The sequence below is a fragment of the Amblyomma americanum genome, chromosome 4 (assembly GCF_052857255.1).
Source record: "Amblyomma americanum isolate KBUSLIRL-KWMA chromosome 4, ASM5285725v1, whole genome shotgun sequence".
Taxonomy (NCBI): domain Eukaryota; kingdom Metazoa; phylum Arthropoda; class Arachnida; order Ixodida; family Ixodidae; genus Amblyomma; species Amblyomma americanum.
Window position 1 is genome coordinate 36,988,962 of NC_135500.1, and position 288,358 is coordinate 37,277,319.

General features: G+C 48.8%; 3 protein-coding genes across 4 annotated transcripts; 1 reads left to right on the top strand and 2 right to left on the bottom strand.

Annotated features, from left to right (window-relative positions):
• The first annotated feature begins 2,510 nt into the window (after positions 1-2,510).
• On the top strand, positions 2,511-205,160 carry LOC144127870 (uncharacterized). Its single transcript, XM_077660846.1, has 2 exons — positions 2,511-4,889; positions 204,704-205,160. Exon 1 carries the CDS (start codon positions 2,701-2,703, stop codon positions 4,018-4,020), a length of 1,320 nt encoding a protein of 439 aa, XP_077516972.1. The 5' UTR covers positions 2,511-2,700; the 3' UTR covers positions 4,021-4,889; positions 204,704-205,160.
• LOC144127869 (gamma-butyrobetaine dioxygenase-like) lies at positions 58,695-137,132 on the bottom strand. Of its 2 annotated transcripts, XM_077660845.1 has the most exons (10): positions 136,996-137,132; positions 90,273-90,468; positions 80,762-80,892; positions 80,279-80,460; positions 69,707-69,909; positions 68,664-68,849; positions 65,902-66,071; positions 62,857-62,993; positions 61,917-62,048; positions 58,695-59,274 (listed from the first exon to the last, which is right to left on the bottom strand). In XM_077660845.1, the coding sequence occupies exons 2-10, from the start codon at positions 90,415-90,417 to the stop codon at positions 59,199-59,201; spliced, it is 1,362 nt and encodes a 453-aa protein (XP_077516971.1). In that variant the 5' UTR covers positions 90,418-90,468; positions 136,996-137,132; the 3' UTR covers positions 58,695-59,198. The 2 variants fall into 2 exon arrangements, with proteins under 2 accessions (XP_077516971.1, XP_077516970.1); XM_077660844.1 differs by lacking the exons at positions 90,273-90,468; positions 136,996-137,132 and adding an exon at positions 82,089-82,221.
• Positions 205,161-255,141: 49,981 nt separating the features above from the next.
• Positions 255,142-256,938, bottom strand: LOC144130070 (uncharacterized). Its single transcript, XM_077664092.1, has 2 exons — positions 256,578-256,938; positions 255,142-255,719 (listed from the first exon to the last, which is right to left on the bottom strand). Exons 1-2 carry the CDS (start codon positions 256,858-256,860, stop codon positions 255,142-255,144), a joined length of 861 nt encoding a protein of 286 aa, XP_077520218.1. The 5' UTR covers positions 256,861-256,938.
• Between the last annotated feature and the right edge of the window lie 31,420 nt (positions 256,939-288,358).

Below are 288,358 nucleotides of genomic sequence, written 5' to 3' on the forward strand. Positions count from 1 at the left end.
CTCGGTAACATTAGCTGCCTCTCTAGCCCAAGTCCTGATCAAGGCATCACAGGTTACCTGGCAGCTTGTCCTGGTCGCGGCATGCACACGTAAACACGAATGGAATTACCGGATGTGTCTCCAGAGTTCGGCACGGAAGATCTTAGTGATTCTTCTAGTATGTCGCACGGACGCTTGGCAGGGATGGAACAAGGCTTGCACATCAGGCGGTACCAGTCCATTCCTCAGGGCGAAGGATAGCACTCTTGCCCGGTAGGTAGTGAATGCCATTAGGTTCACATAAGTAGCTGAAGGATCACGACACATAAAAGAAGGAAGCACAGGGCCCGATGTACGAGAAATCAATGCTCCGGTTGCGGAACGCCGGTTTTCCAAAAGACACCGTGACGGCTGTGGCGGAATGCCTCCTGAAAGAAATCAGGGCAGGTGGCCGCAGTGGCGTGGCAGCCGAAAAAAGCTGCAAAAGGCTAAAGCGTACAGCTACACCGTACGTGCACCAGTTATCGCACCGGCTGAGAAAAGTTGGAGAGAAGTGCGGCGTGGACGTGTTGTTCACTGCCACCGAAAAGCTGGTGCGCATGTGCAAAGCCGTAAATGAAAAGAAAAAGCCGGTCTGCACCATAAAGCACGAATGCAAGTTTGTACCTTGCACTGTTTCATTTCATTTATTGGTTTTGTTTGGCCAGTACAGAGACTGCAAACAAGGGAGAGCAAGCTAAAGGCGCCTAGTAGCGCCTGACAGAGGCCTGCCCTCCCCATGTAAGAAGAACAAAACAAAACAAAGTGGCACTTGGCAATGGTACAAAATTTCCATAAGTAACAGAAACTAGAAAAGCAGCGGATATATTGACAACGAAACAGAAATCAGTCATGCACAGAGCTAAGCACAACAAAACTAAGAGCAAAACATAACAAAGACAAAAACTGATTAGGTAAAAACACACCACAACTAGCTATAACAAAAATATTCATGAACAGATTTCCTAAATCTGACCTCGGACATATTTTGTACTGACAATTCTGTTAAGTATGGATAGGTGTTTAATGTATGAGGAATTATGTGAGTTAGTTTTTGGAACCCATAGTTTGTACGGGATTTTGATGCATGGTATTGAGGGTGCCTTAGACTGTAAGCTGTTTGGGCAATTAAATATGTGCTCTCGAAAGTCTGCCAGTTTCCTTTCATAAGGTTTCTGATATAAACAGCAAGCTTCTTGTGGTAAGCGGCCGTGATGGTTAGCTGTCTATGGTTGAGGAAGGAAGGACCCGTGCTCTCACTGTAATGTAAATTATCAATCGCTCGTACAGCTCTTTTTTGTAAAGTAAGTACTTTCACAAGATTGGTTGAGGTAGTCGTTCCCCAGATCAACAAACAATATTGTACATGCGAAAAGACTAGAGAGAAATAAATTTGTAGTTTGAATTTTCGAGGCAGTATTGTGCGAAATTTATTTAGGATACCAACAGAGCGAGCCATTTTAGTGCAAACGTAGTTTACATGATCTGTCCAGAGTAAGTGTTCTTCAAAAATGACTCCAAGGAACATTGTAGAGCTGACACGAGTTATAGGAGCTTGTTCGAAGTGAATTTGGAAGTTGTTCGGAACTTCCTTATTTTTGGCTCTAAACAGTATGTACTTTGTTTTCCTGACATTAAGTTCTAACCTATTTGATTTTAACCAAACAGACAATTGGGATAACCAACTATTGGAGGCTGCTTGCAAAATATTACTATCTTGCCCTGAAAAAAATACGTTAGTATCGTCTGCATAGATTATAATGTTGTCTGCTGGACGAAGGTTGACGATATCATTAATATATAATAAGAACAACGTTGGTCCTAGAACGGAGCCCTGTGGCACACCAGACACAATCTGACCAATCCCAGATGAAATACCGTTAATGATAGTTGTTTGAGATCGGTTGTCAAGGTAGCTAGCAAATAAGGTTAAAGGAACGCCTCGTATTCCATAACACTGCATTTTTTCAAGCAATATCTTATGGTTAACCGAGTCAAACGCTTTCCTCATATCAAGGAATATGCCAACTGTTAGCAGTTTATTTTCTATGTTTCCAATTAGCTTTTCTTTGATTTCCAGTAAGGCGGCCTCAGTTGTTTTGTTTTTTTGAAATCCGTACTGTTGCTTGGAGATGACATGGTTTTTGTCGAGATATTGAGAAAGACGTGAGTTGATTGCAAGTTCCGCAATCTTAGAGAAAACTGAAAGAATGGAGATCGGCCGATAATTATTTAGATCATTAATGTCACCCCCTTTATGAATGGCAGTGACACGAGCTATTTTCAACTGATGTGGAAATGTGCCTGTCGTGAACATTAGGTTGACTATATGTGCTAATGGTATCGCAATGACATCTGCTACTTTCTTGATCGGGACTGGAGCTATGCCATCTACACCTGGAGCACTATTACTGCGTAAGGAGTGAATAATGGTAATTATTTCTGAGTCAGTGCATGGTAACAAAAACATGGAATTACTTTGTTTACTGGTTATATTGCCACGCTGCTGACTTTCTGCCGGCGCCACCTGGAGGTCGAACTGTGTTCCCGAGCGCGTGGCCGAACGTCTTCTTTGTCGAGAACGAGCGCGGCGGTGTTGGAAAACCTCGCCCGAGTGAACAGCTTTGTTCTCTGTATTTTCGCCGGTGACATTTTTGGTGGAGCCGTGCTGGGTATCATCCCATGTACGCTGACCGGGACGATAGCCCTGACGCTTCTCCCCGACGAGCAGACGCCACACCTGTCCACAAAGCGAGCCGTCGCCTGCGAGGCCTGCAACCCGAATTTGAGCCACTCACGATTCCTGCTCGGGCCATGACTTCCGCCACTGGCAGCCAGACAGGTCAGTCCTTCGGCAGTGCCCCGCCGTTCGTCTTTCTTGCACCTCGGTCGCCACCATCCTTCCACGGCGACCGGTTCGAGGATGTAGAAGATTGGTTGGCCGGTTTTGACCGTGTGGCCGCGTTCAACCAATGGGACGACGAGCGAAAGCTGCTGAACGTGTACTTCGCACTGCAAGACTCGGCGAAAACGTGGTTCGAGAACCACGAGGCGTCCTTCTCTAACTGGGCAGCTTTTCGCTGCGAGGTGCTCGCCACGTTCAGTTCGAGCGAGCGAAAGGAGAATGCCGAACTTGCCCTTCGCTCCAGGTCACAGCAGTCCAACGAGAGCGTGGCCATGTTTATTGAGGACATGACCCGCCTCTTCAATCGGGCCGACCCAGCCATGCCCGAAGCTACAAAGGTGAGGCACCTTATGCGTGGGGTAAAGGAGCAGCTGTTCGCTGGCCTCATGCGCGACCCTCCGAGAACTGTCGCCGCCTTTGCCAAGGAAGCGACGACCATAGAACGTTCCTTGCAGGAACGGAGTGCCCAATACGGCCGTCAGGCAAATGTAGCGGCCGCTCAGTACTGCACGTCCTTGCCAGGCCCCGGGGATGAGGCGCTGCGAGCGCTTGTGCGGAGCATTGTCCGCGAAGAACTGCGACACCTCTACTTGAGTGCTCCGTCAGAAAGCGTACCTTCGACAGGCGGTGTTCTCCGTGACGAAATCCGGCGAGCGGTGCAGCCACCCCCAGCACCCCTTTCGGAGCCGCACGTAATGTCCTACAGCGATGCCCTGCGCCGACCTGCCTCGGCGCCGCAAGCGTTTCGCCCCGTTGCCGAACAACCACCACCCCATCGTTACGTGCGTCCCATCGAGCAGCAGCAGGACCCGTGCCCTCCATTCCGCAAAGCGTACGTGTGGCGAACGTCCAACGATCGTCCGCTCTGCTACCACTGCGGGGAGCCCGGCCATGTTCTGCGGAATTGCCCGTACCGGCGGATGGGTCTGAGAGGATTCCCACCGGACGCGCCTCGACCGCGCTATGGTGAAAGACCGCGGGACATAGAGGAGTACCTGAACTCTCAAGTGCCGCCCCCGACCTCACAGCGGCGACAGTCGCGATCGCCATCCCCGAGGCGCTTTGCTACGCCCAGTCGGCCCTCAACCTCCGGTTAGTTCGGAGGCACGTCCCCTCGGCGGGAAAACTGAAGACGGCGTCCTCCGGGGGTAGGGCCGCCGCCGCTGCACGAAGTCAACAGCCTCCACCCGACGATTGGACGCGACGGCCCGAGCGTCAACGACCCGATCCGACGACCTCACCGACGTGCTGCGAACGATTAGTTTCCGCTGAAATTTTAGTAACCGTCGACAGTTATGAACTGACCGCACTCGTCGATACCGGCGCTGATTTTTCTGTGATGAGCAGGGAGCTAGCCATGACACTCCGTAAGGTTCTGACGCCTTGGTGTGGACCCGTGATCCGCACTGCCGGTGGCCATGTCGTGACACCAATCGGCGTCTGCACTTGCCGCATCCAAATCCGTGGTCTTACTTTCACCGGCTCCTTTGCCGTGTTAGCTGACTGTTCAAAGGACCTCATACTGGGCATGGATTTCCTTCACGAGTATGGTGCGATCATAAACCTTCAGGAACTCATGGTATCTTTTTCCGCCCAGCGAGCCGTTAACACAACCACCGAGCCCTGTAAAGTAATGTTGCGCATATGTGACGACCACATAACAATCCCTCCGCGAGCCAGCAAGTTCGTCACAGTCGAGTGTACTGACAGCACCGGCGCTCTTGGCATTGCTGAAGCGAACATGTCCCTGCTACTCGCTCGGCAAGTTTGTGTCGCCCGAGGCCTAGTAGACCTTGCCAATGGTCGTACCGAAATCTTAGTCACGAACTTTACTCGTGAACTGCAACATTTGACGAAGTCAGAAGTCGTCGCTTATTTTGACGAGCTTGGAGAGTGTACGAGGCAGTGCTCTTTATCCACCACGTCAGACCTCGCCGACGCGACGGCTACAGCCATTCCGACTGACGTGAACCCGCACCTCTCGGCCAGTCAGAAAAACTGCGTGCAAAGCCTAATCTATTCCTTCCGCGACTGTTTTGCGGAAACTTCCAAGGTCCGACAGACGCCGCTTACCAAGCATCGAATTGTCGTTGCTGACGACCAAAGACCAATTTGCCAGCGCCCTTATCGCGTGTCTTCCAAAGAACGCGATGCCATCCGCCGCCAAGTTACACAGATGCTCCAGGACGACGTCATCCAACCTTCCACGAGCCCCTGGGCATCGCCTGTTGTTCTCGTCACGAAGAAAGATGGCACCCTCAGGTTCTACGTCGATTACAGGCGCCTGAATACCGTCACGAAAAAAGATGTGTACCCTCTGCCCCGCATTGATGATTCCCTAGACCGCCTGCGCCATGCCACCTTCTTTTCATCCCTTGACCTCCGCAGTGGGTATTGGCAAATAGAGGTCGACGAACGCGACCGAGAGAAGACCGCCTTTATTACGCCTGACGGTTTATACGAGTTTAAGGTACTCCCTTTTGGCTTGTGCTCGGCCCCTGCCACGTTTCAACGAATGATGGACACCGTGCTGTCCGGTCTGAAGTGGCAGACATGCCTCGTATATCTTGACGATGTCGTGATCTTCTCTGACACGTTTGATGAGCACCTGAAACGCTTGCGTGCTGTTTTCGAGGCCATACGTTCCGCTGGTCTCTCTCTCAAGCCAGAGAAATGTCACTTTGCATTTCAAGAGCTGAAGTTTCTTGGTCACATTGTCAGCGCACGAGGTGTTAGTCCAGATCCCGAAAAGACGGCCGCCGTAGCTGCCTTCCCTAAGCCAACAGACAAACGGAGCCTGCGTCGTTTCTTGGGCCTCTGCGCGTACTATCGCCGGTTTGTTCCCAATTTCTCCCGGCTAGCAGAGCCTTTGACCCGCCTGACGAAGGATTCTGAACCCTTCATCTGGGGCCAAGACCAGGACAGCGCCTTCACAGAACTCAAGTCCCGTCTGCAGTGTACGCCTGTGCTTGGCCACTTCGACGAAGAGGCCGACACTGAACTGCACACTGATGCTAGTAACGTTGGCCTCGGCGCGGTCCTTGTTCAGCGGCAGGATGGTCTAGAACGCGTGATTGCTTACGCCAGTCGCACTTTGTCCCGTTCAGAAGTCAATTATTCCACAACGGAAAAGGAATGTCTAGCTGTGCTGTGGGCCGTTACGAAATTTCGTCCGTACTTGTATGGCCACCCGTTTCGGGTCGTGAGCGACCACCATTCACTCTGTTGGTTGGCGAACCTGAAGGATCCCTCGGGGCGGCTTGCTCGCTGGAGTCTTCGGTTACAAGAATTTGATGTCACCATCGTGCACAAGCCTGGCCAGAAACACAGCGATGCTGACTGTCTATCCCGCGCCCCAATCCTGTGCCCCACTGACGAGTCCGACGACGATTCCGCTTTTCTTGGTGCTCTCACCACGTCCACCCTTGCCCAACAACAAAGGGCCGATTCTGACCTGCTGCCCCTCATAGAATATCTTGAAGGAATCGCCCCATCTCCACCTCGGCTCTTCAAGCGCGGACGGTCATCGTTTTGCTTGCGCGATGGGGTACTCTACAAAAAGAACTACGGCCCAACGGACACTGTCTATCTGCTTGCAGTGCCAGCTGCGCTTCGTGACGAAGTTCTGCGCGCGTGCCACGACGACCTTTCTTCGGGCCATCTCGGGTTTTCCCGCACGTTGGCGCGCATACGCACCAAGTACTACTGGCCCAAGCTTGCTGCGGTTGTCCGCCGTTACGTCCGAACCTGCCGAGAATGTCAGCGCCGGAAGACGCCACCGACTAAACCAGCCGGGCTCCTGCAGCCTATCGATCCCCCGCGCCTCCCATTTCAACAGGTCGGCATGGACTTACTCGGTCCGTTTCCGGCGTCTTCCATGGGTAACCGGTACATTGCTGTTGCCACTGACTATCTCAGCCGCTACTGTGAGACCAAGGCTCTTCCCCGTGGTACCGCCGCCGAAGTCGCAAGTTTTTTCATTCATAACATTGTGCCTCGTCACGGAGCTCCAACGGTCGTATTAACTGACAGGGGAACCACGTTTATGTCGGCACTTACGAACGAGGTACTTCGACTCAGTGGCACCAGTCATCGAAGGACAACAGCTTACCATCCGCAAACCAACGGACTAACTGAGCGGCTTAACAAGACAATTGCCGATATGCTTTCTATGTATGTCGACGATCACCACGCGAACTGGGACCGGATACTTCCTTACATAACGTTCGCGTACAACACTGCGCTTCACGAAACGACGCGCTTCACTCCTTTCCATTTGGTGCACGGTCGCGAAGCCTTGACCATGCTGGACGCCATGCTTCTTCCGGATCCTACTCCCTCTTCTGTCGTGGATGCCGACCAATTTGTCCGTGACGCCGAAGTTGCTCGCCAAGTTGCTCGACAGCGAATCCGGTGCCAACAACAACGCGACGCCGAGCGTTACAACCTCCGCCGCAGGGAGGTGATTTACACACCCGGTGACCAAGTCTGGGTGTGGAGCCCAATCCGTTTGCGAGGGCGCTCCGAGAAGCTTCTTCGCCGTTACTTTGGTCCGTACCAGGTGTTACGCCGCCTCAGCGCGGTGACCTACGAGGTGCTCCTTCAAGGAACTGTCCGGTCCTCTCGACACCCGACGTCCGAGGTCGTCCACGTGGCGCGAATGAAGCCGTTTTATTCCCGTTAGCCCCGGACCCAACCCCGCCATTAACTTTTCGCCTTATTTTTTTTTCTTCCCCTCGCGTGCGGCATCGAGTCGATTCCTCTTAGATGGGAGGGGCAATGCCACGCTGCTGACTTTCTGCCGGCTCCACCTGGAGGTCGAACTGTGTTCCCGAGCGCGTGGCCGAACGTCTTCTTTGTCGAGAACGAGCGCGGCGGTGTTGGAAACCCTCGCCCGAGTGAACAGCTTTGTTCTCTGTATTTTCGCCGGTGACAATATAGACTGAGGCATCTTGATGTGGACCATCAGTTGATTTTCGTGGAAAAACAGATAAGAAATGCCCATTAAATTCATTCGCTAGGTCAGCGCCATCATAGTTCGCACCATGAATGTGGAGTGAGACGGGTGCGTTGGTTCTGTTTTTACCTAGAAGATCGTTAAGTGTATTCCATGTTCCCTTCGAGCCATCAGACATGCAGAACTTTCTCGCGTAATAATCACTTCTTGCTTTTTTAATGTCAGCGCCTAACTTATTGCGGAACGTTTTGAATTGACGGAGAATGTCAGTGTCTTTTGTTCTCAAAAAACGAGAAAAAAGTCTGTTCTTTTCCTGTATGCGGTCATATAGTTGTTTTGAAATCCACGGCTTTCTTGATTTTCTATGAGTTCTGTGCGTTGCTTGCGGAAATGCAGTATTATAGTGTTCTTGAATAGTAGATATAAAATATGTGTACGATTGGCATGCATCCTCCTGTCTTAAAATATTACTCCAATCTGTGCTAGCACAAAGACGTCGAAACTCTGATAAGCTGTTTTCATCAATTCTTCTAAATGTAGAAGTTTCCGGTTTACTCCTGTGTTGTTTTGGTTGACTCGGAACTATACAGAATATAGGCATATGGTCACTAATGCTTAATGTCAAAACGCCAGCCGGGACATCACTAGTGCAAATATTCGTAAAGCACACATCAATAAGCGTTTCAGAGTTATCAGTAACTCGTGTTGGTGAGGAAATTAAGTTCATAAATCCACAGCTGTTGTACAAATCTAGCAGATTTCTCGTAACGGACGTTTGACCCAGAATATCAACATTTATATCACCAAGAAAAACCACTTCATAATTATTAAGAGAGACATATTCCAAAGTTTTTTCAACAAAGTTACAAAACGCAGATACCGAACCTGAAGGCGGTCTGTATATACCTATAACAACAATTTTTCCGCAGTACAAAGACAAAGCTTCTACATCTTCATTCATTTCACGGCATTCAGGTAAACAGTGATAGCCGATTTCATTCATCAAATAAATTGATAAGCCCCCTCCTCTTTTCTGTTGTCGAGCCAAAGATACGCATTTATAATTATCAATGTTAGGAGCATCATTATCATTGCTAAACCAGGTTTCAGAAAATACTAATACATCCCACTTTAACCTCAAAGTTGACAGCAACACAACGATTTCATCTATTTTGTTTTGCAGACTTCGTGCGTTTAAATGAAAAAAAAACTGAGAGAATTGTTGAGAGACTTTCCAGAATTCAGCATGTACTTATTGAAAGAATCAATATCAAAATAGGTCATGATAGGTTTCTTTTTTCCCACAGAAGATCAGCGCGCATGAAAACCTAAGGCTACCGAATGTTTACCAAGTCGTCTTCGCAAGCAATGCAGATTGCATTCTCTCCGGTTCTGTTCCTGACAAATATTTTGCCACTTCTCTGCCAGGTATACTGGTAGCCACACTGCTTTGCCTTTGAACGTGCCAGCCACAAGAGTCGCCTGTTGAAGGCTGTCAGGTTGTCAAAAAGGCGTATGTCAGATTGCTTAGCTTTCAGATCTTTTACTTTTGCTAGCCATTGATCTTTTGTTTTCCGGCTGACAAAGCGGATCAGCACAGGAGGCGTTTTGTCCTCATTTTTCCTGTGAGGAAGTCTGCGCACACCTTCAATTTCACTCTCAGTGACCGGTTCAAGGCTCAAAGATAATGCAAGGTCGTTCACAACAGCTAACACGTTTTCGTTCTCAGTGTATTTCAGACCATGGATCTCAAGATTCTGGCGTCGTCCATACTGTTCAAGGTCATTTATTTGCCTTTTCAATCGACCCACCTCAGCCTCAGATCCCACCGATTCTACGACTTCAAGCCGTTTGTTCAGATTTTGTATTTCAGTATCGTGTCGTTTTTGCGTTTCTAGAAGCTCGTCATACTTGGCTGACATCATCTGCACTGACTGTTCAAGACTTTCTATAACTTCTTTCAAGCTACTTAGAGCGTCGACTTTCTCTTTGATCTGCAAGAGAACAGGTATCGTATACCGTATACCTCTCTCCTGCGGTAGATGCTATGTGGGGCAGTCTGGCCGCTGCCTAAACGAACGACTACAAGAGAACTGCACGCTGGTAGATTCATTGGCGGGGGGCGGCCATTTGGCCAAGCATTGTAAGCAGTGCGGGTGCGTGCCGGCGTTTGATGCCACGTGTGGGCTTGGTAGGGGAGGCACAAGGTTGGGGCGTGAGATTTGTGAGGATTATCACATTAACAGGGAAGGAGATAACTGTGTAAGCACAACATCACTTGCCTTGTCCAAAAAAGAAAACATCTACCTAAGGAATAGTTTGCCCCATTTTGATTAGAAAGTGCTTGTATTGTTTCAGCCCAGTGTGCGCTTGCTCCACTCAAAATGCATTTATGTACCTTCTTTCTCGCAGTAAAACCTCAGTTGATGTTTAGCGCTTGTCCTGTCTTCTTCTCTGTCTGCGTCCCAGTTTTATGCGCTAGTCTTTTAATTAATGATGACAAAACCGAAGGGGAGAGACAGATGCGAGACTGAGGAGGGAGAAACTTATAAGTTTGCCAGTTACGCGCAGCGATCAAGTAATCGAGTATGGGCTGAATGAGGTGATACTGTGGCGTGTACACAATGTCCCATAACCTTCAGTGTAACCAGACGCATTAAGGAGTGAAAATAATAGCAATCAGTTAGACCGGTGATGTCAAAGGGAAGGGTGTGGAGTCGGGCAAGCCCGTGAAGTGAGCATCGCTGGAAAGTAGACGACGACGAACTAACAGACACTGCGCCAATTTCCGGCGCATTTTTTATTTGTTTTCTTTGGTCTATGGGATTTGAAGTCCCAAAGCGGCTCAGGCTACGAGGGACACGATAGTGAAGGGCTCCAGATAATTTGTTTTTAGGTTTTATGGTTTAGGTTTTTCTTATAAAAAAAAAACTGTCCTGTAGACTGAAGGAATTGAACACATGAAAAATACAAAAGACACATTTGAAGCATTTAGTATAATAAGTGGAGACACGCTATACTAATTTAGTTTGTTACAATGAGTCTATTTTTCGCCAAGTGAAGTAATAAACATGTTAACATCTTTGGCACCTTAGAGCGACAAAATACTAACGTGGAAACAAGAAATACTGATACTTGGGCTTTTCTTCGTTTACGTACGCTTTATAAACACCAGTCGCTAACCCGTAACCTACCAGAACACTTAACAGATACGGATATACAGAGGGCATGAACAAAAAGCAATTACATCCTTATTTTGTGCACCTATTATCTATGTATTTTGCTTCTCATTTCATCGTATACAATTTTCATTGCTCTAAAAGGGTTTGTTTTAGTTGATTGCCGGTTACATTATTTGAAATTACCACTGTTCTAATCTGTCACGTTTATTGCCATGTTCTTGTCTTTAATATTGTTTATTAGTGAGATTTCCGCTGCTCGCATTATGCTGATGCCATGTCAAAGATTTTTGTGCAGCTTTTAGCCCAAGAGACCATCCAGTTCTTTCCGGAAAGTAGATATGTATTGTAAAGTGACTCAGGCTATGAGCGACACCGTAATTTAGTGCTCTGGATAATTTCGACCACCTGGGGTTCTTTAACGTGCGCTTGTATCGCGCAGTAAACGGGCCTCTAGCATTTCGACTCCATCGAAATGCGACCCAACTGGGATCCAACCCGCGAATTCGTTACTGCTGTGTGGAGTGCCACAGCAGTCTCCGCATGCAGTCCACGAAGCGCCAAGAACCGCCCGTGAAAGTTCCGAGGCGAGAGCGAAAAAAAGCAGAGGCGCCAAGCGTGGATCGCAGCAGTGCGCAGAGTCTAGCGTTCGTTTTGCAGAAGTGTCGGCTTAATTCGCATCGCGTAGCAGTGTTAGTATGTAATCGTACACGCATACCTGTGAGACTGACACGAATGCTGCCATTTACTTAGGCACACTCGCTCGCTGCAGGCGCCGGCGAGTTCTAATGTTTCTCGCGCGAGCGAAGGCAATGGACGTCATTAGGTGGGTTTAAAAGAATATGATAGTTTCGCAGAGGTTAACAGGATAGAGAGCTGGGCTCTTTTATTTTGATCAATTTCCAATTATCAGCGCAGGAAGCGAAACGCGGCGGGAGAAGCGACTCGCTTTCAACGCTGTGAGTCGCTTCTCATGGTTCTGTGCTTCGTGTTTTTCTCGGTGCTTTCCAATTCCAAGTGTCACTGAACGGCAGTTTTTGTTTAGATTGCAGCTAGTGAAAGATCGTGATAGCGCCACTGGCGATTCCTCGCTTTACCTGGCAAGTAAGACGCAATCAGCTAAGCGACGTCACCTGCTTTACGAGCTCCATCGTTCACGGCCAGTAGCTGTTCAAGTATCGGTTAAGTACTGGTCAAGAACAAATTTATGGAAATCAGCAATCCGTTACATTACTCTTCAGCAGTGCTTTTGGCATTGCTACAGCCGTTTTTCGTACTGCCGTTTAATGGTTCGCCTATTTTAGTACGCTATTATTCTCGTAAAATCCACAGCAGTTAGCACCTGCAAGAAAATTTGGCCAATTGCATAATCAAGCGGACGCTGAAGGACCTTGGAAAGCTGCGTGGCGTATTTGCTTTAGCACTGAATGTATGCTTCTTGTGCACTGTGATTTTTTTTCTCTCTCAGTAACGTTGTTAAGCATTGCTTTTACTTTAGAAAGTGCATTAAAACCGTACGGTTCTTGAACCTGCACTGAAAACGTTACGTCGAAGCAAGAGAATCGAAATCGCGAAACAGAGTTTTATCTTCATGCGAGCACCGCCTTGCAAGGAACAGACCCAGCCAACCTCGCTCCCAATGTATGGCACTCTCGCCAAAGAGGGCGCTGACTGCTAGCTTACGAAGCGCTTCCTTGGCGAGCATGGGATGCCTATACAAAGCATCAGTCAAACAAGCTGATGGGCTTCAGCTGCCCTTGGTTCGAAATCAGTTCGGCGTACTTGGCAGTTTTTCTCCCCGTATGTGACTGCCTTTCGGACGGAAATTTCTCGTTCGGCTTCACTTTCCCCGGGAGTGAGGGAGTAAATTTTATTGAAAATAAAATTGTGCCAAGTGCAGGGCCACCGGGAAAGGTTCTCAGGCACCAAGGAGAACCTGGTGGATACAGCCGACTCGTGGATTCGGTAAGGTGTTCGGCTCAGAATGTCTAGAATGGGAGCTAGATGCATTTCATGCTTAAAAATTGCTTCCAAAGCAGGCATCTACGTGAATTTAGTCCTGACGGAATGATCGATTCTTGTTCCACATAGGAACATAGCAGTCCCATTGGTGCCCTGTATTTCCTGAGGCGTCGACGGCAGCGTAAGGAAAAATACGTTGATAGTTATGTCTCCGTCTGACGACTCCGAAAACATCCTAAATGCATTGATGAGAGTTACAGGTGTTGCGGCTTCCCGTACCGTTGAAGTACGTCCTGTGCTGCTCGCTTTTATTCGCCTGCCTATACGATGCAGTACGAGCAGCTGTTCCCCCCGCGTCTCAGCTATACATAGTTGACGAGCCCGGTGCAGAAGCCGCATTGCTTTAACAACCCCTTCTCGCGCGAGGAAGGCAGACCCCCTTCCTCTGTCACGATGCAGAATACAGTGTCTGCGTGCCGAGCGCACGCAGTGGGAAATCACGAGGCTCTGCGTGTTTATCCGAGAGTATGACGTCAGTGCTGAAACTGACACCGCTCCCACGGCCGCTCCTTTGTCCAGTGCAGTCTCTCTCCCTTTCACCTATTTCCCATGCCTTCCCTCGCAATAGCCCTTTCCCTACAGCTTTCTCACTGCGACGGCTTCAGACATCAAAGGCGAACCTGCCGTGCATTTTTTTTCCACGGGCCACGGGAGATGCCTTGACAGCGTGCCCACTGTGCGCGAAAGAACTCCCAACATTATACTATTCATTTAGAAGAAACCCTCAGCCTGGATGCTTTAATTCTGACTATTCTGTTCATCGCTCAGACAGGTACACTTGAGTGTTGTGGCACAGATTGCCATCTTTTATTACTCCTTGTGACGCAGACTGTATTGCTCTGACACGCGCAGATGCTATCTTGGATTTACAACGCACTCTGCGCGTGCTGGGACGCAAGTCGCAGAGTGCACTAGCGACCTCCATGCAATTCACTGTTTCCTCAAGAGTTCTACAACTAAGAAATATCTGCGTCGAAAAGCTATTCATGATTGCGCTAGTGCTCACTGTGGTCGTCTGAACAGTGAACGTGAAGTTTACAGGCATTCCTTTTTGCAAAACTATCCAGCTTTTATTTGCCATATGCCCTGCATTCGTGCTACTAATAATAACCTTGTATCTATGCATATTTTCGCCTTTAAGTTCTGCAGTGTACAATAGTTTCTTTCCACATATTCCCTCGCATATCATGTTGTAGTAATCAGAATCTCTTGTACAGTTGTCGTTCTTTGCCCCCCCTTACTCGATGCCCTTCTGGGCCCTGAAAGGTATAAATAAATAAATAAATAAATAAATAAATAAATAAATAAATAAATAAATAAATAAATAAATAAATAAATAAATAAATAAATAAATAAATAAATAAATAAATAAATAAATAAATAAATAAATAAATAAATAAATAAATAAGCTGGATTAGTTTTTGAGATGAAATAAAAGGGCTGCAGGAAAACTATATAAAGGAAAAGTGTCTCCGCATAACAGATGACTACCATGGTCCTAAAGACACATAAAGCTTTGCCTAAATAAAAAGAAACGGCTACACAGCAAAGCGTTACGTAGTTAAGACTGACGCCTACTGATACGAATATATTACGTATGCAAAGGTATGCAAACAAGAAACTGAGAAAGCAAAACATAACTTTTATGATATCGAGATGCCAAAAGTTTTACGAACCAACCCCCAACAAATTTTTGAGGAATATTTCTCTTTCGCCTTCGTAGGAACTGCATAACTTGTCTGGTAATGTCGTCGAGCCTGAGGAAGCTGCATGCGAATTCAGTGACTAATTCTGTGGCGTTTATCAGGATGAAAGTCGCACTCGTTCCCTGAGCTTAAGTTCCTGTACCACGGTCGTCATGCCTGGTGTTGTCATAAACGCCGGCGGTGTTGTCAAAGTTATAGAGCGGCTGCCATTGTCGTGATGACATCACTAAGGTACCAAAAACGACGAAACGTATTTCAGTATAAATTATTTATCACATTTTTCAACAATTTCTTGATGAAGGAGTTGTCCTAGATGGCTGGAAATTTGCATACGTAGGAATAATAAAAGGTATAGGCCCATATCGGTAACATCTTGAGCATATCCTATCTTCTCAAACAATAAATTTCTCATTAATGAAAACGTACGTTTTACTGATCAGCATGGTTTTCAGCGCAGCTGGTCATGCAAAACCAAGCTTTTTGAATTAACCGCACATATTAACACACACTTTAGGACAGACTGACGCCATATTTATTGATCTTGAGAAAGCCTTAGGACCAGGTTATGCACAAACGACTAGTACTTATAATGAGGCAAAATAACATTGACAGCACTGTAATTAACTGGGTCGATGAATAGCTAATTTATAGGCGAAAGGCTGTTAAAATAGAGAATGCTCAAACCTACATTTCAGGCCATAGAAACCGGAGTCCCGCAGGGTTCCGCCTTGGGGCTCACTTTATTTCTTATCTGCATTAACGATGTGCTCCTTAATGTTACCTCTCCACCAAGGTTGTTTCCCGATGACTGCGTCATTTGTCACTCTGTAACTAACTGTTGTGATTGTTCGCAACTCGAAAGTGACCCACAGAGTCTAACTAAATGGTGTTTGGATTGCCAGATGACTATGAACATAAAAAATCTAAACTCGTGCGTTTTACAAAGCGTAACCAAGAGTTGCACTACACTTATACGATGAATAATGTAGTCTTTGAAAGCTCACACAGTCATAGGTACCTCACAGCTAAACTGCCTTAGAACGTGCACATTGACTACATAGTGGCCAACACTTACAAAACTCTGGGTTTCATACGAAGGCCATTGCGTCGTGGTCACAAGGAAACTAAGCTCCTTGTTTATAACGTTATTATACACCCGGAACTCGAATATGCCTCGCTTATCGCGAATACTCACCAATCATATCTAACAACCAACTGGAATCTGCAAAACGAAGCTGCACGTTTTATTGCATGTAATTATTCCTCATATTCTAGCATTTAAATGATTAAGCACAACTTAAGTCTTGAGCTACATGAAACTAGGCGCGAAATTCATCGTTTAATGTTTTTTTCACAAGCTTTACTGTAACCCTTCTGATTACACTGCTGGGAACATTAATCCTGCTACTCATAGCTTTCCTCGCCTCGACTATGATCATAAAGTGAAACCTGCATTTGCGCGGGCAAATTTATTACGATTTTCATTTCTTCATGTGGCGATAGGTGAGTGGAATAGCCTTAATAAAGACATTGTCTGCATCTCGGACAAAAAAAAATTCGGGGACGCCTTGGTCACGCTAATAGGAATACTGACCTGAATGTTTCTCTTCCTCACATTATTTCTCTGCCTCGTTCTTTTTAATTTTCATTTTATCGGCTGGTACCATGCATGCGCACAACTACATACGCTACTTGTGTATACCGCACTCTTCGAAGTCTTCTTCTTCGCTTTTTACATAATTGATATTTTTAAGTTGTGTGACACAATGTAATACTTGGACAATGTCTCGATGATGCCTTCCTCCACCCGTAATGCGCATTTGGGCCTTTAGAGCAGTGAAAAGAAAGAAAATAAAAAAAAGACTACGTGAGCGTAAAAGGGGGTTTCGTCAACTTGTAGAACGATATCACAGTGAAATACTACCAGAACGAATATTACTTGAACGAACTATTCCGCTCCTGCCAAGCCCCATTGTATTAAATGGAGGTGAGTTTGAGTTGAATGAATTTTGAAACACTGCTATTTTCAGTTCAGCAAACACTGTGGAAAGGCCTTAAATGCCACTCGAGGGTCAAAATGCAATTTGAGCAGGCTTGCAGGAGTTTTCGTTCTCAATACAGCCGACACTGCGATCAAAAAATTCCGGAGCTTGCGAACATTCAAGTGCCGCGCTTTCGCGAGATACAGTAAATTCCCCTTAGTTCAGATTTCACGAGACCGGAGAAATTTTCCGAATGTCGATTACCGGGACCCTTAAAAACCAAATCCATATCTCACTCTCTCACATCGAGATGCGCTTACTTTTTAAAAATCTGTAATCGTTTATTGCATCGTGCGGTTAATTAGCGCGGCAGCAAGGCGATATAACTAACTTTAGGCTGTTCCGCCAAATGGTGCTGTGCACGCACACTGTCGGGTGAAATGAGACATGTCCTGTGGGACACTCAGGCGTGCATCAACAGCTCCCCCCCCCCCCCCCCCCCCACACACACACGCACACACACCCTGCGAGAGAAGAAAAGCGCGCCCTGTGTATGCACACATGACGTAATGCAAATAGATTGCAGGCTCCGCGATAGCGTGAAGAACGCTGAAAGCTCGGGCCACGACGCGGACGCAACGACAACGAAAAGGGCACAAAAGAAAAGGGCATCCCGTCATACCTTCTCTACTGGTGACGGGCACCTCTCTCATGTTTCACAATGGAGCGAAACAAAGCTGTAACCTCGGAGCAGAAGGTTATTGCCTGGAAGTATCTTGGCATTTACCTTTTCTTTGTTCCTTTTCCTCATCCATTCATGCTCAGTTTTCCAACGCTTGAATCTTTAGTGTCAGAGTAAGGCCACCTAAGTACTGATGCCCGTTTCTTTACATGAATTTCTTGAGTGTTTGAGCGTGATGTGATGGCAATGCGAAGTGTGGAAAGCGTAGCTGGTCTGAAGTGGGTGAACTCTCGTTCCTGCGACTGCGAATGCCACGGCGAACCTCGAGCCCAGCTCTGCTCTTTTTTCTTGCAATTTGGAATTTTGCCACCCAGATTACTTTAATTTCCTTGACATCAATTGCTTCGGCACCTTGCCTCGATGGCTGCATGCCAGCTTTATATTGAGCACGGCCGAGAGCAGCAGGCATTCTGTTCGACGACCGCCGAGCACGCCTGTTTCTACGCCGCCTCCGAGTGATTCAGTTCACTATGGGCTCGGGTCAGCCCAGTAAAAAGTTTCTTTCGAAAGCCTTTTCACTGTCTTTCTGACTGCCAGACTGCCTTCACAACTACGTTACAATAAACGTAAAAGACAGCCAAACCTTTTGTTTTCTGCAGAATTCGATAACTGCCTCCTCTTATTTCGCAACGGCACGCGCAACTTTTTTTGCGCATTTGTAGGTACACCATCTCCCTAGTACGTGCCGCGTGCTTCGCCGCAGTGGCCTAAAGTGGTTGAGAAGTTGGCTTTTTCGAGCGCTCACTAGCCTAGTGGGTGAGCTCGCTGTAGGTATTGAGCTATAAAAATCGCCTAAATTTGCATTATATTCACGCAAATACGCAGTACTGCTTTCGACAGGCGTATCGGGAGTCTTCCCATTTCAGCGTGTGAGTGCGTTATTTTTAGAGCCACAGAGTTTCAGGCGCTAGCTTGCTTGTGTGGATGCGGTAGAAACGACATGCGAAGGCATCGGCAGGACTTTGTTATTACCTGGTGCTGCCTTTGAAGAGAATGCAGACGATTGAATTCACCAAGTTCCTATCATTCTGTCATTACGTCCTACTTATGTTATGAAGAGAATACCATCAAAAGAATAGAATGTGGCTGTTAACACACAATCCTGTTAAAATTTTCTGGAGGCACTTAGATATATCTTAACTGCGAGAAGGCGAAAGCCGTTTGCGACTCATTGCACTGATTTGAATTGGAGCGATGACGTCACGCTGCGCATGCGCAGTTGTTGCTTGGTGGCGGATCACACCACCCGCCACAGTGGGCAGTTTGCTCACAGTCCATTTGGCAGGTTGTGATCACGTGAAAGGTCACGTGACAAGACCACTTGATCTAGGATGTAACAGACGGACATGGTCGCGTGACCTAGGATGTAACGGACGGACACCGCGACGTCACGTTGCCGGACAGACGGTGGCCGCGAGTATGAGCCATTAAAGGCTTTCGCCTTAAAAACACTAAAACCGCGATTTCGTGCGGAGTCAAGGGAAACTAGGGGACTTAACAATACATATACTATAATGACATCAGCCAAGATACCTATAATGCAATTTATACTTTCCATTTGCTGGTCGAGGCTCCTTAATTCATGTAGTCGTCTGTGCAAGCTTGCAGTTCTGTAAGAAATGCCCAGTTTCACTTCCCAACTCTGAGATGGAGCTCTTTTTCGGATCGCACGAACGTACGCCTTCATGTCTGAAGTCAAGCACACATGCGTCAGCTTCTATTCAATCGCTTGTGAAACTGCGTTTGTGGGTGCAGAGATTTGCTTAGACCGGAAGCAGGCGGACATAGCCGGACAACGAGGAGGTTGGAAAGAGAGAGAGAGAGAGAAAAAAACTTTATTGGCGCCAAAAATTGGCCGATTCAGCGGGACCCGGGTGTCTTCATGCTGAAGTTCCGAGTCTTCCAGGGGTGGTGCCCTTATTCCAGGGCCCCACTGAGTCTTGCTATCTAGTAGGCATGCTGTACCAGTCCTTTTTGGACCGCCCGCCAGCACGCTGCTGGTGAGCAGGCTCTCCCACTGTTGCGCATTGTGCTCCTTTAGTTTATGGAATGAATAATTGTTTTTACACTCCCATGTAATATAGTATAAAGCGCGGGTGGCTCCACACCACTTGCATGTGTCCGCGTACTGGTTCGGAAACATTTTGTGAAGTATGTGTAAGTTATGAAAGTTTCCTGTTTGCAGTCTACGCCAACCGACTGCCTCATATTGCGTTAATAGCTGGTGTGGTGGAGGATACGCTATCCTCTGTCCTCTGTAGGGATTTGGGCCTTCCGCATCCAACCTGTACAAGTGAGGTGTTTTGGCTGTTTGAAATTAAAGCAGTATATTTCCAACCTCCTCGTACGAGGAGGTTGGAAAAGTACTGCTTTAATTTTCCCAAAAAGCCGCGCTGCCAGAGGGCAAACAACTGCGAGCGGAGATGCGCCTGCGACGCGAGAGAGCCTTTTAAAATAAAGAACGTATGTGACCTCCCACGAGAGCCCCCACAGACAGTCTCAGGTAGGTACGCAGCCAAAACGCCTCGCTTGTACAGGTTGGATGCGTTAGGAGCAGCGTCTTTTCTCATACCGAGGGAGGGGGGAGTGGCTAATCGCACAGACCAGCGATTCGGCTAGACGAAGAGTTAATGCGTATTGAAAAAAATATGGTTAAAGATGGGCTGCGAGGAAGCGTGGGGCCTTGCCTTGAATTTGAGGCGGCTTTGAGAAACAAGCAGCTAATAGCTATCAGGACTTCCCGGCTGGGACAAACAAAAGTGGTCGCACGGCAAACATGGCTACGCCTCCGCGCACGCAGCAAGCATACCATCACGCAGAAACGTAGTCGCCTCACCTAACATGTACCTTTTGTAAACGTCACCTAAACAAACGTAGTCAAGTGACGACGTACCGCTCTGCGGGACGCCACTATTACGTGCCACGTGAAGTGCTCTCTCTGATGCGCACGTAGGAATGGACGACGAAGATGGCCGGCTGTGTTATTGTGCGCTCGCTTTGTAGGGCTCTTTCGTCGTCACGCGCCTTTCGCAGAGTGTAGCAGCAGCGATCGACAAATGAGGGGGGGGGGGGGGGGGGGGCGTGGTTATTGCAGAGACAAAAATGAATGAAAAATGCACCCTTCTGCGGTAACCGAGGTATTCGTGACGCTTTTGCGCTGAAGAATTCTGCGTATAAATTTTTATTTATGCCATTCAGGGTTCATACCGTCCCAAATTTGCGAGCCATGCAATAATGATGGATCTCTAGGTAGCTTTCTTCTTACCTTCAGGCGGTTCAAGACACAAGTTCCCAAACGCATCGCTCAGGCAATACTAGTCACGCCACTGCCTAAGAATATGCATCCTGCTCACCACGCGGAGAGACGGAAAGCTAGGGCGAAAGCTCTACACGAAATGCACAGCCAACATGAAAAAGTGCTATATGCAGATGCCGCAGAATACCGACTGAAACAAGCGTTCGCACTAGCGGTGGTGGACGCACAAGGCTGACTGATAGTCTCCGGCACTTCTAGAACGAGATCCTCAGAAACGGCAGAAGAGGCGGCTATCGCCCTTGTCATCATTAACACCAACGCTGATGCTATACTAAGCGACTATAAATTCGCCATACGCATTATGCGTGGGGCAGAATTTCTCAGGCGGCAAAAATATATTAGACTTAGAATTATTGAGTTGATATGGATCCAGGCTCACTCGGGGAATCCTTGTAACATCAAGGCTCGAGTATTCGTCAGCCGAGAAGGGGACGCGGTAGTTGCTGAGAGTTTCTCAAATGGCGGCATAGCATCATATCACGACATTACTAATCATTTTAAACTAGAAAGGAGGATCTTCCCCCGTCCAGACAAAACCTCCGATAAGGAGCAGGAGACCACATGGAGACGACTCTGGACGCGATCTTTAATAACTCCTTACTTACTACCGAAATTCTATCCCGGTTGTTGCGACCCGGAATGTACACTATGTGGCGAAATAGCCCCATACGATCACATATTGTGTAAGTGTAAAGAGGAGCAGCCACCGGGATCTCTAATACAAGTTCCTACTCTAGAGCAATGGAAGGCCGTCTTGGTCAGCTCAGACCTGGGCGTTAAAACCCGGGCCATTGATTGGACTATTCAGGTCGCTTTAAGACCTAGCACGGATCATCTGCATTTTGCCTTCTGACGAAATAAATGTTTTGCAACCAATCGTTCTTTAGAAAAGAACTTCTTAGGCGATTCCTCTCGCTCAATCAGGGCTCTCGCTTTCTGTTACAGTTCTCTTATCCGGTGCGAACTTGAAGGGCAATGACCTAAAACCAGCATGCCAGTTTCTCTATCAGTTTTATCATTGCAACCGGGAAATTGCTTTGTGAAATTCACACTTATTTGAAATTAAAATTTTTTCCTTTTCTTTCTACGATTTCGGTCCTAACATATTAGTCTCCTGCAATAATTCTAAAATGCTGCCCAGCTTCCTCAGTCATCTATCTGTACCGTTAGCCCCAAATCCTGGCCGATCTCTGTCGTGGTCTGCGCCATTTGCACAGAGCCCATGAACACAATAACAATCGCATCTCCTGTCCGCTTGCAGGCAAGTAATAGTGGCCCGCTGGAAAAATTTTACCGCAGAAAAATATGCCCGACTATGTCGTAGAGTCATCGTACGCCCATCGTAGGCTGTTGTCTTCCACATGACTCATGCCCCAGAAAGGTTAATCGACAGACTGCCACGACTGTGGGTGGTGCGATGCAACGTTCGCCACTTGTGTATATCGTGTGTCGTACTTGTCGCTTCGGAAAGTGCTTCGGATATTTTTCGATCTTGCGACGAGGATCGATGGAGAGCCGTGTTAGCCCGTTTCTCGAGTGCTGGATATCCGTGTTGTGTGTGATGCTGAGACGTGTATAAAGTTCACCGGTGCTTTAAACTCCGGTCTTCACCTTTCTGATCCTTTTGTTTATTTTTCTTTGTCTCCCTAGTGTATCTTGTCTGGTGCAGCACGGACCACGCGTCGGCAGTGTGTGTGACGTGAGCGATATGCTTGTCAATGTGAGATTCCTCTCCCACATCATGTATATAAGCGACTGAAGAATAAGCCTTCCGGTCTTTGCTCCCCTTGCTCACGGCCTGTCATGTCCGCTCCATGGCACACAATGGTACATGGCGTCGACGTCTAGTCTTGGTGAACCGAAGATTCTATCGAAAAATCAGCCCAATGGATTTCCTGGAGCCACCAGGTCCGTTGAGCACTGCTGGGGAGATTACCAAGGATTGAACTTTTGTAGCGATAGCTACGTTACGGTAGCATTTCGAGCCTTCAGCGTGGCTCCGCCGCCACGCTGTCACGTGGTTGGTCACGTGCCTGGCCACGTGGTTGGTCACGTGACCAAATTCCACTCGGCCAGCTGTAGCTATCACGTCACTCCAGGTTTAACCAGAGCTAAACCACCGCCAATTTTTTTCTCACCGCGTCACAAGCTGAAAACAAGCCTCGCATGGAGCAGTCGAAGACAGCGCTTCTGCTAAGCGTTGTGGGCTATGAAGCCATGAAGAGTTAACCACGGTTATTTGGTCACTTTGCGTCCAGCCGTTGGCGGGAAGGCGAGCTTCCGTGCCAGCTACACGCAGGCGTTACTCGTACGCGACACGTCTCCCCAACCGGCGGCGCAGAGTCGCAGCCACGGCAGGTCCGGACGAAAGAGGCAACGGCAGAACATGCTAAGAAATAGTTTATTGTCCTCGGACTAGGCGACGGGTGTACCCACACAAACGCACATTTAATACACCCTACGTGGCACACACACTAGAACACAAAACTAACAAAACTAACACAAAACACAGACAATAAATACACACGACCAGGGCACACTGCTACTAGCGTCTACTACTAGTGTTCTACCATTAGCGGTCGGCGTTCGTGCTCACGGTTGGTTCGGTGCGGCTGCGGCGTTGTATGGATCCAGTAGTCGGCGTCGAGGCGGCGTTCGCCGTGCTTGGGCTGGCGTCGCTGGCGGTGTTCGACGCGCTTGGGCTGGCGTCGCTGGCTGCGTCGTACAAGCTCCAGGTCCAAGCGCCCGTGGAGATGATGCCGGTGTTATTGGCGTTGGGAGCACCACCCGGATGGGTGGCAACAGCGCTGGAGACACCCCTGGCCGTAGCAGGTGGTAGCGTCCTCTGTCGACTCCCCGGAACGGGCTCAGGCACGGCAGGAAGTCCACGATGCGGAGTCTTAGAACGCGAGCTCACCGGAGCAGTAGCCGGCGTCGCTCTCTTCCAGCCAAGGTGTCCCTGACCAGCCGGAGACTCCGCTTCTCTGCTGTTCCTCCCCGGGCCTCGCTCTCACTCGCCCTTTTATAGCCTCGGTGTTAGTCCACGTATGCCTTGTCGTCGTCGTCTTCTCTCCTCCACCAATCATCTCTCTCCACCTCACCGAATGCTTCTCCACCAATCATTTCCCTCCACCTCACCGAATACTTCTTCTTCCTCTTCTTTATTCTTCGGTTAATTCGCGTCGTCTTCACACCTTTTTCCTTTAAAATTTAATTTAGGCTCCTTAATATATGTGACAAGGGCCCCCTCTCTCAAGAGTTTTTCCATGAAAAACTGCTCACGTCATCCTCATCTTCAAGCCATCCAGCCAGCCGACAATCTTCTGTGGAGATTCTCGACTCAGCACACACCACACCGAAGATGTCCAGCACACACCAAACGCACACCACTAACACAGCACAGCAAACTGCGTTTTCAGAACACTAACACACCACTGCCGCCGTCCGTACAGAGTCCTTAATAAACATGTTCGTGTCCACAACACGCACCCTTGTATGATCACATAACACCAACAGCAGCAGCAACAACCACAGGATAAATCCCAGAGATACATTAACACAACAACAAGATACATGCCAGAGATACCTAGAGCTATTCAGTTAGCTCTATCTCTATACAAGTCTAATTTGTAACATATGACCTCCGCTTTGTCTGGCCCATCCGAAAACATCTCCCTCTTGATTTGGAGTAGAGCTGTAATCCTCTGTCTGCATTCAAATTGGGCTTCTTCAGTACCTCATCCCCTCCTGCGTTTTTCTTCCCACTGCACGGGGGCACCTCGGCAACATGATCTGTGTTCTCGGCCACTACTGAGCATGCTACCTTAAGGGCGTACCGTACGGGACCCCTTTCTTCGTATTTCTTCAACATATTTATATGGAAAACCTCCTTAGTGTCATCCATCAGTACTTCATAATCCATATCCTTTTTCTTCCGCGTCACAAGGTACGGGCCCTTCCATTGCATCAGTAACTTATTATGGTCCGTGGGTAGCAGGACGAGAACCCTGTCGCCCGGATTCAGATTCCCGTGAATGGCTCTCTTTTCATAGTAACCCTTATGGCGTTGACGCGCCTTTTCCAGGCTTTGATGTGCAAGGCTGCATGTTTCCTTCAACCTATCCCGCAACTCAAACACGTATGTGTAGGTTGTCTTGAGATCTGATGCAATCTCTTTATTAGCCCACAGCTCCTTGAGTATTGCAAGTGGACTTCTAACGGTTCTCACATATAACATCTCGAAAGGCGAGAAACCAATACTCGTTTGTGGTACTTCGCGGTAAGTAAACAAAAGAGCTGGGAGATATCTATCCCAATCAGTAGGTCTCTCCTGGCACATTTTCTTGATCATGTTTTTGAGGGTGCCGTTGAACCGCTCTACAAGCCCATTACACATGGGATGGTAAGGCGTTGTCAGTAATTGCCTTACTGACAAAAGGCGGTTGACCTCCTTCATTAGTTCCGTTGTGGAATTCGAGCCCCGGTCACTCAAAATTTCCCTCGGGAACCCATAACGCGAAAACATTTCCACGAGACCCTCCGCCACTTGGATACTGTCAATAGTTCTCATTGGAATAGCGTCAGGATAACGAGTGGCCACGTCAACCAGAGTAAGCACATATCTATTGCCTTTGGCGGATACTGGAGAGATTGACCCCACAATGTCAATAGCCACTCGCTGAAACGGTAGGTCGATGGCTGGCATCTTTCCCAGAGGTACGGGACCAACTCTTCCCTTCGGAACTGTGCGCTGGCACACATCACATGAGCGAACAAAGCGCTTAACGTCACTCTGAACACCCGGCCAAAAGAACTCCTCGGTGATCCTAGACACCATTTTTTAAACACCCTGGTGTCCGGCCATAATGGCGTCATGACCTAAGTGCAACACGGTCTCTCGCATATCTCTCGGTAACACCAGCTGTTGGACCCGCCTTCCTGAACTAAATATGCATTCCCTGTGCAGAAGACCATTTACCAATTGATATTCGAAGGACATACGACTCTTCTTTCTTTTCACTTTTTCCCCGACTCGTTCGAAGCAGGTCTTCAGGCTCGGGTCTTCTTTTTGCCTAATTGCAATTTCGCCCGGTGTTACGCTCAAGCACATCGCACCAGGAGTAGAGAGCGGACGCTGCGTTGCTCGGGCTGTCTTGAGCTCTTGTCTCCACTGCCGACGAGAAACTGACTGCATCCGTCTGAGCTGTCGCAGGCCTTTCCACCTTTGAATGTTCTTCATCGTCGAGCATCCTCCACTCGGGATCGGGGTCTTCGACACTTCTTGCACCCGTAATGTTTCCCAGGATGAGATCGTAGATGGGTTGGTCTACGCATTTTGCCACAACCTGTCCAGTATAATATGGTGTGGACACTAGAATCCTTGCTTCAGGAAGGTACCTCACTGTGCTATCTACAAGACTGACGGCCGACGCTTCCCCTGTAAGATCCTTGTCCTTCACCAGGCTTCTACGAACCAAGACTATGTTAGCTACGCTGTCTCTAAGCACCAATATAGGACGGTCACCTATTTGATTAACCACCCCTGGCATTGCTGCTTTCGACTTGGGTGTTCCACTCACTGCCTTATTTTCCAGCGGCGTTTGCTCTCCTTTTAGCTGTGGAACTGCGGATGGCGTGACAAGTTCTACCCTTGTGTCGACAACGCATGCAGCTCGGTCCTGCGTTCTGTATCGGCCCTCATCCAGAGTATGACCCCTCCTCTTACAACCTTGACAAACAACTTGTGTTTTTTGGGCAGCGCTACTAGTCCGACAGCCAGCTGCACTGTGTCCCACCTTGCCGCAGAGAACACACCTTACTGGCGCCTCAGATGCACTGCCATATGCTCTTGGTTTTGCCGCATCTGTCTCTAGGGTATTTTGGGTTTCCTCCTTTGCCTTACTCAAATTTCTTAGCCCTTGAGCCTCGAGGAATTGGTCTGCAGTGTCTGCGAACTCTTCCAATGAACACAACTTTCTTTCTTTCAGGAATAGCGCTAGCTTTGAGCTGCAGCACGCTAAAAATTGCTCTGTGACCAGCTTGTAACGCATCCCTTCAAAACTCTTTTCTGTGTTTGACATATCAAGCCACCTATCAAAATAGTTGGTCAGCCTACAGGAAAACTGCTTAGCGGTTTCCGAATCCTCAGGTTTCGCGGTGCGAAATCTCTCACGAAAACCCTCTGCCGTAAGCCTGAATCTTTGGAGGAGCGCCTTTTTGACTTTCTCGTAGTCCATGGAATCAGCAGCAGGCATCCTTCCAAACACATTCAGCGCCTCTCAGACTAAAACACATGCTCAATGCCGTGGCCCATTCACAGCGCTCCCAGCCTTGCCCCAAAGCTATCCGCTCGAATCGTTGCAGATATGCGTCCAGATCATCTCTTTTGTCATCGAAAGGGGCCATCAGCTTCCTTGGACAAACTCTAGCCGGTCTAGGAGATTCTGTACCCGCTAAGAAACGCTGATCATTGTCCGTGATCTCCTCATATCCTCCCGCGACATGCGCCTGTTTCCACAAAATAAACTCCTTCTCCCGTTCTATCCTTCTTTTCTCCTGTTCTTCTGCCTCGCGAGCTTTTTTCTCTTTGAGAATTTTGCACATCCTCATACCATGCCCTACTGACGGTGCACGAAGGTGTTGCCGCACGAAGGTGTTGCCTGATGATGTCCGGATCCTGTTTGGAGGCCTCGCACTTTCAGTATGGCATGGTATGAGAATGAGCATAATTCTCAAAGCGGAGTGGCACCGACAGGCAAGGTTGTTCAGAGACCTTCTTCGAGTTAGGCTGCGTGCTTTGTTGGCAACTGCCCAAGCTGGCAGAGCGTTGGGGGAGTATCTCGCCTTGGCTGATCGGAATATGGAATTCTTATGGCAAGCCACGTTGGTCAAGCTGAGAGCCAACCTTACTCGGAAGCCAGGAGGAGATCGGCGAGAGATACAGACATTCAACGGAGATGTTCTTCCGAACGACGTGCAAAGGGTTCTGCGTCTAGGCCCGAAGTATGCTTTTGAAACGAAGAAGGATGCACCACAACTGCTGTCTTTTGCGAGGCGAGTGTCCGGTGGTGCAGCGGTGGGTGAAAGGGACGCCTGCATTTCCGATGGTGTGGATGTGTTGCGGCACAATAGGCCCTTCTTGTCAAAACTGCCAATACGTAAGGTGAGAGAATATTTGCGGGAAAATTCTCTTTGTGTTATTCCCGCAGAAAAAGAGGGGATTTGTAATTTTACCAGAAGGTCAGTTTACCAGCAAGGCAAGGGATGCTATCACGTCTCTGTTCAACAAGCAGCGGAATGTTGTATTATCTAAGGTTAAAACAAAAGCAAAAAAGCTGTGCAATAGACTAAACCTTGATCTTCTAGCTAGGCATGTAGATAAAAGTGAAAAGAACTCTTTGCAGGTGTTGTTTACCGAAAAATCTCACAAAGTGGGATGCCCTCTAAGGGTAATCGTTTGTGAATATGATTCCTGGCAGAAGGCTGTCGCCGGTTTTCTGAAAGAAAAATTATATCTCTTGGATATCGTTGATCCGTTTGTGGTAAAGAACACAGAAAGCGTTGTAAAATTTTTAGCAGATAATTCCTACAAACGCATGAGCGCCATATCTGTAGACTTAAAAGATCTGTACTATTCGCTCTCTCATGACCAGTTGCTTGCTTGTGTGGAAGATAGCATCGATTTTTTTGGGTCTGTCGCGTTTCAGAATGCTGCTGGTGTATCTGTGGCGGGGTTCATGGAACTTTTACATTTTTACCTAAACTCAACCTACGCAGAATGGAATCAAGGTGTGTATTTACAGAAATGTGGTGTCTGCATAGGGTCTTGCATAGCGCTGGTTTTTAGCGATTTGTTTTTAGCTCACCGAGACAGGACGGTAGCCTCCCATCTACAAGATTTTAAGATTTTAAAGGTTTTTAGATTTGTTGATGATTTTTAAATTTTGTTGGACAACAGGATAGCTTGCATTGAACAGGACCTTACATCCGTTTTAGAACTTTTTAAGCACTGTTTTAACCCACTTGATTTGACACATGCACTACCCGCTGATAATAAATTGCAATTTTTAGATTTAATGTTAATTATCGGAGAAACCCATGTAAGCTGGTATTACCACCCTAGGGCCAACAAATGACTCCTGTCTTATTCGTCCTCCCACTCGAAGCTTGTAAAACGGGCTATTGTGAGCATGTGCTTCATGAATGCGATGAAGAAATCATGTCCTCTCATGTTACTCCTCAGCCTGAGCGAGCAAGCCGGTAGGCTTTCTGCCGCCGGGTATCCCAAAGAAGTGCTCGTTTTCGTGGCGGAAGCCTTGTTGAAGAAGCATAAAAAGAGCCGTTGCGAACCATCTGCCGAAAAGAAAAAGACGGTGGTGATTCCTTATATGCACGGCATATCCCATAGGCTGAAGGGGGTTGCCAGAAAGGTTGATGTGAAGTTGACATTCTCTGCCCCAGACAAGCTGTTAAAATTGTGTAAGTTGACGGACCCTTTTCCAAGACAGTCAGGGGGATGTAAAGTGAAGCATAGGAATAAGTTTGTGGAGTGCTCGCTAGGGGTGGTATACACTATTACTTTAACCTGTGGTCGGGTATACATAGGGCAGACCGGCAGATGCCTTAATGAAAGGCTTTGCTGAACACAAGCGGAACGTAACAAACCCAAGGGACGGTAACCTGTCTGAACATTGTCATCACTGTCCTAGCAAAACATGCGAGCCCATGTTCGGCGCATGCACAGTAGAGGCGAGAAGTATAGACCGCTGCACACGTGAAATAATCGAAGCCCGGTTGATTAGGAAAAGGGGAGCGGACTGTGTTAGCACGCCTTCTGTTAATCTTTCTGACAAGGAAATCGCTTTCCTAGACTGCAGTGGTGGGCGCATGCGTATAGTGTGATCTTTTGTATCCTTTGTGTATTCCCATGCTTGCTTCGCTATATATATGCCTCTGCATTTCAATAAACGCCAGTTGAAAGTTAGCGCTGTCCCGTCTTCCTCTCACGTCCTCCTTTTTTTTCGCTAAAGGCTTTGCCATTATGGGTGATCTAGAGTTCTACAGCTTCGCACCGTGGACTTCCTGCTTTACCTGAGCCAGTTCCCGGGAGTTAGCTGAGGACGCGCTACCATCTACTAGGGCCAGGGGTGCCTCCATTGCTGTTGCCACCCATCCAGATGGTGCCCCCAACGCCAACAACAACGGCATCACCTCCACGGGCGCTTGGACCGGGAGCTTGTACGACGCAGCCAGCGACGCCAGTCGCAACACGTCGAACGCCACCTCGACACCGGCTACTGGAACCGTACAACGCCGCATCCGCACCGAACCAACCGTGAGCACGAACGCCGACCGCTAACAGTAGGACGCTAGTAGAAGACGCTGGTAGTAGTGTTCCCGGGTCGTGTGTATTGGTAGTCTTTGAGTTTTGTGTTAGTTTTGTTAGTTAGGTTTGTGTGCTAGTGTTTGTGTCACGTAGGGTGTATTAAATGTGCGTCTGCGTGGGTACATCTGTCGCCTAGTCTATTCTTTCTGCCCGAGCGTCCTCCGGGGATCCGTGACAATGCAGCTCGACGGAACCCATGACCTTCTCGCAGACGATTTAGAAATGTCAGGTCTTTTACACCACCTGCACTTCGAACGTTTTGCTCGACACTTTGCACGAGAATGGCGAACCCGTCCGCAGTACCTGCAGGTTCTTGCAGCGTCGCTAGTGCGGCACAGAAACTTCGTACTTTTTTCGCTGGCCTTTGACGCATCCGAAGTGCGCCGGTGTTTGGAGAAGCCTCTTCGAACTATGGCTTCGGCGACCACGCTTGCGAACACGCATGTGAACTCCCAGTCTTTCCACGCGGTGGGGTTCGCAAAGTCGAACTTCTTTGGCGGTTGAATGCCTGCGCCGCTGAATTGTGGAGTTCACATGGCGTCTTCATCCGACATGGCAGTTTTAGCAGGTAGCTCCCGTTGTCTTATCGCCAGAGCATCACTGACATGTCGTTAGCGCGAATACCATGTGACTCTGGCAGATGCTACTTCTGACACCATGTCTCGATCAAAAGCGACCTATCCTAAATCAATTGTAATTGATGGTATACCACTATCAGGAGCAGAACTAGCCAACGAATTTAACTCGCATTTTCTACGTTCGGGCGTGCAGTGCAGCAGTCGAGCGTTCTGAAGTCTATAATGCACTGGGTACCATTCCGACCATATTTCTTCACCCAGCAAGTCCAAATGAGCTAGTCGATATCGTATCTTTATTAAAGAACAAATGCGCATGCGGAACAGACGAGATAAGCACAAAATGGATAAAAAAATGCAGTACTAGTTATATGTCGACCCCTTTCACATATCCGAACCTCATTCTATCGACTGGCGAATTTCCTCATGAGCAGAGAAAATTCACCAGTCTTATGAAAATAGTGAAAGTTCTAGCAGTACATAAGATGGCACAGTTGGCAACCTCAATAAATACAGACCTCTTTCAGTCCTTCCTATAATTTCTATAATGCCTGAATGTGTGCTAAATAACAGATTAGTTGGACACCTGGCGAAGAAGAACGCAATTGTTTCAGAACAATTTGGCTTTCAGAAACTCAGGTCTATAGAGCAGGCACTTCTGCATGCAAAACACCAAAAAATCACAAGTTCGAAAACAGATTTTTACAGTGTCTCACAGTCAAGTATTTATAGAATTTAAGAAGGCTTTTGATTCAATTAAGCACGATGTTTTACTCAAAAAGTCACCTGGCCGCTTACGGAGTGGATTCCAAGAGAAGGGTAAGCGTAGCAGGGGGCGGCAGATGGTTAGCTGGGCGGATGAGATTAAGAAGTTTGTAGGCATATGGTGGGCGCCGCTGGCAAAGGACAGGGTTAATTGGAGAGACAGGGAAAAGGCTTTGCCGCGCAGTGGACGTAGTCTGGCTGGTGATGATGATGCTGATAATATTAGAGGTGTTAAGCATATGTAAACTAAAAACTACCTCAGTAGTCGAAAGCAATTTGTCTCCCTATATGAATCTCGCTTTGAGTGTCTCGTCATAAAGTGTGGTTCCTCAGGAGTCAATCCTGGGTCAAACATGATTTCTTCTTTACATGAATGACATAGCGAACATCTCGAATTCATCATACATTGTGTTATATGCGGACGACTCGAGCGCTTATTCTCTGGGCAAAACATGAAAGATGTCTTTAACGCAGCCAATAGCTAGATGGGTCACCTCAAAAGCTGGTTAAGTGCAAACAAATTGCATTAAGCTGTAATAAAACAAGGTGTGTCGTACTTATACCCATGCGAAAGCAGCTGACGAGTAACCACGATTTGAAATTCGGGAGCAATGTTATTGAAAACACTACCTGCATCACATTTTTCGGCGTTTGTCTTAATGAGAATATTTATTAATCCATCCACGTTGAAACCCTTCGAGCAGAGATTCGTACAGCGATGGAAATGATAAACCTGTTGAAACACTTTGTTTTATTGGGCCTGAAAAAGCAACTGTATTACATTCTAATACACTGACGTCTGCAGTATTCGCTTTTGGTCTGGGGCACCACCACTAAAACAAATCTAGAGTCACTTTTTAGGCTCCCAAAAAAAGGGCGATAAGATGTATTCGTAAGCTCGACTTCCTTGCGCTCACTACGGCGTTTTATAAGCTCGGAATATTTGCTATAGACTACCCATTCTTACAAAAAAATATCGCTCGAAGCATTTCATCTCAGACAGCCCGGCAAAGAACACTTTAGCAAGACTTTCGCCACAAAAGAAACGTCATGCAACTTCAGACATGAAACAGTGTACCACAAATACGCGCTAACTGCGGAACCCAGGCTTTGAATTTTCAAATACCTACCATAATAAACAATCACCCGAGTATTTTAGGGAAGCTGGAAACATGTTTTATATCGTGAGTCTTAAAACAAATGTGAAATATTATTTTTGGGAATGCTTTCCTACATGAAATCCTCATATGTGTTAAGCTTTATTTTCCGCATTGTTTGTTTGAAATTGCTTCTTAGATCTCTGAGTTATCAGATGCTGTTCATTGTGTTTTTCTGTTTTCTTTTTGTGTGAAATTGCTACTTGCTGGGTTGTTTTTCCTTCTTTGTTTGCCTTTTTTATAATGCTAAAGCCTTGCTATGTCGGCACCGTAAGTGTCCGCAAAACGTGGGCGCAAAATGTGTCCGCGAAATGTTTAGCCTGATGTGACGTCATCAAATGGTGGCATCAGCAGTCATGACCGAATGTGTGTGACACTTGATATAAAAATGATGTATCAGTGTTAATCGCTCATTAACATTACTTATTAATTACGACCCTAATTAATGATCACAACCAAGTGACTGTAAAGAACGACCAATATTATTTACACTAATTAATGACGGTGACGGTAATAAATAACACTAATTAACGACGACAACGAATGAGGACAATAATTTAGTTAATTAACGAGGTCAATTGCGAGATCATGTCATGACGTAAAAGTGTGATGTTATCCATACCTCTGATGAAGTCACTCCTACAAACAATCAGAGTACAGCAACAAAAAAGTACACTTCGTCGAGTGCTAGCGAGATTAAAGAGCGGCGGTCGGATCTGAACGGCGTAGATAGGCGCCGGCTAGGAGCCACCAACGTCCCGGCAAACGCAGTGATCTCGTATTTTTTTTTCCGGTGAGAAAAATGCCTTGAGTGGTGTGGTCTTTGTCACGCAAAAAATATATTGCCTTTTCCCACAGAAGCTGAGGCTACTCAGACAACCAATAAATTCAAATTCAAAGATAGAGGTTGCGCAAAATTTTCAGGCATTGGTTGTCATTTTTTTTTCTGAAAACTTGTCCAGAGGTGTTCACATGAATGTCCCCCTAAAAAAAAATCTCAAAAACTATTGGGTTCATCCGGAGCTACTGTTCCACATTTGCGATAGCAGTTAACATTACCGTTTATATATGTTTATTCTCATCGAAGCTCAACTATGGCACACTTGTTTGGAAACCGCAACCAAAGGCAGTATTAATGAGCTTCAATTGGTACAGACACGCACCATCCGTGTAGTTTGTAAAGCGCCCTGTTAAACCGAATGAAAGGGATGTCATCATCATCGGACTGACAAGGTCCACTGCAAGACAAAGGCTTCTTCCATATCTCTCCAATTAACCCTTTAGTGTGCCAGCTGCGGCCACGCTAACCCTCAAAGTTCTTAACCTCATCCGCCCACCTAATTTTCTGCTGCTTCCTAGTGGCTACGCTTGCCTTCTCTTGGAATCCACTCCGTTACCCTTAAGGACCAGCGGTTATCTCGCCTTCGCATCACATGCCCTGCCCAAGCTCATTTCTTCCTCTTGGTTTCGGCTAGGATCTCATTAACTCGCATTTGTTCCCTCACCCACTCTTCCCGCTTCCGTTCTCTTAACGTCACTTATCATTTTTCTTTCCATGGCTCGCTGCGTTGTCCTTAACTTAAGTCCAACCCTTTTCGTTAGCCTCCACGTTTCTGCCCCGTCGGTGAGTACCGGTGAGATGCAGCTGTTGTACACTTTTCTCTTGAGGGATATTAGTAAACTGTCATTAATGATCTTAGAGAACCTGCGATATGCGCTCCACCGTATTCTTATCCTTCTAGTTATTTCCTTCTCATGATCCGGACTAGCTGTCACTACCTGCCCTAAGTAGATGTATTCCCTTACCACTTCCAGCACCTCTCTACCAATTGCGAACTGCTGTTGCCTTGTGAGACTGTTTAACATTACATTGGTTTCCTACATGTTAATTTTTATACACACCGTTCTGCTCTGCCTGTATAAGTAATTGATCATGCTTTCCAGTTCATCTCCTGAATAACTTAGGAAGGCTATGTCATCAGCGAATTGCATAATACCAAGGTATTCTCAATTAACTCTTATCTCCATTGGTAAAAATCCAGGCCTCGGAATACTTCCTGTAAAAAGGGAATGAAAGCATTGGCGAGATCATGTCTGCTTGTCTGGCGCCCTTCATTATTCGAATTTTATTGCTGACTTCATGGAGGGCTATGGTAGCTGTACAGTCCCTATATATATCTTCCAATATTTTGACATAAGGCTCTTCTACCCTGGTTCCGCAATTCCTGCATGACTGCCGGAGTTCCAACTGAGTCAAATTATTTCTCGTAATCTATGAAGACCATATATAGGGGTTGGTTGCACTCTGCGCATTTCTGTGTCACCTGATTGATAGTATGAATATGGACTATTGTTGAGTGCCCTTTTCGAAAGCCTGCCTGAACATTTGGTTGATTGAAATCTAAGGTTGTTCTGACTCTATAGCGATCGCCTTATTAAATATCTTGTAGGCAACGGACAGTAAATTTATCGGTTTGTAATTTTTCAAGTTACGTCTCCTTTCTTACGGATTAAAATAATGTTAACGTTCTTCCAAGCTACCGATCCGCTCGAAGTCGGTAGGCATTGCGTATGCAGGGCGGCTAGTTTTTCTATCACTATCTCCTCTCCGTCCTTCAACAGCCACTTTCCCGCTTTTCATTGCTCCTAACGCTTTCTTTGCTTCCTCTTTCGTTATCGGCGGGATGACGCATTGCTGTACGCTACTGCCACTCTCATGAACCTCCTGATTACATTGAAGCCGCCGCGGTGGCTGAGTGGTTATGGCGCTCGGCTGCTGGCCCGAAAGACGCGTGTTCGATCCCGGCCGCGGCGGTCGAATTTCGATGGAGGCGAAGTTCTAGAGGCCCGTGTACTGTGCGATGTCACTGCACGTTAACGAACCCCAGGTGGTCCAAATTTCCGGAGCATTTCACTCCGGCGTCCCTCATAGCCAGCCTGAGTAACTTTGCGACGTTAAACCCCCATAAACCAAACCAATCATGAATACATTGGCTATTTTATCGATACTGTATAGATCGGCAACTTTAGCCATCTTATCAATATTGCTAATGACATTGCTCTCTATGCCTCTTAACGCGTACTTGGGATTTTTGACAATGTCTTCTTTCCTTTTCACCGCTCTTAGGCTACCTCTGTTCTTTAGAGCACGCCTGATTCTCTCCATATTAAACTACCTTATGTCGGTTACCTTGCGCTTATTGATGAACTTTGATAGCTCTGCCAGTTCTATTCTATCTGTGGGGTCACATGATTTGATGCTTTGACGTTTGTTAATCAGATCTTTCCTCTTCTGAGATAGCTTGCCGGTATCCTGTCGAATCATCCTACCGCCTACTTCTACTGCGCATTCTGTAATGATGGCTGTGATCTTATCGTTCAGTGTTTGAACAGTATACAATTTCTAAGCTTTATAGAGAGAAGTAAAGCAACAATGCCCGAACACAGATGGCCAAACTGGAGAAACGCACTTGCATTTAATAAATCCCGTACTGCTTATAAAATGTTTGTTACAATATAGACTGCCAACTTTAAAAAATTATTTCGCGAAGGATGAGATTACAGATATAGAATATATTTGTGTAGTAGGTTTGTATTTGATTGGAATGTCACTAAACGTTTCTTATTCTGTGGAAATATTTTACGCATTTCTACAGAGCGGTGTTTGCTTCTTCCAAACGTATTTGTCATGCTGAATATAAGGTTAAACTTGTATACATTTCTTTATGTTAGAGCATTGATTCAATTTTATGCATTTTACTTATTTGTGTACACACATGATTTTCTTGTTTTTTTCACTGCTTCGTGCTTTATTTATTCATATTTTTGAAAAGCTTCACTACGCCAACTTTTCGAGCCGTCAGCGGTGCCGCAAGTTTGACCTTGAATGTAGCTAGAGGTCAAACAAGGAAATGACGCCTGTCTCACATATCTCGGTTGACACCAGAACCGCGCCCGTAAGGGAACGAAAATGAAATGAAAATTGGTTTTAAGGAAAGGAAATGACCCCTGTCTCACATATCTCGGTGGACACCCCAACAGCGCCCTAAGGAAAGGAAAGTGAAATGAAAGTTTGTTTTAAGGAAAGGTAATTACGCCTGTCTAACATATCTCGATAATAATAATTGTTTTTTTTTGGGGGGGGGGGGAAGGAAATGGCGCAGTATCTGTCTCATGTATCGTTGGACACCTGAACCGCGCCTTAAGGGAAGGAATAAAGGAGGGAGTGAAAGAAGAAAGGAAGATGTGCCGTAGTGGAGGGCTCCGGAATAATTTCGACCACCTGGGGATCTTTAACGTGCACTGACGTCGCACAGCACACGGGCGCCTTAGCGTTTTTCCTCCATAAAAACGCAGCCGCCGCGGTCGGGTTCGAACCCGGGAACTCTGGATCAGTAGTCGAGCGCCCTAACCACTGAGCCACCGCGGCGGGGCTCACATATCTCGATGGAAACCCGAACCGCGCTGTAAGCGAAGGAAAATGAAAGTCCTTTCCTCATAAAAACAATTCCTTTTTCAATTTGGCTTTCTGAAAAGATCTGCAGGTTTTGCGCGACGTTTGGAACCGAATTTGGTTCCATATCTCCGCTTCATACTGCATGCTGTCCTTTATTTCCGCTGCCCCAGCTCAGGTCCTTCAGTATCGATGGCAAATGCCGGGGCTAGCAAAAATATTTTCGTTCCTTTTTACTATTATTTTTAATAAAACCACTACAACAACAATATCTCCGCATACAACGAGCAATAATACAGTTGCAGATATCACCGAAGCTATATTAAATATATACTGTGTTGTATGAGCGCCTTCAATGCCGTTTCGAAGAAAGCAAGATGTTTAAAACAAATAAAAGGATGCCTACTACTGTGTGTGTGTGTCAGTATGGCTATCTATGGAAACCGCCAGTCGCTCGGCCACAAACGTAGCCACGGAGATGCAGCTTTTCGCTTTCGACCAGGGTTAACCAGAGCTAAACCACTAGCATTTTTTTTCTACCACGTCAGTGTCTTGTAGCACTTTGAGTTCAGAAAATATGCTGTACACACGCGGCTGTGATTGTTTTTTCAGCATCTAACTTTGTGCTGTCTGTCTATGTATGCCATGTTTCTAGACTACGGACCTAGTCAAGCCTTCAGGCTTTGCTTCAGTGCTTCAATACTATTGTGATGTTGAATCAGAGTTCTATTGCTTTGTATTGCCCGGCCTTTGGCCCAGTCCGGAAGGGAACACTCCATAACCTGTAGACAGGCACTGGCATGAAACACTGCAGATATGGACGGATCCACCTTCAGATAGTGAGCATCCAGGCGCATGCCGGCTCTGGCGGGCTTTCCTGAATTATTTCGCGGAGTATGAAGACCCTGGCTGTTTTTGTAGCGAGAGCTACACTGGGCTACCAGTCGAGCATTTCGCGGTGCATGGGATAGGACAGTTGTGCGCATGCGCCGTTACCATGGCAACCGAAGAGGAGCAAAGTGCGGCGTGCGCTGCGCCGTCGCCGCGGCCGCGCGCCCGCTCCACCGTCAAAGCCGAGCGTGGCGTCACGCGGATGAGCAGTTGTGCGCATGCGTCGATACCATGGTTATCAGAGAGACCACACAGCTGCGCCGCGTTCTTTGTGGCCGCCTCGCCGCTCTGCCACCCGAACCCCGCGTCGCATGCGCAGGATTGCGTATAGAAGGCAGAGATTTAGTGGGCGTCTGTATGGGCGTAGAATGTCCGGACCCCGTAGGGTATCTGTTACGGGTCCAATGGACTTATTTTTGGAAATGTGGCGGAGAGTTTGAAGGATGCTTCACTCCTGCCACCGGTTGGCCCGGTATTGCACTACCTCCGGGATCGGCTTGCCTTTAGCGCATCTGTACTATCCTGTCTTTCTATCCCATCTTTCAACTCTCCTACTATCTGTATGTGGTAGCGATTGTGGCTCGGCTTGAGCCAGTGAGCAGTCCTGTGCACTTTCCTTTTGTTTCTTTCGGCAACAACAGACAGACGTCTGTATCAGAACGTTTGACATGTATGCAGAGAAGGAGAGTCCAGCCGCTGCTAAGCGGCGGTATAGACAAGAGAAGATTAACTCTTCCGATCCGGAGGTTGTAACCTGGCAGTTGGCTTGAACCAAATAAGAACGCTGGAGTCTGTGTGTACGTGAAACAAGGTATAACCGCTGTCAGACATCACCCTTCTATCGCGGTGAATAATGATGAAGCCTGCTGTGTTCGGCATCTGGAAAGCGGCATTATCATCCAAGGAGTCTACGCGGCACCGGGAACATCTGTCAAGCGGACGAGTGATGTGGTTGCCGCGTGTATGCCAGCCTACTGCATGGCTTCACAGTGGTGTGTGACTTTGGGTGATTTCAACAGGAAACAGGACTCTCTTAGTGTATGAAAGAAAAGTGACTTTAATTTAGCTTCGGACCCCCACGCCCAGACTACACAATGGGGAACCACTATAGAGCTTGTATACTAAAGCGGCTCTACCAAATCGAAATAGTGTATCGACAAAATTGAGACCGCTGCATGCTACTTCACAGATCATCGGGCAGTCTTCGTCTCTGTCAAGAAAAATGAGTAAAAGATGTGTATACCCAATGTCTCACATTGCTAAACATAAGGTGAACACAACAAGCTCAGGAATGGAAACGTACCTCTCGCTACGTGTATACCCTGGCATAGCCGAGCTAAGCCACTGCCATTTTTTGCAAGGCCGAGCTCGGGCCCTGGCCACCTAGAGAATGAAGAGAATGCCGGCCCCCAAGCTCCACTACTTTCGTTCACCCCCATTTGTGCCGGATGATTTAAAGCTATCCAAAACAGAAATCAAGTAACAAAACCAATATGCACAAAAATAAAGCAATTTTCAGCAGTCTTTGAAGGACCAACAGTTTACGATAGGCTGCGAAGCATTGGAAGTCGTCATCGTCGTCGTCATCATCACCATCGTCATTATCATCACCATCGTCGTTATCATCATCACCATCGTCGTCATCATCATCATCATCATCATCGTCATTATCATCATCATCGTCATATCATAATCATCATCATCATCATCCTTACTACACCCACTGCAGGGCAAAGGCCTCTCCCATGTCTCTCCAATTAACCCTATCTTTTGCCAGCTGCATCCACCTTTTGCCTGCAAACTTCTTAATCTCATCCGCCCACCTAACCTTCTGCCGCCCCCTGCTACGCTTACTTTCTCTTGGAATCCACTCCGTTACCCTTAAGGACCAACGGTTATCTTGCCTTCGCATTACATGCCCTGCCCAAGCCCATTTTTTTCTCTTGATTGAGGATTGCATCTATTTAAGGCAGGTGACAGGTAGTGGCCGCAGATGCGGACCACGAGAAGGAAATTACTAAGAGAATAAGAACGGACGGAGTGTGTTTGGCACGTACTCTCTAGCGATGAATAGCAGTTCACCACTATCCATCAAGAGGAGAGTATGGGGTAGAGGTGGATGCTAATGAAGACGGTTGAGGTTAAACACGGGACAACGCATCGAGGTATGCAAATGAAAATGATAGGTGTGTACAGCGTTAGGAGACAGGAAGACGGTGCAGTTGGTCAGGCAACAAACGCGAGTTAATGACATTGGGGGCGCCACACCGCTACGAGCATGGTCAAAAGAATGCTTTTCTTCTTGCTGCAGGCTTTTCTGCTGTCACAAAGCTCGCCGATGTTATCCTGCCTTGGCTGCAACGTCACCACAACTGCAGACATTTGCGAAGAGCCGGCCTGGTACCTTACCGTTGTTCTGACATTCAACCTCAGCCAAGTAGGAAAAATTTCTACACGTGGCAGTAACACTCTTGATTTATTCTTTACAACCAACCCAGAGCTCATCCAATCATTATCATGTATTGACGGCATTATTGACCACAACACTGTCATATTCAGTTATCACTTCCGTTTCCTCGACGGCAGGGCTCTGTAAAGTACAATCGCGATTATAAAAACGGACACTTCGACCATACTCACTGCTTGAGAACTTTTTTCTTGACTTAAGGCTATCAGCTTTAAATAGGACGGTCGAAGAAAACTGGCTGGCTTTCAAGAATAAGATTTCTGAACTGGTTGAAACCTATATTCCACTGTTATGTATTCCCGGCGATTCAAACAAGCCCTGGTATTCGAATTCTTTAAGGAGGCCTTCTCGAAAGAAAAAGCGGCTTTTTCGTGAAGCTAAAGGGACTGTGTTGGCTTACAAATGGAAGTATTTTGCCTGCTTACAGGATTACACACATCTTATAAGGTGTTCAAAAAGAAAATGTTTCCACAATGATCTGTATGGCATCTCACAATCCAACCCAAAGAAGTTCTGGCGGCTGTTATCTCCCAAATCAAGTAACTCGCACTTCGTTATTCTTTCAAATCCAGATGATTCACGGGTGACTCCGGAACATAGATCTGACGTAATGAACTCTTATTTTACATCGGTCTTCACACATGGGCCTGCATTGTATACACGAACCCTACAAAGTTCTAACTTCGCTGAGATGACCCCTATAAGCAGCACCACCACAGGCGTCAGTGCTCTGATTTTGACAAACTAAACTTATCCAGTGCCGTGGGGCCAGGTAACTGTGATAAAGATGAAGTGTGGCAAGTGCGCTGCACGCACTCGGCGCATGGGGAGAGAAGACGACGAAGTAGGAGAATACAGATCGGCTCGACCGTATGCTACGTGTACTGTTTCATTGCTAATTATCATTACTACGATACAACATATTTTGGCGACGAGGATGCTGTTTTGATTCGGGACCTTCACGTGGCCTGCTCACCATCCGTCATGAGCTTTTCTGGGCTTCAGCCACCACCACCCTTCCTGCCGACTCCTGGTCGTCCTGCCCTTCCATGGGAGCAATGGGAGCTGGCGTTCCGGAATTACATGCTGGCCTCTGGTGCCTCTACTCTGGGCGCGGACAGGCGGAAGGCCATCCTGCTGAATTGCCTCGGACTGGAAGGTCAGCGCATTTTTTATACATTGGCGCCGCCGTCGTCCACTCCAGCGCCTACAGCTGCGGCTTCGCACTCCGGTGACGAGGCGCCCCGCCTTGACGAATTTGATGCGGCGATATCCATCCTGTCGGAGCATTACAAATCGTCCGTGAATGTAATCGCCGCACGTCATCGCTTTCGCCGTCGAGTTCAGGCTCCAGGAGAGACAACCGATGAGTACGTCGCTGTCCTTCGCAGCGTTGTCGGCGACTGCGGGTTTGGGACCATGGCGGACGATATGATCAGGGACCAGCTGGTGGAGAAGACCTCGAGTTGCCATCTGCGTGAGCGCCTACTGATGGAAGGCTCCTCCTTGACTCTGTCGCGCGCCATGCTCCTTGCTCGACAGTGTGAGCAAGCTTCCCGGGAAGCCAGGGAATTAGCTGAGGAGGACGCTCCTGTACATCGTGTGAGATGCGAGCGCGGATCGAGACAAACACCACCTCAGGCCCATTGCTGCAAGTGCCAAAGTCAACTATCACAACCTGCTGCTGCAATACCAGAGCGCATGTGCTACCGCTGCGGTTCTACAACTCACCTAGCGAACAACCCTGCATGCCGAGCCCGCAACCGCAAGTGTCGTCGGTGCGGCAAGGTGGGCCATTTCGACTCTCTCTGCAAGTCGTCCGACCGTCCTGTTCAAGTTCAGCAAGTTGCAGATACTGCTGACACATCGTCGATGCCGGATGGCTCCAGCAGTGCGTCTATTCTCAATGTTGAAAGTCAAAAAAACGGAATTTTCGCCTCAGTCCTGATTGAAGGCAAGTTCATCCGCTTCGTGATTGACAGCGGCTCATCTGTGTCAATTATTTCTGAAGATCTATACCACCGATTCTTCGCTAAATGTTTCCCGCTTAAATCAACTGCAGTTCAACTATTGGACTATTCTAAGTCTCGGATTATAGTCCAAGGGTGTTTTGTTGCCACAGCAAAGTTCCACGACCGTACCGCCTGCATCCTGTTGTACGTTGTCTCGGGAGGCACAACGCTGCTGGGCCTGGATTCCATTGCCGCTCTACAAATGAAGATCAAAGGTGCATCGTTGGAATGTCTTTCCATGACACCTGATACGCCTCTGTTACCTCCTGAGCTACGTCCACACTTCGAACATCTCTTCTCCAAGGAACTCGGAGTTGCTCGTGGCTACGTGCACAAAGTCAGAGTGCATGATTCCGTTTCTCCTGTTGCTTGCAAGCTCCGACGGCTGCCGTTTGCCATTCGTCAGCAGGTGTCCGAGGAACTCCAGAAGCTTGAAGCTCAAGACATCATTGAACGGGTCGACGCTTCCAAGTGGATTTCACCCATAGTCGTGGCTCGGAAAAAAGATGGCTTCATCCGAATGTGCGTCGATTTGTGTGAGCCGAACAAGGCTATTGTGGTCGACAGTTTTCCTTTGCCTTAAACGGAAGAACTTCTACACAGCTTGGCCGGGTCACAGCGTTTTTCGAAGTTGGACCTTGCCTCAGCTTACCATCAAGTACCACTTAGCCCTGAGAGTCGGGAATTGACCACATTCATTACCCATGATGGCCTCTTCCGCTTCAAACGAGTGTGTTTCGGCCTTGCTTCGGCGCCTTCGGCTTTTCAGAAGATGATGCACTTAATTTTAAAAGGGTGCAAAGGTGTCCTCTTCTACATCGACGACATCATAGTCCATGGCACCTCCCGAGAGGAGCACCTGACCAACCTTCGTGCTGTTCTCGAGCGCCTGTCCCAAGCCGGACTCAAGCTCAACCACAAATGTGTCTTCGATGTTCCGAAGCTCACTTTCTTGGGGCATGTTGTCAGCGGTGAAGGACTGTTTCCGCTTTCTTCTGCTATCGAGGAGATTACGAAGGCTCCGACTCCATCTAACATCAGCGAGCTTCGCTCCCTCCTTGGACTTGCGGGTTTCTACTCCAAGTTTATCCCGCATTACTCCGACGTCGTTGAGCCTATGCGCGCCCTACTTCGAGGCAGCGACTCCGCCTTCACTTGGACTGCTGCTGCGGATTCAAGCTTCAAACTACTTGGACTGCTGCTGCGGATTCAAGCTTCAAACTACTGAAGTCCATGTTGATGTCATGTGACGTGTTGCATTTTTTTGATCCTGCCCTTCCCGTGGTCGTAACGACTGACGCTTTCGGATATGGCCTTGGGGCAGTGCTTCAGCAAGACAACGGCCATTCCCTGCAAACTGTTGCGTTTGCCTCCCGTACCTTGACACCCCAAGAAAGAAAGTACTCTGTTGGTGAACGTGAGGCCCTAGCTTGCGTTTGGGCGTGCGAACGGTGGCACGTGTATTTGTGGGGCCGGCCTTTTGTCCTACGCACCGACCACAGTGCACTTGTCATTTTGCTGTCGACGAAGGGAACGGGCCATCGGCCGTTGCTAATTTCACGTTGGTCGGCTCGCCTGTTGTGCTACAACTACACTGTAGAGTACCGCAAAGGCAATGACAACTCTGTTGCGGATGCTCTGTCTCGCCTTCTCTTACCGACCACATCGTGCAGTGAGCCCAGTGAGTTCGACGCCAGTGACGACGACTTCGTCTGCCTGCTATCGCCAGCCGTGACTCTACAAGAGCTTCAAGAGGCAACCATCAGCGACGCGGCAGTCGCTCAAGCCATTCAGTTTACATCGGCGACATGGCCGGACAAGAAATCCCTACCGGAGAACCTTAGGCCATACTATCTCCTGCGCTCGGAGCTGTCCGTCGTGCAAGGCGTCTTGTACCGAGGTGACAGGCTCGTCGTTCCCGAAAGTTTGCGACGACGCCTCATGGACATCGCGCACGAGTCACACCCCGGGATCAGCCGCACGAAAAGTCGACTGCGAGAGCTCTACTGGTGGCCGCGAATGGACGAGCACGTCGAAGAAATGGTACGGACATGCGTCGTGTGCCAGTCCTGTGACAAATCGGCCCGTCCGGTGGCAGCTCCTCTGCAACCTGTCGCCTTCCCAGAGAAACCTTGGGATAAGGTTGCCATTGATATCGTGGGGCCTTTCGACGAAGCTCCCAGTGGCTGCCGCTTCGCGATTACTCTCATGGATTATTACAGTAAGTGGCCAGAAGTTGTCTTCGCTGATGCCATCACAACTCAAACCGTTCAAGAATTCCTGCTTGGCCTCTTCGCTCGTGAGGGTTACCTTCAAGAGATTGTCTCTGACCACGGACCTCAAATTTCATCGATGGCCATGCAAACTTTCCTCCGCGAACGGGGGATACGCCATTGCTACTCTTCAGTGTACCATCCCCAAGCTAATGGACTCGTTGAACGATTCAATCGAGTGCTTAAGTCCTACATTCAGCTAGCTCTGTGCGAGCGACGCGACCTACGTACAGCGATTGTGGACTACCTCGGTGTCTACCGCTGAACGCCCCATGCCACGACAGGAATTGCACCAGCTGTCCTACTTCATGGCCGGTTGCCCCGCACAAGACTTAACGTCGTAGGACTGCCGGATCAGTCCTTCTCAATGGATCCGACGAAAGCGCTTAAGCTTTTGCGGCAGAGGCTTGACGAGAAACAAGCGCAATACAAGCTTTATGCGGACCAGCGGAGTGGCGCCCAGTGTCGTGACTTTCAGATTAGCCAGTACGTGCGTGTCCGCAAACCAAATGTGCGAGGCAAACTGTCAGCTCGGTTTTCGGAGCCTCGGAAGGTTGTGGAGCAGTGTGGACCTGCATCTTATCTGCTGGATGATGGGCGAGTGTGGCACTCGTCCAAGTTTTCTGCGGTTCGCCCAGAAGTAGTTCAGCAGCAACTGTCCTCAGCTCCAGCGGCCCTTTTCGCTGATATTTCGCCGCCTATCGACGGCAACCGAATACCGCCGCCCAGTTCACAGTTCGGAACCGTGGTCCAGGGTCCTTCTTCGGACGCGCCTTCAATCCATGCCAGCCGTTCCGCCCGCTCCGGAATCGGCAGCCGCTCCTCAACCCTCGTGTAGTAAATCCACAGCGGCAACTGCGGCTTCACCTCCTGCGCCGCCTCGCCGAAGTACTCGCAAAAAGAAGCGGCCCGCATGGTTCAAAGACTATGACATCCGCTAGACATTTTGTTTTTTTTTAAGTGCGGCGGAAATGTGATAAAGATGAAGTGTGGCAAGTGCGCTGCACGCACTCGGCGCATGGGGGGAGAGAAGACGACGAAGTAGGAGAATACAGATCGGCTCGACCGTATGCTACGTGTACTGTTTCATTGCTAATTATCATTACTACGATACAACAGTAACATCACAGCGAAGATATTAAAATGTGCCAAAAATGTATTGTGATGACCCCCATAATGCGCAGGTCCACACGGGACGGAGAGGCAAAGAGACACCGTATGGCTCAGTTTAAACAAACAGGTATATTCAATAATTACACATGGTTAAGGTTATACATCAGAGGCTGGGGCGTCCGAGCTTACGTGCCGACGACTTCATGGGGGCGATGGAGTGGCTCCGGAGTTGGGCTCGAGCGGTTGCTGGCAGAAGCTGCACGCCGTCGGGCTTCGGCGCTGAAGGCCCTCTTCGCTAACGATGTCGTCCTGAGCGTGGATGCAGTAGAATTTCAATAGTCGTCCGTTTCTTCGAGGATGGATCACAAACCCTTCCTCTAGTGTCGTTCGGCTTGGAAGATGAACAGGAGGCGAGCTTGTAGATGATGACAGCAGAGCATAATTTTACAACAGAACAAACTCTGCACTACTTTACTCATCGACCGGGCAGGTTAGTGCCTAAGTAGCATCACATTACATGCTAAGCATGGAGCCCCAGCTCAGACTGGACTGCATCCGTTTACATGTGCTTTTAAGCACTTGATTAACAAAGGACTAAGGGCGGTCATTTCCAGTGGCCCGCCCAAAGCATCAATTCTCCAATCCAAAATAACATGCGAGATGGGGACCACCCCTTTGGGTTGGGCTTAGCCTCGAACCCAGAGTCTGTTAACAATACAAACTAAATAAACAACAAAAACGCCACCACTCTCTCTCAAGTGAGAGTATACACAGGCTCTCTCTTCGGAGCTAATTCACTAGCGCCTGTCTTTCCACATTCTTGGCGAGTACTGCCTGTCCGCCATGACAGGTGTCCGTCGCGGCCCTTCTGGGAAGCTGTGGGTGCCTTCCCGGCGATAGCCCACGACAAAGGGGGGGGGGGGAGGGAAAGAATGTTGTCTTCGCGGAAGCGCATAGCGTCGGCTGTGGTACGGCGCGCTCTGGCCCGCTGACAGCTCCCTTGTCCTGGAATGTGCCCGGAAATTGGGGAGGATAAAGCCTGTTTCCCCGGGGCGGCGGCGGGTCCGGTTTTTCTGGTCGTCACTCAAAGAGCATGGCTGGGGTAATTGATGATGCCGCTGTCACGGGTCTCCGTCTGCGCCGCGCCGTCGAACGTGGATCCTCGTAGCACACACGGAATGTCACACTCGCTCACCCTCCAGAAGAATGTTCTCCGAACATTTGAGTCCACGCAGCTCCCCTTGTCTTTCTGAATCGCCTCGCACAGTGCGTCCGACAAAAACACTTTTCGCTGCACTCAACACCACTGCACAACACCATATGCCTCCGCTGTCATAACTGGCGTCTCCAGGGGCAGCATTGATCTTCTTTTACAGATAAACATGAAACTCAGCACCCAAGCCTCTCTTTTCTAGTCCAAACTGGACGAAATAAATTTACCACAGTTATAAAGGAGCTCCCACTTCTAGCACGATCACGGCACAGACAAAAATATAGATAACGAAAGGAAGTAGGGCAGGTTCTGCATGCGCTCCGCATGCTCTCCTGTGAAGGTGTTACTTAATGACCGAAAGGTTTAACTACCAACTCCGATAACTTAACACATAAGCACATAGCAATGTTATGAGCTGCGGCATTACACAATTCTGACCAGTTCACAACTCCGCTCGGTTTACACCATTAGTCCGACTTAGCTTTCCGATTTCGCAGCGGATATCGGCCTTCATGAGTCATACTAAGTAAGTCTGTGACCCTTTGTCTGCTTTGGGACTCGCGAGGGCTCGTGGCAGGAGCCTCTCCTGGCGTTATCTGCGCGGCAACCTCGCGCGCTTCTTCTTCTAGCAATGCATGAAGTAAATCCGGTGGCATTCCGGCCGTCACCTCGGGCGCCTGCCGAACAAATGCAGGAGAGGGCGTTTCTTGCGAACTATCTGCGCGCTCCGCTTCACTTCTGTCCCCATCAAAATCCGCGCTTTCCCTTTCCTCATTTCGTGAATACTGAACCGGTGCCGACTTGAGGCGATTTGCGTGTATCCTTATCAAACGCCGGTTCACGTCTCGGACTCTGAAGTTTACCGGAGAAAGCTTCTCGACAACCTCGCACGGTCCTCTCCACTTCGTCTGGAACTTACGAGCTAGCCCAATCTGCCTTTGGCAGTTTTCAATGTACACGCTGTCCCCCACATCAAACGGCGCGTCTCTAGCACTGCGATCGTGCACCTCCTTCCTGCGCTTCGCCGCTTTCTTTAAGGACTCCTTTGCGATGTCCCTCGCCACTTGCAAGCGCGATTCTAGTTCAACCTTATAGTCGTCCAGTGAAGCGTATGGGACACGACGGGGGCCCTCTGGCACTTCACTAGGCTGGTCCGGGTCTCGGCCGTAGAGAAGAAAGAATGGCGATTCGCCCGTGCTCTCGTGTGCTGCGGAATTGTAGGCAAACATTGCATACGGGAGCCACAAGTCCCAGTCCCGCTGGTCGCGCGAAACAAAATGCGACAGGAACCCGGCCACGGTTTGGTTCAGTCGCTCCACCGCGCCGTTGCAAGCCGGATGGTACGGTGTTGTCTGCTTCTTAGCGATCTTAAGCAGCTCGCAAACTCTCCTCATTAGCTGCGACACGAAGTTCGTTCCCCGATCTGTCAAGAGTTGCCTCGGGGGTCCATGTCGGAGCACGATCTGTTCGACAAATGCTCTTGCAACCGTGTCTGCCTTCTGATCTGGGAGTGCTACCGCTTCCGCGTATTTTGAAAGGTGATCGACAAATACTAAAATGTACTTGTTTCCGGAAGTGGTCGTGGGCAATGGGCCCATTATGTCCATACCTGTCCGCTCGAAGGGAGCCGAAACCTCAGGGAACGGCTGAATTGGAGCTGGTCTTCGTCCCTTGGGTGTTTTTCTTTCGAGACAGGAATGACACTTCGCACAGTAGTCTCTAACATCCTGTCGCATGCCACTCCAAAAGTACAAACGCTCCACACGCCTGCATGTCTTCGCTACGCCAAAATGACCGGCGCATGGCGCATCGTGAAACTCGCGAAGAACCCTTTCTGTCCACGACCGAGGTATGACGACTCTCTCCCAAGCGGTTTTCTCTGGTCTCCCTTTCCTGGTTGGCCTCGTGCGCCGACACAGGGTGCCGTCTTTGCCAATGAAATAACCTAGCTGTTCGGGGTGAGACGGTGCGTCCTCTAAGCTTTCGATTATTCGCTTCAGGTCCGGATCTTTGCACTGCTCTGTGCGTAATTCGGCGGGGTCGACTACGGGGACAAACTCATCTATAGCTGCCACGGCAGCTGTGCGGCTGAGTGCATCAGCATTCAGATGTGTCTTTCCTGACTTGTGCTCAACTTCAAAGCAGTATTCCTGCAGGTGTAGATTCCATCTAGCGAGTCGCGAGCTAGGGTCCCTGACACTCATCACCCATTTCAGAGGATGGCAGTCTGTGACTAGCTTGAATTTGCGGCCGTAAAGGTAGCATCTGAAGTGCTTTACTGCCCAGACAACGGCGAGGCACTCCCTTTCCGTAGCTCCGTACTTTTGCTCTGTGGGGCTCAGCTGTCGGCTAGCAAAAGCAACGGGATGTTCTTTGCCCTCGATAACCTGAGATAGCACGGCACCAACTGCGAACTTCGACGCATCTGTGGCCATAACGAAGGGCAAATTAAAATCCGGGTGGCGCAACAGCGGTGCACTCATTAGCTTCCTTTTCAGGGCCCCAAAAGCATCCTCCGCGTTTCCGTCCCAGCGAAAGGCGACATTTTTGGCTGTTAAGGCGGTGAGCGGCTTAGCGAGCTTGGCGAACTCCTCTATGTGCCTTCGGTAGTAACCGATCAGGCCGAGAAACTGCCGGACCTGGCGGACGCTAGTCGGGGATGGAAAATCCGAGACACACCTTAGTTTCTCAGGGTCCGGTCGCACGCCGTCTGCTGAAACAACGTGCCCGAGGTATTTCACCTCGTTTTTGAGGAATTGGCACTTAGAGGGCTTCAGCTTGAGACCCGCTGCTCTTAGTCGCACCAAAACCTGCTCAATATCGCGCAAATGGTTATCAAAACTGTCACTGTATATGATAATGTCATCCATATACACGAAGCACAGCCTTCCCAGAAGACCTGCCAGGATAACATCAGCGGTTCTCTGCCAGACAGCAGGGCTGTTGGCCAGACCCATCGGCATTCTTTTCCATTCATAGTGCCCTGAGGGCGTGTTGAATGCCGTTTTCTCGGCATCTGCCGGATCCATTGCTATCTGCCAGAATCCCGCCGCCATGTCCACTACCGTGAAGTACCTGGCAGAGCCCAGCTGAGAAAGCGTCTCCTGTATATTGGGGATGGGGTATGGATCGATGCGAGTTACGGCATTTAGTTTGCGGTAGTCCACTACCAATCGATACGAGCCATCTGGCTTTTCCACCAATAGTGCTGGTGCTCCCCAGGGTGACTTTGAGTGTTCGACAATGCCGCGATCAATCAGGTCCTGCACCTGCCGCTCCATCTCCTCACGTTGGGAGTAAGGAATCCTGTACGCACGCTGGTAAACGGGCGATGAAGTGCCGGTTTCTATCCTGTGCTTTATAACGCCACAGCAGCCCAAATCCAGGTTGGACGCGGCGAATACCTCCGAGTAGTCGTTCAGCAAACCAGCCAGAGCCTCCCTCTCCCTGGATTTTACGTGAGAAAGATCGAACGACACCTTTGGAGCAGCCGAAGGACTAGCATGCTCTACAGTTGCGAGTACCTTATCGGTGGGCTCACGTTGCTCTATCGCAGAGGTGAAGAAAGCCAATGTTTTGTTCTTGGGAAGGCTCAGTGGCTGCTGGCTACAGTTAACCACCCGTAGGGGCACTCTGTGGGCGTCATTAACTGTCACGAGGCACGCGGCTGCCTTCAGGCCATTGCTGAGAGAGTCGACCGGCTCAAGCACTCCCACGGCGCCGCTCTCTACATCTGAAGGCACAAACGCGTACAAAATGTGCTCCGACCAAGGAAGGACGACCGCCTCCTCGACCAGCCGGACGGCAACCCGCGAATATACCTTCTCCAATGATCCCACTGTTTGACGGGTGTCAATATCGGTAATGCGAATCTCAGCCCCTCTCCTGTTCAAAAACGGAACTTTTGAGCCGCCCGCATTAACCTCTTCCTCCGAGAATGAGACTACTACCTTCCCTTTTCTCAAAAAATCCTGCCCTAATATACCTGACACTCCGTTTGGCAGAGACACCGTGTCCGGGCATACGTAGCAGGGGTGCTCCAATGCAATTCCGCCGAGAGAGAAGTGTAACCGGTAGAGTCCACTTATGCCAAGAGGATCCCCCGTTATGCCTACAAATTTGGTTGCCATACCACCAGACGCTTCCAACACCTCGCGGTCCCCCTTCCTTCGAAGCGTGTTAAAACTGCTCTCCTTAAGCAATGTCACCTTTGACCCCGTATCTATCAACAATTCCATACAACAACCATTTAACTTGCAACGCACAACAGGGCATGCCTCGTCGGCCACACAAACTACCACCACCTCATCATCTACTGCTCCCTCCCCACGCTCCTCAGGCTGGGGAGGACTAACTAGTTTTTTGACTCGGTATCTGGAGCCCCGCTGTAGGCTTGCTTAGGGCGTGTCTCGCCTGCTTCTCTTTGTGGCTCCCCACGGCGCACGTTTTGGCAGAACCTGGCGATGTGTCCGCGACCCTGCAAGCGAAGCATACGATTTCTTCAAAATCTCGCATACCGCGCCTGTAGCTTTGTGGCGGTCTCCGGTTTCCAGCGAATGGGCGCTGTTGAGCGCGCGCTTCAACCTGGCATTCTACCTGCTGAGATAGCAGCTGTTCTAAGCGATCTAACCGCTCTGTCAAGAGAGCAACCTCAGGGTTGAGCACCGCGCTCTCTATGACGCGTACTCCCGCTGCGGCTGTCGTTAACGCCTCATTTTGTTCCTCATCCAATGCGGTCTCCACGGCTTGGTCGAAATTGCTCGGCTTGCGCGAGAGCACGAACCGGCGCACGGGGTCTTGCAGACCAGCCACGAACAAAGCGGTCATTTCCTCTTTAAGTATATCCTCCGCGTATTTCTTCTTAAGCTGGTCTCCTTCCTCCTCCCTGCTTAACGTATCGCGCGCTAAGCGCTGAAGCCGCGACGCAAACGTTCGCACGTCCTCCCCTACCATCTGTCCGGCGTCACGGAACCTCTGTACTCGCACGTGACGTGGTTCAGTGTCAAAATGCTCAAATGCGAGCTTCTTAAATTCCGCAAATGATTTTGTGGATTTTACTTTTTCGTCTCGCCATGCAAAATCATGAGCAGCTCCTGCCATCTTACACCTCGCCATTCCCAGCATTTGAGCATCGGACCATCCCCCCATTTTCCCAATCTCTTCTAGCATGGAAAAGAAATCGCAGATTGGAACCCCTGTCTTATCTCCCGTAAACGTCGGAATGACGCTTCCTAATGCCAGCATGCTTGCTCCGAGCGACGGCTGTGGAGTGGGAGCTCCCTCAGATACAGTCATTTTTTTTTTCAAGCCCTCCAGTGCCTCAAGCCTCTCAAATGGGGGTAAAAGTCTCACAATCAGTCCCGTGATTCCCTTTTGATTACAATTTTGAAGTCATGAATGTCACAGCATTCAGAGGACATTTGCTTTTGAGACCCCACTTCTGACACCAGTGTGATGACCCCCATAATGCGCAGGTCCACACGGGACGGAGAGGCAAAGAGACACCGTATGGCTCAGTTTAAACAAACAGGTATATTCAATAATTACACATGGTTAAGGTTATACATCAGAGGCTGGGGCGTCCGAGCTTACGTGCCGACGACTTCATGGGGGCGATGGAGTGGCTCCGGAGTTGGGCTCGAGCGGTTGCTGGCAGAAGCTGCACGCCGTCGGGCTTCGGCGCTGAAGGCCCTCTTCGCTAACGATGTCGTCCTGAGCGTGGATGCAGTAGAATTTCAATAGTCGTCCGTTTCTTCGAGGATGGATCACAAACCCTTCCTCCAGTGTCGTTCGGCTTGGAAGATGAACAGGAGGCGAGCTTGTAGATGATGACAGCAGAGCATAATTTTACAACAGAACAAACTCTGCACTACTTTACTCATCGACCGGGCAGGTTAGTGCCTAAGTAGCATCACATTACATGCTAAGCATGGAGCCCCAGCTCAGACTGGACTGCATCCGTTTACATGTGCTTTTAAGCACTTGATTAACAAAGGACTAAGGGCGGTCATTTCCAGTGGCCCGCCCAAAGCATCAATTCTCCAATCCAAAATAACATGCGAGATGGGGACCACCCCTTTGGGTTGGGCTTAGCCTCGAACCCAGAGTCTGTTAACAATACAAACTAAATAAACAACAAAAACGCCACCACTCTCTCTCAAGTGAGAGTATACACAGGCTCTCTCTTCGGAGCTAATTCACTAGCGCCTGTCTTTCCACATTCTTGGCGAGTACTGCCTGTCCGCCATGACAGGTGTCCGTCGCGGCCCTTCTGGGAAGCTGTGGGTGCCTTCCCGGCGATAGCCCACGACAAAGGGGGGGGGGGGGGGGGAGGGAAAGAATGTTGTCTTCGCGGAAGCGCATAGCGTCGGCTGTGGTACGGCGCGCTCTGGCCCGCTGACAGCTCCCTTGTCCTGGAATGTGCCCGGAAATTGGGGAGGCAAAAAGACGTTGACGCTGGTGGCGCTCGGGTTAGAGGACGTTGAAGTTCGCCGTCTCCCCTCCTGAAGGACGTGCTGCCGAGCCCTCTCTTGCCGGGTCCCTGTCTTGTGGCCAACACCGCGAAAAATCTGGTGGAGTTGGGATCGATCTCATGTCCTGTACTCCAACGGTTAGCCGGAGCTCCAGTCCCATATAGCCATCGAGACGCCCGTTCACCGTGCTAGCCGCCGGATTCGAGGCTTACCGCCCGACCCTGCACCATCGGGTATGTCCACGGAACAACTCGGTGCCGCCTTATGCCTGCCGCGACCACCCTAATGCCTGGGCGACCACACCCTACTTCACTCTCCAGAACACCCGCATCCCGAAGTCCTTCCACGGCGACATCTTTGAAGACGTGGAAGACTGGCTGCAGCACTACGAGCCGCGTTCAACCAGTGGGATGAAGCCACCCAGCTTAGGAGTGTCTACTTCAGCCTGGACGACGGCGATCGGACATGGTTCGAAAACCGCGAAGACCAGTTGTTCTCCTGGAGTGAGTTCTGGCGTCGTCTCCTGGAAACATACGGCAGCTCGGATCGTCGGAAACGGGCAGAACGCGCTGTGCAATCGCGCGTCAAGCTCCCGAATGAGAACGTTGGAGCGTATGTAGAGGACATGACGCGCCTATTCAAGCGCGCAGACACTGCAATGTCCGAGGACAAAAAGCTGCGCCATCTCATGCGTGGCGTCAAAGAGTAGCTTTCTGCTCGCCTTGTCCGCAGTCCTCTGAAGTCTGTCGCCGAGTTTCTTGCCGAGTATTCCAAGATTGGGAAGGTTCTTCAGCAAAGAGCGTCCGCGTACGGTTGACCCGTGTCCGCCGTCTCCGTTTTCCGGCCAGTTCTACAATCCCGGCGACCAGGTTTGGGTGTGGATGCCTTTTCGACGGCGAGGCTTGTCCGAAAAACTAATTTCTTGCTATTTCTGTCCTTATAAAGTCTCGCGGCGCGTCAGCGACGTTAGTTACGAGGTACTCCCGGCCGAGACACTTCAGAGCGGCGAAGACGTCGGCTGCCGCATCCAGAGATCGTCCATGTTTTACGCCTGAAGCCATATTTTGCGTGGTGACCTCCCAGCTTCCGCGAATCTTTCTTGTGCGCTTATGTGTGCTCGTGTTCTTTTTTTAAGAGCGGAGGAATGCCAGGCGGCGCTCAGGCAAAAAGACGTTGACGCTGGTGGTGCTCGGATTGGAGGACGTTGAAGTTCGCCGTCTTCCCTCTTTAAGGACGTGCTGCCGAGCCCTCTCTTGCCGGGTCTGTGTCAATTGTCACCAACACCGTGACAATATTATTTACTCGCATATCGCGTCATACTTGAATTCCAACTCCTCGTTCTTCAAAAATCAGCATGGCTTTCGTCGCTGTTTTTCATGTAAATCACAAATGAGTTTACCATGGGCCTTCACTTAAACCTTAATTCTTCGTTCCAAACCAACGTTATCTATTTATATTTTGCTAAAGCATTCGACCGTGTCGCTCATCGACGTCTTATGTCCAAGCTTCTAGGCCTTCACCCACTTGATTTAGACTGGATTTAAAACTTCCATATAGCTCACTCTCAGTTCACCGCAATAGGCGGTCTTCCTTCAAGTACCACTAGCGTAACTTCCGGTGCACCTCAGGGGTCTGTGTAGGGTCCACTGCTTAATTTTTATCAACGACCTGCCCTCCGACATCTCATCCACAATCCGCCTCCTTCGCTGACGAGTGCATTATTTGCCAACGTATAAATACTAAAGACGATCAAGCTGCCCTCCAGACCGATCTGAAGCTCACTGAAAGCTGTTGGACATTGTGGATGATGTAACTTATTACTTGGAAGTCAATTATATGCAAATTTCGCGGAAGCGCTCCAGCTTGACTTACCCTTACTCTTTATTTTTTGAAGAATTATCGCAGGAAATATCGTATCGTTACCTTGGAATCACTGTCAATAGCAAATTAACTTGGGAAGATATCACAAAAATGACGGCCGACGCTTCACGCACATTTTGCTTTATTAGAAGATCTCTTTCCACTTCTCCTCCTAGCATGCTAAAATTGACATATGAAACATTTGTTTGCAGTAAGCTTGAATATGCGTCCGCTATTTGAAGTCCTCATCAGAACTACCTAATCAACATGCTTGAGTCCGTTCAGAACCGTGCAGCACGCTTCATATCGTCAACATACGCCTTTCATTCCAGCGTAGGCTCAATTAAATCATCACTTGGCCTCACTTCTTTAGCTCTGAGACGGAAAGTTGCGCGCCTGTGTTTATTCCATAAGTTATATTGCCACGAATCTTTTCCGTGTTGGCTCATTCTTCAAAGCTGCTGGCACGCCGCTTTAACGCTTTGCTTGCGATGGAAGACGCGACCCGAATTATCTCGATCGCATCCAGGCAGAGCTGATTCTACGTTAGTCCAGAATGTTCTAGTAACTTTGCACGCTTTATCTCGAAAGTTTGATATCGGCTTTAAATTGAGCACGGCCGACAGCGGCACGCATTCTGTTCGACGACCGCCGAACACGCTTGTTGCTACGCCGCCGCCGAGTGATTCAGTCCATTGTGGGCGCAAGACAGCCCAAATAAAGAGTGTTGTTTAGACGCCATTTCCGCTGTCGTTCTGCTCCCCGGATTGCAGTCACCACTTCGTGACAATATTTCAATTTCCCTTATCTCCGTGGCTCCCTTATATAACTCCTCCTATTCGTACATCGCGCTGCCTGTTTAATTCTAATTGCGTCCAAGGGCTTCATAGTTCAACGAACGCTTTTAATAAGCCCTTCTTCCCCACCGCAATTGAAGAGTGGAACTTGCTGACCGAACCACTTGCTAATGAGCCTAATGCGACTGAGCTTAATGCGATGTTGTTAATTTACGTTCCCGGCTGACATGTTTTTTATACTTATGTTCATGTTAGGTTTTTTTTTCAGAAAAATCTCCCAAAAGTAACCCATCGGGACATTTGGAATCTCCCCAAGAGGTGCTCATTTTTCCCGAACACATCCAAAAAACGTCCCCACAGGTAGCATTGTCCTAAAGGTTGTGCGTCCCAGGGAAAGCCTCAAAAGGTTAATGCTCGATTTCTCGGCTCTGGTTCAATAAAATTATTCGTCCTTTTCATGCAGCCTCAAGGCGTCTAAGAGCACATATGTGCCAAATTTCAGGCACATACTTACATTGCAGGTGGTGTAATACAGCTGTCCACTCGTGTAGAATGCGTGCTGGCTCGGCTGTCCTGCACTTACCTGTTCACATGAAATGTCCTAGCATTTTGCGCACAACGGAAATATGAATTCAAAAAGTCGCCCGATCCTGCCCATATAACAGCAAATAGCAGTGCCATACAGTAGTCATTTCAGATGTATGCTAGCTGTGCTCTTTACATTTGAATGAATACAAACAGCAGACGAATATGTATGCGCCATTTGTACACAGCACATATAAACATCATACATCAGCATGCATAAAAGGCAGCCCGCCGTAGCCTGCCTGCAGCATGGAGCCGATGGCCCACGCGCGAGAAATGCATGCGCTGAGAGAGGGGCGGGTTAGCTTCCTCCGGCTGTTCGAACGAAACTGTTGTTTGATCTTTAAAAACGACGAGTGCAAGAGCAAAACCTTCTCTCCCTGCAGCTTGTGGCGCGAGGGAGAGAGAAAAATGAGCGAGGAGTCGATTTTTATTTCTTGATGAAAAGAAGTGGTCCCTAAACGTTGTACCCAGTTACCTTTCTAGGGCAAAAATGCTATGATTTGTTTTTGTTGTGGCTTAACACGCCCGAAAAAAAAACGTTTCTAGACCTTTCGTGGGAGTACTGCATTTTTTCCTGTGTTTATATGTCCTGCCTGTACAGTCTGGAAACGTTTAATAAATGTTGTACTGGGACTGGGACATTCCATCCTTTTTGGGCGTATATGGGGAGGTGCGTTGCTTGCTGGGAAGTTTCTTTGGAGCTGAGAAGACTACACCTACACCATACCACTTGGCCATAGGCCGGCTAACAAGAGAGATTAGCGAAGCGTTATGCATGAAGAAAAAATCAAGACTGTACGTCAGCAAGCGCTCTATTTTTATACATGACAGTAAAGTTGTTTACCCTTACTGCGTATAGTGACACGCGCGTTTGGTTTGCTTGTTTGCCTGCGCTTCCTTTATATTGGTCATGTTTCCTGCGAATAAACTTCAATTGCGAGTCAGCGCTCGTCTTGTGTGTCCTCTCCTTTCGTCAACGCCTTTCACATGGTTGCCATTAAAATGCATCACCGACTCACCCGTTTAGATATAATGTATAAATTCCTGCATCTCAAAATAAAACTTCAGCTTCTTATGCCAGCGTGTGCAATCTACTTCATCCGCTGTCGTACCTTTCTTTGGCTGGTTTCCACTATGCAGAAGTGCATTCCCTTCATTTCGCGCAATTCGTGCAAAGTCTGTGTGGATAATTTTCCATTCCGCTGGAAAGCGTGTTCTCAAGAGTCTTACATAGAAATCTCCACGCGAAAGTAGACTCTTTTGTTTCCAGATGACTCAAAAAACGAGCCGCAACATTTTCTTTATATGCCCAGTGCTACTCTTCTAAATGAGTCTTTCACAAGGCTTTCCAAGCAAAGCAGTCCTCGTCGGGTCACCTGCTAGCTTTAGCTTTTAGGCGAGGTCTCCAGATTTAGTAGCTGTGGCGATGTTTTCATGTCTAGTGGGTCGACGAGCGAGCAAGAAAAGTTAACTTATGCAGTCATGCCCGTTCGCTCTGGACAGAACTGAAAAGAAAAAAAATAGTCATGGTAGGTTATGCGCACGAACTAGATGCGAAAAAGAGCGGAGGAACCTCAGTTCAGTGCCATTTCCACACGGACACGCAGGAAAGTCCACGCATCGAACTACTGGTCCTGGATTGGGGCACCATTATTCTTGCTCCATTGTTACAGGTCTTCCCCTCACCACTCTGTTCATTTGTGTTATGTGGTTAGTTTATATAGCATGCTTGATATGACGGTCATTCCCTTCCCTAGTGCAGAGTAGCCGACCGGAAGCCTGGCTGGTTAACATCACTGCCCCCCCCCCCTCTTTGTCTATCTTTTGACATGACAGAAACAAGCGTTGGCGTTTTGTTAACCACGGTTCTCTTCTTGTTGTTTTAGCACCGAAGTGAATCAAGCCGCATCCACAGGGGAAAAAAAACACGAACAGCAACACTGCACGGAAATGATGCGCGTAATAAACTCTGGCGCATACGATGTAGAATGGGGGGAAACCATGCTTGGGCCGCTGGTCTCTGTGTAGGCCTTCAACAGTTCAGAATCGCTTCCGCGAGGTACATTGCAAAGATGGCAGTTCTATACATTAGAACAGAAGAGTCTTCTTGGAGCCGCCACCGTGAATGATATGCGACATAATGAAGTCTAAAAAGCCTAAAGAACCGACCAAGCAGCACAGTTCGATGCCGAGGAGCATTCCAATCTGGGTACAAGCTGATGCTCCTACTCGCATGGTGATGCCGAAAGCAGCTTCTTTGCATTAATCATTGATGATGGGGAGGTCTGTGGAGGCGGCACAGGGCGCCATTTTTGTCGATGTAAATGAACCATCCTGGCGCAGTTTAAATCACTCTCTCGAAGCCCGCATGGCCCGGTACTTCGTGAACACTTCGTCGATGTCGGCGTAGCAGCCTTGTAGGTGCCTGCAAAGAGAGCACCATAGATCAAGTAAGGGGGCAGGCTGTACAGGAGGGCATAGTCGAACAAAGAACGATCGACGTTACCTGCCACAAGAAACACCAGAATGCAGTGTGAAATAAATAACGCCGGGTGCTTAAAGCTCGAGCACTTTAAGTCGGCTACAAGTAACGTCGGTAAAAGCGTGGTACGCGAGGGACGAGCATAAGCCGCTTGTGGAAGCTTGTGATCACCAATGATGGTACACGGAGAAAACTATATGGCTCGCAACGCAGATAAGCGGTTTCAGCAGCCACAAAAATTCTGCCTCACTGGACTAGAAAGAACGCCTCTATATTTGCGAAAGCTTTTAGAAGGTCTAGTAAGTCACCCTACATTTGAGGCTTGGAAACAGATCAAAAAAGACAGACACAACGGAGGCAGACCGCACACAAGCTAAACATGCAACTGACTCTGAAACACATATATGCCTAAACATCAGGAATTAAAAAAAATTGATATAAATGGTTAACTTCACTTAAGAATTCAGAATCATCCTTTCGTTGATGGAAATACTTTTCCCAACGCCGACTTCAGAGTCCATCTACAATGTAGGATAGTATTAAAATGCGCTCCTTATTACGTGTGGTAACGCTTCAAACATTTGATATCGACTTTAATATCACATTTCTCATCACACTTGGCGAGGTTTATGTGAGATGCACAAATAATTGTTTTTCTTCAAGGAATCACAATGTTGTCGATGTGGTAGAATTTGCTCCCTGCTTTCAGAGAAGACTGGAGGCTCGCCCTTAGCGCACACAACACACAAAGATGAACACACACAACGCAACGCTTGTAGAGTAAACATGAACAGCCTGTTTAACCTATGCTACCGGGCGCAAGCTTTTATGCAATAAACTCTACGTTACCGCGCAAAAAGGCCGTGTCATATATGTAAGACGTGACGCGTACGTGGGTTAATACGGAAGAATAAATGTACACGTGACTCAAAGTTTGCCCTGTGCGTGTGATTCAGCTGACCAGAAGGGCCAGCTAGACGATGTGCGGTACGCACATTTCAGCTTCCACAATAAAATGCCAGTTGCAAGTTTATCTTACGTCCTGCTCACATCCAGTGCCCATGTTTCTTTAGCGGTCCATATGCCCCAAATCCGTGCACCTGGAGAACGTAACCAAAGCGACAATGCCTATAACATGTGCAGTAGATATCTGTTTTGTTTCCGCGCTGAGTACATGACTAAAATGAATTATCGAAAGCTACAGGTCCGCCAAGAAAACTTCAAAACGGAGGGGTTCTTTTCTGAGCCACCTTAACAGCATTCTCCGGCCTTCCAGCACCGCTCAGCGCTCTCTGCTTTCAAGCAACATTTTCTGGCATGGTTAACAATAATAATAATTGGTTTTTGAGGAAAGGAAATGGCGCAGTATCTGTCTGATATATCGGCTGACACCTGAACCGCGCCGTAAGGGAAGGGATAAAGGAGGGAGTGATAGAAGGAAGAGAGGTGGTGTAGTGGAGGGTTCCGGAATAATAATTTAGACCACCTGGGGATCTTTAACGTGCACTGACATCGCACAGCACACGGGCGCCTTAGCGTTTTTCGTCCATAAAAACGCGGCCGCCGCGTCTGGCATGGTTCTCCGGTCGTTATTTAGCGATGACTCGTGCCACATATTTGCGCCCGTTTAGCGGAGGTTGCACGTGAGGCCACGCAGCGTACATCTCGCTACATTCCGACGCCTTCACGACAGCTAAGCCATGAGCATGGACAACGCATTTGTAGCAACTGACGCTCGTTCCTTCCCCTCACAGTGTATCACGCGGGGACGTTTCGGCGTGAAAAAGGGTAGAAACACAATCGCGTTGAGCGCTTGTCATGACGTCGTGGCTAATCCCCTAGCGTGACGTTGGAGGTAGTAGGCAGATGCCTCCGCAAAATGGACTAGCCGCGTGTTCATGACAATCGGTCGACGCCATCGGCTAAAGGGGCTGCTTTGAGGGTAACCTGCAGCTGCGTTCTTGAGTCGTGTCTGGCTGTAGGTGGATATGCATTCTCCCCGTTTCATTCCCTTCGTTTCTTCCCAGACGGCGCGTCTTAGGCGTCCGCCTGTAGCGAGGCAGTTGCCGCACCTTATAGAGCGCCAGATTCTAATGCGAACGTTTCCCGGGCAAAGCCCCAGAAGTGAAAAGGCGTCCGTGCCGCAGAGCGTGAGCAGGAGGGGGGAAGTGGGCAAGAGGGGTGCCACACACGCAGGCGTGATCACATGACCACCCCATGCACACGGCCCGCGCTTTGCGCCTCGCGCTCACTTTCCCAAAACATAGTGAAGGCTCTTCAAGCCATGTTTGTGTTTACTGTCATTTCGCATCCGTGCAGCCGTGCGTGACAGGGAGGGGGGGCAGGGGTACCCTCACTGCTTGAAACTTCCAGTGCGTAATTACCGGCTACATTTTTTCGTGCGTAATCATTATCGAGCGCTAGCTAGCGCTGGTTTTCCACGTCGTAATCGCCGTTCTGTTTTTCTTTCTTCATAACCACTTCCATCATAAAAAGGGAGCATGCCGACACAACAGAGCCTGAAATTAAGCGACCTTGTAATCCGATGACTTAGTGCGTCAGCTGGGCAAACTCGTGACGCCTACCTGGTGACTTTGGTGGGGTCGAAACTCGTCCTGCCGTGGAGAACGCGGCGGTTGTTGAAGGCAACCAGGTCACCCGGCACCATGTTGAAGCACAGCTCGGAGTTGGGGTCGCGCATCTTCTGGGCAAACTCCCTGCACACGGAGGGGCAGAGGCGGCTGCTTTGAGACGGCTGCAGACGGACGCTTTGAGACGGCTGCAGCACCGCTTTCGCGAGCACCGAAAGTTGCTAGCACAGTGAGGCGTGTAATGATTGCCACAGATGTAACAATTACTGCTGGAACCTGTATCATTTTATAATTCTGTGTGCGGTTGGGTGGCGCCAAAGATCGCCAGTTCAACCGAAGCGATCTCGTGCAGCGCGGCGGCGCTTCATCTTTCTGTCATCTTCCTCCTAGGCGGCATCAGGCGCGGCCGTTACGGTTCGCTACACTTTCTATGCTATCACATTGTCAACGTATAATGGAATAAGGTACCCTGTTGTTTTGGTACACCTTTCTCTGCTGTTCACTCTAAGAGGCCCCAAACGCAGAGTTAGACTTTAGAACTTCTTTTTGAATCGTGTTGGTTTCTTTTTGCGCTGGAATGCGTCAACTAAAAAGTAAAGTAACCGTGTAGAAAAGGCGAAATGCTTTTGCATTTTGAATTACCACAGGAAGCAGCTATCTAAGCCGCCAATTCATTCAGACAGCTTGCTATGCCTAATTCGAACTCCTGTTTTGCGGCACGACCCTGTCCAAGGCCATGAAAATCGGCTGTTCTATTTTATAAGTACTGATCACTGTGCAGATACACGATCCCTGAACCGAACGATGCCAGCAGTGGCTTACATCGCCTGCAAGGCTGTTCATTTCACAAGCCTCCACAGAGTCAGTGCTGCCAGAAAATGGTTCAGAGATCGTCACAAGCGTAATGCGCGCAATGCATGTCAGGGACACCCACTTGAGCGCGTGGTAGAAGGGCGCCACCAGGTGCGGCGCCATCTGGACCGGTGCCAGCGTCCGGTTGTTGTAATGGATTTCGGACACGTTGCCCTCCTTGTTCACGCAGATCACCGGCTTCGTCTGGCTGTACCGCATCTGCGCGAGGGAACAGGAAAACACCAGTCAACGCCGACAGAACATCACACCGTCCTGAAAGCGCGGCCCACAGGCGTTTATAGGGTTGCTCTCAAAAGTTTCCAGGCCACAGGGTCACTTTTGAGTCATGCAGTGGGGCTTCCGTGATAGCTAAGGACCTCAAAATCTGTGTCGGAGGTACGGGAAGAATTATTCTCATCTCTGAGAACGTTGGCGTCTTAAGTGCCAAAACATTTGCTAAAAAGCAGACACTGTGACCTGGAAACTTGGGAACAACGTTGTACATAAATGCGTCTGTAGATATGCGATATCAAAGCAGTTCTTGTTATGTTCCGCCATTGCGGTATTCAACCCAACTTTTTTTCCTCCGTGCATGATCCCGCTTCATAACCACAGCAAAACTCTCCCCTGAATGGCGTTACCCGTTGTTGATTTCGTTTCTAATTGGTAATTAGTCCGCAGGCTATCCTTTAAGGCGCCCACGAGTTGCGAAGGTCACAGCAGTGACATCTAAACATCATGGAGTGTAAACACTGCCAACAATGGCGAGCTTCCCCGCGTGTAAATAACGCTAGTCACCGAGCGACGCGAGGGGTGCCCAACAAAGCTATACGTTTGCGCGTTGTTGTTGTTGGTGGCCCCACGAGAAAAGCTTTTCCGTTGAAAGGAAGAAGTTGCGCGAAAATGATGCCGACCGGAAGCGCAACGCACACGGCGAGAGGCTACTGATCAGCGCCAAAGCTAGCTGCTCAGACAAAGGCGCTGACTGGTAAACGAGCAGCACTACAGGCATGGTTTTGTGCAAGCTGGTTAGCACTTTAGGCGATGTCTCGTTGGAGACCAATTGCGTTCGATGTGATACTCTGTGGTTCCGGAACTTAGTACAGTGCGAGAAAGGTGAATGGTACCTCTACAGGAAACGTTTCTCCTTAAAAACGAGTCCGTGTTTTATGGCGTGTAGTGTTACAAAGCGTTTCAGCCAACGGTATGAGGGACGCCGTATACGTGTAGGGCTCCGGACAATTTCGACCACCTGGGGTACTTCAACGTGCACGGCCACCGCACAGTGCGAGGGCCTCTAGCATTTCGTCTCCATTGAAATGCGACCGCCGCGGCCGGGACCGAAACCGCCTCTTTCGGGTCAGCAACCGGGTACCACAACCATTGAGCCACCGCGGCAGCCTACGAGCATGTGTTTACAGTGCATGTCAGATAAGAAAATGTCTCTCGATAATCCAAATATACTCGTGTGCCAGCCTCGCAGAAATCATAGCGCCACTACAAATTCATCGTATTTATGGTTAATTGTGCTCGTCAGAGTGCCATTTTTTCATCCTATTCCTTATTATGCAATATACATGTATTATAAAGACGGACTTGGATGAGCACTCCCTTCAGAGGCATTTATATCGCCGCGTGTGTATGTGCTGGACTGACTGACCTCGTAATTTTTTCACCGCTGCTCCCATTGGCCCGCTTCTATTCAATAAACCCGCGTTTTCCAGTATATGTAACAGAAAAACACCGAAATAACCGTAACCGTAACCTTCTTGATTTACTCCCTTCAAGGAAAAAGCTGTTAGGGACTAATTATTCATTAGAATCCAGTAGAGCACAGCCTTATGGCTACAAAGGAGGGCTTTACAGCTTTCCCTACGAGCTTCGTATTCGAAGCAAAATTCGTCGTGGTTCGGGGATCGAAACCGGGACCACCGCCTGTCCGGCCGGGACAGTTGCTCTACCAAGTAAGGTAGCCAGGACGGCTAGAACATGGTTGGGCGATGCCGAATCAGTCATGTTCGAAGCCGTAATCGAAAATTCCCTCACACCAAAAAATTTCCATGTCAGGCCATTTTTGCCTGAAGCGGAGCTTGAAAACTCCGTAAATTTTGAAAAAAAAGTGAGAATTTCAGGTCCTATAGGCTTCCTAAAACTCCGTAAATATTCCATTTTTTCCGCATTTACTTGTCAAATTTTCCTTATGGAACATCACTGGACTGAACATATGTATTCGAAACGGAAGCTGTGTTGATCCAATGTATTCGGGGTAAACCCCCTCAAGGTGGAACAAGTAAATGGATAGAAGTTAACAATTAATATTAATTAATAGTTTGAGAGTAATTACTCATTTACAACCACATAAGTGCAGCCATACGGCTATGCAGAACAACAGTACAGCTGTCTTCTCTCAAAAAAAGATACCACGATGAACGCGCAAAGTTAAAGCCCATATTTTCTATCACACTGGATGCGTATTCCTCCATTTTTCACGTCGCTTGGATTCTTTCTCAGTCGATACAGTCATTGTTCAGCGTTCTGTTTGTTCCAAATACGAGTTGTCAGGGTTATGGCACAAAACAGACCACACTACCAAGTTGAGCCATGCTCTCAAGTGAAATAAACTGAACATCACTGAAACGCCCACGCACTTCATGTCTTCACGCTTGATATCGGAATCACACAAGAGGTACACCGCAAGCAACGACTTGATCCGATATTCGTTGCGTATTGCTTCGCGAGTACATTTTCACTGTGCTGTACTGCCACCATTGTTCAAATGCACCGTTGCCACGACAGCAGTGCACCGTACATTTTACTCCAGACGATAGGTAAGGGAGCGTTCAGTGCTGGTTTTTCGAAGTGACAGTTTAGCGGCCCAATGCAACGCCAATGTGGCACTAGGGAATGTGTACGAAATTTCTTATCCCTCTCTAACTCTGGCCTGCCACAGAGAACGGAAGATAAGAAAATCCGCGTGCTCTTAATCCCGCCGGGAGAAGCGCAGCAGAAACGCAACAGGAAGACTGACGCGGTCGTAGCACATGGCGCAATGTGGAAGAGGGGGCTTAAGGTATATGCAGCGCTGCCCTCAGCTCGCAATGGCCGCGGCTGATCTGTCGCCACTCACGTTGTGCGAGAAGATGCTGAACTGCACGGGCGTGGATGAGAGTATGTGGAAGGCGGCGGGGCTGTTCTCGCGTATCCAGTTGGCCGCCATGAAGCCGTCCACGAAGAAGGACTTGCCGCCCGTGTCCTCCTTGGCGTCCATGGCCTTCAAGCAGTGCAGCATCTGCAGGCCTGCGCGAAGCATAAGCGGCCCGCTGGTGAGCCACGGCCAGCTCTGCCCGTGCGAGACAACGCGGCAGCCTTCTTGGCACTAAGCGCTCGAAATGCACGCCCCCGAGCCAGACTGGCAGTTGTTTGGCGACATCACTGCATTACTGATGCTGCCGAAAGGCCACGAAGGCATACATCTCCTTTTATGTCTATATCAATAAAAAAACAAAATACACTGTGCCATCCCAAGAAGTTGTTCTAGAAGTTGCTACTCCCACAGGACCTCTATGAAGGCTCATGCGCAACATCGCCGCCGTGTTCGTCCCTACTTCATTGTTCGGGCTGTACACGCTGTGGATCCAGTATTTAGTTTTTGTTAGACAGGTATGGTACGCAAGTGTCGAGCTTAATTATGACTCCGAAGTTGCTGCACGTGGGCTGTGAGAGACGCCATACGTGGAGGGCTGCGGCATGTGCAACTCATCATCATCAGCCTGATTACGTCTACTGCAGGGCAATGGCCTCTCCCATGTCTTTCCAATTAACCCTGTCCTTTGTCAGCTGCACCTACCGTATGTCCGCAAACTTCTAAATATCATTCACTCACCTAACCTTCTGCCGCCCCCTGCTAAGCTTGCCTTCTTTTGGAATCCACTCAGTTACCCTTAAGGACCAGCGGTTATCTTGCCTTCGCATCACATGCCCTGCACAAGCCCATTTATTCCTCTTGATTCCGACCAGGATGTCATTAACCCGCGTTTGTTCCCTCACACACACTGCCCGCTTCCGGTCTCTTAACGTTACAGCTATCATTTTTTTTCCATAGCTTGCTGCGTTGTCCTTATCTTAAGCTGAACCATTTTCGTAAGCCTCCACGTTTCTGCCCCGTAGGTGAGTACCGGTAAGATACAGCTGTTGTACACTTTTCTTTTGAGGGATAATGGCAAAATACCATGCATGATCTGCGAGAACCTGCCATAAGATCCCCACGCCATTATTATGCTTCTATAGTTATTTCCCTCTCATGATCCGGATCAGCGATCACTACATACCCTAAGCAGACGTATTCCTTTACCACTTCCAGCACCTCGCTACCAATTGTGAACTGCTGCTCCCTTGGTAGACTGTTGAACATTACTTTGGTTTTCTGCATGTTAATTTTTAGACCCACCGTTCTCCTATGCCTGTATAAATCATTGATAATGCTTTTGCAGTTCATCTCCTGGGTGAATCAGCAAGCCAATGCCATCAGCGAATCGCAGATTTAGACATTCTTCAAAGAATATTATCCCCAACAGTTCCCAATTCAGGCATCGGGATACCTTCTGTAAACAGGCGGTGAATAGCATTGACAAGATCGTGTCATCTTGCCTGACGCCGTTCCTTATTGGAATTTTATTGCTGACCTTATGGAGGACTATGGTAGCTGTGCAGTTACTAACTGCTCCTTCCAGTATTCTCACATAAGGCTCTTCTAAATCCTGATTCACAATGCCTGCTTGACTGCTCATGTTTCCACTGAGCCAAATGCTTTCTCGTAATCAATGAAGGCTATATATGGGGGCTGGTTATATTTTGCGCATTTCTCTATCACCTCATTGATCGTGTGAATATGATCTATTGTGGGATATCCTTTATGAAAGCCTGCCTGATGATTTGGTTGATTGAAGTCTAAGGTTGCCCTGACTGTATTAGCGATTACCTTAGTAAATACCTCGTAGGCAACGGACAGTAAGCTGATCGGCCTGCAATTTTTCAAGTCCTTGGCGTATCCTTTCTTATGAATTAGGATAACGTATAGCGTTAATCCAAGCCTCCGGTGCGGTCGAGGTCATAAGTGCACACACAGGGTGACTAGTTTTTCTAGCACAATCTTCCCCTCGTCCTTCAACAGATCTGGTGTGGCCTGATCCTCCCCAGCTGCTTTCCCCCTTTGCACTGCTCACTGCTCCTAAGGCTTTCTTTACTTCCTCTTTCGTTACTGGCGGAATGTCCCATTGCTCTGCGCTACTGGCTCTCTCAGTAACGTTCAGATTACTTTTGCTACTATAGTATAGACTCGTTTCGAACTCTTCGGCTACTTTAACTATCTTATCCATATTGCTAATGACATTGCCCTCTTCGTCTCTTAACCTTTTATGAACCTTCTAATATGCAACTACCTAGAGCAATACAACGTACACTGACATCACAGAAAACACGGGCGTTTTTGCAATTGGTCTCCACAAAAATGCAGCCGCCGCGGCAGAGATTCGGTCCCACGAACCTGAGATCGGCAGTTGAACGCAAAAACGAGTGAGTCATTGCGGCGGGTCTGTCTCTGTAGTTAGTTCTTAAAACTAAATAACGTATCAACTTTTCAGTTTCGGCTGACTGCGCAGTGGTACTTCCAACCCAGCTGACCAGGACGCGGCCAGGAAGCGGTACAGTCGTTCAAGCGACACCAGTATTTACAGCAAGACGCCAGGCACAAATAAATCTGAGAACGTGTTTCTAGGATTAAGGCAACCGACAGGGGTCAGTCTCCGAGACCCGACCCGGTGGAGGGCGCCTTCGCGGCCGTGTTGACGGATGACCCTCTGGCGCTCTCCCCACCTCGGGGGTCTCACCTACCGGGTGAGTTCTCGCGGTAGTTCATGTCGGTGTGGTGCTCCAGGTACATGCCGGTGTAGGCCAGGTGTCCCGGGTCGCTCTGGATGGGCTCGCAGACCACGTCGAAAGTGTCGCCCCAAATGGTGGACTTGACGTACGCCACTCGCCGCACGGCGTTCAGTATTTCACCTTTCTCGCACGGCACGCCTGCACGCCATGAAAGAAAGAAAGGAGGCGGTTTGAAAACTTGGCTTATCTTGGTTCCTATGTAAGTGTAAAATCTTAAAGGGGTTTACACTTACATTAAAACGTTCTCTCAAGCGTAAAATCTACTTGCGCTCCTGCGTTCCACTATGAACGCACGGGTGCTGAAGGTCAAGGAGTGGCGAGGAATGGAGCGGTATTAAAAACAACAGAATGAACTTTTGCCATTGGGAAGGTATAAAGGCTACTTGGACAAAATAAGTAAGCATCACAGGAAACAATATTGCGTTCCATGTCGGTTTTTATTAGTATGTTGTGAGAAACAATCATAATAAGAGTTAGCCATGCATTGAAACTACTCGTTGTGCGCTAGAACTACTTAGAATCACCCCGGAGACTGCTGTCATACCCAATGATACTACCAGAATCGGCGCATTTTCAGAGAAGATTTCGCGTCGTTCAGGCTTTTTATGTATGCTAAACTGACCTCAAATCTAGCTCTTCCATAAATTCCATCACTGCGGTCAACATTTGTTTTGTCTACCTTAGTCTTTGTGCGCTTTCCGCTGCCTTCGAGATGCTTGAATATCAACTCGATTGCCCAACGAAATATTGCTCCAAAACATACGCTGATCTCAAGCCTCTTGAGCTAAAGGTCTCGCAGCAGCGCCTTTTATTTGTGGTCAACCGTGGACACCAGCAAGCCAGTTTGCGCAGAATCTTCGCTCAAAGGATCGGCAAGGGCTTTAAGGGTCGGTGAGGCGGGGTGTTCTGAATCACTCCTTTGAGCGATCGCTGAATGTGCGCGTCGGCAAGTTTTCACACAGCCCGACGGAGTCCCAACGACAGCGTCCACACACCTCGGAGCAGCACGACGCCGAACTTGTACATGCAGTCGAGCCAGCGGTACAGGCCGTCGTCCGAGTCCATAAACTCCCGGTAGGAGACCTCGGGGAAGCTCTTCCAGATGGACACCCGGTCCCAGAACTCCATCGGCGGCAGCGGGGGCCGCGGTTCGTCCGTGTCTGGGTTCATCATGTAGCTGCGCGCGTTCCGGTACAGCCTGCGCCGACAGTCGGTGCAGAGACGTGAATTGGTCGTCCAAACAGTCATGAGGGAGATTATTTGAATTTTAATGGCGCGAGGCATAGCTTAGCCAAAGAGAGCCAGGGCAAGAATGTTTGGTCAATGCTTGAGGCATTGAGGTCTGATTGGGGTAATTAGTTTGGAATCGAACCCATGACCGTTGGGTTGCGGATCACACAAGCTACTCCCCAGGCCACTGAGGCACGTTCGTTCGACTTGCTTGAAGGCAGGCCTTGTGTGCCTTATGGTGTATCACGGGGTCTGGTATGTCTACTTATGAATGCTAATGGGTGTATGTAATTAGGAAGAGGTACCAATTAATAAATACAGATGCAAGTAAACATTCACGCTGTCACTTCATACACTTAAGGCGGAGCTAAACTGAATATTTTAACCTAACCACGCAGATTACTGTCAGGGCAGCTTGCTAGTTTAACTACTTCGTCTGCAGGCGTAAAGGGCAAAACCGTCGCTGTTGGTGAAGCGCTACAATCGCGCAGTTAACCAGGTTGGTCTTGCAGCATATTTTGACTGTTCCAATTCTAAATGCGGCAACAGCTTGAGATGCGACAAACCATTATTGCTGCGAAACTCCTCTACCAGTCTGCGCTGATAACTGCTTTTGACACCGCTGAGCCATAACCTGAGGTGGCGTCCTGCGGACACGCTAAATTTATAGTTCCCGTGCAACAGCGATATCTCTTTTAGTTTCGTCTCATACGAAAATTCGCATTTGAGCAGCGATTCCATCAAGATCATTCACATTAACAGTTGGGCTAGTTGGGCAAGTTTGGTAATGATTCATGGTGGCAAACAGCGCAAAGGACGAGTCCAGAAATAAAAGGTGCATACAGGACGGGCACTGGTTTCTAGCTACGGTGTGACGTTCCTTGTGTGTGCTACGAGGTTCCGCGTTAGACGGCGCGGCGTAGACGGAGACCCAGATGACAGCGGCATCATCAATTACCCAGCCATGCTCGTTGAGAGTGACGACCAGAACGAAGGGGTTTAAGCCCAACCGGACCCAACCGGACCCGCCGCCGCCGCCGCGGGGAAACGGGCTTTATCCTCCCCAATTGCCGTGGCGGTTCCAGGGGAGGCCTCCCGAGCACATCCCAGGACAAGGGACCACTTTCCCGGCCGGTGACCCGCGGGAACTGTCAGCGGGCCAGAGCGCGCCTTACCTTGAGGAGCGAGTGTCAGTTGATGGATGGAGAGCGGAGGCCGGTGACCCGCGGGAACTGTCAGCGGGCCAGAGCGCGCCTTACCACAGCCGACGCTATGCGCTACCTCGAAGACAACCTTCTTTCCCTCGGACTCAACACGTGAGGGGGGCGAGACCATAAGTGCGGTGGTATGTTTGTGCGCCCAAGTGAAAGCCCTAGCCCCCCTCCTTCCCCTCCGGCGTGGGCGTCCTCACCCTAGGGAGTGTGGAGAAGAGGATATAAAAATCGACAAGCAGTACGGAAGAAGGACGCTCAGGACGACATCGTTCGCCAAGAGGGCCTTCAGCGCCGAAGCCCGACGGCGTGCAGCTTCTGCCAGCAACCGCTCGAGCCCAACTCCGGAGCCACTCCATCGCCCCCATGAAGTCGTCGGCACGTAAGCTCGGACGCCCCAGCCTCTGAATCTTAATCACGTATAATTATTGAATATATCTGTTTGTTTAAACTGAGCCATACGGTGTCTCTTTGCCTCTCCGTCCCGTGTGGACCTGCGCATTATGGGGGTCATCACACTGGTGTCAGAAGTGGGGTCTCAAAAGCAAATGTCCTCTGAATGCTGTGACATTCATGACTTCAAAATTGTAATCAAAAGGGAATCACGGGACTGATTGTGGGACTTTTACCCCCATTTGAGAGGCTTGAGGCACTGGAGGGCTTGAAAAAAAAATGTCTATCTGAGGGAGCTCCCACTCCACAGCCGTCGCTCGGAGCAAGCATGCTGGCATTAGGAAGCGTCATTCCGACGTTTACGGGAGATAAGACAGGGGTTCCAATCTGCGATTTCTTTTCCATGCTAGAAGAGATTGGGAAAATGGGGGGATGGTCCGATGCTCAAATGCTGGGAATGGCGAGGTGTAAGATGGCAGGAGCTGCTCATGATTTTGCTTGGTGAGACGAAAAAGTAAAATCCACAAAATCATTTGCGGAATTTAAGAAGCTCGCGTTTGAGCATTTCGACACTGAACCACGTCACGTGCGGGTACAGAGGTTCCGTGACGCCGGACAGATGGTAGGGGAGGACGTGCGAACGTTTGCGTCGCGGCTTCAGCGCTTAGCGCGCGATACGTTAAGCAGGGAGGAGGAAGGAGACCAGCTAAAGAAGAAATACGCGGAGGATATACCTAAAGAGGAAATGACCGCTTTGTTCGTGGCTGGTCTGCAAGACCCCGTGCGCCGGTTCGTGCTCTCGCGCAAGCCGAGCAATTTCGACCAAGCCGTGGAGGCCGCATTGGATGAGGAACGAAATGAGGCGTTAACGACAGCCGCAGCGAGAGTACGCGTCATAGAGAGAGCGGTGCTCAACCCTGAGGTTGCTCTCTTGACAGAGCGGTTAGATCGCTTAGAACAGCTGCTATCTCAGCAGGTGGAACGCCAGGTTGAAGCGCGCGCTCAACAGCGCCCATTCGCTGGAAACAGGAGACCGCCACAAAGCTACAGGCGCGGTATGCGAGATTTTGAAGAAATCGTATGCTTCGCTTGCCAGGGTCGCGGACACATCGCCAGGTTCTGCCAAAACGTGCGCCGTGGGGAGCCACAAAGAGAAGCAGGCGAGACACGCCCTAAGCAAGCCTACAGCGGGGCTCCAGATACCGAGACAAAAAACTAGATAGTCCTCCCCAGCCTGAGGAGCGTGGGGAGGGAGCAGTGGATGATGAGGTGGTGGTAGTTTGTGTGGCCGACGAGGCATGCCCTGTTGTGCGTTGCAAGTTAAATGGTTGTTGCATGGAATTGTTGATAGATACGGGGTCAAAGGTGACATTGCTTAAGGAGAGCAGTTTTAACACGCTTCGAAGGAAGGGGGACCGCGAGGTGTTGGAAGCGTCTGGTGGTATGGCAACCAAATTTGTAGGCATAACGGGGGATCCTCTTGGCATAAGTGGACTCTACCGGTTACACTTCTCTCTCGGCGGAATTGCATTGGAGCACCCCTGCTACGTATGCCCGGACACGGTGTCTCTGCCAAACGGAGTGTCAGGTATATTAGGGCAGGATTTTTTGAGAAAAGGGAAGGTAGTAGTCTCATTCTCTGAGGAAGAGGTTAATGCGGGCGGCTCAAAAGTACCGTTTTTGAACAGGAGAGGGGCTGAGATTCGCATTACCGATATTGACACCCGCCAAACAGTGGGATCATTGGAGAAGGTATATTCGCTGGTTGCCGTCAGGCTGGTCGATGAGGCGGTCGTCCTTCCTTGGTCGGAGCACATTTTGTACGCGTTTGTGCCTTCAGATGTAGAGAGCGGCGCCGTAGGAGTGCTTGAGCCGGTCGACTCTCTCAGCAATGGCCTGAAGGCAGCCGCGTGCCTCGTGACAGTTAATGACGCCCACAGAGTGCCCCTACGGGTGGGTAACTGTAGCCAGCAGCCACTGAGCCTTCCCAAGAACAAAACATTGGCTTTCTTCACCTCTGCGATAGAGAAACGTGAGCCCACCGATACGGTACTCGCAACTGTAGAGCATGCTAGTCCTTCGGCTGCTCCAAAGGTGTCGTTCGATCTTTCTCACGTAAAATCCAGGGAGAGGGAGGCTGTGGCTGGTTTGCTGAACGACTACTCGGAGGTATTCGCCGCGTCCAACCTGGATTTGGGCTGCTGTGGCGTTATAAAGCACAGGATATAAACCGGCACTTCATCGCCCGTTTACCAGCGTGCGTACAGGATTCCTTACTCCCAACGTGAGGAGATGGAGCGGCAGGTGCAGGACCTGAATGATCGCGGCATTGTCGAGCACTCAAAGTCACCCTGGGGAGAACCAGCACTATTGGTGGAAAAGCCAGATGGCTCGTATCGATTGGTAGTGGACTACAGCAAACTAAATGCCGTAACTCGCATCGATCCATACCCCATCCCCAATATACAGGAGACGCTTTCTCAGCTGGGCTCTGCCAGGTACTTCACGGTAGTGGACATGGCGGCGGGATTCTGGCAGATAGCAATGGATCCGGCAGATGCCGAGAAAACGGCATTCAACACGCCCTCAGGGCACTATGAATGGAAAAGAATGCCGATGGGTCTGGCCAACAGCCCTGCTGTCTGGCAGAGAACCGCTGATGTTATCCTGGCAGGTCTTCTGGGGAGGCTGTGCTTCGTGTATATGGATGACATAATCATATACAGTGACAGTTTTGAGAACCATTTGCACGATATTGAGCACGTTTTGGTGCGACTAAGAGGAGCGGGTCTCAAGCTGAAGCCCTCTAAGTGCCAATTCCTCAAAAACGAGGTGAAATACCTCGGGCACGTTGTTTCAGCTGACGGCGTGCGACCGGACCCTGAGAAACTAAGGTGTGTCTCGGATTTTCCATCCCCGACTAGCGTCCGCCAGGTCCGGCAGTTTCTCGGCCTGATCGGTTACTACCGAAGGCACATAGAGGAGTTCGCCAAGCTCGCTGAGCCGCTCACCGCCTTAACAGCCAAAAATGTCGCCTTTCGCTGGGACGAAAACGCGGAGGATGCTTTTGGGGCCCTGAAAAGGAAGCTAATGAGTGCACCGCTGTTGCGCCACCCGGATTTTAGTTTGCCCTTCGTTATGGCCACAGATGCGTCAAAGTTCGCAGTTGGTGCCGTGCTATCTCAGGTTATCGAGGGCAAAGAACATCCCGTTGCTTTTGCTAGCCGACAGCTGAGCCCCACAGAGCAAAAGTACGGAGCTACGGAAAGGGAGTGCCTCGCCGTTGTCTGGGCAGTAAAGCACTTCAGATGCTACCTTTACGGCCGCAAATTCAAGCTAGTCACAGACTGCCATCCTCTGAAATGGGTGATGAGTGTCAGGGACCCTAGCTCGCGACTCGCTAGATGGAATCTACACCTGCAGGAATACTGCTTTGAAGTTGAGCACAAGTCAGGAAAGACACATCTGAATGCTGATGCACTCAGCCGCACAGCTGCCGTGGCAGCTATAGATGAGTTTGTCCCCGTAGTCGACCCCGCCGAATTACGCACAGAGCAGTGCAAAGATCCTGACCTGAAGCGAATAATCGAAAGCTTAGAGGGCGCACCGTCTCACCCCGAACAGCTAGGTTATTTCATTGGCAAAGACGGCACCCTGTGTCGGCGCACGAGGCCAACCAGGAAAGGGAGACCAGTGAAAACCGCTTGGGAGAGAGTCGTCATACCTCGGTCGTGGACAGAAAGGGTTCTTCGCGCGTTTCACGATGCGCCATGCGCCGGTCATTTTGGCGTAGCGAAGACACGCAGGCGTGTGGAGCGTTTGTACTTTTGGAGTGGCATGCGACAGGATGTTAGAGACTACTGTGCGAAGTGTCATTCCTGTCTCGAAAGAAAAACACCCAAGGGACGAAGACCAGCTCCAATTCAGCCGTTCTCTGAGGTTTCGGCTCCCTTCGAGCGAACAGGTATGGACATAATGGGCCCATTGCCCACGACCACTTCCGGAAACAAGTACATTTTAGTATTTGTCGATCACCGTTCAAAATACGCGGAAGCGGTAGCACTCCCAGATCAGAAGGCAGACACGGTTGCAAGAGCATTTGTCGGACAGATCGTGCTCCGACATGGACCCCCGAGGCAACTCTTGACAGATCGGGGAATGAACTTCGTGTCGCAGCTAATGAGGAGAGTTTGCGAGCTGCTTAAGATCGCTAAGAAGCAGACAACACCGTACCATCCGGCTTGCAACGGCGCGGTGGAGCGACTGAACCAAACCGTGGCCGGGTTCCTGTCGCATTTTGTTTCGCGCGACCAGCGGGACTGGGGCTTGTGGCTCCCGTATGCAATGTTTGCCTACAATTCCGCAGCACACGAGAGCACGGGCGAATCGCCATTCTTTCTTCTCTACGGCCGAGACCCGGACCAGCCTAGTGGAGTGCCAGAGGGCCCCCGTCGTGTCCCATACGCTTCACTGGACGACTATAAGGTTGAGCTAGAATCGCGCTTGCAAGTGGCGAGGGACATCGCAAAGGAGGCCTTAAAGAAAGCGGCGAAGCGCAGGAAGGAGGTGCACGATCGCAATGCTAGAGACGCGCCGTTTAATGTGGGGGACAGCGTGTACATTGAGAACTGCCAAAGGCAGATTGGGCTAGCTCGTAAGTTCCAGACGAAGTGGAGAGGACCGTGCGAGGTTGTCGAGAAGCTTTCTCCGGTAAACTTCAGAGTCCGAGACGTGAACCGGCGCTTGATAAGGATACACGCAAATCGCCTCAAGTCGGCACCGGTTCAGTATTCACGAAATGAGGAAAGGGAAAGCGCGGATTTTGATGGGGACAGAAGCGAAGCGGAGCGCGCAGATAGTTCGCAAGAAACGCCCTCTCCTGCATCTGTTCGGCAGGCGCCAGAGGTGACGGCCGGAATGCCACCGGATTTACTTCATGCATTGCTAGAAGAAGAAGCGCGCGAGGTTGCCGCGCAGATAACGCCAGGAGAGGCTCCTGCCACGAGCCCTCGCGAGTCCCAAAGCAGACAAAGGGTCACAGACTTACTTAGTATGACTCATGAAGGCCGATATCCGCTGCGAAATCGGAAAGCTAAGTCGGACTAATGGCGTAAACAGAGCGGAGTTGTGAACTGGTTAGAATTGTGTACTGCCGCAGCTCATAACATTGCTATGTGCTTATGTGTTAAGTTATCGGAGTTGGTAGTTAAACCTTTCGGTCATTAAGTAACACCTTCACAGGAGAGCATGCGGAGCGCATGCAGAACCTGCCCTACTTCCTTTCGTTATCTATATTTTTGTCTGTGCCGTGATCGTGCTAGAAGTGGGAGCTCCTTTGTAACTGTGGTAAATTTATTTCGTCCAGTTTGGACTAGAAAGGAGAGGCTTGGGTGCTGAGTTTCATGTTTATCTGTAAAAGAAGATCAGTGCTGCCCCTGGAGACGCCAGTTATGACAGCGGAGGCATATGGTGTTGTGCAGTGGTGTTGAGTGCAGCGAAAAGTGTTTTGTCGGACGCACTCTGCGAGGCGATTCAGAAAGACAAGGGGAGCTGTATGGACTCAAATGTTCGGAGAACGTTCTTCTGGAGGGTGAGCGAGTGTGACGTTCCTTGTGTGTGCTACGAGGTTCCGCGTTCGACGGCGCGGCGTAGACGGAGACCCAGATGACAGCGGCATCATCAATTACCCAGCCATGCTCGTTGAGAGTGACGACCAGAACGAAGGGGTTTAAGCCCAACCGGACCCAACCGGACCCGCCGCCGCCGCCGCGGGGAAACGGGCTTTATCCTCCCCAATTGCCGTGGCGGTTCCAGGGGAGGCCTCCCGAGCACATCCCAGGACAAGGGACCACTTTCCCGGCCGGTGACCCGCGGGAACTGTCAGTGGGCCAGAGCGCGCCTTACCTTGAGGAGCGAGTGTCAGTTGATGGATGGAGAGCGGAGGCCGGTGACCCGCGGGAACTGTCAGCGGGCCAGAGCGCGCCTTACCACAGCCGACGCTATGCGCTACCTCGAAGACAACCTTCTTTCCCTCGGACTCAACACGTGAGGGGGGCGAGACCATAAGTGCGGTGGTATGTTTGTGCGCCCAAGTGAAAGCCCTAGCCCCCCTCCTTCCCCTCCGGCGTGGGCGTCCTCACCCTAGGGAGTGTGGAGAAGAGGATATAAAAATCGACAAGCAGTACGGAAGAAGGACGCTCAGGACGACATCATTCGCCAAGAGGGCCTTCAGCGCCGAAGCCCGACGGCGTGCAGCTTCTGCCAGCAACCGCTCGAGCCCAACTCCGGAGCCACTCCATCGCCCCCATGAAGTCGTCGGCACGTAAGCTCGGACGCCCCAGCCTCTGAATCTTAATCATGTATAATTATTGAATATATCTGTTTGTTTAAACTGAGCCATACGGTGTCTCTTTGCCTCTCCGTCCCGTGTGGACCTGCGCATTATGGGGGTCATCACAACGGCTTTATTCGCAAAATCTTGCGGTTACATAGAGGAAGAAACACAGAAGATACAAGACAAAATAAGTGATCACACACAACAACAAAAACAAATATAATAAGTGCGCGCGGCGATCCTTTACAAAACTTTCCTTAGACAGTCTATAAACTCTTTTTAGACATTTGTCTACAAAGTCGATAGACTTTCTATAGACAAATCCTAGAGACTAGTCGATAGGCAATACAAATCCCATAGACATTACAGATTTACGGCAACACACTTTTAGCAGAATGTTGTCTATGGACAGTATATAGACTGAATAGGCAAAAAGAAATAGCTATAGGAAGGCAATGGAGTCTACGATGTCTGCAGACCATTTATATAAGAGTCAAGAAGTGCCCAGGACAGCAAACTCTATATGAAAAGCCTATTGAGGGTTTACTTATGCATTTATAATGTTCCTTTGCTATATGAAATGCTTCAATCGCTTCTCGAGTGATCTGATGTTTGTGCGTATAAAGCCCACGACTGCGATTAAACGATGCAGTGCACTTGTTCTTGCAACCTTGACAGTGAGCCACCGGATATGATTGCAGTCCCGTGATCACATGATCATATGACTTCCATCATATCTGGTGGCTCACTGTCAACGTTTCAAGCACAACTGTACTGCACAGTTTCATCGCACAAGGTTTTTTTATACCTGCAGTAATCTCATATCACAAGGGGTGGAAAACGACGCTTCCATGATTTCACAAAAATCACCGGTTTGGATTCCTACAAAATAAAAAAATAAAATTTTGTGATACCTGAATCTCTCTGTGTGCTGAAGTGCAAAACTGCTCTGGCTCTCTGAAGGTCTCAGCAGAACAATCGGAAAGAGCGTTATGAAAGCTTTGCGGTCTAAAAAGGGCAGGTGTCAGGATGATAGTGGGACAAGAAGGAATATAAATTTTAAGCTGAAACTTTTCTTTTGCATTTCTCGCACCTTTTGAGCAACGGAAGCTGAAAAAGGCACTTCCAAATGGTATTTTTTTTTGGTTGAGAGTTAAAATCTGCTAAAATTCGTATATTTCGAGAAATGGCCAATTTTGATTCGCATTTAATTTAAAACCCCATCGCGGATTTTCTTTAAAACTTCCCTAAAAGACCTTTAGTACCTAACAATTCTAGAATAATAATAAAATGTTGCAGTGTATTCTTTAAAATGAAAACTGAAAGCTGCTGCTGCTGCTGCTGCTGCTGCTGCTGCTGCTGATGATGATGATGATGTCCGGCAAAACGAGCACCGAAGCCGCCGCGGTAGCTCAGTGGTTATGGCGCTCGGCTGCACGAAGGACTCGGGTTCGGTACAGGCAGCGGCGGTCGCATTTCGATGGAGGCGAAATTCTAGAGGCCCGTGTACTGTGCGATGCCAGTGCACGTTAAAGAACCCCAAACGGTCGAAATTTCCGGAGACATTCACTACGGCGTCCCTCATTGCATGAGTAGTTTTGGGACGTTAAACCCCATAAAACCTTCAACAATAAAACCAGCATATCGATTATGTCTCCGTATCTTCTCTGTCACAAGCCAGCTAACGCTGGATCAATCGCGTTAGAAACTGGATACGTAACCCTCCTGTGATTTTTTTTCTTGACCAAAGCTAGTCTTCCTCGTACAATAGTATTTTGGAATCAATCCGTGTTTCAGACAGAATCTCACAACTTGCATACTATACCGAATACGACTATCCAAGGCTCTTCCTTAGTTGAATTGCGTGCTTTGAGGTGACCAATCCTTCAACCGTTTTTATTGACGCCTACCACGGATGCATTCATTTTACTCTCGTTATCCCAGAACCTAGGGGACAAAGGGATCTGCACAGACACCTGAGATGGATACTGCTACAGTCTAACAAAACGCGCTCAGTTCTCTCCTTGGTCCTACCACACATTCTTGGGCATATTTCTTTTTATAAGAGCATTTTATTCTAACGCACCCTGATCTAGCATCAAACAGTTCGCCTCGGCCTAGTGCTTTATCTTGGAACCGCTCCTATCTTATCTCGTCTTTTTTCCTATTTGCTACGTTCATTTATAGTCTTCTTTTTTTTCCATCAAATTGACTGATTCCCTCTGCAAACGCTACGAGCTTCCATTTCAACCACTGGCTCTGAAATCTCATTTTGAACACACCTGCACTGCTGCGAAGTTTTTCGCTATGGACTGTTGATAAAGTTAGTATTTAAAATTCAGCACCACGCCGTGTCCGAAAGCAAAACAATGCAGCGCACTGCTAGTGCGTGGACTGACCAGAGGGGCTCGTATGACGACTGGTGTGTGCCCTGGGAGTCGCCCCAGGTGACCTCGAGGCTGCCTTCCGGCGAGACCTCCATGCTGACGGGCCGCACGCTGAAGTCGAGCCCCGCCGTGTCCACCAGCTTCTGCTTGCTGTTCGGATGGATGCAGTGGGGGCAGTTGCAGTTGTCCCGAAGCTGTTCCGGGCAGGTGAGAAGACCATCAGCGCGAGTCTTCGACGGCTCATAAGGCACGTGCACTCTGGCAACTGCCACCGCGAACGAACCCGCGAAGAGCCTACACCGCCAGCGAACTCGGCAGTTTTGAGAGTAAACACTGCATCGACATCCGGCACATGCCAAAAGTTTGTAGATGTATCGCTGGATAGGTTTACAGTGGGCTGCTTACACAGGCTTCTTTTTACTCTGATTTTGTACGTTTAGTAATAAGGCCGTCAGGTCGCCACTAAGGCACACCAGCCAGGCCAGTGTAGCTCACCCAGATGTAGTTGAGCTCGCAGGCCTGGTCATCGCTGAAGATGACCTTGACCGTGTGCGCGCCGGTGGGCAGGGCGGTGGTCACACTCAGCGGTGGCTGCTGCTTCTGCGCCTGCTCCAGGGCAGCCGTGCCTGCGACAGAAGCAGCACAGCGCTGTCACCGTCACAGCGCCGTTCTGAAGCGAGCGTATACACTCCTGGAAGACGGCGTTCGGGGACATCAGGAGGTTCAGCCGTGTCACAGGACACTTCTTTCGCACTTAGCAATTACCGATTGCGCCGCAGGGGCTATAAGGCCAGATGGGAGATCACAGAATAATCAATCTTTCAATGTATTCACGCTGTGTTCTGTTCTTTCTCTCTGCATTAAGAACAATGTCAATGCAAGCCCTCATTCTCGAATATTTTCCCTCAAAAATATTCGGACCACTGTGGAGTGTATGCTGTTGTACTCTTTTCGTGACTTCCAGGGCCACACACGCACGAAGAGAGATATACGCACTGACCAGACCGGGAAGATTAGTAGTTCTCATAATCACCGCTCTGGACCTTGAAAGAATAAGCTGTATTCTTACGGAATCCCGGGGGTCTCGACAAGGCTATTAATTGCCTGTCTGAGGGCAAAGAGTTCGTCGAGATGATACGGTATTCCGTAGGTATAGGAAGAATCCTTCGCTTTTTTTCAAGGACAGTTAAACGAAGATGGTGACGAACTAGAGCTAGAAGTAGATTGGCTAGGCATAGAGGGCGACAACGAAGGCAGAAGCGAGGCCGGTAAGTGCGGCGCGTTCACAGTCTCTTGAAGGACGAAGACGGCAGTGCCGAAGCACTCCTCGAAGAGAAAAGCGAAGATTTCACAGGTTGACGCCTTCATTAGCGGGTGCTCCTAAATACTATAATCACAGCCGCGCGGTGACACCGTTAAACTTATTGGTGCACTTACCGACAAATTCACAGTAACACTAGGCGAAGAAGTGCACGCCATCCACAAGCGATCTTGACGTGGAGCGAAACTATCATCGAAGCGTGAGTGTCCTCTATTACAAGAAGTATCCTTTCACACAACTCAGTTAATTACGTGCTTTGCATTCCAGATTCGCGCAGGAATGGTGCTATCTAGCACCTTTTTAGATGACCCGGAGCACGATTCCTTCAAGACGCGAGAAACAGGAAAGGTCAAACTACCCTCACTAGATCGTCAAGTGACTACGTTAAGCTGTCGCCAAGGGCACTACTTTTACCGCTGTTCCACGTGTATTGAGCGCAACTCCTTCTGGCAACAGCTGCGTCAGCGTATTCAACAGAAGAAGTAGGGCGAATCGCATTACGGTACAGCAGCCGGCTCGGCGGAGGGGGCGGGTCTCTAGCTGCCCGCAGGAGCTGCCCAGTGGGTGCCCGCCAAGGCTTCAGGCTCCTCGCGAAGCCCGCCCTGGCCAGCGACAGCATGGCGGCGCTGACGACCGCGGCGGCTGGCTTCCCCGGCGTCCCAGACACGCCGCTCCCTCTTCGGCTTCTTCCTCGGGCCCTTCTGGACCGCCAGGGGGCGACTGCCCTCCGCTCGAATTTGCTCTGCATTTTTTTGCCTAATTATCTTTGTATTTACAGAGTCTACAGTCCTGACAGCAGAATTTACTGCGGTTTATAGCTCTCTGTCAATTTATTCATTACTTTCGTCTTTATTCCACCTTTCACGTGATTGATGATGCGCTTAGACGCCTTATAGGTGCAGGGCCGGATCTAAAAGAGGAGAGGGGGAGCGAACGGCCCTCCCGCCCCAGGCGAGAAATTTAGACCCGAAAACCATGACCAACCACCTTTTTCGGCAAAAAAAGTCTAAGAGATATATGACCCAATTGGCACCGCCTCCTGCAAGAGTGACCTGAAACTTCCCCCTTGTTTGACGTGGCTCTAGTCTTTTATTTATATTTTTTCGCTTTATGCTTCTTAACACGTGCCTTGCTGCCGGTTTCTGCATTAATGACAATCCAGTCTGCAATGCATTTCGCAAGTTGTGAGGATAATAAAACAAGCTAAGTTAAGCTTCACTTAACTTAGCACAGCGTAAGCAGTGCGACTAATAGTAAAGCTATAGGTGTTTCAGCGTATATCCAAGTTCTTTGCATCTAGGCTGTAGCTGTGTTGTATAGAAGGTGGTTGGCTATCTAACAAAGCATAAACTTATTGGGATTTAGTCCGACAAAGATGGATGATTCGTAGTGGTACCGAAATGATTATACGAAAGAAAGCTATTCAAGCCGAAGAGAAATATTTCAAGGAAACAAAATTCAACAAGATATCACAGAAGATCACAGCGTTAAGGATTTTACGGAACCTACACCTGCATTCAGTGCAAGTTGGGCAAGAAATCGGAAAATGTCACCCTAGCAGCATTATTCACGTGCATACACACAAACCGGGTTTCCTGCTGAGAGTCAAAGTCTCAGAGAAGGGTAGCTGGCAGTCCGCAGTAGGACAATATCTCCAATCCATTTGACGGCCTTATAGACTTAAGACCCTTTCCCCGCTCGAAGCTCGCTCCAGATTGTACAAGTCATTAAAGGGCTGGGTACGACTACTTCAGCCTACAGTCTGGAAATAAAATGCATCAGCAACCTTTTTCAGGAAACCCCACAAAGCTTCCTCACGGCCATGACCAGTCGAAGCAAACAGACAAAGCAGACGACAGCTCAGTCGTCTTCTAAGGACCTCTAGCAGAAAGGGGTAGCTTGCAGCTTTGAAGGAGAAAAACCGGGAAAAAAGCTGGTTAACAAGTAAGTGAACAAGGCCCACTCCTCCAGACTCGAGCGAAAGAAACAAAGGGTCTCGACGCATATAGGCTCTCATTTACAGCGCCAAACAAAGGTTGCGAAAAGTCTGTGCAGCGCTTGTACGTTTTTCCTCGCACAGTGGATCACTTGCAACGCATAGACAAATTTTACAACTAAGATGTTGCAAACTTGCGCCCGAACAAAAAACGAGAGCTCCCGAGCCATCCACGCCTGAGTTGGGCGCCTCAGAGAGAGAATTCGTGGCTCCCAATAAGACCCATTATTCCAAACGTGATGAAGAGGAACGCCAAGATACCGCAGAAAATCAGTCTCAGCTAATGCCACCAAAACGATTAGGTTTCGTACTCCAGTAAACCAACCGGAATCCTTTAGATTTTTCTAATTTATAGCTGCGCCAGAGACGTCGCAGAAATCTTTATAATCTACATTACGCAATAAAATGGGACGGTACCCTTTGATAGTCCTTAACCGGCCTTTATGTTTGCTTTTCGGAATGAGTATAGTATGGCCAGCATAAAAGGTGGGAGGTAAAAAGCCAAAATAGTAAGCAGCTCTAAAGACTTCCAACAAGACAGGCGCCAAGCAAGGCGAAAACGTTTTGTAGAATTCGCTACTCAATCCACTCAGGCCAGGAGGTTTCTATCCCTGCAGAGCGGAAATAGCCATCTGACTTGGTCCAAGCAGAGATGATCATCGATCATACCTCGCTGTTCCTCGTAAAGTCAAGGAAACGCATCGTGGAAGCGACTGAAGTCTGACCCACAAGTCTGGCTACAACCACCTCTAAGAAGACACGCATAATAGTCATAAAAAGCCGCCAGAATCCCCGAGGTGTAGCTATAAATATTTCCATCGTACTGAATCTCTACCTCCTTTGCAAGAGCAGCCTGCCTTCATCACATAACACCCGTCGATATGGTTGCTCTTCAAGGAATCTACGCATTCGAGATCTAGTTGAGGTCCCTTGATATTTTTCGATGGTAAACTGTTGCAACTGTGCTTTAATTTTATTTATGTCATCGACAAAAGCCCCAATATTAATTCTTTCTTGCTTGTGCAGGTCATTTAATGTACTTCCAAGCCCACAAAGGTGATGACGCTTCAGGAATGCAATTCGTGCAGACGCTTCGATTGCCAAATCTCGAGACACCTGCTTGAATAGATCCCACTTTTGAAAGAGCGAAAGATCACCACGGGCCCATGTATCTTCTAAAGAAGAAGTGACAGCACGCTGATAAATTTCATCTGTGAGGAGAGATTTATCGAGCTTCCAGAGCTCCCACCAAGAATGAAGAATACGACGGCTGCACCTTCCTATCTGAGCAGACACCATGCAGTGATCACTAAAGAAAATCGGCCGTACCCAGTCGCCATGTACATTAGATAGCAGTCCAGCAGAAATGCAGATCGTGTCTAGCCGAGCGTTTGAGGAAGATTTGAAATGTGTGAAATGAACACTGTCGCATTTTTGCTGCCCAATGTCAACAAGGTTGTGTTCACAGAACAAATTAGTTAATATAGCAGAACTAGGGCCGTTAAGCACACGTAGCACTCATCGGTCCTCATTATTGCAAACACAACTGAAAGCACCAGTAAATATTATTTTGCGATCCGTGAGCAGAACGTTACCCAACGACATAAAGAGAACCCCTCTTTCTCCTTGATTAGCAGGCACATACACACAAATCACCCGCCACTCTTCACCTGAAATAGCAAGGTCGCAGCATATAAGGCGCCCCTCGCCATCTATGCTATAGGGGAGGTCGGAAATATGCAATGTGTTGTGAGGAAAATCAGACGTCCTCCAGAGAAGCCTTTCGATTGACTGACAGTATTTTATCCATGCAAAAACGGATTGAGCGCACATTCCGTCTCCTCGTCGGAAGATAATTTCCTGGATGGCAGCTACACAGACCTCGAATTTGGCGCTGCACTGCAGGCAACCTAAGCGCACGTGCGCCCCATTGCTTCATCAGACATCCGTCTTCAAACATAAGGATCAGATAGTAAGGGAACTAGTAGAGGCATATCACATTGACAAGGGGGGTGCAGCATGCATTAGCAACCCCTCATTATCACTGGCTAACCGCGAAATCACCTTTTTGGAGCATGCATTTGTAGAAATGTAGATTTAAGATGCTTAGTGAAGACGCAGTGTTTCTTCAATATTTTTTGATGCGTTTAGTGTTTGGCAGGAATAGTATATGTACACATGTGCGTAATAAATCACCAGTTGAAAGTCAGCGCTCGTGTCGCCGTGTTTGTTCCCTCCTCGTGTTTTTCCGTGCTGTTTTAGCATGAATAGTAGTAACCAACTTGCCCAGCTTTCCGTACTTCTAAATGTGGATTCCATGTTTTCCGAGAATGCGTGCGAGTGTCTCGCTGGTTCCCCTCACATATGGAAGCCCAACGCGCGCGCGTTTCGTTGTTTCATCGTTGGCTGGTCCCCCTCTCCTCCGAGCTTGACGGCGACCAACTTGTTGAATAAAGCCATGTGTGTAGCCATTCTTCTGTAGGTCGTCGAGAACGGTGGCTTCTTTTCGCCGCTTCGGAGGAGCAGATTGACTTTGCTCTCCTCAGAAGAGAGGAAACGACGGATCCCTTGTGGATAGTAGGATGGTTGGAATTAAAATTAAGGTAGCGGCCTGTATGGGTTGGCTTCCTATAGACACCGAACTTTAGATCTGCCCCTTTTCTTCTCATTGAGACTCCAGGCATGGCGAAGTGTTGTTCGCTTCTCGTTCCATTGTGAACTGAATAGAAGGCTCGACTGAGTTGAGGTGCGCAAGAAAATTTTCGACCTGCGATGCCTTCAGAATGGAGAAATAGTCGTCAATGTAACGAATGAAAACTCTTGGTTTTTCTTGGAACGACATCAGTGCTTCCTCTTCGATGGTCTCCATCGTCAGGTTGGCAGCAGTCACCGAGATCGCGGCGCCCATGGCAGTGCCGCTGGTCTGCTTAAAAAATTCTCCCTTGAACGAAAAAGTGAGGGGAACCAGCGAGGCACTCACACGCATTCTCGGAAAACATGGAATCCACGTGGCTCACAAACCTGTTTCGACAATAAGCCGCTTCTTACCACGACCGAAAGACCGCGTCCCCAGAGAAAAACAACCAGGTGTCGTTTACAAAACCCCATGCTTAATGTGCCCGGCTTCATACATCGGCGAAACAGAGAGCCTCCACCAAAGAATAAGGCAACACAAAAATGACATCCGGCTAATGAATTCAGAATCGAATCCCCTCGCCGACCACCGGATAGCCTTCGAGGAGGTGAGCGTCTCGGCAGTGGAACCAAACCTGTTCAAGAGGCGACATGTGCAGCCATGGCACATCCGGCTCAAAAAGGCGGCCATGAATAGGACTCCAGGAACGCTCGCCTCCGCGTACGTTGGTGGACTGCGCCACGTGCTAACAAAGGGAGAGCGAAGGCAGCAACCTGCTGCTGCTGCTGGCACACTTCAGTCACCCCTGAAGAAGGGACCGAGTTGGTCCCGAAACGTTGGGTAAAGTTAAAAATATTGGTTGGCGTCAGTTTTCTCTCAACTATCTCAAGGACCCAACCAGACGGACTTCCATCGAAGATGTTTTCGTTCAAGTAATTGATAATTGTGATTGGTGACTGGTAATCGATAATTGGGTCGAAAAAAGCGCTTCTAGATTTTAACGGATGAGAAATGAAAAAGAAACGGAATAAAAAGAGAAAAGTAGGAGCAAGCGATATCGCGTCGGTCATTAAGCCTGAGGACATCATCATATCGTCTTCAGGCGAAGCTTAAGCGCCCTCCTAATTTTCTAATTTTTTAGAGTTATCTTCATCAACTGCCATCAACTCTAACAACAAATCTACACACAAAAGGCCATAATTTGAATATGGTCTTGTCTTGCCCCCGTTTTATCTAATATTTATCTTTACTACGTTGGCAAAGGATTGCTAAGTTCACCGCCATGCACATTTGCAGGATGACTATACTTGGTGATTATGAACACGCTGCATGTTTTACCCACTGACGAAGCATTTGCCGATATCCTTGCATCGTTCAAAGCTGTTGTAAAAGGCCGAAATTTTACCAGTGACTTTCCTCTGAAACGGCATACAGCTTATCGACCGAAAACTTCCTTTTTTTTTTGGAAGGGCGTATCTTGTGTAAGTATTTGGCGCAGAACTGCGCGCTCAGCCGCACTGCCCCGGCTTTCAGAGCGGGCCGGTAACCGCCCCCAGGAGAACTGGGCACGCTGGAATGATGATCCTGGAGATAAGACCGGCAGGATTAATCTTGAATTTTAAACATTCTAGACGTAACAAATGAGATATGACTTTAGTCGGAAGAAAAAGTGCCATAGTACACTGTACAGTCGCGAGTAAAAAAAAAAGATTACCACAATGATATCACTGGAGTGGTGACAATAACACCGCCCGCCTGGCGCGGCGCCCTGCTTTGCGAACACATCTGGCATTTGTTATCGGCATGTTCGAAACCGCGGCGCTGAGTGTTGCTATCGGCCGCTCCTGTAGCGCCTCACTAGTGCTAATCTTGCTCGCGAGTGCGCTACATGACATGTCATTAAAGGTAAGTATACTACTATGCCGGCTCACACGGCACCTGCGACGCAATCTTGAATACCGATAATTAGAATAGTCAGGTTTTCTAGCTGGAAAAGAAGAGCTGAACGCGAATTCATAGCTGAAATGACCGAATGTCACGGCCACTGCATGAATGAAGGAAGCTGGTTGAGATCGCCGAACAGCACCCAACGAAACATTTTGCCCGCTCTGCACAAATTGTGGCTGTCAATTCGCTATCTCATTTTACTACTGTATCTTATCAACATTCCTAAATGAGACAGGTGGAGCAACAGCTGCCAGTTTTGCGCTTCCTAATAACTAAAATAATTAAAAAAAACATATACCTAAAGTTGTTAAAATACATAATTGATTATTTTTCGTTTTGCCCCACGATTTTACAAGCATTCATTATGCGATCATTTTCTTTAACAATATGAAGTTCCTAACATGGTTTCATAAACCCTTTTCCTCAGAAGTTGTTCTTGTTTTCTGAGTGTTTTTGGCGTCTATAACAGTCAAGCATTACCGCCTGTATCGTATATTTTGCTTCGATATGCTATTGCTCGTTTTTTTTTCTTTCCGAACATTTGCCCTGCGGGAAGCAGAGACGGACACAGTGCTGCGTCCGTCTCTCCTTCTTTCAGTCCCTGTCTTTGTAAGCTCTCAGAACCAACAATGCAATTGTTGTTATTCAGTTATGTCTGTCACCGCTTCCTGATATTCAGTGGCCTGAAAACGAACATTGTTGTAAATGCCGGTTCCGTAAATGTGTTGTGTTTGAGCCCCGCATCCGCAGAGAAGGACGACTGTGTTATGATGATCTGTTCAGTTTGAGTACTGTATTAAGTCTGTATTAAACTTGTTGCTGTGTACGCCTGTTGAATTGTATTAATCCCTATTGACCATATAACGGCATTACGCCTGACAGTATTAATAAAATAAAAACAAAACAAGCCCAACAGAAAACGGTTTACTTGGGCATCAAGAAGTCTTACCGCAATGAGAATTGAAAATTCATTACGAGAAAAGGAAAGACGCAGTAACTGTCTCACTCTCGGCGGACACCTCAATTGCGCCATGAGGTAATGAATTAAAGATGGTGCGAAAGAAGGATGAGGTGAAGAAGCGCCGTATTGGAAGGCTGCAGATAAATTTCGTCCACCGTGGGCCCATTAACGAGCAGACATCGCGCAGAACACTGGCGTCTTTTGCAATTATTCTCCGCAGAAACGCGGCCGCCGCGGCCAGGATTTGATCTCACGTTCTTGGACTCAGCAGCCGAAGCCGTAGCCACTGACGAAGCAATGATGTGCAGAGGGTGTGCATGGGAATGCGATCGCCGCTTTCCTTCTACCGGGTGCACACTTTAACGCCAAAGCGTTAGGACTTCCGTTCAGCAGAAAATGGTGCGGCGTCGTCAGCAGCGGCGTTGTGAGCGAAAAAGCAGGTGGTCCACCTGCCACTTAGGTCACGTTACCTTGTGACGTTATCAGTACCCTCCCACTAGATTGTCAGCAAACTGCACACTGGGGCAGGTGGCAGTTAAATTAATGATTGGTCGCGAGAGGTTACTCGGGAACAGAGACGTGAGGGTCCCACAAGACCTACCGGCGTAAGAGCTTAAAACAGCCTCCTGCCGGGGCAGTTCCGCATTGCTTAACCGCTGTATCACCGCGGCAGAAGGCGTATGAGGACTACCGGGAATCTGTGAATGTAAAGTAAAGAATGACCAACTCCGCATGTATGGCCATGTAGGCAGGACCTAGGTGAAGTCTGGTTTATGGGGGTTTAACGTCCCAAAGCGACTCAGGCTATGAGGGACACCGTAGTGGAGGGCTGCGGAAATAACCGACCACCTGGGGTTCTTTACCGTGCACTGACATCGCACAGTGCACGGGCTTCCAGAATTTCGCCTCCATCCAAATTCGACCGCCGCGGCCGGATTGAACCCGCTTCTTTCGGGGTCAGCAGCCGGGCGCCATAGACACTGGCCACCGCGGCGGCCCCTAGGTGAAGTGATACGCAAAGGTGTCTTCAGGCAACTGAAGGGTCCCATTAAAGCTATCACGTGATACACTTAAGACTGAGCTTAAGCGTCCCCTCAAGTTTTTTGAAACCGCAATGACGTACGGTAGACGTCGACGACAACGTACCACGACTGCGCTTTTGCTGGTAGTGCCTGACGTGCTGCAACGACGGGGTTGTCCTCCTGGTCAATAAGTCAGGCCTGGCCGCACAGAGGGCGCCCACAGCCCGGCGTGACAGGGGCAACAGCAGGGACCTCGCGCACGACGCCATCTCGGGGCCGGTCGGGGCAGCAGAGAGTACTGTATCTCAGCAGCGACCTCCCTGGAAGCAGAACAAGCGGGTCACACACATAAATTTTCGATGCATTGTCATCGTACATGCGACTCAAAGTTTAGGACTAGAGAGCAGCATCTTGAGTTCTATTTTTGGTGGCAGAGCCGCGCCCTGTAAACGAACCAGACAATAGATAGCTTTAGTATAGCGTATAAGCGCTTTCGTATGCCATACGCAAGCACTTTGGGCGACGTTACGCTGTGCATCACACCGGCGCTTTTAGTTTAACGTACGCAAGCACGAACGCGAGCAGCAGTAGCGACGCCTGGTGTCGAAATAAGAAAATATTCCCTTTTTCTTTTTTACACGTAAGCCAGGACCAGTTAAGTCGCACAGGGCCGGTAGCTAGTGCAGCCTAGCTGTGTTTGCGCGTTGCCCTCCCCGAGGAGCGCCAAATCATCTGCGAATACAAACCGCAGACGAGGAGCGGGCTTTCTCAGCGCTGTTTTCACGTAGGTTGCCACCTAGCAAAGACCAAACTGTCCTAAGGAGAGTAACACCGACTAGAAAGCCACCAACGAGACGTCAAAACTTCTCTTCACGACCACATGGGTGTAGGAAACCCAAGCCAAGGCGATCCACTTGAAAACGACGTGTCTTGTTAGGCATATGGGCACCACAGCTGCAGCCGCCGAACAAAATGAAATATAGGGTAAAATCATCAGTTCGTTGTGTTGCATGTGAGATGAGGCAAAGCGAAAGCCCCGTGCGGCATTCATAGCATGAGCACGATAAAAAACACAGTAACGACTTCGAATTCACTCTTTAGCGGCAACCTGGGCGTAGCCATTTTGCATACGCTTATCTCCTAGCGTACGTAACGGCCATGGCACGCTAAACTCAAATTTTAGCGTACGCTAACCTAAAGCGCTCAAAAGCTCGGTCTCGGTTAACATTTAGCGCATGCGCACTGCGCATCACGCTATTATTAGCGTACGCTATTTCTTTGCGTACCGCTGCCTGATAAGGCGAGAAGAGAAAGACGACCACCGGTATGGAAAGTCTATTTTTTCGGGGACGAAAGAACGAAGGGTAGAGCAAAGATACTGCGATGGCAGAAGCAAGAACGCTTCCGAAACATAATTTTTTTAGATCCCAGCTCTTAGGCGCCCGTTCCTGGCTTCAGATGTCATTGTGTCACTTGTCACCAGACAGGTGACGCCACCTGCGAAACGCTATCTGCCACACCGAGAGCGGAGGAATGGACAACCGGAAGGCGACCGCCACAGGAACATCCTGGAGGGTGGCTAGCTAGCCGGCTAACACGCCACCTGGCAGCGGTGCGAAGAGCTGCGCTCAAATCTCGCACTACCAACTATCGTAATCGTAAGCCAATTTTTTGGTCTGTTTCCTCTCTTGCACCACGAATCGCGGCCTGGAATTTTTTGTGTCCAAAGTGGAGGATACCGATAGAAACGCGCCATGCAGTGCCGACTAAAGAGGATTCCACCGCCACCGTTCGGCTCCCCACGCAATGGAGCGTGTTTAATTTGTATAGATTGAAAGTAACATGCAATACCCGCTGGTATTGTTATTAGGAGATCGAAAGCTGTCTAACAGAGAGACAAGACAAATATTATGCGCCACAATGGCGCAGCTGTCATAAAACTGGGCCATCCGGGTCTCCCATACCCCGAGCCCACCCCTCAAAAGGACACAGAGAACAACAGCATTCAATTATTGTTTTCAGTAAAAATTGATTCTTTCCCTTGTGTTGACGCTCGTATACGGCACCAAAATGCCCATTTGTGGCTGAACCAGAATCAGTTTATTTCAACATCACATGGTACGTATGCATTGTACCACGTGATGGAATTTAATTGAACCTGAATACATTTAACTGCAGTCTCCGCCTAAAAATCGTTACCTACGCATGCGTGTTACTTGGGAAATCTGCCGCTGATGGCGACACTTGTATTTCGTTTCGGAGTGACTCCTAAGTTATAAAAGGCTTCGTGCTCGGCAAGAGTGGCCTCTTTGTGATTGGAACGCGCTAACCATCGACATCGGCCAACTTCAATTCTTTTTCAGAGCCTCTTTGAGCCACTCTCCTGCTTCCGGCCATCAAGTAGAGGACGCACAAAGAGAATAGCAACACGGTGCGTTATCGCGCTACCGTCTGCGGTCTCGGAAAGTCCAGGAAGCGCTCAGCTGCTCACTCCAAGCGGTGACAAAGCGACTATTGTGTTTATGTGCGCTAGCTTAAAAGAGGCCGACGACGCACGGCTGGGAACAAACAAATTGATACCCGCTGTCTTATCGCGCTGGTCTTCGCTCGCCTAGCGCAGGGGCCACGGAAGGGTCACCTTGACACAGGGTCGAATGAAATGTGTTGGAAGGATGGCTCTTCGTTCGCGCCGCAGCCACGTGGGTTTGGGTTGAACAGATTCCCTTCGTGGTAGCCGGACTAACAAGCCTTGAAGAAAATTGGTAAAGTTTTAACGTAGTCAAACCGAGTCGGACGTGAGAAAGCACTTGAAGCCACACCGCCTCAAAGGCAACCGCATGCAAGATCTTGTCGTCAGCCTCTGTTGGCAGCCATGCGCGGTGAGGGGGAGACGGAAGCAGCCGCGCAAGGCCTCCGCCACAGGCGCACCGTCAAAGGTAAAGGCTTCACACAAACCTCGGGTTTTTCAGCTTTGCCAGTGAAGCAGTGCATTCGCACTAAAAAAATGGCTATGGTTTAGCTCTGGTTAACCCTAGTTGAACTGCGAAAGCTTCGTTTCCTCGGCACATCCTCTACGCAGCGTCTCATTTGGACGCTCTCGAGAACTCAAACCGGTCTCTTCCGCAGTTGAAGAGTCACTCCGGGACGTGGCACGACTTTTTCCAGCACCATCCTCGCTACGACGCTTCTCGAGTCGTGCGGCGCGTTCTTCTCGCGTGTCTTGAGCGCGTTGTCTCTTCCTCGCTTCGTTCGGTCGTGGTGGTGGTGGTGAAAAGCATTTATTCATCTATATGTACAGAGGGGTGTTCGGGGAGAGGCCACTAGTGGGTCTCGCTGTTGCGTCTCTTTCGCGCTCTCCATAACGACTGCAATACACTGAGGCGAAGCGCATATATATATATATATATATATATATATATATATATATATATATATATATATATATATATATATATATATATATATATATATATATATATATATATATATATATATATATATATATATATATATATATATATATATATAATCAGCAAAAACTGAAGAAACATAACAGGATTTAATTCACGACGTTTCGGCTGGAGGACCAGCCTTTTTCGAATATATATATATATGTATATAGTAGTTGCGAAAACATGAGGTACTTGACTGCTTAAAATAATATACATCGAAGTATACGCTTCATTTAAGGAAACATTTTTATTTTACTCGACGTTTCGATCGGAGGACCGATGTTTTTCAAGAGTGACCATACAGTGCATGGGCGCGTGTTCTTATAGCATGGGACTTGACACACAGAAGGCTTAAAAGGAAAAGAAATAACGAAAAGTAAAGAAAATAAAAAGGGGGGGGGGCGGCCGGGAGAACGGAACACAACAGACACCTATGGCATATTAGGGAAGCAAAGGTGGCGCGTCGCGCACCCGTGAACTCACGGCACACACACACACACACACGAAGCGAAAGAGCGAGGCCGGGCTGGGTGCGCACGCGGCTACTGCGACAAGAAAAAGAAAAAGAGAGCGAGAAGCAAAAGCAGAGAAATAAGGGGAAGCAAAGAAGAAACGTGGTGGGGCTCAACAAAACAAGGGGTGCGTCCGCCAATTGTGGGTTTCGGTATGCCTCTGGCCGCGTATGTGCGGCCTCGTGCGACTCTGAAAGATGGCCCGGACGAGGCGGAACCGGTTGAGACCGCCCAATGTGGCTCAACATGGTGACACGCGAGCCGCTAGAACCAGATGAGCTTCCCATAGGAGGGCCAGATGGAAAGGCTTGTTGACAGGAATGCGAAAAGGAAGAAATATAGCATAGAGAAATTTCAAAAAATAAAAAAAATATATATTTTGACAAAAAGAAAGAGAAGGGGACATATGGCCCTCGCGGGACCAAAGAATGAGTTGAACGGCAGATGGAAACAAGCCGAAACTGACATGCAACAGGGGTATGACCTCAGACGACTCAGTCAGTGGTGGTACTTTGTCTATTAAGGTTGAAATTTTCTTTGGTTTCTGCCATGGAAAGAGACGATAGGGTGCCATGGTTTTCGTTGATGCCCTTTTGCACTGTGTTAAATTTGAAAATAAAGTATGATTCGCGTTGTTCGCGCTCCCGGGTGTTTTTAAAGCTACTCTGCAATATCGTTACTTTAAGTTTATCAAACTCGTGGCCTTTTTCGCGGAGGTGTCTCGATAGTGGGAGGCCAGAGAGAGATTGAGTATGTGAGCGGTGGTTATTAAATCTTAATCGGAAGTAAGGCGCTGACGCCAAAAAATGCCTCCACGGGGCGCTTTTACATGCTTGCGAAAATACACAAAGAGAACCATCCGGGGCGACCTATTGTTTCTGGTGTCGGCACACTGACAGAACCGATCTCCGATTACATCGATTCCCTCATCAAACATATACCTCCGAAACATCCATCTCACATACGGGATACTACCCACTTCCTGAGATAATTATCCGATGCCACCTTCCCTCATGGCGCTTTCCTAGTTACCTTGGACGTGGTGTCACTTTACACTAACATCCCCCATGACGACGGAATACTGGCCATGGACGGAGCCTATAAAGAACACAGAATCCTAGACTCTCCCAGTCCAAGTGCCATCGAGACGCTTGCAAATTTGGTCCTTAAACTTAACACTTTCGAATTCAATAACTCATATTATCTTCAAATGAGTGGTACTGCTATGGGCACAAAAATGGCACCAAATTACGCCAACATATTTATGAACAAAATTGAATCAGACTTCCTTTCCTCATATCCAACCAAAACCGGCTTTTTACAAACGTTTTCTTGATGACATATTCATAATTTGGGCAGAAACAGAGGAAAAACTAATTCAGTTTATCACCTCATTCAGCAACATACATCCAAATATCTCTTTCACACTCACGTACTCAACTAATAGCATTAACTTCTTTGATGTGCTTGTTCGTGTTGACAGGGGTGCATTAATCACTAGCGTTTATAAAAAACCCACAGACAGACAACAGTATCTTCATTTCAACAGTTGCCACCCACCCCACTGCAAAACTTCAATTCCGTACTCACAGGCTATCCGATTCAAACGCATTTGCTTTCGATCAGAAGATTTTCAAAAAAATGTTAAACACATGGGTGAAATTCTAAAGAAACAGCGCTATCCGCCTTCAATCATCGACGATGCCATGAAAAGGGCGGAAGTTACCGGACGCGATATTCGGAGGTCGTGGGTTCGGATCCCACCGGCGGCATAGTTGTTTTTTTCTGCTGCTTTTTAAGTAATTTTCTTTAAACCAATTGATTGGCATTACAAATTAAAAAAAAATAGAAACATTCCCCTTGCACCTTGGTTTCGGTGACTGTTGGCTTCCTTAATATATTTGTCAAACGAGCCCCTCATTTCATATATATATATATATATATATATATATATATATATATATATATATATATATATATATATATATATATATATATATATATATATATATATATATATATATATATATATATATATATATATATATATATATATATATCCCGCGAGGCGACACCTCCTCTCCCTTTACCCCAGCGGAGCGCACTGGTGGAGCGAGCGGCGACGGCTGGCGTCGACGGCGGCGCCATCTGTTGGAGCGCGGCTGCGGCGTTGCTAGGCAACGGCGGCTGAACGTCGTTCGTGGGCCCGCGCATACGGCTGAAGTGCGCGACGAGCCGAAATGGCTCGCTGGCTGTAGTAGTAAAGCTTTCGCTTTAAAAATTGCCAAATGTTTACGTTCTGTTGAATGATCGCACAAAACAGCGAAAGCAACGCGCCTCTGTATCCATCAGGTTCGTGCACCAGCCGCGCGGCGGCGGTGGCGTCATCGAACAGGGCACCGCAGAAGTCTCCTGTATCGCGTCGCCGTGGCTCCCGATGTTGCGTTTTCTTGGCGTCCGCTGACACGAACCTCTTTTCGCCTGTTCTGACCTTGTAATCAACGTGGCCAACTTCAAAGGGGGCGCTGTAGCTCAACCAGTCGGAAGCGTTGAGTAGACAGTGTGGGGTATTAGAGCTGGGAGCGTGCTCAGAGGATTTCTAGCTCGCGGTGACGCCACGCCACGCGTTCAAGTGACCGGCGCTAGTCACGTGCTTCCACGTGATGAGTGCGGGGTAACACGAGGTTTCTCCTCGTTTAGGCTCTATATAACAGCTTTCGCTGTACCACAGTTACCGCTTAAGATAAGTTGTGCTTTAGATTATGGTTAAACTTCAGCAACAGCCGCGGTTTAGCTGTATAGTACAGCTAAATGTGGCCTAATAGTTACTCTGTGTGGTGTAGTTTTCTCCTTTTCCTGCTGCTGCTGCTACTAGTCACGTATACCTAACAGCGACTGTTATATCTTTACGCGCGCACATCCTCCACGCAGACTTTATGGCACAACTTGTATGACGTCACGCCAAGCTAGCAGCTGCTGGTACCTGTTGCGTCTTCGCTTCTTCGAGCTGTGGTGTCATACAAGCTGCCACGCGCGCTCAGCACATGTTGCTGTTGACAGTGACGTCAGACCGTTGCGCCGATGGTAGAGCCATATGAGTTGCCGCGCTAGCTTGGACAGGCTTCAGCGGCTTCTGTGAAGTTTGTCCCAGGCGACCCCTGCTAAACCGTAAGAGACACAGCTTTCGCTGTAAAAAGACTGCTAGAGCTCTGGGCGTAATTGTCGACGTCTGGACTTGATGAGCGGTCTCGGCGGAAGGGGTGTACAAGATCGGTTCCCAGCCTAACACCATGTTATGAGGCATCATACACTTGACACTGAATTTTGCGACTAATTAAATCGAAAAGTTAGGCTCAATACGCTGGACATGTATCCCACTGTGGTTGCTTAGTTGCAACTTGGCCAAACATGTGAAAGAGTGCCGAAACTGCTTGGCTTTGCTAAACAGCACCACCATTATCGGCCTCTTAAAGTGCAGACACGAGCACGAACTGTTACAGAAGCGTATTTAATAAAAAAAAACGAACGCGTTTGCATAAGCGACTCGTCTGTTATTCTCACTGACAAAGAGCGGCATTTTTTATCTGGGTTGTAATGACGTCCGGACTTAGATTAATATAATTTGTATGGGCGCTTGCGCAAGTAGTGGCTTTAAATACTTGGTGGAACCAATAATAAATCAGTTGAATGTCTGGCGACAGTCTGTGTGTGTCTCCTCCTGGTCCTGCGTCTTGTTTCGCTGTTTTTTTTCTCTTGCTTATTGGCTACGGTGTTCTGCTGCTGAGTGCGATGTCGCGGGTTCGATCCCGGCTGAGGCGGTAGCATTTAGATAGGGCGAATGGACAAACTTTACTGTACCGACATTTAGGCAAAGCTTAACGAACCATGCCGCCGCGGTGGCTCAGTGGTTATGGCGCTCTTCTACTGACCCGAAAGACGTTGGTTCGGTCCCGGCCGCGGTGGTCGAACTTCGATGGAGGTGAAGTACGAGAGGCCGGTGTACTGTGCGTTGTCAGTGCACGTTAAAGAACCCCAGGTAGTCGAAATTTCCAGAGCCTTCCACTACGGCGTCCGTCATAGTCTGAGTCGCTTTGGGACGTTGAACCCCCATAAGCCAGAAACCTTAATGAACCGCGGGTAGTCTGATCCAGAGTTCTTCATTCATCGCCAAAGGCGCTCACTCGGTTAATATTTTCTGTAAGTGTGGGAAAGCTGGCGCATTAGCAGTGCAGTTACGTAGGCGAGCTGGTAACGATTCATAGTGGAAAACAGCACCATGCACGAGACTATAGAAAGAGGAGGACGCAATACAGGCGCCATCTGGTTAGGCTACAGCACGAGTGAGTGAATCAGAGGCAGAATTTCCAAAGTTCATTGTAGGTATGCACAGTTCGTGATTGACGTTCACCCGTGACCTCGGCAGTCACGGCTGAGTTTAAGATAATTTTACGGCCAATCACGGACGGTTTCAACGCACGAATAATAATTATAACGAAATATAAGCCGACGGCGCTCCCAGAATACTGTAGCGAATTGAAAGCTACTGGTGGGGTTGCGGCTCCACCGGATAGAAGAAGGGGATCAGCCGGTGTCTTCGAGTGCTATAGGTGACCATGGTTTATTGCCGTAGTGCGGTGCGATACGTTATTGAGCGCCCCCTTATATCCCGTGCCGCTTTGGGACGTTAAACCCCATTAAACCAAAAGTCATTTACACAGTAAAATGAACAGTAAAACCGGTAGTCATACCAGCATCACCGAAGTAGACGTCACTGACAGCAACAGGGTGGCTGCTGTCCCTGAACTGCTCGAAATCCTCAGACACGTACTTAAAAGGGCCCGGAAATATTCTTGTGACGCTTTCCTCCATCAATCACAAAGCGTCTGCTTCCGACAGACCACGTATCTTATTAGTTATAAACTCGATGGACCAGTGTTATTAATCAATTCGCTCCCGCCCTACCATATGCTAGCCGTACCGGTTAGCTCTGCAGTTGGTGGAGCGACTGCTACGGTGAAGCGGTGGTCCCGGGTTTGAACCCCGGAGTTTTTTTCTCTAACTACGAAGTTTCTGTGGAAGCTGTATAGCTTTCTTTTCTAGCTGTATGGCTGCGCTTGAGTGGACGCCAGTGAGTAATTGCTCCCTCATCACAAACATGATGGACAAATCAGAGTCCGCCGTTCTCGACCCGTTAAGCAAGTGCTGCCGAAGGCTTATCAGTATGCGTTTGTACCACTGTGACAAAAGTACTGAGCCACATTAACGGCAGACACTGACAGCGAATGTCCATTTGCCGAGGGTAAACCATAAAGAAGGTTTACAATTGAGCGTATAAACTGTAAATTGTAGGGTTTAACGTCCAGAAGCGACGCACGCGCTATGGAGGACGCAGTTGTGGAGAACCCCGCATAAACTAAGACCGCCCGGTTCTTGGACGTGCGATGACGCCACACAGCACGCGGGCGTGTTTATATTTCGCTTGCATCGTAATGCGGCCGACGCCGCATGGACCGAACCCGCTACCTTGGGATCTGCAGTCGAGCACCAAAGCTACTGTGCTAACACGGTGGGTCCATTCAGTGTATAGGGAACGCAGTGCACAGATTAGCCTCGCAACCAGTGTTCTCAAAACAGGGCACCGCAGGGCTGGCCTACTTGCACGATAGAAATCGCAAGATTCACCCTCACCCCTGGAGTCGCTTTCCGCCTCAGTGTTTGTGGTGCCGCTTTTTATGCGCTTCCTTACTATAACGCTCTGCATCATTGTTAGCGTACCAGGTGCGACAGACGTCGGGCACGAATTCTCCTGGTAAGCTGATCTCTGACTCGTTGTGTACACTAGAAATCAGTCACACAGACGGTTCTGTCGTCAAGGAAGAGCCTTCATCGCGTTTATGTCCACAATGTGCGTACAAAGTACAAGTTTACTTGAAAAAAAAATGTTACCGAAAGTGAGCGGTTAAAATAATATGGAGGGAAGAAATAACGGCGTGCACACGACGGCGAAGAATGCCTGACAAGGGGAGATTAACCGGACTCAAAAACCGATCTGTGCTCAGATTTCGCCAGTGTCCACTTTTCGAGTGCCCACTTTTCTCCTGAAAAACAAAGTGAATGAAATTGAACAATGACAGGGTTGTGCACACGCTGCGGGAAAAACAAACACTCGAAATATTTTGAAAACTCTACCTTAGGCGCCACTGCTGTCAGTAAGCTTTATTTCTTTTATGTTTCTCCAGAGCTTGCACAGCCGACTTCAGTGAGCTGCACCCTATCAAGTGCGGTTGAAGTTGGCTTGTTTCGATAGAATACCAGCTCCTGATCACAAAAACGCCGCTCTTACTGAAAACAAAGCTCTTGTAAGGTAGAAAATAGCAAGAACCAAAACACAGGTATCGCCGCCACAGGCCAATCTCGCAAGTACAAGCGTGGTGACGCCATAGGACAAGAGACGCCACCTTGGAGGAATTTCCCATCCTACTTGGTTTCGCGAATCTCTGAGGCTGACAAAGGTAGGTTACGCAGATCAATAATGAAGTAAGTTTTGTTTTAAAACCAATAGTGCACTTTAATCACGCAAGGAAGGCAGGCAAAAGACAACCTGAATGTTGGAAGTAAAGAAAACGGATGCTTGGCGGCGCCACAGGCGGCCAGGAGAGTTTCGATTTGTTATGGCGCTTCGCGTCTATGAGCTTTGCGTGCCCCGTGGTTTTGTTTTTGACGCGCTTCGATTTACAAGCGCTGAACAGTAGAGGAACTCCAAGTGCCGCTTCAAGTGCTAGTTAACCTTTGAAGGAGCCTGTTAAGGCTTGTCAGATGATCGCCACGGTCGATGAAAAGCTATGATGGCACGATGGTAGGTGATCGTACAAGGCAGCACTTGTGTATTCGCACGTTTGCCCGGCGAAACATTCCCGGCTGTGCCAGTCAACTTCAAACTACTTAACGGAAATTATTTATTAGGGACGGGAGACAAGGTACAAGGCAGTTCAGAAAACTTGCTGATGGCCTAGCTCTGTTAGGTCAGGATATACCTAGCGAAAGCGCGGAGATTTCTGCATCAGAAGAGTGCATTCACTAGATGCGCCTTTATTAACGGCCGTAACTTGAGCCGTCGTGACGGAGCGCTAGCGTTTCCGCCTCAAACGCCGAAGGCCCTGGTTCGATTCCGAACCTCGGCACCGGACTTCTTTTCTTTTATTCAGTGAGTGGGCGGGGGGTTTCAGTGGCTCCCATGGATGCCGCCGCTGAATACGTTGGTTAGCGCGGTTAAGCGCAGGCTCTGTTAAGGCGCGTTTATGCTGCGGCGAGGCGCGCGCGCGCGCGCCCTGCACGGCGAAGTCACGTCGGTCAAAGAGAGACCCTCTATACTCCAACTGCGCTTGACCGCCGACGCGTTCGGCGGCTTCGGCGCACTCTGACCACATTGGCGGAGAGATTGGAGCATGTATCTATTTCGCGCCGACGGCCCGGCAAGACTGATTTGGCTCCGCGGCGAGGTGCGCGTTATATTCAATAGCTGCGGCAGTTCGGCGGAGCTGTTCTTTTCGAGCTCGGCTATTTTAATCCATTCACAGTACATATCTGAAGGTACATGCAAGATGGCGAGAGAGCCAGATCCAGTGGACCCGTTGGATCGAGCGGAATCCGTTGAAGCGTCGTGCGCCGGCTTTAGTTTCAAGCCGCCGACTTTAAACGCGACCGCCCTCGGGCACCCATTTGTTTTTTGTGGCAAAAAATAAATAAATAACTTGGCCCTTGCAACCGTGGGAGACCTCGACGCTGCCTGCTGCGCCGTGAAACCGCTCCGTTCAAGGAATCACAATCCGTTGGCCCCAAAGCCCCGGCCAGCCTCCGATGGGCGCAACGCACCCATCGCGACTCCTCGCACTGGGGTTATGATATTTAGTTTGCAACGGCTGCTCTGTGAGGAAGGGGGGAAACCACCCGCCGGCGCCTAACCTAACCGTGCTCCCTCAAAAGCATCGCACGCTCTGTGAGGCTGAGGCCGCTGAAAAGCAGGCCGGAGTTATTGCGAGAACTACGTCGTCGAGTTCGGGAACGGGATCCATCGTAACGCTGGCAAGACGCCGGTGCAAACGTAAACGAAGCGACGGTGGCGACCCCCGATAGATGCCTTCAACGTGCGGCGGCGGTAGCTTTCATTTCGGCTGCTGCTAGGCCACACCGCTAGACGCCAGAAATCACGGAGTCTCCGTTTACGTGACGTTCACGCCACTCCGTTCTGTGTCGTCATAAGAGTTCTCTGTGTCGTCATAAGAGTTCTGGAGTTTGAATCGGAGCGGCGGGAAAAAAAATTTTCAACTTCGAATCCAAATTTCTTTAAAATAAATGCATCTTTCGCTCCCGGAGAAGCGTCAACAAAGCCATGAAATGCCGAACTATCAGATATTGCTAACAAAAAAATTTTGATAGGGTTCTCCTCAGTGTCCCTTTAAAATGGAAGCTTCTGAACCACGGCTATCGCTGCGGCGACAATAATCGGTCAAGTGAGGAAAGAGTGCATAAACATCAACTTCACGACAGCAGTAGATGTTATCAAAAATTGATCCGTTGAAGAAAATTATGCCTCTACAGAAAATGATCTACAGAAGAACTTGTTTAAGATGTACGCGCTATTCTTAGGATACAGTACACAAATGGGCAGAAGGACGCACGAAAAAACAAACAGACGGGCGCATAGCACAAATGCTTGCGGTGTGCGTCCTTTTGTTCATTTGTCTATGGTACCTTAAGTAGCGCGCACATTTTAAATATCAATAACCAAGTGGCCCCGCCTTTAGCCTAATTAAAGAACGTACCAAAGTCTGCGACTGAGTGGGAAACTTCGCAATTAAGGCACCAACTTGTATGCCACTTGAAGACTTCTTTCTCAAGAATGGGGGCGAACTTTCAGTATCTTCTGTGGACGGCCTTTCCTCGCCGTGTCCACAGCAGTAATGACATTGTCTCAAAACTTGTGTGCATATTTGCGTAATAATGAAATGGCTGTAATTTTATTCCTAGACTTGAAGAAAGCGTTTAATACTGTTAATAATACAGTCTTAAAGGTGCACTAAAGAGGAATCTGAACTTGTCTTTTTACCGCGGGAACTCTATCTACACGTTCAGGGCATTCTTAGAAACTTCGAGTTATTGTCCTGTGCGGCCGATTGCTCTAATTAAATCGGATTAAACGCCCCAGCTCCCGCCTTTCTTTTTTAAGCGGTGTGTAGGAGGTGTCAAACAACGCGTCAGCCAGTCCCGTGGCAGATTGCCGCTCTGCCATCGGCGGAGTGTGTGGGGACCTGCCCTGCAGACCCTGTGTTTGCTTTCCCGCGAGGCACCGTGCAGCAGTGCCTCACCTCGAGGAAGAACGCATTCCCTTGTCAGTTACATTAACTGGCAAAGGAGGGCGCCAGCGTCGCTGCGCGTGAGACTGCTTGAAGCCCGCGCGCGGGAGAGGGGGCATGAGGCGGGGGCGGGGATCGTCGGCGCGAGCGGACGTGTCGCTCGCGGCTCCGCTCTTCGCCGGCGGGGCGAGGAAGCGACGGGGAGACCCGCTCTCGTATTCTCGTCCCGTCCAGGCCGCGGAGTATCCCTTGCCCTAGCGCGGGTGAACATTCGCTCGGAAGCTTGCTGGTGAGTCGGACGACCTTGATTCATTAGCATACCTTGTTGCTAGCTGGCGTTATTGTTGCTGTAGCAATAAATGCCTGTTTGTGTCAGCTAATGTGTCGTTCCTTTGTTCCCTCAGAGCAAGGCCCGCCGTGGTTGGCGTGCGCTCGGTAGCGTACGCGATCACGGGGTGGGGTCCGGGCGGCTTTGAACCGTGTCAGCCGCGATTGAGTGGGGAGAACGTACTTATCTCCCCAAGTCAATCCCACAATTGATACGTAAACCAAAGAGTTCACGTGTATTTTACTTCCGTGGGCCTAATTTGCGGCTATATTGTCTGTGACAAACTGTTTATTCACAGAAACCTAAAAAACAAAATAAAAGCGGAAGCGAAGCTGCCACTCGACTGGCTGAAAGGCACTCTACGCGTTGGTTGGCTCCGCCTGCCTACCTACCGCGTTCAGTTCAAAGAAAGGGGGGAGCCGCGACGTTCAATCCGATTCAATTGGAGAAATCGACCGCACAGGACAATAATTCGAAGTTTCTAAGAATGCCCGGAACGTGCAGATAGAGTTCCCGCGGTTAAAATACGTGTTCAGATTCCTCTTTAGTACACCTTTAATACAAAAAATTAAAGCACTATTGTTTCAAGAATTCCACTCTTGATTTCTTTAAAGTTACCTCAGCAACAGAAAACAATTTGTTCACCTCAAACACTTAAAATGATCTCACAAATCTGTTTGTACTGGAGTTCCTCAACGTTCAGATGTAGGCTCCGTGTTATTTTCCCTTTACGTTAAAGCCATCCGTCTCTGTTTGACAAATTCCAGTAACGATGATATATGCTGATGACACTGCAATAGTTTTTGTAGGCAGCACTCAACTGAAATTTAGTCGAAGACAAATGGATTGTGTCACATTTCCGCATGGTTTAAAGCTAACAAACTGGCAACTGACTGCTAAAACGAAGTATATGCTGTTTAGATCAAGACACAAACATCTCTTAGATATTAATGTGCATATTTGCCTTGATAACGTTGCAACGGAGAAAGTCGAAGCCTTCAGATACCTCGGGGTAACCTTAGACATCAACCTTAATTAGCAAAAACACATTGAACTTTGTGCTTGCTCCAGCTTGTTACATCCTATTAAAACACGGGGGTTTCTGGACATACCTGTGCTAAAAATTATATACTTTTCTCATTTTCATTGTGATACATACGGCTGCGAATTGTGGGCTACCAAATACAGGTCCTATATTGAACCATTTTTTTCTTTGCAGAAAAGAGCACTGCGTATAATAACATACTCTAACAGGTATCAGTCCAGTGCCCCCTTTTTCAACAGGTTTCAGATTTTGCAGCTTCCTTTGTTGTATGAAATGAAAATCGCTATGGTTGTAAATAACATTATAGAACTAATAACCCTATTTCAAACATTTTTGGATTGCCTAATAGGAATACCAAGCATGTAAGCAATATACAATTTAACTACCCTGCAACCCTAAACTTCTACGGACAGTGCCTAATTGAGTATAATGGGCCGAAAGTATGGAATACCGTCCCACTAGAAATTAAAATACCTAGGAACTTTCTTTTCTCCATTAAACGTGTCTACTTTTCGAAGGTTGAGGGGTACGTTTGATGATCATTTATATGTGTACGCTTGAGTTTTCATCACCATTGCTGATCATGTACAACCGAACTTTGTGTGTATTCTGTTGCTAAATAACAGCGTGTAAAATGGGCTCCTACTAGCTTTGGCTATTGGCCCAGCAGATTTTGCGAATGCCTTTTGTGTTCACTTTGAAAGATAGATAACAAATTGATCACTTGCTCAATCTCTCTAGATGCTACTGCAAATTCTCTTCTATGAGAAGGCTTATCGGGACCATCTCTCGGTACGCGCATTATCAGCATGCGGCAGGCCGGTTGCGCAAAACGCTCAGGACCACTGACTGGGGCCAACAGCGTTGCGGCAACACGCCTTAGCACTCCTCCAGATAACGAACGCCTCTCTGCTGTCCACCGGACTCGCAGAAACTACACCGAAAGAAAGAGCGGAGGACGAGGAGGGCACATGCTCTCTGCAAGCAAATGTTGCCGACCTGCGTCAAGAGCGGTGACGATAAGCGACTCTCCTCAGCGCTACTCTGTGTGCGCTCGGAAAACAGATAATTTACGGGCCACTTGTGCGCGATAAGTAATTGGCATTGCACGGTGTCCGGACATGTGTACCAGCGAGCCGGATTCAAACCCGAACAATCGCATGTATTTTTCTTCGGCAGTGTAATGTGGCGACGACGCGCAGCCAGTTTGTGAATATGTAGCAACCAAAGGATGGCATGCTGTTATGCAACCATGTGGAAAGCATGTTTGGTACAGACAGGAAGGTTTAAAAATACGGCCATGCCATGGTTGCGGGCTGGAAATGCCCAGTTGGCTTTTTTCATTTTATTACATGTACCACGAAGTTCCCTAATTGTCAAGGTTTAGCGACCAAAATGAGTCGGTTCCCTGCCTTCACCCAGCGGCCCACCTTCCATCTAGGCGCCATACAGCTGTCGACTATAGTAAGATACAGTTAATTAAAAAAAATAGCAGTTGCACCGGCTATGGTCTGCGGCTTCCTGTATTACTTCGCTGACCAATTGTAAAAGTGAACAGAAATTAGTTTTTTAATGTTTGATTCAGTCAAACAAGCCAGAGGCATCAAAATTTTGGAGCTGATAATTTCGTCTCGCGATTAGCCCCTTGCTTAGGTAACATGAAAAGCTTTAACACAGGTATACTTTATGTCACGAAGAATTCTGTTCGGCGGCCCTGAATGTAGCTGGAGCTTCCCTTCAGACGAGTTGCATCCGACTATAATGCATGTTCGGACTCCGTCCCTGTGCAATTAGACGTTCCACTGAGTTCCGCTATAGATCGGGCCGCTACCCATCTCGCGTTTCATAAACGATACCTATATATACTACTCAGAATACTTCTTCCAGTGAGCGATCTCATAATTTGCCACGAAATTTGTAGCCACTAAGATCAGGCAGTGTTAGGCTTCCGGCTAAACGTACGGGATGCAAGAATGCAAGCTGAGAATGGCGGCTGCATTCGCTCAGAGCGGCGAGCGCCTGCACTGCGCGAGAGGCGCAGGTGAGCCACTGTGGGCGACAGATCCCGAGGACACTGCGCTCGGATTTCGAGAGTTCCATGCAGTAGTTGATGCAGAGCGGCCCTTCACTGCGCCACACCAAGCAGCACGCATCCGGTGGCTGCTTTCAGGCGGCGATGGCTGACGTTGCGAAAGCGCAAGTTGCAGGGACGATTAGGCGAGCTCTCGGGTTGTCTGGCAGCGTCGGCCAGAGCCGGCGACGACCCGCCGTGACGCTGTCCCCGGCGGGGGCGTGGCCGCTTATCTCCTGGCCGTCGTTGCCCAAGTGGGGCGCACGCACATCCTAGCTGATCTCCGCGCGACGGCGTTGGACACGTGGTCTGTGCGCGAGACTGCGAGCGCTGACAGGAGCGCCCCCCGCTCGCCTGTCGAGCGCCGAGCTGCTGGAGACTATGTGGCACAGATAACCCAACCTTTAGGCGCCTGGAGAAGGGGCGGCCGGGTCACCGGTGGCCATGCACACAGGCCTCAAATTAAGCTCGGGGAAGTTGGGCTTGCCTCGAATGACAATATTCGAGAAATCGCGAGGTAAAGGCGACAACTTTCAGGCACGTGGCAACGCCAGGCGAAGAAAGAGCCGCTCGCTTCGAGAAATTCAATGATGTCGACTCTATGAAGAGTGGACGTTGATTTTGAGGTTCCATAGGTTTGGTAAGGGCGTGATTGTGAGTCGCCATAGAAATGCAGCGGGGACATTTGCGTAGCTCAAAGCATGAGCTAGTAATTCGACATGATGGTTAATAATAATAATAATTGGTTTTTGGGGAAAGGAAATGGTGCAGTATCTGTCTCATATATCGTTGGGAACCTGAGCCGCGCCGTAAGGGAAGGGATAAAGGAGGGAGTGAAAGAAGAAAGGAAGACAAAGGTGCCTTAGTGGAGGGCTCCGGAATAATTTCCACCACCTGGGGATCTTTAACGTGCACTGACATCGCACAGCCCACGGGCGCCTTAGCGTTTTGCCTCCATAAAAACGCAGCCGCCGCGCTCGGGTTCGAACCCGGGAACTCCGGATCAGTAGCCGAGCACTCTAACCACTGAGCCACCGCGGCTTTTTTTGTCTTTATTGCCTGTTTAGACAGTTTACAACAGATCAAAAACATGTTCTGCGCTACATTCTCAAACATCAAGAGCGGACATCCGTTTCACTCACGTGAGAAAATCAAAACTGTTTCAAAGAACACAACTCTCCCATCAACTCGATAACTTCATCTCCAAAACATAGCTCCTTGTACACATCACGCAGCTTAAATATGTTTTCTTTGAAGTAATCTCGGACAGACCGCGCATCTTCATCGCACTGTCGTACAGCCATTCGGCTTCGCCAATTGCTGTGCAGGCCAAGAAGTAAAATTGCATCGTATTTATAAAGATCCGGCTCAAAGTCCAGGAATCGTATCCCATACGGCGTCAAGGGTAAGTCTCTTTATTGTACTCTGGAGCACGTCCCAAAAGAGCAGCGCATCCCAGCAAACAATAAAGACGTGTTCTATTGACTCTGGTTTGTGACACAACAAGCAGTCAGCAAGCACCCCATGGTAAAAACAATCCCTTCTCCTCCATCCATGCTTTAACCGGCAACGTACCAGTGTGCAACTTGAAGATAAACTTCTTCACACCCGCTGGCAACACTATTTTCCTTGCTCTTTTTAAACATTTCCTCCTTGGCCTCCACTATACAGATATTGATATATTGGCTCAGGGACACTCTGAAGCAAATCTTCTAGCAATTTCTTACGCGTGACATTTGAAAGCTATTCCAAACTGAACCGAGCATTTAGAAACCGGACAGCAAGACAACGTCTTTCAAAAATCTACTTGCACTGTATCGCATTCTCTCTACAGTGGAAATAACATAGTTTGGCAAAGCCGAAGAAAGCCACACTTGAATAAAATTCCACAGGAAAGGGTCGCGTTGATCTCGAAGAAACATAAATCTTGACACCACCTGCCTCAGGTACAAGTGTGGCGAAGAAAGACCCCCTTTTCTCAAACGCAGAAATAAATTATCACGTTTAGTCCTCTTCCATGAAGACTGCCAAACAAAAACGGCGAAGAGACGATGAAACTTTTGAATGTTAAGTCGAGAGCACGAAAGGGCCTGCAACAAATAGCACAGTTTTGAAACCAGGTATACACTACTGAGCCACCGCGGTGCGCCATGGTGGTTTGCCTTCAGGGACATTTTAATCCCCAACATCGGGAAGTGACACTTCCAGAGAATGCGGCTTTCTAGAGCGGAGAACTACGTTGGCCCAGTGTTGTATTCCGCGCACATCGAGTTGTCGCTACCGTGCCTCGAAATACACTTGCCACCTAACCTCTTCTGAAGCGATGTAATTGACCATAGATAGATAGATAGATAGATAGATAGATAGATAGATAGATAGATAGATAGATAGATAGATAGACAGACAGACAGACAGACAGACAGACAGACAGACAGACAGACAGACAGACAGACAGACAGACAGACAGACAGACAGACAGACAGACAGACAGATAGATAGACAGATAGATAGATAGATAGATAGATAGATAGATAGATAGATAGATAGATAGATAGATAGATAGATAGATAGATAGATAGATAGATAGATAGATAGATAGATAGATAGATAGATAGATAGATAGATAGATACTTGAGGCCTTGCCCTTTGTAACGGGCGGGCATCACTACGTTGGGCACCCGGACCAAAAACAAAAACAAAAAAACGAGAAGATGAAAGCGCACAAGGAGAGAAAGAAAAATAAAACGCACAAGAAAAGAAAAAGACACGCAAAGGCTAAAGTCAGGAGGTGGGGGTTCGCTCATCGACCTCGTTCACGTCCGACTCTACGGTTTCGCGTGGTTAGACACAGTGCTCCACCAACGAGTTAGTCGACTCTTGGTTCGCAGCACCCCCTCGCTCTTGTCCTTGGAGCTGTCTCCTTCGTCGTCCACTGCAGGACCGTGAAACCCAAGCGCTTGTGGGAATTTGCGGAGAAGCGAGCGCCACCTGTCGTGCAAATAGGGAACCTCCGCTGGCACTTGTGGTTAGAAAGGGGTTCCCGACCAAACATGTGCAAAACAGCGTTCAGCACTCCGCGCGCGCGTGCTTGTTTTGTTGTTTTAGTGTTGTTTCTTCGCCGGAAACGTACGTCTGCTAACGAAAGAGCATGATAGAGGAAGAGAGCATCCCATTCCCGTTTTTATAAACATGGTGGAGCGAGGAGTTTGCGCGTTGTAGCCTGAAAAATGACCATGCTGGCAATACCTGCACTCTGCTACCTCAACGGAACGCCGAATAACCGGAGTGAAAAGGTGCGTGAATGTGCGCCTATGCGCGGGCAAGTGTAACAGTATAATGGAATGCACTTTCTAATGCGCACCGACGTTTATATTTGCGCTTGCTTGAGAGGGCAAGAGTTTCTGCTAACTTCACACAGCACCTTTTGACGCAGGGCAGACTTAGCTGATTAGTAAACGACCCGTCGTACTAAACACGGCTCGCGCTGATACGGCAGAGCGTTGCTTTGCGTGCTAACGGGCCGCCGAAGCGTTAGAATGCGCGGATATACGCGAAGTTGAGCTCGGCCGTGCTTCCGCAATTCAGGTAGCACAGTTTGACATTGTAGCATCAATGGTGAATGTTCATACTTGTATATATCATTCGGCTTTCCTGCGTCGATGGCAAAACCTTCTAGAACGACCGAGCAGTGTGCACTTGGCAGTAACCGCGAAATAAAGCAGGAACACGCGTTTCGAAACGTGCTGGATGTGCGCCTTACCGGCCCCATCAACGGGTTCGTCTTTTGCGCCTTGTATCTCGTCGCGACCTTTATTACGTACAAGTCTCGCTGTTGTAACACGCGGGGTTAGTTTAGATAAAAACACGTTGCAGTTACAGGGCAGTTACGTGGCAGTTACAGCTCACATTAGTCGTGGCACTACAGCGGAGGAATGCACGGCCGGTTCATCTTTTCCAACTAAAACCAAATCGCCTATAGAGGGCGCTGGCTGCGCCTTCACCACGCGTGCGCAGAAACTTTTCCGAAAATGGTCAATATAGAGGAGTTCTGTTCACGAACGCGGGTTCTCGTTCGGTTTATTTATTTATTTATTTATTACAGATACCTGCGACGCCCGAAAGCATTATTACAGGGCTGGGGGAACGCAATAACTTCTGCTCGTTTGGCCGAAATTCAACAAGAAACTACAAAAGAAAATAGCGGAAGTCACGATCCAGGCAGAGGAGTACGCGACGCAGCTAGCCAGACAAGGGTAGCAACAGTTCAGCACCTCGCTGAACGGAACACTCAGTACGGTCAAAACGTGGCGCATCCTCAAGGCCATATTGGACCCTACAAAGACTAAGGCGGAAAGCGTCAAGACTATTCAGAGACTAGTACACCAATACAAGGGTAGCGACGAGTAGCTCCTCGAAGAGGTACGAGCGAAACGTTACGGCAAGGATGAGCCCAAAGGCTACGACGGAGAATACCTCGGGGCGGACAACCCAGATATGGACAGGCCCATAACACGCGAGGAAGTCACCGTGGCAATGAGAGCCATCACGAAGAACACAGCGGCGGGAGCCGACAGAATTGGGAATTCCCTCATAAGGAACCTAAGCGATGAGGCAACAGACCAGCTGACAGCCTACCTCAACACGCTATGGCAGGAAGGAAGAATCCCAGCCGAATGGAAGCATGCCATCGTAGTAATGATTCCTAAACCGGGCAATAAGCTGCAGATCGAGAATCTTAGACCAATCTCCCTCACTTCTTGCCTGGGAGAACTATACGAAAGAATCGACACCAAACAAATTCAACAACATCTAGAAGGCAAGAGGCTATACCCAGACAGCATGTATGGCTTCAGGGCGAACCTCTCGACGCAAGATGTCCTCCTGAAACTTAAGGAAGAGGTCCTCGAAACAATGTCCAAAGATGGCGAAAACATAGTCATGGCTCTCGACATAAAAGGAGCCTTCGACAATGTTAGCCATGCAGCCATAATGGAGGGGCTGAACAACATCAATTGCGGAAGAAGGATCCACGATTACGTGAAGGACTTCCTGACCAACCGAACAGCCACAGTGGGACTGGGGCAGCTGTGAAGCGATGTCTTCACCACTCCAAGCAAAGGCACGCCCAAGGATCGGTCGTCTCGCCCATACTCTTTAATGTGGCGATGATCGGCCTGGCAAGGAAACTGCGAAATCCAAGGCATTCAACACGTGATGTACGCAGACGACATCACGGTTTGGGTGACACAAGGGTCCCTGGGCGAAAAACAAGAGAGGCTACAGGAGGCGGCAAGCTGTGTAGAAGAGTGCGCAAAGAAGAGAGGACTAGCCTGCTCTACGGAGAAATCCGAACTCTTGATAATAGGAAGGCACCCCACCAAGGCAGCACTCGAAGTGAAGCTGGAGGGGCAAAACATTCCAGAAAGAGACACGATAAGAGTTTTGGGAATGTGGCTGCAGGGGAGCAGAAAATGTAGCCACACGATTTGCCTGCTCAACAAGGCAGCGGAGCAGGCGAGTCGCATGATAACCAGAATTTCCCGAAGGAGATACGGGATGAAAGAAGACGACACGCTGAAACTGGTCAGAAGCCTAATAGTCAGCCGGGCGACCTACACGCTCCCGTACTACCCCATGAACAAGGGTGAAAGGGAACAAGTAGAAACAATCCTAAGGAAGGCCTACAAGACGGCACTCCACCTACCGAAGAACACACCGAACGAAAAGCTGCTACAGCTGGGGATCAGCAACACCTTCAGCGAGCTGGTGGAAGCGCAGCTTGGAGCACAAATAGTAAGACTCAGAGACACGGCCACAGGAAGAGCGCTCCTGACAAGGTTAGGTCGAGACATAAGTGGACGCCTCGATCGATACGCCGACGTGCCCGACGACATCCGTAAGACACTCCAGGTCAGCCCTAACCGAAAAGCATGGATCCGAATCTCCACGCGGCCAGGAAACAGGCGCGGGCAGATTACGTAGAACGGCATCTAGCCAAGCTCGAAAACACGGTGTACACGGACGCAACATCATACCTGTGGAACAGGAATTCAACATGCATTAGAGCAACAGCCGTAGTGGTAGACAACACAGGTAAGCTGATTACCTGCGCAACCACCGGAAGCTATACGGTAGCTGAGGCGGAGGAGGTCGCCGTGGCGCTGGCGGCGGCTGAAGGCTACCGGAGAAACAAGTCACTATACATCCTTACGGACTCAAAAGAAGCATGCAGAAACTACACGAAAGGTAGAATCTGCAGAGCCGTCCTAAATATCCTCCGTAAAGTAGGGCATCTCAAACACAACACAACCCACAGGATAATCTGGATTCCAGCACACACGGGAATAGAGGGAAACGAAAAGGCGGATAGCTTAACTCGCGAGATCACGTACCGAGCTGAGCAGCCAAGAACCCTGGGTCACCACTATACCGTTGAGATAGGATATTCGGAGATATTGAATTTTCACAGAGGAAGGAGGATTAGATACTCTCCTCGGCATAAGTCTCTAACACAGCAAGAAGCAGCTAGTTGGCGGAGGCTGCAAACGGGAACTTCCTTTAACTTACACATCCTACACAAAATGTGTCCTACACAATTAAGGGACACATGCCCGTGGTGCGGGGCAACCCCCACGCTATACCATATCACCTGGGAGTGCGAGCGCAACTACGCATTCCACCAACATAAAACCCCGAGTGCGGAGCAATGGGAGAGCCGGCTCACCAGCTGCGAGCTCACTGCCCAAAGGGCACTAGTGCAGCACGCAAGCGAAGCAGCTAGGCTCAGTGGAGCCCTGGAATAGGGGCCCAACCTCGCTGAAAGAGGTCAAGCGTCGACAGCGATGAAGACGAAGACCGAACCGCCAATCTCTTAAGAGACCTCAATAAAGTTTTTCTCTTTCTCTCGTTTGGCTGAAACTACAGAGGATAACAAAAATACAATACAAATACAGCTACAAAAAAAAAATACAGCTAATAATAGATGAGGAAAAGCATGCACTCAAGGAGAACAACCGCGCTCCATAAAAACAATGACACTAATGAAATGAAAAGACACACACAAGAGAACTACGGTAGACACGCCGACTTGAGACAGCTTTGGACGTGAGGTAATAATCTATACATTAGCTGAAATACACATACTTCAGGGACCATTCTGAACTCTCTCTTCGCTGATGTGTATGTTATTTAGCTGCAGTTATCCCTCCTCCATACTTCCTTAACTGCAGAGTAGGCAACCTGATTCAGGCCTGGACGCTTTGCTTTCTCCCTCTCTCTTTTCCCGTTCGTTGCATTCCTCTCAGTTACCGTAGAGTACAGGCACAAATAAAAAAAAATCGTGGTTCATTTGTTCAGAAACTTCGCTCGGAGCAGCAATGCATGTGATTCGAATGCAACCAAGAAGCTGCTTATTCCTGCCACTTAAGTTCCACAACACAGTTCTTACATGTACCTGAACTGGCTCATCAAACGCCAGTTAGGGTCCTGGCGCTCGGGCTCCTTATTCCAAAACTGCCTGTTATGTGCCCTCATAGCAACCCGTTGCATCCGCGTTGCGCAGATTATCTCATGTAGCCGCGCAGCAACAAAGGCAGCACAATCAGCTTGAGGAACAAGTTATAATCACAGGTTCGCGTTATTCCTGAACTTGTTAGAAACACGGCAAACGTTTGCACTTGCTTCTTTGGCTGCTGCCGCCACATTTGTATTTTTAAACGCACGCCTTTATCTGTGCCGTGCAGTGGGAGATTTCGCTTGATTTGTTGAAGAACTAAGGATGGAAATGAATTAATTTAAATGGAAATTGGAACGCGACCTCAAGGCACAAATCTGAGAACTTAAAAAAAGCCAGGATTTTCGACGAATATCGAAAAGAATGTCGAAAACGAACACAGAAAGTTGATTATAGCCCTCAAACAGTGAAAGGGAAAAATGCTGAAAGAGTGCGACGGCACGAAAAATCAGATTGATCACCACGAACAAGGAATCCGCAATATTCAAGGCCACCAAAGCATCTGCCTCGCGTTTGGGAGACGCTTGGTTAGGTCCCCGGTGCCGCCTGGCACCCACCGGGTTTCTAACGGGCACGCGGGCATTTGGGGTGAAATGGGTGGAAAAGGGCCCTTGGTCACCTCACCCTCCCTAGATGGAAAATCAATCTACGAGGGACCGAAATCCGGTTTGTGCGGTAAAGCCCGTTGCGGCCTCCTTTTTTTTTATGACTGCTGTTGATGGTGCTGTGCGCCAGTGGATCAAGGTTCGGCGAGAACTGTGCGCTCTGCCTCAGAACTGTAGGCAACGGTGTGTGCGCCTCCTGAGAGGGGGCGCCGTCGTCGCGGAGACACCGTGGTGCTGAGAGGAGTCGTACCGCTGACGCTGTGGTCGTCGCCTTCTCTGCGGGTGCAGAAGGGCTGCTTTTTCCTCACGGAGGAGAAGCAGGCGTTGGCTACGGCGTGCGCGCGCCAAGTTTTAGGTTTTAGGGGGGGGAGTTAACGTCCCAAAGCGACTCAGGCTATGAGGGACGCCGTAGTGAAGGGTTCCGGAGATTTTGACCACTTGGGGTTCTTTAACGTGCACTGACATCGCACAGCACACGGGCCTCTAGCATTTCGCCTCCACCGAAATTCGACCGCCACGGCCGGGATCGAACCCGCGTCTTTCGGGCCAGCAACCGAGCGCCATAACCACTCAGCCACCGCGGCGGCTGCGCGCGCCAAGTGACAGTGCACTGAGGCTTTGCTCGCGTTCGAAAGATAACCACGTTTAGCAGGCTGCGAGGTCGTTCGAAACTGGGCTTAGCCCGCGAGTGTTGTGTGTGTATTGGGGGAGGGGGTGGGGAGAACCGAGCTTCTCCCAAGCGCACACCGATCAAAGCTCGCTCTCGAAACACACCAATTTGCACCTGGATGAATAAGCCCATTCTTGAAGTTTTAAATACTACCGGTATAAAAAATGGAAGCACACGAAAGAGAATGATTTTTACCAGCATCAATTGAAGTTGAACATCCATTCTTCGAGAAACAAAGATCTCTCACTTCTACTTGAAGACTTGAATTTAAATTCGACTCAGTTATGCTGTCTGACACGTATACGTGCAACAATATAAGCACGAGTGAGAGCTGTGGTATTTTTTTTTCTTAAACCGATCCGCCAATCAAGATGGTGGGCTTGCATTCGTAACACAAAATGGGTTTCATTGCGATATCGTATCCGCATTCATGGACTTGGACTCATGAATTTCATGGACATGGAAGTCGAATTTCTAACGCTGATATAACCCAACGAAATATTTTCTGTTATGTACCAGCCTCTTGACTCCGATATAAGTTGATGCTGATCGCAAGAATGTTTGCGTAACTGTGTTTGTGAAAATAACTCTTAATTCTTAGGGGTGATTTTAATATCGATGTTTCGAATCCGTCTTCCGCTAAGACGGTGCTTTTATTCGTCATAGAATCAAGTGGCCGTACGATTTTGTCGAGCATAGCGACACGCGTCATGACGCACAGCGCAAAATTCATTTATATCTTTATCAGCAGTATGAACGCAAGCAACTTGCTATCGGGAGCAATATGTAGTGACGTAAGTGACCACTTTCTCATCTATGCGTTCATTGAATGCGTAGACCAAAAAACTCGCGACACTCTTGACAGTGTTATGACAGCACAGACTGTCATATCTCTGGCATTGGATGGTCTCCATTCAAGCTTCATGAATGAAAACTAGAATGTCGCATTTTCTTCTGATTGCTATTCTAATACAGAAGACACTGCATATGAATCATTCACTCGCATCTTCAAGCAAGTTTACCACCAGAACTTTAAGAAAGGTCTTAGGAAAAAAAATAGCAAAAGTCATAAGCCATGGATCGCCAACGAATACTTTGAAGATGATAAAAAAATCAAACTATTTCACAAATTTTTCAATACCAGGTAATTTAGTTATTTAAGAGATTTTATCGGATGACGCTATGAAGTATAAATGCCCATTTAAGAAGCGAGAAAAGAAAACACTTGCACGAAGAGGTCCAAATTGGCTGCCGTCAGGGCAGTGCTCAGACGTAGCAAAAACTAAAACTGCTTAACTGCTCACCAACCACTTCACGTGCTAGCGAAGTTAATTTTTTCTTGACCGCTACAGGGATCAGAATTTGCCGAAAGGTTTAAGAAATTTCTCGAGGATGCTGCAAACAATGTGTAATGTTTTATTGGCTTGTCTTGTCAACAGGATGCTTCCTCAAACTGATGCAGATATGAAGCCACTGTGGGGCTCAAAAGCAGAGATAAGGATAACGTGTCGAATTATAGAGCGATATCTATTTTGACAGTTTTTTAAAGGACTAAAAACAACAATTTATAAGATACTATCCGAATCCTGCAGCAAATTCAACTTTCTGTCCTCGTCTCAATGCGAGTTTCTTCTGTGGGGATCCACCGAAACAGTGTTATTGGCACAAAAAGAAAATTCTTGAAGTCTCCGAAAATAAAGAGGTATGCATAAGATGTTCATAGATTTTCCAAAGGCCTTCGATCGCCGCAGTCATGAAACACTACTTCAGAAGCTCGAACTGCATGGTGTACGAAGTAAGCCACTCCTTCTCCTAGAATCTTATCTCCAGCACCGCTTCCAATGTGTACAAATAGAAAAACCCGATTGCTCCTTTCAGGAAATAAGTATACAGGGGGCCCACAGGAAAATATTAGTGCGAAGACACTGTTCCGATGGGTAAACCCCGATAAAGATATTAGGATGTTTGTATGCTTGCGGTGTATGTGGGTTTGTTCGAAATGAAAAAATAAAAAAATCAAATAAACATCCGCGACTGGAGTCAAACCCGCGACGGAGCGAACAGATCAGTTTCCACTGCGCGAGAGCAATAGGCTATCGGCGCATTTTTTTTGGTCTTTATTGCCTGCGCCGCAGCCGAACGCACCTCGTGTAAAACTGCAACACACTTTCGCGCTTTGCATTGCAAATTGTCTTCTTCATCAACTAATACTGCTATCAAACGTTATGCTGAATTCTCTTACACTCCCATGCCTGCTTTCAGGTGAAGAGCGACTTCACAACTGGTCGAGGCCATTGGCTGGAGGGCCTCCTTCGAGAGGCATTCGCCGCTTCGTTCTTGAGTTGTATCCGACTACAGCAAGATTTCTGCTCTTTATTCCACTGTCAGAAAAAATTATATTTCACAGCACCCTGATTTCACCTCACTTAAATTAACTGTTTCTTGGTATGGGTAATACAAAGTAGGCCAACATAAAACAAACATACATGCTCCAAAATAAAGCTGTGCACTACATAGGAAATGTGGATTCCGTGAACACACAGATGAATTGTTTGCTTGCTTTCACATAACACCACCTCATGACCTATAGGGATATATTATTTAGCAATCAGATATACAAAACGTATCCATTACGACAAAAATACATTTTTAGAATATCCTGTCTCAGAGCAACCATTCCAACATATGAATTTCGCAGTCAGTCATTCTGGTGCATTCCCTTCTGTCGTACATAATACCGACACTAGATGTTGCGCTTTACTGTTGTGCATTTATTAATTAAAATGCTGAGCAAAAGGTTATGTGTGGAAAAGAGCAGCACACGCGAAATTCGTGTTGCTTTAGTACTGCAACCTTTACGCTTCCCGTAATATTTGCGCTCAGGTACGGGAGCACTTTCCAGTTGCTGCTACTAAGGTGAAATTTTATTAGCATATTTTTTGTCATAGCATGACGGTAAGCATTTTCTTATTGATATTCTTAACGTGCGTATTAACTCTTTTTTTAACTGTATGTACCTACGCTGTTCAATTATTTTTCTAACTTTATAAACATTCTTGCCCAGTTAAGTATACATCTGTTTTTCAGCACGCTCTGTCATTTTGGTTGTATTCTGTCTTGTACGGGGAGGCCCAAACTCCTTTCAAGGGAAATCTGTTTGATTTTTTTGTCCGCGTTCATGCACGTCATGCAGGCGCAAATAAAGACGTCTTGACTCGACTTGACTTGACGAGGCTGAACTTGAGACAAGCTGCTTTGCGCATTCGTTCGACAAGGCTGCCTTTCAGAAAATTATTGTGGTAATTACTTTCGACATCTCCATTCGTAACTAATAAGATGATGTTACTCAAAAGCCCCAAAGAGATTAAAAGAGATCGACTCTCGCAAGGACGCTAATGAAAATCTCGGTTATGGCGGCATGTTGAGAATGAGCTGCATTTGAACCTGCCAAACAATTCTGCCATGCTTCAAAAAACCTGTACGTGGTTGTAATGTGCAGAAATGAGGAACGCACGGGTGGTGTCATCCGCGGTCGTTTGAGGTCATCGCTTCGCCTCGTAGAGGTCGCAGGCGATTTTCATCATGCTGGATTAGTCAGTGGACTACGCCTTTCTCGGAGCCAACATAGTCTTCGTCACACACATGTCATATTTTCGAGCACATTCAATACCAACACGATCTCGCGGATTTCGGTTTTTATAACAACGCAATTGACGATATCGAAGCTCGGCACATGGCCATGGATACACAGCGCGGCATCATGCAATGTTAGCGTGACGTCACGACCATCCGCATGTGTTGCAACACCATGAGCTAGATCCCTTCTGGACATGTGAATCCTTCTGAAGCGTCGCAATATTCATGAATGCTCGAATTCAAAGTTAATACCGTTGCTTTTACCCCGAATGCATGCTTATTTTTTGTAATTGAATCTCGTAACTGGTGCTAGAAAAATCTACCATGGACTGTGGTGCCTAACATGCATGTAGACCGCCCGGCTGCTCGTGCTCGGCTGCAAAAAAATCGGGGGGGGGGGGGGGGGGGGGGCACTTAAGCTCCGCTTTTAGGGGTATGACGCAATAGCGTTAATGGTTTCCGGCAGTTCTTGTCCACGCAGCACCACACGACATACATATAAAGCCCCGCTTTAGCCAAGCCGTATGAATGTGTCTGTGTGGTCAATGGGGTGGCGAGTCTGACCCGCAACCTAAGGGTAAGGCGTTGGTTTTCTGACTAATTACCCCAGCTTTCTTTTCAGCTCAATTCATTTACTTTACATGCTTACTTATCCTAATGTAGTTCCAGTCATGATGCGACCTTCTAATGGCCAGTTATCTCACGTTTTTATCAGTTTTGAAATCTGCCGCTTCACGTGTGGCTAGCCACATTTTCGCCGTCGGATTTTCTGCAGAACTGGACGCTTAAAAGTGTGGATTTAAGGAAGCCAAACTGACGCTAATCACAAGTTTGGCATCGAGTAAGCAAAGAAGGAGGACGTCGGACTGCAGCACCAGCAAAGAGTGTGGGCCACCGAGGCCTTGGCTTCTCGCCACGCCGGCACCTTGCAGATGTGAATACGCAGGCCGACATCGCAGAGAGGACTGGCACGTGCCGTCGCAAACAGGCAATTTGCGAGAAAAGTGGCGATTGCTCGCCACTCAAAGGCGACCGGCGAGCACAACCAGCCGGGTGCTGGGCGCAACCCTTCGAAGACTGCGGCCGGGCCCTTCGAGATAGCGTTGTGGACGGAAGGTTTCCAAATGGACGCCGAGTGACGGCGATAACGGAACGCTCACGGCCGATCCGCTAACCACGGCTGAGATAACGGGTCGCGTGGATAAACAGCGAGTGCCGCTGTTGGCTTGTTTTGCCGACTAGTGGTAAACACTCGGCCTTCCCTCTTGCGTGGCGTCGTTGCGGCGAACGGAATAACAACCAATGGTCCCTCGGCGAAACGGAGTGGATTCCAAGAGACGGCAGACGCAGTAGGGGACGGCAGAATCAGGTGGATGCAGACAGGAAGAAATGAAACAGTCACTGATTACAGTTCAAATTAAAGATGTTTCGAAACGATTTACAGGGTTTCTTGTTCGCAGTGAGTGTATCAGAGTCAGTTGCCTAATTATATGCGATTAATACGACGTAATGGTCTGGCGTAGATGCTTTTCAAGGCGCTTTCGCTCATGTTCAAAGTTTCGGGCCCGATCCGGCTCAATAGGATTTCATCAAAAGGCGCGTCGTCAGATTACTTTCTTCATAAAAGAGAAGCATTGCTTCAGTCGGCCTGGTGGCCAGCTTCATATGTGATGGGCGCTTTCATATCGATCATGACCGCAGACTTCGTCATAGCGGCACTGCGAAAGAAAAAAAGTATCGAAAACGTTGACTCCAGCGCCAACAGTTAGAGGCATTTCGAAGATTACTTTTGCATTTTACGCAGACACGCACCACCGTACATACAAGAACTGGACTTCGTCGAACCAAGCTTGAAGGCTGAATTCGAGCAAGACAACCGCCTTCGCTTCTTGGACGTTCTGGTCCAACGTAAACGCAATCGCCTTTACTTCTCGGTATACAGAATGCGTACACACACACACCGGCCGAAACTTAAATGTTACGTCCGACCACCCTATTGCTTACAATTAAGCACCCGTCGTTGCCTTTGCAGGTTCGCGTGACATGCGTTTGCACGGAGCAAAAGTATTTTCAGAATGAATTGAAGAGAGTGCGCCGGGTACTTTCAGCCTGTGCATGGTTACACGAGCCGCGGCACAATGCATATAAAGAAGCCAATATCCGCATCCGGCGACCACAGAGCATCGTTGGGCTTATCGCACACGGGCAGGCATCCCATACGTGCGAAACATAAAAGAACCGCTCTCCGGAATATTTTAAAGATATTACTTTCGTGTATGCCACACGTCGTTGAACAAGGTTAGGAACCAAATGATTAATGCAAATGGCCGATTGACAGTTGGGGAATTTCCGTGAATTGTTTATAAAATGCCATGCCTGGGCACTAATAATGTTTTGCGCCGGTGAGGCCGAAAAATTCCCAAGACGCTTACAAGACCACATACGTGATGTCGAAAACAACAAGCACACCACAAATCATCTTGCGAATCACACAAATTAAACTGGCCACCGAGTGGAGAGAGTAACGCTTCTACACTCTTAAAAAAAGTTAGTAAAAAGTTGGTAACTGCAAGCAAAATGTTAGTAACTGCAGCAGTTACTGTTTCTCTTGCACCGTTACCAACTTTTCACTGCCCTTTACTACCTAGGCACACACTCTTAAAAAAGAAGTTAGTAAAAGGGTATTAAAAAGATAGTAAGTACAGCAGTTACTAACTCGGACTGCGTTTTACTATTGGCTGACCTCTTCAAGGTATAGTCAGTAAAAGTAGTACTTGCTACCTTCTTGCTAACTCTGGTCGCTAGTTCCTACTTAGTAACCGTTCCTTTAGCTCTAAAATAAACTCAAAGAATATAACTGACACAGACTGTCGTGCGAATAAGTTGGTTTTGTAATTAAACATTTCTGCAGGGGCCTGCGGTTAGGTAGACTAAGCTGTTTCTACTATCTCAGCATCATAATTAACGCTGGTATTTTATCTCTACGGGTAAGAGCACTAGCCCGTAACTGAGAGTCAGATTTACGGAGTATATAAGACTGAGAAAAGTTTACCTGTGCAAGTGCATTGCACGTGTGTGACTCTTTCTTATTTGTGCTTTTCTTGCATTCTGGACCTTTGTGTGCGCCCGCTAAGTTTATTTAATGCCATCTCCTCGCATAATTTGTTCATGTAATGCGCAGTAATCCTAAATCTAAGTGTGTGATTTACGGCCAGCACGATCTGACAGCTCTGGCTGGTTTCGGGATTTAGTCAAATTGACTATGTCGCTGTTTTTTTCCAGTATGCACAAATTAAGAAACGTATGCGGAAATTTCTATTAATTTTTTTAGTAAATACTGCTAGCTTCCAGTTACTAATTGCGGGTAGCAGCCGTTACTAACTCAGTGGGTTAGTAACTGTTACTAGCCTTCCCGTTACTAACTTCACTTACTAACAGGGTAGTAACATATGTGACAAGCAGTTACTACCTCAACGTTCGTAAGTACTACTGCCTTTTTTCGAAGAGTGTATGGCATCGAAAGAAGGAAACCTGCCGGCTCGCATTTTGCTATAATCACTGTTCGTCCAGGCCACAGTGGGCACATTGAGCTAGATGGTACCTTGCCAAGCGCTTCACCTTCAAGGCAAGCGATATCTGTGCGATGTTGAGACCGAGTCAACCTGCTCGCACCGGCGTGTGCTCAACGCCTCCGTTGGCGTCGGCCGCATAACTTAACCGGGAATGCTGGAAACAAAGTTTATCTACGACTTACCGGGGTGTGAACTGCATTCCCGTTAGTGTAACTGCGCTGTCTGCCGTGCTTGCGTTTTTTATATCATTCTGGGATATTTTGTAGCGATAGCTAAATTACGCTTGCACTTCGAGCCTTCAGCGTGGAACCCCTTGAGCTCCGTGACCGGTCACGTGATTGGCCACGCGGTGCGGCGCGCCAGCGAAACCGAGTGGGGGCGGAGTGACGTCCAGGGACGAAGATGAAGAAGGAATGCCAAACGAAACGGAGCGGCGGCGAAAGACTGAGACTTTGTAATTCGACTGAGCGAGTTGCACCCGGCCAGATGTAGCTATCGCGTCACTCCAGGTTTAACCAGAGCTAAACCACAGCCACTTTTTAACAGCGTAACGAGATGCAACAGCATCCACTACGTTCGCCTGTGCGCTAACCTAAATATTCGTTCCTTGTGTTGCGTTGGGATATGCGAAACACGTGAGTTAATTTTTGCCCTCCTGTGTGATGAACATGTGAATGAAGTTCGTCCCTACGTTGATCAAGACTGACGCATATTTGCTTGCTTTTTCTTTGATTCTCCTTGTACTACCTATGTACGTAAAGTTTCGAGACTGATTTATTTTCTTCTGTAGAAATGACTCCGCAAAAGAAACGTTGGTGCGTATGTGTAGCGCGTCTTTTTGGGCTAACCTGAGCTATTTATGTTAATTGCTGTGGCAGCCACTAGATGGCACTACATGTAGAAAAATACGTTGTCGCTAGTCGTTTGCGCATTCTACTGTAAGTGAATGTGGAGAGATGGACGCCCATCTCGAACAACTTGGGAACATAAAATTCTGTGTGAAGTTTGGCAAGACAGCCACACAGACGTATGAGCGCCTTCGTGATGCTTACGGCAAAGATGGATGGATGGAAAACTAATAAGCAAGCGAGTTTGGACCGTGCAAGGTCTCAGGGCCACCGCACAGCCCTCACATCACGCGCATGTGTCCAGGCCACGTAGGGCCATGGCACTGGCACCCCGGTTCACACAGCGAAGTTGCGTGTCCGGGTCCTGCGACGCAAGGAGGGCCTCCCATTCCTCCCATGTACCGATGGCGGGCTGTCCCTGCGGGGGAGGATCGGCAGGGCAGCAGAAGAGGATGTGGTCCAGGGTGGCGTGCGGAGCTCCGCAGAGAGTGCACTCTGGGGAAACATGGCGGAAGTAGGAGAGACGCTGAGGGGTAGGAAGAGTTCGGGTCTGGAGTCGCCTCCAGAGGATTTGTTGGGAGTGGGATAGGCGGGGGTGGGCAGGGTGATAGAGTCGACGGACAAGGCGTGCTTGTTGAGTTAGTTCTGAAAACGTGTGCGCCCGCTCCCTCGAGAAATCCCGGCTGGGGTCGCCATTTGCCCGGCAAATAAGTCCTCGGGCTATGTTATCGGCGGCCTCATTTCCGGGATTGCCAGAGTGAGCCGGCACCCACACGAGCTCAATACGCCTATCGGGAATTAGGGTGCACATTCTCAATATCTGCCACGCGGGGGGATGAACGCGTCCGCGGGCGAAGTTAAGAACGGCTGTTTTGGAATCGCTAAGTATATAAGCCGCATTGGTTTGGGCAATGGCTATTGCTATAGCTGCTTCCTCTGCTTCTTCCGGGGTAGAAGGGGGGTCTATGAAATGGGTAAATGGGGGGCTGCTGGATGGTAAGCCACAGCTACTGAACGGTCTGGACCACACGCGGCGTCCACCCAGCGCACATCCTCTGAAGTGCCATATTCTTTATGGAGAGCTTTGGCTCGCGCGACGCGGCGGGATTGATGGTATTCAGGGTGGACATTCTTAGGAAGGGGTTTCAGGATAAGCGCGGTGTGTATGGCGCGAAGGAGAGAGATGAAGTCCGTCGTGTGTGCCGGTATGCGAATTCCCAGAGAATCCAGTATATATCGTCCGGTTTCCGTGCCAGCCAGACGAAGGTACTGTGTGTAGCGACGTGCATCTATAAGTTCTTGTATAGTGTTGTGCATTCCTAATTTGAAGAGCCTGTCCGTGCCAGTGCTCTTTGGTAGGTTTAGCGCTGCTTTGATAGCCATGCGGATTAGAGCATTGATCTTGTCTTTATCCGCACAGGAGAGGTTCAGGTAAGGAGTGGCGTAAAGAATGCGGCTAAGCACAAAGGCATGCAGCACCTTGAGATTGTCTGCTTCGTCTAGACCGGCTCGTGAATGTGAAACCCTTCTAAGAAGATGGATGACGGAGTAAGTGGACTGTTTTAGTGCTTACAGGGTAAGGTTGTTTTCCCCCGTGTCCTGTAAATGCAGGCCAAGAATGCGGAGGGTAAGTGTTTGCGGTATGGGAGTGTCATGCAGGTAGATCGTGATGGGGGAGGTAGGGACGTGTCGCGGGCGGATTATGAGGAGTGCTGACTTTGTGGGGGAGCATTCAAGCCCAATGTTTGCCGCGTGAGTAGCTATAGTTGTGGCGGCTTCCTGAAGGGTCGATTCTATGTCGCCATCCGAGCCGTATATGGTCCAAACCGTTATATCATACGCGTAAAGTGTGTGTCCTAAGTGCGGAATGCGGCTGAGAGCCTTGGCCAGGGGGATGAGGGCGAGGTTGAAGAGGAAGGGAGATAACACCGCTCCTTGCGGGGTACCAACATTACCAAGTGTGAAGGGGGGTCTGTATATCATCTATATGCTGTGAGGCTGTGCGACCGTTTAAGAAGGCCCGAATATAGTTGTAGGTCTTAGGCCCCAACTGCAGCTCTTGGATGCCCTGTAGGATGGCGCTGTGCGTAACTTTGTCGAATGCTTTGGTGAGATCGACTGCCAGGATTGCTCAGGTGTGATGTAACATGTCATTGAGGATAGCGTGTGAAATCTGCAGTAGGGCGTCCTGTGCCGAGAGGTGGGCTCGAAATCCTACCATAGTATGGGGATATAGTCCATGGGATTCTATGTGTTGCGTGAGAGGGGTGAGGATGACATGCTCAAACAGTTTGCCCAAGCACGAAGTCAGCGAAATGGGACGGAGGTTTTGGGCGTTAAAGGGCTTATTTGGTTTAGGAATGAAAATTATTTTCCCGTGCTTCCATTCTGCGGGTAGCGCCCCCATTTCCCAGCACTCACTGAAGTAGTCGGTGAGAAGGGAAATTGAACGGTCATCTAGATTTCTGAGCATGACATTTGTGATTTGGTCCTCCCCAGGGGTTGAGTTTCGGAGCTTAATAAGGGCTGCTCTGACTTCAACCTCCATAATGGGGGCGTCGAGGGAGGGTTGATCGGGGCCTACATAGTCGGGATATGATACAGCTTGGCCCACAGTGGTATAAGTTGATTGTAGTTGGCGTAACAGTGCTTGATGATTTTGACGATTTTTATGGGTAAGTCTTTTGAGTGTAAGCCGTGTTTGCTTTTTAGATTCAGTGGGGTCTATCATATGCCGTAGAAGATGTCAGGCCCTGGTGGAGGAGAGATTACCGCGTAATCCGTCACATAATTGGTGCCAGTTAGATTTACTGAGCGCGGCACTGTGCTCTTCCATTTGTTTCTGTAGTTGCGCTAATTTTAGCTTAAGTTTCCGATTTTGCTTCTGGGTTTTCCAGCGTGTGAGGATACTGTTCTGAGCTTGGAGTAGGTGCGCTAAGCGACTGTCTGCAACGGGAGTCTCGGGGTTGGCGTCTAATGTTTGCGTGAATGCCTGGACATCGTGTTTCAGCTCTGTCATCCATGTGTGGAGGTTAAATGGGGATTCTAATGTTTTGGCCACTCTGTGCTTCCGAAGATTATCCCCGCTGGTAATTCGGACACGGTAGTTTTTAGCTTTTTTGGCGAAATCAAGCTGTATAGTTATGATATAATGATCACTGCCCAGGGCCTCATCTGTGTTTGTCCACACCGGTGTGGGAAGGTTGCGACCAAAAGTAAGATCTGGGCTTGTGTTGGCAGTGACACTATTGCCGATTCTTGTAGGTGTGCTCAGATCATTATATATGGACAGGCCGTGCATCTGAACGGTGTTGCGCAATTCCGCTCCTCTCTTGTTAGTGCGTGTGTACCCCCAGTCTACATGTGCGCAGTTGAAATCCCCTAATATAATGAGGGGGTTCCTTTTTGCAGCGTTGGAGGCGGCTTTAATTAGAGAGATTAAATCTGAGACCGGTTGCCTCGGAAGGAGGTAACAGTTGAGGATGAAGAGGGGATGATATCTGTGAGTGGAGGGGATTAATTCTAGGAATGTGTGAGCTACCGGCGAGGTTAGTACATGACAAGTGTATGGTACAAAATGTTGGAGATACGTGGTAACCCTGGGGTTTGGAGTGGTGTCAGAGGGAAGCAGAGCGTATCCTGGCAGCGATAAATTTGTGCCAGCATCCTGAAGTGCTATTATATCAGGGGGTGTGGAGGAAGCAGAGAGGAGCTGCTGCAGGGGGTCTCGTTTGCGACGAAACCCCCTGCAGTTCCATTGTAGGATGCTTAATTGGAGATTATTGCCCGTCAACTGGGCCATGCTGGAGGGTGGGGGGACGGAGGATGGGAGCAGCTATGGGGTTGCTAGCTGGGATATGTGAAGACATTCCAGCAATTATTTGTGGAATTTGTTGGAGAATGGCAGTGGTTACTTGACTGATAATAGTTTCTGTAAGCTTAGTGATGGCGGCTTCAATGTAATTTTGAGTCTGAGCCAGAATACTCGCTTCGAGCTGTTGGGCTAGAATTTAGAATCCGTCTGGAATGTCTTCTGGTCTGCGTTTCTTTTGTGGAGGGGGTGTGGAGGGTTGGGGTGTAGGTGAAGAGTTTTGGGGTGTTGGTGGAGGAGTGGGTGGAGAAACGGTAGGATGGATAGAATTAATGGCTGCCCTAAGATGCCTTACCTCTTCCCGCCGGAGAGCTATCTCTTCCTCCCGCTGTGAGGCTTGGGGTGTACTGGTGGGTTTGGTCCAGGCTCGCTGGCGATCTTGATGAGGCACTAGCGGTGGAAAGTCCTTTGACTTGGGCACTGGTTGCTTGGGTTTCAGCGCGGTCTGTCTACGAGGTGGAGGGGTCCTGGCTTTGCACGAGCCGGTACCGGTAAGGTGGGAACCACCACAAAGAATGCAGCTTGGTGTGTATGGGGTCTCTTGAGGGGTGTGCTTCTCGCCACACCGCGGGCAGAGTCCAGCCTTCGGGAGAGGGCACACGTCGTACCTGTGTCCAGGTTTCCTGCAGTTTGTGCAGGCGTCGGGGCTACCCTTGTATTTGGTGCAGCGGTGTACCACACACATATATTTAATAGTGTGAGGCACGGGACCTGAGGCAAAAGTTATTAAGATGGACGCTGTTTTGCCCATGCGTCGGGCCGCTATAATGTTAGCGTCCGGGTTTCTGTACAGTAAGTCAGTCAGGATTTGCGCTGGTGTTTCATTCCAGTAGGTCCGGGAAATGACGCCCTTGACTGCCGCTGGAGGGGCCGCGATGTACGCGGCTACCGGGTATTGTTGTCCAGCTAAGGTAATTTGTTGAATTTTGACCAATGCCAGAGCTGTCGCCTCCGATACCGTCGCCACTGTGAAGGTGTTGTTGGTTGGGTGGATTCTTATGTGCAACTCGCCAATCACTGAACAGCTGAGCGTCGAGTGAAGTGCCTGCAGGATACTGGGAGCCGGGATCTTCTCCAGGAAGAGGCCGCCTCGCGGGCGAAAGACGACTCTGATGGTTCCCGCCGGCAGTGCGGCGAGTTGCTTACTTCTATGGACGACGGCGCGCGTCATGCGTAGGAGCTGCGGCGTCTCCTTGAACGCGCTTCGGGTGTTCCCAGATGCAGCGTCTGGTGGCGCGCCGGCGTTGCTGGCGCTTGGTTTAGGTTGAACGGAGGCCGATACCGGGTGTTTTGGGGGAGAATTCGAATCCGTGGTCCGATTACGGTATGCATGGAGCACAGTTTTCCACTCACCAGGGTGGCAGTCCAAGGGGTTTAAGGTCTCTCCACCCACGGGCTCCTCCATGGTTGTTGGGGAGGGAGGAACGCGGCGCGCCGTCGAGGCTCGCCTCGATGAGGCGAGGCTTAGCACAGCGGCGTGGCTGCCAGAGACATTTTCAAGAGGTAGCTCACCGAGGTCATTGGGCACATCCAAAAGATGGTAGCGATTGGGGTCCGTGAACCTTCCAGGATCCGTTGATGGCCTTGGTGGGTCCTAGAAAGGACTTAGCTGGGCACAGGAACCAGAAATTGGCGCAGCCGATAATAAACGCGTCCGCTCACTCCAGTGGAGTGGCACAAGAGGTTCTTGAAACGAGAACGTCGGTGGAAGACGACAAAAGGCAGGGGCGCCCTTCAACCTCACGGAATGAAAAAAACGTGGCTCGGATAAGGGAAATCGTACAGCAAGATCGCACCATTACAGTCCGCATGCTATCAGATGCTCTCGACATTCGTAAGACAACATGGCACCAAAGTTTGCGTGAGAACCTGGGGAAACGAAAGCTGAAAGCCAGAGTTGTGCCGCACTCCCTCACACAGGACCAGGACACGCGGGGATCAGTAAGCGCTGATTTGCTCTCCGAGGCAGTGAAGGATGCTACATTCATCGACAGCATCATTACTGAAGACGAAACATGGTGCTTTCAATACGATCCTCAAAAAAAAAAAAAGGCAGAGCGCCGAATGGCGGTCCACAAGCTCTCCGGCGTCGAGAAAGGTGCGGCGACAGAAGACCAAAACAAAGATGATGCTCATAGTTTTTTTGACGTCAGAGGTGTCATATACCACGAGTTCGTCCCACAAGGGCAGACGGTGAATCAGGAGTTTTGTATCCGCGTGCTCCAATACATGCGTGATGCACTGCGACACCGCCGTCCTGACTTATGGGCATCTGTACAATGGAGCCTTCTCCACGATAACGCATGGCCGCACACTGCTCTCAGTGTGACAAAATTTCTCGCCAAGCACTGCATTACTGTACTTCCCCATCCGCCATACTCATCTGACCTCTCCCCATGCAATTTTTTCGTGTTTCCTCGTGTGAAGAGAGCCCTAAAAGGTCGCTGGATGGGGAGCGGGGAGACCATTCAAGGCGCCACGACAAATGAGCTGACAGTCCTGCCAAAAGAAGCGTCTTCCAACTGTTTTCTAGACCTCGAGAAGCATTGGAAGCTGTTTATAGACTGCTAAGGAGACTATTATGAAGGGGTGCTGCACAAATTATTTCAATGTTAAACGCATTTTTTTAATGAACTCAGTCTCGGAACTTTACGGATCAAGGTTGTATTAGGCAGTCAAAGGTTTGTTTACAATCTGGTTTGCAAGTGCTGCTCTTTGATCTCTGCTCTTCTTGCGTTCTGAACGTCCCTCGCAGTGTTCATGCCTGCAAAAACGACGCACTGACAATAACGAAAACGCTGTTCGTTGCTAATGCGTAAACTAATGATTCCTGCGTACAGGGCTGATAGTTCCTCTGTTGGTCCTGAGAAGCGTGTCTACTTGCTTTCTAATGACAGTTCTGCTTGTCGTGCATCTGCATAGTTATTTAGTGGCATAGTCTCAGTGCAAGCGTCCTTTTTGAGCAGGAGTTTGCCTTCTGAGCTTTTTAATAAAAGCGGCAGGGCGTTGTTAACTCTACGGTTATGCCCCATATCGCTGTCTTGTGTTTCAAACAGAAATAACCAGAAGAGCTTTTTTTTCGCATGTCTTTTTGGTTGTGTGTTCCTTCGTCTAAATTTCTGTTCGCTCTGCAGCTAAGTCTATTAGAACTTGAGAATGAAAGGGGCAACACGCGTAAACTGCACCGCACGAGACCAGACTTGTTGTCTCTTCTTCGCCTCGCTTTCTGCGCTAACTCCTGTAGGACATGTAGCCAGTGCGGCTACAAACGGCCACTACTTCTACCGTTCCGTAGCAGCATGACGCTGCATGCTTTTCAGAGCGTTTCGGGCAGCTACTGCTTTGAAAACAGCTTCAACAGCAACGTACAGGTGATACAGAATGCCAGAAAGCGCTCGGGAAATCGGCCGCCATGCTGCGCACTTTCGCTGCCCTCACTGCTTGCGGCAAAACACCGCGTAAATCAAACTTGGAGTGCACTAGTGGCACGTTTCGCTTCTTGTCTCTGCCTAGCTCATTGACCATAACTTCCACTGTCCGCGACGGTGAAACCGCCACTCTGCAAGATCTCTCAACGTGCTGCTCGGATGCATGCAGCCGCACCGCCCGAGCGCAAGAACATGACAGACGATGCGAGCCGCACAGGAAAGGAGGCTGGATGATGAGGAACTTGTCGCTACTTAGCAAAGCTCATCTTGGGACTTTACTTGCTACTTGCCCACCGTAGCAGGTATGAGTATGCCACCTCGGATAAAACGGCCTCTCATGTGTTAACCTCGTAAATAAGGAATATTAGCATGCAACCTCAGACATAAGTGTGTTAACCTCGCATATCATCATCATCATCATCAGCCTGGCTACGCTCACTGCAGGGCAAAGGCCTCTCCCATGTCTCTTCAACCAGCTGCGGCCGCCGTGTCACCGCGAACTTATGAATCTCATCCGCCCCCGTAACCTCCTGCCACCCTTTGCAACGCTTGCCTTCTCTTGGAATCCACTCCGTTACTCTTAAAGACCAGCGGTTATCTTGCCTTCGCATCACATGCTCTGGCCAAATCCATTTCTTCCTCCTGATTTCGACTAGGATGTCAATTAACCGCATTTGTTCCGTCACCTACTCTGCCCGTTTCCGCTCTCTTAACGCTGCACCTATCATTTTTCGTTCCGTAGCTCGCTGTGTTGTCCTCAACTTAAGCTTGCATATACCAAATTTAAGTATGCCATGTCGGATATAACAAACTTTTGCGTGTAATTGCCTCGGATATAACAAAACTTCCTGTCTGGACCTAGGATATATGTAACGAACTTAGTGTGTTGACCTCGGGTATAAAGAACTTATGTTTACCTTTTCGGATATAACGAACTTTATTGTGTCAACCTCGGATATAACTAAAGTTTGCCTGATAACGAATTCGAGCGATCCACCGAGTATCGCCTAGGAGTTCGTTCTTGGAGAGGCAGGGGGTCAATTGTGGGTTTGAGACGGGATACCGCATGCTGAATAGTCTTGAAACTTATTCCAGGAAAAGGAGGGATGAGTGCGGTCTATTAATTGAAAATTTATCGGTCGTTCCGGCCCCGAAACGCTTGTGCTCACCGCCTGGCCACTGCAAATGCTGTTCAGCTCAAACAGGGAGCAGGTGCTCGCGAGTCTGCTTCGTGGCGTCCCGAGAGCCGCTCTGGCAACTTGCAGTGGGTGCTAAAGTGGGACACGATATCGCTCGCTATCACTGTCAGTTTGCTTCAGAGGCGTTGCACTTTTTAGTGCTGCAACTTGCTTATTTCATCAATGAGCACCGCTACAAAGCTTTCCTTTGTAGCCGTATGGATGCGTTTTAGTGGATTCCAATAATTACTCCCTTGTTACAAATCTACTACACCCTGAGGGATTACTCTAAATATATGACCAAGAAAGCAGAACACTTTGCACGAAGTCGAACCCGAATTTACCAACTACATGAATAATATGCCAAATATTTTTCATCCCGGCGAAGAAACTGGCCTGGCTGTCTACTTCCGTTATCGGTGCACGCGTTATCACTTACCTTTCTTTTTCCGTTTTCTTACGCTTCACGTCTACACCTCACGTCTGTGTACCTTGAGCTTGGCAAAAGCTTTCACCTGGGGCGTCGCTGGACGGGACACGCACAAGTGGTGTCGATATTCAGATAAGCAGTGCAGTACACGCCTCAAGACTTTATCAGCCTCCAGCGCACTGCTGCCTCCTCAATTGAAGTGTCCACGGGAAGCCAACAAAAACAGAGCGACAATCCACGGCGATCGGAGGAGCAGGACAGAGAATTCCACGAAACACCACAGCAACGTCGATTGCACTTGCCTGCAGAGCCGAGGTGGGGGAGCGTTAAAGATAGCGAACAGATGCGGACCGAGTCATCTTGCTGGCTTTGCAGTTATCACCTCCGTGCCCTCCCCACCCCCCATCCCCCGCCTTCCTCCCTAAAGCCCATGCGGCTCAAGGTTGATCTTGGTATAGAGAACGATCCGTTGATAGGCGCGCGCGCCCTGGGAAGCCGATGGGCCCGCGATGAAGTGGGTCTAAATTTCGCGAGAAGCGGTGCGCCTGAACCGAAGCTGCGCTGCTCTACGGGCGCCATAATCACACGACGAGGAGTGACTACATTCGGCGAACGCTCTGTCAAGAGAAGTCCCCTTTGTACTGGCACAGTCACCCTTGCCGGGACACACACACAAACACCAAGGGTGTACGTCAAGGATATGATCGACGAGACCTAGTCAGTTTCGTATCCTTGTAGACTAGATCGCAAACTTTAATTGTTGTAGCTAATGACGGCACCCAGAATTCTGCAGACTAACTGAATTCAAGTGGTGTGATCCAGATCGAGGAATGAAAAGCAAGGGGGAAACGCTGAGCATTCTACACGAGTAAGACCCTGGGATTCAACTACCTGTGCGTCTGGACCTCTTGCCTCCCCCTTCTCCCCGATTTTAGTTTTTATCTTCGACGACCCGTTAAGTTGCCGTTGAAGGAGACCGAGCGCTTATTGTTGGTCAGAGGGAAGTTGAGGCAAGAAACGTGGTGATCATTGCGCAACGCCAGACTACGTCGCCTGGCACTCTAGAGTCTCGTCGAACCACCTGAGCCTCTTCGACCAAAGTTGCCACGCTCGGTCTAGAGAGAGAATTAATGATGGCAGCCAGACAACAGATAGCGGCGCGAAGGAGATAAGCTCCCGGAACTAATATTGTTGCAGATGAGAGCTACGAGGCCAGCGGCGCAGAGGACGTTTATTGGGGTCGCCGATAAAGACCACCAGCTGTGAGGACCTTTGAGATTGGGAGAGCTAATCTGGCGCGACGCGTCATCTTACGGCACTGGGCCTGATTGAGTCGCGGTTGCCGACAGCCTGCGCTTTCGCGAGGAGCGTGCGCCCCGAACCAGCAACAATGCCACGGTGGTCACCTCGTAATGTCCGCAGCCGGTTAATGCAACAGGTTGTCAGGATACATGACAAAGACGGACTCTTGTGGAAGTAAAATGATGAGCACTAGCTATATACAAGGACGTAGGTCGTACGAATTATCGCTAAACAGAATATTCCGGTAGGAAGCGGATCGTACGAGGGGCCTAACATGCCGAAGCTGCGTATACACTATATATAAGAGCCGCCATAATGGAGGGCTTCGGATTAATTTCGCCGTCATGGATTTGGTAGCGTGCCCTGATATCGACAATATATAGACGAGCCGTTTTGTGTTTCGCTTCTCTTGATATGTGGTCGCCGCGGACAGGATTCGATCCCGCGACGTTGGTGGAGTTTTGTTGTGGACGCTTCGAGCTCTTACAGTCTCTCCCGGAAATTTTCCGTCGTGAACGGAGGAATCTATGCAGAGGGCTGCCAATGCGTTATCTTAACTAGGCGACTGCTCGAGGACATGAAGCCAGGGGACAGCCGCTCATATCATGGGAGTGAATGGCCTGAAGTTGTGCCCGAACGAAGGAAAACAAATGATGTAAAAATCCACTTGTAGAAATCTCTAAATACCCCTCAACGAAAATTTTTCGACGCGAACTTCGTTGTAACGAGATCCTAAAGGGCGCCTAGTGTAGTCGCATAAGGAAAGAGAAAGCCACAAAAGTAAAAAAAAAAATTCTGATGCTTGGTTGTCGCGAAACATTCCAGTAACGGTAATGGAGACGACAGTTTGGTTGAAAATAAAAACATAAAGGTGTGTTTATACAAAGCAATGAGCTCGGACTTGCTTGTACGCCTTTGCAATGGTTGTGCCACAGTCAGAAGAGCCTTCGACAGAGCGTCGTATGACCAGCACGCACAATGTCGAAGGCATTCATGGTCAGCGGTGTGACACTACTTAGCGCTCCGTAATCAGCCAACGGGTTACGCCATTACCGCTATTACCACTGGCACACAAAACAGCCGCGTCTTAAACACACTCTGAACGTTTATGAGCATATGCTTCAGTTCGCGTACTGTAGGAAACGCGAGCCCATTGTTTCTATTCTCTCCTCGGTTGTGTGGAATCATTAATCGACTGGCGCACCAGAAGGGCTGCCTTGTAATACGGGCGGTTGTGGCGCCCTGGGCACGCGCCTAGACCTGAGTGTCGTGGCCATTTTCGCAAGCCGGAGGTACACAACGCGCCGTTATGACAAACTCCGAGCCGCCATCCACAGGAATACCGCATATGGTGAATAAAGTGGAGGGCATGCCATAATGCAAAATGTGCACCGTAAAAGCTGCACTGCAGCATCCGCCCGTGACGAAGTCCGCGTCACGCAACCAGAGAGACCACGAACAATGCAGCAAAGCGTTTACAGATCAAGGCGACCGTTTTGTTTGCACTTCATGCAACGCACTGTTGGTCAGCATACATAGCGGCAGCTGTTAGTGGTCCCAGCTCCGGACGGACAAAACTTTCCAGCAACCACATGTACAAGCCGCTTTGAGCACCCTGAATGCTTCCACTGAGCCACTAGACTTGTCTTGCGGAAGTCCGGCTCTCCTCGCACACGATAACTGAGCGAGCGTCTGGGTTCTCGCTCAAAGCTACCGGAACTTGCTTCCACCAGTAAACGGGTTAGCACCGCATGCAAGTAGCGTGCGCGAAGGCATCGAAACCAGCCGAGGTTCTCCGGTCGTCTTTCTGAAATCTTCTTCTTTCCATTGCAAAAAATGCCGCCTGCATGTCAGTCAGTTAAGATCGCAGATGAGAATATTCTCACTCAGTCGGCAGCCAGAAGGGCCCCCATCCCTTATCAGCAGAAATTATACCTAGTATCGTGACAGTGCAAATTTAGGCCTCGGACAGATGCTATTCAAAACATTTCGGGCCAAGCGTCCACACCTCGCGCATCCGTTCTGCTCCAGTCGAGACCATTGCATCAATGCCTGTTTGGCTCATGTCTATTGCCGAGATACATTTAAAAGGGTTGGTTCAAGGTGCCGTGCTTAATCTCTTACACTAAATAGTCAGTATGGTACACGGCAGATGACATAGTTTGCAAATGCCCAGTACACCGCAGCGCATGTGATTCTTAGGCTTATGGTGACGACCAGTAACCGCTTCATGAGCTCGTTTGCAAGCGTTATCGTGGGAAGCCGCTACACAGACGTCTGAGCGTAACCATTGTTCACAATTGTGGTTGGTTTGGTTGATGGGGATTTAACGCCCCAAAGCGACTTAGGCTGTGAGGGACACCGCAGTGAAGGGCTCCGGAAATTACTACTACCTGGGGTTCTTTAACGTGCACTCATATCGCACAGTACACGGGCCTCTAGAATTTCGCCTCCATCGAAATTCGACCGCCGCGGCCGGGATCGAACCCGCGTATTTCGGGTCAGCCGCCGAGCACCATAACCACTCAGCCACCGCGGCGGCTGTCACCCTTTTCGTGCTATAACAGTTCTCTATAGTGTGGTCCCACACCAGGCACCTCAGTTGGCTTAAAGGCTAATTCTTCCATCAACTTAAACGCTCTGGGTGCGTGGTACTGTTTCAGCGTGGGGTTGCGCCACGGGCGGCGTAGCCTTACCCGCCTCGTTACGAGGTTCAAAGGGCACCCAAGACCAGCGTCCGCGGACGGCTTCCATAACCGCGCTTCTGTGAGCGGGGCACGTCGTGGTCAGAAGAGCTACAGGTCTGGCGAGCCATCGGGGGCTGAAACGTCAACATTCTTTTAACTCAGCTCGTTGCCGTCAGTATTTGTTCTAGAGGCACCAGTACGAACGCGTGCGGCAACGATAGATCTGCATGCTGACGGTCGCAGTTATGTACAAAGTCGGAACTCGCTAATCACGTGCCTCCACGACGGTGCGCCGCCGAAAGCTCCGAGCGAGTTAAGCCAGCGAGGAAGTGCGAGGGATACTCACCGATCCCGACGTCAGTCCGCTAGAAACGCCGCAGCCATTGAAAGTGGACTCGCCGAGGGAAAACTATTTATAGCCAAACCATGGCTAAGGGAGGAGGCACCGACCGCTTACTCTCGTCCAGGGAATCGACCAATGAGGGCCCTGGGCGCGGGGGCTGCGCCTGTTTAGACAACAAGGAAAGAGCCGCGCGCGATATGGCGCGGGCGAGGGCTCTTATCCGACGTCCCTTGCCGCGGGATAACGCACGCCAGGACGAGAGCGGTGAGATAAAAGGGGCTGCGCCGCAGTCCGTTGAGCAGCAATTAAGGGAAAAAACGAGCGTCGAGTTCGAGCGCACTCCGGCGCTTGACGTTGGCGGCTCCTCTGACGGTGTGTGTCACTCAACTGGTCAGAGAAGTCGGCCTAGTTTCCGCACTCACGGTCCGTGAGCAGTGATCTTTATAACCTCCGATCGACTACCTCAGTAACAGGACAGTCGGTTTGCTTGCCATGGGTCTTCCCATTTTGGAGAGTAGTGCAGGTTGTGTATGGTACAGGACGTCTCATTGAAGGCTGAGCTGCGATCCATAGCGAACGACATAGGCCCTCTCGTTTCCTGAACCGCAGCTTGTGCTTACCAACGGCGGCGTCCGCGTACAGTCATTGTCAAAAATACACAGTCTAAGGGGTTTGCTTCCAAGCCGTGTAGCGGGGTTCTTTAGCTCATTTGACAGTCCTATGCTTGGGAGGGTTCAGGACTTAAATTCTGCCTGTCTTCGTGAGATTAGGGTTGCCAGTATGCAAGAGGAGCTGCGGTGCAGGGCTCAGAAGTAGACCCCTTGGTCTGCGTACTTTTGACAAAGAATCTACCTGACGAGCCCTCCACTGTAACGCCCATCTGAAGGCCACAATGTATGCCTACGGGGCAACGGCACTTCACAACCAGTTTTTTTTAAACTTTGCTGTTAGACTTGTGAAGGATGAGGCGCAAAGACCATGAACTGACGTGATGATCAAGGTGAGACCAGCCTAAGCATCAGGACCTAAAGCAGCGTGGTGCAGGTCGCACTGGCTTAATTGACAGGGGGAGGCGGCCGCTGAAGCTATTCACGTACCGCTTGCATTGCGCACTAAAGCACAGAACGCGGCTTCTTTGCTACACCCGAACGTAGCTCACGTAGGTTCTCGAAGCCTGGACAAAGAAGCTTGCCGTTCTATGTACGTAACGCAGTTCACTGGCATGCAAATTCTTACCGTCCAGATGCTAAAAAATAAAAATGCGAAACGGGATTGAGACCGCACAGGCGAATCCTTAATTGCCACATTTTGGAGTTCTGCAGTGCAGTCGGGAAGTGGCCTTGTTTTCCCCTAGGTTACGGGTTCATGAGTGAAGAGTTCGTGACATACTGTACAACGACGTGAACATTCGCCTTTTCCCGATACCATTAAGAGTGCTGGCAAATATTAGAAATTTTCGAATAACGAATCGGATAGCCTTCTATTCGATTCAGTGAATTATTCATACAACGCATATTCAAAATTACTGCAAATTGATCGAATCGGTTCCTAAACTTGTTCAATAGGTTTCGAATCATTGACACGAAGTTCGAATACGGCATGCTACGGCATGCTGCCGCGACCGGTCTTTGCGGGCAGGAGGTTCAGCGCCGCGAAGTGGTCCGCTCACGTGGCGGCGTTCATGATGTTCATACACGGTGGTACAACCTTCAGTAATGCGCAACGAGACAGGGTTCCGGCAGGTTTATCAAACCCTGCCTTCATGCCCGACATCAGCTCGAATTCTCCTCCTCTCATCACTTTAGACTTCGAGCTCGTTTATTCGCAGTCGTCGTCAGTAGCGAACTGTACTTTCCCACCCGTATGAGGTACTCCCTCTTTCATAGAAGGGAGAGCACTAGACAACTTACGCCCCTTTTATTCATTTCTGTTTAGAGTGCAGAGTGTTAAGAACGGCGACAGCCTGTCTGGATTAGCAACGGCGACAGCAAGTGTCGTCTGCTGGCAGCCAACACTTATGCTTCTACTGGGTGGCTCCGAACCACTCGATGGTGATCGCTCCCAGGCTTACCGCTAAGGACCACGCGGAATGGACCCAGATGTCAGCTGGTTCCAATTAGCAAGCTTCGCCCGGTCGGAGTATGGGACCCGGAAGAGCGGAGGCCGGATGGACGAGCAAGCGGACGTTATCGCCCCCAATGGCCGTGACTATCTGGGGGTTTGCATGAGCCCGACAAAAGTCGGGTTAAGTCAGCTGTCGGGCAGAAAACCGGTTGTTGGGCTCATGTATACTCTAGAGGGTCGAGCTAAGTGATCGTAGAGTCGAGCTGGGCCATTCCGGCTGCAGGGGGTGGGTTGACTCGTCCCGACGTTGGCCCGACCCGGTTGGAAGGACCATGTATACGCTGCCGCATCGGCTTAGCGCCTCCTCTCCTGCCTCCTCTCCGGTCTGGCGGCGCTGCGCAAGCCTGGGCGCTCCTCCTCCTCTTCTAGCATCCACGCGTGGTTTGCTTGCTCGACGCTAGGGGTAGCGGCGATCTCTGCCCGACAGAAAACGGGTTCATATAAACGCTGTCGCTTCGGGTGGTCAGCCCGACATCTGGCGCGGCCCTACTCGACCCCCCGCTGTCGGGCTCATGTAAACAGGGCTCATGTTGGGGAACACAAGAGCTTCGTTTTCAGTGGCTTGTGGCCATTGGGAGCACAGCGGCGGGCTGGCGGTCATCGTCTTCAATCTTCGCAAGCATCTCAATGGACCAACGACCACTTTTCGGCCTCTCTTCCCGACCTTGGGTTCTGGTCTTGTGCGTCGGCTGTCATCTGTTTAAGAACAGGTGTCAGCGGCGCGTGGGAAGCTTTGGCTGGCCACTTCACGTCACCTACCGCAGTCGGCACGGCCTCGACGGCATTCTTTTCTCTCTAGGGCTCGGCATGTGACGGGGGCGTGTCCATATGTGCGGTGGCGTGAGTTTGTGCGCGTGAGTGAAAGTTTCAGGCCACTCCTACCCCGACCAGGGCGTCCACAACCTGGGGAATCTACGGATGATGAACGATATAAAACTCGGCAGCGAGTACAGCTCCACATCCCCACTTTTGATTCTCATGCTTCTAAAAATGTAAATAAACCCTACTGTACAGTTTTCCTCCTTAACGGAGTCCGACAACGTCATTCGGAGACGGGACCTGCCGTCCTGGGGGGGGGGGGGGGGGCCCTTCTGTCTCCAACTCTGGTGGCACCGGTGGCGTTGAAGCGCAATCCCCAACACTGGTGGCCTGCGATGGGGTTGGAGCCCCATCCCCAGCAAGAGTTAATATAATGGCTTCGTGCTGCCTGTCCTGTAGTGAAGATCAGTGATTTGTCTTTCGACAGCTACTGCTTTAATTTCATAACTTATAGCGCCGTCGCCATGACATTAGCTATCAGTTTCCCAAAAATGCTGCCTTGGCGGCATCCGTACAGCCCTTCAGGCACCTTCCGGAGTGAGCACCCCCAGATAGTTGGACCTCCGTGCACCCGCCGGCAAAATGTGTTTGCCATCTGTGAGTTCAGTGCCTTTCCCCAAGCACCTCGCAGCACCTCCCTCTTACGAGGCGGATGCTCTAACCCCTAGGCCCCTGCAGCGGTAGCGTAGCTAGTGGGTACAGCTTTAGCTGTCCTTAGCTTTTCTCTCACTTTTGCACCGTTGGCGTCCGCAAGCTTATACTGCCTACATTTCAGGCGGCATAGCCTGCAACTAGCCAAGTAAAGAGCAGGGCATTACGAAATTCATTCATACTCACATGTCCATAGCATTGCAAACAGGAACGGATAATCCATACATGTAACGCACACCAGCAAACTGCTTGTGAAATTACAGCGCACAACCTATCGGGCAATGAACTTTCAAGCCTTGTGACCCTTCTCGTCGATGCTATCTCCCGGTCAGAACAGAAGTTATTGCGTAGGCGAGCATATAAAGCAACCGATCTCCTCTCACGTAAAAAGCCAGATTTCTGAATTAAACGTTCCTAACATGAAGTTCTATATTATCGGGCTCTTTATCTTTAACGAGCTCAAAAACTCACGCATTATCAGCGGAACTCACACAAAGAAAGAATGCAGTCCTTAAATATATCGACGCAAAGTCATGTCAAGATTCTGCTCAAATGTCCTTTTTTTTATCGCCCTAGCGCAAAGTCATATAGCATTATCATATTCACCACGCTGGGCAATTTATCTTCCTTATGTTTACTGGACGAGCTTCCTATTTTTATGATATTTTAGACTGTTTTCGACCACAAGAACAACAACGTTGCTTTAAGAAAATGGCATTGCGGGAATGGGCCCTCAAAATCATTGGCCCACTAGGTTTACGTGCCATGACACGCCCCATACTTCAACAGTATTGCTCAAACTCTCTCCATTACGAAGTTAAAAGAGATACACACAAAATAAATCAAGACCACCCTCACGTGTCGCAGGCTCCCCGGGAATCCATGACCCTGGCGGTTCCCAGCGTTAGGGCAATTATCGATTTCACCCGAGCCACCACCACCGCGGGTAACAAACTACTTGTCTTCGAGACGACTGTTGACAGGCGTTCCCCAAAATCTGCAAAGTGGTGCCACGATGTCGCTGCTGCCTTTGGACGTGCGGCAGCGCCCCTTTTGTCCGGCTACGTTTCGTCAAGCCGGCCCGTTCCCTCCAAACTGTTGGCATACAGCGTCCTTGCGTGTCGGAGTCACCGCGGCGCCTGCTAGTCGCACCCGCACCTGACCGTACGCTACGCTTAAGGCTGCTGTACGATCGTTTTTTTTTTCGCATGCGCACGCGTCCTTACAACCATGCGCGCGGGTGCGTGAGGGTGCGTTGCGGATGAGGTGCTATACGATCAAGTTTGCTGCATGCGACCGAGCGGACGACTCCGGTGTTCTGATTGGCGCACTCGTCAGTGCCGCCCGTGCGGCAGCACAGGCATGTGCCGTAGCAAAACACGAATATATCTTGCAGTACGAATACACACACATTGATATGGTGGCTCATCCGAGACATGTTTAGCTGTGAGATTTTTCAGGTAAAACCGCGATCGGCTGTGATCGCCATGGATCTCGGCGCGGCCGATTCTGGCGTCCGCGAACGAAGTCGCAACAAACTTGGCAACACGGCAGGCGAGGTTCTAAAACAGGGTCGCGGGAAACGATTAAAATTTACGCTATTTCTACTTCAGAAAGTTAAAAAAGACATCACCGCGATCGTGACACAACTCGATCGACCGCTAGTCGGCTAGAGTCCTCTGAAGACCACCTATATATGCAACAGTTTTAACTACGAACTAAGATTTTTGCTTCTAATATTTGAAGAGTGCCCCCATTGAAAGTTACACTATACCCAGAAAAGGGTTGTAGCCCCGAAAAGGACAACCCAACAAGTATTACTACGCTATACCCCAACATGCAATAACGATTTCTGAACGACGACGCGATTCGTATCGCGAATTCTTGGAGCCAAGGATACGAGACTGGAACAAGCTATAGGCTATAACAGTAAAAGATAAAATCGTTTGTAATTATAACAGGGAAATTCACATAGCTGAAATCAGGCACAGGTTAAATAATTATTTATTCAAACTAGCACCCTGCAGTCTTTTTACATGTATTTTAATTGCCTTTATTTTGTAGCTTTTTATTTTATCCACGCACACTTTAGTTGTCATCAATAAACGTTGCTTGTTACTGTCAAATAAACAGGCCTCCTTGCTGTCTGCCCACTTCACTGTTATTGCAAAAGACACTTATCGATCTATTCATTGATATAAGAAGTGCGTGCTGAATTGTGCATGTATTAAAAATTCCATATTTTGGCACACTGCTGTCGAATACGAACCCAAATGCACGAGAAAATTTGACATTCCCAGTAATTTGGAATGTGTAAAATAAGTTGTAACTGCAGCAGTTGTGCATTTCACAGAAGAGTGACCGTACAACAGTACTGGTTTCTCTCTGTAATAGTATTCGGCTCGTTAGAAAAGCCAAAATAGAAACAGCACAGTTTCATTTCATTTCATTTCATTTATTAAGTCCTCAAAGGCCCCATTTAAGGGGTATTACATGAGGGGTGGGCGGGGAGTACGGCAGTTATGACAAAAAAAATGATTTTAGATGGCAGTCTTGAATTGTTGAAGATCTTCAAGGGAAGCGATATGGCCGGGAAGGTCGTTCCAGTCCAGGGCAGTACGGAGGAAAAATGATTTTTGGAACGTTGTGGTATGGGCGCGCTGGGGGTAGACTGCTTTGAGATGGCTGTGACGGGATAAACGATGGGCTGGGCGGATGAGTGCGTTGTTCGGTGGCAAGCTGTGAAAAAATGTATGATAAAGAGAAAGGCGAGCTAGTTGACGACGGGATGCTAGGGTACGAAGTTCAAGTCGAGATTTTAGTCCAGTTACACTAGCGCGATATGAGTACTCTGAAAGAATAAATCGCGAAGCGCGATTTTGAATAGATTCCAGTAAATTCGACAGGTTGGTTTGGTGAGGATCGAATATAGAACTGGCGTACTCTAGTTTAGGTCGAACAAGTGATATATAGGCAATTAGTTTGACGGAAGGGGGTGCTAAGGAAAAGTTACGCCGTAAGTAGCCAAGGACGCGATTGGCTGAGTTAGCTATATTAGTAACATGACTGTGCCAGGATAGGTCACTGGAGATATGGACACCTAGGTACTTAATATTGTCGGTTTGAGTTATGGGACAACAGTAAAGGAGGTAGTTGGGAGGTGAGTAGTTACGTTGGCGGTGAAAAGAGACTAAAAAGGTTTTATTGACATTTAGTTTCATGAGCCAGGTATCGCACCACTCTTGCACTTTAACGAGGTCGTTCTGTAGGACGGCAACATCTGATTGGTTATTTATGGAGCGGTAAATCACACAATCGTCGGCAAACAGGCGTATGTTCGATGACATGTTATTTGGCAGGTCATTAATATAAATTATGAAAAGAAGGGGGCCTAAAACAGTACCTTGAGGAACACCCGACCGGACATGGGAGAGAGCGGATGAATGGGAGTTGGCGACAACAAACTGGAGACGATTGGTTAGAAAACTGCTGATCCAGGTGAGCACACAAGAGTCTAAATTAAGGCATGACAGTTTGAGTAGCAGGTGACCATGCGATACTTTGTCGAATGCTTTCTCGAAATCTAAAAAAAATGCGTCAGTGGGTGTATTAAGGTCAAGGTTGGTGTGAATGTCATGAAGGAAAAGAGCAAGCTGTGATTCACAAGAGTGACCTTGACGGAAGCCATGCTGATTGGGGTGAAAAAAGTTGACCGATGAAAGGAAAGATGCAACCTGGGAATGAATAATATGCTCCATGATTTTTGAACAAACACTTGTGATAGATATTGGTCTGTAGTTGGTGGGGCATGAACGGTTACCTTTTTTGAAGACAGGAACGACCTTCCCAATCCTCCAGTCAGCAGGAATGGCACCACTAGTTAGCGATTGCTGAAATATGAGTGACAAAACAAAACTACTGACTACTTTAGTATTTTTAAGCACTTTGGCATTAATGTCATCTGTTCCCACGGCGGATGAATTTTTTAGTTTGTCGATTACATTAGAGATACCGAACGGGTCGAAAGTTATGGGATACATTTGAGGATGAGCATAATTCGGGGGTGAAGGGAGGTGCACAAATGTCTCATTGGTGAAGACAGCGCAAAATGCATCGTTTAGTACACCAGCAACTTCGTGTTCAGGAACATTGTAGCCGTCGTTATGGAACAAAGAAATACTGGTTGAAACTGAAGGATTGATTGTTTTCCAGAACTGTTTTGGGTCGTTACGCAGCATAGAGGGCAGAGTGTTGTTGAAAAAGTTGTGTTTGGCGGTATATAAGGATTTTTTGTACTCGCTGGCGGCGCGAAAATACTTATCCCATGCAGCGTCGTTGTTTGAATGCTTTGCAATGCGAAAGAGCCTTTTTTTTCTTGTTATTCAACAGGTTTAGTACAGAGTTGAACCATGGCGACTGTGCACGCTCTGTGCGGTAACAAAGGGGCCAACCTATCTATTACTGCTCTGAAATGCATGGCTTTGTTTTTTGCAGTGACAGTGGGCGACCAGATTTATTTTAGCAGTCGTTCCTTAGATCATATTGCAACGAGAATTGCACAAGCTGGAAAGCAGCAGTGCAAACAAGCCTGGAGAGCTGTGCGCAGAGCCAGTCAATGGTGACACATGCAGAAACAAGCTGGCATGTTGCCTGTACAACCCAAAAAAATTCTGAAAGTGCCCATGTGAATGAAAACAAAGTGGTTGCTTAGTACTTAGTAAAAGGCCATACATATGCCTTTTACCTTGAATGTAAACTAACATGATGTGGGAGTTGGTTAACTGGCTTACATCTGGACGGCTCCTGGTTGAGATTGGGAAAGAATACTTCATATACTCAGGGAAACAGGATGCACTGACCTAGCATAGTGGTTATCTCAAACATAATTTGTAGAAACATATTTACAAGGTGAAAGTTGTGTTGTTGCAAAATGCAATGAAATAAAAATAAGCATTTAAGTGTTAGGGTATACATGCATAAATCCTCTCATATAGCTTTTCAGTAATATTTAAGAATTTTTTCTGACCAGAAAGAAAAAGAGGGATCGTAACAGTGATTCTGGTTCCCAAAACAGCAGATAAAAGTGAGCATTGGCTGCACCACTTGTCATGTATAAAATTTTGGAACGTGCAAGCTGTTGTTAGCAACATCTTCTACAAAGTAAGGCTTATTTCATTGCCAGTTTAGTTTTAAAACTGCTGAGGTTCTTTTTAGGCATACCTTATGTTAAAATAACTTAGCTGTCAACCGAACTCCTTGAAGATCTTTGCCTAGGCTATGCCTACGTTTAGGCTTCATACAGAGAGTGTATGTGAATTTAAACAGTCCTAGAAGGGCTGCATGTATTAAGCAAACAAGTGTCTTTTTTTTGTAGCCTCCTTTCACAAAGTAATGCACCAATATGTAAATCCTCCTCAGGGCCTTATATGAAAACTCGTGTTTCTGACGTAAGGAAAACAGCACTCTATGCATAAATTAATATTGAGTACAGGTTTTTGCCTTTCCATGCGTTTCACTGCCGTCAATGTAAGAAAATCACATTCACACAAAAAATTCACAGTAGCTGTAATCTGACTCCATTGATGACGACAGAACTGCATGTCCAGTTTAGCTTTATTATAGAGGAGAAGGAGGCACCCTTTTATAAACACTGTAAATGCTGGCCCCATAACATACCTGGCTGGCCATTTCAGATGAGGATAAGGATAAAATGACACGCACATAGAAGTCACATACATAAACATACGCACCTAGCATTTTAACCAAACCACATAATGGAAGTCTTTGCGTTGCTTCGCTTGAAACAGGGTAGGATACAAGCACAAAGGAAATGCTGACACGTATCAGCTCGTAATGGAGACGGGTATGGCTGACAGTAAAAACCAGTAAAAACTATTATTGCAGTCCTATTAACATCGGCAAATAGGCCATTCTCAACCACGCAGACAGTTGTTCTGGAGGGTTGGAATGTTGGTATTGATATTGGGATGGCAGAACATATAGCAATCAATGAAGACTAGTTAAATGAAACAGTGGAAGGAAGGTAATTAATGAATGTAAGAAAAGGAAAGGGCTAAGTACGATACCTTTGGGGTTGCCCAAGATTCCAAAAAAAAGGAAAGGCAGGATGAGCAAGAGTTAGTATGGGCCAACTGCTGTTAGCTGGCTAGGATCACTTAAATCCCTCTCAGAACAGTATGACACAAGGCATTAATCTAGAAAGAATTTTACCGCATGTTTTCTTAAATAGACTAAGGTGCAAGTGTATGTCACGAAGAACGAAAAGTTGGCTATCACAGGAATGCTTTTCAAAAAGCGTACCGATTTGGAAGAAACAATTTAATGAGCCATAACAATTTTGCAGTGTGAGAATGCATAGTGTATTTCACGATTAGGAAGCCATGCTAGTCATAGAAATGGCGCAATGATTTGGTGCTTCCGACATTATCAGAACTAAAAAATTACCACATTCTGCTGTGGGCAGCCATGCCTCGTTAATATCCACCCTGTAATATGATAACTTGAATTATGGAGAGTTTTTCTGGGAATGAAACTTTATCAAAACATGCATGCCTTAACAGGAAAAATTGCTATTTGGACAACTGACAGGGTTGAAATGCACAGAGCCCATTGGGACCCGCATATTTTTGTCGTGTAATATGGACTGCAATGCGAACGTCTGGGCTGTGGTAACCATGTACTATAACACAGCGCAAGGACTGTTAGAAGTGTTTGGCGACAAATACAGACTGAATCATATCGCTGTTGCACACTGGAATTGTCCTAATACCACTTGCAGCATAGCGTGCAGTTTTTGTTAAACCTTGAACTGACAGACACGCCGACTCTCTCCGCTTGCACTCTCCGCCTGACAAAGCACTTCTCTTTCTGGTGTCAAAATCATTGGCACTGAAAATCTCGGCGACTCATTTCCTGCCGCACTTTGTTAACTGATCAAATTAATTAAGCCGCTCACTGACTTTATAACCTTTATGTTATAATCTCACAGATGTTTACTTGCAGCAGTAATTTAACATTTTTAAACAGAGCACACGGCACGAATAAAAAAAAAACTACTCGATTTAAAGCATGTCGTGCACGAGGAGAACTCAGCGCAGGTGCAAAGAAGGGAATCTGCAAATACAACCCAAGCAGTAAGGAAATGAGTTGAAATTAAATGTGGTTTCGGCCTCGACAGGTCGATAGCTGCACTGGCACTGTAGGACTTTCAGAAACGGCACAACGTTAGCATTGCAGGGCCAGCCACAGTGCAATAGCGCATAGCACATTTGGAGAAATCAAAATAAACCTTGTTAACGTGGTTTTGGCAATATGCACAAATATGACCCTGTCATGACCATAGGACAAATGTGAACAGATGTGTGTCTACAGAAACCTATAGCTGAGCATTGTGGGAGGTTGAAACAATAATCTACATTCAAGCAAACAGATTTAGAAATTCAGCAAAATCAAAGAAGGCGAAGGAAATCTAGGAGGCGTTCTACATTTCTGACAAATACATTCTCATAGGCCCATCATCAGGAAATATGAACTCAAAAAGTCGCCCGATCCCGCCCATATAACAGGAAATAGCAGCGCAATACAGATGTAATTTCAGTTTATTAGATGTGCTCTTTGCATTTAAATGAACACAAGCATGAGACGCATATGTATGCACCATTTGACACACAATGTACGGAGCACTGCGGCACCAGCATATTGTCACGTAGTGGTGACGGCAGTCGAAGCAGCGATGAAGACAGGACGTACGAAAGGGTCTTCCAAAAGAAAACTGTTTATTGGGCTGACTTGCCCCCAATTGGACTGAATCACTCGGCGGCGGCGAAGCGACAAGTGTGCTCGGCGGTCGTCGAACAGAATGCCCGCCGCTTCTGGCCGTGCTCAATTTAAAGCTGATAGCGAACTTTCGAGATAAAGCGTGCAAAGTTACTAGAACATTCCGGAACAACGTAGAATCCGCTCTGCCTGGCTGCGATCAATCGAGATAAATCTAGTCGCGTCTTGCGTCGCAAAGAAAGCGATAAGGTGGTGTGGCGCCAGATTTGAAAAACGGACAAACACTGCAAATATTTGCGGCATTACTCCCCTCTCAAAGAAGCATCGATCCGATGCATTAAAACAAATAATGCGACTAGTAAGAGAAAAAAACGGATCTTGCGAAAATAGAGCATGGAAATGCAGTGGCGTTTAGCGCGCATAATACGCCTTCAGACGGACTACATGGACAACTTCTGGTCGTACGTAGCGTCGCTGGGATGCAGTCATTGCGTCAGGGATGACTTCAGAATTCAGTTCACCTAACCGACGAAGAACCTTGTACGGGCCAAAATAGCGGCGCAAAAGCTTTTCACTCAATCCACGGCGGCGAATGGGCGTCCACACCAAGACTTGGTCTCCTGACTTGTATTCTGCGTTGCGTCTTCGTAGGTTGTAGCGTCTGGCGTCGGACCGCTGCTCATCTTTGATCCGTAATCGGGCAAGCCTTCGAGCTTCTTCTGCGCGTTGAAGGTAGGCGGCTACGTCGACGTTCCCTTGTTCTGTAACATTGGGCAGCATGGCGTCTAGCGTGGTCGTGACCTCCCTGCCATGGACGCGTTTAAAAGGCGTCATCTGGGTGGTCTCCTGCACTACGGTGTTGTAGGCGAAGACGACGTAAGGCAGGATGACATCCCAGGTTTTGTGTTCGGCATCGACGTGCATGGCGAGCATATCGGCGATGGTTTTTTTTCAGGCGCTCGGTCAGTCCGTTGGTCTGCGGATCGCATGCAGTTGTCGTCCGGTGGCTGGATTGGCTGTAGCGCAGGATGGGTTGCGTTAGTTCCGCCGTGAATGCTGTTCCTCTGTCCGTGATGAGCACATCGGGGGCGCCGTGTCGAAGAAGAATGCACTCCACGAAAAATTTGGTGACTTCTGCTGCTGTTCCGTTCGGTAGGGCTTTTGCCTCGGCGTAGCGGGTCAGGTAGTCGGTCGCTATGATGATCCACTTATTTCCAGGTGTTGACGTTGGAAAAGGGCCAAGCAAGTCCATGCCGATCCGCTGAAAGGGCCTTGAGGGAGGTTCAATGGGGTTCAGAAATCCTGCTGCTCAAGTGGGAGGGGTCTTTCGTCGCTGACAATCTCGGCAGGATTTCACATAGTGTGCGACATCGGCAGACAGTCGGGGCCAGTAATACTTGTCTTGAATGCGGCGGAGGGTGCGAGTAAACCCGAGATGTCCAGCTGTCGGCTCGTCGTGTGAAGCCTGTAGAACTTCTTCGCGGAGACAAGCAGGTACAACAAGGAGGTAGGCTGTTTTGCTCGCTGCAAAGTTCTTCACGAGGACCTTATTCTGCACACAGAAGGAAGACAGTCCTCGCTTGAATGAAGCGGGGGGTGAAGAAACCTTGCCTTCCAGGTACTCGATGAGGCGTTTTAGGTCGGGGTACGAGCGTTGCTGCTGAGCAAAAGAGCTGGGGCTGTTGGGTCCCAGGAAGGCGTCCTCATCGTCGTCCGGCGGCGGTGTATTACAGGGGCTCGTGAGAGGCAGTCGGCGTCGCTTGCGTCCGGACTTGTAAACGACGGTGACGTCAAACTCCTGAAGACGCAGACTTCATCGAGCGAGTCGGCCAGAGGGGTCCTTCAAATTGGCAAGCCAGCAGAGCGCGTGGTGGTCGCTGACCACCTTGAACGGTCGTCCGTAAAGGTAGGGGCGGAATTTCGACGTAACCCAGATGATGGCAAGGCACTCCTTCTCAGTTGTCGAATAGTTAGCCTCGGCTTTGGGAAGGGAACGGCTAGCGTATGCGATGACTTTCTCCAGCTTGTCACTTTTTTGAACGTGGACGGCGCCTAGTCGCACGCTGCTTGCGTCGGTATGAACTTCAGTATCGGCGTTTTCATCAAAATGCGCAAGGGTCGGCGGGGACTGTAAACGACGCTGAAGTTCCTTGAAGGCTTCTGCTTGCGGAGCTTTCCATTTAAACGGCACGTCTGCCTTCATCAGTTGGGTCAGCGGCTCGGCGATGCGCGAAAATTTTTTCACAAATCGTCGGTAATATGCGCACAGTACGAGAAATCTGCGCACTGCATTCTTATCGGCCGGCGGTGGAAACTGTTCAATAGCAGCTGTTTTCTGCGGGTCTGGGCGTACTCCTTCCTTGCTAACGATGTGGCCTAGAAACAGCAGCTCTTCGTAGGCAAAGTGGCATTTCTCTGCTTTCAAGGTTAGGCCAGACGACTTGATTGCGTCTAGTACTGTTCGAAGTCTTTTGCTGTGCTCTTCAAATTTCGAGGCGAAGACGACGACGTCATCTAAATATACCAGACAAATTTGCCACTTCAGGCCTGCCAGCACTGTATCCATTACTCGCTGAAACGTCGCTGGTGCGGGACAGAGACCAAATGGCCTCACCTTGAACTCAAACAAACCATCCGGAGTGATGAATGCTGCCTTCTCGCAATCTCTTTCGTCGACCTCAATTTGCCAGTAGCCGCTCTTGAGGTCCATCGATGAGAAATATTTGGCGTTGCAGAGGCGGTCCAGTGTGTCGTCGATGCGGGGGAGGGGGTAGGCGTCCTTCCTTGTTACGTTGTTCAAGCGGCGGTAATCCACGCAGAATCGAAGTGCGGCGTCTTTCTTTCTCACTAGAACAACCGGTGCCGCCCATGGGCTGTTTGAAGGCTGGATTACGTCGCCGCGAAGCATTTCTTCGACTTGGTCCCGGATGGCTTGTCGTTCTCGAGGTGACACACGGTAGGGGCTTTGACGGAGAGGTCGGACGTGTTGGTCGTTATAATGCGATGCTTGGAAATTGCCGTCTGTCGCACCTTCGGCGATGTCGAAAAACACTCACTGTAGCTTTGAAGCAGATTGCGGATCTGGTCTTGTCTGTTCCGGTGCAGGGCTGGGTTGATGTCGAAAGTGGGCAAGTTCTCTTGGTCAGGCGAATCTTCTGCGGAGGGGCGCGAGAGGGCGAAGGAGTCTCGTACGTCGGATATTTCGTCGAAGAAAGCAATCGTCGTTCCTCTGTTAATGTGTCGGTATTCTTCACTGAAGTTAGTCAGCAGTACTTCAGCCTGGCCATTGCGCAAATGTGCGATGCCTCTTGCGATGATGATTCCTCGGTCTAGAAGCAAGTGCATGTTCCCCTCGATGTTGGCTTCAGCGTTAATGGCTTTCGTGGCGCCTACGGTCAAGATAATGCTTGATCAAGGGGGGGGGGGGGAGGGGGCGACACTCACTTCTTCCTCCAGGAAGCTCAGGGCAATGTGGTTTTCCCCAGTTTTCATCGAAGCGATGGCTTGGTCTGTCAAAAGCGTGATCAGCTTGGATCGCAGGTCAATGATCGCCTGAGGCTCATTAAGGAAATCCATACCCAAGATCACTTCACAGGAGCATTGCGGTAGCACAACAAAGGTCGCAGGATAGGTATGTCCTTTGACAGTCACTCGCGTTGTGCATCGTCCTGATGGCGTAATGAGGTGGCCCCCTGTGGTTCGAATTTGTGGGCCGTCCCAAGCCGTTGTGACTTTTCTCAGATGCGCAGCGAATGTTCCATTCATCACCGAGTAATCGGCTCCTGTGTCGACTAGAGCTGTAACTTTCCGGGTGTCGATAGTCACTTCTAAGTCGGATGTCCTGGTTCTTGCATTGCATGTCGCTCTCGGTGTCGGGTCACGGCTTCGTCGCGTATGCGAGTCGCGGGTGTGGCGTGTGGTCGAAGCTTGTCTGGGTGGCGTCGTCGTTTTGAAGGCAGTTTGCGTCGTGGTCGGAGTTGGACTCGAGCTAGTAGTTCCTCTTCGGTTGTGGAGGTGGGGGTCCGTTTGGGCGCGACACGTTGCAGGAGAAAGATGAGGCGTAGGCGAACTTCTCGGTAGAAACGTACAGGTGGGTTTATTAACAAGCTATTTACACTTTTTACACAACGACCAGGGTGGTCGCTACCATGATGAACGATCGGGAGCGTCAGGCCAAAGTTCGTCCCTACGAAGCTCTGTCCTGCCTGACCGACTTAACTCGCGCTACTCGTAACGGCTCCTCGTTCTACGGAACGTGACCAGCGCAAAGCTTGGCCCTGTCCGTCTTCTCGCAACTAAGACACTCCACCAAGAGCCCTTGCACAAGTCTCCCTTTTTGGCGCCAAAACGCCTCCTTAAATCAGTTTCCCCAGCATTCTGGGGACCATTTTAGCAACCAATCAGGAATGAGCTTCTTACAGCCAATCGGAGCGTTTTCCTCAAATTGAACGCACCAATGGCACGCTGGTGCCCCCAAGCTTGTTTGCTCGCGAGGGCCGCATGCATTCCGAGAAGTCGATTGCGCTTTTCCGCTTTTGACAAGCTGCGAAAATGACACTGAAAAGAAAACAAAATGTACACAAGCAAACTTCCACCAGCCGTGGCTCCAAACACAGATGCAGGGTGTCATCCGAGCCCCGCTGGTCAGAAGCAGAGCCAACACAGGTCCTTAACTGCCATCCAGCTGCACAACCGTCTGCACATGCACCCAGAGGATGGCCCGCCAGTACCCTTCCAAGTGAGATTCATTCTTCAAGCGCGTGCTCAAACCTTTCTTCGATGGATGGATGAATGGATGGATACGGCTGAACCCTTTAAATCGGGCGGTGGCTCAAGCCACCTAGCCACGCCTTGTGAAATTTTACTCCTGTCTTGCTTTTAACCACCAATCGTATAACCTTCGCTTGGTTACTTCTAACCTCTTAAAATCCACTTCCTCTTCACTATCCCTAAACCCCAATGCCTTGGGTAAGTCAGCCCCGCTGCTTTCCACTGTAGGGTGAAGCCCTTTACAGAAAAGTATCAAGTGTTCAGCCGTTTCCTCCTCCTCTCCACACGCAATGCACAAAGTGTCTATCTCATGCTACCTGACTCTATACGTCTTAGTCCGCAAAACTCCAGTCCTGGCCTCAAAGAACAAAGAGCTTCCCCTACAATTATCATAGATATTTTCTTTGACAATTTCCTGCTTAAAGATCCTGTATGTTCCCAGTGCCGATTTCGTCAGCATCCCTCTTTTCCACAGAGCTCTCTCTGTTTCTTTAACCTTTTTATTAACCGATAATTGCTGATTTGCCCCTTACTGCTGTCCAGATTTTTGCTTGTCAATTTTCTAGTTCGCTTTCTCCCTTTCGTGTCAACATTCTTTATATACAGGTATCTGAAAACTTTCCTAGCCCACTGCTTTTCCTCCATTTTTCTCAATCGTTCCTCAAATGCTATCTTACTGCTAGCCTCTCTGCTCTCGAAAGACGCCCATCCCATATCACCCTGTACCCCCTGATTTGGTGTATTGTCATGTGCTCCCAAAGCTAACCTCCCTACTCCCCGTTGTTTAATTTCTAGCCTTGCTTGAACATCTGGCCTCATACACAAGACCGCATTACCGAAGGTCAGGCTAGGGACCATCACCCCTTTCCAGATCCCTCTTACCACTTCATACCTATTATAATTACACAGTGCCCTATTTTTTATGACAGCTGCATTCCTAGTAGCTTTATTCATTACATATTTTTCATGCTCTGTCAGATACTCAGCACTGTTATTTATCCACATCCCAAGTTACTTGTACTCATTCACTACTTTTAGCACGAACTCCTGTATTCTATGCTCGCCGCCCTCTTCATTAAATATCATGACCGCAGATTTTTTCTTACTATACTTGAAGCCTAATCTATCTCCCTGTGTACTACATATGTCTAACAACTTCTGCTGGTCTTCCTTGTTGTCAGCCATTAACACTATATCGTCCGCGTATATTAGTCCCGGTAATGCCTGTTTAATCCATTCCCCTTGCTTGAAAAAAGAGAGATTGAAGCCTAGTCCTCTCCCCTCTAGCTTGGTCTCCAACCCTTGCAGGTACAACATGAACAAAGGGGACAGAGGACAACCTTGCCTAAGCCCCCGCTGTATCTCTACAGGCCCTGATACATTTTCTCCCATTTTATGAGCACTCTGTTACCTCTCTGTATATATCTTTTAAAAGATTAATTACTCCATATTCCACATCCAATGTGCCCGGTATTTCCCACAAATGCTCCTGAGTAACGTTGTCATAGGCTCCCCTAAAATCCAGAAATGCTAGCCATAAGGGCCTGTGTTCCTTTTCCGCAATTTCTATACACTGTGTCAATGAAAATATTGTCCTCCAACCTCCTTTGTTTCCGGAACCCATTCTGTAGTTCCCCTAACACCCCCTCGTTCTCCACCCAAGCCTGCAGTCTATCCTTTATAATCTGCATCACCAACCTGTAAACCACAGATGTCACTGCTATGGGACGATAGCTACTTACGTCTGCTTTGTCCTCCTTTCCCTTATTTATCATGTTCATTCTACTTAATCGCCATTCATCGGGGATTTTCTCATCCACTATCATTTTGTTCACTACCTGTATTATGTTTGCTTGGATTTTGGTCCCAACTTCTTTATGAACATAATCGGGATACCATCTGGTCCTGTTGATGTGCCACTAGATACCTTCTTCTCTGCCCTTTCCCTCTCTGCTTGCTCTAGTGAAGCTATTGCTGTAACCGGTTTTTCCTCCTTTGATAAATTATGTACCACGTGCTTTGCTGTAAATTTTTTCGTCATCCTTGTTCTTATGTGTTTTATTGGTTCATCCCCTTCTAGTCGAATACCCTCATCTGTAACAATAAACCTTTGTTCTAGCCTAGTTTTATTACTCTTTGCATTGCGATGTTTCCAGAATTTTGGGCTGCTTTCCTGTCCTTTTTATTTACTTTTGACATCCGTTGGGCACCCTTCCTTCTAATTGTCTCATTAATCAAATAGGATGCTTCCCTTCTACACTTTATGAAGGTATCCCATTTTCTGTCTCCTTCGGATTTTGGTTCCCCCTCTTCTTGAAATATCTGTGTTCCCTGGACGCCTCCTGGCGCTTCTCTTTTGTCCTGTTGACCTCCTCATCCCACCAACTCTTTGGTTCGCATCTATTCCCTTTTAGCTTTACTCGCAGCTTAGCCAGCTCTAGCTCCAGCATTCGAGTTAATTTGGTATAAGTCCATTCTGTTTCATTATCCTCAAAAATGACTTTCTCGATTTGTTTGGCTGCTGCTTCCAATTGCTTTTCTGAGTAAAAATTCCCCTCTGATTGTTCATCTCGCTTCGGTTACATTGCTTTTTCTTCTGAAGCTCAATTTGATACGCTTGTGGTCGCTACCTAGACTTCTGGAACCATCTTCACCTATGTTCATTGCCCCTGATCTATTATACATCCTCTGTGACATTAGTGCATAATCTATCGTCGAGTGCAGACTCCCCGCCTCCCATGTTATGAGCCCTTCACATTTCTCGGTGCTGTTGCATACAACTAAATCATGCCTGTCACACATGTCCTGCAGCATGCTTCCTGTCGAATCCGTGTACCCATCCAGGTCGTCTATGTGTGCACTCATGTCACCTAATATATTTATCTCGCCCTGTCCTCCTAGCTCATCAATGCCGCTTGCAATACATTCTAACATTTTTCTGTTTTCCTCTTTGGCATTAGCTCCTGTCCACAAGTATACAAAGCCAAGGAGTGTTTGCTTGCCTGCCACTGTTCCTTTTAGCCATAAATGTTCCTTTCATCCCAGTCTGACCCTTTGAAAATTCATACCTTTAGGAATGAATGCCCCAATTCCATCTCCGTTTCTGCTGCCCTCTGTTCTATTGCAATATTCCCATGTGTAGTCTGGGTTACAGGGTGTTTGCTCCATGTCTCTAAGATGTGTTTCCACTAAACCATATACCATTAATTCCTCCTGCCTTAACTGTTCTTCTATTTCCTCCAATTTCAGCCTATTCCTGCCACCTTGCATGTTAATGAAACCTATATCTGAATTAACTTGGCCCTGGCTCTTGCGTCTCTTTCTTCCCCTATGGTTCCATCGTCCCTTTGATCTTAATGCTTCCTTCTCTACACTGGTTCCATCAGAGCTCTGGGTCCCCCCAAAAAAGCTGTTGCCTGGCGACCTATCCTACTACCCACCTTCTTGCAAGTGGCACCACCGTAGTGGATGCCATCCTGTGCAAAAGGGTGGGGCCTAACTTCGTACACCTCCCTGTTGTTTCCATCACTCCGTATCTTAGTCGTCGACTCAATAGCCTAATTACACGGTTAGCCTCAACGACCCTCCTTTCCGTTTCGCCAGCCTGCCTCTGGACCTCTGGGATTGTGCATATGGCCACATGCACACTCTCAGAGGCCTCTCTAAGCCTACGCATCCCCACCTCCAACTGCGTCTCAAGATTCTGGCTCCTCCCCTGCAGCACATCATTGAGACAAGCATGGATAACGACAAGGTGTTCGCCATCCATGCTGCCCCCCATCACCTCCCGGGCTTTGGCCATTGCATCCACCATTCACTTCCCCGACTGAGCCTCCACCTGCACCCGCCTGTCTGCCTTCACTGCCGTCAGAACGCCTCCCTCAACCCTCGCTACGTTCGAGTCCCCGACCACCAGATCCCTCCTGCCCCCTAACCGTTCGCTTATTAACTCCGTCGGTCTAGCTGACTCTCCTGCCGCTGTACGCTATTGTCGTGAGTCTCCATGCCCGTTTTAACCTCTTTCATCTCTTTCTCATTTTTCTCACTCAAAGCTCGCTGCGCTACAGCACTGTAGGATCGACAAGCCTCGTCCCCCACCGGACACTTCTCCGTACTGGGGTGCCTTGCCGGCCGCGAACTGAGCGCTTCAACCTATTTTTCTAGCTGGGCCCGCTTTTCCCGCTCTTCTTTCATCTCCGCCACAATTCGCTCCATCAGGGCGGCATTATCCTCCTCCTTTTTAATCAAATCGGCGACCTGAGCTTCCAGCTTAATCCGTGCCTCTCGTTCTACCTTTAGGTCCGCACTAAGTTCATTAAACCCAGCTTCCCATTCCCCTTTTCACGTATGAACGGCGTCCTCAAACCGCTTACACATCTTACACGCGAAGCTAGCCTCATCCGCCTCGGCTAAGCTCCCGAACCCTGTCTCATCTAAGTAACACCAACGGTCGCACTCCTGGCACTGTACTAACTCCCCGTCCTTGTCCTCCTTAACTTTCCTAGCTTGCCGACCCATCGTCCGGCCGACTACGCCTTGTGAAAGCCCGCCAAAATTCCTATGCAGATAGCCCTCGGCACTGCGCAACGTAAAATCCCGCCAAAAATTATTCTCACACACCTCCGCTGGCCTCCCTACCCTTAACTCGGTCTAAAACTACCGCTCGACAGCATGTATACAAGCGCAAATACCAAAAGCACTTAGCTTCGGACGTAGTCACTGCAGCTCCCAGAAAAGCGTCCACCTCTGACGGCCATGTTTACCGACACCGCGCTCAAAAAGTCACCCAACGGATTCCAGACAAAGCGCCGGTGTGCCAGACGGGCAGGCGCTGTCCGCGGAGCGGGTCTCATTACGGCACCCCTCGCTACCGTTCCTGCTTTTGCTTTTTAGTTCGGCAGCCCTCTGTGAGCGGCATCTGTTTGATTTGTAATGGCCGGGCGACCGTCGACGGGGTGGGAGCAACGCGACGAGCCGCTTAACAAAAAGAGAAAAAAAATATCGGGATACAAGGACCGAGTCAGCGGCGCCCGTGGTGAAATGCGGATAGCCCACTGCCCCGCTGCCCGCAAACTCAACTGTCGGGATTGTCATTTTGTGCGGCGCCGATGCAGACAGGGTAGGTTCTTCATGCGGCGTCGCGGGTGCAGCGTCTTCATGGGGCGTGGTCGGTGGAGGATCTTCGGCGTTTCGCTCTTGAGCAACCTCACCTCCAGAGGTTGCTGCCTTTAGTTTTCCCTACGGGGGCTGGGAGACCATCCTCGTACCGCGTCTGCGTAGCTGTGGCGTGCCGACGCAAAGCGCGAGGTTGACGGCGATGGTGAGCGCGAAAAGCGGTTCGGATTATTATTACTCTTCTCGACGCAGGTACTCGTCGATTTCCTGCGGACGTTGTCCGAAGCGTGGTCGTGGGGCGTTAACGGCAAATCCTCGAAGACCGATACGTCGGTACGGGCAGTGACGAAGAATATGGCCGGCCTCACCGCAATGGAAGCACAACGGCCGGTTGTCGGAAGTCCTCCAGGCGTCGCATTTCCTGGGGCTTGAGCGTCGGTCATAGGCTGGGTGGGCGGGGGCTGGGAGGCGGCGTTGTGGAACAATTGGCTCATCTCGGGGAGGACGTGGGGGTTGTCGCTGGGGCTGAGCAGTCCTTACTGCAGCGGCGTAGGTCATGGCCTGGGGTTCTGTGGCCGTCGGGGTGCCAAGTGCCTGTTGCACTTCTTCCCGCACCACATCCATCAGATTCGCTGCTTGTGGCTGTGGGGAGGATGGCAGTAATCGGCGTAGATACTCTCGGACGATTTCGCGGATAACTTCCCGCAAGCTGACGCTGGTGGTGGCCGGTGTGTCCGAACGGATTGCACAGGCAGAGGAAGGGCGATTGTACTGCCGAGCTCGGACGTCGAGGGTCTGCTCAATCGTGCAGGCTTCTTGCATGAATTCCTCTACTGTTTTTGGCGACTGGCGGACGAGGCTTGCAAAGAGTTGTTCTTTTACGCCGCGCATTAAAAACTGAACTTTCTTTTCCTCGGTCATCTCGGGATCGGCGCGGCGAAATAGGCGCTTCATCTCCTCGACGTAACCGCGGACGGGCTCATTCGGAAGCTGGATCCTGGACTCGAGGAGTCGTTCGGCTCTTTCTTTCCTCACGACATTGGCGAATACCTTCAATAGTTCTCTCTTGAATAGCTCCCATGTCGTAAGGGACGACTCGTAGTTTTCGTACCACGTGCGTGCGGAGCCATCCAATGAGAAAAACACGTGTCCAATCTTTGCCGCATCATACCACTTGTTGAATGACGCCACGCGCTCAAATTGATCCAACCATTCTTCAGCGTCTTCGCCTAGGGATCTAGTGAAAGGTGGCGGCACCCGCGGCTGCTGCAGTATGATCGGTGTCGACATCTTCGGCGAGGTTGCGGTGCTCATAGCAGCGTCTTTTCTCTTTCTGGTGCGGTCCGGCAGTTTCCCAAACTCAGGCTCCTCTCCCTGGAGACGTCGGCTGGCTCGCTGAGCTGCTGGTTCGTCCTCGGGTGCGAAGCGCTTAGGGCTCGCTTCACGACTTGAAGGGGGCGTCCGGAACATGGAAGGCCACCCAGCACCTCCACCAGATGTCACGTAGTGGTGACGGCGGTCGAAGCAGCGATGAAGATGGACGAAAGGATCTTCTAAAAGAAAACTGTTTATTGAGCTGACTTGCACCCAGAATGGACTGAATCACTCGGCGGCGGCGAAGCGACAAGCGTGCTCGGCGGTCGTCGAACAGAATGCCCGCCGCTGTCGGCCGTGCTCAATTTAGAGCTGATAGCGAACTTTCGAGATAAAGCGTGCAAAGTTACTAGAACGTTCCGGAACAACGTAGAATCAGCTCTGCCCGGCTGCGATCAATCGAGATAAACCTAGTCGCGTCTTGCGTCGCAAACAAAGCGATAAAGTGGTGTGGCGGCAGATTAGAAAAACGAACAAACACTGCATATATTCGCGGCAATATGCATGTGCATTGATGGCATATGCTTCTAAAGGCTTAGAGAACGTCTTACACATGATGGTACAGCTTACTTAGGAAGCGCTAGTTAGCAACTGTTTGGCGCCAATAAAGCCAAGTTGTTGGGCACCTCGGTGACAACAGTATAGTGAAAGCAACAATAAATATGGAATCAGGTGCTAATTCAAAGAGTACAGTTTCTATCCCGATTGTGATGACTGACGGAGCACTTCGAGATCGCTGCATTTTACCAATAGCCATTGCAACCACGATAATGCACTTAATATTGCAAGCATTTGTCTGAAATCCAACTTCACTCCACGCTGCTAAGCAAAAAATAAATTGTAATCACAGCAGTTTACTGAAAATGCTATTCATTTTTAATCACGATTCGCTATTATGGAAAACTCTGTATGTACAGTTCTTACCCAGAACCTTAGTGTTCATATTAATAAGGCACAATTGTATATGGGTTTCTTGCTTTGAGAAGCGTAAGCATCTGCTGTGGTCTTTTTCTTTTTTGACATCAGATAAAATGAAATGCTCATGAAAAAGAGCAGCACTAGAGGAACCATATTAGAGACTTCTGCATTGTGAAACACCGGTGAATGTGTTGCGACAATGGTTTTTGTTCGTACATAAGTGTTCCTGATCTGGTGATAACATGTTCCAACCCAAGCTTAACACTACTGCTTTGGCTCAGACCATGATCACATGCAGGGGAAGTTAGATTCATTCAATTTGTCAGGCAAATAATTATTGTAGATATGGGCCCGCTTAGCCGGCAGGAAATAAAACAAAGCCGCCCCAGATGTGAGAGCTGCCATGCACACCGATGTTTTCACACAGATTTCACAGTGCCGCCGGCATACCATCGTAATCCGGCCACTCATAGTCGCAAATTACACTTTATGAAGCACAATGCTGCACAATGCGGCGACGCTTCTGTAGCCCTGGCAGAAAACAGCTCAACGGCCGTGCAGCCGAGGTCGTTTCGGACACAAGTTTCAGAATGGTCTCGTCGACACGGCGGTTGTCTAACACAGTACACACGAACTATGATCGATATCGGTGATGGCTATGCCGAAGCACCATGACTTGTGCGCGCGATCACTGCAACCGTTGCAACGAATGCGACTCGCTGCAGAGCTCGAAGTTCATTTCGCCACGTCGCACTCACGGCAGTTACAAACTCGGTACACACGCGTGCACCCGAACTAGGATCTGCTGTACAGCTCCCAGTTCATTTCAGCCTTCGGAAAACGAGGCGCGCGTAGTAAGCTTTTCAAACGTAAGTATACTCGCAGGCGATATCACGGACTGACGCAAAAGCACTCGTTCCGACTGCAATCACTTTCACTACACTGACACTTGCCACTGCGCAGTGAAGCTTGCTGTATGCACAGGAAATTCACCCCGGGGAGCTGCTTGTCGCTGCTGTTTGTGAAGATCCTCGCGCGAATAAAGAACGTTTGTAACTACCACAAACGGTTCCAAATAAACACTTCGCAACACCGGCACTGTTCCGTCTTGCGTAGACAGCGTAGGTTTGAAGGCCGCTCGGTCAACTCGGTGTAGACGGCGACAAAACAATTTTGGGGAAACTGCCGCTTGCCGCTGTTGCGCACAGTGAAGCTCGAAGTCGCTGTCGACACTCGTAATAGTTACACGCGGCCAATGTGATGTGTTTCTCGGCACAGCTACCACCTACTAGGCCTGGTTTTTCACTCCGCTTCACGGGCGGCCATCTTGCTGAGGAGGCGTGGCCTGGCACCGCTGCGCTGCTACGTCACGGGACAGCAGCCAATAGCGTGATGCGACCACCCGCTCGTGCGGCAAAAAGCTGAAGCTGACCAACTTCGTACTCGCCGCGGTGGCTCAGTGGTTAGGGCGCTCGACTACTGATCCGGAGTTCCCGGGTTCGAACCCGTCCGCGGCAGCTGCGTTTTTATGGAGGAAAAACGCTAAGGCGCCCGTGTGCTGTGCGATGTCAGTGCACGTTAAAGATCCCCAGGTGATCGAAATTATTCCGGAGCCCTCCACTACGGCACCTATTTCTTCGTTTCTTCTTTCACTCCCTCCTTTATCCCTTCCCTTACGGCGCGGTTTAGGTGTCCAACGATATATGAGACAGATACTGCGCCATTTCCTTTCCCCAAAAAACCAATATTATTTAACTTCGTACGCACAGGCGGGTGCGTTCATGCGCTCCATTGTTCGGCCCTTGCGCACTGTCGCAACGACGCGTGCGCATGCGAAAAAAAAGGGATCGTACAGCGGCCTTTACTTGCTCCCGGTCAAGCGCGAGCGTCCGTACCCGTCTGGCACTCCGGTGATGACCGTTCAAACCACGGCCGGTCTCGTGGAGGCGCGCGCGCTCTTTCATACGGCCTTCTCATTCGCCGCGGTAGCAATGCGCGTTTTTCTCCTAGAGTTACGCCGCCCGCCGCCACTAGAATCGCGACGATCCTACCGCTGGCTCCACGCCCGCAGTGGCGTAGCGACCCCACCGAGGTGGGTCGGGAGGCGGAAACAGACCCCATTGCGAAGGCCGTGAGAAGAGCTCCCCTCGAGACCAGCCGTGTTCAAACCTAGACAGTCTTTGTTAAGACGAGGGGGGGGGGGGGGGGGTGTATACAGCGCCTTCGACAAGGTCACTGCCTGCCTGTCTGCCTCGCCTTGCCCGCCTCTTGCCGATGCACCGACAGGGATTAGCGAGGAGAAACCGCCGCGTCGTGGCGCGGAGCCATCAACAAAAGCACGGATGGTTCTCACAAAGCCGCGGGCATCCACAGATCCCTTTCAGAGACCATTATCGATGAGAAAATGGACATAATAACCTTCCCGTGAATCGATTCTAACCCGTGACTTCCTTGCCAAAACAGATGGGTTGCCAGCATTTTTGGAGTGGATGGCGGTGAAGCCTAGCCTCTGCACTCTCCGCCCACAAATCGTTGTCTACGCATGTGTGTCACTTGCGAAATCTGCCGGTGGTGGCGACACCTGTAAGACAGATGGGATGGGACACCTATATTTCGTTTTGGTGTTGCTTCTAGCTTACAAAAGGCTTCGTGTTCGGTTAGAGTGGTCTCGCTGTGATTGTTCGCGGTATCCTTTCGATGCAGGCCAGCTTGTATTAGTCCTCAGTGTACCTTTAAAACGGCAGAGCTGGCGTGATGCCTTCTCGGTCGCAAAGATACGTCGGGGGGCATATAAGCCGCATATCCTACTGATACCCGGAGCGTAGGGGAGAATGGGGCAAAGCGGTGAAGAGGAAACTAGGCATCAATAAAAACCAGATCTATGCGCTAAGAGACAAGGACGGCAATGTCATTAGCAATATGGAGAAGATAGTTAATGTAGCCGAAGAGTTTTACACAAATCTATACAGTAGCCAATGTAATCAGAACGTTGATGTGAGAGACAGTAGCGCGCAGGAATGCGTCATCCTGCCAGTAACGAAAGAGGAAGTAAAGAAAGCCTTGAGGAGCATTGCAAAGGGGAAAACCAGTTGGTGACGATCAGGAAACCGCAGATCTGTACAAGGACGGGCGGGAGATTGTGCTAGAAAAATTAGCCACCCTCTATACGCAATGCCTTATGACCTCGACCATCCCAGAAGTTTGGAAGAAAGCAAACATCTTAATTCATAAGAAAGGAGACGCCAAGGACTTGAGAAATTACAGACCGATTAGCTTACTGTCCTTTGCCTACAAGGTATTACTGAGGTAATCGGTAATCGCTGAGGCAACCATGAACTTTAATGAAGCAAATGATCAGGCAGGCTTTCGTAAAGGATATTCCACAATATCATGCTCACACTATCAAACAGGTGATAGGAAAATGCGCAGAATATAACCAGACCCTATATATAGCCTTCATTTATTACGAGAAATCGTTCGACTCAGTGGAAACCTCAGCAGTCATACTGGCACTGCTGAATCAGGGTGTAGAAGAGACTTATGTCAAAATATTGGAAGATATATATAGGAACTGCACAGCTGCCATAGTCCTCCATAATGTCAGCAATAAATTTCCAACAAGGAAGGGCGTCAGGCAAGGAGACACGATCTCGCCAATGCTATTCACCGCCTGTTTACAGGAGGTATTCCGAGGCCTGAATTGGGAACAGTTGGGGATAAGAGTTAGTGAAGAATACCTAAATAATCTGCAATTCTCTCATGCATTGCCTTGCTGAGTCACTCAGGAGGTGATCTGCAAATCATGATTAATGAGTTAGATAGGCAGAGCAGAACAGTTGGTCTAAATATTAATACGCAGAAAACCAAATCAATGTTGAACAGTCTAGCTAGGGAACAGCAGTTCACAAATGACAGCGAGGTGCTGGAAGTGGTAAAGAAATACGTTTACTTAGGGCAGGTAGTGACAGCTGATCCGGATTATGAGAGGGAAATAACTAGAAGAATATAAGAATGGGGTGGAGCGCAAATGGCAGGTTCTCTAGGAGCATGAATAGGAGTTTACCAATATCCCTCAAGAGAAAAGTGGAAACAGCTAACGTGGAGGCTAACAGAAGGGTTCAGCTTAGGTTAGACAACGCAGCGGACTATGGAGAGGAAAATGATAGCTATAACGTTAAGAGACCGGAAGCGGGCAGAGTGGGTGAGGGAACAAACGCGTGTTAATGACATCCTAGTCGAAACCAAGAGGAAGAAATGGCTTGGGCAGGGCATGTGATACGAAGGCAAGATAACCGCTGGTCTTTAAAGGTAACGGAGCGGCTTGCAAGAGAAGACAAGCGTAAAAAGGGACGGCAGAAAGTTAGGCATGTGGAGGAGGTTAAGAAGTTTGAGGGCAAAGGGTGGGCGCAGCTGGCAAAGGACAGAGTTAATTGTAGAGTCCTGGGAGAGGCCTTTGCCCTGCAGTAGGTGTAGTCAGGCTGATGATGATGGTGCCACCTTTTAAATTAGCAATATATCAACTTTCTATCGGGCTGTATGGCACGCCATGCGTGCACTGCAATTGAGTTTAAAGTCCACCAGATTGGTCCTGTCTAAGCGAAGAGAAAAAGTGCGAAGTGAGTTTTCATGAACGAGAAAGCGGCCGAAAAGGCATGCCATATTTTAAAGAACTGAGCAGTTTGATGAGCCTAGGGTTCTATGATACCGCAAGGATTTAGCTATTAGAATTGGGTATTGGTCGTATCTTATGCAAAGTTTGAGAATTTTTGCGCGTCGAGAAAATTAAAAGAGAATTATTTTTGCAGTAGGCTACTTGTGGGGCAAAACGCGACGTTGTGGTGTTCTGAAGGGGCGAAAATAAAAATAATGGTTTTATTACTTGCTCTAAGGTGCGACTGGCGCTTTCCCGATCTGTAGGATAAACTGAACGTACAAAAAAAAAAACAATTGATGCTAGCTAGCACGCAGAAAGCGTGAAGAAAGTTCTGGAGAGACGCATGTAGCGCCGGTGCCATCAAGCAGTCTGATGTTACCAAAGAAAATCAGATAATATAAAAACCAGAAACTGTACACAAATTCTTCCGAATCTCAGCGTCACACTCTGTCCGAAGAGCTACTTGTAAAACACATCCTGACAATTGAACATGCTCTGTTCGTCTGGCCTACAATCGTTTTCAAAACCCCGTGTTCATGCGCTGTAAACCGAACCAAACCATATGTTCATTTCGCACGGCTGAGCGAAACAGAGACAACTGCAACACTGAGAAAAAGAAAAGTTGCGTCGGATGGCAGGAAATTCAAAAACATCGCCTTGCCAGGCCAGACTGCTGCGCGAAAAAAAAAAAAACATTGCCCAGTACCGAGTTTGGTCTAAGAACAGTGTCTGTCGTTCGAATAGGCCCGCGATGATTGTCTAGATGTCAATGGGGCCAACTTCGCGTGCACTGATTGAAAGGATGAGCAAAATATTTATTTTGGAAGGGCAACACATTTTACGCTGTCCACTGTCACGTTTTGCCTCATGGGGCGGGCAAGATACGACCATTTTATGTCCCAAATTTCATTAAATTTTACTTTGTTGATATTCAGCTGGTCTTTTCCCATTTGGTGCGCGTGATACGAGCACACCAAGAAATAATTCGTAACTGCATGCTGTCGCATATCTGCGAATAAAAATTTCTAAGGATGATTACGATTCTCCCTAATTCGAAATTTGAGCGCAGCTCTGTCGGAGTTCAGGCTCTGCAGGCTCGTTATTTTGCTGTTCTGGGCTGTTGGCACGTCTGGCGACGATATTAATTCGATAGTAATATTATTTGAAGAAGACAGCAATTTGCAATGCACAGTGCGCGAGAATGTGTATATTAGTGCGATAGCAGTATTAGTTGGGGAAGACGACAATGTGCAATGCAACATCGCCGTCTCCGCTGCAGCCGCTGGACCTCTGGGCTAGGGACTCCACCCATGAAGATCCTCAAGACGCTATGAGGAGTGTATAGAGTGTGGGGGTTTAACGTCCGAAAGCGACTCAGGCTATGAGGCAGCGCTGGATAAAGGGGGGGGGGAGGAGGCTAAGGGGGCTGCAGCCCAGTGCATCACCTGGGACAGTAGGAGAAGGGGGCCCATCTATTCTAACCTGCGTAGTATATGGAATCATGGGCAACGGAACTTCGAGCGACATGTATGAAGCGAGAAAACCAGAACAAGCAGACGGGGCCCCCGCCTAATTTGGGCACGAGAGCAACGCTGACAGCATGTCTCACGCACCGCGCTTCTGCATTGCGCAGCCATTATTGGCATTCCTGCTCCTGTGCACTTCGACATTGGCCCACGCCCTATCATCCAGCCCGGTTCCCCCGCCGACACCCTCAGAGCATACCCTCAGATTGGCGCTTCCTGATGACCATCTGCGGCTGGTTTTCCTACCACGACTGCGCACGGCCTACCACGCACCAACGTCATCGACGATGTCGTGCGCTCCCACCGGCTATATTGGCAACCTGACAACATCTTCAGTGGGCACGAGAGAAACGCTGACAGCATGTCTCACGCACCGCGCTTCTGCATTGCGCAGCCATTATTGGCATTCCTGCTCCTGTGCATTTCGACATCAGCCCACGCCCTATCATCCAGCCCGGTTCCCCCGCCGACACCCTCAGAGCATACCCTCAGATTGGCGCTTCCTGATGACCATCTGCGGCTGGTTTTCTTACCACCACTGCGCACGGCCTATCACGCACCAACGCCATCGACGATGTCGTGCGCTCCCACCGGCTGCTTAAACGACCGGCAACCTGACAACATCTTCAGTGGGCACGAGAGAAACGCTGACAGCATGTCTCACGCACCGCGCTTCTGCATTGCGCAGCCATTATTGGCATTCCTGCTCCTGTGCATTTCGACATCAGCCCACGCCCTATCATCCAGCCCGGTTCCCCCGCCGACACCCTCAGAGCATACCCTCAGATTGGCGCTTCCTGATGACCATCTGCGGCTGGTTTTCTTACCACCACTGCGCACGGCCTATCACGCACCAACGTCATCGACGATGTCGTGCGCTCCCACCGGCTGCTTAAACGACCGGCAACCTGACAACATCTTCAGTGGGCACGAGAGAAACGCTGACAGCATGCCTCACGCACCGCGCTTCTGCATTGCGCAGCCATTATTGGCATTCCTGCTCCTGTGCACTTCGACATTGGCCCACGCCCTATCATCCAGCCCGGTTCCCCCGCCGACACCCTCAGAGCATACCCTCAGATTGGCGCTTCCTGATGACCATCTGCGGCTGGTTTTCCTACCACGACTGCGCACGGCCTACCACGCACCAACGTCATCGACGATGTCGTGCGCTCCCACCGGCTGCTTAAACGACCGGCAACCTGACAACATCTTCAGTGGGCACGAGAGAAACGCTGACAGCATGTCTCACGCACCGCGCTTCTGCATTGCGCAGCCATTATTGGCATTCCTGCTCCTGTGCATTTCGACATCAGCCCACGCCCTATCATCCAGCCCGGTTCCCCCGCCGACACCCTCAGAGCATACCCTCAGATTGGCGCTTCCTGATGACCATCTGCGGCTGGTTTTCTTACCACCACTGCGCACGGCCTATCACGCACCAACGTCATCGACGATGTCGTGCGCTCCCACCGGCTGCTTAAACGACCGGCAACCTGACAACATCTTCAGTGGGCACGAGAGAAACGCTGACAGCATGTCTCACGCACCGCGCTTCTGCATTGCGCAGCCATTATTGGCATTCCTGCTCCTGTGCACTTCGACATCGGCCCACGCCCTATCATCCAGCCTGGTTCCCCCGCCGACACCCTCAGAGCATACCCTCAGATTGGCGCTTCCTGATGACCATCTGCGGCTGGTTTTCCTACCACGACTGCGCACGGCCTACCACGCACCAACGTCATCGACGATGTCGTGCGCTCCCACCGGCTATATTGGCAACCTGACAACATCTTCAGTGGGCACGAGAGAAACGCTGACAGCATGTCTCACGCACCGCGCTTCTGCATTGCGCAGCCATTATTGGCATTCCTGCTCCTGTGCATTTCGACATCAGCCCACGCCCTATCATCCAGCCCGGTTCCCCCGCCGACACCCTCAGAGCATACCCTCAGATTGGCGCTTCCTGATGACCATCTGCGGCTGGTTTTCTTACCACCACTGCGCACGGCCTATCACGCACCAACGTCATCGACGATGTCGTGCGCTCCCACCGGCTGCTTAAACGACCGGCAACCTGACAACATCTTCAGTGGGCACGAGAGAAACGCTGACAGCATGTCTCACGCACCGCGCTTCTGCATTGCGCAGCCATTATTGGCATTCCTGCTCCTGTGCATTTCGACATCAGCCCACGCCCTATCATCCAGCCCGGTTCCCCCGCCGACACCCTCAGAGCATACCCTCAGATTGGCGCTTCCTGATGACCATCTGCGGCTGGTTTTCTTAACACCACTGCGCACGGCCTATCACGCACCAACGTCATCGACGATGTCGTGCGCTCCCACCGGCTGCTTAAACGACCGGCAACCTGACAACATCTTCAGTGGGCACGAGAGAAACGCTGACAGCATGTCTCACGCACCGCGCTTCTGCATTGCGCAGCCATTATTGGCATTCCTGCTCCTGTGCATTGCGACATCGGCCCACGCCCTATCATCCAGCCCGGTTCCCCCGCCGACACCCTCAGAGCATACCCTCAGATTGGCGCTTCCTGATGACCATCTGCGGCTGGTTTTCTTACCACCACTGCGCACGGCCTATCACGCACCAACGTCATCGACGATGTCGTGCGCTCCCACCGGCTGCTTAAACGACCGGCAACCTGACAACATCTTCAGTGGGCACGAGAGAAACGCTGACAGCATGTCTCACGCACCGCGCTTCTGCATTGCGCAGCCATTATTGGCATTCCTGCTCCTGTGCATTTCGACATCAGCCCACGCCCTATCATCCAGCCCGGTTCCCCCGCCGACACCCTCAGAGCATACCCTCAGATTGGCGCTTCCTGATGACCATCTGCGGCTGGTTTTCTTACCACCACTGCGCACGGCCTATCACGCACCAACGTCATCGACGATGTCGTGCGCTCCCACCGGCTATACCGGCAACCTGACAACATCTTCAGTGGGCACGAGAGAAACGCTGACAGCATGTCTCACTCACCGCGCTTCTGCATTGCGCAGGTATTTAGGCCCTTTTTTCCTCTATGCTATGAAAAGCAGTGATCGGCGCTTGCTGTTGCTCCCGTGCCCACAAGTGTTTCTCGAGGCTGTTTGTGAGTGCTTCTCAATGCTCTTCCTGCTACAGCGTTCCGGGGGATGTAGAAACAAACCCAGGACCCAACACTCGCTCCGAATCCGCGCTCGAAAACCTATCTTTTCCGAGCGAGCCTTCCGAACAAATGGCTGCCGTTATCAACCTCCTTAAGAATGTGCACACACATTCTGTTCAATCTGCAAAGAATCAGGCTGAGCTTGCCGCAGACATAAAAGCCATAAAAACCAGCCAAAAAAAAACGTAGAGAACAAAATTGGCCGCATTCAAGAAAGGCTGGACACTCTGGAAGAGAAAACAGACGCGCTAGACCAGTTTGCTGTAAAAGCGACCCACACCCGAAATTCCCTGCAAGCCCTGTCAACGCAGCATGATTCTTTGCAATCTCGTCTCGACGAACTCGAGGACAGATCGCGGCGCAATAGCCTGCCTTTCCGAGGCATTCATGAATCACGCGAATCCTGGAAGGAAACTGAAGACAGTGTGAAAGAAACCCTCACAGGAATCATCGACAACGTATCAGACTTATCAATAGAACACGCACAGCGCCTCGGCCATTATTCTCCCTCAAAATTGCGCCCTATGATAGTCAAGTTCAACAATTTCAAACTGAAAGAACGTGTACTTTCGACACACAGTAAACTTAAGGTAAGCGTATAACAGTGTCCGCGTACTGCCAGAACTAAGCTAGTTGAATTGGCGAAAAGTCTGCCAGGCTCCCATAGTTTTCAGTTGCGCTACAACAAAACGACAGTGCATGAGATATTGTACGCCTGCAATGCCTAAACTGATAGCATAGTTGAGATTACCATGCCACCGAAAACAGATGCTTTCCACGGAGGACTGCCACAACATAATATAGCCACCACTGATAGCGCAGTCGAGTCTGCCACGCCACAGAATAGAGATGCTTGCCCCGGTGGAGCGTCATCACATGACACTAGCTAGGAAAACGGGAGGGGAAGTGAGACACGCCAGTTAAACATACAGGTACTGTTTTGCAACATACGTAGCATCCTTAACAAGCATAATGAACTAGCCTTTGCAATTGATACTAATAAGGCCGACATTATTGTGCTAATTGAGACCTGGCTTCGACCTCAAGTTAACGACTGGGAACTATTCCCGAGCCCGCAGGTTTTCCTTTCATCGTTGTGACCGCACTACTAGACAGGGAGGTGGTGTTCTCTTAGCCGTTAATAAAGACCGTCACAATGCATTCAGTTCCCCAGTTTCATAGTGCTAATTTGGGCTAACATCGTTTTTAATAGCTAGAAACTTGTGATTGTAGTTTGTTTTCGTCCTCCATCTGACTCTTCTAACTTCGTGAAGGAACTGCATGATGCAATCAATCTTGTTGCATCTCGGAACATTTCATCGCCTATGTTCCTACTTGGTGACTTTAATATTCCAAACATTGCATGGGATACTGACCCAATTAACATTAATCCCTGCTCTACACTAGCTAAAGACTTCCTTGATTTATGCTCTGTCTACTCTCACACACAACTTGTAAAAGAAGCTACTAGAATTACAGATTTTGTTTCCAATACGCTTGACCTGGTCTTTACAACGCAACTTTTCTTAGTTTCGAACATTACTTACTTGCCATGCCTGAGCGACCGTACCCTCATAAGCTTTGGAATTTGCATCTCTCGGCCGAAAAATGTCAAGAAAACGAGAACAATTTATCACTACAATAAGGCCAACTTTGACGCCATAAACAGTGAGCTGCGTGTATTTCTGGACACTTTCTTGGACGGTTTCATCGATCGCGGCGTTCAATCGAATTGGGACTTGTTCGTGGCTAAAACTAAGGACTTAACTTATAAGTACATGCCAACCCTTATACTTACCTCGAGCAGTACTGCTTCCTGGTACAGCAGTAATATCAATCGGTTTTCTAACAGGAAAAAGCTTATGTACAAACTAGCAAAACATTCCTCTAACTGTGACCGATGGAATGCTTATAAAACTGCTTCATGTGAATATATTACAGGGCTAGAACAGCCGAAGAACACATTTTTACAAGTTACCCTTCCGTCCATGCTATGCACTGATCCGCGAAAGTTTTGGCGCACCATCAACCCGACTGATAGCAATAGCATATCTCTTATTGGCAATTCTGGAACTACCATCCCCCGCGAACTGCAAGCTTCCGTGTTAAACGACGTTTTCACTTCTAATTTTTCTATCACCGCCTATCCCCCGCTTCCAAGCACAGTGTCGTTCGATTATACGCCCATGTATCCTGTCATAATACATACCTAGATGGTGTTTCAGAACTGATAAACTCACTAAAAATATCCGCTGCTCCAGGCTGCGACCTATTCAATGCCAAGTTCCTAACAAATACAAGTGTTTATTCTCCCGTCATATTAACAGAAAATTTTCAGCAGTCACTTGACCAGGGTTCGCTACCTGCCACATGGATGGTGGGGAAGGTGATTGCACTCCACAAATCAGGTAACAAGCATTCTCCACTAAACTACCGGTCAATTTCTCTCACCAGCATTTCTTGTAAACTTCTTGAACACGTCCTGTTTTCATACCTAGCTAAGTTCCTAGAATCGAACTCTTTCTTCTCACGATTTCAACGTGGATTCCGAAAATCATATTCATGTGAATCTCAACTTGTATCATTTACTAACAAGTTGAATCTTATTCATGATCGTAATTCGCTACCTGACGGTGTGTTCATAGATTTAGCGAAAGCGTTTGAGAAAGTATGTCATAGCTTACTACTATACAAATTGCAGCAACTTAACCTGGACCCAAAGATTGTAACCTAGCTTGAAGCTTTGCTAACAAACTGTCGACAGTTCGTTTCCACTATTGACCTCACCTCAGATCCGAGTGTGGTTCACTCCGGTTTTCCGCAAGGGTCTGTGCTCGGTCCGCTTCTTTTCTTTATTTACATTAACGAACTACCCTCCTGCATTTCAACTCACATTCACCTATTTGCCTACGACTGCGTAATATTCAGGGAAATAACATGCGATGGAGACATACTAATTCTTCAATCCGACCTCGACTCCATCTCAACATGGTGTAAATCTTGGCTAATGGACCTTAATGTCAACAAGTGCAAATCCATGCGTGTGTCTCGAGTGAGTAATAACTTGCTCTCTTATCACCTTAACGGTTTGTCTCTAGACTCCGTACACTCTTATTAATACCTCGGTGTTCACATAACTAATGACCTTACCTGGACTGCTCATGTCACACATGACCTTAACAACACCAACAAAACACTTGGATACCTTCGTCGTAACTTTGCTAAAGCACCATCATCGCTGAAGATTTTACTGTACAAAACACTAGTTTTACCTAAACTCGAATACGCTGCATCGATACGGGATCCTTATCACCAGAACTTAACGCACTCACTTGAGATGGTCCAAAATACTGCTGCTTGATTCATTCTCTCTAACTACAACAGAACTGCAAGCATAACCAGCATGAAATCTAGTCTCGGTCTGCCATCCCTTGCGTCCCGTCGTCGAGCACTTCGTCTTCGCCTTTTTCATAAACTTTTTCACCATTCTTATCTACGCGAAGAACTTATTTCACCACCATAGTACGTGTCATCACGCGTGGATCACGCCCGCAAGGTTGGAATACCATTCTGCAGAACGAAAACCTACTTTCATTCCTTTTTACACCGGACACCTGACGAGTGGAATCACCTTCCCGCACCACTGGCACTAATCGATGATCACCGTTTATTTGAAGATGCCTTAGCTAACACCAAGGTTAAATCCGCCTTGCTAACACTGTATAACTAGCAACCTTCTGTAATATTGTGCTCATATTTCTATGTTTTACTACATTGTATAACCACTCCCCTCTATAATGCCGTATGGCGCTGAGGGTATTTCAAATAAATAAATAAATAAACAGCATGCGTTTAGCCTGATCATTTGGGGAGAGCTTGACGAGCTTCGAAAACAGGAATCCCCCGCTACCCCGGCGGGGCACTCTTTCTTACGAAGCGAGGTGCGTTTGCTTGCAAGAGTTTTCGTGGTTTCCTGTAAGTCCGTCTGTCCAGTGCTGGGTTGAAAGGAGGGGCAAGGAGGAAACACGTAAAACAAGTAGTGTGGGATGAGGACCTAAACCTCCCTTCTCCCGCGTCACCACCACGCCACCCTCCATCTTTTAAATAGTTCCGCCGCTGTCCTTCTCATAGAAAGGATGTGCTGCAGTACCCAACAGTGCCTCCCATTTGACTTCTCTTTACCATGATGGCAATTTGGGCAGGGGAGGATGAGTCCGATAGCAGATGATGATGAGTATGATGGCAGAGTCTAGACAGGAAAGGAAGAAGACTTCACACGTGCTTTTTACCGCATACCGTGGGGCATGGAATGTTCACTGTTCGGGCTAGGGTTGTGGAAGAGTGAAGGGGGAAGTTGGAGAGCTGGACACAAAGGCCTGTCTCCAGGGCCCGTTCCTGCCTAGTGGCTGCGCACCCTCGCGCGCGCTCGACGGAAAAGTAGGTCAGACTGGCCGCTGAACTTTCCAGAAAGAAGTAGAAAAAGATGACTCAGAGGCGACGGAGGGCGTATAACTTCGTCCGCGCTACGAGTCGCCCTCTCCCCTTCGTTCTCGCGCTCGGCGTCGATGGGGCGAAAGAAAAATCGAGAACCACCCAGAACAGACGATTGCTGCTATCCAATAGGAAGACGAAACCGGAACGGGGAAAGGAGTGAGTTTGTACGGAGAAAGAGGGAATTTGTACAAGGAACTCTATGACCCGCCGCGGTGGCTCAGTGGTTAGGGCGCTCGACTACTGATCCGGAGTTCCCGAGATCGAACCCGACCGCGGCGGCTGCGTTTTTATGGAGGCAAAACGCTAAGGCGCACGTGTGCTGTGCGATGTCAGTGCACGTTAAAGATCCCCAGGTGGTCGAAATTATTCCGGAGCCCTCCACTACGGCACCTCTCTCTTCCTTTCTTCTTTCACTCCCTCCTTTATCCCTTCCCTTACGGCGCGGTTCAGGTGTCCGCCGATATATGAGACAGATACTGCGCCATTTCCTTTCCCCCAAAACCAATTATTATTATTATTATTATTATTATTATTATTATTATTATTATTATTATTATTATCATTATTATCATTATTATTATTATTATTATTATTATTATTATTATTATTATTATTATTATTATTATTATTATTATTATTATTATATTATTATTATTATTATTATTAATATTGTTATTAACTCTATGCGTATGTGAACGCCTGCTTTGGCGCTAGTAACAGACGCGGCGCGCGTCTATGAAAGGAAGCTGATCGAGGGCTGCGATTCAGCCCCTAGCCGCCGGTTAAGCTTGCATACGCCCACTCACTGAGGAGCTCCCGGGGGACGCACCACTCTCGGCCAGCCACGGACCATCCAGGCAGCGTGCGAAAGTCATCGGGACGGCCATCGTTGGACACCTGCGGTCGCGTCGGGCAGACGAAGTGCCCGGTGCGGTGAAATATTAGCATCCATTCATGCGAAAATTCTCGGTTGGAAGCATCAAAGTGGCGCGCCTAAACGAAAGGCGAAGTTAGAAAGAGAAGAGAGTGAAAAGAAGCTACCAAAGATGACAAAGTACCTACTGAACGCAGCTTCCGCGGAGCAGCATGATCGCTCTACCCAGAGTCTATGTAAAACTCCCAGTAGTACCGACTGTGTTGCTGTGGAGGACTTGCCAACTCCATCACCACTGTTTCCTGGCAAGAAGCAAGGTTTGACTTATCTTGGTTGTCTGGATCCTGTGAAAACGGTGCCAACCTCGGTCGTCCATATTTCTGAGCAACCGACGCTAGCCGAGCCCTGTCCTGTTCCTTAGTCAGCAACGTCTATGCTACTCGGTCGGGCCCCTGCCACAGAGCTCCAGGTGTCCGGTCCGCTACGCCCGATTTCTACTACTGCTGATCAACAGTCGCCAAACCTCCCCGATGACCCTCTTTCTACTGACGAGCGCCAGGAAACAACACTCCAAGAACCGACTCACTTGTTTCCTGTTAGTTTGGCATCAAATAATCATGTTCCCACCCACAAAGTGTGCCTCGAGAGGACGAATCAGACGGCTTCTCGTTGTGGCAATGGAGTACAGACACCCTCGCAGCAAGAGGTACGTTGCGAGGTTCTCCGATGTGACCCTGCGAAGTGGCCGGACGTTATTACTGACGCCTTTCGGAGTGTATGCCTTGAGAAAGGGCCATTGTATTTCAAAATCGGGCAGAAAATTTTCCGTCTTCCGAAAGGCAATACAAAACCCAGTTACGCTATATGTCACCTCATCTTTTCATGCGAAATGCTGTAAATGGGGAGGCGTACGAGTGACACTGGTTAATGTATGCGGAGTCCAAAGGTTCCGTTTACTAGTTGTCTCATGTGCAAACTGTTTCCGATTTCGAGCAACCCCAGTGCCTTCACCACGCACGGCTTTTCTGATTGGAAAAGAGCAGAAGAAAAGGTTTGCGCACATGAAAATAGCGTCGAGCACCGGAACTGCGTGGCAGCATGGCTCGCCCGCTCTAACTCGAGCAGCACAATTGATGAGGAGCTGGTTAAGCATCTTGTCACTGAGATCGCTTACTGGACAGAGGTATTGAAGCGCGTAGTCGTTGTAGTTAAGCTTGTAGCTGAGCGCAATCTCGCGCTTAGGGGCAATGAGGAGATTTTTGGTTCAACGAGAAATGGCAATTACATGGGAGTGCTTGAAGCCATTGACAAGTATGATCCCTTTCTAGAGGAGTGCTACGGGAACAAAGGAAGAGGTCACCCATCGTTTCTGTCAAAAACCATTTGTGATGAATTTATCGAGCATACGGTAAATGCTTTCAAGGAACGTCTCGTTGAAGAAGTGAAACGCGCAAAATATTTCTCTTTAATTGTTGATTCGACTCCAGACCTTATTCACGTTGATCAGCTGTCAGTTGTTTTACGACACTATTTAAATGGGAAAGTGTGCATGCGAACGCTTTCCTGGATTTGTTCCAATCGAATCGCATACCGGCTTGTATCTTTTCGATACCGTGATGTCCCTCTTGACGACCATTGACATCTGAATTGATGATTGTAGGGGCCAAGCTTATGATAATGCGAGTAATATGTCAGGAAAATACAAAGGACTGCAAGCTCAAATCAAACACCTGAACGAATTGGCAGTCTACGTCCCGTGTGCTGGTCATTCACTGAACTTAGTTGGCGCGTGTAGCGTTGACAGTTGCCTTGAGACAGTCAAAATTTTCACTGTAATTCAGAGACTGTATGTGTTCTTTGCTGCCTCACCTAAGCGATGGAGTTAACTTTTGGACAGTAAGGGGGGAACTGGTCAGCAGCTTGTTTTTAAATGTCTCTCTGAGACCAGGTGGTCAAGACACGCTGAATCATGTAAAGGCCATTCTGAAAAATTTCAATACAGTCTTGTGTTGCCTTGAAGCTATATCAAAGAACGAGGAATAAAAAGGTGACACTAGGAACGAAGCGCACTCTCTCTTCAAGAAAATGACAAAACTAGAGACTGCATTCATAGAGATTTCCTGGAGTGAAATCTTGGAGCACTTTGACAAAACGAGCGTAGCACTTCAGAAACCAGGCCTAGATATTTCACCTGCTGTAGACCTTCTGAGCTCTCTAGAAGGCTTTGTTAATTCTCTGCGACCTCTCTTTGATACCTTCGAAGAGAGAGCACGCAAGCTAAGTACCAATCAATGTTATCAGGATGAGGGCAAACGCATCGTTTTGTGTAAGCACCCGGGCGGAAAAAGCGATAGTGCGCTACAGCGTAGAAAAAAATTTATCGTAGAGACCTACAGTGTTGTATACTTGAGAGTCTAGGCTCTGCTTTGCGAGTGCCAAAGGCTGCCTACACTGAACTCTGCGAAAGGTTCGGATTGTTAAAATTGCTGACAGAAGTTGGGAGCGAGGCCTCTCTGGCACAGCAGGCTGAGAAGTTGGTGAAAACCTACAAAAATGATTTGGAGGCAGCATTTTCCGCTGAAATCGTTCAGTTTGCGAACTTTCTGCACAACTCTGTGTGCCAGGACACGAGTTCGCTGGGAATAATGAAGTTGCTGCACGAAAAAGAGCTTATTGATGTGTTTCCGAACCTTGCTATTGCTTTGCGAATGTACTTAAGCATACCCGTGGCTAACTTTGAGACCGAACGATCGTTTTTCATGTTGTCGCTGATAAAAAATCGCCTTCGTTCGAGCCTCCTTGACGACAAGGTGAACACGCTCGCTATCATGTGGACTGAAAGTACCTTTCCGCGATCTATCCTTCGAACAGACTATATCTGATTTCGCCAAAGCGAAGGCGCGAAAGATGCCATTTTAAAAGAGGACTGTTTGCGCTATACATGAATAGTTCCAATAATCTCGTTGTGCTGCCTCCCAGCCTCCACATTGCCAATGAAAAGCTGAGCAGTGTAATTCAAGATATGCAAATCTTCGTTGTTCGTCTCTTGTTTGTTCTTGTGATATTTAGCGTGCTTATAAAGAACTGTATTTTTGTTGTTTTTTTATAGTGCCACGTTTATTTGGTGTCATCCTTGCTTGTCTTACCTTTAACGAAAATATTTTCAAATAATGTTTTGTAAATACAGTTGGTAATTTTCATCTGTATTGTAGTGCATTTTTATGGTGTTTGTATAGCCTTAAGTATTGTATATATCTATTGCGTAACGTGTATAACGATTACTGCCGTCCGATGCTTGAATTTTAATAAAGAATATTTTGGATACAACCATGCCTCTCCTCACGGGATTAAACTTAGTGATGCCTAGCTTCAGAAGGATCGACATCTGAGCTGTGTTGTCTTTTCTACGTTCTTGTTCGTCTTGAGTGCACTGAACTTTTCCTTAAAGCCTAGCTTTTGCTGAAAACAGAAATCAGATTAATCACAAAGTGAACATATGTGTTGGTGTTTAGAACAGCACGCTTTTCAAGCAAGTTTTGTTCTTTCCCTTATAATATTAACAATAATAATCCCTTTGATCGCACTTCGTTCTTTCTAATTTGGTGGAATTAAAATGAAGCATGGCATATTTCCAGTAGCCTAGCAGGCGACAGGGGGTGTCGGTATAGGGAAAGGGGGCCTGCATGCGCATTAGCCCAGGGCCCCCATTTTTCTTAATCTGACCCTGCTATAAGGAACGCCATAGTGAACGACTCCGCAAATTTCGACCTCCTGGGAAATTTCGACCAACGTGCCCTGACATCGCACAGTACACGGGCCTCTGGAATTTCGCCTCCATCGAAAGTCGCGGCCGGAACCGAACGCGTGTCTTTCGGGTCAGCAGCCGAGCGCCATAACCGCTGAGCCACCGCGGCGGCTATGAACACTGTACATATGTTTTATTTTATCTTGCAGTTTAACACGAGTCAATCTACCAGTGTGGGTGTGTGCCATCTTTTGTAAGGCCAACAACAACAACACAACACGAGGCGTGATCGGCTGGGGCGATGCATCACCGGACTGCAATATGTTGATGAACCTGTTGATATATGGATGTATGTACTGGTGTATATATTTTTCTGATTGGACTGCACAGCATATGGAAAACTAGAATGATGGGCCGGCACTGTGAATCAGTTGTTTCGACAAATCTAATTTGTGCCTAATGATTGTTCATCTGAGGGAAGCGTATGAATAGACCGACTTGAAACCGGAGTGGCACTGCCTCTTGGTGCGGTACTCAGGCTTGCCTCCCTCTAGTAATCTGTCTTTTTGAGATGTCTTTCATGAGGTTTCCCGAAAGCTTTGTAAATAGTCCATATACGAGTAGAATATAATTTCGCTGCAATAAGTGCCATGTTAAAAAAAAAGGCGATAGCCTAGTGCTCTCGTGCATGCATTGGCCAGCGAAGCTGATCTGTTCGCGGCGCCGCGGGTTTGATTCCCAGCCGCGGCAATGTTTATTTTTATTTTTTTATTTATGGTTTGACTCGATTACAGCGACGGTGGCGACGGGGCTGAGCCCCCGAACGGGCGCTTAAGAGCTGCACTTAAAAAGAAACGGATATTATTTCAAATTTGTGACGCGTTTTGCTCCCATGTCCCACAAATTCTGTCTGCAGTTTTTTAAACGTTTCGTTTATGTGCTAAAATGTTTGAAGCATATTTTACTGCATTTGAAACTTTTTACTGAATGCTGGGGGAGGTGGAGTACATGAGAAATTGGGACATTTCCGAAACGCATAAGAAAAAAAAAAGAGTCCTAGTCTCTACTGTATGTATCTGCGAGTAGGTATCGCTGTTAGGAGTACAGAGAGGTAATTAAAGGCGCTTTACCAGTTTTTGGCTTTTGAAAACACTTAGAGGGGCGGGAAATGATTTGACTTTAACCGTACTTGCTTGATGACAACACATATTCGAAAAGAAGTCGAGAAACGGCTTTCCGCGTGACCAGACCTCTTTCCGCACGGCTGCCGCATTTGCGGTTCCGTTCTTGACTTACTTGCCGGATATCGCGAGGATATATTTCGGAAGATGTGCGGTCATTTGCCGCTGTGTTCCTCAAGGATTCCAAAAACAGAAGGGAGCACGAGATCGTGAGGATATATTTATCAAGAAAAGAAGAAACGCACGTGTTGATGTGGTTCCGACCTTTCTAAACGATAAGGAATTGCTGTTCTTGCGCGGGAACATGTGACTTCACGTGATAAGGACGCGGAAGACTTGTAAGAAGATAAGTTGTTACAGACAGATGTAGCGGATAGTAAGCGCCTCGAGTGTCACACGCGTGCCTCATATTCGTTCTGGGATACATATTGCGACAGCCACACGGCTGATGAAATACGCGTCCCGTACTTCATCACGTAAAGGCTAGCTGCACCCACTGCCTTGTGCTGTTTCCCCCTTGAGCCCTGTCTGCATTTCTTGAATAGCTCAAAGATTCATGACCATGCTACATATGCCTAAGTAAGCTACGTTGACCTCGTTTTTGACGTAATGCTTGTTTCTAGGCGTATCGTGGATTGCTTTCTCAGATCTCCGACCCAGATGACATTGCAAAGGAAAAATCTGTGCGATTAATTATTTGTCATGATAAATACTGATTTATAATAAGGCAAAAAACTTGCAGCAACCAGTGAAAAACAGTGAACTATCTGAATTAAAGCAGTGAATTTGTTGAAGCCCCCTGCGCAAAATTGTCATTGATCTTTTTTTTTTTTTTCAAATGTGGCACGCACCGCCTGCCGCGTAACGCGGCGCTGAGGAGCGAATCCGCGGAGGTAATGACGCGCGCCTGGAACGGGGGACTAGAAAGAAGTGCGAATCGAAGAACGCGTATGTGAAAAATAGAGTGCTCTATAGCTGTGCATATATACATGCCGCTGTCAAATTCTTTACATCGATATACCACGAAATAAAAAAAAATGAAGTGGCCATTTAAGCTCCGCCTTAAGGGTACAAGGCGATAGCGTAATGAGCTAATTGGCATATATGCAGAAGGTCATTCTCCACTTTGCATTCATAGATACCTAGCAGCCCTCATAGCCCTTCTGGCGCTGTGGTGCAGAGGTTAAGCAGTGCTCCACCGCCCAGCGATGGCAGGTGCTCTCAGCGGCGGGCCTTGTGCGGCCCAGGTTGGTCTTCCCGAGGGACCATCATTAACTGCCATGTGCCACTGTGGGCAGTTCGCTCACTATCCGGGGGGCAGGTTGTGATGATGCCGCAAGGTCACGTGACATAGGTGGCCCGCCTGCCTCCTCTCTGTGGACGCACTTGATTTTTTCGCTCAAAACACCGACACCATATTTTCTGGTGAACGGGGCCATTAACACTATCGCGTTCATACGTCAACCACTACGCTGAATTTCGCGTCACGCAGCGGCAACCGTCCTGAGCTTTCTTCTTCATTCCTCGCTTAGAGTGGACGTTCTCGCAGAGTGACGCCTATGCACGGTACGCCAGTGGTCCCCAGGAGAAAAGCAAAGAAAGCCAAGCGCGGCGCACCGACCAGCGGCCTACTGCGTGAGTGCTCCCTGTGGTGCCCCTTAGGCCAAGGGCTGCTCGCATGTTCCGTGGGGAGCGAAAGCAGTGTGCACCGTTGCGTTGCTCGCCGCTTTTGCTGGCGAAAAACAGTGCCACGCTGAGGCAAAGAGAAGGTCGAGTGGTATACATGCACCCCTTTTACTGCCGAGAATACACATTTTACGCGTCGGTAGAGGGCCGCGCACGTCGTGGCGGAAGACGACGGCCACGGACGCGCAGCGAACATTTAGATCAGTGACAGGCTTAAAGGAGCGAACGTTCACAGTTTCAGACGTGTCTCAGCATTCCTTGCTCTCTTCAGCCTCCTGATAGAGGAGATTGTCCTGCGGCGCTCCCTTTACACTGCAGAGAAATTCACTCATGTGCCAGGTAAACGGTATACCTTTAAAGGGCCGCTGAAGAGGCTTTACAATTCGACGAGCTTAGAGGGGTCGAATGTGCGAACGCTGCAGGTCAAGCACGCGAAGCCTTTTTGTGCTGGCATTTAGAAAAATGAGGTAATCGCTGATTAAAGGTGCGGTGGCTTTTAGGCTTCTTTCGCTGTGCACAGCGCCAGGTAGAGAACCCGATGATAACGTCATCAACAGCGGGTGAGAGGGAGGAGGGGGAGGTGTACGTTTATAGTACAGAAACGCTTGCTCGCAGAAAAATGCCGAATGCCACGGAAGGTAGTGGCCGCGAAACGTTGTTTTTGGCATCGAATCACAGTAGGATGTTGACGAAGGCAGCAGAAATCTGAAACGTCACACCCGAAGACACCATCGTGTTGTTTCTCAGCACTCCTCAGATGCTGTGAGGAGAGCCCTGATGATCGTTGCAGCTTTAATTGGGGATGACGTCATCAGTTTAACTGCTGGCGTACGACTAGCTACTTGGTATCTTCACTCATTCGCATCCTCGGATCTCATGGAATTCTCAAAAAAGCGTTTTAGCTTCCGGTTGTATGATCTTGCGTTTGCATGCTGAAATAAAATGGCTAACAACACTATTTAGTTAAACTTTATTCATGCGGCGAAATTTATTTTTCGGCATTTATAGATTACCTACGGTGGCCTCACTGGCGTATTATTGTAGCGAGAAAAAAGAAAAGTACAAATATAGCACGCATTAGATTTAGCAGACGACACAATGTACAAAGCTCCAAACAATCCCGCGCACTCTGCAAGCAAACGAGTGAGGCAAAATAAATAAAAAATAGCCAGGCAAGGAAAAGGAACCAAGTACAAGAAAAATAAAAAAGAAAAAAAAAGCATTCAGACGCGCAGCTCTCATTTGGAAACGCATCAACTTTGAGCATCAGCAAGAAATAGAGCAAAGCACACTTGGAAATACAAAGCAGGAAATACCGCAATAAGGGTAGTAGGAGATTTTCCAAAGCAGCAGAGAAGGATGTAGGAGGGGCGATAGCGATTTTCGCAAGCTGTTCAAGTTGCGTATGGTTCGCGGAAAAAAAACTGTTCATTCATTCATTCATTTCCTCGAAGGTCTCAATCGAGACATTATATGAGGGCGTGGGTGGTTATGACAAACAAAGGAAATAAATTATGATGAGAGGTTTTCGATGAGCCGCTTGAATGCTTGTGGTGGGTTGATGATAGTGGCAACTTCGGTTGGCAGGTCATTCCAGTCTCGTGCTGTACGTAGGAAAAATGATTGCTGAAAGGTCACGGTATGGGCTTTTGGGGGATACACTGTATTTTGATGGCGAAAGCGGGCGATGCGATTAGCTGTTTTCATGAAGGGGTTATCAAAAGGCAAGGAATGGAAAAATTTATGAAAACGTTTAAGACGTGCTATTCAACGGCGCTCAGCAAGGGTGAGGGGGGGGGGGGGGGGGGTAGTTTTATTTGCGCTTTTAGTGCGGAGATGCTGGCATTGTAGAAATAATTAGAATGAAGCGTGTCGCGCGATTCTGAACCGAGTCGAGGGCGTTAGTAAGATTTTTGTAGTGCGGGTCAAAAATATCATTAGCATACTCCAGCTTCGGTCGCACAAAAGTTTCAAAAGCAAGCTGTTTAATAGAAGGTTGAGCGAGCGAAAGGTTGCGACGTAAGTAGCCTAACGCACGATTAGCAGAGTTTATTATGTGGTTAACATGAGAAGTCCAAGTTAGGTAGCGGGAGATATGCACACCGAGATATCTGAATGTTTCAGATGTTGCAATCTGCATGTTATTGATAGTATAATTGGGCTCAACGTAATTCCGACGACGGTGAATAGACATTAACACGGTCTTAGAAACATTTAACGACATCAGCCAAGATATACACCAGTCCTGTATGCGCGTAAGGTCAGTTTGTAATGCCAAATGGTGGCAGATTAGTAATTGCTCTGGAAATGGCACTATCATCGGCGAAGAGTCGGATATTAGAATAACTATTACAAGGTAGGTCATTAATATACATTAAGAATAAGAGCGGTCCAAGTACGGTACCTTGCGGTACGCCTGACAACACCAGTGTTACAGTCGAGGGGAGTGAGTTGGCATATACGAATTGCTGGCGGTTAGTTAAAAACCCTCGAATCCAGTTTAGAACGCATGAATGAAGATTAAGACGTGATAACTTTAACAGGAGACGACCATGGGGAACCTTATATCGAACGCTTATTCGAAGTCTAAAAGTAATGCGTCAGTCGGGATGTTGCTATCTAGGTTTAAATGTAAGTCGTGTAGGAAAAGAGCAAGTGTAGTGTCACAGGAATGATTTTTGCGAAAACCATGCTGACTTGGGTGAAAAAAATTGGCGGATGTTAGGAAGCTAGCAATATACGAGTATAATACATGTTCCGTTATTTTACAAGAGACGCTTGTTATGGAAATGGGGCGGTAGTTACTCGGTGATGATCGGCTTCCTTTCTTGAAGACTGGGATGACCTTGCCCACCTGCTCGTCATGTGGAAGTGAACCGGTGTTGATTGATTCCTGTAATATAAGTGATAAGAAAATGCCACACGTATGTTTAGTATTTTTCAGCACTTTCGCGTTTATACCATCCACACCTGTGGATGACGAGTTTTTCAGTGATTCAATCATTTTGACAATGCCGATGGGATCAAATGTGATGTTTTGCATGAGAAGACGCGTAAAGTATGGCGGATCAGGAAAAATGTCAAGTGGTTCATTAGTAAAAACCGAACTTAATGCTGCGTTTAGACAGTCTGCAACCTCAGTGCTAGGAATCGGAGTTTCAGAACTATTATTAAGTGTGATCTCATTACGTTGATAAGGGCTGATAATTTTCCAGAATCGCTGTGGGTTAGTCTTCAGCATGGATGGTAGAGAAGTGGACAAAAAAACTTTAGTTTGCGCGGTAAGTCTGTCATATTTTTTCGCGGCTGCGTAATACTTATGCAATGTGCAAGGAGAGTTATACCCCTGTCACACGGACACTGTAAAGGTACTTTGAACTAATGCTCCATTACTCTAAGGACGAACGCGCGCTGCCACACGGACGCGCCAAAGGACACCTAGCGCAAAGGAGCTTCGAAACAAGGCAGCTCGAGTTCGTCCTTTGAGACTTCCAGGGAGTACTCTCTCTCCCAGCGAGTTAACAGCATAAATAAATTGAGAAAAGAAACGTTCAATTTTCGTTTTATAAATTAACTTCATAAGATTAGTGGTGTTTTAAAATATATGATCATTTGTTTTGTGGCAGTCTCACCACGCCATACTCTCGTTCCAGATATACGAGCGTCACGGTAGCCACGGCTCAGTGTGGCCAGCACTGCGATGTTATGCTCTGTACTTGGAAAATCATGTCATTATTGCAGTTAAAATTGCGTTGCTTTAACATAATACGGTTATAAAACTAATTTACTAAAAAAATGTGACATTTCTGTATTTACATGTGCAGTGAGGTTTGCAATTTTAATAACGCTTTTCGCCGATGAGGGCGCTAAAAACTTCTTGCGAAGGTCGTTCCGCGACCGTGTAGCACGGACGAACTCCCTTGAAGTAGTGCTCCTTTGGGAGCGTAAAGGAGCATTAGTTCAAAGTGCCTTTAGAGTGCCCGTGTGACAGGGGTATTAGTTGCTCTGGTCGACCGAAACAGGCGTTTTTTCTTGTTATTTAGTCGCTTTAGGGTTACATTAAACCATGATGACGTGATTATTTCAGTTATTGTAATGGTGGGAATGTACAGTACTCACGGATTGAAATAGGACATTCGAAGCCAAGCCTTGCAGTGCCACGCAGGCATGTGGTAAACCACAGGCCGGCTCGTTGGCGGCTGGAAGGAACAATTCTGCTTTGTAGATGTTCTCCCCCTCGCGCCATACCACAATGCACCACCTTGGTTCCATGAGCATCTACGGGCGGCGCTCCATGAAGCGACGGCCACGCGCTCCGAATGTCCTATTTCAATCCGTGAGTACTGTACACACGTATAAGTCGATGCATCTCTGTTTTGAAACGCAGCCAGTTTGACTCGAGAGAATTTTGTGAAAAGTTAGCTGCGAACGTGTCGAAGTAATCTGACAATTCGAGATTCATGCTTACGTAGTCCCCTTTATCACAAAGCGTTAGTGTTTTTAGATTTTTTTATTTCTTTAGTTTGTTGCAATGAAAACAAGTATGTATCGTCAGATGGTCGCTCAAACCGCGTAACATGGTGATAGGAGTAAAGTTATCAGAATGCGTAGTTAATACGAGATCTAAAATGTTAGACGAGTGATCAGTAACGCGTGTGGGATCAGTGACGAGCTGCGTTAAGCCAAATTTTATACATGTGTTTAAGAAATCACTAGCTAGGCTACATTTAGACAATGAAGAGGCAGGATCAAACCAATCTATGATAGGAAAATTAAAATCATCAAACAGAAGATCAGGGCTGTTTGGAAATGTTTTTGTTAAAGTATTCAGGGAGTCATGGAATAAAGGGGTGAAAGAACTATCAGCACTAGGGGGCCTATAGCAAATACCAATGAGGGTGGTCGGGTGCGTAGCATCGCATCGAAGCCAAATCATTTCCAGTTGTGATGAAAGGTTGAAAAGCGAGCAATGCAAATCCCGTTTAGTGGTGATTAGTACACCCCCGCCGCGAATATCATCGGGTCTATCCTTTCGGAATATGTCGAAATCTGAGAGGAACGGAAGAATATCGGTATCGTGAACGGATGTGTTAAGCCATGTTTCAGTTATTAGCAAGACATCGCATGAAGATTAACCTATTTGACTGCACAAGGAATCACGCTTGGGAATAACTTCTAGATGATGTCAGGATGGCGAGAAAAGAACAAGGACAAAAGAGGCACAAGAACACAACAGGACATGTGCCAACTTGCAACTGAGGTTTATTCGCCCAAACCCTTACATTTTATGAAGTCCAATTTCAAAATGCTGCAATGATTAGCAGCGACAGTTTTGTAGCTTTGTTGGAATTCTACTTGGGCTCGACAGCCACACCATTTGAAGGAAGCTTCTTTGTTCAGAAGAAAGGTGTTTTCATAGGGTCTTCAGTGGCGCCTGTACTCTGTGACATTTTCTTTTCAGCCGTCGGGAATCAAATCAAAAGTCAACTTAGTGACCCACATCTTGTATCCATTTTTAGATACGTGGACGATTTTTTTGTTATTCTGAGGAATGTTCCCGAGTCTTATGTAGCTGCGGCGGCAACAAGTGTGTTAACCGTCTTCACCAATAACAGCCAGGGCCTCACATTTACGTGGGAGTTACCAGTGAATCGCGAACTTCAGTTTTTAGACATAAAATTGGTATTTATGAAGGATCACCTATGCTGGGCGTACAATCCCTGATCAAAGAAAGGGCTGTAACCGTTTCACAGCGCGCATTCCAAACTCATAAAAAGAGCAATAATCGCTAATTTCCTTCAGAATGCCTCGGGAAAGTCGTGCATCACATGATGTCGGTGAGCTTAGGCGAACAAATTCAGAGGTTGCAAGAAGCCGGTTACCGTCTTTCGGCTGTCTCCGAAATGTTCATCCAGAAGTTGAAGCGGCCTCATGATAAGAGACTTCCGGAAGCACGAAAGAAACCTGTCCCTGTCATTCCTTACATTCACATAGTTTCCCATGGCATAAAAAAAGTCGCAAGCAAACATCAGGTGCAAGTTGTGTTTTCGGCCCCATGAAAGCTGTCAAAGATCTGTACTACGACTAAGCCGGAGAAGAAACGACCGGTTTGCCCTATTAAACATCAAAAACAGTTCACCAAATGCAGGTCACAAGTCATGTATCGGATTCCTCTAAGCTGTGGTCTCATTTACATAGGGCAAACCGGTCGATGTTTCAATGAACATGCCAGTGAGCACTTGCGGAATGCGCGCAACCAACATGGAAGCTTCCTTGCAGACCACTGCAAAACCTCCAAAAAGTGTCGCCCGGAACTAAACAAAACAATTTTTTTGAAGAGCGGTAAAGACAAGTTTGAGCGAGAAGTAGTAGAGGCATATTTTATTAAGAAAGCGGGAAGCGCATGCGTTAGTAAACCATCCCTTTCAAACAGTGACGCTGAGGTGGCTTTTCTCGAAGAGTGTCTTTAGGTTTTAATGTGTTGAAGTTTTCTCTGCATACTTTGCTGTGCCTGGATGTGTTTTAACAGCCAAACTAGAATTGTGTAGAATCCAATACTTTTTGTGCTTTGACGCTGAGAGGATTTCTCAAAGGTTTTAATTTTTGACACTTGTTTTAGTACTTTGACGCTGATAGGATTTCTCGAAGCTTTTAAGTTTTCCGAGTTTGTTGTTGGTCATTCATTCATTATCACACGATGTGTTAAAGCAGGAATTTTGATATTGCTATCTGTTTGCCTTGGCCAAGCATGCATCTTTGTTGTGAAGATGAATTGCTTTCCAGTTGGTTTTGCGCTCGGATAATCTTGGTACCTGGTAAAAAAAAAGTTTGCTATTTTAGAGAGTGTAGCGCTGAATGCATGAATGTATCTTCCGGTCTGTTAGAAGTAGTCCCAACTTCTTGAATTCTGATTGTTGTTTACAATCTCTTATTCCGGTGTGATAGGCTTCTTCGATACGGCTCGGGTGCTTCGTAAAATGTAAGGGTTTGTACGAATAAGCCTCAGTTGCAAGTTGGCGCCTGTCCTGTTGTGTTCTTGTGCCTATTTTGTCCTTTTTCTTTTCGCGCCGTCTTGACATCATCTAGAAGCTATGCACCAACTAGCCCAAACCAAAGTACTTCTTGGGAATAACGCTTCGAATGTTAGCAAGCAGAAATGATAAAGGGTGACGGTTTGGTGAACGCGGTCTACATTTTGGTTTTAATAATGGCTACGAGCATTCCTCAACTACCTGGTTGGAAGTGTGGTCGAAATAGTATGATTTTTCACTTGTGACAAGCTTTTCATGTCGTAACTTGTAACGCAGTTTTCGGGCCTTTCCAAACTCAATGAGGCGTTTCTGAGCAAGGCGCGTGCTTGGAGCGAGATGTTGAGCGACGGCGTATCCTCTATCTTTAAATTTCCGAGCGGAAGACAGGACTTGCTCTTTGTCTTTAAAGTGATCAAACCTCACGATTACAGGCCTGCGTTTGCCAGTTTGGAGAGACCCAATACGATGTGCACGCTCAATTTCACAGGGTTGTATCTGGATATCTAAATACGGATTGCAATGTGATATGACGACTTTCTCAGAATCAAGCCATGTTTCTTTATCATTATCTTCGATGCCATAGAACACAAGATTGTTTCTTCTAGATCGGTTTTCTGCATCGTTTATCCGGGCAGACAGTAAATTGATCTGTGCGGTATTTTCAGTGCTTATCTCATGCAGTTTTCCTAATTCATTCTTCATGTCATCAATACCAGCACAAGCTATTTCAGTTTGATCTAGTCGCACCTTAATTTCGCCAAATGTTTTATCATGATCGACCAGTTTCATTTCAATTGACTTTGGTCTCTCTAGCATTACCGTCTGCCCAGATTTCAGCTTTTTCAAAACACTAAGAATCTAAAAATACCAGCGCGGAAACAGACGGGGACACGATAAGAAAACACACTGACGACACACACGGACGTGTGTTTTCTTCTCGTGTCCCCGTCTGTTTCCGCGCTGGTCTTTTTCGAATCATGTCGCACCAACTCGCACAAACGGCAATTTTGATTGAACTAAGAATCTGTTCGTTAGGACCGGGATTTGATTCAATGTCACCGGCTAGCATGAGAAGCTTTAACAGTATATGCGCAAAGTCACACAAAATAGAGCAAAAACGCACTGGGCCCGGCAGCACCAACAGTGGCTACTTGGCTTAGAGTAAAAGGAGTAAGGGTTCATTACCTGCACCAAGAAGAAGCAGGGAAAGTAAGCACAGGCCATCGCTGGCGTGCTGCCGAGCCCACTGAAGGGCACCCCGCTCCGCACTGGCTTTTCAACACAATTCCACGCATGCGCAGAATATACAGGGGTGGTTCCGGTGTTCATATGGCTCAGGCAAAGCCATGATGCTTGAAGATACGGTCGGTGGTGCTGCACAAGCTGCGCGGGACGAGGTGCGCTGTCGCCGAACTGCTGATTTGAAGATCGGAAAGGCTCCACCGCAGGACGCCCGTAAAGCAGCAGTGTAGCACCAGGACCAGAATCGAGCATGCTCTAAAGAACGGAGGTAGCCTAAAAGCAGCGAACAGGAAACTAGGCATAGGTAAAAACCAGATGTATGCGTTAAGAGACAACGAGGGCAATGTCATTAGCACTATGGATAAGATAGTTAATGTAGCCGAAGAGTTCTACACAAATCTATACAGTAGCGAATGTAAGCAAAACGTTAATGTTAGAGAAAGTAGTGCACTGAACTGCGTCATCCCGCCGGTAACGAAAGAGGAAATAAAGAAAGCCTTAGAAGCAATGCAAACGGGAAAAGCAGCTGGGGAGGATCAGGTAACAGCAGATCTGTTGAAAGACGGAGGGGAGATTGTGATTGTATACGCAATGCCTTATGACCTCGACCGTACCGGAAGCTTGGAAGAACGCAAATGTAATCTCAATTCATAAGAAAGGAGACGCCAAAGACTTGAAAAATTACAGACTGATCAGCTTGCTGTCCATTGCCTACTAGGTATCTACTAAGGTAATCGCTGATAGAGTCAGGGCCATCTTAGACTTTAATCAACCAAATTATCAGACAGGCTTTCGTAAAAGATATTCCACAATGGATCATATCCACTCTATCATCCAGATGATATAGAAGTGCGCAGAACATAACCAACCCCTATATGTAGCCTCCATTGATTATGAGAAAGCATTTAACTCAGTGGAAACCTCAGCTGTCGTACAGGCATTGCGGAATCAGGGTGTAGATGGGTCTTATGTCAAAATACCGGAGGATATATATAGGAACTGTACAGCTACTATAGTCGTCCATAAAGTCATCAATAAAATTCCAATAAGAAAAGGCGTCAGGCAAGGGGACACGATCTCGCCGATGGTATTCACCGCCCGTTCACAGGGGGTATTCCGAGGCCTGAATTGGGAACAGTTGGAGATAATAGTCATTGAAGAATGCCTAAATAATCTGCGATTCGCTGATGACATTGCCTTGCTGAGTCACTCAGGAGATGAACTGCAAATCATGACCAATGATTTAGATAGGCAGAACAGTACGGTGGGCCTAAAAATTAACACACAGAAAACCAATGTAATGTTCAACAGTCTAGCCTAGAACAGCAGTTCAAAGCTGGCAATGAGATGCTGGAAGTGGTAAAAGAATTCGTCTACTTATGGCAGGTAGTGACAGCTGATCCGGATCATGAGAGGTAAATAACTAGAAGGATATAAGGATGGGGTGGAGCGCATACGGCAGGTTCTCTCAGATCATGAATAGCAAGTTACCAATATCTCTGAAGGGAAAAGTGTTCAACAGCTGTATCTTACCGGTACTCACCTACGGGGCAGAAACGTGGAGGCTAACGAAAAGGGTTCAGCTTAAGTTAAGGACAGCATAGTGAGCCATGGCAATAAAAATGATAGGTGTAACGTTAAGAGACCGGAAGCGGGCAGAGTGGGTGAGGGAACAAACACGGGTTAATGACATCCTAGTCGAAATCAGGAGGAAGAAATGGGCTTGGGTAGGGCATGTAGTCCGAAGGCAAGATAACCGCTGGTCCTTAAGCACAACGGAGTGGATTCCAAGAGAAGGCAAGCGTAGCAGGGGGCGGCTGAAAGTTAGGTAGGCGGATGAGATCAAGAAGTTTGCGGGGATAAGGTGGCCGCAGCCGGCAAAGGAGAGGGTTAATTGAAGAGACATGGGCGAGGCCTTTGCGCTGCAGTTGGTGTAGTTGGACTTATGATGATAATGATGATACAAGTGAATGAAGGCAACAGTCACTGAAACCAAGGAAATATTGGCGTTGATCAAAGTGCGAAACCAAAGGCGCCGCGGTGGCTCATTCTTTACGGTGCTCGGTTGCTGATCCGAAAGACGCGGTTTCTATCCCGGCCACGGCGGTCGCATTTCGGTGGAGGAGAAATGCTAGAGGTCCGTGTACTGTGCGATGTCAGCGCACGTTTAAGAACCAATTTAGTCGAAATTATCTACGGCCCTCAACTTGGCGTCCCTCTCGGCCTGAGTCGCTTTGGGACATTGAACTCCGTAGAAACCAAAACCGAACAAAAGTGCGAAACTGTAAGCGTAATCGCTTTCTCAAAAATGTCAAGAGTAAACGTTCGGGACGGAGAGAAGTAGACTTCACTTAGTCAAAGACGAATCAACTGTATTGGAAATCAGAAATTTCCAGTGAGAACCATGGCCGCGCAACGTGCCGGAGGATTGCAACAGCCCCGTGCCAGCTTGTGTGCCACTTATCTGCTCCAAGTCGAGGGTGTCGTCTACGGGCGCCCCGCAATCGGCGGCCACCCATCTGCCACGAGTGGCAGCAGACGGAACGGGTCGCGAGGAGTATATAAACATTGCCCGTTTACCCCGAGAGTGTGCAGCAAAGTGGAAAACGCCGAGGCTTTCGAGGCTAGAAGTTTTCCGAGGGAACGCACTGCGCCAGTCGTTTATTGGGCAGTTGTTCCATAAAACGAAAATGCAGCCCGGAGCGTACACGAGGCGACAGCGACGCGCAAAGGAGGTGAACAACCCTGGGGCCAGCTCTCTGGGTTCGCTGGCGACGCAAGTGCACTCACCGAATACGACACAAACAAGACAGCGCTGAACGCTCCGCACAGCCTGTTCCGTGTCTGAATTATTTTGCCGTCGCAGCCACTACGAAGAGGAATAACAGCTCACGCTCGCGGACAAGCTTGCTACACCACAATTCTATTTTTTCAGCTGGCGTTTATAAATTGTGCTCCTAAACAACTTCCTGTTGAAAAGTGCTCTTGTACAGAATTTCTGGGTAAGAAAGCATTTGTGGTTCAGAAAATTGAATTTAAAGAGTAAAAAAGAACAACGTGAGTGCGGCTGCAGTCTTCCGTTACGAACTGAAGCGGTGATAATTTGCCGCAACTGCACTTTTTTCGTGTTTAAGAAGCGTTCCCTTATTTTCGATGTTTTCCCGTGTATACAAATTCATTGTCTTCCTTGAGTTTCTTAAACGCCACGGGAATCTTGTGCCCCTTAGTGCCGTTTTATTGAGATGACTGCCACATTTTCCGGCGCGTCTCGCGTGCTGATGGAGAGATAGATGGTTTAGTTTCATTTTGGGTGGCACAGAGCAAACGGGCGAAAGACAGAAAACGTCTGCCAACTTGCCCAACGGTCCATTCTGCTACAATGTTTTAGTACCTTTCAACTTGAAACAGTTCCGAAGGACAAAGGTTTTCTCGGTGAAATCGATAACTTGATTACACAGAGTTCACCCTTACCACAGTTCTTGCTCGATCCTAGTTGTTCAATTTCCGCGCGCACAAATCCCAAAGATAGAAAAATCTGAAGCGTTCCCGTGCTTCACCCTTCCGTGCCCAGTTTTCCACCCTAGGCAAGTCAACATGGTGGTTCAACAGCGCCATGTGGGCCTTCCCACGAAGCAAAACGCTTACGAATGGATAACAAGCCACCGTAGGCACTGCAGTGTTAAACTTCAGAGGCGTGCAGATTCAGACATGTGAGTTTTGAATAATGGACAGAACCGCGCATACCAGATATTCGTCCGCGAATGTGCGCGTATTGAAGTAAAATTTCAAGAAAAAAATTAAAAACTCGAAAAGCTCAATTTTTTTGCCGTTCTTTCACACAAAAATGCGGAACTTTGGGAAAAACGAGAACGCGACATTTCATTAAGTACATTTATTTTGTAGCTGAGAAATAAGCATATAATTATATTTTTACAGCAAAACAAAAGTGCTGCAAAGCCTTCTGAAGAAAAAAAATGGTAACATCATGTATATCAATCAGTCTGACTCGTCACTACTGCACGGGTGTGGAAATGTTGCTTTTGCACCTTGCTTCTCCAACGCCGAGGTTCGAGCGCCCGCACACAAGTTTTTGTTCGAGCTCCTCCGCAAACCCGTTGCGCAGCTTCGAATGCACGTTACTAAACTGCAACCAGTTTCTTACAGATTACGCCGACGAAGGGAAAATTCGGAGTAGCCGACTTGCGGCTGACGTCCGCGGTTGGTTGCTACTGAAACGTTGCTGCCGTGTCGACGGCTCCAGATACATCACACCCCAAAACTGCGCATTTAGACCGTATTTCACTGTGCGTAGTGAGCTGATGCTGTGATATTGTCCGTTTGGAAATTTTGGTGCTTTCCCCATTCTGGAAATAAAAAAAAAACAACGAAAAAGTTCATACCCAGCAATTCTGGACTAAGGCATTTTTGAACCGGAAAGAGTTTATGAACGCGATTTTTTTCATATAGTGGAAGATTTTACAATAACAATCGATATATCCGCAGATAATCTCTTCGATATATCTCGTCGGCTGGCCTACATTTTTTTGCTATTAACGCTTTTGCGGTCATCAAAAGCGTTCCCCATTGGTTTTATTAACTGCTCGATGCGATCGATCGAAAAGGTTTAAAAGAAATATTTTGCTACACATCGGAAGAATGGACCATTATCTTCAATATTTCCATATTGGTACCTTACAAGTTTTCAATATTATGAAATTTTCAACGAGAATATTGGGCATGTTTCTCCCCAATATTTCAAAAACTTTTTTCACACACTTGCACCTCTAGGTCCGCGGCCCCGTCTGTTACATAAAGGTAAAAAAATTTTCTGTCAATACTTCCGGTCGAGTGCACGATGGGGCAGCAATGCCTGCTTCAGGGGTTCCAAACCACGTATGTCATTCAAAAGGTTCTAGGCGTTCGCGGAATATTTTCATGCCATCGATGACACATAGAACGTTTTCTTCACGCAATCAGTGCATGCTTATTTGAGTTGACTGGTGCGGCATGCTTGACAGGAAACAGCGCAAGAAAAAGAACCGAAAGCCTTGGGCAACACATTTTTAACGCCAAACAGAAAACAGGTCCCGATTCACAGACTCCTGTTTTTTTGCTCGTTTGTTTTCTTACCTCAAACTGCAGCAGAAGAGGCAGAATCACATTAATGGGACACTGAGGAGAAACTGAAGCTGGCCTTTTTCAACATTTCATCACGTTCTAATGACCAGCGTGGTGCTTTCACTGAGAAAATATCTTTTATAAGAAGCGCCGGAGTCGCCAAGAAAGTTGCGAGCGCGTCAGGATAATTTTTAATGCGATCACTAGAAGGCCTATGAGGCTAAAGTGCGTTGTTGGTCATAAAATTCATCCATTGGCTGGAGTGGAATGACGTCAGAAGACCGGCGCATTCCCATTGGCTGGAGGGAAGCGACGTCACCAGAAGGGAAGCGACATCGCTTCTAGTAAAAGCATCAACAGCTGCTAATGCTATTGCATTGCCAACACGCAATGAAATTAGGGGCCCATGTACGCGTATCACTGAGGCTATGCTACACCGCTGTTCACTTTTTACGGTGATCACGGAGTAGCCTTTCTTACTGACGTCAAGAGTTAGACACGAGTGGAGGAAAAAAAATCTTTTTCCCTTTTTAAACCCAATTTTCGCTTAAACTGTTGCCATTTATTCGTGTATTTTTATCTGCATGGGATGCAGCAGTGTGAAAAAATAAAAGCGAGTAAACAAATAAAATGAGTAAAAATCGCAATGAGCGAATTAATAATGTTTACTGAAACAAAAATAAGCTCTACTTTCTTCAGTGTCCCTTTAAGCACGGGAGAAAGAAAAAAGACCCGGAGACTATTTTGTGCGGCTTGTGTTCAGCCAAGAAATGGATGAATTGATTCCTGTCTCCAATTGCATTGATTTTCATAGGGTAGGAGTCTTGTCACGAGCTGTTTCTTCTGTATGACCCTGCATACTTCCCTGGCCTGAAGACGATGCAGTACCTAACAGCGTAGACGCAGCCCGGTTCGCCTTACTTCGAGCACGGAAACTGAGTTCATTTCTAATGTCCTTATGAGACGGAACGCGTTGTGGCTGGCGCCGAAACAGCCTGTTGCGCGAGACAACGGGCGTCTGTTATCAAAATCGACGCGGCCAGACTGAGCTGTACTCGATGCGGCGGTTCTGCGAACACTCCAATTGCTGTGCGCTCCGGCGACCAGCTGATGCCGTAGCTGGAGATCACTTGAGCCGCTGCGGACTGCACGCTAGCTCTGGCTCGGAGTCGCATATCTACGTTAACTCATCCGTGCCCAGCATTGTTCTGCAAGTACCACGACCTTTTTGTAGTGATCTGTATTTGTTTTCTTCTCAAACCGTGCACGCGATTACGGATCCGCGCAATGTCAATGTGCTCTTTAGCACTTGTTCCTTGATGTGGTGTTCCGTATCACGTTTCTTTAACTGAATGAGGCCGGTTGGCCCATCTGGCATCATCAAGGCGTGGAAGGTCTCAACTAATGTAAAAAGATAAGCTTAGAAATCAAAAGGTCATTTTGTATGGAATAAGAAAAAATACGTTGATACCTGTTGCATTGGCTGGAATTATGTTTCGTCGATTTAGCTTCTCATCATTTCTGCGTGTTATTGCTTTTGCCTTGTGTTAATAGCCAATAACAGTCAAAACTGTAACTGTTAATAACTATATCAATATTAAACATGGAATGACAATTCTCGAACAATACGAAGCATAGAATGTCAGAGTGCTCTGCTCTTATAATAAACTGCCAAAGAATGAATAACCAAATTGACGACTTCTGCCGACTGGTCCAGATGCTTAATCCAGACACTGTTCTCTCCTTAGAGATGTGGCTTGGCTTTATGACTTAGTAAAAGATGGCGGAACGGTCTCCTCTGTGTATCAGGTTTTTAGAAAAGCACAGAGCTCACGAGCTAAAAAAAGTTCACGCTGTACCGAAATTAATACGGAGATCAACGATGCCGCCTCAGTTTGCTGCGGGCTGATATCACTCACGACACGGGAGCAACACCGTCAAATTTAGTTTGCTGCTGGCCCAGCCCACGAGCGGAACTTATCGCATCACTGGCTTCGCTTCCTGGCGACCTCTTTGTGCCAGCCGCGGTTGCGCCCAGATGGAACCTCTTCAGCAATTTTTGATATGGCGCGCAAATATGGGCTCTCACAATATCCATTGTGAACGCTAACCGCGGAAACAGCACCTTAGACATACTAGTCTGCAGTGATCCGAAGGCTGCCCCCGACATTTGTGGGCCACATTAGGGACTCTACCACAATGAGTCCGTACCATGCGTCACGCTCGAAATATATTTGATCACTTCAAAGCGAAGTGCAGTGAAATCAGTCTGGGTTTCGAAGCGGTGCTTGGACGTTAATCACACTCACAGTTTATCTCGGCCGCTGACTTCCTATCGGATGTCTTTAAAGGCGTGTCGTTAATATTCGCAGAGAACATGCTCTTTTAAATATTATGAAAGTTGATTAACATCGGGCACTTATGAGGCTAAGCGGGACATAATGAAAGTAGGCGTGCTTGTCAGCAATAAAAAAAAAACCTTCACGCGAACTTCAACTACGTTTACAAGAGCTTCACGCAGCCCATAACAGCGTTATTAATAGAGGCGTGCATCTCATCTGGTCGCATCTCGCGTCACAAAGTAATAAAGCCGTGCGCCGATGCCTTTGGGCACGAACAGACCAAGCTTCGCGCCAATATTATGAAATAAGAATTGTGGCAGTGCCCCATCGGTCTTTTTATCGGACAAAGAAATGATAATCTTTTCTGCTAGGAGACGAAACCTTTATGGCGATACGTTTTCTTTTTATTACCTGATCTCCTTTTCTGTAATTTTTGCATAAGTTTCCTGTTTACTGTGCTGCCTGCGTTTATAAGTGGCCTCTCGGTGCATTAAAATCACAGTTTAAGTCCGCGCCGCTGTGTACGTCTGTTCCTGCGAACGTGTCAGAATAGCTTTCTTTTTCTCATATCGTCTTTAATTAACGCATTCACTCTGATGTACCTCATTATAGTGTACGTCTTTGGCATTGTCAAGCTGCCTCGAGCAGATTTTTTCCTACGTGTTCCAATCATATATATGCTGAAATAAATTAAATGAATTGAATTGTCTTGGTTGCGCTCCTTTTATTGCCACCCCCTCCAACACTGTATGGGGATGGAAATAAAGCATCATCATCACCACTATTATTATTATTATTATTATTATTATCATTATTATTATTATTAAGAACAAATAGCCGCCAACTTCCGAAGCTTCTACACTTGATGTTAAAGTCTCCCCCAAGAAAAAGATAATACAAATTTTTTGACCACAGAAGCAAAACGCTGTTTCAAATGTTCATAAAATCTGCCAATACAGCTATGACTGGGTTCAGCTAATTGAGTATTTATTAAAAATAGAGAATTGGTGTACTCAGTGGCAGAAGTCCTTGAATTCGCACAGCGTAGTCTGCACGCAACAACTCACAAGCCTGAGCCGCTTAACTATGTACATAGTTGGCAGGTTAACCCTCTTTCTCATCTACCTGAAAATAAGCACCTCCGTTTTTCCTGTCACAGCATCTGACTGCAATAGTCTTCCAAACTAAGTTGTAAACGTGCAATCCTGAGAACAGTTTTCTAGCCTTTTATCCAAAAGTTTCATATAAATGGTATATTTTATTGACTGTATTACCTGCCCTGTATTTTATCGTACAGGCCTGCATATACCACAGTCTGATGCTTCTATCCACGCCTGTTTTGGTCCAGGTTTGACCGACAGTATGTAAAAATAAATAAAATAATCAAACTATGGAGGTCGGTCGATATGCTACTACAAGCAAACACTTGCTAGAACGCGCACAGTCTTCAGCACTATGATGGTACGGATTCTCCCGCTCAAAACGTAAATTGTCACACGCGGAAATATTAGCACACCCTCTCCTTCCGTGGCGGCTCAAGAAAATAGAATTGCACAGCTAGATTATCGCTGTCGTCTAAAATCCGCGTTGACGTCCGAAGAATTTCAGAGAACGAACAATTTAACTCGTGCAAGAACGTTTGAAAACTAACTTGTTTTCCATGATCACACTGAATATTTAGGTGCTGTAACGAGCTTTCATCCGACTATCGGCACGTTTTTTGCACCTTAACTATGCAACCGTATTACCTATCTCCTTTTTGTGTCCCTTCGAATTGCTCTGCACTACTCTCTTGCTTGTCAGGGCTAATGCAGGTAGTCTGTGCTTCTGCGTTGTTGCTTGAAAGTTCGCTTTTTGTAATGAGATACTCCTTTTCGTACGCCAAGTTGTGTGAACAATTGATAACAGTCCGGTTCACGCGCCCCCTGTGCGAATCTTTATACTTCTGCTTCAGAAGATATGACATGTTAGCGCTAGTGCCCAAAAATCCGAATAGCCGCGCAATAAAAAAAAAAATTCTGGAAACTTCACATGAAACTTCTCCTCTCCCTCTGTGTAAACTTCACCTTTTAAATCCTGCCTCCGCAGGAAAGGCCGTTTTGTCTTTTCTATGCGAGAAACCATCGAACGTTTAACCGTAAGAGTGCCATTTTATTTCGTGGTTCTGCACAAAGGACTCTAAGGAAGGAATTTGATTTATATTCCAGCAGCGCATGCGATATCTGATGGCACCTTAAAACGACAAAGAAAATGTAGACACGATCAGCTCATTAGACCCCAGGGGAAGGAGCCAGTGGTAAGCGGCTGTTTTAGGCTTCAGTGCTGAGCTCATCCGTCGCTGGAGGAGAATGAATTTTAGTCAGATGATGCTGCAGCTAGCCTGCAGCTGAAGAGTACCTACATTGAGAATTACTTTCTGCCAGACTGGTTTTCACTGTCCATTCGATCTGTGTTCTCCCCCGTTTTAGTCGTGGAATCGCAAAAAAAAAAAATTGCCTTAGGTTAAACCCGGCTGAACCTAGTTTATAGAGCGGAAGCTCGATTAAGCATGGTCAGACACGGTTAGCTGTGGTTTATCTTTACTGCATATAAGTGATTTGACTTGGTTGTTGCCTGAATCAAAGAGAATATTGTCTTGTGGTCTGTGAAGTAGTCTGCATCAATATTAGCCCGTTCCCTCGCCCTAGCCTTTGCCATAAAGCCCTGCCGTCGTTCTTGATGATAAGAATCATCAGACTCAATCAGCCGTCTACGATACACAGCCGAAACACTGGTTCCAGCGCACGACTCCTCCACGGCTATCTGCGAACGTCAAGTAACGTTTCGCGCATTTTACTATCATGTCAGATGAACGGCGAGACCCGTGGTTCAGCGCAAGTGCGAGGTGAGCGTTGAATCATGTTTTTCAACTCAGTTGTGAAGGCGAGCGAACGCCGCCGGCTCCCCGCGCTGCAGCTGCGCTGAGGCGCGGCGAGTCACATGGTATGACGTCACAGTCACTCCCCCCCCCCTCCCCCGCTCCGCCGCGTGAAGGTCAATCTTCGGAGCGACATGAGCTTGAGGTTTTGCTTGGGAGGACTAGAACATCCTCTCTAAAATGGTCTTCAATGGATGAAACTTCATGCCCTGTGATCTATTCTGTCAGCGCACACGCGCGCCAATAGTTGGTCGCTCTGTAAATAGCCTACACAAATAGAGTCTTTAAGTACGCAAGTCTTAACGCGTTACAGTGAATACCATGCGAGGAGAAAAAATTCGAGGTCACTGCGGCCACCCGCATTGGAGCAATGCGAAAGCATAGCGCCTCCTCGGCACTCGCCGCCTCTGTTTGCTTCTCCTTGCCTCTCTTTACACATGGTCTGGACGATGAAGCTGCACTATGCGATGGCACCAGACGGCCTAAACATGACGCCACACGCCCACACAACGCGCAATTAAGCACCACGGCATCAGCATCTGCACGCGGCAACGGCGAGAGAGCGACTGGCGTACAAGCGGCGCGCAGAACCGGAAGGGGCCGTATACTCATTTCACGTCTGGCGTGGCATCGCTCCGCGCCGCACCGTTACACCATTAATTCCCCTTAGTCACCTTAATTTGCCAATAATTAATCCATAATTCACCTTAATTCAAGTTTAACATTTCTCATAATTCATTAATAACTTGATTGCATTTCGATTAACTCCGCATTTTCCCTCATTTCATCTGTGTTCATTTCGGGTGTTCAAATTTGGCGCCACGCGACAGCTCCGCCCAAACTTCCGGGCACGTGGTCTCACACTTCCGGCGTTTTCAAATTTGGCGCCACTCTTGCTTTGGCCCCCGCCAACTTTTTGGACAGTTTAGGCTGTAATTAAATAAGTACCCTTCCGATTTCGAAAACTATTGCTTGCGCAGCATCCTCACATCATCGTCTTTCGATTACAACCACTATACCTCTCCCCACAACTGCTGTGGTCACGTTTTTGCGGACACGACCTTGCAAACATAGCCTAGCAAAACCTTCGCTTTAAAACGTAGCGGTAGCGCCGACCACTCAGTCACGGTGTCCGCGGTTTGATAGAAGCTACCTGAGTTGACAGTGCGCTTTCTTTTCGGTGATCGAAAAGGTCGCTCCGAACGCAGGTGGTGCACATTTCTGCTGCACCCAAGCAGGGAACACATTCGTGTCCAAGAGGAAGTGCACGAAGCGCGGCACGGTGAACCATCGGCGCCCTCTGGACGGGCCAGGGATGCACCGTATACTCACCTTGGTGTGTTGACTTCCTTGTTGCGCGCTTCGTTCAGAACTCATACTGTATGCACTGAGTGCATCAAGAATGTGCGTATAGGGGTAATTTAGATTTCACCATTGTCTGTTTGAAGCGAACAAAGTCATTTTCATGAGATATTGGTACTGTGTACGCTGGAGGGTTGAATTTCAGTGACGTAGTGTTTTAGAGTTGAGCCAAAGAACAGTGTATTCGGGTTTTCACTTGCCTCAGTGCGGAAGAAGACGACTATTCAGCATTACACGTTGGTGACAAGATAATGCGCCTTGACATTTGTTGCTGACTTTCCCCTTCCCCTTTTGACATCAGACAAGATTCCTGAATGTCTGAGTCAATCAGTCTCCGAGTTATGTGAGGAGTGCTGAATTATGTCATAAATGCACAGATTTGTGTCGCCCAAGGTGAACGTGCTAATGCGAACCGTAACACTATGTGCTTCAGCGATCATTGCACCTTATTGTTCAACTTATCTGTGCCCGTCGCTACACGTTAACCATCAGTCAAGTATATTCGGGACTATAACAAGGCCAACATTGCAAGTATTATTTCAGGGTTAGACAAATTCCTCAATCATTTCCGTACGTGCTTAGCAGCAAGAACAGTTAATAATAATTAATTGCTATTCAAAAGAAAATAATTATAACTAATCGGTACATACGTTCCCCTTGTATGCATTCGATTAGACGCGAGCAGACCATGGTTTTCTAATGCACCCAGAAAACTTTCAAGGAAAAAGAAACGCCTCTTCGTGTAGCAAAGCGCTCGGGCAGCCCACAACAGTGGGAAAGGTATTTCTCGTGTCTTCGCGAATGCACGAAACTTCTTCGACAATCACAGAAGAAATTTTATCATCGAGATCTGCAAAGCACTAGTCACTCCAACCCATAAAAATTCTGGAAACTTCCATCTCCAGGTGACAGGTCATCACGCAATATCTCATTAGTTGACAATTATGGTTCTGATGTTCCATCAGACCAACGCGGTGCGGTAAGAAACTCATACTTTTCCTCTGTTTTTACCAATAAACCTCTCTTAAATATCCCTTCCTTACAAAAGCTTCCATTTTCTCAGATGTCGCCTGTTACTGTCACTGCCAACGCTATTGCACGTTAAAGAACCCCAGATGGTAGAAATTTCAGGAGCCCTGTACTACAGCGTCCTCCATAGCTTGAGTCTCTTCGGGACGTTAATCCCAATAGAAACCTAAACCTAATCCGAAGCAGCACTTTCTAAGAGGATAGACTAAAAAATACGTTCTTATTGAGACAAACTTGCTCGTTTTCTCCTCTGAAAACAACTACTTTAGTCTTCCCTGTATTAATCTGTAAGGCGTTCTTATTAGTCCAGTTTTCAATTTGTTTCAGCGCATTGTCTGAGGCGGCTTTCACATCACATATATTTTTCTAACCACGAATGTACTAGGGTCGTGAGTTTAAATTCTAAATTTAGTGAACGGAGTCACACATGCTATGCCAGGAATGAAAATGCTATAAACACAAGGGCCTAAAATGCCCCCCGGCTGGACGTCACAGCACACAGAGTGCATGTCTGATAGCAAGCCATTTATTGTTGCTGCTTGTTTGCAATGCATAAGGTAGGCCTGGCAAGCTATGCTGCATGACCGTGGAAACCACAGCGCTGAAGCATATATACCAATGACTATCATGTTCTGTTCAAGTTCCTTCAGTATGTATTCCCCTGTGGCTGAAAGGTCGTCGTACGATCGTTTTTTTTCGTGGGGATCTGCAACATGCGGACGCGCAGCGCAGAGGTAAGACAATAGGCATCCGACTGGCCCGTCGACTGGGGGGAAGTTGGCTCAGCCTACACTGTTGTGCGGACGTGCGAATCCGGCCGACGATCGGATTGTAGCTATCGGCTGCTTTTTACGTGACGTCTCAAAGCCCTCCTCCGCGCTTCTGCAAATGCAAGACGGCCGTCCGTTGATTGAACTGGGAAGCGAGGCATAGGTGGTGGCAGCTATGCTGCGACATATCGTATTGGCCAATTGTTGATATTCCTATTATTCAGAGCCACAGCGAAATTCGCCGCCTGCAGTAGCGACGAGTGGCAGGTCAACTAGTTGAATTCTGTAAGCATCTGCGCTAATGGAGTTGATAGAGCGCCTCTTCAAACCGAAGCAAAACCTACGCGGTGACGGTGTCACGAAGTGCTTATTTGGAACTGTTCGCTGATGTTGCAAGCGTTCCTATACTCTAAGAAAAAAAGGTCCAAAACGGTAGTCTTCAAGATTTATGCTGCCTTAAGACGCATTGACTAAAGATGCGCTCTCCTGTAACCCACGTGGACGTTGATAGCCTGTTTCCGCGTACTGTACACCTTTTTACTCTCTTAAAACCAGCGCAAGACGCCTTACCACAAACTATGCAGGCCTCACCACCTGCCCTCTCGAAGATGGCCCTCTTCCGAAAGCAGCCTGCCTGAGTTCTTTTGAGGGCTATAGTTAAGAGCTCGATGCATCGATGCAGCGATGGCGTAGATGTAGAACATCCGCCTCGCGTGCAAGAGGACCGGGGTTCAAATCCTGGTGCCGCGCAATTCTCCACCGGGTTAAAAAAAAAAATCCGCGTGTCGATGGAATTGCATAACCAGGCCTGGAGTGCGGATTTATCTCGGTGACCAGAACCGACAACGCACTCTCTCACCAGAGCAGGATTTGGCCACCCTGGTGTAGTACTTGGCCACAACCTTCTATGATCAAACCAATTAACCCTCGGCCCTCAGTCCCCAGCGGCTGCAGAGCAACTGACCACGGCGGCGGTCAGACCTGTGACGCAGCGGAGGGTGCTGTTACGTCTCGCCTACCTACGACGCGCGGTATAGCCGGCGCGGATGCAACGGACGCCGCGGCTTCGTTCATCGCCGCCGCGACGCCTCCCGCCAAGCGCGTCCAGGCATGTTTCAGTGCCACGTGTCGTCGTGCGTGCGTGTGTGTGTGTGTGCTTGTTTTGCCCACGCTTGTCAAAGCGCGGCAGCCGGGGAGAGGAGCTCCTCAACTGGGAGGCGAGGAGGTCTGACCGGCGCCGGCCTGGCGGACGCGCCCGTCACGCCTGAACATGTTCAAGCGTCGCCGTATCGGATGACTCTTCCCAAGCCGTTCCCTCTTGCCCTCGACTCCGAGGGTATAAAAAAAGACAGCTGCGCCGGACGCGAGAGAGACTTCGATTCCTTCCTTCGAGTAACGTGGTCGCCCTGACCGGCTGCTCTTTTGCGATGCCAGAATAAACAAGTTGTTCTGTTGCCAGTCGAGTCATCCTTTGCCGGGACCTTCGGATGTTTCCAGCTTTGCCCCAGGCCGCCAGGCCAACGCTACCCTTGGGGCTTGCAACCCATTTGCAACAACTGGTTGCCAGCGGTGAGATCCCGACAACGGAGGCCAGCAGCGAAGATATGCGGTCAACTGTATGCTGAGCAGCACAACGACCATCCGGGAGCAGTGCAACGAGCCCTGTGTGATGACTGGTTGCCTGCAGCGGAACGACTGCGCTGAATTCGTGGCTGCGAGGTTTGGTGAGTGCGGGACTTTCTTCTTCTGAGTTTTGCCAGGCTTTTGTTAGTGTCAGAAACAGAGCTGGTAATTGTGGTTGTCGTTGCTGCCGGGTTAGTTTGCGGCAAGACAATAGTAGGCAGTAGAGAAAGCAGCATTCGGAGCAGCCATGGATTTGAAGTCGTTGCGCAAACCGAAATTGCTGGAGCTTGCAAGAGAGTTGGGTCTTGATGTCTCAGACAAACTCAGAAAACCAGAACTGCTAAGGGCGATTCTTGAGTTGGAGGCTGAGGATGACGAGCTGTCGGAATGCCTTGAGACCATTGAGGAGAGGGAACAAAAAGAGAAAGAGGAGCGCGAACGTAAAGAACAAAAAGAGAAAGAGGAGCGCGAACGTAAAGAACAAAAAGAGAAAGACGAGCGCGAACGTAAAGAACAAAAAGAGAAAGAGGAGCGCGAACGGAAAGAACAAAAAGAGAAAGAGGAGCGCGAACGTAAAGAGCAAAAAGAGAAAGAAGAGCGCGACCACGCTTTAGAAATGAAGCGTCTCGAGGTAGAGATGGAACGCGCTCGTAATGGAAGTCAGGCACACGGTGCAGGAGAACGGGTATCGTTCAAAATGACTGACCTGATGCGGCCGTTTAAGCTTGGAGAGGACATTGGTTTGTTCCTGGTTAACTTTGAGCGAACGTGCGAGAAGCAGGGGTTCTCTCGGGAAACGTGGCCACAGCGCTTGCTCACTTTGTTACCCGGCGAGGCGGCCGACGTAGTCGCTCGCTTGAAGAGAGAGGAGGCAGAGGATTTCGACCAAGTGAAATCGAGTCTGCTAAAAAAGTACAGGCTGTCAGCGGAGGCGTTCCGTCGGAAGTTTCGGGAAAATGAAAAAGGCAGAAATGAGTCATATACAGAGTTTGCCTACAGGCTTATGTCAAACATGCAGGAGTGGCTCAAAGAAGAGAAAGCGTTTGGTGACCACGAGAAAATTCTGCAGTGTTTCGGGCTGGAACAGTTTTATAGTCGGTTACCTGAGAACGTGCGGTACTGGGTCTTGGATAGGCCAGACGTTAGTACAGTGGCTAAAGCCGCCGAGCTAGCCGAGGAGTTTGTGACGCGTCGGGCTCGCGGAGCTAAGGACGGTCAAAAGGGTGAATTTGGCTCCAAGTCTGAGAGGCCGAAGTTCACACCCATGAGAGCAAGGGGGGACACGCGTAGTGCGGATGCGAGTGAAAGCAGTCCGACCGAACGTAAGGAGACGGCGGCAGCCGAAGCCGAACGCAGAAAGCGGTTCGAGGCGAGGCAAGCGCGCGTGTGTTATACGTGCCAGAAGCCGGGTCACTTTTCGGCGCAGTGTCCAGAAACAAAAAGAGAAGTCGTGTGTTTGTCATTATGTAGCACTGACGAGAACATGAAGCTTCTCGAGCCTTACATGCGAGACTTCCTCGTGAACGGGAAAGAGTGCCGAGTGCTTCGTGATTCCGCAGCTACAATGGATGTAGTTCACCCCTCTTACGTAGAACCCGATATGTTCACGGGCGAGTGCGCATGGATCAAGCAAGCCGTGGAAGCTCACAGCGTGTGTCTGCCCGTAGCAAAAGTGGTTATTGAAGGACCTTTCGGAGCAATTGAGACGGAGGCCGCAGTGTCATCTATGCTGCCCCCCCAGTACCCGTACCTATTTTCGAACCGGTCCGATCACCTCCTGCGCGAGAAGGGTCTTTTGTTTGGTGAGGCTAGCGTTCAGGCCTTAACCAGATCGAGATTTCGGGAGCTCGCTGCAAAGGCGGTAGTTGCGGGGCCGACGTTGTCGAACAATGAGAAAGGGTCGGAGGCGCAGCAAGCTGATATTCAGAGCACGTCCGAACTGAATAAAATTGAGCCTGTAGCGCTTAAGGCACCAGGTACTGGAGAGGAAACGCCCGACACGGGAAAGTTAGAAGAGCTATCTGCAGATTTGCTCATCGCGCCTACGTCCGATGGACTTAATAGGTTGCTAAAAGTCAGCCGGTCGGCTTTGATAGCCGAGCAAAAAAAGGATGGCAGCCTAGAAAACATGCGCTGCAATGTCAAGGAAGGTATCGCCAAGAAAAATGTTCGTTTTATGGAAAGAGGTGGTGTCTTGTACCGGAAGTATCTAGACCGCAGGGGAGTCGAGTTCGATCAGCTGATCGTGCCTCAGTGCTACCGTCAGGATCTGTTGCGCTTGTCGCATGGCGGTTCGTGGTCCGGTCACCTAGGAGTTAAGAAGACTAAGGACCGTCTCTTGCAAGAGTACTATTGGCCAGGGTGTTTTCGTGACGTAGAAACCTTTGTGAGGACATGTGACACCTGTCAGCGGGTTGGCAAACCAGGGGACAAATCGAGGGCGCCGTTGAAGTTGGTACCTATCATTACGGAGCCTTTTAGACGGCTCGTTATTGATACAGTGGGACCTCTGCCGGTAACAGCCACGGGGTACAGACACATTTTGACTGTGATCTGCCCAGCGACAAAGTTCCCTGAAGCAGTGCCGCTTAAAGATCTCAGCTCAGTTGAGATAGTCAATGCACTACTGTCCATATTTGCGCGAGTTGGTTTTCCTGCGGAAATCCAGTTAGATCAGGGCACAGTGTTTACCAGCGCTTTGACGACAGCCTTTCTCGAAAGGTGTGGGGTAAAGCTGTTACACAGCTCAGTGTACCACCCACAGTCGAATTCCGTTGAGAAGCTCCACTCCGTCATGAAGCGCGTGTTGAGAGCATTGTGTTTTGAGCAACAAAGTGATTGGGAGCTGTGTCTGCCTGGGGTGATGTTTGCATTAAGGACCGCGCCGCATGCGGCTACGGGGTTTTCGCCAGCTGAGCTGGTGTACGGTCGCTCGCTGCGGTCTCCGCTTCGCATGCTTCGAGACTCGTGGGAAGGCAGGGGCGACGACCCAGTCGTGGTCGAGTACGTGCTTAGTCTCCTCGAACGCTTAAGAAGGGCACAGGAGTTGTCAGGTGAAGCAATGGCAAAGGCCCAGCAGAGAGCCAAGGTTTATTATGATCGGACAGCCAGGGCCCGTCGTTTTGAGGTGGGCGATGAGGTGATGATATTGCGCACATCGCTAAAAAACAAACTCGACGTGCAGTGGGAGGGCCCAGCACGGATTGTTCAAAAACTGTCGGATGTTAACTACGTGGTGAGTCTGCCAGGAAAACGGAAAGCACAGCAAGTTTACCACTGTAATCTGCTCAAACCCTATAGACAACGGGAAGCAGTGGTGTGTATGATGGTAAACGTTCCCGAAGAGCTTCCGGTCGAGCTTCCGGGACTAGGCTCAGTGACGAACAGGGAAGACACTGATCAGGTCATTAGTGACTTAATCATTAAAGCACCGCTGTCAGCTGAGCAGAGAACCGAACTACACCAACTCTTACAAGAGTTTCAAGGTCAGTTCTCTGAGAGGCCTGGTAGGACTTCTGTCCTTACTCATGATATAGAACTTACCTCGCCAGAGCCAGTACGATCCAAGGCGTACCGGGTGTCACCCCGCCAGCGCGATATTATGGAGGCTGAGGTAAAGAAAATGCTACAGCTCGATGTTATTGAGGCGGGTGAGAGTGATTATACCTCCCCTTTGATTTTAGTTGAGGTACCGGGCAAGGAACCTCGTCCTTGCGTCGACTACCGCAGGCTTAATTCCATTACTAAGGATCAAATTTATCCGATCCCTAACATCGAGGAGCGCCTTGAGAAAGTTAGTAGCGCTCAGTTTATTTCCACCCTAGATCTTGTCAGGGGTTATTGGCAGGTTCCACTTACAGAAGAGGCTAGTAGGTATGCGGCGTTCATTTCACCAATGGGAACATTCCGTCCTAAAGTTTTGAGTTTTGGTTTGAAGAACGCGCCATACTGCTTTTCAAGCCTCATGGACAAAGTGTTGCGGGGACAGGAAGAATTCGCTTTACCGTATTTAGACGACGTAGCGATATTCTCCGCCTCCTGGTCTGAGCATATGGCACACTTGCGGGCAGTGCTAACCCGCCTGCGCGAAGCGGGCTTGAGAGTCAAGGCTCCCAAGTGCCAATTAGCACAGGCCGAGGTTGTCTACCTCGGTCACGTGATTGGACAGGGTCGTCGCCGCCCCTCTGAAATAAAGGTGGCCGCTGTGCGAGACTTCCCGCAACCGCGCACGAAGACCGATATTCGGTCGTTCTTGGGTGTCGCCGGCTACTATCAGAGGTACATCCCCAGGTACTCCGATATCGCGGCTCCCCTGACGGATGCTCTAAGAAAAACAGAGCCCCAAACAGTCGTCTGGAGCGAGACAAAGGAGAGAGCTTTTAGCGCCCTAAAGAGCGCCCTAACAAGCCAGCCTGTGCTACGATCGCCAGAATATACCAAAGGGTTCGTTGTTCAGTGCGATGCTAGTGAGCGAGGCATGGGCGTTGTACTGTGCCAAAGGGACAATGGAGAAGTGGAACACCCCGTCCTGTATGCTAGTCGTAAGCTGACCTGTCGTGAGCAGGCTTACAGCGCCACCGAGAAAGAGTGTGCGTGTCTCGTGTGGGCCGTTCAGAAATTGTCATGCTACCTAGCCGGCTCGAGGTTTATCATTGAGACGGATCACTGCCCTCTCCAATGGCTGCAGAACATCTCTCCCAAAAATGGCCGCCTCCTGCGCTGGAGCCTCGCTTTGCAACAATATTCCTTTGAGGTGCGTTACAAAAAGGGGAGTCTCAACGGTAACGCCGATGGCTTAAGTCGAAGCCCCTAACGTAGGAATCCGCCTCAAAGTTGTTGGTTACTGATGTTTTCTTCCTGAGGCAGGATTTTTAACATATTGCTTTTGTTTAGTGTTTCAAAGTGATTATGTGCTTTCTAGTGCAATTTTCCAATTTGTGGACGCGTTCTGAGTGCTGCTTGACTACTGTAAGGAACTAGGCAGTAGTATAAAAGGGGAAAGAGCCTGGCAGAGCTTAGTGAGGGTTGTCTCGTGCTTGCTGACTGAGCGGTTGCGTTTCGGCGTAGTTCTAACGCTTGCTGGGAACGAGCACAAAAATGGCAACTCTCCCGAAGTGACTTTACAGTGTCCTATGTGATCCTGAACCCGAGAACGAGGCCTTCTCTGTGCGCTGCGCTCAAGCAACGTCGAGGGACGATCGGTTTCGATTACGAGCATCATCGAGCGACATCCCTCTGGACAGCGGATGCAGTCCCCTGACCATCGGGATCTCCTTCTCCCGGCGGGGCGGTCTGTTACGTCTCGCCTACCTACGACGCGCGGTATAGCCGGCGCGGATGCAACGGACGCCGCGGCTTCGTTCATCGCCGCCGCGACGCCTCCCGCCAAGCGCGTCCAGGCATGTTTCAGTGCCACGTGTCGTCGTGCGTGCGTGTGTGTGTGTGTGCTTGTTTTGCCCACGCTTGTCAAAGCGCGGCAGCCGGGGAGAGGAGCTCCTCAACTGGGAGGCGAGGAGGTCTGACCGGCGCCGGCCTGGCGGACGCGCCCGTCACGCCTGAACATGTTCAAGCGTCGCCGTATCGGATGACTCTTCCCAAGCCGTTCCCTCTTGCCCTCGACTCCGAGGGTATAAAAAAAGACAGCTGCGCCGGACGCGAGAGAGACTTCGATTCCTTCCTTCGAGTAACGTGGTCGCCCTGACCGGCTGCTCTTTTGCGATGCCAGAATAAACAAGTTGTTCTGTTGCCAGTCGAGTCATCCTTTGCCGGGACCTTCGGATGTTTCCAGCTTTGCCCCAGGCCGCCAGGCCAACGCTACCCTTGGGGCTTGCAACCCATTTGCAACAGTGCTAAGAATCTCTGGCTCCGGACAGGCCGCCATTGGAATCTGAACCTGGCAACGTTTAACGCTAGAACTTTAGCTAGTGAGGCTAGCCTAGCAGTGCTGTTCGAGGAACTAGCGGGAATTAAATGGGATGTGATAGGGCTTAGCGAAGTTAGGAGGACAGGTGAGGCGTATACAGTACTAAAGGACGGACACATACTGTGCTATCGCGGGTTAGAGGGCAGACGAGAACTAGGTGTGGGTTTCCTCATTAAAAAGGATATAGCTGGCAACGTAGAGGAGTTCTACAGTATTAACGAGAGGGTAGCAGCTATAGCAATTAGGCTGAATAGGAGGTACAAGCTGAAAGTGGTGCAGGCCTACGCACCCACATCCAGCCATGATGACCAGACCGTTGAAAGCTTCTATGAGGACGTAGAATCAGCAATGAATAGAGTAAAATCGCAGTACACTGTACTGATGGGCGACTTCAATGCGAAGGTGGGCAAGAAGCAGGCTGACGACCACGCGGTAGGTGACTATGGGATAGGCTCTAGAAATAGCAGGGGAGAGTTATTAGTCGAATTCGCGGATAGAAATAATTTACGGATCATGAATACCTTCTCCCGCAAACGAGAAAACAGGAAGTGGACCTGGAAGAGCCCCAATGATGAGATTAAAAATGAAATAGACTTCATACTATGCGCTAAACCTGGCATCATTCAGGATGTGGCCGTCCTCGGAAGGGTGCGTTGCAGCGACCATAGAATGGTAAGGTCTAGAATTAGCCTAGACTTGAAGAGGGAACGGAAGAAGCTAGCGAAGAAGAAGACCATTAACGAGTTAGCCGTAAGAGGGAAAGCACAGGAGTTTAGGATAGCGCTGAAAAACAGATACTCGGCTTTAACTGAGGAAGATGATCTTGATGTTCATTCAATGCACGATAACCTGACATCAATAATTACGGAGTGCGCAGTAGAAGTAGGCGGTAGGACAGTTCGAAAAGATACCGGGAAGCTATCTCAGGTGACGAAAGATCTGATTAAGAAGCGCCAAAACATGAAGGCATCTAACACTACCGATAGAATAGAACTAACGGAGCTATCAAAGTTAATAAATAAGCGCAAGGTAGCCGACATAAGGAAGTTTAATATGGAGAGAATCGAGCATGCTCTAAAGAACGGAGGTAGCCTAAAAACAGTGAAGAGGAAACTAGACATAGGTAAAAACCAGATGTATGCATTAAGAGACAAGCAGGGCAATGTCATTAGCAATATGGATAAGATAGTTAACGTAGCCGAAGAGTTCTACACAGACCTGTACAGTAGCCAATGTAATCAGAACGCTAATGAGAAAGACAGCAGTGCACAGCAATGCGTCATCCCGCCAGTAACGAAAGAGGAAGTAAAGAAAGCCTTAGAAGCAATGAAAAGGGGAAAAGCAGCTGGGGAGGATCAGGTAACAGCAGATCTGTTGAAGGATGGAGGGGACATCGTGCTAGAAAAACTAGCCACCCTGTATACGCAATGCCTTATGACCTCGACTGTACCAGAAGCTTGGAAGAATGCAAACATTATCTTAATTCATAAGAAGGGAGACGCCAAGGACTTGAAAAATTACAGGCCGATCAGCTTACTATCCGTTGCCTACAAAGTATTTACTAAGGTAATCGCTAATAGAGTCAGGGCAACGTTAGACTTTAATCAACCAAATGATCAGGCAGGCTTTCGTAAAGGATATTCTACAATAGATCATATTCACACCATCAATCAGGTGATAGAGAAATGCGCAGAATATAACCAACCTCTATATATAGCTTTCATTGATTACGAGAAAGCATTCGACTCAGTGGAAACCTCAGCAGTCATACAGGCATTGCGTAATCAGGGGGTAGAAGAGCCTTATGTCAAAATACTGGAAGATATATATAGCAACTGCACAGCTATTATAGTCCTCCATAAAGTCAGCAATAAAATTCCAATAAGGAAGGGCGTCAGGCAAGGAGACACGATCTCGCCAATGCTGTTCACCGCATGTTTGCAGGAGGTATTTCGAGGTCTGAATTGGGAACAGTTGGGAATAAGAATAAATGGAGAATACCTAAATAATCTTAGATTTGCTGATGACATTGCCTTGCTGAGTCACTCAGGAGGTGAACTGCAAATCATGATCAACGAGTTAGACAGGCAGAGCAGATCGATGGGTCTAAAAATTAAGATGCAGAAAAGCAAGGTAATGTTCAACAGCCTAGCAAGGGAACAACAGTTCACAATTGGCAGCGAGAGCCTAGAAATTGTGCCGGAATACGTCTACTTAGGGCAGGTAGTGACAGCTGATCCGGATCATGAGAGGGAGATAACTAGAAGGATAAGAATGGGGTGGAGCGCATATGGCAAATTCTCGCAGATCATGAGAGGCAGTTTACCAATTTCCCTCAAGAGGAAAGTGTACAACAGCATAATCTTACCGGTACTCACCTATGGGGCAGAAACGTGGAGGCTAACGAAAAGAGTTCAGCTTAAGTTAAGGACAACGCAGCGAGCCATGGAAAGAAAAATGATAGGTGTAACGTTAAGAGATCGGAAGCGGGCAGAGTGGGTGAGGGAACAAACACGGGTTAATGACATCCTAGTCGAAATCAAGAGAAAGAAATGGGCTTGGGCAGGGCATGTAATGCGAAGGCAAGATAACCGCTGGTCTTTAAGGGTAACGGAGTGGGTTCCAAGAGAAAGTAAGCGTAGCAGGGGGCGGCAGAAGGTTAGATGGGCGGATGAGATTAAGAAGTTTGCAGGCAAAGGGTGGATGCAGCTGGCAAAGGATAGGGTTAATTGGAGAGACATGGGAGAGGCCTTTGCCCTGCAGTGGGTGTAGTAGGGCTGATGATGATGATGATGATGATGATGATGAAGGATACTGAAATGCACCACGGATAGATCAAGCCAGATTTTGCAAATAATATTCGAGCAATTGATTTCCACAGCTTCAATTCGAGATGACTGGAAGATGAGTCGGGTAGTTCCGGTTTTTAAAGCAGGTAACCGGTCCGATCATTCTAACTACCGTACGATTTATTTAACATGCGTTGCCTGCAAGCTACTAGAGCACAATATATATTCATACGTGGCCTCTCATCTACATTACAACTGCTTCTTTTCCGTCAATCAGCATGGTTTCAGATCCGGTTATTCATGCAAAACCCAACTTTTTCATTTCGCTAATGATCTCAACGCCTAAATTTAGATTCGTCATTTCAGACTGATGTCATATACCTGGACTTCACGAAAGCTTTTGATCGTATACCACATCAGCGCCTTCTAGCCAAACTTTCATGCTTATGCCTCGATCCTCTGGCTTTAACATGGGTGCGTTGTTTTCTAACTGATCGTAGTCAATACACTATTATCGATAATGATCAGTCGCCTGCAACTGAGGTTTTGTCCGGCGTACGACAGGGCTCCGTGCTCGGTCCACTTCTATTTTTAATCTTCAAAAATAACCTTCCTGCAGGAATTTCATCGACCATTGGTGTTTTTGCAGACTGCGTCTTGTGCCGTCGCATAACCACGAAAATAGAGTAAATTGCGGGGCTAGTTCGTTCATAATGCGCACTGGTGGAGCCAGCGAAATGGACGCAGGACAAGAGGAAGTAGGCACACACACAACAACGCTGGACTTACAACTTTTATTGCGAGGAATTCAGCCACATTTGTACAAGCTTCCTGCGCACGCGCACAATTTGACTAGGTGAGAGGAACTTGAGGATGATAAGAATTGAAACTCCTTTTCAGTGATTATGATTGGCGGGTCCCTTACACATATCTGCTTACTTTTCCTGATTAAGAAAGCTGCCATGCAGGAGTTCGCGCTCACGTCTTGATTTCCCCCGACCGATAATGCTGATCAGGTGTAACCAAGGGGAACAGTGGCAGTCCTTGACGTGCAAGGCTAAATTGCTTCCCGTGCCCGTGCCCAAAGGTGTTTTTGTGCTGCCTTACACAATCGTTTATACACGCTCCAGTTTGCCCAATGTACATTTTTCCGCAGGACAATGGGACGGAGTAAACCACCCCCACTGCGCACGTTGTGAACTTCTAGGGCTTAGTGGGGCAAGTGCCGGTTTGCTGCTGGCCACCAGAGATTTGGGCGCACAAACCGGCGAGCTTTCGCGGGGCAGAAAAAACCAAAGTGACGCTAAATTTTTGAGCCACTTTTTTCAGCCCATGTGACGTCTTGTGGAAGCAGGGGAGCACTTCAGTCTTCTTCCTATCCTCTTCCACTGGGCATGCGGGCTTTTCAGAACTCTTTTTCATTTTTTCCCCAAGGTTTCACGCACCGCCAGCAAAACCGATGGAAGAAACCCCGAGGTTTTCAAGCGGTCAACCTGATCAAAACTAGCCTACAATACTTTCGTCCGCACTAAACTATAGTTTGCCTGCCCTATTTGGAACCCACACCAAGGTTACTTAATTGACACCCTAGGAGGCATTCAAAACAGCGCAGCCCGCTTTTTTTCATCGGACTATCACACCCACCCTACCTTCACAAATATAAACTTATCTCTTGACGCAGAGCCTCTGGTGCACAGGCGGAAAATTTCCCGCTTGTCTTTATTCCACAAACTATTCCATTGTTTTCCTTCACATCGATACTCCATACTGCTTCCGCCCTTCAGAACTTCGCGCCGTCTCTTCAACTCCATGAGCATGCTACGCGTGCATGGTTCCAGTAACGCATTTAACAAGTCATTTCTGGCTGTTGCCATTCAAGAATGAAATTAATTACCCGAATGCATCGTCATCGAGCCGCCGCGGTTGCTGAGTGGTTATGGCGCTCGGCTGCCGGCCCGAAAGACGCGGGTTCGATACCGGCCGCGGCGGTTGAATTTCGATGGAGGCGAAATTTTAGAGGCCCGTGTACTGTGAGATGTCAGTGCACGTTAAAGAACCCCAGGTAGTCGAAATTTCCGGAGCCCTTCACTACGGCGTCTCTCATAGCCTGAGTTGCTTTGGGACGTTAAAACCTTATAAACCAAACCAAACCAAGCATCGTCATCGAACGCCATCCATGTAAGTTCCGACAACTGCTGCTGTCACACTTAAAAACCTGATGTTGATTATTCTCCCATTTGCGGTTTACGACCATTCTATATATGTTTGGTCACTCTCTCTGATGGGTTTATGTACATTTTCTCTTTATATCCTGCCAGTATATGTATATGGCCCTGGTTGTGACCTGTTGTATTCTTGTGATGTAACGCTTCCCCCTTATGTAATGCCCCGCCACCCAGGGGTCTTTAAGGGTCAATAAATGATCATTATGATGATGATGATGATAAGATGGGCCTTCACGGTCGCCCCAACTTGAATAAGCTCTGCTCTTTGCCCGTGAGCTGCCTCAGTCTGTCTGCTTGGCGTGCCGTATATACGAAATGACTAGGTTGATCATCGAAAAGAAAATCCAGCGTCACCCAGAAATTGACGGCATTGCGAAACTCGCGATTGGTCGAAGTGGTGTGACGTTATCAAAGCCGGGAATATACGAAATTGTAACCACTAATACTCGGTGGACGCCATTAGCCACGTCGCAAGGGAACGGTTTGATTTAGTTTATGGGGATTTAACATCCCAAAGGGACTCAGGCCAGGGGGAGGAAAGCGGGAACAACTTCCGTCCCGGCCAGTTGGAGAAACCTAGCTCCCCTCAAGCCGTAACTCGTACACCATCCGTTGTGAACGCAACTGAAACAGGAATTGGCTCTAGCGTCGGTAGTAAAGAACAATATGTAACCGCTAGAAGATTCTGAAAGGAGAAAAGATATCTCGGTCCCTCTTTAATTTCTGACCGGCGCCATCGGCGCTGCCTTTGCAACCGTCGCGCATAGTTTGCGTGTTTCGGGAACTCCGTCAGTCGAGCGTTATCTCGGCCGCTGTCGGCTGCTTTGCGGCGCCGGTTACCGGCACTTTGGCGTCGTGCTCCTTCATGTATTAGTGATGTCGGTGCTGCGTCAACTACGAAGGTGTTTCGTTTTGTGCTCGTGACATTAGGAACTGCAAAGTGAGGCCCGCATGGGTATACGACGTTAACCGCTTTCTCGGAAGCCGCCGCTCATTTTGGCGCCATGAACAATGATTTAGTCACTGCTGTTGACGAAGCAGTCATCGTGTTTGGTCCGCAGAACAGTCGGCACATAGTGTGAACCGATTATGCAACTTCATGCTAACTGAGTTTTATTGGTGTCACGTATATTAGCTTGGACAGTGAAGGCCACTGCAAGTTAGTGGGTTGCTTTCACTCGTTTAATATATATATATATATATATATATATATATATATATATATATATATATATATATATATATATATATATATATACTGAAAAACTTTATCGGAATTTTCTACGATTGTAAGGTACATCGTGCATGCATAAACTGCGTGCACTCACTATGCACAGAACTGCGGGGACAGTATGCACGGAATGATCGCACATGTATTGCGTTAATTATGCACGAAATGAGAGCAGAAAATGTCAGCTGTGCCGTTTGAGCGAAACTTAACACCTCTGGTGCGTCGACACGCTGTATCTGTATTGTACGACAGAATGTTGTAACATAGGCATATAGTGTATTTTGAGAAATCTCTCTTTTAGGCGGAAAGTAACGGGAAGGATATATACTTTAATACAGCCGTCGAAAATATGTTCCCTGCACATTGGCCCAGCGCTACGGTTACCATTGTTGACCAGCAGCGCAACCAATTTTAACATGCCACAACAGCAAAGAAAGGGTGTCAGCGCGGCGTGCGGCCGCGCGCAGAGCAGGCTGTTGCAAATGGGTTGCAAGCCCCAACGGTAGCGTTGGCCTGCCGGCCTGGGGCACAGCTGGAAACATCCGAAGGTCCTGGCAAAGGATGAGTCGACTGCCAACAGAACAACTTGTTTATTCTGGCATCACAAAAGAGCAGCCGGTCAGAGCGACCACGTTACTCGAATGAAGAAATCGAAGTCTCTCCTTGGCGTCCGGGGCAGCTGCCTTTATACCCTCGGAGTCGAGGGCAAGAAGGAACGGCTCGGGATGAGGCGCCCGATACGGCGACGCTCGGACATGTTCAGACGTGACGTGCGCGTCCGCCGGGCCGGCGCCGGTCAGACCTCCTCGCCTCCCAGTTGGGGAGCTCCTCTCCCTGGCTGCCGCGCTTTGACAAGCGTGGGCACCAACATGCACACACACACACGCACACACGAAGACACGTGGCATTGAAACCTGCCTGGACGCGCTTGGCGGGAGGCGTTGCGGCAGCGATGAACGGGCCAAAATGACCCCCACTTTGAACGAAGCCCCGGCGTCCGTTGCATCCGCGCCGGCTATACCACGCGTCGTAGGCGAAACGTGACAGACCGCCCCGCCGGGAGAAGGAGATCCCGATGGTCAGGGGACTGCATCCGCTGTCCGGAGGAGATGTCGCTCGATGATGCTCGTAATCGAAACCGGTCGTCCCTCGGCGTTGCTTGAGCGCAGCGCACAGAGAAGGCCTCGTTCTCGGGTTCAGGTTCACACAGGACACTGCAAAGTGACTTAGGGAGAGTTGCCACTTTTGTTCTCGTTCCCAGCAAGCGTTAGAACTACGCCGAAACGCAACCGCTCAGTCAGCAAGCACGAGACAACCCTCACTAAGCTCTGCCAGGCTCTTTCCCCTTTTATTCTACTGCCTAGTTCCTTACAGTAGTCAAGCAGCACTCAGAACGCGTCCACAAATGGGAAAATTGCACTAGAAAGCACGTCATCACTTTGAAACACTAAACAAAAGCAGTATGTTAAAAATCCTGCCTCAGGAAGAAAACATCAGTAACAAACAACTTTGAGGCGGATTCCTACGTTAGGGGCCTCGACTTAAGCCATCGGCGTTACCGTTGAGACTCCCCTTTTTGTAACGCACCTCAAAGGAATATTGTTGCAAAGCGAGGCTCCAGCGCAGGGGGCGGCCATTTTTGGGAGAGATGGTCTGCAGCCATTGGAGAGGGCAGTGATCCGTCTCAATGATAAACCTCGAGCCGGCTAGGTAGCATGACAATTTCTGAACGGCCCACACGAGACACGCACACTCTTTCTCGGTGGCGCTGTACGCCTGCTCACGACAGGTCAGCTTACGACTAGCATACAGGACGGGGTGTTCCACTTCTCCATTTTCCCTTTGGCACAGTACAACGCCCATGCCTCGCTCACTAGCATCGCACTGAACAACGAACCCTTTTGTGTAGTCTGGCGATCGTAGCACAGGCTGGCTTGTTAGGGCGCTCTTTAGGGCGCTAAGAGCTCTTTCCTTTGTCTCGCCCCAGAAGACTGTTTGGGGCTCTGTTCTTCTTAGAGCATCCGTCAGGGGAGCCGCGATATCGGAGTACCTGGGGATGTACCTCTGATAGTAGCCGGCGACACCTAAGAACGACCGAATATCGGTCTTCGTGCGCGGTTGAGGGAAGTTTCGCACAGCGGCCACCTTTATTTCAGAGGGGCGGCGACGACCCTGTCCAATCACGTGACCGAGGTAGACAACCTCGGCCTGTGCTAATTGGCACTTGGGAGCCTTGACTGTCAAGCCCGTTTCGCGCAGGCGGGTTAGCACTGCCCGCAAGTGTGCCATATGCTCAGACCAGGATGCGGAGAATATCGCTACGTCGTCTAAATACGGTAAAGCGAATTCTTCCTGTCCCCGCAACACTTTGTCCATGAGGCTTGAAAAGCAGTATGGCGCGTTCTTCAAACCAAAACTCAAAACTTTAGGACGGAATGTTCCCATTGCTGAAATGAACGCCGCATACCTACTAGCCTCTTCCGTAAGTGGAACCTGCCAATAACCCCTGACAAGATCTAGGGTGGAAATAAACTGAGCGCTACTAACTTTCTCAAGGCGCTCCTCGATGTTAGGGATCGGATAAATTTGATCCTTAGTGATGGAATTAAGCCTTAGGTAGTCGACGCAAGGACGAGGTTCCTTGCCCGGTACCTCAACTAAAATCAAAGGGGAGGTATAATCACTATCACCCGCCTCAATAACACCGAGCTGTAGCATTTTCTTTACCTCAGCCTCCATAAAATCGCGCTGGCGGGGTGACACCCGGTACGCCTTGGATCGTACTGGCTCTGGGGAGTGTTACGTTCCGCCTACGACGCGCGGTATAGCCGGCGCGGATGCAACGGACGCCGGGGCTTCGTTCAAAGTGGCGGTCATTTTGGGCCCGTTCAGTGCTGCCGTAACGCCTCCCGCCAAGCGCGTCCAGGCAGGTTTCAATGCCCCGTGTCGTCGTGTGTGCGTGTGTGTGTGTGCATGTTGGTGCCCACGCTTGTCAAAGCGCGGCAGCCGGGGAGAGGTGCTCCCCAACTGGGAGGCGAGGAGGTCTGACCGGCGCCGGCCCGGCGGACGCGTCACTTCACGTCTCAACATGTCCGTGCGTCGCCGTCTCGTGCGACTCATCCCGAGCCGTTCCTTCTTGCCCTCGACTCCGATGGTATAAAAAGCAGCTGCCCCGGACGCCAAGGAGAGACTTCGATTTCTTCCTTCGAGTAACGTGGTCGCCCTGACCGGCTGCTCTTTTGCGATGCCAGAATAAACAAGTTGTTCTGTTGCCAGTCGACTCATCCTTTGCCGGGACCTTCGGATGTTTCCAGCTGTGCCCCAGGCCGCCAGGCCAACGCTACCCTTGGGGCTTGCAACCCATTTGCAACAACTGGTTGCCAGCGGTGAGATCGCGACAACGGAGGCCAGCAGCGAAGATATGCGGTCAACTGTATGCTGAGCAGCAGAACGACCATCCGGGAGCAGTGCAACGAGCCCTGTGTGATGACTGGTTGCCTGCAGCGGAACGACTGCGCTGAATTCTTGGCTGCGAGGTTTGGTGAGTGCGGGACTTTCTTCTTCTGAGTTTTGCCAGGCTTTTGTTAGTGTCAGAAACAGAGCTGGTAATTGTGTTGTCGTTGCTGCCGGGTTGGTTTGCGGCAAGACAATAGTAGGCAGTAGAGAAAGCAGCATTCGGAGCAGCCATGGATTTGAAGTCGTTGCGCAAACCGAAATTGCTGGAGCTTGCAAGAGAGTTGGGTCTGGATGTCTCAGACAAACTCAGAAAACCAAAACTGCTAAGGGCTATTCTTGAGTTGGAGGCTGAGGATGACGAGCTGTCGGAATGCCTTGAGACCATTGAGGAGAGGGAGCAAAAAGAGAAAGACGAGCGCGAACGTAAAGAGCAAAAAGAGGAGCGCGAACGTAACGAGCAAAAAGAGAAAGACGAGCGCGAACGTAAAGAGCAAAAAGAGAAAGACGAGCGCGAACGTAAAGAACAAAAAGAAAAAGAGAAAGAAGAGCGCGACCGTCAACACGCTTTGTAAATGAAGCGTCTCGAGGTAGAGATGGAACGCGCACGTAATGGAAGTCAGGCACACGGTGCAGGAGAACGAGTATCGTTCAAAATGACTGACCTGATGCGGCCGTTTAAGCTTGGAGAGAACATTGGTTTGTTCCTGGTTAACTTTGAGCGAACGTGCGAGAAGCAGGGGTTCTCTCGGGAAACGTGGCCACAACGCTTGCTCACTTTGTTACTCGGCGAGGCGGCCGACGTAGTCGCTCGCTTGAAGAGAGAGGAGGCAGAGGATTTCGACCAAGTGAAATCGAGTCTGCTAAAAAAGTACAGGCTGTCAGCGGAGGCGTTCCGTCGGAAGTTTCGGGAAAATGAAAAAGGCAGAAGTGAGTCATACACAGAGTTTGCCTACAGGCTTATGTCAAACATGCAGGAGTGGCTCAAAGAAGAGAAAGCGTTTGGTGACCACGAGAAAATTCTGCAGTGTTTCGAGCTGGAACAGTTTTATAGTCGGTTACCTGAGAACGTGCGGTACTGGGTCTTGGATAGGCCAGACGTTAGTACAGTGGCTAAAGCCGCCGAGCTACCCGAGGAGTTTGTGACGCGTCGGGCTCGCGGAGCTAAGGACGGTCAAAAGGGTGAATTTGGCTCCAAGTCTGAGAGGCCGAAGTTCACACCCATGAGAGCAAGGGGGGACACACGTAGTGCGGATGCGAGTGAAAGCAGTCCGACCGAACGTAAGGAGACGGCGGCAGCCGAAGCCGAACGCAGAAAGCGGTTCGAGACGAGGCAAGCGCGCGTGTGTTATACGTGCCAGAAGCCGGGTCACTTTTCGGCGCAGTGTCCAGAAACAAAAAGAAAAGTCGTGTGTTTGTCATTATGTAGCACTGACGAGAACATGAAGCTTCTCGAGCCTTACATGCGAGACTTCCTCGTGAACGGGAAAGAGTGCCGAGTGCTTCGTGATTCCGCAGCTTCAATAGATGTAGTTCACCCCTCTTACGTAGAACCCGATATGTTCACGGGCGAGTGCGCATGGATCAAGCAAGCCGTGGAAGCTCACAGCGTGTGTCTGCCCGTAGCAAAAGTGCTTATTGAAGGACCTTTCGGAGCACTTGAGACGGAGGCCGTAGTGTCATCTATGCTGCCCCCCCAGTACCCGTACCTATTTTCGAACAGGTCCGATCACCTCCTGCGCGAGAAGGGGCTTTTGTTTGGTGAGGCTAGCGTTCAGGACTTAACCAGATCGTGAGTTCAGGAGCTCGCTGCAAAGGCGGTTGTTGCGGGGCCGACGTTGTCGAACGATGAAAAAGGGTCGGAGGCGCAGCAAGCTGATATTCAGAGCACGTCCGAACTGAATAAAATTGAGCCTGTAGCGTTGAAGGCACCAGGTACTGGAGAGGAAATGCCCGACACGGGAAAGTTAGAAGAGCTTCCGGTCGAGCTTCCGGGACTAGGCTCAGTGACGAACAGGGAAGACACTGATCAGGTCATTAGTGACTTAATCATTAAAGCACCGCTGTCGGCTGAGCAGAAAACCGAACTACACCAACTCTTACAAGAGTTTCAAGGTCAGTTCTCTGAGAGACCTGGTAGGACTTCTGTCCTTACTCATGATATAGAGCTTACCTCCCCAGAGCCAGTACGATCCAAGGCGTACCGGGTGTCACCCCGCCAGCGCGATATTATGGAGGCTGAGATAAACAAAATGCTACAGCTCGGAGTTATTGAGGCGGGTGAGAGTGATTATACCTCCCCTTTGATTTTAGTAGAGGTACCGGGCAAGGAACCTCGTCCTTGCGTCGACTACCGCAGGCTTAATTCCATCACTAAGGATCAAATTTATCCGATCCCTAACATCGAGGAGCGCCTTGAGAAAGTTAGTAGCGCTCAGTTTATTTCCACCCTAGATCTTGTCAGGGGTTATTGGCAGGTTCCACTTACAGAAGAGGCTAGTAGGTATGCGGCGTTCATTTCACCAATGGGAACATTCCGTCCTAAAGTTTTGAGTTTTGGTTTGAAGAACGCGCCATACTGCTTTTCAAGCAGGAGAACGAGTATCGTTCAAAATGACTGACCTGATGCGGCCGTTTAAGCTTGGAGAGGACATTGGTTTGTTCCTGGTTAACTTTGAGCGAACGTGCGAGAAGCAGGGGTTCTCTCGGGAAACGTGGCCACAGCGCTTGCTCACTTTGGTACCCGGCGAGGCGGCCGACGTAGTCGCTCGCTTGAAGAGAGAGGAGGCAGAGGATTTCGACCAAGTGAAATCGAGTCTGCTAAAAAAGTACAGGCTGTCAGCGGAGGCGTTCCGTCGGAAGTTTCGGGAAAATGAAAAAGGCAGAAGTGAGTCATATACAGAGTTTGCCTACAGGCTTATGTCAAACATGCAGGAGTGGCTCAAAGAAGAGAAAGCGTTTGGTGACCACGAGAAAATTCTGCAGTGTTTCGGGCTGGAACGGTTTTACAGTCGGTTACCTGAGAACGTGCGGTACTGGGTCTTGGATAGGCCAGACGTTAGTACAGTGGCTAAAGCCGCCGAGCTAGCCGAGGAGTTTGTGACGCGTCGGGCTCGCGGAGCTAAGGACGGTCAAAAGGGTGAATTTGGCTCCAAGTCTGAGAGGCCGAAGTTCACACCCATGAGAGCAAGGGGGGACACACGTAGTGCGGATGCGAGTGAAAGCAGTCCGACCGAACGTAAGGAGACGGCGGCAGCCGAAGCCGAAAGCAGAAAGCGGTTCGAGACGAGGCAAGCGCGCGTGTGTTATACGTGCCAGAAGCCGGGTCACTTTTCGGCGCAGTGTCCAGAAACAAAAACAAAAGTCGTGTTTTTGTCATTATGCAGCACTGACGAGAACATGAAGCTTCTCGAGCCTTACATGCGAGACTTCCTCGTGAACGGGAAAGAGTGCCGAGTGCTTCGTGATTCCGCAGCTACAATGGATGTAGTTCACTCCTCTTACGTAGAACCCGATATGTTCACGGGCGAGTGCGCATGGATCAAGCAAGCCGTGGAAGCTCATGGCGTGTGTCTGCCCGTAGCAAAAGTGCTTATTGAAGGACCTTTCGGAGCAATTGAGACGGAGGCCGCAGTGTCATCTATGCTGCCCCCCCCAGTACCCGTACCTATTTTCGAACAGGTCCGATCACCTCCTGCGCGAGAAGGGGCTTTTGTTTGGTGAGGCTAGCGTTCAGGCCTTAACCAGATCGAGAGTTCGGGAGCTCGCTGCAAAGGCGGTAGTTGCGGGGCCGACGTTGTCGAACAATGAGAAAGGGTCGGAGGCGCAGCAAGCTGATATTCAGAGCACGTCCGAACTGAATAAAATTGAGCCTGTAGCGTTGAAGGCACCAGGTACTGGAGAGGAAATGCCCGACACGGGAAAGTTAGAAGAGCTATCTGCAGATTTGCTCATCGCGCCTACGTCCGATGGACTTAATAGGTTGCTAAAAGTCAGCCGGTCGGCTTTGATAGCCGAGCAAAAAAAGGATGGCAGCCTAGAAAACATTCGCTGCAATGTCAAGGAAGGTATCGCCAAGAAAAATTCTCGTTTTGTGGAAAGAGGTGGGGTCCTGTACCGGAAGTATCTAGACCGCAGAGGAGTGGAGTTCGATCAGCTGATCGTGCCTCAGTGTTACCGTCAGGATCTGTTGCGCTTGTCGCATGGCGGTTCGTGGTCCGGACACCTAGGAGTTAAGAAGACCAAGGACCGTCTCGTGACGCAGAACACTTTGTGAGGACATGTGACACCTGTCAGCGGGTTGGCAAACCAGGGGACAAATCGAGGGCGCCGTTGAAGTTGGTACCTATCATTACGGAGCCTTTTAGACGGCTCGTTATTGATACAGTGGGACCTCTGCCGGTAACAGCCACGGGGTACAGACACATTTTGACTGTGATCTGCCCAGCGACACAGTTCCCTGAAGCAGTGCCGCTTAAAGAACTCAGCTCAGTTGAGATAGTCAGTGCACTACTGTCCATATTTGCGCGAGTTGGTTTTCCTGCGGAAATCCAGTCAGATCAGGGCACAGTGTTTACTAGCGCTTTGACGACAGCCTTTCTCGAGAGGTGTGGGGTAAAGCTGTTACACAGCTCAGTGTACCACCCACAGTCGAATTCCGTTGAGAAGCTCCACTCCGTCATGAAGCGCGTGTTGAGAGCATTGTGTTTTGAGCAACAAAGTGATTGGGAGCTGTGTCTGCCTGGGGTGATGTTTGCATTAAGGACCGCGCCGCATGCGGCTACGGGGTTTTCGCCAGCTGAGCTGGTGTACGGTCGCTCGCTGCGGTCTCCGCTTCGCATGCTTCGAGACTCGTGGGAAGGCAGGGGCGACGACCCAGTCGTGGTCGAGTACGTGCTTAGTCTCCTCGAACGCTTAAGAAGGGCACATGAGTTGTCAGGTGAAGCAATGGCAAAGGCCCAGCAGAGGGCCAAGGTTTATTATGATCGGACAGTCAGGGCCAGTCGTTTTGAGGTGGGCGATGAGGTAATCATATTGCGCACATCGCTACAAAACAAACTCGACGTGCAGTGGGAGGGCCCAGCACGGATTGTTCAAAAACTGTCGGATGTTAACGACGTGGTGAGTCTGCCAGGAAAACGGAAAGCACAGCAAGTTTACCACTGTAATCTGCTCAAACCCTATAGACAACGGGAAGCAGTGGTGTGTATGATGGTAAACGTTCCCGAAGAGCTTCCGGGACTAGGCTCAGTGACGAACAGGGAAGACACTGATCAGGTCATTAGTGACTTAATAATTAAAGCACCGCTGTCGGCTGAGCAGAAAACCGAACTACACCAACTCTTACAAGAGTTTCAAGGTCAGTTCTCTGAGAGGCCTGGTAGGACTTCTGTCCTTACTCATGATATAGAACTTACCTCCCCAGAGCCAGTACGATCCAAGGCGTACCGGGTGTCACCCCGCCAGCGCGATATTATGGAGGCTGAGGTAAAGAAAATGCTACAGCTCGGTGTTATTGAGGCGGGTGAGAGTGATTATACCTCCCCTTTGATTTTAGTTGAGGTACCGGGCAAGGAACCTCGTCCTTGCGTCGACTACCGCAGGCTTAATTCCATCACTAACGATCAAATTTATCCGATCCCTAACATCGAGGAGCGCCTTGAGAAAGTTAGTAGCGCTTAGTTTATTTCCACCCTAGATCTTGTCAGGGGTTATTGGCAGGTTCCACTTACAGAAGAGGCTAGTAGGTATGCGGCGTTCATTTCACCAATGGGAACATTCCGTCCTAAAGTTTTGAGTTTTGGTTTGAAGAACGCGCCATACTGCTTTTCAAGCCTCACGGACAAACTGTTGCGGGGACAGGAAGAATTCGCTTTACCGTATTTAGACGACGTAGCGATATTCTCCGCATCCTGGTCTGAGCATATGGCACACTTGCGGGCAGTGCTAACCCGGCTGCGCGAAGCGGGCTTGACAGTCAAGGCTCCCAAGTGCCAATTAGCACAGGCCGAGGTTGTCTACCTCGGTCCCGTGATTGGACAGGGTCGTCGCCGCCCCTCTGAAATAAAGGTGGCCACTGTGCGAGACTTCCCGCAACCGCGCACGAAGACCGATATTCGGTCGTTCTTAGGTGTCGCCGGCTACTATCAGAGGTACATCCCCAGGTACTCCGATATCGCGGCTCCCCTGACGGATGCTCTAAGAAAAACAGAGCCCCAAACAGTCGTCTGGGGCGAGACAAAGGAAAGAGCTTTTAGCGCCCTAAAGAGCGCCCTAACAAGCCAGCCTGTGCTACGATCGCCAGACTACACAAAAGGGTTCGTTGTTCAGTGCGATGCTAGTGAGCGAGGCATGGGCGTTGTACTGTGCCAACGGGAAAATGGAGATGTGGAACACCCCGTCCTTTATGCTAGTCGTAAGCTGACCTGTCGTGAGCAGGCGTACAGCGCCACCGAGAAAGAGTGTGCGTGTCTCGTGTGGGCCGCTCAGAAATTGTCATGCTACCTAGCCGGCTCGAGGTTTATCATTGAGACGGATCACTGCCCTCTCCAATGGCTGCAGACCATCTCTCCCAAAAATGGCCGCCTCCTGCGCTGGAGCCTCGCTTTGCAACAATATTCCTTTGAGGTGCGTTACAAAAAGGGGAGTCTCAACGGTAACGCCGATGGCTTAAGTCGAAGCCCCTAACGTGGAAATCCGCCTCAAAGTTGTTTGTTACTGATGTTTTATTCCTGAGGCAGGATTTTTAACATATTGCTTTTGTTTAGTGTTTCAAAGTGATTATGTGCTTTCTAGTGCAATTTTACAATTTGTGGACGCGTTCTGAGTGCTGCTTGACTACTGTAAGGAACTAGGCAGTAGTATAAAAGGGGAAAGAGCCTGGCATAGCTTAGTGAGGGTTGTCTCGTACTTTCTAACTGAGCGCTTGCGTTTCGGCGTAGTTCTAACGCTTGCTGGGAACGAGCACAAAAATGGCAACTCTCCCGAAGTGACTTTGCAGTGTCCTGTGTGATCCTGAACCTGAGAACGAGGCCTTCTCTGTGCGCTGCGCGCAAGCAACGTCGAGGGACGACCGGTTTCGATTACGAGCATCATCGAGCGACATCCCTCTCGACAGCGGATGCAGTCCCCTGACCATCGGGATCTCCTTCTCCCGGCGGGGCGGTCTGTTACGTTTTGCCTACGACGCGCGGTATAGCCGGCGCGGATGCAACGGACGCCGGGGCTTCGTTCAAAGTGGCGGTCATTTTGGGCCCGTTCAGTGCTGCCGTAACGCCTCCCGCCAAGCGCGTCCGGGCAGGTTTCAATGCCACGTGTCGTCGTGTGTGCGTGTGTGTGTGTGTGCATGTTGGTGCCCACGCTTGTCAAAGCGCGGCAGCCGGGGAGAGGAGCTCCCCAACTGGGAGGCGAGGAGGTCTGACCGGCGCCGGCCCGGCGGACACGCACGTCACGTCTGAACATGTCGGAGCGTCGCCGTATCGGGCGCCTCATCCAGAGCCGTTCCTTCTTGCCCTCGACTCCGAGGGTATAAAAGCCGCTGCCCCGGACGCCAAAGAGGGACTTCGATTTCTTCCTTCGAGTAACGTGGTCGCCCTGACCGGCTGCTCTTTTGCGATGCCAGAATAAACAAGTTGTTCTGTTGCCAGTCGACTCATCCTTTGCCGGGGCCTTCGGATGTTTCCAGCTGTGCCCCAGGCCGCCAGGCCAACGCTACCCTTGGGGCTTGCAACCCATTTGCAACACGGGGCAGTGGCGCATCGCCTGACCGCTTCACCACTGCGCCAGGAGTGGTATGATGACTCCCAGGCATCTATGAATGTCAAGTAGAGAATGACCTTCTGCATATATACAGTCGAGCCCACTTATAACGGCCGCAGTTATAACGAACGCTCGCTCCTTAGGAACGAGGGCAGTGCCACCGTCAAAGTATGCATTAGGGCAACAGGACCTAGTTTCAGATACAATGAACAAGAGCGGTGGCGTAACTCGGTTAGAACGAACGAGGAGGCGTCGTAAGCTCCGCCCCGGGGTCGTAAAACTCGCGCAGATGGAAGTCTCCGGGCACCCTTGACACTCCCCCCCCACCCGGGTATGAACGTGGGTGCCCAAAAGTGGAAAAAAAGAAAGGCGAGTATTGGCAACAAAATGGCATAGTTTCACTGAATGCTGCAATCGAAAACGCATGCCCTGAAAGGCGACACCAGCACTGGTGAAAACAGGGCAAGCCTTGGTGTTTACATCCTGCTTAGCACGAGAATGAACGGCAGCGACCGGCGACCCTTTGTCATCGGCAAGTATCGGGCACTGCGATGCTCTGGAAACTACGTTTTCATACGCTGCAGGCCGAACACACCGGCCTTGATAACGCGTGACTTTATTCTCATGCGACGAGTGTGCAACCATGGAGGAATTCTAATGGAGCCGTTGGTATTGCGCACAGTTTGATCGCTGAGGGGCTTGTTGGGTTCGACAAGACATGGCAATAAAATCACGAGCTCCAACTCGTGCTTGATATCTTTGCAAGCACCACGTGTTACCTTCTGTGGCTGTGGTCGCAACGTTCATCTCGCCACCAAATGCTGAGTGCAAGATCCAGCCTCTCCCCATGACGTCATTCACGCGCTCAAGATGTCCTAGCTATCATCGGTGCATCATCCATTTCTTCTGATAACAGTTCGCACATCAGATGCAATATTAGGGTTCGGATATCTTTGTTCGCTGCTGTTGAAATGCTTAAGGTTGTGCGTGATGGGACTGACTGCGGACTGCATCAGGAACTGCTTCCATTAAGCGTGCTTTATGGGTCAATGAACGACTGGGAACAGTGTTGAACATCTGCGTGATAAGGCATATGTGGATATGTAGCAACGCGTTGTTGATGCACAGATAGCAGGACATGACTTCGCTTCCAATGACTTCGTTGGTGCGGATTATGACGCCGCCCTCGCTTCGTCATACCCTTACTCAGCCATTATCCGAGAATTATGAACGCTGCCTGACTGCGAGAATCTGATGACTGATGACGATGGCTAATGACCGACTGATTACGATGACCAGAAGGCCGACCTGCCACAAGTTGTGAACGCTTTAACCAAAATTAGTTATATCATGTTCCCAAAACAGCCTGACTGTTAGCACATAAGACCTTGGCGAGGAACATAAAGTATAACCGCTCTTGAATGCTTTGAAAGCGCCGTGATATGGTCTCCTTTGAAGAAGCCGACGTGGGTAAAGCTTTTGTGAGAAATAAACGCCAGTTTCGTTGAACTTTGCATTTCTGGCTGCAAAAGGAGAAGCCCAATTACTACGAACCTCGGGTACAACGAACGGAGTTCGCGTGACCGTCAGGTTCGTTATAAGTGGGCTCGACTTTGTGGGAATTATCCCATTGCGCCATCACGTCATAACGTTAAGGCGGAGCTTAAGTGTCCCCTGCAATTTTTTTTGCAGCTCGCCACTTTTAAATTGCTGTTCCAGCGGCCTGGATTCATTTCCGACGCCTATTGCTCAACAGCCGAATGCCGTAACCAGTGAGCCACCGTGGAGAGTGCGCACGACATCTTTCACGTGCATTGCGGCACGGGGCTCGAAAATTTGCGGACAGAGAATTGTGCTGCGGAGTAAAGCCGTGAGGAGCAAAAGAACTGAACAGCCATTAAAAGCAAGAAAAGATGTTAACGCGAATCTGGAAAGAGGCAAGTGAGCGTTAACAATGGGCTTTGGCTTTCTGTAGGTACCGTCGTTCTGCGTGTCCACGTCGGGCAGTGTACCTGCTTAGCCTCCTTTGGCGCAGGGCGAGAGGCGATTACCGGCCGAATTTGGCAGTCAGTGGGGCGCTGCGTACCTTTCTCCTGGCAGGGACGAGAAGTTACGCCACTGAGGTCTGGGACGGGGGAAGGGAAGAGAGATAAGGTAGCGATCTGGGCTAATTGCTCATTTTCCTTCGAGGGAAAAGCATCACAACAAACAAGGACGGTGAAAGACGACAACGCATGTGCGGACTGCTGCCAGCTGTGCCGATTTCCACCAGACGGAAAAGACGCGTAAACTGTTGCTCTCGCGTTTACATCGTTGACCACGTAATGTTTTTAATCTTGTTCTTTCGTTCCTTAATCGGTGCATACTGTTCTGGCAAATAACCCGACACAGTTGGCAATAGTCAGCGCTTGCGTTGTCTTTCACCGTCCTCGTTAGTTGCGCTGGTTTTTCCCTGGAAGAGAGGGAAATAGAAAACAAGATGAGGGTGGGGGGGGGGGGGGGGGGGGGAGTTCGCGCCCTCTGGCGCTCAAGCGGCCGCCTCTTCTGGTGCGGTGACCCAGCTACAGTGCGGCTGCTGCGCAGCCGGGATGGAATTCTGATCGGGACGGTAGCTCCTGACGTTAGTCGCACCACGGCTTGTCCCTGGACTTAATTCAAGATACATATGGTCGCATCTTGTGTTACAAAGTGATAAATCCGCGTCTCGGCGGCATTGAGCATGCATAAATAAACATTACAAAGCTTCGCGACATTACCCCCTCTCTTAAAGGGAAACGGCATAGGTTTTAGAAATCGACGAGCTTAAAAGGACCGAATGTGCGAAACTTGCAGGTAAAGCATAATAATAATATTAATAAACACCTTTACTTCCAGAAAACATATTCACAATCTTTAAGGCAGGTCTGCCCAAGCCATGAAGGCTTGTAGGGCAGTACCCGGCAGTCGGTGAAGGAGAAATATATTGAAAAACAGGCGTGACAAAACAAGCAAACAAAGATAAACCTCGATACCAAAAGCAAACAAGAACAAAGAAACAGTTTAAGTTACTGCCATACGGGGTTTTAAGAAGTGCCTTAATTGTGACAGCGAAGAAACTGAAAATATCGAATCAGGCAGGGAATTAAATATTTTGGGTATATAATAATTACAAGTGAAATGGCCATAATGAATGTAGCAGCGAGGTGCCGTAAAACGCGGGTGCTGTCGGAAAGGACGAACAGGAATGAAAGGAACCAAAAATTCACTCTCCCAAAAGTGAGCATGAATAACTACATGATGAAAAAGGGCATCAAAAGAGGGCAGCTGTAAAAACGAAAATAAGTTGCAGTCAGGTGAAACAGTCGTGTTGTATGCCACGGATCGAAGGATGTTCCTTAGTACAGCATTTAATTTCATTCGCCAAGTCTTTGAGCAGTGATAATACACAGTGACTCCATGTCTGAGGATACCATAAATAAAAACATGTGCAATAAGCTTGCGAGTCTGGAAAGGTAATAAATATCGAACATTGTATAGTACTCATGATAAACCACGAAGCTTGTTACATATTACGGTAAGATGACTGCCAAGACATATCTCTGTCAAAAAGTATACCAAGGTATTTAACACTATTTGAAAAATTAATAGGAATGCAAAAACAATTAAGACAATGCGAAGAATGTAAAAACAATTGTTCGACAAAGGAAATCTTTTTATGGGGATTATCAAAACAAATGAGCTTAGTTTTTGTTGATTAATCGAAATATAATTATTTAAGAACCAGTCCATAACATGCACCACATCCGTTCTAAGAGCATCCATGACCAGAGGCAGCGAAGCATTTGTTGACAACAATAGCGCGTCATCGGCGTATTGAAAAATGCAACCTTTTGCTGCAGCATTTGATTAATCATTTACGAATAAAATGAAAAGAAAAGGCGATAAAACAGAGCCCTGTGGAACACCTGCCGACAAAAATGATTCAGAACTTCGATGCTCGCCTATTTCAATAAGTTGAGCCCGGTTAGAAAGAAAGCCTTTAACAAATCATTAAAATGGCCCCTAAACCCCATGACATCGTTTCTCTAGCAGTAGGTCATACCGAACACAGTCGAAAGCTTTGATAGCGTCCAAAAACATACCGCATGCGAATTTGTTATTATCAAAACATGAGTAAATAATATCAGTAAAACTGCATGCGAAGTCCTTTCGGGCTAGCATTTGAAATGGTGACGCAATCGCCGATTGAAATCGCTACGGCCGTCAAGCTGCTCCGCTGCGCACAGCTCCGAGGGGGAGGGGGGGGGGTCGCATTATGACGTCATAGAAGGTACCAGTACACTTCCAAAACATAAACGCTTGTTTTAAAAAGAATGAAAAAAAGATCAACGCCACCTAAGGCAAATGCCTCCGAGCGTTGTATGGCAGCATCCAAATAATCATGGCAGGGTGTCTTTGGCGGCAGCGGAAATTTGAAACCTTACCTTCCTTGTGGGATCCGCCTCGGTGGCTTATTGGTTAGGCACTCGGCTACTGATCCGGAGTTCCCGGGTTCGAACCCGACCGCGGCGGCCGCGTTTCGATGGAAGCGAAATGCAAAGGCTCCCGGGTGCTGTGCGATGTCAGTGCACGTTAAAGATCCCCAGGTGGTCGAAATTGTTACGGAGCCCCCCACTACGGCACCTCCTTCTTCGTTTCTGCTCTTAGCCCCTCCTTTATCCCTTTCCTTACGGCGCGGTTCAGGTGTCCGCCGATATGTGAGACAGATACTGCGCCATCTCCTTTCCCAAAAACCAATTTTCGATTTTACCTTCCGTGACCTCCACACTGAACTTCTCAGTACTGATCTGGTGCCGTGAGGAGAAGCCTGAAATTTAATCGTTGATTACGTAACTATTTTAAATGCTAGCCCAAAAACACTGCGCATGCTTTGCCTGCAGCTTATATAGAGTAGAATCCTTGATTAACGCGGAATGCTCAGAAAGTGGTGCAGTTGCTCTTTAAAAAAACATCGATTCGATGCTTTACAATGGAAAAAAAATGTGGGCAAAAATAAACAATAAGTAACCACTGCGAATGCAAACACACAGTTGTTTAGCGCTCATCATGAGGCTTTAGGCGCACAAAATGTGCAATCTCCTGACGTGCGCGGCGCCGCTGTGATGCCGCCGCTCCGTCGGGGCCCACTTCGTTGTTAAGATATCCAAGTCGACAAATCATCTTGTACAGGTTGAAGTAGCGGCGCAGAAGCATTTCTTTCAGTCCGCTGCGGCCAATCGGCATCCACGTCCACGCACGGTCATCCGGCTGTATTCCTCGTGGCGTCGATGCACTGTTGGTCTTCAATGTACTGCGACGCTAGCCGTCGTTCGTCTTCCGCGCGCTGTAGGTAGACAGCGACATCGAGGTTATCTTCTGCGGTAACGTTGGGGAGCATGGACTCGAGCGTGTCGTTGTCTGGTTGGTTTCGTGCACTGTGGTGTTGTAGGCGAAGGCGACAATGACGTCCAAAGTCTTGTTTTCGGCGTCGACATACATGGCAACCACGTTTCCTTTAGTCTTTTTCAGGCGCTCCGTCGGTCCGTTGCTCTGCGGATGGTACGCAGTTGTCCTCCGGTGGCTTGTTTGGCTGTAACGCAGGATGGCTTGCGATAGTTACGCCGTGAACGCTGTTCCTCTGTCCATGATGAGCACCTCGAAGGCGCCGTATCGGGGAAGAATGCATCCCACTAAAAATTTGGCGACTTCTGCTGCTATTTCATTCGGCAGGGCTTTTGCCTCGGCGTAGCGGATAGGTTATTCTGTCGCTACGATGATCCGCTTGTTTAAAGATGTTGATTTGGGAAAGGGCCAAGCAGGTGCATGCCGATATGCTGGAAAGGCCTTGTCGGCGGCTTCATTAAGGTTCAGGAATCCTTAGGGAATCATCAGGGTTCAGAATCTCGGCAGTTATTCAGATAAAGTGCGACATAGGCGGATAGTTGGGGTCCGTAATATAGATGCCCACCTGTCGTCTGGTCGTGTGAAGCTTGTAGAACTTCTTCGTGGAGAGCTGTAGGTACAACCAGAAGGTAAGCGGTTTTGTTCGGGGCAGAGTTCATCACGAGGATATCATTCTGTACGCAGAACGAAGACAAACTCTCTTTGACGAGGCTGGGGGTGAAGAAGCGCTGCCTTCCAAGTATTCAGTGAGATGTTTGAGGTAGAGGTTCAAGAGCTGCTGCTGTGCAAAAGTGCTGGCGCTGGTAGGTCCCAGGAAGGCATCGTCATCGTCGCTCTGCTGCGGTGCATCTACAGGGGCTCGTGAGAGGCAATCTGTGTCCGAGTGCTTTCGTCCGGACTTGTAAACGACGGTGAAGTCGAACCCTCGGAGTCGTTAACTCCATCGAGCGAGGTGGCTAGACGATTTCTTGAATTTGGTGAGCCAGCACAGCGCGTGATGGTCAGTCGCAACTTTGAAAGCCCTGTCGTACAAGCACGGGCGGAATTTTGACGTTGCCCACACGATCGCAAGGCACTCCTCCGTCATGCAACACTTGGACTCGTCTTTCGACGAAGAGCGGCTGGCGTACGCTTTTATTCTACCGTGACATTGTGCTTCTCGATGAAAACGTCCTCCGTCTCGCAAGCTGCTTGCAGCACTGTCAAAGGTAGCGTTCTCTCATCTAATCAGGGCTGCAAGAGCACAGCAAATAGTCCCTCAAATAATTGAGCATCTAGGACTATTTTCGAAACTATCAACGCAGACACTTAAAGCATAGCTTGAAGTGATATTCTCAAAGTCTAGAGGGCGTTTAAATCGGTCGTGAAATTAACAGACAAAGCCCGCAGGGGCACAGCCGTGCAGAGGCTTGTTGCGAGGTGACCATTGCTGGGTGTGCCGCCTGTTTTGACGCGTCGTACCTGCAGGCGATGAAGATTGCCAATAATTTTGATTTGATCATGCAATCACTCCAATCAAACATATAATGAAAAAATGGAAGTGTCAAATTAATGACACGTGTCAAATTACATCATGAATATGCAAGCGGTTTAGCAGAAAGAAGTCTTCTTAAAGGTGCAATTAGGTATTATTCTAGAAAAACGAGCCTACGCAATGCCTTATGATTTCAAGCGTACCAGAAGCTCCGAAGAACGCTAATATTATCTTCTTTCATAAGAATGGAGACGTCAAGGACTTGAAAATTACTGGCCGATCAGCTAACTGTCCGTTGCCTACAAGGTATTGCCACGTTTGTCGGCGACATTTTGGTGGAGCCGCTGGGTATCGTACCATGCACGCTAACCCCGAAGATAATTTTGACGCTGATCCCGGCTACTGATCCGGAGTTCCCGGGCTCGAACCCGACAGCGTCGGCTGCGTTTTTGTGGAGGCAAAACGCTAAGGCGCCCGTGTGCTGTGCGATGTCAGTGCACGTTAAAGATCCCCAGGTGGCCGAAATTATTCCGGAGCCCTCCACTACGGCACCCCTTTCTTCATTCACTCCCTCCTTTATCCCTTCCCTTACGGCGCGGTTCAGGTGTCCAACGATATATGCGACATATACTGCGCCATTTCCTTTCCCCCAAAACCAATTATTATTATTATGATCCCCGACGACGCTTGGAAACAATCCCCGTCCACAAGGCGAGTCGCCGCCTAGGTGCGAGGCCTGGAACCTAAGTTTCACCCACTGACGAAGCCGGTGCGGACCATGACATCCACCACTACTGGCAGTCAGACAGGTCAGCTTTCCGGCACTGTCCCTCCGGTTGTACTCCTTACACCTCGCTCGCCGCTATCCTTCCACGGCGATATATTCGAGGACGTCGAGGTCTGGTTGGCCAGTTTTGACCGTGTGGCCACTTTCAACCAGTGGGACGACGAGTGAAAGCTACGAAACGTTTATTTCGCATTCCAAGACTCGACAAAGACATTGTTCGAGAACCATAAGGCTTCCTTTACCAACTGGGAAGCGTTCCGCCGTGAGCTGCTCACCACTTTCTGCACAAAATAAAGGAAAGAAAACGCCGAAATCCCTCTTCGCTCCTCGTCGCAGCAGTCCAATGAAAGCGCCTCCATGTATACAGAAGATATAACGCGCCTCTTCAATCGCGCTGACCCTGCCATGCCCGAGGCAACGAAGATACGCCACCTCATGCGTGGTGTGAAGGAGCAGCTCTTCGCTGGCCTCATATGCAACCCTCCAAGAACCGTCGCTGACTTCGCCAAAGAAGTCACGGCTATGGAACGTTCCTTGCAGGAACGCACTTCGGGAGCTTGTGCAGAGTGTGGTTCGCGAAGAACTGTGCAACCTCCGCTTAGATGCTCCACCTGCCAGTGTTGCAGCTATAGTCGATGCCGTCCGCGACGAAATTCGGCGAGCGGTGCAGCCACCACCGGCACCACAGATGGAGCCGTACATCATGAGCTACAGCGAAGCCCTACGGACACCGCAGCCAGAGCCGTACATCATGAGCTACAGTGGAGCCCTGAGGAGACCTGCGCCAGTGCCACATGCATACAGTCCTGCTGCCGAACCAATGATGGGGTACCCTTCCTCCGTCGAGCTGCGTGATCCGCGCCCTGTTCTACGAAAAGCAGACGTGTGGCACACACCCAACAACCGGCCGCTCTGCTAACACTGCGGGGATCTAGGTCATGTCGTCCGAAACTGCCCATACCGGCGGATGGGCTTAAGAGGATTTCCACCGGGCGCACCTCGACCGCGCTGTGAGAGACCGCGAGACATTGAACACTACCTGGCCGATCATGTGCTGCCCTCAACGCCTCCACGACGTCAGTCGAGGTCGCCGTCTCTAAGACGGGTTCCTTCGCCAAGTCACGCATCATCGTCTGGCAAGTTCAGAGGCACGTCCTCCGCCGGGAAAACTGAAGACGGCATCCTGCGGGGGTAGGACCGCCAGTGCCGCAGAGAGTGAACAGCGTCCATCCGACGATTTGATGCGAAGACCCGAACGCCGACGACCCCACCCGCCGACCTCAAGGACGACCTCACCGCCAACCTCAAAGACGATCCCTACGCCGACTCCACCGACGACCACATCGACGCCCACATCGACGACCTCACCGAAGACCTCAGCGACGACCTCATCGACCATACCACCGAAGACCTCACCGACGAGTTGAAAAAAAATTGTTTCCGCCGTCGAAATTCTTGTTGCTGCCGACAGCTATGACGTGTCAGCACTTGTAAATACCGGAGCCGACATTTCTGTCATGAGCAGCCAGCTAGCCATGACCCTCAGAAAGGTTCTAACACCTTGACCTGGACCGCAGATACGCACAGCTGGTTGCCATGTGGTAACGCCGATTGGCGTCTGCACCTGCCGTATAAAGATCCGCTGCGCAACTTTCACTGGCTCTTTCGCCGTGCTACGAGAGGGCTCCAAAGAGCTGATTCTCGGCATGGACTTCCTTAAAGAGTATGGGGCGGTCATCAACCGACCGGAGAAATTGGTATCGTTCTCGACACAGCTAGCCGTTGATACTGAGCCCGGGCCGCACAGAGCAGCACTACGCACCTCTGTCAACCACATAACGATACCGCCGAGAGCAAGCGAGTTTGTCGCAGTCCAGCGTGATACCAGCTTCGGTACTCGGGGCATTGCTGAAGCGAACATGTCGCTGCTACTGTCTCGGCAAGTTTGCGTTGCTCGCGCCCTTGTCGGCCTTGTTCACGCGCGTACCGAGCTCTTAGTGACCCACTTTAGTTGCGAACCCCAAGAATTGACGAAAAACAAAGTGATTGCTCATTTTGGAGAACTTCGTGAGCATGCCGGCCAATGTGCCTTATCCACAACGGACCCCGGTACAGGACACGGCAACAGCCATTAAGACCGACGTGAACCTTGACCTGACCAATCAGAAATGCCGTTCGGAAAGCCTTATTGACTCTTTCCGCGGCTGTTCTGCGTCAACCTCCAAGGTTCGTCAGACGCCATTAATTAGGCACCGCATTATCGTCGATAGTGACCAGAGACCACTAATTCAGCGTCCTTATCCTGTTTCGCCGAAGGAACGTGGTGCCATCTGCCGCCAAGTTGCTGAAATGCTCCGCGACGACGTCATACAACTATCGACGAACCCTTGGGCATCACCTGTTGTTCTCGTCGCAAAGATTGACGACAGCCCACGGTTCTGCGTAGATTACATACGTCTAAACAACGTTACCAAAAAGGATGTATATGCACTGCCGCACATTGATGACTAATTAGATCGCCTCCGCCATGCTACCTACTTTTAGTCACTCGACCTGCGTAGCGGTTACTGGCAAATCTAAGTCGACGAACGTGACCGAGAAAAGACCGCCTTCGTTACTCCTGACGGATTTTACGAATTTAAGCTGCTTCCTTTCGGCTTGTGTTCAGCCCCTGGAACGTTCCAACGTATGATGGACATCATACTAACTGACCTGAAGCGGCAGTCCTGCTTTGCGTATCTGGATGACGTCGTGATTTCCTCCGACACGTTCGAGGAGCACCTGAAACCTTTGCGTGCTGTTTTCGAGGCAATTCGTTTCGCGGGTCTGTCTCTCAAGCCTGAAAAGTGCCACTTCGCATTTAGGGAGCTCAAGTTTCTTGGCCATATTGTGAGCGCTAAGGGCGTTAGCCCCGACCCCGAAAAGACGGCCGCCGTGGCTGCATTCCTCCAGCCAACAGATAAACGAAGCTTGCGTCATCTTCTAGGACTGTGCGCCTATTATCGGAGGTTCGTTCATAACTTCTCCAAGCTCGCAGAGCCGCTCACTCGCCTGACGAAAGACGCCGAACCCTTCTTCTGGGGTTCGGCTCAGGAAAACGCCTTCACAGAGCTTAAAGCCCGCCTCCAATCTACGCCTATCCTTGGCCACTTCGACGAGGAGGCCGACACGGAACTGCACACAGATGCCAGCAATGTTGGCCTCGGTGCGGTGATTGTGCAGTGGCAGGACGGTGTAGAACGCGTGATCGCATACGCAAGTCGCACTTTGTGCCGTTCCGAAGTGAATTATTCCACCACGAAAAAGGAGTGTCTCGCTATTGTGTGGGCAGTCACGAAATTTCGCCCGTACCTTTACGGCCGCCCCTTTACAGTCGTCAGCGGTCATCACTCCTTGTATTGGCTTGTGAACCTCAAAGATCCGTCGGCGCGGCTTGCAAGGTGGAGCGTTCGGTTGCAAGAGCTTGACGTCAACATCGTGTATAAGTCGGGTCAGAAACACATCGATGCAGACTGTCTCTCCCAGCCTGTTATACGTAGTGGCACAGGCAGGGGCTTAATTGTTTACATTCTTTTTAGGCTGCCCCACCATACGTTTTGTCTCTTCCGCGTAGTGGCACAGGCAGGGGCTTAATTGTTTACATTCTTTTAGGCTGCCCCACCATACTTTTTGTCTCTCCCGCAAGCTCCTCTTCCGTGTCCACCGGATGAGTCCGACGACGATTCTGCTTTCCTCGGCGCTCTCACCCCATCCGAACTTGCCCACCACCAGAGGGCCGACTGCGAACTGTTGCCTCTAACCGAGTACCTCGAAGGAACCACTTCGTCTCCGCCCCGACTGTTCTCGCGTGGACTTTCGTCGTTTTGCTTAATAGATGGAGTCCTCTACAAGAACAAACTACGGCCCGACCGACACTGCGTATCTCCTCGTTGTCCTAACCGCGCTCCGTCAGGAAGTTCTCGCTGCATGCCACGACGACCTCTCTTCTGGCCACCTCGGTTTCTCCAGAAGATTGGGACGCCTCCGCCACAATTACTACTGGCCTCGGCTTGCTGCGGTCGTCCAACGCTACGTTAGAACCTGTCGTGAGTATCAACGACAAAAGATACCGCCAACAAAACCGGCCGGCCTCCTGAAGCCAATTGATCCACCGCAAGTCCCATTTCAGCAAGTCGGCATGGACTTACTGTGCCCATTCCCAGTGTCCTCCATGGGTAACCGTTATATTGTTGTGGCCACGGAATACCTCAGCCGCTACTGTGAAACCAAGGCTCTTCCCCGTGGCTGAAATTGCACAGTTCTTTGTTCACCACATTGTGTTTCGCCACGGCGCCCCCGCGGTTGTATTAACTGACCGGGGGACCGCGGTTACGTCGGCTCTTACACATGAGGCCCTGCGTCTCATTGGCACCAGTCATAGAAAAACGACGGCTTACCATCCTCAAACGAATGGACTGACTGAGAGGCTGAACAAGACCATTGCAGATATGATGTCTATGTATGTCGACGCTGATCATCGCAAATGGGACGAAATACTTCCTTACATCACGTTTGCATACAACACCGCCCACCAAGAAACGACACTTTTCACTCCCTTCCGTTTGGTGTATGGCCAGGACGCCCTGACCGTGCTGGACGCCATGCTGCTCCCGGATTGTGCCCCCTCGTCTGTCACGGGCGCTGGCCAATTCGTTCGTGATGCAGAAGCCACTCGCCACCTTGCTAGACAACTGATTCGACACCAGACGACAACTGACGTCCGGCGTTACAACCTCCGCCACAGGGAGGTGGTTTACAAACCCGGCGAGCACGTTTGGGTATGGAGCCCTATACGTTCGCGCGCGCTCTGAAAAGCTTCTGCGCCGCTACTTTGGCCCCTACGAGGTGCTACGTCAAGTCAGCGATGTGAACTATGAAGTGTTCCCGCAAGGAGTTGTCCGCTCTTCTCGACCGCCCAAGTCTGAAGTCGTCCACGTGTCCCGCATGAAACCGATTATGCCCGTTAGTCATTGCCGGGGGTCACATTCAGTGGCGACGCCACACGCGCCTTCCCAGTTTCGGTGCCTCCATAGTGTTTTTCCCCTTGCTGGAGGCATCGAGGCGATGCCTCTTGAAGGAGGGGGGCAATGCCATACTGGACGGATGGATGGATGGATGGATGGATGGATGGATGGATGGATGGATGGATGGATGGATGGATGGATGGATGGATGGATGGATGGATGGATGGACGGACGGACGGACGGACGGACGGACGGACGGACGGACGGAAGGATGGGTGGATGGATGGATGGATGGATGGATGGATGGATGGATGGATGGATGGACGGATGGATGGATGGATGGATGGATGGATGGATGGATGGATGGATGGATAAGGCTGAACCCTTTAAATCGGGCGGTGGCTCACTGTTCCCATTCTGCGAGCGTGCCATGCGGCCGAGCGGCATGACTTGGCTCGTGATGGGAGCGAGGAAGACGTTTCCGCTCGTATGCGCGCAGCCGGTCGTCTTGACCATCCGATTAAAAAGCCCCTTTTGAGTCGGCCTATGTTTGTCGGTGACAGTATTTACTAAGGCAATCACAAATACAAGCAGGGAAACCTTAGAGTTCAATCAACCAAATGATCAGGCAGGCTTTCTTAAAGGATATTCGACAATCGACCACATTCACACTATCAATAAGGGGATAGAGAAATGCTAGAATATAGCCAACCACTATATATAGCTTTCATTGATTACGAGAAAGCATCAGACTCAGTGGAGACTTCAGCAGCCATGCAGGCATTGCGGAATCGGAGTGTAGAAAAGTCTTGTGTGAAAATACTGGAAGATTCTATAACGACTGCACAGCCACAATAGTCCTTCGACTAGTCAGCAATAAAATTCCTACAAGGAAGGGCGTCAGGCAAGGAAATACGATGTCGCCAATGCTATTCAGCGCCTGTTTACAAGCGGTATTCCGAGGCCTGAATCCGGAACAGTTGGGTATAAGAGTTAATGGAGAATACCTAAATAATCTACAATTCGCGGATGAAATTAATCGCCTTACTGAGTCACTTATGAGATTAACTGCAGTGCATGATCAATGAGTTAGACAGGCAGAGCAGAACGGTGCGATTAAAAATTAACATGCAGAAAACGAATGTAATGTACAACAGCCTAGTAAGGGAACAGCAATTCACAATTGGAAGCGAGGTGCTGGAAGTGGTAAAGATCTACTTAGGGCAGGTAGGGACAGCAGATCCGGAACATGAGAGTGGAATAACTAGAAGGCTAAGAATGGGGTGGAGCGCATATGGCAGGTTCTCTCAGATCATGAATAGCAGTTTACCGATATCTTTCAAGAGAAAAGTGCACAACAACTGTATCTTACCGGTACTCACCTACGGGGCAGAAACGTGGAGGCTAACGAAAAGGGTTCAGCTCAATTAACGTTAAGGGCAACGCAGCGAGCTAGTGAAAGAAAAATGATAGGTGTAATGTTAAGAGACCGGTCGGAAGCGGGCAGAATGGGTGAAGGAAGGTTGATGACATCCTAGTCGTAATCAAAAGGAATAAATGGGTTTGGGCAGGGCAAGCAATGCGAAGACAATATAACCGCTGGTCCTTAAAGGGACAATGCAATAAATTAATTGAGATTACGTAAAGCAGACGAGAGATAGGCATTTCATCACTCGTCACCCCAACGCAAGAATTTTTAAGCTAGCATCAATAACAACCAAGATATAGACGATTAAAAATTACGCTCCTCCTCTCCCCCTCAACTCGTACACTCGGGGCACCAGACAAAAATAAAGAAAACAGCTGTGGGATTGGGCCCGCCCATGAATACGTCATCCGCTGACGCTCCTTTTGCAACTTCCGGTCGTCGCTCGTAGCACTCCAGCAGCAGCGTCGGCGGCGTGATTGCGGCGCGAGTCGGGTTTCTTTGCGTGTCGTCTGTTGCAGTTTGTTGAAACTTCGTTTTCTTTTCGTGTTTAACCTGTGTGTCCTTTGTATGTGATTTTCTTAAATACGCTTCATGAGACGAAACCCAGACACCTCTCGCTTGTTTATGGCCGGCGGCGGCTCCCCTCGGGCGACGGGACTCTGGGAACCCGAGGGAGAGGGCCAAAGGTTGAGACCAGCGAGCTCCTCCGTCTGGAGCGGCAAGGGAAAAGGGCAGAACGAGCGGGGAGCCCCAACGATGAGCATGTAATTTTTCGAGCTCTTGCTCCCCTCCTAACGAACAGTTTGATTGTTTCTTGTTTCTTGCAATAAACAAAGTTACATAAACGATAACAGTCTACTGTCATTAGAAACGAAACTAAATCAGTTTTCTACAACATAGTTAGCAGTAATGGACCCGGACCGCGAGGCGCGACTGCTCGCTCTTATGGCCGCAATGGGCGTCGAGCCCTATGCGTTCGCGCCGTACCGGCTGAACGCCAGCGACGACAGTAGCGACTCGGCGAGCCACTGCGAGTGGCTCCGGAACTCCCGACAGAAGGAGGCGGCAGAGGAAAATTGAAACCATATGCGCGAAGGCAATGCCCTTGTTCGCGCTTGCCCGAGAGGGTCGCGCGGAGGCACGAGCAGACGATTTTCACGGCTACCAGGAGTGTCCCCGTGACGTCGTGGCTGCCGTGGCTCCAGCGAATGACAGCGTGGGGTGGCCTGGCGACGTTATGGGTACAGTGACGTCTTTTTTTCACGATTTTAGTTTCAAAATAGGTCACTACGAGCACACCAATCGAATAAAAAAAAACACGATTTTTAAAAATTCATAATAAATTGCCGGCTTAGTTCCGAAGACTCATACTTGGTGTGAATGCTTCTTAGCATCATTTCTAAGCATTGAAAACATTTACAAGCGACTTTTTATTCATTGCATAGTCCCTTTAAGAGTAACGGACTGGATTCCAAGAGAAGGCAAACGTAGCAGGAGGCAGCAGAGATTAAGAAGTTTGCGGGCATACGGTGGCCGCAGCTGGCAAAGGACTGGGTTAATTTTAGAGACATGGGAGAGGCCTTTGCCCTGCAGTGGGCGTAGTCAGGTTGGTGCTGCTGTTGCTGGTGATGAATGTTTTTCGCTTAATTCTCTTGTTATTTCTTGAAGAGATGACAAAACGGATACAGGCGTTGTACTGCTAAGAATCTCTTTCACCTCACTTTTTGCAGAGATCCCGGCAACGGCGGTACCGGTTGGTTAGCCCCTCTTCGCAACAGACTTGGAGTTACCGCCGTATTCAAGAACGACACTTAAGCTGTAAGTACGACTTAAGTGACTCTCCGGTGCTTAGAGCATTTCATAAACAGCACTTTCACTTAAGTCACGATCAAAGGCGCACTTATCGACCCGACAACTTAAGCTGGGCTCTCTGCTAGCTTAAGTGACACTTTCCGCATTTCGACATGGCCGAGTCCTACCGCAGTTTTTCCGACTTCGTCAACTTCTGTGCTCGCGCCGCCGAAATCGCCGAGGACAGAGCGTACAGGTACGCGCGCGCTCCGCGGCCAGTGCTCAGGGATCGGCAAAACCCCATGGACATATACAACGATGCCGAATTCTTGAGCAGGTACCGCTTCTCGAAGCAAGCGGTGCTGGAGCTGCTTGGGAGGCTTCCGTTGCGCGCCAACACCGACGAACGCGGTCTCCCGGTGCCGCCGCTGCTTCAGCTGCTCGTGGCCTTGCGGTTCTACGGCGCGGGGACCTTCCAGATCGTCACCGGTGATCTTGTGAACGTGTCTCAACCGACAGTGTCGCGGATCATCGCGCGCATATCGCACATGATAGCCGAGACATTGTTCGCGGAGCTCGTGAAGTTCCCGAGCGCCGCCGAAGCCCCGGGAGTTATGGAGGAATTTTACGCAGTGGCGAAGTTCCCTGGCGTGACCGGCTGCATCGACTGCACCCACATCCCCATAAAGAGTCCGGGAGGAAATGATGCAGAAGTCTTCCGCAACAGGAAAGGATACTTCTCCATCAATGTTCAGGTAAGTTCTGCGACAAAAAAAAAATTATGTTTGGCGAACTGAGAAAAAATAATGTTCAGTATTCGGCGGGAGGCACCATTTAATGCTTCGGAATGCCCTTCGCACTATAATCGGTTCCAAGGTATTGAAGTATTGAGCTAATGACTGCATGTCAGCCACCCTTCGATACCATACTTGGAGAAGCCAGCATTTCAGTTGCCCTGGCGCAAACAGGGGTCGAGGCTGCCTTACTACCGTAATTGTATTTTTAATTTTCTCTTCTCCTCGCGTTATATTAGTATTGATAACATAAATTCGTAATTTCACCATCGTTACGTTGTTGCTGCTGATAATCACAACAATAACAGCATAACAAAAGAATATGTTGCTACTAACAAACAGTTCTGTGAAAAATGTTTAAATCGGCGATTTTTCCTGGATTTGCAGCTGAGTACAGGCCGTAGGAATATTGTGTTGTATGCAAACTTTAATTCTTATTTTTGAGTAGAGTAAGCTTTGACAATAATTACCTGGTCCTATTTCATCACAAATAAGCCTTCGTTTTAACTGTTTTCAATGCAGAGGTAACCTATTACAGTAGCGAGTTGTTTTGCATATGTAGCACATGCCTTCAGTAATGACAGGCATGAAAATAACATAACAGTACGAGACAAGTGTGCATTGTTGCTGCAACTTTTTTATGCAGTGTCGAGGAATATAAATTGCTCAAAACAAGCAGTGTTGATGTTATATGCAAGTGGTTTACACAAGCACACATTTTTATTCAGCTGCCCTACACTATTTCCTTCCATATTCCAGATAAACATTCTCGCCGCAGTGCAGGTCAAGTCGATCTTACTCGTGCTAATTTATTTATTTTGCAGGCAATCACAGGTCCCAAACTTCAGTTTCTGGACCTCGTTGCCAGCTGGCCCGGTTCGGCTCATGACAGCCGCATTTTTGATAACAGTCGGGCCAGGGTGCAGTACGAACAGGGGGACATTCCCGGCATCCTCCTTGGTGACATGGGCTATGCATGCAGGCCATACCTGATGACTCCTTTGAGAGATGATGTTCTACCAGGAAGTCCACAGTACAAGTAAGTTCAAGCTGTAGTTTTAACAAAGGTAAAGGCAGCTCTCAATAAAGAAAACGTTTATTTTCTACAGGTATAACAAGTCACAAATAAGAACGCGATGCAGCATCGAGCGAACCTTCGGGGTGTGGAAGAGAAGGTTTCCATGCCTCGACATGACACTACAAATCAAGACGGCCACGGTGCCTATCGTGATTACGGCATGTGCGGCGCTGCACAACTTGGGCCGGCTGCTCAAGGACCCCGTCCCACCCGCTCTACTGTACGATGCCACTCGTGATTGTACTGCGCCTGTTCCTGTCTCTAGAGCAGCCCAGCCGCCAGCCACAGTGCCACTAGTGGATTCGGCAAGTGGTTTTAGAACTAGAGACAGGATCATTGCCCAGTACTTTCACTGAGGGGCATCATCATGCTGGACATACAACTTGCAGAAGTAATGTGTGAAGGACAACTATCTTTTTCCTTGCCTTGTTTCTACATAAAAATCTACATCCTAGCCTTCCCTTCAAGAGTTCACTATTACCCATGAAATATTGTTTCTTGTTGCATTGCACATGTTTCAAATATTTCTTAAAATTGGTATAAAAATTTTAAATTGTGGTGTTTAATGCCCTGATATGACATGAGTTATAAAAGAGGCTCTAATGGAAGGCTTGGGAATAATTTAGAACAACTGGAGTCGTTTAACATGCGCCGACATGGAATAGCACGACATAACATTGTGCACTTCTCTGGTTCTTGCATTTTCGCCCTTATTACCTGCGAAAAAACTGTTTCTCTTGCACCTGTGTATCTCTGCTTTCACAATATTAGTAGTGTTGTACTGAGACTGTACTGTATCATTTTCTGTATCATAATGTATCATATTGTACTGTATCATATTTCACTGATTTTTTCATGCACTGTCGCACTACACCAGTTTTTATTTCCTTATTTGTTGTTGTGTCCGCCAGGTAGTTACGCGCAGTGACCGAATGCTCAGCGAGTGCTACCTTGGCCGACTAACAGCTGGGCGCCCCCTGCAGCTGTAGTGAACATTGTGCTGTGCGCGTTTTTATTGCTTCACCATGAACTAATCACGTGCGCAACCTGTACATATTTATTATTGTGTAAATAGTTTTTGTGTACATTACCTCTCCCCCCCTATCCTCTCTTCCTGTCCCCTCACCTCTTTCATTTCATTTCTCCATTCTGCCTGCTATCGTTCATTTCTGCTGGCCCAACTCAGGTGCTTCAGTATCGATGGTAGGCTAGCAAAAATATTTTCCTTTCTTTTTTTTATTATTTTAATAAACCACTTAATTACTTACTTGCTTGTTGTACATTTGTAAATGATCCACCGAGCGTCCGGTTCAAGCCTTCAGACTTTTACAGCCTCGGCGGCATATGATTACGTATGCACCATAATTCTTCCTGCTTCTAATAAATGCCAATTTCATCCAAATTGCTTAGCGAAACCCTCTAAGGACATATAGATTTCAAGCAAGGCAGGAATCGCTGATTAGCATGCACCTACACCCTGCCACACAGCTACAAAAAATTATGGTCAGTGACTACATTCCTTCACTTCGATTGCAATACCTGACCACAGAAAGCTTTGTTGAACTCTTGAGTATGTAAATTGTTGAACAAAGCACGGATAAGTTATGACGAAGATATGGCGAATCATGCAACTCACTGTGCACACAGCTGCCTCCAAGAAACCTTCAAGTTTCAATGTCACTTGGAAGAACGGGCAGTTGGAGCCTAGATTTTGTTGTTTAAAAACGCCTGTGCCAGCACTTAGAAAAACCTACTCACTGTGCACATCCATGAGTGGTGCCGGAAAATTAGGAGGTTAGACACAAGCGGTTTTTGCAAGCCACTAGCTCAAGCCCCTAATTTCAAGTGACCTCCCGGACATACAGCTTCTATGTTATGGATATGAGAAAATGCCAGTGCAAAGCTTTGTATCACACAAAATTGCATTCGTTGCGGCCAAAGGTACCAAAGTGTGAAAAGGAAATTGTTCTATCTTTCTAACAGCCAACTGAAACATAAATTCATCCCGGTACAAGGACCAAGCCTATGACTACTGCCCTTTGGGGCAGTTGCTCTAGAAACCAAGCTAATCAGGATGGCTAGCAGATGCCAGTGCAAGACTGAACTGGTCAACTTGGAAATAAGAATGGGGAAATGACGCGGTTGTCCTCGGTGAAGGCTGGCAATATGGGTCCAGTAATGTTGGCAATGGTAATCAATGAACCTCTCAAGTGGCATATCAGTGAAGAAACAGCCCAGCAATGGTCTGTTTTCACTGATTCAAAAGCAGCCCTCCAAGCGCTACAATCTGCTCGTCATGGGTTCCATGAACAACTTGTTGCCGAAATCCGAGAGCTCCACCACACAGCCACCAACAAAGGGCACGATATTGTTTACCATTGGCTGCAAGGACACAGCGGCATCACAGGCAACCACCATGCGGACGAGACCGCGCGAACAGCTCTCCACGAGGGTGATTGTGTGTCCATCCCCATCACGAGACCCGACGCAGCACTGTTGCGGGACATCACGCTTGCCGCGTGGAATTCAGGCTAATTCTCGCATTTGCCTTTAAAAACCTTAGACCCAGATCTAAAGCTTTGGCTTCCATCTGGCCTACCGCGATGTGAAGCAACTTTGTTGCGTCGCCTGTGGCTTGGTGTAGCTTTCACCAAGCACTACTCCTTCTTAATAGGTATGTGTGACAGCCCTGCTGTGCCATCTGCGGGTGTGATGAGACTATAGCCCACATTCTTTGTGAATGCCCTGCCTACAGCGCTGAAAGACAGTCTCGCTGCCGTGCACTGGAGAATCTAGACCTGCACCCACTGACGGGTGCAGGTCTAGATTCTCCTCACTACTTTCCCCCCGTGCAGGGTAGCAAACCGATTATTCACTGGTTAACCTCCCTGCCTTTCCTCCTAATCCTCCTGAGAAAACCATCCCACCCATTTCTCTCATGTGTAGTTTGAGAGTTTATAGGTTCTCTTAAAATTTGTTCAGCATATGCCATGGTTTGGTGAACAGCGTTTTCCACAACTCAAGGAAGTTTTGTAAACCGCACTGTTACAAAATGAAGAAAAAACCCTGAGTGCACTTGGTGCTGCATTTTATTTGCTTATTTATGCAATACCCACAGTGGCCAACACTGGGGCAGGAACATCACACACAAGCAAAAAACTTGACAGTGTTCCCCACCAAAAGTGCCCATAAAGTGAGTTGGCCGTAATAATGAATTGTGAAGAAAAAGAAGCAAATATTCTTTAAATAAAGCTTTATGGCTGCAGCCTGCTATAGTGGCACGTGGAAATGGGGAAACACGGGAGCGTTATTGTAATCGCGAGGAGCTTTAAAACAATCAATATCAATATACAAGGGGTACAACATCTGGTAGAGGCACTTGGGATTTGGTTGTCATCGCTGTCCATAATAACAAGACAAAAATACATATGTCCCAATAGGCTATATGCATTTTCACCCTGTCCATTGTCTCGACATAGACATTGGATTTGAATGAGGCATAAATACAATCCGAAAGTTTGGTCCCAGAAAACCTGCCCCTTTCAATAGGGGTAAAATTAACATGGCATGACTGTACATTAGATTCAGCAGATGATCATACATGGTACAAAGCTGGAAAACGACTGTACCAAATAAAGGAAGAAAAGTAGATTTCAAAACAGCATTCACTTACATATGCAGGAAACCTGGGAATTAGCAAAAAATAGCACTACGCACACTTCAAAACATCAAACAGGAAATGTAGCAGAGGCGCTTTTTAAACCAGCTTTTAGTCTACTGCCGTGGTTACGGGAAAGAAGTGGCTGGACCACAAGAATCTCTAAAAAGTGCAGTCAACCAACCCCGTAGAAAGTGCCAAGTCGGCCTCAAAGTGGCAGTTACGTCCTCATGAAATAACTCACGGCAGGAGTGCCGTGCTCTTTTCCTCTACTGATTAATAAGAACGACAAAACATTTGGTTCAAACAGAACACATTACTAAAACCATACTGCACAACCATGTGTCAATGCGTCAACGACCGTATGAGGCAGCACCGCACTTCGCTGCAGCCAGGCAACACAGCAAATCTTCCAAGACATTGCAACCACTGCAAAGACTGCACCCCTCTGTTCCATAATGTCAACATCATCGGCCGCGGCAAAACACAGATAGAACGAGAAATCTTAGAAGCTTTTAAAATCAAGCAGTTAGGAACTGAATGCGTCAGCGACAGCTCTGTCAGGTTCACGGCAAAAGAATACACTTTCATGAATGGGACATAGGTTGCCACATGTTTCTTCGCTCGCTTAATCAGTTTGTGTTTGCTGTTTTGATAGTGTTTGTGGTGCTCACGTGCATGTGCGCCCTGTTCTGATGTTGGCGAAGTAAAGAATTTTCAGTTGTGTTTCCAGCGTTGTCCTGTGTACTTCTCCTCCTTGTGGTTGCGTCCTTTTCGCTGGTTTTCCTCATACCATGCACCAACTGGCCCAACAAGCTACGCTTCTTCAACGCCCGACAAGGGTGTTCGCCGGTTAAATTTCGCGGTTTTTCTCACCACGAATCGTGCGCATTTTTGTGTACATAATGCATTATCTCTTGAGGGTGAAGTAAGCTTTGTTTCTTGAAGATTACTTTTTTTTGCATTAGGGCGCAGCACAATGTTCTCAATACTAGAGCCGCCAGAGCGTTCTCACTTGAGCACGGAACGCACGTTGGCGCGGTTCGTTGACAAGCATGGCAACGTTTTCACCGCGTGCGTTTTTCGGTGGTGCATTTAGCGAAAGCGAAGACGACTTCAGTGAGGAAGAGAATTACGTGCCTCCATCAGACAGTGATGACAGTTCTTCCACTGAAGCGAGTGACGATGACGACGGCGGCGGTGGAGACAGCACCTCTGTTGACACACAAAACAGTGCGCGACCACGTGCTGCGGACTGGAAGGTGTACGCGGATAATATGCCCGATTTCACACAATTTCCCTTCACTGTCACGAACCCAGGATCACAAGTAAGCACTTGTAATCTCAACTCTGAGCTGGAATATTTTCAGCTGTTTTTTACAGACGACCTGATGGACAATATTGTGCGCGAAACAAACCGCTATGCGCGTGAAAAGATTTCGAGTGCCGGTGAGCTTCCAAAGGACTCAATTTGGAAGGACTGGGAAGACGTGACCTTGACAGAATTCAAGGCTTTTCTTGGTGTAATCATAGACATGGCCTTGAATCCAAAACCAGAACTGAAGGAGTATTTTAGCCAAGATATTGTCAACAAGATGCCTTTCTTCCCGCACGTTTTCTGCCGGAAAAGATTTCTGCAAATGTTTTGGATGTTGCACGTTGCCCCGTGCCATGATGCCTCTTCAGGTCGGCCGGCAACACGTGGAAGCAAGATCAGGGACGTCGTGCATTACATCGACGCGAAATGCAGAGAGCATTTCAGAGCCGGCCCCAAAATTTGCATCGATGAGAGCACTGTTGGCTTCAAGGGCCGTGTCTCGTTCAAATGCTACAATCCACAGAAGCCAACCAAATGGGGCATGCGTGTTTACGCACTTGCTGACTGCCAAACGGGGTACATTTCGGCAATCGAGCCCTACTACGGCAGCACAACTGACAGTCTCGGCCGTCCCGAGCTGCCCTTCACCTGCAGGATTGTTCTTCACTTGCTCCAGAAAGTGCAGCAAGCTACGCCGGGGAGTGGCTACCACCTCTACACAGACAGATTTTACACTTCTCCAATGCTTGCCGAGGAGTTACTTCTACAGAGAGTACAATTGACTGGTACCGTGATGCCAAATCGCAAGCAAATGCCACAGCAGGTCAAGAAAAAACTGAAAAAGGGCGAAGTGGCAGCTTTCAGAAAAGGACGCTCCTACATGGTGCTTTAGTGGCGAGACAAGCGTCAAGTGACGATGCTCAGTTCTGCCCACAATGTATCTCTCAAAGAAATGACGAGGACACAAGCAGGTGGAAAGAAAGTGACGTTGAAGAAACCAGTGGTCATATGTGACTACACAGAACACATGGGTGCAGTTGACCGTGCGGACCATTACTGCGCCAGCTATGCATTTTGTCGAAAGACAATGAAATGGTGGCGAAAGCTTTTTTTTTGGCTTTTGGAAGTTTCCACCGTAAATAGCTTTATTTTGAGGCGCACACAGCTGCAGAATCGTGGTGAGAAAGAACAGCGACACCTGCAGTACCGCCGCAACCTCATCCAACAGCTGGTGGGTGACGTGAGGGCTAGAGCCAAAAAGCGCGGCCCGTCTGCGCGGGAGTGCGAGGAAAGGCTAGATGGGACGAGCCATTTCATATACAAGCTGCCAGGCCGAAGCAGCAGGGCCTGTGCAGTTTGTAGCGATAGAAAAACAAGCGGAGGCCGGAGGGAAACTGTGTTTTTCTGTAAAACCTGCAGTAACAACCCTGGCCTGCACCCAGGAGAATGTTTCGAGCGCTATCACACGCTTCCGAAATATCGGTAGAGAAGTTGCCAGCAAAATGCAATAGAAAAAATAAATATCCTTTGAGTTTTTCTTCCACAGTTTGTGTTTTTCTTCGCGGCGCCACAAACTGGCAAAATAGTTTCGGACCAGGACAGCCGGAAAGTGGGTAAAAGATTCGGAAAGTGGGTAAAAGTTTCGGAGTGAGTTGGCCGTAATAATGAATTGTGAAGAAAAAGAAGCAAATATTCTTTAAATAAAGCTTTATGGCTGCAGCCTGCTATAGTGGCACGTGGAAATGGGGAAACACGGGAGCGTTATTGTAATCGCGAGGAGCTTTAAAACAATAAATATCAATATACAAGGGGTACAACATCTGGTAGAGGCACTTGGGATTTGGTTGTCATCGCTGTCCATAATAACAAGACAAAAATACATATGTCCCAATAGGCTATATGCATTTTCACCCTGCCCATTGTCTCGACATAGACATTGGATTTGAATGAGGCATAAATACAATCCAAAAGTTTGGTCCCAGAAAAACTGCCCCTTTCAATAGGGGTAAAATTAACATGGCATGACTGTACATTAGATTCAACAGATGATCATACATGGTACAAAGCTGTTAAGAAACCTATGCGCTATGCAAAAGAAATAATGAGAAAAAAAACATTGCTGGAAAACGACTGTACCAAACAAAGGAAGAAAAGTAGATTTCAAAACAGCATTCACTTACATATGCAGGAAACCTGGGAATTAGCAAAAAATAGCACTACGTACACTTCAAAACATCAAACAGGAAATGTAGCAGAGGCGCTTTTTAAACCAGCTTTTAGTCTACTGCCGTGGTTCCGGGAAAGAAGTGGCTGGACCACAAGAATGTCTAAAAAGTGCAGTCAACCAACCCCGTAGAAAGTGCCAAGTCGGCCTCAAAGTGGCAGTTACGTCCTCATGAAATAACTCATGGCAGGAGGTCCGCGCTCTTTTTCTCTACTGATTAATAAGAACGACAAAACATTTGGTTCAAACAGAACACATTACTAAAACCATACTGCACAACCATGTGGCAGCTAAAAACAGAATCTGCATGCTTTTACCCTGCATAAAACCATACTACAAACTGGATATAGCAACTGGCTATCTTTAAGGGGGTTTAATGTCCCAAACTGAGTCGGGTTACGAGGAACGCAGTAGTGAATGGCTCCGTAAATATAAACTCCTTGGGGTTCGTTAACGTGCACTGACATCACACGGTACACAAACCTCTAGAATTTCGCCTCCACCAAAATTCAACCGCAGCAGCTGGGATCGACCCTACGGCTTTTGCGTCAGCAGCCGAGCGCCATAACCACTGAGGCAATGCGGCAGCTTGACTATCCTAAACACTACAGACATTCTGTAGTAAAAAGCAAGTAAGAGAAGCTGGATGAGGTTGAAATTCAAGCAAGACTTAAATGCGCTGTGAAACACCTTCCGAGGAGAGCACATCAACTCTCTCAATCACTGCATTTGCTTGTCATGAACATCCGAGCCAAATAATACACCTCTACACCTGCAGAGAACCCACAATCACGCGCCAAAGTTGGCCAGCACTTCCCGGAGACTTACATGCTCGCGCCCTTCTCCATCGCTCACAAATGCGTATATAAGTTGAGAGATGGCTACTGGTTGCATTCTTTCAGACGTCGGGCAGCTACTATGGCCACGGCCAGTAAGCCGCGTAGCTCTGGTGGGTCAGGAAGCTTTGCACCCCGGAGGTGGGGCCGGCAGAGGAGCGCCGACCTTCCAGCGTGCAAAGTGTGATGAGAGGAGAGAATTCAAATTTTGACTGCAGAGAGCTCAGCCGCTACAAAGCACGTTAAAAAAATTCTTGCTACACAATATTCGTGAACTGGCATGCTTTAACGTCCCAGGCATATTGTAACTTTACTAGAGCCCCTTTCAGAGCTCATATAAGAGGTTACAAATTTTTCACCTGCTGCGATGGCTCAGGGGCTATGGTACTAGCCTCTTGGCTGTGGCAGCTGCATTCGTTAGGGGGCAAATTGCAGACTCCTGTGTTCTATGCGATGTCAGTGCACATTAAAGAACACCGTCTGGCATTATATCGACTTCCTCTGGCTCCTTATTTGTATACCCCCCCACTTCATCCCTTCTCTCAGGCGACTTGGCCATAGTTGCAGTGCTTTCATTTTTCAGATTATGTCCCCCTGCCCCAACTCCAACATCACCCTCCTCACAGTTCCCCCTTTACTGCTTTTATCTGCAGCTCCAAAAGGATCTTTTTCGACCGTTTCAAGTCATTCTTAAGCTTAAGATTTTCCATCTCGAGCTGATGGACTGCCGCTCGCTTTGCGAGCTTGTCGCGGTGGTCTGCTCGTAAGAGTCTCATCCGCAGCCGGTGCTCTTTACACTTTTGTGCCCTCTCGGCAGAAATATCGTTAAGGCGAGCTGCTAGCTCTTGCTCGACCAGCGACTGCCTATGCATGCCCGCAGTGCGGCTGGTACCTGCTGCGCTTTCTGCAGAGGCAGCAGGAAGCACTGAGGGTGAGGGTGCTGCGGCTGCCGGTGTTGCCGGAACAAAAAAACCGCTTGGCGCAGAGGGCACAGCAGGCGACTGCCTCTGTGAGCTCATGCGGCTGGTACCTGCTGCCCTTGCTGTAGAGGCAGCAGGAAGCACCGAGGGTGCTGCGGTTGCCGTTGTGGCTGATGTTAAGGAGGCTGCCATGGCCACTGGCTCCTCTTCCATTTGCTCATCTTGCTGCGGGCTACCCTCTTCATAGTGCCAGGACCACAGCGGGTCCTCTGCATCACCTAATGCGGAGGAAGTGCTTGCTATTAGACCTTGAAATGAGGGCAAATCCAATGCAATGTCGCTTTAGATCAAGAAACACTTCAATATTTGCTAGTACTGTAGGCTACCTTAGCCTTTGAATGGTTTACAATGAAGTGGGTACTTTAAACGCATTCTGCGCTATTTTGTACGCTTGTATTCGTTGCTTTCAATGTCCTTCAGGTGACATTTTACCATTTTTGGTCGTGCAGTAACTCAATCAATGCTTCCGTTAGAGTTCGTTTATGTAACGAAACAGGAGGCATAAAACATGCACTTAGCCTGCTTCGAAGGGAAACATTTCCGGAATACATTCGTCACATACACTGCCAATCATGCTCCTTGGATGACCACCTTAGAAAATATGTTCGGCCAGTGCATTCGCACCTCTTAGCTGTAGCTTTGATAACACTGGTCACACAGGCCAATATTTTTATGACAGGTCAAGACAACACAGATGGCACAGAAAATTGGACATGGCTACAGCTGTTATGCACACTTTTAATGACAGAAGAGCTCATATGCTCAGAAAAAAAAACAAAATAATAAGCACAGAAGCAGCCTACAACAGCAAAAATGGTCAGACACAAGCGCCAGGCAGGGATGCTGCAATTCATTTTGCTGGAGTGTTTCATCTAATCCTCTAGGCATAAAAACAGAAAAGCAGTACATACACAGAATATGTATTCCAAGAAAAATAATCTCATATATATTTTTTGGAGCTTGCAGTACAATATATATATATATATATATATATATATATATATATATATATATATATATATATATATATATATATATATATATATATATATATATATATATAAAATAAGTCATACCACTGGCTCCTGGAATAGAACCATCTTGAGTGCGCGAAAGCAGGGCGGCCACCGATGGTGTGGGTTGGGACTCGCCGCCTGGGTCTGCTTGGTGGCGATCACTGTCGAAGGGGTTCGCCAAGCGAACCCCCATGTGGGATGCGACACTGCCAACTCTTTGCAGGTCTTCAGTGAGCTGGCTGGGGGCCGCTGAGCCGCCGCCTAGGTATTCACAGAAAGCGCTGTTACAACCACTGGAAAAATCCCTCGATGAATATTCACAAACACTAAGCACATTCGACATGAACGCCAAAGTATCTTTCAGAATTTAAGCGCTACGAAGCAACGAAAACATGCATGTTTATCCGCGCAAGCTGGAGCCTTTTTCTCTGACAGAAGCACGATATTTGCATTTATTTAGTAATACTCTCCGGGTGAAACAACCTTAAACATGCTGACTCCAAACTGCGGGTGCGTGAAAGCTAGATACTAACTGTGGCGGTGAAAACGCACAGCAAGAAAATTGGCAGCACAAGTTCCAGCACCTCACAGTTCACAATTGGTAGCGAGGTGCTGGAAGTGGCAGAGGAACAGGTCACTTAGGGCAACTAGTGACAGCTGATCCGAATCATCAACGGAAATAATAGAAGGATAAGAATGGAATGGAGTGCATATGGCAGGTTTTCTTAGATCATGAATGTCAGTGTACCACTGTTCCTCAAGAGAAAAGTGGAGGCTAACGAAAAGGGTTCAGCTTAAGTTAAGGACAACACAGCGAGCGACGGAAAGCAAAATGGTAGGTGTAACGTCAAAAGACCAGAAGCAGGCAGAGTGGGCAACTTCTTTTCAATTTTAGGGCGTTATTAATGTAGAGCACAGTGGAGCTGGGCTCACTGGCTTCATAGACAGTCTTTAAAATGCTAATTTAAGTAACCAAAATCCATCATGTCCCAACAGAAACTGTTAACTGAGCTTTGTTCATGACCATGATTACTAGCATTGAAATAGTATGGATAAACTTTTTTTAAATGCAGTCGATCACTCCTTATGTGCTGAGGTATATATATAGCTGAGGTCAAATTATGAAAAAGGAAATTCGATCAATACCAACGAACGGGAATCGAACCCGCGGCTGCGCGAACAGATCTTTAACGGCTGTTGGGCGAGACCACTACGCTACCGTCGGAGCGAACACACCTCTTGTTAAACTGCTCCACATTCTCGCGCCGTGAATTAGCGTCGTCTTCGACTTTTATTTGCTCCGTCCCGCGGCACTGCCTGCTCACCGTCGTCTTCTACGTAGCACAAATTCATGCTTTCGCTCAGATTCGAATGTCGTAAACATTCTCTGTATTTTTTTTTTTTTTGAGGGGCGGAGGGGGAATCTAGTCATAAAATGCAGGCAGCAAGCAATCGGAACAGTTCTGTAATCTGGGAGAGAACCTCTGAATTCGTCAGCAAAAAAGAATCAAAGATGAAAGAAAACAGGACTTACCGGTCTTAAATATCTCCCGGTTATCGTCCGCTTTCGCCTTTCGCCACTTATTTTTCCAGTTCTCCCAGCATTTCTTCAGCTGGAGCCATGCATGTCCGTGGGCTCACGTTGTGACTGGAGTTGAACTGGGTTTCTATAAGCTCCCACTCTTTCCTTTTCCGTGCAACTGACACTGCATCAGTTCTCTTGTTCTCTAGTACGGCCTTGTGCTTGTCGACGAGGTCGAGGAGAAGATCTCGCTCTACTCTGGAGAAGTTAATTTTGCCCTTCTCCGTTTTCTCCATCACGCGCGCGTCGCAACACAGCACCAAAGAATAACGCAGTACAGAAAACAAAACACACTACAAATGACTACACACTATCAATAAATATAAGACCAAAATATATACGATACAAGCAGTGAATTTACAATTAAAATGCGCGATAACAATATAAAGCAGAGACAAAGAGCTGGCGATGCTGGCGATGATGCAACCGATGGACGCGCGCGAGCGGAAAGACTACGACGTCGACAGGAGCAGTACTACGCGCGCTACTATAGTGACGTCTTTGTTTGTGGCCAGTCAAGTAATATTAGCTCTCCAAAGCTAGGCGAAAAAAACTTTTTGTTGTTGTTAAAACGTTAGTTGAGACTTGTACTATGTATTAGCAGCGCTGTTTTGGCGCTTCTGTTCTTTATTTGTTCATGAATTTATTAGATATACAGAAATGTTTGCTTAGCCTCGTTCCCATGGCGCCTACTTACATCTAAAAGCGCTACTTTCATAAGTGCTGCTTAAGTGCCGTTTTTGAAACTTCCTTCGCCACTCATACTTTACTCAGAACTTAAGTCACGAACTTAAGTCACACCTTAAGTGTCGTTCTTGAATACGGCGGTTGGAGTGGACAAGCTCGAATTCCGGCGCGTGCGCTGCGATGAAAACTGAAAGCCACGACGACACACCCGCGGATGTCAGAACACTGTCTCCGAAGTGCTACAAATTGACAAGCAATCAGACTGGAAGGTGCTTGTAAAGGGATCGTACGACTCACGGTGTCATTAGAACCGGTCGCCCGCTCGTCGTTTCCCTGAGGCGGCCTCCTCTTTGAAACTCTCCCCCTCCCCTTCGGTGGCGGGCGGCGGCGGGGCGCCGTACTGAAAAGGAGCGCCCTTGGGGTCAAGAGCCGCTGACAGCGACGGTCAAGCGCTTTGACCCTCGCATTGTTCGGTCCCCTCGTGAGAACGGCGCCAAACGCGATGCGACCTTGCGACAAGCATCTCGAGAAAAGGGGTAAGCTCGTCAAGGAGGGTCGTAAATAAAAACGAGCAGATGGGCTGCACCGCGTAAGCGCCCCGCTGTAGTCCGATGACAGAGCTAATTGCGGAACAGCTTCAGTCAAGGGAAACCGAGAGTCAAAGGGAACCGCTTGCACGTGCGGGTGCCATGCGTGGTTGCTTGTGCTTTTTTTTTTCTTCTGAAGGAGAGAGTTCGAATCATACAGTGGAAGTATGGGGCGTGGCACGTAAGCCTGGTGGGCCACTGGTTTCGAGGGTCCATTCCCGAAATCTATTTTCTTATAGCGATTTTGATGCTCTTTTCCTGCTGTGTATTTTAGGGAGAGGGTTTTGAACCTTGCCGAAACTGGAAGGCGTGCCATGCAGTTAGTAAACCAATCATGAGTTAGTTTGTTGTGATTGGGTGATGCAAGGGATGGGCTGGGCCTTTAGGTCTTTAAAACCAGGGCCCGGAGCCCTGGAAAATGTTCTGGGCGAAGGTCAGATGTAATGCATCTTCGGCTATGCCGAGTAGGGGCCTCCCCTAGTGTTAGCCAGTTCAACCTTTTTGTTCTTTAACCTTTTTACCGTTTTCAATTTGTCTCAGGTATATCAAAGTGCTTGCAATGTAAACATTTCTTATAATACAGTCAATTCATACTCCCCTTAACGCCTGCATTCTGAGTCGTCGCGATACCGTCTACGACGGAGCACCCCTGGGGCGAAAAAGAAGTCTGCGGTCATCCAACAAAGCAACCGTCTCGGGCGGTGGGCACCTCTGGTGCGGAGAAGCAACTCAAAGAACCTAGTAAGGTCTGCAGCAAAGGAAGAGACCTTACGACGAAGAACGTTTAGTGTGCTGTAAATATTTATGGTTTGAAAACTTCGCATGGCTGTCGTACGTCTCATGTAATGTGTGCCCCATAGCCTTAGGAAAGAGGAAGAAACGTTGCAGGAGTGGAACCGTCTTTCGTTCACCATGGATTAAATAACTGGAAAATACTATTGAAAAATTCCAGTGCTACGAGAAGAGCCAATTTCACTGCGTCTCCGCAAGTCGCCAACCGTCGAGAAAAAAGGAATGCGCGTAATTCAGGTATTGTCGCAACATAGTAGCAGGCAGCAGCAGGAAGTTAGGCAGGCGCAGGGCGCCACAGCAAGGTCGGTCCGCTACCTATGCCGCACAGGCCAAAATTCCAAGGGCAAATGAAGAAAGACGGAAACCTGTTGTCTACTAGATGAACAAGGATGATCGCAAGGATCATGCATAGAGGAACATGATAGATGGCTGAGCAGCGACATTCAGAACGACCTCACAGAGAGTATGGCTCAGAGCATTTAGCGGGCCATCATCAAAAATGTCAAAGGCATGCCATTCTATAGAATATTCGAAGATGGCACTACTAAAGTTACTGTAAATGAAAAATTCACATTTTGTGTGCGTTGGATAGACACGATTACAATGGAAGTTTTTTGGCACGTACAGAGCAGGCTTACGTATCTTTTCTGCTCCACGTGCACAAAAGAGAGCTGCTGACCTGCAGTCAGACGCAATTATGAAAGAGTTCGCGTCCAGAACAGCAGAACGGAGAGCAACTTGCGGCCTCCTTTAGTCTCTCCTGCTCGACGCCCCCTTGTCATACCAGCCACGAAGGTCATGAACCTGTGAAACTATTTTTGTATTTAGTGCCTGCTTTGTTTTCTACTTGTACGAATGTAGCAGTTTACATTTACTTAACTGCGGGAGCAAATACAAAACGAAGTAATGATTTTTCTAAACATTTGAATGCTTCTTGTCATTTGCGTGGTCTGCTCATGCTTCCAGAATTCAAGCAACCGTTTTTGATTTGTATAACAGCGCGGAATAAGCGAGAATGCAAACGTATAAAATTTTCTGATTAATGATTTAAAATAATATATAAACTGCTAAAATAATGTAGAATTCTAAAATTTGTACAAAAAAAATGTTTGGTTTGGTTTATGCGGGTTTAACGTCCCAAAGCGACTCATGCTATGAGAGACGCCGTAGCGAAGGGCTCCGGAAATTTCGTCCACCTGGGGTTCTTTAACGTGCACTGACATCACACAGTACACGGGGCTCTATAATTTCGCCTCCATCGAAATTCGACCGCCGCAACCGGTATGGAACACGCGTCTTATAAACAAAAAGAATATAATAATACAGTTATAAAATATTGAATTAAAATGTTAAAATCAGAATCAAAACACGATATACAAACAGGATAAAACTTGCCCCCCCCCCCCCCCCTCCACAAAAAGTTACGGGTTCCCTGGGTGAAAGCGGGAGCAAGCACCAACTCGTTCGTTCCACGAAACCGACCGCGAAAACAGCGCAAACGCGTCTGCGATTGTAGCTGCAGGGGCGATGATACCGCGACCTTGGGCTAAACACAGCGCACGCGTTAAGTGTTCCGTCGACCCCGTTGGGCAAGGAGACAGAGATAGGCTTGCCAGGCTTTTTTAGGACACGGATAAAGGCTGGTTCACATGCAAGCGACTGAGCGATTGAGCGGCGCGTCGCAGCGAAAATTTCCAACTTGTTGCAACCTCGCCGCTCATCGCCGCGACGACTCAAAACAGGTTTTTCCGCCGCGGAGGCAGGATTCGCTAGCATTTTCGCTTGCATGTGAAACAGGCAGTAAATTCAAAGACGGTTCTTTGCCGTTTCTTCGGAGGGGCACAAGACCTCTCCAAACGTGAATTCGGCGGTGTTGAAGGAGCAGACGATGATTGATGTCAGATGATGGAGACAAAGAGAAAGTATATTTACAGGACGTACATTGGCAAACTGCGTTACAAGTTGAGTCACACAGACAGTCAAACTGTAGCTTAAAACAAAATATCTCACACAGAGAAACTCGACAAGACCTTACTCATCGACCCGAGGTTAGAGTCTAGGTCTGTACAATTACGTGCCACTGCACGGAGCCTCTAGCTCAACTAGACAAGACTGACCTCCAATGATTTTACATGCAGTTTTAAAGCTTTTGTAAACAAAGAAATTAGGGCGATCATATATCGAGGCCCGCCCTAAGCTTCGATAACGAATGGAGGTAGCCATAGCCCCTGAAGGTTGGACCCAACTTCGAGCCCGGGGCTTGGCTATAAACAAAAAGAAACGCATACAAAAAACATTCTGAAAACCCTCTCCCGGGGGGTGGGGGGGTGGAGCTCTCGTCCTTATTGCTTGATGCTTTCCCCTTCCCTGCCGCACCCGCATGTCGCCTCTCGAAGGATGAAAAATTGTTTTTCAGCTAATTGGCGGGACCACTGATCCACTGGCTCGCCGCAGGAATGTCAGACTGCGGAGAACCGCGACGCTTCGGTGCCATCGAGAATGCCAAAAAAAAAAACGAAAAAAGGGGCCCATCGCGGAATGCGAGGTGGTCCGCATTCTGCCGCAGTGGGAATGCTGCCTAAGACCATGCGGCGCCACGTGCTCGTTGTGTGCGCCTCGCATGCTTTCTTGGCGCGCTTAACAAAGCCAGGTGTCTTCGGCCGTCACAGTGGTCAATCAGCCAGTTCCTCCTGCGCCTTTGCCACTGCTTGCGGGGGTAGGTGGGGGGGGGGGGGGGAGCGTAGACCGGAGGCCCGCAGTGACCGCAAGCTAAGGGAATAAAAAAATATGCGCGTTGATGAAGCGCGGCCTTACACAGGCATAAGACTTGGAGCCCCGCATATTCTCCTCACGCAGCAATACCCGATGTATAGCGCCAGTGCCCAATTGCAGCAAGAAGTTTTTGCAATACAGGGCGATGGAACCAAGTGCAGCGCTGATAAAATACCGCATTGCTGTGACAAGGGAAGCGCACGCGTGTGCGCCAAGTGCCTGATGTCAGCGTTGTGGCTGATTTTTGCCTCATGGATAGGCAGGGCCGGTGTGGTGAATGGGTATTATACAGCCGAGAAGACGAATGAATGAATGAATTGGCTAGAATTGGTTTGAATTGGTAGTATTTGGTTCGCTAGAATTGGCCCGCACTGCGGACAGTGAATTATTTTGAAGAGCCAGCCATGTGGCCTGAAGCTCGCTCATTTTAAGGAATGTGTGTCAATTTCAGCCGCAGGGTAAAGTAACCGTGCCTTTGAACAGACGGTGCACCCCTGTGCACAGTCTCAAGTTCAGGCTACGATGATCAATCTCTTTCCACAAACGAGCGCCGCATTTTGGTGAACTGCTTTCGAAGCATGTGTCTGTGTCCGGCTACTCTGGGACCATACGGTACCGCTTCCAACTTCTCATCTTCATCATCGCGAGCGGCGCAGGCCGACTGCCGACCATTGGGCGTTTAATGGCTCCTGGTCCGCAGCCGACTAGATCGCCAAAACAAGATCGGCAACTGACCGGACCGTGAGTACAAGCCAGGCTGCTTGGCTCAAGGCTGGCGTCAAAGGTCGGGCCAGCCTTTAGCCCTGACGTAAAGCCAGCCGTCGCTCAAAAAGCGAAGCAGAAGAAGGCGCAACGTAAAACGGACAAGGTGGACAGGACGACGCGCTGCGCTTACATCGGGCGGCAGATGACCCGATGTGGAGCCTACATGCACCGCCGGGCTACATTAACTACGGCACTGTGCTTTGGTTTATGGATGACGGCTGGCTATGCTTGGAGTTCATTTAGGGGTTTAATATCGGAGTTTGATAAAACAACAGTCTTTTAGTGCGAAAACACTGCTTAACGCGGCCCCCAGTTAGCAATCTTCTGTGAAGCCTTGAAGTAACTCTGGTGAGCTCGGCTAAGTTCGGAGGAGCGCCGCGCCAGCTGTAGCCAATGGGAGGGTGACCTTGAGGGTTACCCTGGCCAAACCTAGCATAGCATAAGTCCATGCAATAAATTAAATATTGCCGCGACACGTTTTCGAACTCAAGGCGGCGTGAACACGTCAGCTTCACTGGCCACTGCACGAGACCACTATGCTATCGCCGCAGCAGATCACGCCTCGTGTTAAACTGCAACAGACTTGATGTTGATGATGATGTCCTCAGGCTTAATGGCACATATTGACACGTGTACTTATCTTTATCGGGCGACCACGTTTCGCCGCCTAACAAGTGTTATCGCACAGCGCGGGACGCGCCTGCTTCTATCCGAAGTTTCTGGCAAGTCATTCGCTGTCTGTTGTAGCCGAACCTTATGTTATCTGATTTCATCGGCTAACGCGAATGGTGTAGAACTTTGTGGAAGGCACGCGGGTCCCAACGATTAGTCTGGAACATTCGACGACTGCTATATAACAGCCGACGCGCTTGACCCACGGATCAGATTTTCGACGATCGCCGACCGTGTGCGCCGCTACCGTTGTGCTGTAAGTGTAGCCTCTTTTTGTGGGCACAGGTTTGCCCAATAAAAGTTAGTTTTGTCTTTCACAGTATTGCTACTGTGTTCGTTAACGTCATCACCACGTTACAATATCCACGGCGGGAAATTGGCCAGGGTGTATACACACTTTCGCGCTGTGCATTGCACATCATCGTCGTATTCAAATTCCATCTGCGCCAAAGCAAAACAATGAGCCAACAATGCTAAACACATGCTTCCGCACGTCCACTTGGTTGAACTACCACTTTTTTATCGGCATTATTGTCAAGTTTTATTGCCTTGAAGAAACAATGGCAGACGTTTGCCGTTTATGGCTGTCACAAGGGACGGAATCTTTTAATTCACTAATTCTTATATAAAACTGACCTGTCAGCGTTTCTTTAAACAGAGTATGTCAATGTAGCCCTATGTGTCAATGGAAGAGCACGAATACGTGCACGCTGTTTCAGTTGTAGTTTCTTCCGGTGGTGCAACCCCCTTGCACTGGACATGCGGGGGTGTTACGTCCTGTTTGTTCTCTCTATCTCTTATTTTTTCCCTGTTCAAAGATCACCGCTACTACTGCGAAAGTCTTGAGCTGCTTTCTTGTATTCGTAAAGCCTTTTCCTACTTCAAGATGGCGGCCCTACAGTGTCAAAGTGGGTGCCTACGTGACTTCCTTTATGTGTGTGTACGTGGTGCGTTTTTGGTGTAACCCGCTGCGGTGGCTCAGTGGTTATGGCCGCATACTGGAACCCGCCAGTTGCCTTGGAAGGAACGTCGCCTTTGGGGGCCGCCCAGCCTGCGTCTTTGTGGATGGACTGCCGCCGCGCTCCCCGGTTCCCTCCTGAACTTTCTTTTCAACTGTCGCTAATGGCACTCGCTCCTTCGTCGTAATCTCAGTAGACAATCTAGTATTGAAATGTATAACTAAATTCATTGTATTTAATGCGGTGTGTGTTTTTCCGCAGTCCGTGGTAATTGTTTTGTAAAATTTCCATTCCTCTCCTGCAAAAGCTGTCGTATTCCTCGTATCGAATCCATAAACGTTGTTTTGTTGTTGCTACCTCTTAACACGCCTCTGTCTCATTCACTGCGTTTGCTTACCGGCTACGCCGAGCATCGAACGGCCACCCCCTTATTGTCATGACTCGGTGATGACCTCGCGTGATCACCGAACTCGTGACAATGGGGGCAAGTTCGGATGCACGAAGGCAACCATGTGCCCTCCCGCCTGCAAAGTGTGCATGCTTCAACAAGTCCTGCTTTCTTTTGGGCGTCTGAGCGGTAAATGAGCTTGCGGAACACATTAGGAATGCTTATTTTGTACATAACGGCTTTAGCCTCGCTTTGGTATCATGCAACATTGGACGATCGCTCGTGGGCTCCTGAGCACCTCTTGCTGGATAAAGACGCGCTACCAGATATCTTTTCGAACGGGAGCAGCGGTGACATGTTATATGCATGTCGCCGCTTCAAGACTGTTTTTTACTCATATTTAGCAGCCACGCCTGCATGGCAGTATCAGGTGATACCGGTTTGGGCGCAGAGTTGATGATTCCGCATGACAGCGCCGGCTGCTCCTGTGGCATTACACGATACAGGATTGCGAAAAAAATCATGGATTTACTACTCAGTGCGCATGGTGCATTGGACAGGCCGGCGCCGTTGAGCATTTTGTGCTATCGTTCTGCAGTTGTGCGGCAGCGTGTCCACGCAGTTTTGGGGCCGAGCTTTGGAGATTCGTGTGCCGTGCACATGGCATCACATGGCACACGAGAATTTTTCCAGTGATTCCGCCTCTACCGGGGTTCAGTCCCGCTACTCTGGGCTCATCACAACCGAGTGCGAATAGCCCTTTGTGCGCAACTTCCACTGCGCCTTGATTTAAAACATGGACGGCACTTCATTAGTTTCCAAATTAGCGAGTATGAAGAAAACGTTTTTGCGAGGCGGTCGCACAGAACCGGTTAAAACATTCAGGTTTCTATCGCTTTCTATGTGCCGTTCAACCTGATTCGCTCTCTGGGTGCCAAATCTAGCTGACCGAAGGCACTGCATTAAAATATACGTATTCTGCATGAAGGCAAAATTCTCAGAAAATGTTTCGCTCGCTTGTTTTATAAAAAGCTCATTTGATAACACTTTCTCTAGTGCGTTTCACGGCAACCGTGCAGTATTAAGAAAGGTTAAACCGGCATGAGTTGGAAGCTCGCTATTTACAGCAGGCAATTAACGCATGAAAACCATTTGCGTCTGACTTGAGCCTTTGCTGTCATATTGTTGGCAGCAAGCTTATGGTCGCCGGCTACCTTTTTGCCACTAGGCTGCATGGACTTAAAAGAAAAAATCTCCGTACATGCTTCACACACATGCGCTTATGCTGCTCCGCTTGACCACTGGAACTTACAACGTATGTATCATAGTTTCTTTACGTAGACTACCAAGCAGATTTGTCATCAGAATAATTTATCTGCATCGTAGGTCACAAACCTGATTGCCGACATGTTGATGTGATTCTCAGCTGTGCCTTCCTCTTCCATTGTTTGCAATATGGTGCGCTAAAGACATGTGGGTGAAGGTAGTGCAATCCTTCTTCTTCAGTAAACTGAACAGACGCATATATAAAAAAACTGAAACCTATGCAAGTGCTGGCTATAAAGCCGTTTTCATTTGGTTATATAAACTGACAGTAGATAAAACAAATAATTTTTTTTGTGCGAGGCGTTTTGGTATCGTAAACAGAAAACTTCTGATTCTTTATTGCCACTGAATTTAACTAAGGGCAAAATCTAGAGCATACCGTCCAATGGTAGCGTATTCAGCAAGTGTTACCAGACAGTGCACGAAGCACACCTACCAGCAACATGCGATGCTTCCAAAAAGCAGTATGAGTCACTTTCTAAGACCAGGTTGGAGCGGCGTAGCCATCTTCTGTCACGCCGCCTGTGAGTAAAATAAAAAATATATATATACGGAGCTTTCTATTAAATTTAAGAGGGCCTATTTATTTGCCCTGCACTTGCAGTTCACGTTGTTTATGAGTCACCCATCGGTACGGAGTCTGGCCTGGTGGTAATGTTCAAGTTAGGTGAGCTTATATTTCCAGCTATTCCTGATGCTTACAATGCGACCAGCATTATTGTGACCCAGCATGCCACTTATACATGATCACTGTCATCCAAAGGCAGCGGCATTATTCTGTCTCACGCAAGTATATTGCATTACTTTAATGAGCATCTGTGGCCGCAACAAAGTGTTCGTCTCCTCGTCCTCTTAAGCAAAAAACTTATTTAACCGTGAGGCGACCCACATAGTGGCTGTTGATGACAGACGGGCCGCGGGCCTGTCTTACTTCTGGCGACCTTTCTTCCTCGTTCGGCCTCAGCCTTCAAGCCCCCGTACAACGTCCGAGTTGAACGGCCCGCGGATCACATGGTTCGTTGTGACCTAGGCCACCATAAGTTTCCAAGGGCACGTGTCGTCCACAGGCGGTCACGCGGGCGCCACACTCTCCGCGCCCGCGAAGAGCCTTCGGTCTCTGGCAAAAGGAAGCGACATCCCGAGTGGGGGCCACTTCCGAGGAAACAAGCAGCAGGAACACCCTTGATGAACCAGCCATTTCAAGAGCACGGGAATGCGATGCCCCAGGTGTGCGACCACCTCCGCAGCGAAAGGACTGGAGTTTTGGAGGACGTTGTAAGGGCCTGAGAGAAGAGGCTGGCGAGAGACGAGAGAGAATAAATATTTAATTGTAAAAAGAAGACCGGAGTAGATTGTGAGTAGGGTCCTCAGTGCAAGACTCCACTCCCGGGCTTCTGCCGACGCTTTGGCGATGGCTACTAGCGCCTCGTGGTCTTCCACGGTGCCGCTGGCCACCGTCACCTCCCACTGCTCTAGCGCCGTGTTGTGCGGCTTTAGGTGGCTCGGTTTATCTGAGCATGTTCATGTAATGTGCGTGAATGTCGGTATTTCGCCCCACCAAGGACATGTATCTGCGTATAATGTTGGTTGAATGCAGTGTAGGTGGTGAAGATTGGGGAAAGTGTTTGGATGCGTCTTAGGTGGTAGGAGTCCTTCGGGGAAAGTTTCTTATGTGATGGGGGTAGGGATGCCTATTTAAAGTGGAGGGCCTCTAGGCGGGTTGAAAAATCGGTTGAGAGGGCGTAGAGGGTAGAGTCAGTGTGCCTCTATAGGTTGGGGTAATCTCAAGCTAGGGCATCTGCCCTAATATTGCCATCGAGACCTGCATGTCCTGAACCCAGGTGATGACGTGATCCTACTGTAGATTGCCGCTGTTGTGCTCGCGCTTCCTTCCTGCTGTTGAGTTCGGCGAATTTGGACATGGGGGGGGATTCCCTAATGACCACCGCGAGTGTGGGTGAGTCCTGTGTGGGAGACGTGCCTGCAGGAATGCCATTAGCAGCGACGACCATAGCGTCCCCACGCATTCGTTCCGGTCCTCAGACGATGATGTACAAGATCAGTGTTGCCCTCTTCAGTCACGCTGGGTTTGAACAATTGCCCGAGTGCCGCACCTTCGACACACGTTCCGCGTTCCGGTCATCAGTACAAGATCTTTCAACCCCTGCTGGGAGACAGCCTGCATTCCTGTGTCACGCAGGCGCCTTCCGGGTCCACATGGGCGCTGTCCGGACACACGTGCAAACCCACCTGGAGGCCGCGTGAACGACAACGTCACCGGGTCCTGTTCCTTTTCCCTCGACCGAGCTGCGAGAGAACATCAGGACCGCCCTGCAGTGGGTGGTACCATCAGTGTCATCGTGTGATTGGACATCATTCTTCGAACTGTATTCCCCAGCTAGGGATCTGGGGAATACGAAGAGTATTTAACGAGCTGCTGGTTTGGTACCAAAAGAGAGAGCCCCCCTGTTGAGAGATACCCTTTGCTGGGAGAGACTCCCGACTGCTAAGAAGCTCTCTTTACTGAGAAGCACTCTCAGTTGCCCTTACTTGTACATTATGTAAATAGTCTTTGTATAAAGTTTTCCAAGTTTTCTTCCTTCAATCGTCCTCGTCTCTTCTCCGGCCCAGCCACGCTAGCTGAATCCCAACAACTCGTGGCAGCGGTGGGATGCTGCTACCTGAATTTCAACAACTGAATGGCAGCTGTGGGACGTCCACGTGAAGTTACCGGCTCCAACGGACCTCGGCAGCTACGTGACTGACGGGCGTCAGCTATACCTTGGCAGGGTGAGTGCCGAATGTTTTCAGTTCATTTCGCCAGACCGTACTAGCACAGGCAGATGCTAGGTGCGGGTTCCTTTTGTCTGGGAAATTGATTTAGGGAAACTGTTTTGTCGACTTCAAGCTAGGGCTTTTGTTTTAGTGGGCTTGCTAACGCATGGTGGAACTCACGATGGAGAAGTTAAAAGTGCAGGAGCTGCTCGAAATTTGCCAGGAGCTGGGGATTTCGCTACGTTCTGCAAAAAGAAAAAAAGAAATTCTCGAGGTTATGCGGCAGGAGGAGGTGACTACTGAGGAGGTCGACGAGGCTTGGGAAACGATTTTTGGATGCAAAGAAGATCAGAAAAGACGGGAGTTGTGTGAGCAGAAAGAAAAAGAAGAGCTTCGGTTGGCTCAAGAAAGACGGGTTTCGTTTGAGCAGAAGGAAAAAGAAGAGCTTCGGTTGGCTCATGAAAGACGAGAGTTGCGCCAGGAGAAAGAAAAAGAAGAGCTTCGGTTGGCTCAAGAGAGACGGGAGGTCCGTGAGGCAGAGGAAAAAGCGAGAGAACATGCTCGAAAAATGAAGGAGCTCGAAATCGCGTCGAGCGTAGGGAATATGGCGTGTCTTAGCCCTGTAGCTTAGGTAGAGGAGCAAGGGAGGCAGAGATTGCAGGATCTCGTCTCACCATACCGCGTGGGAGGCGATATTGCACTCTTTTTGCTAAATTTTGAACGTGCATGCGGGAAGGTGCCCATCGACAAGAGCGCTTTGTCGGAGAAGTTACTTCCTCTCCTTCCGTGCGAGGCGGCCGAAGTGGTGGCTCGCCTCTCACGGGAAGAGTGTGATGACTACGAGAAGGCAAAAAGCGCACTGCTTAGATTGTACCGGCTTTCTGCTGAAGCCTTTAGACAGCGATTCAGGCAGGCAAACAAAGGCGGAGAGTCGCATATTGACTTCGCGTACCGGCTTAAAGTCAACTTAAACGAGTGGCTTAAGACCACTGAGGTGCACGGAAGTCATGACAAGGTACTGGAGTGCATCGCACTAGAGCAGTACTATAGCGCGATTCCAGAAGATCTGAGGATATGGCTGTAAGATAGGCTAACAGATATAGACCTAGACAAATCGGCACAGCTCGCAGACGAGTATTACGTTCGCCGAAACCTCCAAAGCAAGGCAGGGTACGATAACAGGTTAGGAAAGGGAGAATCCTATTTAAAGAGAATCCCCGACCGAAGGGTGCTACCAGCACGCCGGGATCATCGAGCAGAGGATGCGGGATCAAAAGGAGGAGGTAGCAAAAAAAAGATTGAGTCACCCAAATCTGCCGATTCGCCGAAACAACAGGCACCTGGAGCTCGCGCGTTTGAAGCGCGAAAGCCCATTGTCTGCTATAATTGCAACAAGGAGCGCCACATCTCATTGAACTGCAAACAGCAAAAGATGGCGTTCGCGTGCATGCGAGAGTCGGAGGAAAATCTTCAATTGCTGGAGCCATACATGCGGCATGCATGTGGTGATAAATGGCAAGAAATTCAGAGCACTACGTAATTCAGCGGCTACCATGGATGTTGCTCACCCGTACTGTGTTTCCTCCACGGACTACACCGGCGAATGCGCCTGGATTAAGCAGGCCGCCGAAGAACAGAGTGCATGCTTGCCTATAGCGAAGGCGACTCTAGAGGGGACTTTTGGCAGGCTAGACACAGAAGCGGCAGTTAGCGCAAACTTGCCGACACACTTGCCCTACGTGTTTTCGAACAAATCCGAGCAGCAGCTGAAAGAGAAAGGTCTCTCTTTCACCTCGGGCTTGGCTTGCATGGCGTTAACACGTTCTCGAGCGCGAGAGCTCCCAAAGAAACTCGACTGCGCTCCAATAAATGAGCAGGCACCGAGACATACTCCCGACCAGCCGGGGAATTCTTGCAGGAAAACTGACCCGTCTAATCCGCATGAGCATGACCATGAAGGTGTTCTCGAATTTGCGGTAGCTCATGAAATCCAAGGAACTGCCGATTCTGTAGAGAATGGGGCAACAGGAACCAACGCGAAGGGTTTGACATTAACACCTGCTTCGACTTGTTGGGGGGAGTTGAATAAGGTTGATAAAAAAGCACTCATTGCAGAGCAGAAAAGCGACCCATCGTTAACAGCTCTAAGCAATAAAGTGAGAGAGGGAGTCGCCAGAAAGAACATCAGCTTTCATGAAAAATCAGGCCTCCAGTACCGGAAATACTGCGACTCAAAGGGACGCGCATATGAGCAACTCCTACCCCCGTATTCACAAACCGACCTTTACCTTCCCTTTCGAGGTCCTTACCTTTACGGCTCCTTTCCGGGTTTCAGAAACCAACCTTGCCCTTAAACCGCACCTTTAGCCGCTCTTTCGGCCTCAGAAAAGGCGCGTTCGCAAAAGTAGCCCCTGGCCTACCTTTAGCAGCACCTTTCGTCAATTCAACATGGCAACCGAGTACGATCGGCGACCGCTTTTCCGATTCATCAAGTTCACGGAGTTAGTGGAAGAAATCGATCATGTGCCCCATCGTGCGAAGCCGGCACGGCGAGTGCTGAGGGATCGCCAGTACCCGATGGAGCTGTTCGACGATGAGCTTCTCGCGAGGTGCCGCTTTTCGAAGCCTGCCGTGCTGGAACTCTTGCCTGTGCTGCCGCTGCACCGCTGGCCTAACGGACGAGGTTGCCCTGTGCCGCTGCGACTGCTCACCACCATTCGATTTTACGGTGCGGGAACTTTCCAAGTTGTTGCCGGCTACCCTGTCGATGTATCCTTACCGGTGGTATCGATTGAATCCGCCGTAATCCGGCACTGGTCGAGTTTCCCTAAACCGAATATACGCAAAAACTAAAGCACGAGAGACATGTGCGAAAACTTCGTCGGTGCGCCTCGCAGGTCGCCGCTTGCGAACTGCCGCTCCACTCCAAGCAGGGAAACACCGATCGGCAAGCATCGATGCGCAGCTCGGCTCAAGCGCCGCCCACGGCCGGTGTCATGCTTTGAAGTTTGCACCAGAAAAGGCAAAACATCTATGTTATAAGAAAGACTGCCTGCTATCGACGAGCAGCGACAAAGCATGCCTGTGCAAGTAGCGAGCTTTCGGCCACAGCACCACCCGCGGGGACGTCGCGCTACGAACTGCGCCCGGCTGCGCTGGTCGCTGCTAGGCCTATAGCCTGTTTCGCATCGATGCAGCAGCGCACAGCGCTTCAGAAGTCGCCTGCGCTGTAATAATGGCGCACTATTGATATCACTGTGCTGTCAACAGCTACATCTCGCAATAAACTGAGGATATGGTCGATTTGCAGGACGCCTTCGGCACCGGAGCTGGCGGACGCCAAGCGAGCCGGACCGCAAAGGCGGGCCAACGGAAGCTGCGAGGTGGTTCTCGCAAGAAATTTGCTCGCATCACAGTTGTCACTTTTACTAGCAACTCATTATTGGCCAGTACTCCACAAAAATGATATATTTTTCACATTTTTCTATGCCATGTTTTATTATTTACGTCAAGAACAATCTTCAGCTCATTTTTTGACGCCGGCGCACGGGATTCAGCTAGGCCGGCCGGCCAGCTAGCTTGGTGTACTTCACGTTCGCTCCAGAAAAAAACAAAACAGCCATACTGTCAGAAAGTCTGTCTGCAATATTCGAGCAATGACAGCATGCCTGCGCAAGAGACCACCTTCCGGCAGCGACACGCCTGCGGTCGCGCCGGGCGACGGACTACGCTGCTTCCCGACTGCCCTGCTCGTCGCTAAGCCTAGGTAGGTATGGTTTCTCATCGATGCCGCAGCTGAGGGCGCTCGGAACAGGCCAGCGCTATAATAAAAATACTACTGTCGTCACCCCATTCACTGTGAGCTTGTCCCATAATAAAATAAAGATATGCCCGATCTCCGCGACGCCTTCAGCAGTGGATCTTGCGAAAGCCAAGGCCGAACCGCACAAGGCAGCGGCAGCAAAGCAGCTATGGGATGAAATTTCCTTGTATCGCAGTTGTCCCTTCTACCAGCATCGCCGCATTGGTCAACAATCCTCAGAAAAGGTACACTCTTGACGTTCAGCGCAAAACAACAAACGCGCACAAGCACAACACACCACGATAGAGGCACACGACAGTAAACAAACACCGAGGTCGACTCAACATAGCTTCTTGTAGCGACGGCTGCCTATCACTATGGCTACACCAAGAGGAAAGATGCTTAAAAATATGAGCCAGGCTAGTTAATTTCGTCTACTGAATCATTATGACAGCTCCAGTATAAGTTTAACTGCTTTATATTGTCACGTGCTGCGCATGGGCTCTGAGGAATAAAGAAGACGTGCGGCGGCTGGAGGTAGAAGAGAAAGTCAAGTATCCTGCCGCCGGCGCACCAGGCTCCTCTCGACCTGCCTTGTAAATATTATTTGTAAATAGAACCTGTAACAGTGTGGTGCAGGTGCTGGGTAGATCACCACGGACCCCTCTCGCAACCGCTGCAGCCGAAGAATCGCCGGATTGCCACCGTTGCCCGTGCAAATGCCCAAGGAAGCCGATGCACGTCCGACCGGCGCCGCAACGCCCGCTTGGCAGCACTACCGTGAGCCGCGGACGTTTTCCGGGAAGGCTGGCGAAGACGTGGATGATTGGCTCACCAATTACAAGCGGGTGAGCAAATACAACGGCTGGGATGCCACTCTTCAGCTGGCCAATGTCGTCTTCTTTCTCGATGGCACCGCGCTAACTTGGTTCGAAAACCATGAGGCATCAATAACAAGTTGGGACCGTTTCATGGAAGAGCTCCGCAGCTGCTTCGGGGATACTGTTGCCAAACGAAAATGCGCTGAGCAGTCTTTGCTTCAGAGAGCGCAAGTGCCTCGAGAGACCTGCACGACTTACATAGAAGAGGTCTTGAAGCTGTGCAAAGTCGTTAATCCCAGTATGTCCGACGAAGATCGCGTTGGTCATCTCCTCAAGGGCATCGCAGAGGACGTCTACAGCTTTCTTATTAGTAAAGAAAATTTAGACTCGCCCACGGATATCATCAAGCACTGCCGCACCTTTGAAGCTCTAAAACTGCGTCGAATTACTCCCAAGTTCGGTCGCCTGCCTAACGTCACCACCGTCGCCAGCGTGGATTTCCACGAGCCTGTGAATACGGCGACTCTCCCTGACGTCATTCGTCAAATCGTGCGTGACGAACTCTCCCGGCATCAAGATCTTGCGCGCCGCAGTGAGGTCCCGTATGGGAGCTGTTCTCTGCAGGCGGCTCCCGCCTACCGCTCCTCCCCTTGGAGTTTGTCTGCCCAGGCCCCTACCAGTGCTACTCGCATTGATTACAGCGACGCTCCCCGGATCACCCGCCCCGGCCCCAGGGCGCCAGCTCATCCGCAACGCCACCTGCGGCAGCCGGAGTACGATGGTCGTTTCGACACTGGCTACGAGGAATGTTATCCCGAGTGCCCCCCCCGACCCACCACTTTGTTACCGCTGTGGTATGATCGGTCACATCTCTAGATTCTGCCGTCGCCGGGGCCAGTTTTCCCGCTCCCAGCGCCAATGGTCGAACCCTCGCCTGAGTTTCAATGCGCCTGTTCATGACCGTGTCTTCACATCTTCTCAGCGCCCATCCAGTTACGCGCCACCACGGAACGACTCCCCTGCCTCTGACCGAAGTCTGACTCCACCTCCGCACCGCTCTCGCCGCTCGCCTTCCCCCCAACGTCGTTCCCCACCGTCCCCGGGAAACTAGCGTGTGCGGCCGATGGAGGTGCGGTCGCCGGATCATCGATAGTGCCAATTCCTCTGCCCATTGTTATGTTAAGGAACCGCCTTGAAGTTTTAGTGGACGGTATTTGCGTCATGGCCTTAGTGGACACTGGTGCCACGGTGTCAGTGATGAGTTCAACTTTCAAGAACCGTCTGGGTCGTAAAATAATGTTCGCTTGGGATCGTGCTGTTATATTCCGGGGTGTAGGGGGAAAATCATTGGTTCCGATTGGTATTTGTTTTGTGAATGTAGTGATCGCTGGCCACATGTTCCGAACTGAATTCACGGTGCTCCCTCGTTCTACGCATGACATCATCCTCGGTATTGAATTTTTGCACCAGTGCGGCGCTACTCTCGACTTCCGCAGTGGTGGCATATCGTTAAGTCCTGGCCTTCGGTCAGCTCTCATAGAAGACTCGCTAGTGGTTGCCCAAGTGTTTTCTGTCTCTGAAGATACCGTCGTTCCAGCAATGTCTGCCATATTCGTTCCCGTTGTGTTCTCGAGCACGATTTCTGATGCCTTCGATGCTGTGGTGGAACCTTGTTTCCTTAACTGTGCAAAGAAAAGTGTGCTAGTACCCCGCAGCGTCGTCCATGTGACCAAGGGCCATGCCACTCTTTGGACTGTCAATCATTCCAACGAACCTGCAGTATTGCCATGTGGTTTAAAACTTGCTGGCTTTGAAGAACGTTTTTCTTTACCAGTTGCCGCGATCACTGACAACGTGTCTCGTCCAACTAGACGCCGCGATCTGAGCGACTCTCAATTCCTAGCCATGGTCAACAAATCCCTACCCACTAGCGACCGCCAGGTACTAGTGGCCGTTCTTATGAAGCATGCGGACGTGTTTGACTTTGGTCGCGACCAACCACCGCCGATTCCAGCTTCCCGTACCCATCACATGATCAATACTGGATCTGCACAGCCGATTCGCCAGAAGCCATACCGCGTCTCGCCTTCCGAACGTCAGATAATCGATGAACAAGTCCGTGACATGTTGCACCGCGGCATCATTCAGGAATCTTCAAGCCCGTGGGCTGCTCCAGTGATCCTTGTCAAAAAGAAAGATGGCACTTGGCGATTTTGTGTCGACTACCGCCGGCTTAACACTGTCACAAAGAAGGATGTTTACCCGCTCCCGCGCGTTGATGATGCCATTGACTGCCTCCACTCAGCCTCCTACTTTTCCTCGGTGGATCTACGGTCCGGGTACTGGCAGATCCCGATGCACCCGCAAGACAAAGAGAAGACAGCATTCGTGACACCTGGCGGGTTGTATGAATTTAATGTTATGCCTTTCGGCCTTTGCAACGCTCCTGCCACTTTTGAACGATTTATGGATACGCTTTTACGTGGCCTGAAGTGGCAAGTTTGCATGTGTTATCTGGAAGATGTTATTTTTGGTAGGACCTTCGCCGAACATAACAGCCGCTTAGCTATTGTCCTAGACTGCATAGAGAGAGCGGGCCTCGTGCTGAACTCGAAGAAGTGTCGCTTCGGTGAACGCCAAATTACTGTGCTTGGTCATCTCGTTGACAAGGATGGCCTCAGACCCGACCCGCAGAAGGTTGAAGCTGTAAGCAGTGTCAAAGAACCCAAATCAGTGAAAGAGCTCAGGAGTTTCCTAGGACTTTGCTCATATTTTCGGCGTTTCGTTCCCAAGTTTTCTGATTTAGCCTACCCGCTTACAAGTCTCCTGCAGAAAGACACCCCTTTCCACTGGACTCCCGAATGCGACTCCGCGTTTCGGCAGCTCAAGTTTCTCCTCACCTCGCGGCCAATATTGCGTCATTTCTGCCCGACAGCACCGACTGAACTCCACACTGACGCCAGCGGCATCGGCGTGGGTGCTGTGCTTATCCAACGCCATGAGGGCAATCAACACGTTGTCGCTTATGCAAGTCGCACCCTCAGCAAGTCGGAACGCAATTACACTGTAACAGAGCAAGAGTGTCTCGCCGTTGTTTTCGGCGTACAACGGTTTCGTTCGTACCTTTATGGACGTGCTTTTACAGTCGTCACAGACCATCACTCTCTGTGCTGGCTGGTCAATCTACGCGACCCCTGCGGTCGGTTGGCCCGCTGGGCGTTACGCCTTCAAGAGTTTAACTTCAAAGTGTCTTACAAAAGTGGCCGCCAACACGCCGACGCAGATTGCCTCTCACGGCTGCCGCTCACGGTTACTACTTCCGATGATGAAAACTTCGATGACTATCTCGCTGCCGTTTCCCAAGAGTTTCCAGATCTTGGCACTTTCCAGATGGAACAACGCAAGGATCAGCACTTGGCGCCGCTTTTTGCCGAAGCCCGTGACCCGACATCCGCAAGCCCTTTCTGCGTTCGCGACGGTTTACTCTACAGAACGAATTACTCGCCTGGAGGTGCGCGCTTTCTCCTCGTCGTTCCGGCTACTCTGTACTCCTCTGTTCTGCAGGCAATGCACGATGACGTCACGGCTGGGCACTTGGGGTTTGCCAGGACCCTTAACCGCATCAGAGAACGTTTTTACTGGCCAAAAATGCGTCACATGGTTCAGCGCTACGTGGCCACCTGCGTGCAGTGTCAGCGGTTCAAGCTTCCCACGACTTCTCCGCCTGGACGCCTGCATCCTTTGCCACCTCCAAGCACGCCATATGAACAAGTTGGACTCGATCTGCTCGGCCCGTTTCCCCGCTCGTCCAACGGTAACCGCTGGATTATAGTGTGCGTTGATCACCACACCCGTTACTGTGAGACCGCCGCCCTACCTTGCGCCACCGCTGCTGAGGTCTCGCTCTTCCTTCTTCGTGCTGTCATCCTCCGGCATGGACCTCCTCGAGTTGTTATCAGTGACCGCGGTCGCCAGTTTACGGCAGACGTTGTGGAAGAGCTTCTGCGTCTTAGTTCATGCCATTTTCGCCACTCGACGCCGTACCACCCCCAGACTAATGGACTGGTTGAACGTACCAATCGGACACTCACGACCATGCTGGCCATGTATGTCGATTCCCGCCATAAGAACTGGGACGACGTGCTTCCGTTCATTACATACGCCTATAACACGTCGAGGCATGAAATAACTGGTTACAGCCCATTCTTCCTTCTTTATGCCCGTCCGCCTCGAAGCTCCCTCGACAGCATCTTACCTTTCTCTCTCGACACCGAGCCTTCTATTGCCAACACTCTATGTCGCGCTGAAGAAGCCCGTCGGATTGCCCGGATACGCACCTTGGCATCACAGCATCGCTCTAAGCAGCGTTATGACCGCCGGCGCAAGGATGTCTCCTACCTGCCCGGTGACGTTGTATGGTTGTGGACGCCCCTACGCAAGCGTGGCTTATCAGAAAAGCTGCTATCCCACTACACAGGCCCGTTCATCGTTGTTGCTCGCCTCAATGACCTCAACTATGTCATCTCTCCCCAATCAACGCAAGGACGCCGCTCAAGGACAACCCAGGTCGTGCATGTCGAACGGCTGAAGCCATTCCACCCTCGGGACCCCGATTGATTGACTGGCCCAGAGGGCTTCGTCTGCGAACGGGGAAATGTCATGTGCTGCGCATGGGCTCTGAGGAATAAAGAAGACGTGCGGCGGCTGGAGGTAGAAGAGAAAGTCAAGTATCCTGCCGCCGGCGCACCAGGCTCCTCTCGACCTGCCTTGTAAATATTATTTGTAAATAGAACCTGTAACAATATAGTATATAAAACAAGTTATCAGTACATCCACTGATGCGACAAACATTAATATTTCTTTAGCCTCGTTACCATACCTCTGACTTCTGTGGGTAAGGGCACTTTCCGTAAGGCTGCCGAAAGGTGGATTTCTGAATCACAGCTTCGCCTTTCCCTTACCTTTCACTTTCAGTGACCTGTCTGAAAGGCGCCCTTCGCGTTAAAGTAAGGTAAAGGTAAGGCCAGTTTGTGAATACGGGGGCTAGTGCCTGAGAAGTACAGGCGGCAGCTTCTAGAGCTCTCACACGAAAATGCATGGGCGGGTTACCTGGGCATAAAGAAAACAAAATCTAGATCAGCCCTCGAATATTACTGGCCTGGCTGCTGGAAATATGCGGAACACCTTGCTAGATCTTGCGACACCTGCCAGCGGGTCGGCAAGTCGACGGATAAATGGAAAGAGCCCATGACACTGGTTCCCATCATTACAGAGCCCTTTTGGCATCTCGTAATAGATACTGTCGGCCCGCTGCCAGCGTCCAACTCTGGTTGTCGCTACATTATGACCTCACTGTGCGTGGCAACCAAATTTCCCGAGGCCATTCCCTTGAAGGAGCTAAGTTCCGCATGTGTTGTAGACGCCCTTCTGTCAATTTTCTCTCGCGTGGGGTTCCCTGCAGAGATACAAAGCGATAACGGCAGCATGTTCACAAGCTGCTTGAAAAAAAAATGTTATTTGAACGGTGTGGGATTAAAATAATCCGCAGTTCCATTCACCACCTTCAGTCAAATCCAGTCGAGCGCATGCACTCAGTGCTAAAGCGGATACTTAGGTCTCTGTGTTTTGAGCATAAGGGAGATTGGAAAGGCTGCATTCCAGCAGCACTCTTTGTAATGAGATCCGTCCCCCACGAAAGCACAGGATTTAGCCCCACTGAACTAGTCTACGGGCGTGACTTGAGGACCCCGTCGCGCATGCTGAGGGAGTCATGGTAGGGTTACGGAGAGGTTCCTTGTGTAGTGAAAAACGTCCTGAAGCTACTGGAAAGACTTGCGAAAACCAGAGACCTCGTGGAAGCAAATGTCAGAGCAGCGCAGTCACCGTCTAAAGTGTACTACGATCAATCAGCACGCAAGCGCACCTTTGAACCTGGCAACCAGGTGATGTCGCTGCGTCCGTCAAAAAGGAACAAGCTTGAGGTACAATGGAAAGAGCCAGCTAAGGTGGTGTCCAAGCTTTCGGACACCGACTATGAGGTCAAATTTAAGAACAAACACAATCGGATAATCCACAGTAATTTGATGAAGCTTTATGTGCAGCGTCAGGCCATGATTAACATGGCGCTGAACATGCCAGAGGAAGAGATCTCAGACATACCTTATGTCCCTCATGAGGACGAGCAAACAGCGAATGAGCTGCTTATTCAATCGACAGAGAGCCACGTTTGACGGAAAGTCAACGAGGAGACATGAAAAACGTCGTCCGCGACTTTGAGGAGGTGTTTTCAAACAAGCCAGGAAAAACAACCCTCATCGAACACGACATTCAGCTGTCCAGCGAACAGGAGCAAACGTGTCTCTCAAGACAAAAAAGAAATCATTGAGACGGAGATCCGCCGTATGTGCGAACTTGGCGTCATAGTGCCCTACGAAAGTGACTATACGTCACCAATCATTATTTTAGAGGTTCCAGGCAAGTATCCGGGACCTTGCGTGGACTAGCGGAGACTGAATTCAATCACGGTGGACCAGACCTACCCCATTCCGAACGTCGAGGAGAGGGTTGAAACAGTCGCTAAATGAGAATATATATCCACACTGGATTTAGTTCGTGGTTACTGGCATGTTTCACTCACTGAGCGCGCCAGCAGGTACGCAGCATTCGTGTCCCCCGCGGGCACGCTTCGCCCTGTAATGTTCAGCTTCGGCTTGAAAAATGCTCCGTACTGTTTTACAAAGTTAATGGACCAAGTGCTGCGGGGACTTGCAGATTTCGCTCTCCCCTACCTTGACGACGTGGCCGTTTTCTCACAAAACTGGGTGGAGCACAATGAACACCTACGTATTGTGTTGAGCCGACTGCTTGAGGCTGGTTTAACGGTAAGGGCGGGAAAATGCCACAAGGAGTGCGCCGAAGTGAACTATCTTGGGCAAGTGCTTGGACGAGGCCAACGCAGACCTGCAGAACTTAAAGTGGCTGCCGTGGTGTAGTACCGTCGCCCAACCACAAAATCGGAACTAAGGGCTTTTCTTGGCCTAGCTGGCTATTATTATCAGCTATATGTAAAGGGCTACTCTGATTTAGCCAGCCCTCTGACCGACGCGCTGAGAAAAAGTGAGCCTACCAATCTTTCTTGGGACCAATAGAAAGAGAAGGCATTTCAGAGTATGAAAACGGCCCTAAGCGAGCGCCCAATACTGGCAGCGCCAGATTTCTCGAAACCCTTTATCATACAACGTGATGCCAGCGACCGCGGGTTAGGCGCTATTCTTTGCGAGGAAAGCGATGACAGGCACACATGGCGTGTCCTTTACTTGAGCCGCAAGCTCCGCACGCGGGAAGAGGCGTATAGCCGTCTGAGAAAGAATGCGCATGCCTCGTTTGGGCTATTGACAAACTGGCATGCTACGTCTCCGGGTCCCGTTTCACAGTAGAAACGGACCATTGGCCTTTGACTTGGCTGCACAATATGTCGCCAAAAATTGGTCGTCTACTCAGATGGAGCCTGGCACTCCAGCACCACAGCTTCGAGGTTCGCTACAAGAAAGGCAAGCTCCACACAAAGGCCGACGGGCTAAGCCGAGCCTTTTAGCTGGTAAAGATTTTACCGAAAAGGACTGTCCCCCAAAATTTTAGTTTTGGAGATTTATTCCATATTCTCTTAATAGAGAGCTATATCTCCCACTTTCTTTGCAGTAATGCTGTTCATAATCAGGTAACATACCTAGGAGTACATTTTCCTTCTTTCGGCCAAGGATAAGTAAGAGCGAGTGGTGTAACGTACCTTGACTCTGAGGTATTGGGGCGGGCAAAATTGAACGCCACGTCGACCAAAACCAGTCACCTATTCGCGTACCGCGTGCCCTCTAAGCACCAACCTGATTTCATTTAGCGAATTTTTTTCCCTTCGAAGTGCGTGTCGAGCGGGAGCACACGCCTTGTACAGATGCCATGTCTAAACTCCCCGTCAGGAGACACCATGTGTTCATTCAGGCAAAACATTTGATCTCTTCAAGTTTTAGTTGAAGTTTTTTTTGCTAAGTGCAGTTATGGCCCTGAGTTTTGGTCTGGCGGGATGAGTGGGTTCTGAGGGCACTTGCTTTTGTCGGGTGTGGTTTGGCGTCTGTGATTCCTTTTGTCTAGCATTGCAGAGAATTTCCCAAAACGGCCATCTGACGAGGGGAAGCGATGCCGAGCCTCGGCACTGAAGGTCATCCGAAGACTCCCAGAGAGCATCTGGTTCCTGGCACGCCCAGTCAGCCGAGCTACGTGCGAGCAGTTCATCTTCCGGGCGCAATATCTGGCGGCGGGGGTGCTGTTGTGCTCGCGCTTCCTTCCTGCTGTTGAGTTCGGCGAATTTGGACATGGGGAGGACTCCCTGAGGACCTCCGCGAGGGTGTGTGAGCCCTCTAGGGGAGACGTGGCTGCAGGAATGCCGGAAGCAGCCACGACCATAGCGTTCCCACGTATTCGTTCCGGTCCTCAGACGACGAACTACAAGATCAGTGTTGCCCTCTTCAGTCGCGCTGGGGTTGAACAATTGCCTGAGTGCCGCGCCTTCGTCAGAAGTTCCGCGTTCCGGTCATCAGTACAAGATCTTTCAACCCCTGCTGGGAGACAGCCTGCATTCCTGTGTCACGCAGGCGCCTTCCGGGTCCACATGGGCGCGGTCCGGACACACGTGCGCGCCCACCTGGAGGCCGTGTGGACGACAACGTGACCGGGTCCTGTTCCCTTTCCCTCGACCGAGCTGCGAGAGAACATCAGGACCGCCCTGGCGTGATTGGTACCATCAGTGCCATCGTGTGATTGGACATCATACTTCGAACTGTATTCCCCAGCTAGGGATCTGGGGAATACGAAGAGTATTTAAGGAGCTGCTGGTTTGGTACCAGAAGAGACCCCCTCTTGAGAGATACCCTTTGCTGGGAGAGACTCCCGACTGCTAAGAAGCTCCCTGTACTGAGAGGCACTCTCAGTTGCTCTTACTTGTACATTATGTAAATAGTCTTTGTATAAAGTTTTCCCAAGTTTTCTTCCTCCGGTCGTCCTTGTCTCTTCTCCGGCCCAGTCACGCTACCTGAATCCCAATAACTGGTGGCAGCGGTGGGATGCTGCTACGTGAATTCCAACACCGCCCAGCACGCGGAGAGCCGTGCGCGGGACACGTCCACTCCTATAGGCTCTTCAGGCGGCTTGGGAGTCTGTAGAAATGTGTGTGCCGTGGTGCCTTGGGTGTCGCTCATTTTGATGGTGATGGCCATTGCAATGGCATCTGCAGCCGCCGGATCCTGTGCCGTGAAGGACGCTCCAAGAAAAGGGCTGTTGGCGTGATTGACAGCAGCACGAGCATATCTGTGGGTCTGTGCACAGGAAGCCACATCCACGTACATAGCCGAGGTGCCTTGGCCGTATTGCGTGGAGGCTGCGAAGACGGACCTGACGGCAAGAGAAGAGAGAAGAAATCCCCGGCTGAAGGTCCCTGGGGGCAGTCAAGCTCTGGTCGCTACGGAGAGGAGAGGATCGGCGCCTCTCGAGCAAGTTCCAGCTACGTCGGCACCGGAACAAGGAAGACCACTGCGATGAATCCGGGCACGAGCTGGCCGACCCATCATTCTGGCACGTCAACGAGTCCGCCATCAAGGGACTCCGTGCAGCCCCTATCAACATGGGTGATCCCAGGACCGCAACGAAGGAGACCGTCCGACGCGCCGGGTGAGCCAGTCGCCGTATCTTCCTCCATTCGAAAAGTAGCAAATAAGCTTCTTTTGTTAACTTTTTCACCTTGCCTCTCTCTCTGCGAGCTTCGGCATGATCCCATGTCTGAGATGAATTACAGACTCTTGGAGACGGTCGGGGCTCAAGCATTTTAATCCCTCTAGGGCCGCCTCAACCCCATTAAGTAGCAGATTGGCACACCGGACAAGGCTCATGCATTATGGAAGTGAGGCTCAGATTTTGAACGGATCTGTTGAAGTTCTTCATCCCCTTAAAATAATTTGGGCTAGTGATGTTATTACACTAATCCGAAAGCAATGTATTTTTAGTGCTGCAGTATGATCCCGGCTGCCACTATATCCTGCGGTTCTATTTTCAGTAGGGTGTCTTTTTTCCATGAACAAAGCACTCCACTCGTTACTACACTGACCGCAACAAAAGACTTGTTCAATGAAAGGCTAGGCCGTGGGGCCTGCTTCCTGCCTCAGGGTTCATAAATCGCCGGAACTTGAGCCTTTTCTTCATGCCCGGATATCTAAGAGCGCACATTCGTTAGGCACGAATATAAATGCACTCCTATGATACAATGATTGAATTTAAAGGAGATCTAATTTAGTAGCATGTTTCCTTCTATATAATGGTGCATAAGATCTTGGAATACATGGAACACCATGTGGTTTTTGCGTATGGCCGATAAATAATTATTAATTCAATTTCTTCTCTCATACTGTTTCGGTTTCATCAACCTAACGATGGCTGTGAGGGCAAAGGTGACATTAGGTTATGTGAGGCATGAAAAAAACTGCAATATGCAATATAATCGTTGGTCCCTTTGTTATCATTGCGGCTTTTGAAGCAGGCTATTGATGGGAGAGGGTGAGTTGGGAAACGGAGATTACATTAAGAGGTCAATTCCTGCCTGATTCTATTGTATTGTACTGCATTGCATTGCAGCGATTGTGTTGAAATTTTTTCATGCCTCAGGTGACCTAAACCAACCTTTCACGTCACAGTTGTTCCGTTACTGAAACAGAAACAGCATCAAGAAGCAATTCAGATAAAATTTAGCGGCACAGGTATACTAGTGTCTAACGCAGCATTTCAAAGAAGAAAAACAAGAAAAATTTTGGTGCCTGTAGTACTTTGTTAGCTTTCTCGGTATGTAAAGAACCAGTGTAATTGTCATGAAAATCCCTAAAAGAAAATTATTATCATGCTCTTCCATCTCTTTAAGAGCGCACATTAGTAGGTGCCAAAGTTCCTTCATGTCTGTGAAGCTTGTTCCCCAGCATGCTGCACAGTCTGCGGCACCCATATTGTACAGCTGTCAAGCAGTGAAGTTACTAAAAATTGAAATTAGACAGTACTCGATAGTTTCCTAGCTAAGTGATCATTACGACGTGCTTTGTTGGTCTGTGCTGCCTTACTTTTGCGCAAAAGTTTCCTCTATGGAAAGGTTGTGGTTCAGACATGACAGAAGTGCGGTTAGCCTTGCGGATTCTGCCGGCAATTGCTCCACCGTAGCGACACTTAAATTTTAAATAAGGTCCACAAATCGGGCACATACCTGCCGCTGTATCGCTAAATACAAAATCATCCATAATAGTCCGTAGTCAACTCCTGCTGTCACCATCTGGAGTCCAAATCCGAGTCCTGGAAGAACTTTAAAAGAAGGCGAGAAGACTCCTTTTTATGTGACTGCTTTCCGCGCAGTTAGGCAATGTCCTGAGGTGAACTGTGAGGGGATTCCGTCTTCTTTAAGGAAGCGAACAACGCACATCTTCCCGCGTTGTACACTGCAGTTCACATAAGATAATGTTCTATATCCCGGCACATACCGCAGGGGGAACATAGCTGTGACTTTTCCAAGCCCACCATACATCCACACAGGGGTGCGAGCAGAGCCCGTGCGAATGAGATGTAGTAAAGTGGCTTGAGATCTTTTTAGTCCCTTGGTCTCACATGGCTTGCTTGGTGAACTCCACAGGGTACTGAAATGGCTAAGCGCCGTTGCTCTAAAGACACTCTTGACACCTTGAGGGACTTTCCTCTATGGGTTACCCGACATCACTTTATGGCCTAGGCTGTCCGTGAACTCACTGCCCATGGCTTCTATGTGTAAGAGCACCCATTGGAAACGAATACAGAAGCCTTTGCTGTGCAGATTATGCACCATGCGTAGAGAGCTAAGAGACAAGACATCAGTAGGATACCTGCGCTCTAACCTTTGAAGGGCGGATTTTGAATCCGTCAGGATGACAACAGGTTGGGCCGGACAAGTCCCTAGCTTCCGTTGAGCTACCTCAATGGCGACGCTTTCGGTCGTGGTATAGGACACAACTTCAGTAAAGTGCACAGACTAGACATAATTCAAGGAAGGAATGTGAAAGGTCGCTGAGCTAGCGCCTCTGATCTTATCCACAGACCCATCAGTAAAAATTTGAAAATGACGGGCACACTCTGTTTCAAAATGTTCTAGTACGAGCGAACGCGTTGCTGCCAGAGGAGAACTGCACTAAGCGCGCACATGAAGTATGAGAGGTTAAACGTTTATTGAAGGGATGGTGGCTGGAGCGCATGTGGGTTGGCCCTCAGTCCAGGGCTCTGAAGGCTTCTGCCGACCTTCTGGCAATGAGACGGACCACTACCTGGTCGTGGAGGCGTGCGCTGGCCAGCTTCACCTACGACAGCTCAAAGGCCTCATTACGCTGCTTAAGATGGTGCGGTTTCCTGGGACATGTCCATGTGATATGTGTTGGGTTGGAGTGTCGCCGCACCATGCATATTTGTTTTCGTAAAATTTTCGGTGTAGGCGATGTAAATAGTGTAGTTTGTGATAGGTGTTTGTTTGAAGATGCCGTGGGAGGCAGGAGTCTTCAGAGGAGAGAAAGAGACAATGGAGAGGGTAGGGGCGTCTATTTATTTATTTATTTATTGGAAATACTTGCAGCGCCCGAAGGCATTATTGCAGGGGGGATGAGGATACATAACAGAAGAATAGGCCAGAAAAAAAAGAGGAAAAAAAAGCAATACAACAAGGCATGACACAGCAAGTACAAAATGAATGAAATATGAAACAACAAAAAGACATGACGAAAAAAAGCCAACTGACCAAATGATGCTGGACCAACAAGAACGAAGACCGCGTGATTAAAAAAGCCAAAAGAAAGCCAACTGCGCACTCATACATCCGACAGTAACGCGCGGAACATAGACTCGGAACGGCACTCAACAATTTCATGGGGCAGGCGATTCCAGTCATGAATGCTAGATGGGAAAAATGCGTTTTGATAAGTGTTAGTTTTGCATTTAATTTCTCTGATCTTCCACCCATGGTCAAGTCTGTTTGACCTGAAATGCGGTGGAAGCAAATAATTTTCTTTATCTATTTTTATTTTTTGGTGAAAGATTCTGTACAGCATTTCTAACCGGGAGTTGGTACGGCGTTTCCGTAACAGCTCCCATCCCAGCGTTAGTTTAATGTTAGTAACACTGCTGTTAAAAATCATAATTACTTGAGACAAACCGAGCGGCAAAGTTCTGAATACGCTCAAGCATGTCTGTTAAATTTAAAGTAGGGGGGTGCCAAACAACACAAGCATACTCCAATATTGGCCGAATATAGGTGAAATATAGAAGCTCTTTAACTTTTAGTGGTGCCATTTTAAAATTTCTTCTTAGAAAATTTAGCATGCCATAAGCTTTAGAAGAAACGTGCTCGACGTGCTCATTCCAGGTGAGATTAGACGAAAAGTAAACGCCGAGGTATTTATAGTGAGTAACTCTAGAAAGTCGGGTAGAATTTAGTTTGTATTCAGCCAAGAAAGGGTGATGCTTGCGCGTGAAAGAAATAAAAAGACATTTTATTGGGTTCAGAAACATCTGCCACTTCAAACACCATTGCTGTATGCGGTCCAAGTTGCACTGCAAATGACAAGAATCTGAAGAACTGTTAATAACATGGTAGATAACACAATCGTCAGCATATAAACGTATTTTACAGGTCATATATTTAGAAATGTCATTAATATAAACTAGAAACAGCAGAGGTCCTAAAACAGACCCCTGCGGTACCCCCGAAGATACAGGAACATAATCAGACTGGGACCCATTAATCAATACACGTTGTTTGCGTCCCTGCAGGTAACATTGAAGCCGGTTTCGAGCCGGGTGGCGAAGTGGCAGGATAGGGG

Bases quoted from the DNA above. Each gene is read 5' to 3' on its own strand.
- LOC144127870 (XM_077660846.1), top strand. From the start codon at position 2,701: ATGTACGCTGACCGGGACGATAGCCCTGACGCTTCTCCCCGACGAGCA.
- LOC144127869 (XM_077660845.1), bottom strand. From the start codon at position 90,417: ATGGCGTCGTGCGCGAGGTCCCTGCTGTTGCCCCTGTCACGCCGGGCT. The intron at 69,910-80,278 runs GTCAGTCCACGC...CTGTCGGCGCAG, and splicing joins TCGTCATACGAGCCCCTCTG to GCTGTACCGGAACGCGCGCA. The intron at 59,275-61,916 runs GTAGGCGTCACG...CTCTCTTTGCAG, and splicing joins GACCCCACCAAAGTCACCAG to GCACCTACAAGGCTGCTACG.
- LOC144130070 (XM_077664092.1), bottom strand. From the start codon at position 256,860: ATGTCGAATGTGCTTAGTGTTTGTGAATATTCATCGAGGGATTTTTCC. The intron at 255,720-256,577 runs GTATGACTTATT...CCTCCGCATTAG, and splicing joins TTCTATTCCAGGAGCCAGTG to GTGATGCAGAGGACCCGCTG.